The 285,505-nt window shown below is 30.4% G+C and overlaps 3 protein-coding genes and 1 long non-coding RNA gene across 4 annotated transcripts in view; 1 reads left to right on the top strand and 3 right to left on the bottom strand.

Annotated features, from left to right (window-relative positions):
* Positions 1 to 9,567: 9,567 nt before the first annotated feature.
* LOC142324571 (uncharacterized) lies at positions 9,568 to 18,764 on the bottom strand. The gene is made up of 3 exons (XR_012756326.1): positions 18,617 to 18,764; positions 16,590 to 16,811; positions 9,568 to 9,819 (listed from the first exon to the last, which is right to left on the bottom strand). It is a non-coding gene; the product is annotated as an uncharacterized LOC142324571 (long non-coding RNA).
* Positions 18,765 to 53,450: 34,686 nt separating this feature from the next.
* elm (calcineurin like EF-hand protein 1 elm) lies at positions 53,451 to 60,577 on the bottom strand. Its single transcript, XM_075367444.1, has 4 exons — positions 60,243 to 60,577; positions 58,288 to 58,554; positions 56,274 to 56,367; positions 53,451 to 54,162 (listed from the first exon to the last, which is right to left on the bottom strand). The coding sequence occupies exons 1-4, from the start codon at positions 60,307 to 60,309 to the stop codon at positions 54,018 to 54,020; spliced, it is 573 nt and encodes a 190-aa protein (XP_075223559.1). The 5' UTR covers positions 60,310 to 60,577; the 3' UTR covers positions 53,451 to 54,017.
* Positions 60,578 to 74,767: 14,190 nt separating this feature from the next.
* Atg2 (Autophagy-related 2) lies at positions 74,768 to 247,845 on the top strand. Its single transcript, XM_075367443.1, has 37 exons — positions 74,768 to 75,041; positions 88,286 to 88,454; positions 94,755 to 94,898; positions 100,044 to 100,146; positions 101,158 to 101,335; positions 107,548 to 107,685; positions 109,507 to 109,619; positions 111,839 to 112,002; positions 113,356 to 113,506; positions 117,081 to 117,154; positions 120,048 to 120,318; positions 127,899 to 128,058; positions 129,822 to 129,970; positions 130,681 to 130,798; positions 136,522 to 136,619; positions 142,893 to 143,076; positions 149,698 to 149,798; positions 155,575 to 155,756; positions 171,119 to 171,275; positions 178,016 to 178,170; positions 181,683 to 181,846; positions 182,582 to 182,720; positions 183,949 to 184,163; positions 188,712 to 188,899; positions 194,439 to 194,920; positions 198,300 to 198,472; positions 204,380 to 204,612; positions 205,590 to 205,671; positions 214,975 to 215,106; positions 215,572 to 215,739; positions 223,173 to 223,335; positions 227,157 to 227,307; positions 228,632 to 228,784; positions 231,186 to 231,307; positions 233,571 to 233,725; positions 237,850 to 237,981; positions 246,875 to 247,845. The coding sequence occupies exons 1-37, from the start codon at positions 74,874 to 74,876 to the stop codon at positions 247,091 to 247,093; spliced, it is 6,048 nt and encodes a 2,015-aa protein (XP_075223558.1). The 5' UTR covers positions 74,768 to 74,873; the 3' UTR covers positions 247,094 to 247,845.
* A 26,515-nt stretch (positions 247,846 to 274,360) lies between these two features.
* The window catches only part of fs(2)ltoPP43 (female sterile (2) ltoPP43), a 23,970-nt gene continuing 12,825 nt past the window's right edge, over positions 274,361 to 285,505 (bottom strand). The window contains exons 3-7 of the mRNA XM_075367440.1: positions 284,071 to 284,214; positions 282,236 to 282,330; positions 280,875 to 281,021; positions 279,882 to 279,958; positions 274,361 to 277,220 (exon numbers count right to left, since the gene is read on the bottom strand). Of these exons, the coding sequence (XP_075223555.1) occupies positions 277,042 to 277,220; positions 279,882 to 279,958; positions 280,875 to 281,021; positions 282,236 to 282,330; positions 284,071 to 284,214 (642 nt within the window). The 3' untranslated portion in view covers positions 274,361 to 277,041. The remainder of the gene's footprint in view (positions 277,221 to 279,881; positions 279,959 to 280,874; positions 281,022 to 282,235; positions 282,331 to 284,070; positions 284,215 to 285,505) is intronic.

Genomic DNA, 285,505 nt, shown 5'->3' with positions numbered 1-285,505 from the left:
AGACTTTGACAATTGTCAATTTACTGTACATATACATTTTCTCACACACACGCACACACACACACACACACACACACATCCGCAAGCAGAGAGAGAGAGAGTGATTGAGAATGCGAGAAAGTGTGATAGAGTGACATTACCGATAGAGCGACATTAACAATTGACAATTTACTGTACATATACATTATAACATACATTCACGCACGCACGCGCGCGCACACACACACACACACACACACACACACACACACACACACACACACACACACACACAATTGTGATGATGGCAATTTTGATGACGTAATTTGTTTTTATTAAATAGTATTTTAATACATGTATAAGTAAAAAAATCGTTTTGAAATTGGTTCCTTCTTTTATTTTAAATTCAAATATATATTTTAAAGTGATTATATATTAAAGATTACTAATTTACATCAGGAGGGATTCATTAGAACAATTAAACAACTGTAATACAATTGACCAATCAGAGACACAGAAAAGTAATTAACTTGTTTTCAATTCTTATAACAAAGTTGTTTATTCTTTTAACGACGGATTAAGAGATGTCACGAGGTAGTCACTCGAGTCTGTAACGAAACTCTCCGATATGATTGACCAATCAGAAACGCAGAACTGTAATTAACTTGTTTTGAATCTATCTTGTGACGTCGTACGAAGTAAGACATCTCTCAGTTCGCCGTTGACCGTTGCTGAGTGCATGTCGTATGTGGTAACTATGAACAATCTTCTGGAAAGGTAAACCACATAATTTAGGACATTATTTTAAAGTGAGGGACATTTATTTTATTGCATACAACATAGTTTTATTTTTTTTAATGTATCGGTTTTAAATTAAACATTTTTTTTCTTTATTACAGTTTAATGAAAATTAACATTTAACGTAGATTTTTTAAAGCACGTTGCCACAGTTTATATCTACTTTGCTTGAAATTTTGTTTTTTAATGATTTTTTTTTAGTTTAAATTCTATTCTAGATAAATAATAATCTTCCATTTTACAAAATTTGGTTTATTCAAAAAAAAAAGGGGTGATGTAATCTTTTTTGAAATGGATACATCAACGTGGCAAAATTTTTATAAAATTAATTACCGATGAATTTTATGTAGGAACTAAAATGAATTTTATTCAAGAAAATGCTATAAAATGTATTAATATTTTCAATGATTTTATAGGAATTGCCTAATTTTTATATTACATCTGGATAGATTACTTGTATAAATAGTTAAGTGTAATCTATATGTACTGAATAGACAAGTTTTTTCTTGCGCTTGGCTACCTTTAATGTCTACTGAAAATAAGTACAAATACCTTAGTACAATGAATATCTTGTAGGAACTATCAAATTTTATAGTTTCATGTATCAAATACTTTAATTATTATTGCTGAAACAGGAAATATTTTTTAGAAACTGTATTAAAAGAACAGTTTGTATTTTGAATTAGGAAAATAACAATGTGCAGTTTTATATCATATTTAAAATACACTTATTCCTTTTTAGTTTTTCAGATCATAATAATTGTGTTGTCTCCCCGCTAGAACAATCAGAATCTTCTTTCATACAAAATCATTGAACTAAATCTTTTTAGAGATCCACACATTTTCACATCTACGATGTTCAATTTCTTTTTTCTGTAATTCTCTAGAAAATTCTAGAAATAAAAGCCCCAATTATCACTTGTACAAATATTTTCCATTATTACATAGGTATTCTTCATTTATTTCTCAAGAGTTTATAATAATAAGAAATTATCTTTTATCTTAATTAAAAATAATTTAAAATTTATTTTTGTTTCCCATATTTCTAAATTTTTCCTGGACGTCAGTTGTAGTTAACTGCATTCATTTCTGGGTCTCTCGATTGTAACCTGAAAAAGAAATCTTTTGTAAAGCTGTTTTATTGTGTAATCAACCAAACCTGTTTTAGCTAATTTATTTTAATTTTTTTCAGCTCACTAATAAATAAAAACAGAATATTCAAATCCAAATAATACTTGTTCTAATCCATTTTCATTTGATCCATTACCATTTGTAGTGAATTGCCAACCGGCACTCAAATTTCTGAATACTATAATACAATCAAAAAAGTTTAATCTTATTTTTTAATTATTTTCAAGCAGGTGCAAATTTTTTATTTATTCTGATTATACAGATGACTAGGTAGAAAGAAAAAATAAGGGCATAATTTTTTAATTACTCATTTTTCTTCTAAGTGAATTTTATTCTACGCTTTAATATATTTTTTATGTAATTCTTAACTTTGTTAGGTTAGATACTTTAGCGGTTAAGGTACTGATGTCATATATCTCTTTTGTCACCACATTCATATAAAAAAGTTAGCGAATTATTCAAAATAATTTCTTCATTGAAATCATTTACAATTTTTTACTCTGCTTTCTCTTTCAGTTACAATTATTTTACTGAATTTATGTATAGCCATTTGTAAAACTTCATACAGGAAGAAAAATACAATCCCAGTTTATATTCATACTTTTAAGAAAATAGTCAAATGATCATATACTGTAAAGGTTCCATTTATTTTCATAATAACAAGTAGTACACTGTAATTTTGTTCTTTATGTGAATTCTCTATTTTGTAATGTAATGCAAATAATACAATTTTTCAAAAATATTAGTTTCCTAACCTTTTAATTAAATATTTAAATTTAACCTCTTTGGAGAGAGATAAATGTTTTTACTATGTATATTTCGTATACAAATTATGTTTATACGGTTTTGTTGGCTCAAACAGTAATTTTAATAATATACATAAAATAATTAGGTAGCTTGTAATTGCATGTACTTGTTGTGTAGCTAGTAATTTCATGTAGCTTGTAATTGCATGTTCTTTTTATGTAGCTTAGAAATATAACTGTTTTATCATAAAAAATAGTTTTACTAACATTGACTAACATTAATTACACTAATTAATTTAAGTTTAGTTGATGGGTATTTTATGTATATCATTCATTCTGCTGTATTTGAGTTGAATATCTAAATTTAAATGTAATATAAATTGATTATCAATTATTAAATTATAACTGGGTCTTCAAAGAGGTTAAATTATAATTGATTTTAATGAATAAGGTATATGAACCACTTTTATACAAATTTTCCAGTATTCTTTAAATTAATTATTTTTACAGCAATTTTTTTTTAAATAAGGAGAAATTTGTGATTTGCTAATTCATAGTATTGGCTTTGTTCAATCGTATTTGATCTGTTTATGTAAAACATCCTTGCATCTTATGTTCTTTGTGGATTCACTTTTATTTTATAATTATCCTAAGTAATTTCTTAAATAAATAACCATATTTAACAAAAAAATTAATTCTAAAATGACCCTTTGATTATCTACATATAAACAAATTTAAGAATACAAATCAGATTTTTTGGCATTCGTTTAAAAAAAACTTTTCACCCTAACCATCTAATGTTAAATAAAACTATTTTTGACACCATCAAACAGTATTTGAAAGTATACTGGACTTCTACAGAGAACCATCAAGGAACTATTACAGTATATCCATCAGGAATCATTTTAGTTCTATTTAAAAGGCCTATCACTATTACCGTTGACATTTTTACAACCTAAAAATACACTATATTAAACCTTTTATATGAGCAAATTATATATATAAACCCCCTGGTTTTAGTCTTCTAGAATATATGCCATATCTTGCCTGGTGGTTATCCACTGAAATTATTAGTTTATTTCTATAAATGTATATTTTTTATAAACAATTTTCCAAAACCATGTAAAACTGAAATCGAGCACATTCTCTATCTTATACGGGATTAGAATTTGTAATTTAATTGGTACCTGTCACTTAATTAATCATTCTGCACCTCCCACTGTTCACATATAGAATTTCTTTGTAATTATATTTCATATTGTTGATGAAAAAAGACTTCCTTATTGATTACTGAATAATAAAATTTAATTTTTTTCTATAATCCTACAGATACAGGTAACTTCAATATTACATTTAGTATTTGCATTATTACCCCCTTTTCACTTGCATTGTCATTAATCGTAACTTGATCCATTTGCTATTCATTAGCAACTTTACCTTTTTTTCAATAATATAAATTATAGACTTTTAATTCCAAACAGGATTGGCAATATTATGCTGTGAAAATGCATTCTTAGAGAATCTTAAATGGGATAATCAAGAGGTCTGGATAGTAATGCATACACCTGCACAGGTACAAAAGGGAAAAAAAGAAATATGAAAAATACAAGTAAATTCATTATGATTAAAGACACTCTGAGTAATTGATTTCTTCGAAAAATCTTCTATTTTTAATATTGAAAATAATAGAAAAATCCCTTAAGTTATATTTCTTCAAATCGATAACATTTTTCTGTTGAAATTATGAAACAAAAATCTTCTGGTTAATATTTCCCTAGTTCAGTCTTCTAATTCGGTTTCATTTTTAGAAATACAGTTTCAAATTATTTAACTGTAACAACACACAGATTAGATTGTATATACAGACAGAAAATTTGATATGTCATATAGTTAAGGGTGTATTGTTTTAAATTTTTTATCAACTTAGCAAGTCTGATATGCTCTGAAACACTTCAGGGTGTATTGTTATAAATTGTTTATCAACTTAGCAAGTCTGATATGCTCTGAAACAGTTCAGAGTGTATTGTTATAAATTTTTGATCAACTTAGCAAGTCTGATATGCTCTGAAACAGTTCAGGGTGTATGGTTTTAAATTTTTGATCAACTTAGCAAGTCTGATATGCTCTGAAACACTTCAGGGTGTATGGTTTTAAATTTTTGATCAACTTAGCAAGTCTGATATGCTCTGAAACAGTTCAGGGTGTATTGTTATAAATTTTTGATCAACTTAGCAAGTCTGATATGCTCTGAAACAGTTCAGGGTGTATTGTTTTAAATTTATGATCAACTTAGCAAGTCTGATATGCTCTGAAACACTTCAGGGTGTATTGTTATACATTTTTGATCAACTTAGCAAGTCTGATATGCCCTGAAACACTTCAGGGTGTATTGTTATAAATTGTTTATCAACTTAGCAAGTCTGATATGCTCTGAAACACTTCAGGGTGTATTGTTATAAATTGTTTATCAACTTAGCAAGTCTGATATGCTCTGAAACAGTTCAGAGTGTATTGTTATAAATTTTTGATCAACTTAGCAAGTCTGATATGCTCTGAAACAGTTCAGGGTGTATGGTTTTAAATTTTTGATCAACTTAGCAAGTCTGATATGCTCTGAAACACTTCAGGGTGTATGGTTTTAAATTTTTGATCAACTTAGCAAGTCTGATATGCTCTGAAACAGTTCAGGGTGTATTGTTTTAAATTTATGATCAACTTAGCAAGTCTGATATGCTCTGAAACACTTCAGGGTGTATTGTTATACATTTTTGATCAACTTAGCAAGTCTGATATGCTCTGAAACACTTCAGGGTGTATTGTTATAAATTGTTTATCAACTTAGCAAGTCTGATATGCTCTGAAACACTTCAGGGTGTATTGTTATAAATTGTTTATCAACTTAGCAAGTCTGATATGCTCAGAAACAGTTCAGAGTGTATTGTTATAAATTTTTGATCAACTTAGCAAGTCTGATATGCTCTGAAACAGTTCAGGGTGTATGGTTTTAAATTTTTGATCAACTTAGCAAGTCTGATATGCTCTGAAACACTTCAGGGTGTATGGTTTTAAATTTTTGATCAACTTAGCAAGTCTGATATGCTCTGAAACAGTTCAGGGTGTATTGTTATAAATTTTTGATCAACTTAGCAAGTCTGATATGCTCTGAAACACTTCAGGGTGTATTGTTATAAATTGTTTATCAACTTAGCAAGTCTGATATGCTCTGAAACACTTCAGGGTGTATTGTTATACATTTTTGATCAACTTAGCAAGTCTGATATGCTCTGAAACACTTCAGGGTGTATTGTTATAAATTTTTGATCAACTTAGCAAGTCTGATATGCTCTGAAACACTTCAGGGTGTATTGTTTTAAATTTTTGATCAACTTAGCAAGTCTGATATGCTCTGAAACACTTCAGGGTGTATTGTTATAAATTGTTTATCAACTTAGCAAGTCTGATATGCTCTGAAACAGTTCAGGGTGTATTGTTATAAATTTTTGATCAACTTAGCAAGTCTGATATGCTCTGAAACAGTTCAGGGTGTATTATTTTAGATTGTTGCTTCACACGAAGCAAATCTTATATGTTGTGACAGTTCAGGGTATATTATTTCAACGTTTTCCTTAACGGGTAGGAGATTCAATGTGCTCTTGCACAGTTCCGGGTGTATTATTCTCATCTTAGCTTATCAGTTACCTAATATGATACACAATTATTTTTAATTATAATTCTTGATTACATATTGACATTGTAAATATCTATGTTGTATGCAATGAATAGTTTTCGCAAGTGCCGGGTACATAAAGCATTCGTGCCGCGTCAACCGCGTCGCGACCGTACTTCATCATCCCGATATCGTTCATCGGGTTCGGTTGGGGGGTGCTGTGTATATAAATGAGTCTATATATTGGGGGGTGATATATAAATATGTTAATGTTAGAAATAGTTATTCATATAATTCATAATATTTAGTTATTCTATGTTTATTATGTTTCTTTGTGTTTTCAGCTCATCACTTCACTACCAGTGGCTGAAGTCCTCCTTAACTCAATTTAAATTCATAAAAAATTCAGTTTAATAATTTAAATTTTTATTTTAATTTTAAATTTAATCGCATAAAAATTCCTTTTTTTAGTTTAAATTGCTTTATAAAATTTTATTTGAAATATTAATGAGTGGGTTTTAAAATTACCTTTTTTGTAAATTATTTAAATTTTGTTCATTTCATTGACAAAATTAATCATTTAAATAAGTTCAAGAAATTAAAAAAATAAGTAAATATATAGAGGCAATTTCTTAATTAAATGCAGCTTTTAAATCTGGTTCATGTAGGATATAATGTTTATTTTTAATTTTTTTTTTATTTGATATATATTATATTACATAAGCTTTTTCTTAAATTTTTTTGGTAGGTGTTAATCAAATTGAAGGTTAGAGCATATTTATATCTAATTACAGTTTTAAGAATTTTTTTTTTTTATTTTATTTGAAATATTTTAAATTCCCTTTGCATTCCCCAATCTGCATTCAGCCAACCAGCTTCAGAGAAGATGCATGCTTGCATGTTAGTTTAATTTTTTCAAACCAGAGTCAGCTGATTTTAGAGGTGCCATAATAAATTATTTCACTTTATTTGCTTTTTTTTTTATTAAAATAATTAACTTAGTTGCAAAATTTACCAATTTTTTGTGGTAAAAACCTAAGTAGAATGATTATTTGAAAAAAATCCATCTACCATAACAGTAATCCAAATTACTTCAAAATTTAATAATTTTTTTATGTAATATATTTGCCTTGCATATTAAAAAGGCGTGTACTGATTCTGGTTTTTAGTGTGTAATTATTTTATTTTCACATATTTTGAAATTGTGGGGTAAATAAAGTGATTGGTGAAAATAAAGTGTGAAATTAAAGTGCGATCAATATCAAAGTGAGAAATTAACGTTATCTTCCTCACTACAAAAATTTACAAACTATAAATAAAAATGAGACTAGAAATAATACAGATTACCAGATTACATTCCACATCTCATCAACTCTTCACTTCATGCTGCATCCTATTTCTTCAGACTACCAGATCGACCGATTCTTTCAGCTGCTCGATGGATTTGATCTTTGGATTAGCCTTGGCGATAAATGTATAGCTGTGTTGCCAAATGGTAAAATATTAAGGTACTACTAATTCTTTACTACACCATATAATTTCATGATAATACTAGTATTTATTAAGACTCCATCCGTTTATGTAATGTTTAGCTTCAGTTAGAGCAACCAAGTATTGGAGATACTCACTCTGTGAATTCAACCGGCCATTATCACTTGCCTTGTACCAGGGGCCAAGGTCAGGGCATTAGCCCACTGTGGCTAGTCTAGTGGTAACTCGTCATTGCAAGTCAAATGATTTCAAAGTCGAGAGTTCTAAGGTTCAAATCCTAGTAAAGACTTTTAAATGGATTTGAATATTAGATTGTGGATATTAGTGTTCTTTCACGGTAGGATTTCAATTAACCACACATTTCAGGAATAGTCGATGTGAGACTGAACAAAACTACACTTAATTTGCATTCATACATATCATCTTCTTAAGTAATACCTTATGGTGGTTCCCGAGGCTAAACAGAAAAAGAGCGGGTCATGCCATTAGTTTAGACTCCAGTTTATATCACTGATAGGTAACTTTCTCTTTTGATACTGCAGGTACTTTTATTTCTAAATTTTTTAAAAATTTTAGGTAGTTCTGTCATTAAATGTCATGCGAAACACAGAAATTTTGTGTGGCAAATTACAACATAATGCAGTAAAGGAAAAAACAGTATAATAAAGAAAAGAAACTTAATAGTGTTACATATCAAGAAATGCCAGTATCTGGTCAATGCCTAATTTGTCTCTGATAAATATTTTATTTGAAATATAAACCACCAAAACACAGTAATTAGATAAGTTACACTTGCCATATTAATTTCCACCGACTGTTTTTTTGCAGTACCCTGCATCTCCAGTATGTATTAAATTCTATTTTTATTACATTAAAACTTATTTGTTTTAATGATATCTATTTTTTATGATAAATTATAATGTTATCTTTTGTGAAATTTTAAATTTTGATATTACGAACATAATTAGGGTATACAACATACCCTATTGTACAGGTACAACGTATACCAAAATGAAACGACTAGCACTAAATAGGGAATCTTAAAGAGCTGTATCAAAACCCAGTCAAATGACCTAAGACAAAAAAATGAACATAAATGTACTGTGAAAATTTATAATTTATAATTATTTAATTAAATAAAATATTTATAATTTACACAAAAATATTACAAATAAATTAAAAAGAATAAGACAGAATATAATAGCAAGTGAAGGTGTAAGATACTGCACAAACCGGTTATTGGAACATAAGTATAAATAATCTAATTACTGTGTTTAGGTGATTTAAATTTTATATAATGTTAAATTTTATATATATATATGTATATACAAATTTTTATGAATTTTGTTACAGCAATTAAACTTAATAACTTATTATGTACATTTCTTGGCTTACAATATTTCAAGAATATTTTGAGTATTTATCAGTTAACAACTGTACATCATTTGATTTTTTTTCATCATTGTTAATAAAATTGAAATGCAACATGTACTTATAATTTAACTCAATTATTATTTTTGTAGAAGACAATTATTCTTTTATAATGTAAAGAATAGCCATGAAAAGCAACTGATTTTGTTTGATTTCATGTGTAAAATAAATGAAATAAGAATCAAATTATTGTCGTGACAGTCATCTTTTCACTTAGATACCTCCTTAATTATAATAAAAATTAATTTTATATATGTTTACAGATAGAGAATGGGTTTTGATAGATGAAACAAAGCAATATCTTCATTTAACGTATTATTTTAATAGAAAATATACTGTGTAAAAATTTAGAAGTGATTTCACAAGTTTTTTTGTTTTTGATAATGGAAATTCTGTTTAGTCCTTTATTGTTTTAATTGCTTTGACAATGAATCTCTTGCCTGACGGGGGCTTGAAAATTTAATGAAACCATGCTTGCACCTCTTTGTCAAAATTTGTTGAATATACTTATAAAGTAGATGGCACATAAATATTTCATGAATTTTAAATACCAGAGCAATCAAAGCAAGTGGAAACCTATATAAAATTGTAAAAAATAATAAGAAAATAAATGATGCATTTAATTCTATAAAAATATTAAATATGATTTTAAAAAAATAATATAAAAATTAGTAAAAGGATCAGGTGGTATACTGATATCCTGTATCGATTTTTGTTACCATTCAACATTATTCTTAGCTGAAAATTTTAGCTCGGCCAAGTAGGTTCATATAACACACATTCCTAGATGCGATATAGATTTGTTACCATCTACATCAGTGAACCTTAATTCAGAATAATGTTTTTGCATTTATTCTTGGTAAAGCGCTCTGATCTTGTACGAGAGGAATCCTTGCTGCCTTAAAAGGGGCTTAGAATTTTTTTGAGCGAGATGTCTTGTTTAGCAATCTTCCTTTCTCACCTTCTAACTTCAACTTTTTTCCTTTATTTTCTTCTACCTTGATCTATTAAAAGGGTGTTTTTCAATGATTTCTCAATGGATATCTACCCGATGCGGGGTCCGTAAAAAATTCAGTGTTCTTTGTATCTATCTAGTCTGGAAGAAGGTATAGCTTTTCTTGTGTACCTACCTAGCTAGTGATTCTATTTCTGTAAAAAATGTCTATATAAATACTTGTACCTCAGGTTAAATATTTAAGAAGTAAAAATGGACCACCTAATCATTCCTAATAAATATTTTTGTTAGAAAAAGTTAAGTGCTATCATACATGAAATGAATTAAATAACTAAAACAAAACTATTTAATTTCACAACCGCTAATTGAATTTGTCTTATTTTCTTTTGTTTCAGGTAACTCAACGGTTCATTTAATATTCTAAGGGAGAGCTGCCATGTAAGTGGCCCTCCTTACATTGTGGTACTCCCTTTTATTGTAGGATAATTTTCAACTAAAGGTACTTACTTTTGTTATTATTGTTTAATATTATAAATTTTCATGTTAAAAATAAGTTGTGTAGTTTTTAAGTTGATAGTATAATATTCTTATAAAATCGCGGTAGGTGCCTAGTCCCAGTAGGGTCCCCTGATAGGAACTTTCCTTTAGGGAATTTTTTATGTCTATTTTTGTGCATGTTTCTATTTCAGGTTCAACATAAATTTTACATTAAAATTACTTAGATAAGCAGTGTAAATTAAGTTTTATGAAAATAGATATAAATTTTGTATATGCTGTGTATGTTTTTTCAGGTACAATGTAGATATTATTTTATTATTAGTTAAGTCGCGTCCGCGATCCCAATGCCTAGTCCCAGTAGGGTCTCCTGATAGGAACTTTCCTGTAGGAAATTTTTATGTCTATTTTTGTGTATGTTTCTGTTTCAGGTTCAACGTAAATTTTACATTAAAATTACTTAGATAAGCAGTGTAAATTAAGTTTTATGAAAATAGATTTAAATTTTGTATATGCTGTGTATTTTTTTTTCAGGTACAACGTAGATATTATTTTATTATTAGTTAGTTAAGTCGCGTCCACGATCCCAATCCCTAATAGGGTCCTCCTCCCTAAGGGGGAGGTTTTTAGTCGGTGAGAGCCCGACACTACCGTCTGTTACGGGCGCAGACGGTGGCTGGTAGAGCTTTTCCTCCTCCTACGCAAAACAAAAAAAAAAAAAAAAAAAAAATTAACAGTTCATATTAAGTGCATTACTAATCTTTTTGCCAAGTGATTTTGAGTTGTAGGTGCTGTACTGGGAGTACTTTTAAATTCATGGAAGCTGTGACAAAAAAAAATGGTTACTGATTCTCAAATATAATATTGAAAGCGGAAAATGGTTATGGAAGATAAAATAAAATTTTAGTTAAAGTGACTATCAACCGTAGTTTCAAATCTGGATTGAATAAAAAGTAAGTACTGTAAATGTCTAATAGAATTTTTAAAACGCAGCAAAATATAAAAATCACATTTAGAATTGGGCATGGTATTTTAACAAATATTGGGTGCTGAATTCAAAACTTATAAAATTTTGTGTAATACATTGCATTTATAGATACATACGATTTATTTAGCAATAAATGCATAATCAGTGTCATACCAATATTTCAAAAAAGTTATTATTTTTATGTATTCATTTATAATTTGTTCAAATCAGCTAAGTTTTTGTTATTCAAATACAGATGAATTGAAATATATTCAATAGAGTTTTTAAACGATTAAATCATTGGAACTAAGTTTTTAAAATAAGTTTACAGATGTTTTCTCGCTTATACGATGTTTTATCAGTTTCTCTAAATAAAAACCAACAACAGTCATCAATCATTCTAGCGTCCCATCTTCCTTGGTAGTGATGCTGACGGAAACGGTCTCCTTGCTCATCACTGACAGAGCACAAATTTTCAGGAAAAAAGTCTAGGTGAGACTGTAGGAAATGAATTTTTAATGACATCCTACGTACTAAATATTTGTAGTTTTTTAACAGCTTATTAACCATAAACATAGTTTTCATCTTTTCTGTTGCCTAAAAAACACCAACATTGTCTCTGAAGGACTTCCATGCAGCTAATGCATGATAAATAACAGGGCTCGTCGTTTCCTGTTGAACCGTTCAGTTACTGAGCATCATATAAAAATAACACGAGGCACCCAGATTTTATCTTGATCCCTGAGTGCGCAATCCAGAAATAAGTTTTTCTTTGAGATTTATGCGTACATTTACCTCTAATGTAACAATAATTGTCTGGATGATTTGAGCATCCATCAACTTTTTAGAGGCCATGTAGCAAATAAAAATGAGAAAAAAATCTCTTCAGTATTATAAAGAATTTATGAAAATATAGCAAAACACTAATAACTGTGTGAACACAACACACAGTATAGACAATTGAAGTTTTGACTGAATATAATTTTAAGCTCTGTAGTAGGCAACAACAGATGTCTGTATGATTTGGCTGTCTCAGCGGACAGCCGAATCACCCAGCTTTTGACCCAGTTCTTAAGAATCCTAATATGAGGGAGTATGAGGACCGTCCACGTTGTACTGCGCCTGTGGGTGTCCGTACACGACGTCTGCTGCAGCATATGAGTGTTAACTCTCCCTCGTTCTTTCCATCATGTCCGTGCTCGAACCCCCCGTGGAGAATACACCATGTAAATTTTACGTTTGATCTTACAACATAATATAAGCCACCTATTGTTTCACGCCACCTATTGTTTTTTGGCAGATGTTTCAGTTTCTCCTCGCCAAGTTGAACCCAGGCGTGGGGATATATACTGATGGGTCGAAGCATGGCGGTAACGTTGGTTGTGCTTTTGTTATCAATGAACAGTCCTATATGTTTGGCCTACCCGGTGTTACGAGTGTGTTCACCGCAGAACTACTCGCTGTGGATAGGGCTCTAAGTATCGTTGGCCCTAAATATAGGAGCATTCTTATTTGCAGTGACTCGTACAGTGCTCTCCAGACATTGGAAAACCTTTATTCCAAACATCCTGTCATTGACATTTATGATAAAATCGCTGAGTTAAATAAAGGCAACAGGGAGGTAGGTTTTTGCTGGATCCCCAGCCACGTTGGAATTCTAGGTAACGAAAGAACAGATTCTGCTGCCAAGGAAGCATGTATTCAGCCTCCTTTCACCACCCGAGTTAGTACCTTTGATTTTATCAATCATATAAAACAATCACTGCGAGCGAGGTGGCAAAGTGACTGGACGGCTACCGTCGATAATAAACTCCAACGGATTAAGTGTTGCCATGGGGCTCCTCTTGCAGAAACTCTCATCGTGAGGAAGTTGTCCTCTGCCGGTTACGGTTGTGACATATGAGGATCACACACAAATACCTAATGTCAGGAGAAATGTTTTAATTATTTAAAACAAATAATTTTTATTAACTATTTTACATCTACAATGATATTAGAATACAAGAATTAATTACATTTTTAGTAAGTAGAAGCAAAGTATATAATGTGCTAACACCAATCAGCTATGCGTAATCTAATTACATGTTCATTCATTTAATAGGTAATAGGTAAAAGAGTAGTCGATGAAACACATGATGTTACTGTTCCCAACTGTTAGGTACATTTCGTGAATAATTTTCTTTGACCTAGCAGAAGTCTTATCTTCAGTTATTGAATTACATAATCTGTCGCAATCACAATGTACTGATGCATATAAAGCACAAAAGAGGTAAGAGGTACAATTTCTTTCTATTTCATTAAGAATAATGATTTTCATACACGACCAGTCCCAGTGGTGAACGGAGTGAAGGTGTTGCTTGTAGAGCTGAAAGATTTTCTGCGTTTTAGTGGGCTTGGCCTACTCTGTGTAGAAGATGATCGGCAATTGTTTCAGTCCTCACTTTCCTTACTAAGCCCGGCATGAAATGCTTTTTTCTTGAGAATGCCAATGCTATTTTGTGGGACATGCATCTCGTATCTTGTCGCATTCAATCTTTTGTTTACGGCAAATGACATATATATATCTGATTATAATTATTTTATTGATTTATTTTTTCAAAGTACAATTTCTTCCTAAGTAACTAGAAATAAAAAAAAATTATCATAACAGTTCCGGTTCCTCTATCGTTTTTTAAAATAAATATTTAAATATCAATCAGGTTTAAGGTAATTCTTGATTACAAATCAATATTCAGCTGTTCTTCATGATTTTCTGGCACCATGACTATGTTACTCATAATATTAGTATAATCATTAGATTATAATCTACAGATTTTAGTTTAACTGTAAGTTTGCTCACAAAAAATGAATTACAAAACAAATCTCACAGTTGGAAACAGCAATATCATATCTTTCATCAATTGCTCCTTTACCAGCACTAAATAGATTGAAGGAGTGGTTGAACAAGTCATTACATTGTAAATTCCTGATCTGTGAATTCTGTGCTATACAAGTCATGCGAGATACAAGTGATACCATATAAAGTTGATTTCTTTAAATTTATGATGACACTATACAACCAGTCAATGTGATGAACAGAGTGAAAGGACCAATTTCAGGGCTGAATATCAGCTATAGTTTAGTCAGCTTCATGCTGGTATGCAATAATTTTTGTGGGAAAGCCATCAGGAAAACCATTAAAATATCCATTTTCCTCAGAAAGCCTAACTATTGATTTTCAGTTTTTATTAAGATTGGCTCAGCGTTTTTTTGGAAATAGATATGTGTTCATGTCAGGTTATCTGTTGAGTTATGACTGCTTCAGAGACATAAAAATATTAATTATTGTGAACTAGATTCCTTGAGTCGATTGGAATCCCTTATTCGTCAAATAGATTCCATGAATATCGATTACATCTTTGAGGTTTGTCTTGGATAAAATTCTGGATTTATCTCTTAGGCTGAGGCAATAGCTACTTTCTTAATCGCCCCTTAACAGAGTGATATCTGTCTGCTTATGAGACTTATATCGCAGGCAAATTATTATATTAAAAGCACAACAGACTAAACTTAGATGTCTTGATGAATTAATTTACACTTCTTATAATTTAATTCACCAAATTTCTTCATAACAAAAAGCATAAAGTTAAATTTTATAATTTTAAGGTGAATTGAATTTTGTGTTAACTAAATATCATTAAACAAAAAAATTATACCAATACAACTTATAGACTTTGTTACTTATTTGTAATTTAATAATAACTAAATTGGTAAGTTTTCTTTTTCAGCAATGTCGGAGGACTTTTATCCCAGAATTTAGCATAAATAGAATTGTCATTTTCATCAAATTAGATTGGAGAGGAAACAGTAATCTGTGAGTTTTCAATTTATTTATTACAATATATAAAACGTGCAATGCAATAAGTAAAAACCATTAAAAATTTTATGTAGCAAGCGGTAACATCAATGTACATTTAAGAATGTCCAGCAGCTCTTAAAAAGGGGAAGACATGTGTAAGGAAAGACTAGAAGGGCTCTAGCAAAAACAAAAAAAAAGTTCCATAGGTTTTTTTAAACATTAAAAAAATTAGGAAAACTTGGGATTAACTCATCGATTCTTGATTCGATATTATAATATTTAAAGGCTTAACTCTATGTAAAGGCTTATGAATGTAATTAAATTCCATTGTATGAATAACAATTTGTCTTTATAATCAATACAATATTAGTAATGAAGCGATTAATTTGGATAACATCTAAAGTTCCAGGTTGTCTTTCAAATTACTTCATAAAAGAAATGAAGCATATTGTGGAGGTTTTAATGTATCTACCAAAGAAAGATCTGTTTAATTTTCATGAGAAAGTTTTTTATGTTTTTTTGGGGTAAGAGTGACATCTCCACTTTCACTGTTGGGAAATGATATTTATAACCACTGATATTCTTTTGCAGAATTTACAAAATCTGCTATATTATAATTTTCAAACCATACAAAGATCACTTATATTTTTTTTTTTTTGAATAAGTGTTAAGAGAATAAAGCTCACAGAGACGAAAACCCTTTAAATCATTAATTCACTTTCAGGTGTGATTTTTAATTGCAACTTACCTGTAAATTATAGTAGTAAATAATTTACTTTGTTATCCACTAAAACTTTGTGTACCTGCACTTACTCTGCCTTAACTTAAAATTATATCTTAATAAATGATGTCATTTTGTGATAATAAAATTCATAATAGTTAAACTAAAAAATATAATTTAATAGTGCATATGAGATGAAGAGATAATCATTGAAAATTAATGTAATCATGGCAGTTTATTTATTGACTAGTAAAGAAAAATTGTATTTTAAATCAAACTTTTGTCATTTTGCAATGTTGTTCAGGAGAAGTACAGTTTGTGGAAAAGTTTCTGTTATCAAACCATAATTTCTAAAAAAAAATGAACTCACCTTCCAGCTGCTTTCGATGTAGCCTACCATCGACATAATTTGTCTCTTCCAATCTATTCTCAGCAATATCATATAAAATACACTTTCATGATTTATTACACCTTCAAATCTAACATTTGTTTCAGAGATCATTCTGTTATTAAGTAGCATTACTTTGTTCTTAGTAGTATTTTAAATTGTTCACTTTACAAATTTATTATTTTTCATTTTACCTTCAAATAACTTTTGTGAACAAAAAGAAAACAAAAACAGAAAAAAAAACAAGGATGTGGTGGTTGTAACTTTTAAAATATTTTTACTATAAATTTATATGTAAATTACAATACAATACCTATTGCAAACAATAATTCCATTTTACAATTTAATTTAATTTCACTGTAGTTATTCTCTCTTTTTAGAGCTTAATTTATTGTTAAATTTATTACAAAATGAAGCTTTATGTCACACAATTACTAGTTTATCAGAAAATTTAATAAGTATATCAAATATTATCAAGATACCGCAAAACTTACTGAGAAATAGATTTAAAAAAAAACAATAATGGAACAGATAATATAGATAGATGGAACTTTTGATGGCAATAAATGTACTTTTATTGTTTTTCATACACTGAATCGATTCTTAAAGTATGTTCTGCATTATCTACCCAAATGCTACTCAATCAGAGTAAGATGCGTATTATAACGTACTTAAAATATCTTACTCAAATGCATGATAAATAAAAGAAAGTGTATACTTATATTGCAATGTTTATTCTTATAGATATTATTCTGCAGTGCACTGACGAGACAGCTTAATAGCAAGTGCACTATAATATTGATAAGGTAATCTAATTTTTATATTTCCATTAGCAAACACGTCTACCAAGCCGTAGCCATTAACCAGTTTTTGGAAAATATTTTAAATTCTTTAAGATAAAAAAATTTCATTTTCAATTTTATGAAATATTTGTAAAACATTTATTTATACCGATAAAACAACTTAGTAGCTGTGGTATCGGTATCTGAAAAGAAACTTTTCAAGTCGTACATTACAAATTCTGAACAAGTAGTAGAAATTTTATCATTTGACAAGAACACACCTGTAAATTTAGGTCCTCGCTTCAAGATGTACAATGAGGAGGGCCTCAGGGAAACGTTTTTGCTTTCTTATGTTTATTAATGATCTGCCTTAAAATCTTTAGCCGTTCATTCCAACTCTTTTCACAGATGACACAACTGTATCTATTTCTAAGGATAATAAATAAAAATGGATTGAAACTTAACAGTTGCAGTTTAAAAACATTTTCACTGGATGGATTGTAACAATATATGGATAAAACATTGTGCTTCTCGGTTAGACATAATATTGCAGATTGTGTGACCAAAAATCCCATTAATGATATTGATAGTATCTTTGTTATCCACAAAAGATAACCTCTGGGTTTTTTATTTAATAAATTCTTGTGGGATGATAAAACTGATATTTTGTTTACCAAAATGGAGTAGTTTTACTCTGAAGCATCTTTATAAAAACATTGAGCTAGTAATCATTATCGATTACTTTCATGCCTAAATATTTTCTCATATAATGTGTAAACTCCAATTTGTGGGCTTTTTAAAAACATAATCTTTTAGGACAAAAGAAGTGCTTTCAGATCAATACAGAGGCATACTTTATGAAAAGGGACACTGTATAATCAGTTAACCATTGGCTTATTTTACAATTAAAAGATTTAGTTTAAAAGATAATATATTGTTCTGTTGATGAATTAAAAAAAAGACTAACATATGATTTACTTCAACATGTTGAAGCACTTCAACATGTACAGATATAAGTGTATATGTTCGAAATGATTTTCAGGAACGATTTCTTAACTGTTAATTATTTTATACTAATATTTTATTATTAATGTATTTACATAAATATCATTTCATGTCTCTGAAAATATTATAATTTTTTCAAATTTTGTAATTTGTTCCGATCAGAATAAAGTCGCAAGTTAGGTTAAATAATTCGTTATAATATTTTTAAAAAATCAACCTTACCAACAATTTATATTTTATCCCTAGGGCTTTAGGCCATTTGACAATCCTCAAGAGTAATTTTTTGTACTTTTAAAAAATTAAAAACTTAAATAAAATTTATTAACTATTAATAACCTAACAACAGTCTTCCTTGTTGGAAGGAAATAAGTTAGGCATCGTGATAATTATTAATTTAAATAGAAAATCATCTTCAAATCTGATATGTTGCTTTATTAATTTATTATTATTACAATATGTATAACATTTTTGGATATTGCTTGTTTTATAATAATCTGTGGAAAAATCTAATATTTTAATAAAATTATTTGTAATTATTTTTATAATAATTATCTGTAATTATGTTCATTCTATAAAATGTGATTAGCATGATTGGATTTATCGAAACAATTTTTCTTTATACTATCATTGTTCTTTAGCTCTAAAAGAAAAAGAACGGTTGCTCCTACACATATATTCTGGCCGGCAGTTTTCACGTTTTAAACTATAGCCAACTTGTCTAAGATATTTATTTATTTGGGGTTTATTATTTTAGTAGAATCGCTATTGTTTATAAAATTTAAATTTTTTGAAATATTTAACTTAAAAAGTAATAGAACTTTAAATACATCATTTTTATTTTTTTTGAAATTGATATTACACCCCCTGGGTTGGTCTAGCGGCGAACGCGCGTCTTCACAAATCAGCTGATTTCGAAGCCGCGAGTTTTCCAACATTCAAATCCTAGTAAAGGCAGTTGAATATTAGAAAAAAGGTATAAAAAATACCGTTATCAACGCTAACCAGATAACGGTACCCTTATCGATACTGTTATCGGTAACGATACCGGTATCTGAATCGGTGTCGGTACCGGTATCGGTACCGTGGATAACGATGTTCTGTGGTGGTTGGGTTTCAATTACTCACACATCTCAGAAATGGTCGACCTAAAACTGTACTAGACTACACTTCATTTACACTCATACATATCATCCTCTGAAGTAATCCCTGACTGTGATTCCTGTTAGCAAAACTGTATAAAAAGAAATTGAAATAAAGTTATATACAGAGTGTATAACAAAGTTCAACCAGGATTTTTGTAACATATTCCACATGTGAAATTAATGGAAAAAGTTCAAATAAACATACACCCTTAAATGCTTCGTTTGTGAGTAACGGCTAATGACAGATTTCACTCAAGATTTCAGCAACCTCGGTGGAAGAGGTCATTCTGAAATTTTTTGGGCATTAATTAGGGGGCAGAATTAGTGATTGCTATGGATTTTTACCTTAAAAATTGAATACAATACCTACCAAAACTGTATCTACAGTAGTTTTTAAGTAATCTGTGATGAAAATCAATGAATTACAGTAAAAAACCCGTTTTTATGTTTGATGTACAATAACTTTGTTAAATGGGTAATAAACACCTAAAACCTTTAAATAAAACTTGTAGAGAATTTAATTCTGAACAAAATTGTGCAAGATAAATCGAACAAAACAAAAAAATTTAAACAGTACAGTAGATTTTACCTACCAGTTTATTAAAATATTAAATAAAACCCAGCAGCTTCAAAACATTTCTTGGCTTGCTTCTGTACTGCTCTTGTAGCTCTTTATAGTTCTTCAGGGCTATCCTTAAGTATGTCAGCAGCATCCATAATGCGAACAATTAATTCCTCACGAGAATGTATTTTTGTTTTTTGTACAATATTTTTCACCCATCCCCAGACGCAAAAAGATCTAAAAGGTTTTAGATCAGGTGATCTTGGTGGCCATGAATATGAACCTCCATGACCGCTCCATTTCTTAGGGAAATGATGGATACATTATGCATTAGGTTTATTTATTTTTGTAACGCAGGTATTTAAATGCCTATTTATATATTTTTGCAGATTTCATCAAATGTGGGATCATCATGATTTATCTGTTAAGTTGTTCCCTATCACAGTTGTAAACTTCATCAAATTATGATTATTTTTGTTACCTTCATCAGTCTGTAAATATCAAAGATCTTAATAATTAACTAAAACGCTGTTTACAAGCGCTTACAATATAAAAACTATTTACAAAATAACTAACTTAAGAAGATGCATTAATTTAAGAATACTGTGTAAATTCGAGTGAGTCATAATACAGTAATATTATTAATATTTGAAAATATTGATTCTTTCGAATACTGTTTTTGATATATTGAAAATTACTTGACCTAACATAATTGTATACAACAACATTAGGAAATTATTTAAACATAAAATTATTGGTAAATAATTGTTAAAATTAATACAGAAAGTCAGTGTTCCTAGTAAAAAGAAAAAATATCTTAATTTATGTTTTGTTTCATTATTAAATGTATTATAATGTTATAAATCCTTATTTGGAAATATTGTGGAGAAATCTTTCATTAAGATTATAATACTTAGTTTTATATTATATAAAATTAATCTTTCTTTCTCCATTGAAAGTAATATTGTTAATTATTATTGCAGGAACATACTTTTTTATATTTATTTGGTTAATTTCTTTCTGATTTTGTTGTGTGTTAAATTTATATTAAGAAATACTTTATTACTGAAAAACTATTATTAACTTATTTACTTTTATTAATTGTTATACTATTTATTTATGTAATTACATTAATTGTTATTTCTTTTACAAAAGAAACTAAAAATATTTAAAGTGTTAATTACAAATATTATGAAGAAAAACTTTCATGTTGCCCAACAAATAATATGTTAAGGTAATGAAACTTAATTTCTTGTATAACAAAACAAGGGTTTGTTCTTATTTATATTTATAATCATGAATGTGTAAACTCCTTCTTGACAAGAATATGTTAAAAAAAAGACAGTTTTCTTTAACTGATGTCATTTCAGAATGCAATATAATTGGAAGAACTTATAATTATTTCTGATTGTAACGTTTATTTTTTTGTAAAGGTGAATGTTTTAAAATATTTTTGATGTTCTGACCAAGGTTTTACCATGGTTTCCCTTGGTTGTAAGGCAAATGCCAGAACAGTTCATTTTGCTTCCATGGTTTATGCTTAAATTTTTTTGTGTTCATATTATAATTTAATCAGAATATCAAACAATACTTGTTTAATTACAACACAAAATTGTTTGAAAATATTTAATAATAATAATAATGAACATGTTATAAAAACGTACAGGTAATTATTTAAGTCTATTTATTTATCTTCACCTTGTACAGCTTTATTTATTTTTATTTATCATCTTTCTATTTGAGTAGGTACTCAAATAAAATATAATATAGTGCAAATATTTAAAACTTATCTTCATTGCAAACTACATCTAAAAGTAAATGGAGGGGGGAGGCAGAGCTTTACTCATTTCAACACTGTTGTGAGAACACCAAACAAACAAATTTGTTTGACATTGCCATTGCACTTACAGTACAGTACAACCACATGAAAGATTAATGACCGAGTTGTTTTAATAAAATTTTTTTTTGTCTTCAATCGTTTGATTGGTTTGATTATCTATCTAATAAGATTATTTATCTAGTGCCAGTCGTTTCACTTCGGTATACCCCCTACATCCTGCATCCCTAATAATTTGTTTTACATATTCCAAATGTTGCCTGCCTGCTCAATGTTTCCCTTCTACCTGTCCCTCCAATATTAAAGCGACTGTTCTAGAATGTTTAATATGTGGCCTAAAAGTCTGTCTCTTCTTTTAACTATATTTTTCCAAATGCTTCTTTCTTCATCAATTTGCCACAACTTCTCTTCATTTGTCGCTTCCGTCTATCCATCCATCTGATTTTTAACATTCTCCTATAGTACTGCATTTCAAAAGTTTCTAAACTTTTCTTTTCTGATCGTCGTCCAAGTTCACTTCCAAATAAGGCTACGTTCCAAACACATTCTTTGAAAATGTCTTCCTGATGTTTAAATTAAGCTTTGATGTAAACAGATTAACTTACTGGCTGAAAGCTCATTTTGCCAGTGCTATTTTGCATTTTATATTACTCCTGCTTCGTCCATATTTAGTAATTCTATTTCACAAATAACAAACTTCTTCTATCTCCATGATCTTTTCTCTTCCTATTTTTATATTCAGCGGTCCATCTACTTTAATTCTACTAAATTTCATTACTTTCGTTTTTTCTTGTTTATTTTCTTGCGTATGACTTCATCCATGTCATTCTTTGTTTCTTCTAAATCTTTTTTTACTGTCTGCTAGAATTACTATATCATCAGTAAATCGTAGCATCTTTATCTTTTCACCTTGTACTGTTACTCCAGATCTAAATTGTTCTGTTAGTTCTATGTAAACATTAAAAAGTAACGGGGATTGGGAACATCCTTGTCGGACTCCCTTTTTTATTACGGCTTCTTTCTTACGTTCTTCAATTATTACTGTTGTTTAATGCCTATAAATGTTAGCAATTTTTCTTCTATCTCTGTACTTGAACCTTAATTTTTTTTAAATGCTGAACATTTTATTCCAGTTTATGTTATTGAATGTTTTTTCTATGTCTATAAATACAAAGTATGTTTGTTTGTTTTTCCTTAATCTTCCTTTTACTATTAATCTGAGCCCTAAAATTGCTTCTCTTATGCCTATACTTTTCTTGAAACCAAAATCTGTCTTCTCCTAACACTTCTTCCACTCTTCTCTCAATTCTTCTGTACAGAATTCTATTTAAAATTTTTGATGCACAAGTAGTTAAGCTAATTGTTCTGTATTCTTCACATTTATCTGCTCCTGCTTTCACTGGTATCATGATAACAAAGTCTGATTGAAGTCTGATGTAATTTCCTCTTTTTCGTAAATATTACACACCAATTTGTATAACCTATCTATTGCTTTCTCACCTGCACTGTGCAGTAATTCTGGAGGTATCCCGTCTATCCATTCAAATCTTTTAATGCTCTATTAAATTCAGATCTCAGTAGTGTTTCTCCCCTTTCATACTCAACTTCCTCTTCTTCCTCTATAACACCATTTTCTTATTCATTTCCTCCGTATAACTCTTCTATATATTCCACTCTATTGACCTTTCCTTTCATATTATAAATCAGTACACCATCTTTGTTTAACACATCAGATTTTAATTTATGTACCCCAAACTTTCCTTAACTTTCCTGTATGCTCCGTCTATTTTACCAATGATCATTTCTCTTTCTAAATCTGAACACTTTTTTTTAATCCATTCGACTAAATTTTTGGTCAGATGATTTTAGAATAATTAACTCAGCTTCAAATAAAGGGCAGGCAGCAGTAGGTTTCGTAATGAAGAATAAGATAGGAACAGAGTAGAGTACTTCAAAATGTATTTTGAAATACATTAATTAAGAATTTCTTAATTGTCGATAGTTCATTTTACTTTTTTCATCACTAGCATTCTTATATTTTCTACGTTCATCCATCACCTGCAATATATCCTCGGACATCAAAGGTGTTCTACCAGTTGTTTTTGTTCCGCCTAAGTTTGCTTTTGGTGATTTTAGTATTTCCTTCTTAGCATTCTCCCATTCTTCTTCTGCATTTTCTACCTTACCTTTTTTACTCAAACCTCTTGCGACGTCCTCCTCAAATATGTTGTTTACCTTTTCTTCCTCAAACTTCTCTAAATTCCACAGATTCATCTGACACCTTTTCTTCAGGTTTTTATATCCCAATCTATATTTATTTATCACTAAATTATGGTCCCTATCAATGTCTGCTCCAGGGTAAGTTTTCCAGTTGACGAGATTATTTCTAAAACATTGCTTAACCATGTATAATCTATCTGATACCTTGCAGTATCACCTGGTTTTTTCCATGTATATATTCTTTTATTTTGATTTTTAAACTGTGTGCAATTACTAAATTATACTTCATGCAAAACTTTGTCCCCTCTTTCATTCCTTTTGCCCAACCCATATTCACCCATAATACTTCCTTCCTTGCTTTTTCCAGTGCTTGCATTCCAGTCTCCAAGTATTATTAAATTTTCATCCCCTTTTATGTGCTTAATTGCTGCATCAATTTCTTTGTATAAACTCTCTACATCATCATCATCATGATGAGCACTTGTAGGCATATAGATGTTAACAATCGTTGTCAGCCTAGGTTTTTTATTTTATCCTTATTACAATGATTCTTTCACTATGCATTTTGAAGTAGTCTACTCTGTTCCTATCTTATTCTTCATTATGAAACCTACTGCTGCCTGCCCTTTATTTGAAGCTGAGTTAATTATTCTAAAATCATCTGCCCAAAAGCAGTTTTCCTCTTCCCAACGAACCTCACTAATTCCTACTACATCTACATTTAATCTATCCGTTTCCCTCTGTAAATTTCCTGACCTACCTACCCTTTTTTAGATTTCTAACATTCCATGCTCTGACTCGTAGAATGTTATTTTTTAATTTTCTGGTGACCCCTTCCTTAGTAGTCCCCAACCAGAGATATGGACTAGTTTATCTCTGGAATATTTTACCAAGCAAGGCACTTTCATCTTTGTTATGAAAATGCAGAGACTTACATTTTTTTGGAAAAGCAGCTGTAGTTTTCCATTGCTTTCAACTGCGCAGTACTCTGAAGATTGAGTGATGACAATATGGCCGTTTATGTCCTCTTTAACTACGCCCTTAACAACTACTGAAAGAGCTGCTGCCCTCTTTCAGGAATCATTCCTTAGTCTGGCTCTCAACAGATGCCTCTTCGATATGGTTGCACCTTTGGTCCAGCTATTCTGTATCGCTGAGAACTCAAGCCCCCTCACCACCGGCAAGGTCTCGTGATTTGTAGAGGGATATAAGTTAAAATAACTTTTACTAAAATTGTTACTGATAATTACCAATTTTCTAATCATTTATCAATAATTACTCTAACAAATATAATGAGTAAACCAGGTTCATATAGATTATACCTGTAGTTCCACCTTTACAGGCCCTAATGTGTTTTATTCTGTAATATTAAAAAAAAAATTGATTGGGGATAATAAATGTATTTAAACCAAACCCAAAAGACAGAAATATCTGCATTTTGTAAGCTATTTTAATTAAAATGAAAATATTTACAAAGATCAATTTAATGCAAGTGAATTTATAATGTACATGTTTATGTCACCAAAAGCATTCTGTATAAATTACGTTTTAAAATATACACAACATTAATACTTACAAAAATCAATGTAATACTATATCATGATTTGTGAAGATTTATATGAATTTATATCGATTTGTGAAGGTCATTATACTAGTTTTATTAAAAGAGGAAAATATATATATTGTGAATGATATGATTCAACAAAAAAAGTTGGCAAAGAAATTTCTCAAATATGGTACTACAGATATTCTAAATAAATAAACAATTAATGAAAACCATCTTACCAGCACGTTGAAATCAATGCATGATCTTTCGGCTTACTTGAAAGCCATCATCAGGAGATAAAATTATTTAATTAAAATTAAAAATTTAAAAGCTCACATGTAAAAGTAATGACTGTATGGTCTTACCAGTATAGCGAAGGAATACTGATGTAGAGAACATGGAATACAGGAATAATCCACCAGAGTACATGTATCTTCCTTCAGTATAGTGGTAGGACCACACAGTTATGACTGTTTTAAATTTTAACTGTGATCTTTTAAATATTTTAAACTTTAATAAAATAATATTATCTCCTGATGATGGCTTTCAAGTAAGCTGAAAGATCTAGTTCATATCAACAAAATTTCTGTAATGTAGATAAAATTGTTTTTAACAAAATGATACTGATATCAAAAAAGATTAAGAGACTACATTTCTTTTATAGAATTAATAATACATAACTCATTGCTATGAATCGAATCGAATCGATTCGTAATTGAGAAAGATTTGGTTTCCCGTCGCCTATCCATTTCATTGTTAAGAATTGTAGAAAGAATCTGTTTCTCCTGCAAACCGATTCTCGATTCTTTCGTTCAGTATAAAGAATCGAATCGAAGGAACGACTCGTTCACGATTCTTCGCATTACTAGATAGCAGTGGATCGTCAATTCAAATGATCAAAATTTTCAGGTTAATTTTCTAGTATTGTAAATAATGTGAGGGAGAGCCATTTCCCTAGCTGAAAAAAATAATTACTGTAAATAATATTGTTTCAGCGTTATGTGTATGATTTTTGTCTTTAAATATATTTTTTTGTAATGTATATAGTTTATAAAATGATTTATAAATAACATGTGATTTTTCAAGTATCCTAATTTATGTTGACCGGTAATTCTTATTTAACGGCTACTAATGTCACGAGCAATTTTTAGACTTAGTTTAAAAAAAATTACTGGTTTTTTAAACGTTTGTGATGGATTACATAGAAAAGTAATTTTTAATAATAGGACGTGCTTTCATACATTCAATAAGAATTTCTCTTCTAAGAGAGATGATGAAAAACTATCGGCTCCTAACCGTTTTGAAAGAACTGAAGACAAATCAAAAGAAACTTATTTAGAATTATTGAATCATTTCAGGGTTAGGGAGACCCATAAAAGAGGACATGTGGAATTTATATATGCTGCCATGAAATATATGAAAGAATTCGGTGTTGAGAAAGATTATGCCTAAAGGAAAATTTGTTGCCCAAAATATTCTTCAAGTTGAATTCATGCATTATCCTAAGCAGCAACAGTGTATATTAGTAGATCTTTTAGAGCAGATGGAATACAATAGTAAGTATTTGCTTATTATAATAATGTGTTTTATATTCTTTGTAATGTTTTATTATTTGTTCTCGTGGAATTTGTACAATTCTACAAATCCTAATGTCTCAAAAATAAAATCTAATAGAATTATTAATAAGTTTTAAATTACGAATGGGTTTAGCAATGTTTTCTGTATTTCAGTTTAAACGTGCCCTGACAGTCTTATTATTGGAAAATATTTTATTGATCTCTATTTAATACCTTGCCTATCTGTCATTGCTAAGATTCATGCTGGTATCTTAGGCAAAATTTATGGCAAATGCAATGCTTTTGTCACATCAAATTCAATAATTTGAAAGTGTGTTTTATTCCTCAAATAGATTGTTAACATATTATCAGTCGTTGTAGTGTACATTATTCACTTTTTCGTTTTTTTTTAAATAACACTTTTTATGATTGTTTCCGTTTTGAATTTTATTTAATAAAAAAATGTTAATTGAAATATAGTAGATTCAGTTCATTCTGAGTAAGACTGCAAAAATAGAATATAGATTTATGTGTTATGCAGCAGTTTTATTTTGACTTTAATAAGGGAATATTTAATTAAACAAAATAAAAAAAATATCATTTGATGAGATCACTTGAAGTTAAAGGAATACAATGAAAGGTAAGTTTGACAGATGGTACAGAAAAAGTTATATGTATGTTATCAAGGTAGTTGTAAATTTTATATCCTGTCTGTGAATGTAGTGATTTAAAACTTATAACCTCTATGTCTACAGCCTCGCAATGTATTATGACATGTTCTTTTAATTTAGTAAAAACTGGGTAAAATTTGCATATTGATGAAAGAGTCCTTCTAAATTACTAATGACTGATCCTTAGCACAATAATGTATACCATCAAAATCATTATCAAGAAAGTATGTCGTTTATTACAATTCACGGGAAGTGTATTGCAGACTTGAAAAAGCTGGATTCTAATCATATTAGACTTTTTCTGTTTCTGTTTAGCCTCCAAAACCACCATAAGGTATTATTTCAGACGATGGATGATTGAGAGTGATATGTATGAATGTAAATAAAGTGTAGTCTTGTACAGTCTCAGGTAGACCATTCCCGAAATATGTGGTTAATTGAAACCCAACCACCAAAGAACACTGGTATCCACAATTTAGTATTCAAATCCATATAAAAGTAACTGCCTTTACTAGGATTTGAACTTAGAACTCCCAACTTTGAAATCAGCTGATTTATGATAAGTTCACATTAGACCAACCCAGTGGTTTAATCATATTAAACTTAGATAAAATAACTATGTCGATTCAGCCAGAGTATGATGCTCGTACACAAAACATGGAAAAGTTGTGGGTAGTTTAAAGTGCTATAATATACTGCACAGCAGTACAGTTAGGCACCATTTCGATTTTCATTTAGCAGAGTTCCCTTGTTACAGCATATACCACAGATTATGCTTTCATAGAGATCTCTGGCTGTCATCAGTCGACTAATAACATACTTAAATATCACAAATCAAGTTTGTTAATTATATAACTAATATGAGTATAACTGTAAGTAATTGTCCAATACAATTAGGGGGGAAATTGTACACTCCTTTGTTATGGATAAGTACAAAAAAAAAGGTTTTTCAGTAATTATTTAAATACAATGAGTTTTTTTATCTACTTGGCAAAATCATTCTTTTAGCAAAATTGTCTGAGTTGTCAAGTATGGTGTGAATGACTGAATCTTGTTGAAATGACTGTTACAGCTTACTAATATGTGATTCATTTAACATTATATGTGCTAATGATGCATTATTGCAAAACTGGGAACGCTACTTAAAGTGTTGCTAAATAAGTACTTCTTATTTTTAAATTAATAATTTACTCATTTTATTAATGCTGTATCCAATAAATTACAAAGTTGCGGATATTCATATAAAAAGTAAAATTTGAAATATTATTGCCATGTTTATAATATTTTTATATGGAGTTTTTTTCTAAATTTCACATTCGGTTTCAATTTTTATTATCTTAATTAATGCTGTAAAGAAATGTAATATTGAATCTTAATTAGGGCAGGAAACTACATAATATACAATTGGCTAAATACAAAAAATATATAAAAAAATGTAAAGTGCAAAGAAGACAATAAACTCCCATGGAGCACTTATTTAGTGAGTCAAATTGGTATTGCTTTTAACACGTTTTTCATGATTTTTGAGAGGTTGTTACATTTTTATTAGTATAATACACAAGAAACCTTTTTACTTGCCATAAACACATACAAAAACACTGTAGGTTGTGCAAATTTGAGATTTTTATCACCAGCCCAATCAGTTATTGGAAGCCAAAATTTGAATTTAAAAAAAAGTTAGTTTTCAAAAATTCATAACAGTAGGGGTAAGTATATCACCATTAAAATTATTTATGGTAGAACTACTAACATATACCTACATAAAAAGAAACATTTTTACTTGCCATAAACATCTACAAAAACATTGTACGTTGTGCAAATTTGAGATCTTTATCACCAGCCCAATCAGAGTTATTGGATGCCAAAATTTGAATTTAAAAAAAAAAATTAGTTCTCAAAAATTCTTAAAAAAAGGGGGTAAGTATATCCCATTAAAATTATTTATGTTAGAACTACTAACATATACCTACATATAAAAAAATCTTTCAAACTGTGCATGCCATCCCTGTCTATTCAAAAGAATTACCAAAAGTGAAATTTCACCGTTTTTCATGTTCAACTTTATTAGTAATTTTCTATCTCTCTTCAATTTACCTATCTAAGATTGATGGACCAATCTTTTACGTTGAGAAAATATGAATAAATTGCTTTTTGTTTCATCCTTCCAGGAACAATAGTTTTTTTAGTTATGATTTTTTCCATAAACCCTTACAATCAGAAAAATAGGTGTGCGCATTTAGCAAAAATGGCCGCCACAGATAAACTGCTTAAAAAAATAGTTTTAATGTCCTGAGATATGTAGGAAACAATTGGGTAAGTTTCAATTTTTTTTTGAATTGGTCAAGCAACCACCACCCTTGGGTCACTTCAAATAGATTGACCCAGTTGCGTTATCCATTCACTGTTCAGAGCAATAGAACAAAACTTTAAAATTAGCCTGATAGAAACAGAATAGTTATATAAAGATCTAATTAAAACATGCAAATTTTACTCTTAGTGGATAAAAGCCATGGCCACACTTGTACAATCTGAAATGCATATTAAATTTGAAAAAAATAACAATGAATTAAATGAACTAATACATCATAGATCAAGTATAATATTGTTGTCTATTTCAAGATGGACATCATTATTCACATGCCACTTAATAACAGCACTTATAAAGGAGTTGCATAATGGTGCTTAGAGAACCTTCTAGTAGTAGTATAATTCTGTATGTTAAGAAAGTAAGTTGTTTCTTAAATTTTTTCAAAGAATTTGTAGGGTTATTTTCAGAGATATAGGCTATATTTAATTTATAAACTCAAGAACTTAATTAGCCAATCTCCATGACGGAGTGATAGGATCTTCGCTTTTCATCCTGAGATCCGGGATTCAAATCCTGTCAGGCATGATATTTTTCGTACGATACAAAATTCCATTTCCATATTCCATGTAAAAACTTCTAAGTTTCTGTGTTATTTCATCAAACAATAATAATAACCACTATTGGTGGAGAAATTATATTTACTGGAGTTTGATCTTAATAAAATAAGAACTATTCAGCTTTGTATCAAAACAAGTCTCATCACTGTTTAAATAATTTTGTTCATTGTTTAATGGTGTCAAATAGTAACTTTTACTATTTAAAGTACGTTATGTGGTGAAAATGAAAATACTCTTATTTTCTGAGTGGCTGTCTCTTGACTTGACTTTGATTGCTTGCCATTAAAAACGTACTGCACATATAACCATGAAATTTTTAATAAATACTTTTTAAATAAAGTAAAAATAAATTTTTAGTTTATCATACGTTAAAGATATCAGATCTAAATCTTAAACTGTTTTAGAGTTGTTATTCAATTTGTAAAATCATTTTATGTTCATTCCTTTTTAACACTGGAATAGGTTCATTGTCTTCATTATTATTTTAAATTCGTTTACATGATATTTTATAAAAGTTATCACTAACTTGAATTTTTTTAGAGATTTCTATGTATTGAGAAATAGATGTATTAATGAATTACTAAAAATTGTGCTGAGAAGTCAGTTCTTTCCCTCAGTTGTCTTCTTTCCAAACTTATTCTGTTACAAGTTGCAGATAATAGTAGTTGTCGACTTGGTTTTCTTATTGTATTTCCGTTTCTTTTTTAGTGATTCATTTATTTATATATTCTACTTTTCCTGGTTTTGAGAATCTGATTGGAAATGCTTCAAAAATAAAAGAAAAAAGTAGCACTTAAATTAATTATCATCTGGGCATAGTATGCATTCCTTTAGGTAATATACATTCATCCCACATATAATCCCTTAGGAAATCAGAATATTCAGAATGGGATCAGCCTGTAACAGATCACATATTTTGGCATTGAAGTACGCAAATATGTGCTGTAAGAAATTGCTTTTCCTTGATTTATTAAAGAACTACTTGAGAAAAGGTGCAGGTCTCCTTAAAAGAAGTTATTCCTTGCCCATTCTTCAATTTATATGATTTGTGAAATGATTGTTTAACTAAATTATCAAGATAACTAGATGCTAGCATATTGTTATACAAAATTATTTTCTTCAAGTCTGTGACATTACAATAACCTATTTCTATTGTAACAATCTATAACAATAGCTCAGGCTATTCCTAAGGTTATTTCATTAACTGAATTTCAGCAACCAAATTGTAACAGTAATATTGGCTTTGTGTCAATCGATAGCGAGTGAGGCCCATATTAACAGTAGTGTATTAACACTGAAAGAGAATATGTGCAGTATATGGGAGTTTTTGTTAGAGTTTGAATTATTAAAACTACTTTTAGAAGTAAACTGCTGGTCATCAATATGTGTATTTATTAATATTTATTAAAGCACTCTGCAACAGGTTATGGGCCCAGATATGTAACTGTGAACAAAGGTACAGAGGTCATGAAAATTTTGTTTAGTTGTGACCATGTGGGTAAATATGGAATCACAGCAGTTTATGAAGTTAAATGAAAATAACTGGAATATTTGGAAATTCCAGATGAGAGTAGTACTGATAGCTAAAGATCTCTTTGTTATTACCAATGGAGATATACAGAAACCAGACGTTTTGATAGCTGCAGAATTGAAAAAGTATGAAATTTATAATGTACGTGCACAGGAAGTGTTATTAATGTGCGTGGAATCCAGGCCTTAGTCGCACATTTTAATGTGCAAGACTGCAAATGAAATTTGGACTAAACAGAAAACAATATATGAGCATCAATTAAGTATGAATATTCATTTATTACAGCTACAATTTTTTAATTTGAAGTCTGAAAATGGTGTTATGGACTTTCTATCAAAAATTAAAAATTTAATTGTTTCTCTTAAGCAATAAGGAAGAAATACCTGAAATCTGATCTTTTTGTAATATGGTTATTACAAAAATAATTTTATCTTTGATCATTTTTTTTGCTTGGAAATCAGTGGGTGAAAATCAGCAAACTCTAAATAATTTAACAACTAGATTATTGATTGAAGAAGAGCATTTGAAATCTAGTGAAGATACTGTGGTGTTAACTGCTAAACATGTAAATAAATTTAGTCTCAAAAGTTTTTCTTGTAGAAAGGTTGGACATAAAAAGAATCGGTGTAAAAATTATTCAGGTTTTATGAAAACTAAATATATTGTGTAAAAGATTGTTAGTTTCGTCAAAAGAAATTGTCAGAGGCAAATAAACAAAATGTAAATGATTCAAATGAAAGATTGGCCTTAATTGAAGTTTCTGAGGTGAATTTGGATACAGAATAGTATCTTGATAGTAGTGCATGATCTAAAGATGTTTAGAAAGTACAAGTATGTAAAGCTTAATTAATGAACTGAAACAAGTAAGAATAGGTGATGGTTCAGTAATCAATGCAGTTGGTTGTGGTTCTGTTTTTATTAAATGGTCAATAGACAAGTGATAATGAATATGAAAATTGTGCCTGATTTAAGGATGAAACTTTTCTCTTAGGGCAAGGCTCTGGATAATGGTTTTTATTTGAAGTCATACGCCTGTGAAGCACACTTAATTTACAAGAAAACAAATTAAGTTTGTGCGTTGGCTAGACGCTCAAATAAACCTTTTTGCAGGACAACCAGAATTTTATAGAGTAACGTGTTGTATGGTTAATGGTGGCATAGTGAACTCAAATAAAAAATCTTTAATTAATCTGGTGGCATGAAAGTTTGGTACATCAAAATTTTAATCATGTGAAAAGTCTTTTTAAATCAGAGTGCTATTATGTGTGAAGATAAAAATGAAACCTTCTTCTGTGAAGCCTGTGTGCAGGGAAAACAACATCATAACTCATTAAAAGGAAGTAATTCACAATCAACTGAAGTTGGAAACATAATCCATGCTGATGTCTGTGGTCCTGTGGAAGTTGACTCAAGGTGGTTCTTGTTATATATTTTTATTGAAAAATGACTATTTGCATTATAGACAGGTGTATTTTTTAAAACACAAGCATGAAGTTTGTGGTAAGCTTGAACTTTTTGTGAAACTATGTGAAAAACAAACGGTTCAAAAAATTAAAGTCTTAAGAACAGATAATGGAAAAGCGTTTGTTAATCACTATGTGAAAAAACCTCTGAATTGGCAAGGAAGAGAACATCAAATTACTCTTTCTTATAATCCCAAGCAGAATGGTCGTGCTGAACAAGAAATCATTGAGGCAGCTACAGTTAACAGTAAAACACCTTATGAATTATGGAATAATAAGCAAAGTTTTGATTTAAAAATAATAAACTGCTGTTTGATACAGAAGTGTGGGTGCGTATACCAAAGAGAAGAAAAAGAAGCTTGATCTTGAAAATAAAAAGGAAATGCTTGTAGGTTAGGGTGAAAGAACAAAAGAGTGAGAGTTAATTTTCCAGTTATGAAAGCAGTAATGTTAAAAAGTAGTGTTGTTTTTGTTCTCTGTAAACCGAATAAGTTCTTTTATGTTTTTTGATTGTAATGTCAACATGAAGAAAGAAGAACCTACATCTGAAGTTGAATACATTGTAAACATTATTAAGGATGTGACTGCAGATGAAAGTTTAAAAAGAAGTTCCCTGAACATGAACATACATAACCCTACTGATAGAAACAGCTTCATCCTAGGGATCAGCTGCAGCTTCCAGTTAAATATAATGTGTTGAATATTGAAGAACCAACATCATATGAAGAAGCTAAAAAATCAGTTGTTTTTGCTAAGCAGTGGCAGGACGCTATGGAAGTTTAGTTGAAATCATTAGCTGAAAATGATTCATGGGATGATATTGATAAGCCAGAAATACAGTTAGATTAATGTTACCTGTTAGTGTAAATTTTGAATGGCCTATTACGGAACTGAATGTCTGTAGTGCTTTTTTACATGGCGAACTGAAAGAAAATGTATTTACAATACTGCTGATTTACAATGACAACTTAACCACTACGCCAGCCCAGTGGGCTAGGATGCAGGGACCACCCCAACCCCCATAGGGGAAGACACCCCTTGTGACGATCTCAGTCGCCACACCAGCCCTCCTGATGCTAAAATGGGTTGTAACGAAGGTCATCTTTTAACCCTGTAACTGATTATATCTAAGTAATAAGTCAGATCTCATTGGGATGCCAACAATGTAAATGCATCAGCAAACATTTACATCAGTGAATTATGACTCGGCCTTCGCTGTAGGCTTCCTTTGGACATCTTGACTCTCCTACTTCGTTGCTCTCTGAATTAGCTAACCGAGTTTGCAGAAGCATGAACCCGGTGCGTAGTTCTACATTTAAAGTAAGCTATTAGTGAGTAAATGACTCATAATCGAGCCAAATTTAGTAAATAAACATATCACAAAAAAGTCTGCAACAACAAAATTTATTCCTTGTTCCCTTAGTGAACTCAACTTTATAGTTCAAACCCCTAGTTTAATTACAACTGCAGACTTCAGTTCTGGTCTACCAGGGAGAGGAGGGCATACCTCCTATTCCCACTCAGTTCCATCGCAGAGTCCAATGTTACATTTACTTTATCGCTACCCAAGAGATGGTGCTAGCACACCTCATGGCTGCATGGGAAACCATGCCCAGGATACAAAGGCCGTGCATATCACAAATGTCTAGGATACAAAATGTTAATCATATGTGAATCATGATTTTGTGTGATCACAGAACAGATTTAGTAACAGCGTTTTGTATTTTAGTCTGCTTATTGGCATTTACTTACCATTATAGCAGATTTTTTAATTGAAATCTACATTTTTACAACTTAATAATGTTACTTTCAGTACATCTTCCCTTTATTATATATTTTATCTCCTGTAATTGTAACTAAATGTATACTTTCTGATCTTAATTTACATTGGTGTAAATTATTTGTAGTAACTACTTAGGGTGGTATAATTTTCACAAGTAAGTGTCCTTGTTCCTTGTATATTCATATTGCATTGATTATCACAAAATAACTTTGAAAAGTATGAATAAAATAACTTTGCAGTAAACAAGTATCAGTCATTCAACGGAGTTAATTTGAGGCCCAATTTTCCATTGCAATGCCAAGTATTTAGTAAATTCTTTGTCCAGAGTTAATTGTTATGATAAAGAATAATTTTTTGTATCATTACAAAACAATTTTTGTTGATAACAAGTCTTTGGTGATCTATCCAAAAATGAGTGGCTTAAAATTAATATACAATTTTTGTTTTACATAAATAAAATTAATTAAAAACAATTTTCTTTTAAATGAATTCTCAAATGATTAAAGTTGTTCAAATGTTCCTGAATCGTGTAGATGCTCATACTTTAACTAGGATATGATGTTACAGGTATGGTAATGCAGTTAATGTAAGTTGTTAAATTTTGTTAGGCTAATATCTGAAAGCTAACAATTTTTTTTGCAAGATTGCTTTTATTTTCTGTTTAAGTTTCCCTTCAACTGGTATGGGTTCCATTGTTTTTATATATTTGAATTTTCATATTTAATTACTGTACATGGTGTATTGTTTAACAGATAGTTTTTGTTTGGTACATAAATTATACTTATTCAAAAAAATCTCATTTCTGATTTCTGTGAAAAATTTTAGTAAACTTTTTAGTATGGATTTATTACAGCTTTATTTATAGTTGTCTTCTGTGATCTCCCAATCCAGTCCCTCTTATAATATTAGTAACCATGAAAAACTTTATTTGCAAAACATATTTATTTACTTTAAAAAAGTTTGTTTTTTTATTTACCATATAGGTAGGTATTTTCTTTGTTTTTGATGATATTGTCTGCTTAGATCCTTAGCCACTAAAATATGCCAAAAGCATCAACGGAAATTATATTCAGAGTTACAGAGTTATTTAATGATATATTGAGCTTTTCAAATTTTTATTGATTTTACTTTTTAACATAAGATGTAATTTACAATTTTTTTCTATTCAAAAAACAAAATTACCACTTATAGTACTAGTAAAGAGGTATGTTCATTATAAATATTTCATGGTTGTAAAAGTAACATATAGCTTTTTCTTTTTCCTGTTTAGCCTCCGGTAACTACCGTTTTAGATAATTCTTCAGAGGATGAATGAGGATGATATGTATGAGTGTAAATAAAGTGTAGTCTTCTACATTCTCAGTTCGACCAATCCTGAGATGTGTGGTTAATTGAAACCCAACCACCAAAGAACACCGGTATCCACGATCTAGTATTCAAATCCGTGTAAAAATAACTGGCTTTACTAGGACTTGAACGCTGGAACTCTCGGCTTCCAAATCAGCTGATTTGGGAAGACGCGTTCACCACTAGACTAACCCGGTGGATTAGTTACGAATTACCTAATGCAGAGCATGTTCACGTGAATAATAAGGAAAATTATAAGTAAATATTTATCTGTGATCACAGTAAATCAAGAAAAGCCCCAATATTTTTTCTCATATTCCACCGAAACCGTAAAGCAACTGTGTTTTATTAAAGCAAATAAAGACGATTTATTACCGGCTAAAGAATCTGTGTACTAGATTTTCTACCGTGTCATTCACTCTCTACAGAAGGTACAGACTGAAATAAAAAGATGATTGAGAACTTAGGTTTGTGTAGTTTTCAGGAAAGATTAACTGAAATAACATTACGGTGGTTTGAGGATCTACATCGAATGAACAAGGAACAGTTATCACACAAAATATAAACTGAAATTAGAACAAAGGCCGACCAAAAAACGGTGGATGAATTCAATCTGCGGAGGAAGTAGGTAAAAAATGTGACCTTGAAAAGATATAGCTAATTTATAAAATTGTGACTCATTCATTAAAGAGTTTTCGATATCTTTTCAGTATTGTAAAACAGGCTGTTATAACATATAATAACAAACTAATAATAATTTAGATATATTATTTATGTAAAATGATTTAAGATTATTATTTTATAACAAAAATAATTTTTGAAGCAAAGCTTTGGGATGCGAGTCAACTGAGAAAAAATGAACGCATCTTAAATATTACTAAAAATATATTAAGTTACTATAAAAAGATTATTATATCAATATCATTTTATTTTTATAAAGCAAGTAGTTTTGTTATTATTGACTTTGCAGGTATATTACTGTTTTTTAGGATATTGTAACTACAAAAATGAGTACTATTAGTTTTCTATTGTTATCAATCTATCACGAAAAACCAGTTGATGCAGAAGTAAGTAGTATTTTCAGTCAGAAATACTGTTAAGACAAATTAGAATGATGACTCAATCCATATGAAGTAATTCAACCAAAATATTTTTGGTTGCTTCTTTATTTTTATTTTTCTATAAGTTATTCCTTAATATATTGGCAGTCCAAAACAGGTCTTTTTTTATTCTTATCCCAGCCTCCTTGTGACTGGTGGCCATGTTTGTTTAGCAGCATACTCATTTTTGGCTTTGCAGACATTAGCATAAACTTTAATGTTTTTGGACTGGGTTATGCCAAAACTTTGCAACAAACATTTCTTTTTCATCAAATTCTCCTCTTTAATTTTTGTTCCTTTACATGGAAACCCTTAATAAATAAAAATGACCACTAAAATTTGATATCAAATAATAATAATAAATACCTTTTTTTACAGTTTAAATTTGCATTGAAGGGTGAAATATCTAGATGATTTTATTATTATTATTATTATTACATAAGCCACCATACTCACCATAACTTGAGTAAGAACTGATAAGCTTTTGCTTCTTTTTTTATTTTTTAAATTTAAACTTTTTAATCTTTTGAAAGTTTGAACTTCTTATCTCTGGTGAGGGGCTTATAAGAACAAACTACAGTAAACATTTCAAAAATTGATTCTGAACAAAGTTATGAATTTTCAAAATATACACAAATCATGTGCACACTTACTCACTCACTCACTCATATTCATATACCCCCTCACATACACACATGCACTACCACCCACCCACCCACACACACACACACACATACACACACACACACGCGCGCGCGCGCGCGCGCGCGCATGCTCACTCACTCACTCGTCCTGAAGTGACTCGTATGTGTCTGATACTTTAGTGCCTGGAGTAGCTCTGGTGAGTCGGGTCCTCTTCATCCTTCAGTGGGTCGGGCAGGTCAGTTCTCTCTGTACTGGCTTGTCTCCAGGGGTGAGGCTTGGTTCTTCTTTGCTGACAAAACCTTCTGAAAATACACTACATTAAAACATGAAAGCTAAATATTTTGTTATCAGTTTTTACAAAAGGTTTATCATAATTTTTATTTCATATTAAACTGTTTAGAATATAATTTATAATAATTTAAGTTATAAATTGTAATTTACATTATACAATTAAAAAGCCATATACTAATAATTTTCGATTAGATTAAAATGACATATACTATAGAGTTCATCATTTGTAAAAAAAAAGAACCAAAAGTAAGTTTAAGAAAATTATTAATTACGTAATAGCCCAGTCAGTGTCGGTTACCTGAACTGACACATTTATTATTCTCATGGTGGTGAGAATATTAAATGCTTTATAGATATTCACTAAAGAAAAAAGAATTAGTCATTTTATTTCATTATATTTCTTTGCCATGATGATAGAAAGTTAATGAGGTAAGAACTAAGTTTTGTTTCTTTAATGGATATCTTTAATTCACAACTTCACCCCCCATGAGGTTAGGGCCTATACCTACGGCTTAAAACCGTTTTGTTATTACCCGAATGCATTCTGAAATTTTCAAAGCAATTGATCAGTTAGCTCTTGTGTGATGCACAAGCTAACTGATCAACTTGTTGTGTTGCAAACCAACAGATTAACAAACTTTTGCATTTAGATATCAGATGAACCCTAAATATATTTAATAAAATAAAACGAAATATGGATTTATAAAAATATTATTGGCTTACAAATATAAAATAAGTAGCCTCAATTAAATGTTTAAAATTCTTTTTTACTAAATGTAATATTCTCTTTTCATTTTTAGCATAAAATATATTTTCCATTTTATTTAAAATTATAACCTGAAAAGAGATAAATTATTATGCAGTGATTGTAAAATGCTGTACATACGAAACAAAAAAATAATCAACACAATATATATCGAATTACAGCTAGCGAAAAATTTCCTTCAGTGAAATGAGGTCATATGAAGGTTTTATGGTATTATGTATGGGGTAAGCTTGGTGGTTTCTTATGTTACATAAACTGAAAAATTAAATTAAAAGGGTCCCAGAACTTAATCACCCATAGTTTTCATGATATCCTATGTAAAACAGAAAAATTTGATGACAAAACAGATTTTTTTAGGTTTTATGTGGAGTAACTTTGATATATAATTGTAGAAAATTTAATTCTGAGAAGACTGATTTATGATTTAATAAAGTCTATGAAAAATAACTGTCTCAGACATTCCTACACTCCTCTTATATCTCATACACCCCTCTCACACTTCATTAAATTTTATTATATTTATTTAAATTTGATATTTTTATGTTAGCTGCAGTTAAGTTTTTTTTTTAATATCATTTACGATATTAAATTTATGTTCAGATGATAACGCAAAACATTTTTCACCAAAAAAGAAAAAAAATTTGTGAACGCCTTTTTATGTGTGAATTCTCTAACATACCTTGCAAACAGATCATCTTTACTGGAAATAGACAAAAGTGTGTTGAATATAAAAAAACCTTAATACACTTAACTTTATACACTTGTTATGTTACAAAGATTCTTTATGAATTTTTGTACATGTAACCATGTGACTTAACCCTTCATTTGCATGTACTTTCACATATCCTTTTGAGTTCAAGTCTCAAGGACAACCCTGAAAAGAGGCAGGAAATGATTTAAGGGAAGACTGTTTCTTTCATGAGCAATTTTATGTATCATACTCTAGGGTGAGAGCTCACCCTGTAGTCTATTCAGAAAGATTAGTAATGTAATGTCCAAATTAGTAATAAAATCTTCCCATAATCTGCCCTAATCTCAAACAGCACTGATACAATGATATGCTTATTCATTTGCATGTACCTATGCATATGCTAACAACTATGCACCTATCATTCATTGTGTGTATCTATGTATACATTTTCTTTTTCCTAGAATACTCTTTTCAACTCGTGCACATTTTGTACTAATTGTATTCATTTCTTTTAAAATACTTTGTATTTTTGAATAATTACACAATTTTTGTAATTAAAAAAATAATAATAAGCTTGCCATTGAGAAATTAATCTTTGAATTCATATTAAAATTATGATTAAGCATTTCATGAGTGGAATATATAATCAGAATCAGCCGCGACAGGATATGCTAATGTATATAGGTTAGAGTATAGTATTCAGCATATGAAATCATTATTACTGGTATCTATTTCTGGAATAGTTATTCTAAGAAATGTTTATTATGTTGAAGCCTTTGTTTTGCATAATCTTCTTTAGTCTTGCACTCATTACGTTAGAATGAACATTTAATGTAAAGCCACATACTAACATTATTAGTATGATGTTGTATTAAAGCCTAATGTTATCTTAAAGCCTTGGTTTATTGAACCAAGGCTTGGTTTATCTTGAACTTGGTTTATTGGATCTGATCTAAGTTTTCTTCTCATTCTATTATGAAAAGAATTAATTTGTAAAATAATAAATTAAAGTTTGTTTTTTTTTCAGAAATACTATTCATTTAGAAATAATTGGCACAGTTGGTAGGATGTCTTCCAGGAGAATTAAGGAAAATAGTACTTGGTCGGTATCAACTGTTCAGCAAGGAAACAAGCAGAGCAGGAATAAAAGAATATTATTCTACGGAGTGCAGTGAATAACTATATAGTAAAAGCCCAATATTTTAGTACATTGGATCTCACCTCAGGTTTTCATCAGGTAGAGATGGATCTGAGTAACATAGAGAAAATGGCATTCTCTGTTGAAATAAAACACTATGAATTTTTGAGGTTGCCATTCAAATTAAAAAATAGCCCACAACCTTCCAACGAATAATGAATAATGTACTATGCGAAATTCAAAATGAAATTTGCCTTTCTTACCTTGATATTATTCAAGTAGTTTAGAACATTTATTGAACTACTTTAGAACATATATTAAGATTTAACTTTTTGATAGATGTAGATCTGCTAACTTCAAAATTCAATTAGATAAAGCACAATTTCTACTAAAATAGATAGCTTATTTAGGACACTTGTGATGGAGTTAAACCCAATCCAATGTGTAATTAAACCTGAAACCAGGACCGCCAAAGAAATATAAGGTATTTAGTTTTTTTTGGATACTGCAGAAGATTTATAAAAAGTTTTGCTAATGTAATGATACCACTTTAATCTTTAAAGAAGAATGCAAATATAAATGTTTTGAAATGTGTAAAAATATTTTATCAAATGAACTGGTCTCTGATATTCAGATTTTACAAAAGAATTCAACCTTTCAACAGAGTCAATATAAAAATGGTGCAGATCTACCCATCATGTATTCAAGTTGGACTCTCAGTGGCACTGAAATGGATTACTCCAAGTAGTAAAAGGAATTACTCGCTGTAGTTTGGGCAACAAACCATCTTTACAGTAGAAGATTTAAGATATTCACAGATTGTAAAACTTTACAATGGGTATTTTCTGTTAAGAAACCAAACTCCAGACTTTTAGGGTGGCAGTTAAAGTTATAAGAGTCTGACTATGAAATAGTTTACAGAAAGTAAGTTTACAGAAAGAATATAATTAAAAGAAAAAACGGAGCTTTGAAACCACGCCAGGAGGTACAAATGTACCCAATATACACCCCTCCTACAACGCACCACGCCAATTTTCCATTGTTCGAAACAGTGCTGGAAGTCTTCTGCAAGTTCTTTTATGACGTGTGCTGCTTTTTCTTTCACAGCTTCAACGATCTGAAATCTTGTTCCTTTTAATGCAAATATGACATTGGGAAACAGAAAAAAGTCACATGGTGCCAGGTCAGGCGAATAAGGTGGATGGTCTAACACTGGGATGTTATACTTGGCTAGAAATGTCTTGACAGACATACAGTGTGAGCCAGTGTGTTGTCCTGATGAAGAACCCATGACTTGTTCTACAATTCTGCTCGTTTTTTTTCTTATTTTTTCACGGAGTTGAGCAACGACCTCAAGGTAGTAATGTTGATCATCATCGCTCTGAATTTTCTGATTTTCAAGCAATTTTCATTGCCATTGCCACTGCGGTGTTATTGCAATTGACTGGATCAAAAGCTCAAAATCCAAAACATTTGGACTTTTTCTTAACTACAGCGATAAGCCCTCATTGAGAGCTTTTCAATGATAAGTAGTATGTATTTTCAGTGGTTCCATAGTTATAGCCAAACGAAATTTTAATTAATGAACTATTTGGATCTTACAAGAAGAAGGCACATCAGTTCGAATCAGACTTCATATATATCCATTTTTATTAACCTCTGATTGTAAAAAAAAAACATTTTACAATAAATAATAATTCAGTAATAATCATAAAAAAAAATCATAATTTATTAGTGAAATAAAATTTTATGTACACTTTATTTTAATTCAAAAATTTTTAGAGGTTATTATTAATAAACCAATATATTTAAATTAAAAAAAGGTAAAAAAATATATATGTATATCAAATCAGATTCAAACCGATGTGTGCATGGTTATGGTTTTGACAAATTTTCACATACACCACATAACTACTTGAGTACGTAAAACAGAATTAATATATAAACTAATATAAAATGCTGATATGAACACCACAAAAAACCGTAATATAATGTGGTGTTCACCACAATGCAATTTTGTAACTGTCTACTTTATTAAAGAATTGGAGGATCGTATCTCACTTAAAAATGAAATAAGTTTAAATGAAATGGAGTGCAGAAAAAACGTTGGGAGACCCCCAATGGTTGTTGGGAGTCCCCTCCCACTTTATGGTACCATCGGGATACCCACACCTTAATGGGTACACCTGAACTCCCCCACTCTTGTATGTAGGTGAGCCCAGACGTCCTAGATACGGAGGCTGCCTCCCTGACTTAAACAATGCCGTGTTTCAACCCTCATAATCAAAAGCCTTATTATTTTTTTCCAGTTATACAGGCTCCTCTTGGCCTTTTCTTAAAATGGTGCTAATAAAATTAGCAACCTCCACTCAGCCTTCCTTACTATATGCAGTTACAGCATGCAGTATAATAGGCACCGATAATCTCTTCCTGTCACTTGCCCAATGGTTGCAGTTAAACACAGTGTCTACACTATCTTCCTCTGAGCACTACCTGCAAGTTGCCGATCTGCGGTGTTTAAATCTCAGCTGGTAACTGCCAGAGTCACTATGGCCAGTCAACAATTAGGTGACCAAAAATCTACTTCCCCATATCGACACCCCACCCATTGTTTAACATCGGTTATTAATTTCCATGTCCATCTACCCTTGTCACTCCCATCCCACTGCGACTGCCAAATAGCGATAATCTGTTCTCTTGCTGCCACCTTCGACATCCTGCCGAACTGAAGACTCCACCAATAATAATGCGAATAGCATCACAGGAGACCATCCTATATGCTCATGTAATGTGCAGGAGTTGTCTGCTATGAAGCACCTCCAGTAAGGTTGTATACTTATGAATTTTTAATCCCCTGCACCACGCAGGGGAAGCGTACATTAGCACAGAGGTTATCGCAATCGCTATATCATTGTTTCTTCTTCCTTGGGTCTAGGAAGAAAAAATCTAAACTTTTCAGATTTTCCTCTAACATCCTTAAATTTTTTCTCTTTCCTTTCAATTAATCTTTTTACTTAGTGTGTTCAGAGTGGATATCAGATTTTTATGAATTCTGGATATAGTTTACTGATTCCATTTAATTTTGGTTAAGTCAGTCTAAGAGGGTGGGGGATATGAGAAAAAAGTCAGTCAAAGAGGGTGAGGAGGATATAAATATCATGGGTCTGGAAACCGAAATTCTTTTTCACCAATTGAAATTGCAAAATTTTGTTGTGGTAACATCTGTCTTGAGTATGTTAAATAGCTGATTTTCCAGATGTGACCCTTTTACATGATAATCAAGGATATTTGTTAATCGAAAGGGAGGTAGTAGCATTATTTATAAAGTTAAATAATTATTAATATTACATAAATTAAAAATGTAATCACTCAATTACATTATTTAATATTATTAACATTAAAATATTACTCACATAATGTATGTATTTGTACATATTTTGCACAATTAAAAAGTAAGTATAATTTATACTTAATAATAGTAAAAACATACTCACAAATTATTATTTATTTCTATATTAAAGGTTGCATTCCCAGTCAAAGCAAAATGAGTTTAATTGTATTTATGTAGTTTTGCATCCATCCAACTTTAATTTCTTGCCAATTTTTCACACATTCTAAAAAAAATGAATTGGTTTAATTCTGTACGGCCCCTGAAAATTAATATTTCTAAATTAATTACTTTTGTTCCTATTTGATAATACATGATTTACAAAAACCAAATTGATGATTTGGTAGTATTTTCGTAACATTAATAATAGGCCTTTGCTGTTTATTAATCAAAAAAATATATACATCTATATAAAAACTTAATGATTTTCTCAGCTGCATTTTCTGGTAGTAGAATAATGAAAATTAACTATCCTGTAAAAATTACACAACTTCTTTAACCAAGAACAGGATTTTTTCTTGAAAATAAACTTACAACATCACAAAGACTAAATGAGATGTTTTTATAAAGTTGCATTTATACAGTATGGCACTCTTAAGCAATGTTTCAACCATTAAAGATACAAAGATGATACTAAGCAAAATGCTTTGTACCTCAAAACAGTCTTTTTTCTATATCATCACCAAGGCCATTGAAAAGTTGTAAATGGAAAAGTTAGAAATGTGAGTCAATTTAAATGCCAATGATAAAATTTTCGGGCTGCGATAATCCTAAACAAAAGGTTTTTCACAGCTAATATAAAAAAAAAAGAAAATTTATAGTACTTCTTAAATAAATGTTCAATAATAAAACTTTGTCTAAAAAGTAAGCGAATGCTCTGAACTTAAAAATATCTACGGGTATTTTTTTTTGTATGAGATGAGTACTTCAGGTGAACTACAGGACAATTTTGAAACTAGCTGTTTCTTTTGATTAGAGTTGTCCCAATGTTTTAAATCAAGATTTTTGGTTTTCAATACTCTTATAATAACAATCAGACTCTTTCCATTTAAAATATTTGAGTGTAACATGGCGGAAGGATGTGATAGTATAATACCAAAAAAATAATTTTTTGAAATCATTTTTTGGTTGAAAAGTTACAATTGCTATTCTATATGAATACCTGTGTGAAGAAAATACAAAGAAAATCTTGAGTAAATACATTCGCTTTATGAAAACTAGCTTAGCCCCATTATTTCGCAAGTTTGCAAACTGGTGGAGGAAGAAATTTGGTACTGCTTAAGAAACCTTTTTCAAGGGAACAAAAATAAGTGATTATTTTATGATAATGAGGAAAGTATAAGCTTAAAGCTAGTGCATAAAAATATAAAATTGACTTTTCTTTAATTTATGAGAAATGTCATGCCAGACCGGTATTCAATCCTGTGACTTAGCGGATTGAAGGCATAAAGCCAAAACACTCGCTCCAATTTCGAGGTTGGACTATTTTTTAAATAATTGATAGTTCTGTTATGATAATAAAGAAGAGGATATGAAGAAAGGTGTTAGCGTAGATTGTTGCATTTTTGAGGAAACTCTCAAATTCAAATTATCAACATAGAAAAAAAGTGAAATCTTTTTGAAAAAATTAAAATTCTACCATACATCGTATAGTAGTTGTAAAAAATGAAATGAAATGGAATTACATGATTACACGGTTCATGAAAATAAAAATTCAAGGCATTTTTTAGTTAAAAATATATGTTGATGTCAGTTGACTGTGCTAAATGCTACCTCTATAACACTTTTAATAATAGCTATGACTTTAATAATACATAATTTAATAGAAATGAAAAGAAATTTTAATTCTTAAGTAGGGCCCATGGGACCCCATTTTCATTTTATAAAAAGCCGATTTCATCTGCATTAATACTAAATACAGCTGGATTTTAAATTGGAATTTAAAGTTCATAAAAATATATTTAAGTGCAGGTCCCAGTAAAAGACTACATGTTTTTTTTTTATTGTAGCTGAAAGATTTATTTATCAGAATAATTATTTATTTTCAATAAGTGGACCACATTCAGTCATATGTTATTATATCGCCAAATAATTATATTTTACTAAAAAAATTAGCTATATTAAAAAGACTTAACGCTAATATTTAGCAAAATTAATTTTATAAACGTTGAGGTTGAAAAAACTAAAAAATGTTTTTTCTGAATTTTTAAAATTTGAAGCCAAAATATCAAGGGGGCCTTTACTGATTATGATGATAGTTGGATATGTTTTGGCTGGGGTGGTGGGGGTTCGCTAATTGCGAACCCCCACCACCCCAGTGAGATTTTTTATTCCTCGGCCCAAGGAAGAAGAAACAATGTTATCGTGATTGCGATAACATTGTTAAGCAGATCCACCACTTAGCTTGGATTTATGGATCTTAATTTAGCCACCTCCCCTACAAACCTCAGATTCCACTTAGCAGCCAGACTACTGTTGTAGTCGTCTGCTATGTTGTGCCGTCACAGGTGACCGATAGAATTAAATAAACTAATAATATTTAAAAAGTAGAAATTTATTTAAAGTGGCCACTAATACCACCACACCCGCGCGAATGAAACACGGTATGCGCGCACCCATTTAGTTAGAATCATTGAATTAAATAAATAAAAAATATTGTATTCAAATAAAATGATAAATATTTTAAGTTAAGTTGGGTGTGTAAGCCATAGATCAAAAAAAAAGTCGCGTGATGGGAAAGCCCTACAACTGTGTTGTCAGCCTTTATTTTTTTAATGCATGATAATCACAACGCTGTCTCTGTACCCCAATATTAAAACTGTACATTCTTAATTGTTAATTAATTAATTAAAAAAACTAATAATACTAATTATATAAACTCTAATATTAGATTATTAAAAAGATAAAAAATCATTTTTAAAACAATTAATTTATTAAAACAAACTTATAAACAAAACAATTTATTTTATTTTTTTTAAATTGTTTCTACTCTTCAGATAAGTAAACTCTTCTAATAAATTGCGGCATATTGAAGGTAAGGTATTAAGAGCGGGAATAAATATTATAGAATGAATACTACCAAAAAAACCATAATTAATTGGTGGTGTGTGTTTTCATAACTATCCCCACTTGCTGCAAATGTTTCAAAAGCATATATCAATACAAATAAATTAAACATAATTTAAGCTCTAAAAACCTTTTTCAATTAAGATAATTAAATAAAAGATTACAAAGCTTAATAAAGGTAATAAAGATGCCACCATATGCCTGTCCGGGATTCAAACCCGGGACCCTCCGCACGAAATGCAGAGACGCATTTAAAGATTTTAAATCTTCTTTTAATTAAAAATTTTAATAGAAATTGCCGTTTTTATTTAGAAAATTTATATAAATAAAGTGTAATTTTAAGGAATATAAAGGTTAAGTATGATATCTTTGGACTTTTCAATTCTTAAAGACTGCTGAATTTATCATTTATCCGGTATAACAGTGTAAATTAGTTTTTTAATGTTTCTTTCTTTTTTTACGCTCAAGACTGAAAGAGGTTTCTTTATCGTTTGCATCAACAACAGCTTCCTTATGTTAATTGTAAATTGTGACTCACAAATATAATTACGAGTTGAAATTATTTCCTTGTAAAATCTTATTTTCTATACAAATTTAAATGTACAGAACAGAACAATTTTGTAAGTTTATTCGATAGAATAAATAAATGTTTTATGTCAAATTACTTGAAAATAATGTAAAAATTTAACTGATTTTAAAATTTGCAAATATAATATTATTACGTAAAACTTATTTATTTAATAAACACTTCCAAACACAGGATGAAATTTGAGACGCGCTCTGTAAAGATGTGAACAGGTCACTGACTAATGTCAAACTGACCGGTCTATAATTGCAAAGCTAAATGATGAAATGAGCATGTTGCAACATGAATTTTCCTGAAGACTGGAAATGATTTCAAGCGCCTGTTATAACTTAAACACAGCAGTTGAATGGTTCAAACAAGTCTTTTTCAACTATAGTAATAAGTATAAAAATATTAAAGTACAAAGAATACAAGAAACTCCTCCTTGATGCACTTAATTAGCGAGTCAAAATGGTATTATCACTTTTAACAGGTTTGTCTTGATTTTTGAGATGTTATAACTTTTTTATTAGTACAATACACAAGAAAATTTTTTATTTGCCATAAAATCTACAAAAACAGTGCAAGTTACTTAGTTGTCACCAGCCCTATGCGAGTTATTTGAAGACAAAATTTATTTTTTTTAAAAACTAGTCTTCAAAAATTCATAAAAATTTAGGGGTAAGAATATCACCATTAATATTATTTATGGTAAAACTAATAACATATACCTACATATAAAAAAAATAATTCCTTCAATAAAAATATTTAAATGCAGTCAGAAGGCTCTTAAATATAGAATAATTACTATTCAGAGCTCTTTAATACAGGACAATTACTATTCTGAGCCCATGACTGCATTTAAATATTTTCACTGAAGGTCAAAATTTTCTTATCGATGTAAGACCTGGTAAGAACTTAGTCATTAAGACAACCTTAAGTGCCTGCTATTTCTACAAAAAGAAAATATATTTAAATAAATTAAAGCAATCTGAAGGTTGATTGGTCACCCACTGTTTTATTTAATGAAATACTGGATAACCGTGTTCAGTCTAATGCTTTTCTTACACCTAGTGTTTTTTTTTAGTTCAACTATTTTTTTTTTGGCAGTTGTGATTTTATTTGAAAACTTATGGATATAACATTATTAATGTACTGAGCCAGAAATGAAGCATTTCTATTTCTATTTATTTATTTATTGATCTTCAATCTGATCCCAACAGCATTACCTGTAATTGTACTGTCATCAAACTCTACAAAGACCATTTGTGGGAGCTCACTAGGCTCAAGCTGGTTTAGTGTAGCGCAGACCACTTGATTTTTCCAAGTATATCAGTTAATTTTTGATTTGGTTCCATCCTGATTTTGTATTATACTAGCAAATACCCCATTTGAATAACAAAAGATCAATTCCAAAGATATAACATTTCTGAATAACTGTGATCAGTTAAATCAAGAGTGTAACTGATGCGTGCAAAAGTTAGTCTTCAACAGACTAACAATACTCTGTTTGAATTTTGAAAATCAGACGATTGTTTGCAGAGATATTATAAAAGCACCCCAGGGGCACCCCTTTGTTATCAATTGGTGGTAATTGGTCTAACCTCATGCAAGGTACTCTCATCACCTCACAACTTTAGCCTTACATGCAGTCCCCACGGGAAGCCCATTAAACAGAATTTTTTTAAATTTATTTTATTAACGTAAATTTAATTCTATTATTTTTGTAATATTATTCAATCAATTGATTTGAATCATTCAGTTTAAATGCAGCCAAGAGAGTGGTAAATGCTCACAGTTCTTTAATCCAATTTGCTTATGCTTCAACCAGCAAATCTCCACTACTACATGTATATATACATATTTATATAGCCTATGAAACTCAGTAACGTAAGGATTCCAATGTGATGACATACATCTAAATTGGTTCGGCCATTGAGCTGAACCTTCCACCTTGATAGTGGAACAAACAAATATACATACACTCTAAATACATTATACCCCTTTTTGGGTAGTCATGTAAAAAAGATAAAAACCAAATACTCACGTAACAAAATATTTAAAAAAAGTAATAAAATATAAAATTAAATGCAACAGATGTAACAATATTTATATAAGTAAAACCAATAGATCATTTAACATGAGATATACAGAACATTATACAGCACTAAAAATAGAAAAAGAGGTATATCTAATGTAGCTGACCATCTGTTAGAATGCAACATAATATAGTATTACTGATTGTACAAACTACAAGATTTTGGAGATTAGTGATAATGATAAAAAATGAATATTCTTGCTTGAGAAATATCTCATTCAAAAATATAAACAAATACAAAATGATAAACCACCAGATCACATTTGAGATGATGATTAAATTAACAATATAATAAAACTAAAATCTAACAGTTGGCACGATAAAGGAAAAAACTAAAATTTAAAGATTAGATTATCCCAGTAGTAAACAGCACAAGTACATGTATTTTTACAATATTTTAACTACGACAATGGAAAAATATTAAAATAAGTGAAACAACACGACAAATTAAAAATAATAAGTCTTAATGTTATAAACATAGGATATAATAACTGAAGATACAAGATAGTATGAAAACTAGTTATAAGGTACGTCTAACTAATCTAATTACTGTGTTTGGTGGTTTGGATATTATAAAATATTAAATTTTATTAGCACAGTGATCAAAATGTTACAGAATTATTTGAATATTAAAAAAACACATATATATATATATATATATATATATGTATATATATATATATATATATATTGTATATGTGTGTGTGTATCAGTAGAGGATTAATATGAATCTAAAAATATTCATTTCAATAAAGTAATATATAGCGTTGGGCAGACCATGTAGAAAGAACTAAGGGCAGATTAAATTAGCATTTGAATGGATACATCTAGATGTTGTGCCTACTAAAAAGACCCAAGGCTTGTTAGACTGACATTATCGAATATTTTGACTGAATTATTAGAAAACTGCACAAAACCCCTTCTGCTGAAGAGGCCTTCACTGCAGGATGAAGGCCTCTTCATCTTATAAATAAAACAAATATAACAAACCACCTAGTACAGAATATTAATATTCTGGTGGTTTGTTTAATAGAATTTAAGGATAATTTAACAGAACAGTGGAATAATATGGATCTGAAAAATATTAATTTCAGTATATACATATACACTATAATATATTAACAACTTGACCACCATTTTCAAAAGAAATGTATGTTAATTGTACATAAATTTTAATTACCATAGAATTAAGTCCCTGAAATATGCGTACCCAACACTAACAACAACAAAATAAATAAGTTTAAAAATTGTATCTTTGAAAATTACCAAATGGCCACCATTTAAATGTTTAAATCATTATTAATACCTACATAAATATTAGTTTTATCAAATTATGTTTTATTAGATAAAATACTAAGCCCTTTATTGCAAATAAAATCAAACCTCATTTGTTCAAATTGGCTGATAAACAGCTAAGATATGGCTAAAATTGGACCACAAAAATTATGCAATTGTCTATTTTCACTTCTTCATTAATTGAATTTAATAAGTTTCTATTATTAATAAGTGAAAACACAGCAATAATAACAAAGAGCTTATACTGTAACAAGTGCTTTACATAGCATAAATTTACCACTACAGTATCTTAATAAGGGATGAGCCAATAAAAATTATGATTTTAAAAACTAATTTTTTTATTTATAATCTAGAAAATAATTATTAATATAAATTGGCAATTTATTTAATAACATTAACTGCTGAACCTTAAGACATTCTTAGTACCGAATACTACACACTGAAGATAACAGAGATAACATGATCTGGAAATATAATCCATTAATAGCATTCATTCATTACCTATGTGTGGTAGATCGCCCAATCCTCTTGAAACCAAGTGTTTAAGTTTATCTCAGTTCTTCCACAAAGTAGAACTAAATGATGACAGGCAGGTTGTTTGGGGCTTTGTAACACTGCATCTCTTATATCTCTACGTTTTACAACACTTTAATGGCAGTGCATAATTCAGATAGATATTTTTCATTTTTGTAGAATGCTTTAATCCCACAAGCAAGTTTTTCACCCATCCAATCAATACTCCACCACAAATAAACGTGATGGAAACAAACAAAAAATGTTCATAACCACCTTTTTCAACGGCTTACCATTTACAGACACTACATAACTTTCAGATTAAAAAGAAAACTTTTCAAGTATTCACCAAAGTGTATACAAAATAATGTAAAGAGAATGAAGGTTCTATCAGAAAAAGTGTGAGGCATGATCTATGATTGCAAACTATCACTAGATTAGTATATCTTTGTTGAAAGTTATACCTCAAAAGGTTTAGTTCTGCAATACTTATCTGTTATTTGTCAAAAGTTAATAAACTTACACATCATATTTCTAAATGACATTCAGAAATAGATAGTGAATGAAAATATTAAATTTATGAATAAATTTGTGCTTCAAAGCAAAAATGGATGGTGTAATTTCAGTGTACAACTGTTATCCTGGTACAACTATCAAACAGAGAGGGAGTAAGAGGCTGTTGAGAAATGTGACATGCATAGGGTGCACACAGTTACACTTCATCTACTTCACTGAATCAAATTAAATGAAAAAAGCATATATAAATGTGTATAAAACATCATTTTTCCATTTCAGTATATACTGATTATCCTCCCACTAAATACCAACACAGCCGGAGTGGTTGCTAATTATTTAGTACAACTACTGCCTACACAAAGATTGACAACTGTATATAGCATAAAAAGGTACTTCTTAATAATAATAAACAAAATAATTATTTATTTAACAATTACACATTTACAATAAAGAGCTCAGAAACAAAACAAACAAAAAAATCAAAATATACTACTGTGGTAAATGATATAGAATAAAGGTGCATGGCCTAAATAAAAATTAATATAAAAAATAAACATCACACGACAGGAATGGTATTATAAATACAACTGCCAACAATACATACATTTTAAAAACCAAATTTAAAAAATTGTGCATTTATGAACATAATATAAAATGAAAATGTATTCAATTATATATATATATATATATATACTAGTAGTATATACAATTTCATTTCAGTTATGAAGTTATTTTAAATAGTTCATTGTCTAGGTTTATAAATATAAAGATGCTATAATTAGGCAACAGTCTGGTAACTATCAGAAAAGAAATATATTTATATAACGTATAAAAATATTCATTTTAAAATGTATGAGAAAATATTCAACCTATAATTACATAAAATACTCTGCTAAAAATATGATTATTTACATAAAAATAAAAATATATAGCTAAGTTTTATTTTTTTTATAAACAATACAATTTTTTAATTAAGAAACCTAATAGACATCTTCTGTTCAACATCAGTCCTTTCCAAGGCCTTACAAAACTCTTCAAATGATATCATTTGATCTCCATTTTGATCTGCTTCAAGAATTGTACGTTCTGCAATAGAAGTAAGCTGTTCTTCACTACAAAAAAAAAAAATCAGTCAATACATCATGTTATAATTGTTATATAATTAATATTATATAAAACAGTTAATATAATTTGTTATATCAGTTAATTTAAGCAAATTATGCCTTTACATTGTATTAAATCTTTCTGATAAACTAATAAGTTCAAGTTGTTGACTACATTAACAGAGTAAAACAAAATCAAGAATCTTCTTATAACAGAATCTCCATTCAGTAAAACCCTTTCTACAAGAAAATATTTTCCTAGTCCCATGAATTTCACTAAGAATTTAATTTTTATATAATAACAGAACTTGGCTAGTGAAAAAATGCAAATGAAATCATCCACATTAATTGATAACTTCCTATTGTATGTAGCCACTTATTAATGACTGCACAGAATAGTGAATAAAACAAAGTTTCTATTGTTTTAAGGATAGCAAAACTGCAATGAGCTGTTCACATCACAACAGAGCAACCACTATAAAAACCAATCTCAAAGTTAATAACAATTATAAAGATGAGCACATCCTGAACTAAAAATGCAGTTGCATCAGAAACAAACAACGTGGAAACCAAATTCAGAAGATACATTTACTACTATAATTTACAGAAATGGAAAAAATAATATTTACAGAAAAAATAATCGATTCGAAAAAATAAATAATAATCCAGAATTCTTTAATATCATTTTTAAACCCAGAATTTTGAAAATAATAGAAAATAAATACATACATACATTTTGAAAATACAATAACTAAACAACAAAAGCTTCATTAAATAATTTTAATATTTATTTATTTTTTGTTTTTTTAATTGTGATCATCAGCAAGTAATTTGGTTAGATTAAATTTATTTGCTTAACAAATTTAAAAACGTAAAAATAAAATTTAAATTTGTACATTTAGTTTTAAAAATTATCACTATGTTTCACTCGGCTTTTTATGATACAATTATTAAAATTGACGTAGGAAGTGCAATTAAAATAGTGTTAATTAAAAACCACATGAATACTATAAATGCAGCAGTCTTTTTTTTAAATAAATTATTGCTTTTATGGTTGTGTTTACAATCTATAAAATGTTTGTTATAAAAGGTTGGAAAAAGGGTTTATTGGTGGTACTTTAATGCAAAAGTAAACACAATTTTTTTTTTTATACTTTAAATAAAGTTTAGTTTTTTTTAAATACTGCAATGATTAATCACCCTTTGCTATTTTTGAAGTACAATCATAATTCAGTCACTTCAGAACTTCTGTGTTTTATGGACAATTTTTAAAAAAACCAGTCAAATGATTTTCCCAGGCATCTGAGTTCTGTAGAGACCAAAACAAATGGTACTCTGAAAATACAAGGTCAAGACTATATGGTGAATGCATCAAAACTTCCCACCCAAGCTCTCTTAGTTTTCAACAAATTATCAAAGACCGTATGGTCTGCTACACGATTTGTGTTATTGTGATGGAAGATGACCCCTTTCCTACTGATCAATTCTGTTTGCTTTACCTTGATTGCTTGGCAAGATTAGCTGCAGTTAACAGTCAAGAATTTCTTTTCAATGCCACCTACCCACCCACCCAAATTAGAAATTTAGTGTTTAACGCTAGCCATATTAATAACAGGAAATTGGCTTGGGGACACCAACTTTTTTGTTTAGTCTTGTGTGTGTTCATGTGAGGTTGTGTCAGTTGCCAGTCCAGCTGCTGCAACTGGCACAGAGCAGACCACTGATATGCCAGTCAGATGCACACCAACGACTTTCTCCTGCTAACTAAAGAAACCTTTTTTTACTGCTAAATATTAACTAATAATCCCTTTCTTTTATTAATAAATTAAATAAATAAAATAATAAGTAAGTAAAAGTACAAAAATAAGATATAAATAAAAATAATTTACATCTATAAATTAAATTAAATAATTTGTAAATTGACAACAGACTGCTTCTAGCAGGAAAGAATCAACTGAGAGAGTTGCCATGTACACCCCCCATTGGTCCACTCTGCACCAATAGCAGCTAAAACAAAAATTTGAGCACATATAGCAAACAAAAAACCTACACACCATTCTTTTTTTATAGAGAATGATGGTTAGGACATAAATAGGATAATAATGGATAGATAACTTTACCTTATATTTGCTCCAACCATCATGTGAAGTATAGCCAATAGTTCATCTCGAGAAATCATATCATCATTATCAAGATCATACATTTTAAAAGCAACTGAAACCATAAACAACATTATAGATTTATTGGAAGTAAATGATTAGCACTGCCATCAAATAACTATTATTAAAATCTGTTGTTTTGTACTGTTCCAGGACCAAAGTACAAATATAGTTTAAACATACAGAATTGATTAAACAACACAATGAAATATAAACATTATAAAAAAAGTTTGATAACACTTAGAAATTTTAAATATTAATCAACTCACCAAAGGTGAGTTGAGGAAGAAGCTCTGAAAAATATTTTGCTTTGTACTTTGGAAGGAAAAGTTCTGTTACTCTGAAATTGAGTTGTTTTAATAATTTTAATCTTAAACATGTAACTTAAATGATTATGAATGCAGGTGGTGTTATTAAAATACAAAGGAAAGCATTTTAATATGAAAATCGATGTTGTAAAATATATAATGCTACTCAGGTCACAATATTGTTTTTACTTAAATAAAAATTTTATGAGAAAAAGATTATTTAGCACACAAAATATTAGTTGCATATACTTAACTGCAAACAAAATATTTGTGAGAGAGAGAATTATGGTTCATCACCACCCACACATATTGAAATTCAATATTTTGAATTTCATCAGGTACTGAGAGAAGTGAAGTATGGGAAGGTTGCTGGCATCAATAACCTACCAGCAGAGCTCATTAGAACTGTAGGAAATCAGGTTCAAAAGAACTATTCCAGCTATTGAATAAGAATTTACAAGGCCTGGCAACTTCTTTCGGAATTTAAGTAATGCACCGTTGAACCCTGCCAAATAAAACAACTGAATTGAATACAAACAACATAGAACTCTTACCTTAGTAGTTCATAAATCTAAAATCGTAAACTCAAAAATGAAATTTCTAGAAGAATATCTAGATTTCACGGCGTAAGAAGTGCTCAATAATCAACTAAATAAGGAAGAACAAAGAAACATTGCACAGTCTATGTAGGCCTAGTGAAGGCTTTTGATATTGTTGACCAGATGCAATTCAGATTTCTGAGTGAGGTAAAAATTAAATACAAGGACAGGAGGATGATACAAATCTGAACATAGACGAGTTAGCAGTGATAAGACTCAGTAAACATGAAATGAAGGCTAACACCAGACATAAAGAGCCAACATCAGATCTATTCTGCTAAAAGATATATTCAGGAAGAGCTAAAAATTTAAGAAAACAGATTGGTAAAAGAATGTGTGGTCAGAAAAAGAGTAGAAATGATACACTTTGCTAATGTTACAGCAAAATTCACAGCATTAATTACAAAAAAAAGAAGACTAAGATTCTGTCATGTAACCATGATACACAAGCACACTGTGTGAAGAGTGGAGAGTGACTATGGTACATTAATTCTTCTATCTATCTCAGAAGTTGACAAACATATTGCAGGTTAAAAAGCAGTTGTAAGCAATCGGCTACACAAAGGCTGATTTTAATTACAAGCACAAACTTTATACCAGTAAAATAGTATTTCAAAAGAACTGAGGAAAGTTATAACCTTTGAAGCATGTTAATATACAGAAATATGCTTTGAAGCATATTAAATAATAAAAAATATTAACATAAAATTATATTAAAAAAAGAGAGCAGACGATGTCTAATGATTAACTGTCGATGAGAACTTTTCACCAAAAATTCATTACAAAAGAACAAACAAATGCAAAATTATTTATTTAGTATTCTGATACATCAATATGCGAATTAACAAAAAAGAATGTTTGAGCAGCTATCATAATGGATAAGTACAACACTAGCCAGAATTCTCTCACTAAAATTAAGACAAATATTTCTATAAATTGATAATATTTATAAAGAAAGTAAAACAGTTGTTCCAGCTGGCTTATGAAATTAATTAATTTATCACAATGAACAGATTATAATCTGTACTTATGACATAATATATGCATATATTAATATTATTTACTTACACTTCAATTTTTGTTCCCTGGAGTTTAATGTATTATCTTTGGATTTTTTTATCGGTCTAAAACGAGCAAGAACTTGCATAAACTGACGAAAATTAACTCGATCATCACCAGAACCATCATTGAAAAAGGCATGAACAATTCTATCACCAAGAGGATTAATTGCAAGTTCTGGAATTCTTAAAAAATCCTCCCTACTTAAAGTTCCACAATCACCTCTATCAAGACTAGTAAATCTGCTGTATAATCTTTCTATCTGATTAGGAGTAACTAAAAAAACACAAATTAAATTAATCAAAAATGGCTAATAAAATGAATTATCAATACTGCACAAATATGTAATTAAAAAAAGGTTCATGATAAACAATTGTATATAATAAGTGATGAAATTGGATGTAATCATGTAATTGTATGTAAAGCATGTAACTGTATATAGTAATTGATGCGTAGCATACGTTTTTGCTACAAAAACTTTCTTTTCAAACAAAACTATTAAAAAAATAGTAATTCTGAGCAATTACTTGAAAAGCTTCAATTTTGTTCATATTTTAATACACCACAGAAGATATGCATAGGATCAGGAAAACAAGATCTAAATGTCAGAAAACAAGTTGGACAAGGGATGACCTGTGCAAGGTCAAATTCCGCACCACATTTTCAGTGCTCTAGTCAATTAGCTATCACTTTTGTGAGTTATCAAGACCTGTTTAGATGCTAATCCATTCTGTGGGAAGGGGTTAGGGATAAATTATCAAGGTAAGAAAGACAGTACTTATATCTTCTTGTAGGACTCTAGGCCAAAATTATGTTTAAACGAAAATATAGACATTACAGAAAGAGACTAAACCACATGTTCCAAGCTATTACTCATGTGTACGATGAATAATCTCCTTACAAAGAGCACAGTCAGTCATTTTCAATGGTTGACTCCAAGTCCAACTCCTGACAACTATTAAGATTAGTTTATGGTTTATTCCTCTCGCCACAAAACTCTAACCTCAACTCTAATTTTAGTCTTTAAGTTCATCTCTAACCTTAACCTCTCTCTCCATAGAATTTTAATTTCTCACCAAAGAACAAATTAGCATCTGATCAGGTTGCTGTAACTCACTAAATTGATTTCTAATTGACTAGGGTACTAATAAAATGGCTGTACAACATTTAGATCTTGTTTTTTCCTGATTCTACTAAGTACCTCTACTATGGTATATTAAAGTATTAAAAATGTAGGGTTATCTAGTAATTGTTCAGAATTACCAACAAAAAAAAAACCATCTTTTGTGCAGTAGTCACAAAAATTAATAAATCCTGTTTCACAAATTACTTAACATAACATTACAGTTGATAATAAACTACCAAGAGCATAAATAGTAATTATGTGTGTATATATATTATTTTAAAATGAATGCATAATAATTTTAATTGCTTAATTGCAGAGGGATCAGGAATTAAGCATTACAGTTAAAAACAAGAAAAACAGCCTAACAATAGACACATGCTACAATGTACCTCCCACACTAAATACAACTTTGTGACTTCACTATCAAATTTTCATAATATATTTCCATACACAAGCTTCAAGATTGTTAATTCACTAACATAACTTAGGTGCAGAAGCAGTTAAAATTTCAACTGTTATTAACAATCTACACAAATACTAGGTTAAAAAAAATACTGACAAGCAAACGAAATAATAGGTTATTTACTTGTAAATATATAAATTTATCTGTCAACCATTTCAGATAAAAGATCAACATATACACTATTAATCGTTTACAAATTTTTAAAAACTGTTATTAAAGTATAAGATTTAATAATTATATTTTATCAATTCAACTTTATAAAACAATTATATAAAGCAAGAATTCTACGATATAAAACGCTGAAAACAGAACTGTAACTTTCGCGAATAACAAGATTTCTAAATTAATATATAAACAAGCTTTAATAACACTTACACCCAGTTTCCTCCTGAATTTGGGCTATTTCTTCCTCCTGAAGCAAAAGAGAAGATTTATTTCCCATTTTATCTTAATAAGTGATTAGTTTTCACAAAACACTAAAACGTAACACGAAAATATCAGCAACTAAACAATTAGGTTAATTTTTTTAACTTTAGTGTCAGTGTCAACTTGATTTAAGGACGCACAGATGGTTAACTCTTTACATACAAAAATATCTACTCGCCAGTACGTTAATAGTTTCGGATTGTTGACTGAATATTTTTTGTGATAAAATATTGGAAAACAGTTGAAATTTGTTAAAACTCGAAATTATTCGTATAAATTGAACGTTTGTATACGGACAGCTTATCAAAGTTCGCCATATCATAATGTTACCATGCTGTTACCTGTCAGACACTAATTGTTCATTTATAATTTGTGAACGCTATATTAAATTATATAACAAAATGTTGTAACATTTAAATATAGCAAACTTGGAAAACGTTGATATATTAACGTGTAGCAAGTTTGCTAAAATGTACTTCGCGAAATATCTTTAGTTATTTTTATTTATTTATTTTTTGTAATATTGTTTCATTACTAAACCTTACTTAAACAATAAAATATTTCATTTAACAAATTCATTACATAAATTAACACATTTTTAAACACTAAATATAGAATTGCTCACAACAAAAACTGTATTATTAATATGATTTAGCAATAGTTTGAAGCTAACATGACACTAAATATTTTGCGCACTTTCTATTAGCATAATTGGTATTATTAATGAGGATTCTTCTTAAATACACTATAGTCATTTTGATAGGGACATATTGTCAATTGATCTTTAGTTCTTTTCCCTGTTTAGCCACTGGTAATTACCTTTCAGGTAATACTTCAGAGGATGATTGAGGATGGTATGTGCGAGTGTAAATGAAGTGTAGTCTTGTACAGTCTCAGTTCAACCATTCCTAAGATGTGTGGTTAATTAAAACCCAACAACCAAAGAACACTGTTAACCACGATCTAGTATTCAAATCATTTGTCAATTGATCTAATTAATATTGTTAATTGTTACGTGCGAATGTCTAAATTAACACTTCAGAAGCAAAAAATGAAACCCTAGCTTAACAAATTTGAAGAACTTTTTTATTTCTATGAAATCAAATATAGAAATATATTTATACACTTATATTTTATACTAATAAAAATGTTTGGAAAATTTTTATGTATGTCATTTAATTACTCTGAAGAAAGTAATGCAACACTGAACGTGCACTACTGGTGAAACAAGTACTTTTATCCATTTATTGTAATTTCTATAGATTATATTCTAACAAATTGAAATTAGTAAGAATAATGAAGTAAAGAACAACAATTTTAATGTAGTATAAAACTCAGTTATCTTCTATAAAGTATTGCATGATATATAACCCTTTAAAGATATTTTTCTTTTGTCACATTGTGTAGTTAGGTTTTAAGATTAATGGTTGATAATACATTAGAATGGTATTCAATATTCATTACTTAAAGATATTTATTTATATTCCTAATCTGTGAAGTTTTGCAAAAAATATTGTTTTCAAGAATATATTATGGTCGTTTTCAATCAGCCAACTATAGACAGCTTAACTGCAGACAAACTGAGAGAATGACTGACCTTATGGAATATAATGAATTTTGTTTACTTTTAAATAACGCAAACTCTTAGCAGCCAGCAACTTGTTTCTAGGTTAGTATTATTGCTGAACAAATAGGTCTCAAAAGTATGAACATATGAAAATCATGCATATCCTTTAATTACACAGACCCTTCTACTAAAAAAAATGCAAATTTGTCGGCTTGTTAAATACATCCACTTTATTCAACAGATGAATATTTTAGTGAACTTTAGTTACCCAGTAATCTATAAATAAGATGTAGAATATTAGCTTCATTGAAGAAGAAGATAATAAGTAGGAGTTTAATAGATATATACAATTCTTAATCAGGTACATACAAGTAGAGCTGTATAAAGCCAATTAAAGTTTAATTCCACCTATACTGTATTATTATTATTTTTTTATTTATTTTATTTTTTTAAGTAATGACAAATACTTTTAATTTTTTATTTAAAACCAACTTTAGTAACATTTGCCTTCAGACCCAAAGCAAAGGAAGAGTTTCAAGGATAGCAACAAGGAAAGGTCAGATCAGATTATGTTTCGACCTAAATGTCAATTTGCGGTACCGAAATATCTGGTCATAAGAAGGAGTAATGCAAAGATCAGTTCCTTCGTTCTATCATGTGGAATCACGGAAGTTGCAGGAGGGCCAGTTAAAGACGATAGGAAAATGAGTACTGGTTTGTTTGTCAAAACTGTAAATGATTTACAATCCTTGTGGCTACTTAAGGCTACAAGAATCAGTGTTATGGATGTTGAGATTTCACTGCATGGTACTTTAAATACCTCCAAAGGAGTGATCATGTGCAGAGACCTGTTGAACTGCACAGAGGAGCAAACTGTGGAGGAATTGTAAAAGTAGGGAGTTGTAGCGTGTCGACGGTTGAGTGCATGATGCAACAGGGAAGTGGTACCCACTGCATCACCCGTCCTCACCTTTAATAAGCCGAGGTGTCTTGAAAAGATAAGGGTTGGTTTTCACAGGTTGGAGGTGCATTTGTTTATACTGACCCTTTGGGATGTTTTGAGTGTCAAAGATTTGGACACACAACTGTACACTGCACAAGGCAACAAGTCTGTGCCTGTTGCCCTCTACATCCAGATGGACCATGCAGGGATCCACCCATCTGCATGAATTGTCGTGGACAACATTTGGTTAGACCATGAAATTGTCCAATGTATAAAGAGAAGGTAGCCATCCAGGAAGTGAAAACCGTGCAGAAAATTGGCTACTTAGAAATAAAGAAAATGCAAAACAGATCGTTTAAATCAACGTCTTATACGCAAGTTGCAGCAGCTCCTGTAAACTCTTTGAAACCTAACCTAGGTACATTATATCTGAGTTGGTACCAGCCTTGGCGAGTATGATCAAAAGGACAATCAATGAAAAACTCAAGGCTTGGCCACTGAGAGAAAGTAGCAAAGGAACTAGCAAAATTATTTTTTAAGCGGCGCCAAGAGTTCAGGGTGTAGCCAGGGAGAAGGGTTCCCAATTGTCAACTAGTAGCACAGTAAAACAGAGTTACCAAAAAACACAATATCTTCAATAGAAGACAAGTTTCTTCAATATTTGAGACAAGTTAAGGTCGAGATAGAAAAACTCCCTAATCAAAGAATTCAGATAGACGAGTCAGTAACTCATCATAAAGTTATAGATGTTAGTGGTTAAAGTAATAGATGTTAAAGTGGACTCACACTGTTCCTTGAGCCTCCAAAAGAACAGAGTCCTCCAATAGGGAGGGCGAGAGTTTTATATGCCCCAAAAATATCCTTAGGGAATGGATCGGGCATGGAATTAAATGTAATATAGCCCTCTTCATCAGTGTTGGTATCGTTGTATGCCGGCCGCGGAATCTTCCCTACCACCATCAATGGTATCAGAGAGGGATAATCGAATGGACGAAGATAATATCTCCAAAGCCTCAGACACCCAATCAGAGGTTGAGGCTGTCCAGAGGATGTAGAGAAAATTTAAAAGAGGTTGGCCCAAGGGGAAATTCGGTACAGTTAAGCCAGTGCCGCCGACTGTTAGACAACAGTCAAACGTGAGCGCCAATTTAAACAAACCGTTGACGTCGCAAATGCAAAAGATTGTTGAAATTGATCGCGTTGATAAACAGCAATACAATGCTGATAGCATGGGAACACCAGTTTCTCAAACACCGAATGTCCTCTGAAACCTGGAGATCTCCCTCACAGAGAAGAACCCTTTTATTACCATGCAGCACTTAATAGGCGTAGTTTTCGACCTTGAAAAAACATTTAAAATGACCTGGAGCCATGTGATCTTGAAACAAATGCATGAATGGAGCCTGCATGGAAATCTCCCCATGATTATCTCCAGCTATTTAACCCGGCGAACTATGAAAGTACGCATCGGCAACACCTACTCGACAAGTAGGCAATTACAAAATAAAATTCTGCAAGGATCACGCCTCAGCGGTATCCTGTTTACAATTGCCGTCATCAGGGTTATACAAACAATACCAGTCGACGTTGGTAAATGTATGTATGTCGACGATTTGGAGATCTTCTATGCCAGTGAGAAAACTGCAATGGTTTGGTATAAGTTACAACGAGCAATCAATTATACCGTCAGACCGTTAAAAGGTCTGACCTCAGGTACTCAACCGAAAAGTCATACGCTGTACACTTCTTTCACTTTAGAGGAACACACCCGAGTCCACGACTGACGATGAAGGGTATTAAGGCTCCTTACAAAGAGAGGTGAGGTTTTTGGGGTTGGTCTTCGATAGAGGCCTTAAATGGCATCCTTATGTATGTCAATTAGTAACGAAATGCAAACGAACATTAAATATGCTCAAATGTATGCCGAATATCAATTGGGGATCGGATTTAGAAGTCCTTCTACGTCTGTACATCTCCTCTTGATACGATCACGGATTGACTATGGCTGCGTTATTTATTCCTCGATTCGGAAGAGCTGTCTAAAAGTCTTAGATGTCTTACAAAACGCTGGAATACGATATGCAACTGAAGCTTTTCACACCAGTCACGTCGGTAGCCTTACCTGTGATTGTCTCCGCTCCGTTTTCGGAGACACGTCCTGTTACTGCGCTATGCGGTCACTGTCCCATCATCGCCACATCATGTAAATGGACCGGCGTTTACAAGACATCCTTTTAAAGCAGCTTACAACCGGCGTCAGACCTATATCAGCCAGTCCGGAACCAGAGCTCGAGAATTGATGAATAAGTACGACATTGTACTTCCCTGAGCTGTTGACTCAACGGTGTGTGAATCCACCGAGGCTATTTCCGTCTACCCTTTGTTGATTGGATTTAGCATCTTTTAAGCAAAGTAATTCTCGGGAGGTAATTCATCGTTTTCGAGAGATTGCGAGCGAACACGACCAAGAACTGGTTTTATACACGGATGGCTCTAAGACAGCAAACAGGGTTGGCAGTGCCTTCCATTGTGTAGGTGTTAATCATTTGTGATCCCTGCCGGGTGTTGCGTCTGTTTATACGTCGGAGTTGCATGCCATCTGGCAAGCTCTGAGGTATTGTGAGCACTATCATGTAACGTCCTCTTTGATCTGCAACGACTCATGAGTGGTCTTCAGACATTGCAGGCTGAACCCCTGGGTGCCAGTGATACTTGCACTGCTTCAAGAGCTAAGCAGAAAGGGGCAACAATGCACACTGGTGTGGATCCCGGGACATTCCGGCATTACTGAAAACAAGGCTGCGGACGAGGCAGCTCGAGCGGCTGCTGACACGCCTAAGCCCGAGGAAATTCCTGTCAGACCTGGCAATTCTAAGTGTCACATGGCTGCTTGTGTCAGACGTGAATTACATAGGGTTTGGAGAGGGTAAAGAATGAAACTCAACGCCATGAAGGATTCTTCTCGGAAGTGAGCGAGTACCTCTACAACCACGTGGAAAGAACAAATTGTTATAACAAGGCTACAAATAAGACATACGAACCTAACATCTAGCTGTGTATTAACTAGCAACAATCAACCGGTTTGTGTGAACTGCTGACAGTCAAACACTTACTAGAAGATTGCATCGTGTATGAAGGTCTGCATCGTCAACTTAAAATAGAGGGGGAATAAAGGAGGTTTTCCGAAATGATGAATGCGCTCTCAGAGCCCTGCTGTCTTTTCTTTCTGCTGCGGGTCTCTTCTACGGTATTTGAATTTGATTATGGACAGCATGTCACAGTGTATTTTCTTTTGGTTGTGGTTTTACTTTAGGAATTGGCAAGGGTTAATGATCTTAGTAGTTAAAGCCTGATAAATTCAAAAAATAATAAACAGTGATTACATTTTAAAATAGAATTTAAAGTAAGGTCAGGATTTATTTACAGGTAGTTACACTGTAAAAACCAGAATTCAGTCCATTGATATATGACATTATCATCATCACTAATATTTACACCTTAACTGGTATTGTATTACTACAAACATAATATTAGACTAAAGTTCATTCAATTCTATTCTCTGCAGGTACCTTTGCTGTTCACAAATAAAACTACACTATAGTTTAGGAATGAATTTAATACTTTATCCTTTCACTAATTGTTTATAGTAACTCACCAAACAACCTCCTGCATTCTCCCTCTGTCCACCCTGGAATGCTTGTGATGTCATGTCGACCACTACCTGCACCCTGCAGTACTACAAAATTACAGATAATGTCATCTTACAATTGCGCCAGACACAACCAGCAATACGCCTACACTTGCCTCTTCAAAACTCGTTTAAGCTCCTCGCTTATATTCTTTGCGTAATATTGAACTTAACTTGTCTTTTCTGGAGTATTTATATTATTATCCTCTTGACCTACAGAATCATACCCAAGTTGAAGTGTGAGAATGGTCATCCAAGTCCTTATATTTTCCCATGAATTCCTAGTCTGGTCGGTAATTCTTCTCATGGAACAACATCTGTTAGGTGTGTTGTTGGCGGTATTACAAAGAACAATCATTCTTTATAGTACTGCCAATTTTTTTTCAAGGCTAACAGGTTCACTAGCCTTAGAAAAATGATTCCTTTTAGTCCCCCTTCTGGATTCCTTAGATTATTATTTTATACTATTTTCTTCTTAACTGGCAGGAATCCATTACTCAAGTCCATTATACTGGTCTTGTTTCAAAAAATAATATCAATCCATAAGATATGAGAACACATGGACACATAAAAAAAATATTGAATTGAGAATCTCTTTTGAAGTTGGTTAATGAAATCATGCTTTACTATAAAAGCATCATATTTATCTCTATTCTTTATTATCACATAGATATTAAGAAATATGTTTACTGAATCACCTCATAATCTGAAAATTCACTTTCCTTGATCAAATTTATTTAATACAAAATTAATTTTTTAAATTTTAAATAAAAATTTTTCATAAACAGAAAAGTATGTCTAATGAAGATATTTTAAAACTATGTGACAAATGACCTTCACACTTTTGTAAAATAATAAAAATCACAACTCATTTTTGTAATACTTTGAAATATGAATCTTCTGAACCTTCTACAAGAAGCTTCAGTATCTTCTGAAAGATTTAAAAATCTATATTTTTTAAATGTAATGATATAAGATATAAGTTATGTTATGACAAATAACTCTAAAGTATATTACGATAAATATAATAATATAAGATAATGCAATAGCACCCCTGTAGAACCATTGTGTCTACTATTAAGGTTAGCTGAACATAAAAAAACATTTTTAGCTGGAACTAATTTTTTTGATAGATGTTCTCCCAGTTTTTACTATAATCCCTATATTACCTTCAAAAATATTCCAACATTTACAATATACAACAGAGTTACAAATTAAACATAATTTATGAATTATATAAATACTTCTGTTGACCTCCAACAATGTGAACCTGTAGCTTCTAATTGAACTACAACAGGCTCACAAGAATATACAGTTTTCTAATTTAATACTGTGATGTAATAATTTATGATGAAATAATAATTTTTATGATTTAATAATAGTTTGGAAAATTAAGTAGTCCTTGAGGATAAGAGTCCTGTTTTAGGAGTTACCACCAATTTATAATTAAAACATTGAAGAATATTAAAGATATATAAATCAGAACAGAAGAGGCTGAGTAGACATTTAACACTTTTAATTACAGAAATACTAAAAAGAAGGGAAATCAATCAGTTTGTTAAGAAGTCAAAAGGTGATACACGAAAGCCATAAGCTTTATATTTCCCTAGGATAACTTGTCAATTTTAGGCATTATTGAATCAAAAAAGAACTTAACATTTTCATACTGAATGAGTCAACGCTCGAGAGAAATTCTGAACGAATTTAAAATTAGATCACTTTCATACAATTTTGCAAAAAATTTTAAACCTTTGGTGCACATAAGTGAAAAATCTATGAAAACACTCCTTGTGAGGTCTAGGAAGTATAAAATTATCCTTACCCCTATTTAAAATAAAACTTTTTTTTATGACTGAAAACCTAAATAATTCTACTTCCAAGCTTATGTTTTTCCTAAGTTCATGGTATTTACTCAGTTGTATTTTACTTCACTTAATTTACATTATTATCTGAAAATCCAGTGCTAATTATAAGGCATCTTTTAGCATTGTAAGAACTCCTACTTCTTTCATGTAAACAGATTACTGGATTGCTACTTAACCTCCAACCTTGATTAACAGGTATCCTTCTAAAGAATACCATATCCAAATTAAAAAAAAAATATATTTTAAGAGAATAAGAACTCATTGTTCATCCTTTCAACCATTTTACTTTATAATAATGACCTATATGCTGACACACACTGTCCACAGATTGCCTTAGACACTCTTGATAGTAAGACTTCTGTTAGAGCTGACCAACTATGTGTGAAAGTGGCCCTGCTTTGTTTAATAGTAGTGCTAGGACAATCATCATTCGATTAGAAATCTGTTTGAAATCAATTCCTCTATTAAATAAGGGTGAATAAAGATTTTATTCACCCTCTATGAATCATGAAACCTTACTGATGGTGAGGGGTCTAGAGTGCTCAGTAATACACACACAGTATCTGGACTGAAGGTGCAACCATATTAGAGTGGTATATATTGAAAGCGTGACTAAGAAATGATTCCTGAAAGAGGGCAGCAGCTCTTTTAGTAGCTGTTACGGGCTTAGGTCTGGAAGACTTAAACAGCCTGCCAACATCAGTCAATCTTCTGAGTACTGTGTAGCTGAAAGCAATGGAGAACTACAGCTGTTTATTTTTTTCAAGAAAATGTAGCTCTCTGCACTTTCATGTAACAAAGATGCACCTCCATTTTTGTTGAATAATAGAGGTTCGGTGGGAAGAGGAAAACAACTTTTGGTCAGGTGATTTTAGAATAATTAAACGTCAAATTAGGGACAAGCAGGTGTAGGTTTGTAATGAATAAGAAGATAAGAAGAGAGTAGAGTATTTAAAAAAGCTTAACGATAGAATCATTGTAATCAGGATAAAATCAAAACCTAAGCCGACAACAATTATTAACATCAATGACTACAAGTGCCCATGATGACTATGAGGTAGAGTGTGTATCTGAAGAAATTGACTAAGCAATTAAATACATAAAAGGGGATGAAAAATTAATGTTAGTTGGAGATTGGAATGCAAGCATTGGAAAAGGCAAGGAAGTAAATATTGTGGGTGAGTATGGGCTGGGCAAAAGAAATGAAAAAGGGGACCCAACTTATTGAGCTTTGAACAAAATATAACACTGGTCAACAAAATTTAATTTTTGTTTGTTAAATGAGAGTTAATGGCTGATCCTTATAGCTGATTTTCAGATTTTTTTGTGCTGATTTCATATATGTTAATAGATTTTTTCTATTGGGGTCAGTTTTTTTTGTAATTGAAATTTCTTTTGAAACAAAAAATGTATGATGAATATAATAGGACAATAAATTACATGCATTTTGTATTCACTTAAAATCTATTTCTTTTGGATTTTCTGCTGTAATTTGCTGTTGGTAGATCCGTCTATAGATTCCAATAGTAGTCAGCTAACATTTTTGGGTTTCATTTTCCCTGGTATCATGTTTTCATTGTAGATATCTCCTGATGAAAGTGTTCATGTTCATCTCTTATAGCGCTGAGATTGTTGGGGAAAAAATTCAATGTGAATGTAAGAAATGGGTTTGACATATTACACCCAAGTTCTTTGTAGTTTTGAAGTAGGTCACTCATAAGTTCTCTGTAGTTACTGGCCTTATGATTTCCAAGGAAGTTGTTTACCTTATTTTGAAATGATTTCCATGCAGCAGCAACATTCAAATATTCTTCAAACGCTGGATCACTGATTAGTTTTCTTATTAGTTGCAGTAAGATATAACAAATGTAACTCCTTTATTTTAGCATCACCTATATTAGAAACTTAAACCCTGCACCATTATGATCCATTACTTTAACAAAATTTCTGAATAAACCTAGCTTAATGTGTACTGGCAGAAGATAAACTTTTTCTGGTTTTACTAATTACTGACTAACAACATTCTTCTCTCCTACAGTCACTACCTCTCTTTGGCCACTATTCTTTTATGTAATGATTTTTCCTATTCCTGCTGTCCTACTTGCACAAAAAGCAACAGAATTTAGTGTATCCAAGTTGCAGTCCAAGTAAAAGAGCTATTACTTTCAGATCTCTACAAATATGCCATAAATATTTCTCATGCTAAATCCTGCTTTACAGGTTTCATATTTTCATAAGACTCCTTCATCTGAACAGCATATGCTAATGGTATTGATGGGTATTTATTTCCAAAATGAAGTAGAACAGCTTTCAAACTAAGCTTTGACAAGTCAATAAAAAGTCGCTATTCATCAGGAGGATGCATATGTCCCAACAGTCTGTAGTAAAACCTGTAACAGTCGGTGGTGTGATCTTTCAGTTCTCTCCAAACCATTAGAATTGCAAATGGCAGGTGACAAGATCCATTTAGCCTACCAGTCAATAATGTTACAGAAGAAACACAGCAAATATGAGGAGCCCAAAATTTATCCTGATCAGCTAATTTACATCCAAAATGTAGTTCTTATGATTTTTTTTACCAGTGGAGTTATATTTATTTTCTGAGACTTCATTACCTCACCACATATGTAGCAGAGATTGTTTGGATGATTAATACAACTGTTAGGCATTGTAACTGTAAGACATTACAATAACTAGTATTGTTTCAAAAGAAATATTAATTTAATAAAGAGACACTCACTTTATTGAACATGTACCCACAAATACAAAAACCAGCTAGAAGACTGAATGTTACACACACTTGAATGAGAATTAAAAATATTTCTCTAAACTGCATGAGAGTTTATAAGTAAATATAACGACAGAAATAACTAATGAGTGGATGATATGTTTATCGTATGATGAAAATAGGAGGAATGAGTCACATTCTTGTTCATATTAATTAGTGTGTAAGTAATAAATATGATGATGACTAATGTCTAATAAATCAATGTAATGACAATTAAGGGACTGCAATAAATAAACAAAAACTATTTAGTTGATAAATAATATAATAAAATACCTTCACAAAATGCTATGCTTATGGAGTTCATGCATGATACTACCTAAAAATAAGAATGGTAGTTACAAAAACTCTAAGCCTGACTGAAGAATTCTGATTTCATATTTGGAATCAGCAAGAAAAATAATATAAGAATCAGTTACTCACTCTCATTTAACAAAATCATTATTGAACAGTGTAATTTAGTAATTGCCAACACCCAGTTTAAAAATAGTAATAGAAGAATATACAGATAGAAAAAGCTGGGTCATACTGCAAGGTATTAGATAGATTATATCATGGTTAAGCAAAGATCTAGAAATCAAGTCATCGACTGCAAAGCATATCCAGGAGCAAACATTGATAGCAACCATAATTTAATGATGATGAAATGTAGATTGGGGTTTAAAAACCTGAAGAAAAGGTCTCAGATGAATTGGTGGAATTTAGAAAAGCTTGAGGAAGATAAGGTAAAGAAGATTTTATAGCAGGATATCTCAAGAGGTCCGAGTAGAAGAGGTAAGGTAGAAGATATAGAAGAAGAATGGGAGAATGCTGAAAAGGGAATTCTTAAATCAGAAGAAGCAAACTTAGGCGGAACAAAAAGAACTAGTAGAAAACCTTGGATACCAGAGGATATGTTGCAGCTGATTGATGAACGTAGAAAGTTTAAGAATGCTAGTGATGAGGAAAGGTAAAAGGACCTATCAGCAATTAAGAAATACTAAAAACAGGATGTGAAAATCAGCAAATGAAGAGTGGATTAAAGAAAAGTGTTCAGAAGTGGAAAGGGAAATGATCATTGGTAAAATAGATGGAGCATCAGGAAAGTTAAGGAGAATTTTGTGGTACATAAATTAAAATCCAATAATGTGTTAAATAGAGATGGTACACTGATTTATAGTATGAAAGAAAAGGTTGACAGGTGGGTGGAGTAAGAGAAGAGTTATGAGGAAGTGAATTAGAAACTGGTGTTATAGAGGAAGTATAGGAAGTTGAAGGGGATGAAAAGGGAGGTACTGTACTGAGATCTGAATTTAATAAAGCATTAAAGGATGTGAATAGGAGAAAGGCTCCTGTGGATAGACAGGATACCTGCAGAATTATTGTGCAGTGCAGGTGAGGAAGCGATAGACAGATTATACAAATAGGTATGTAATACTTACAAAAAAGGGGAAGTTCTATCAAACTTTAAAATTATTGTCATGATACCAAAGAATACAAGAGCAAATAAATGTGAAGAATACAGAACAACTAGCTTAACTAATCATGCATCAAAAATTTTAACTAGAATTCTGCACAGAAAAATTGAGAGGAGAGTGGAAGAAATGTTAGGTATAAACCAATTTGGTTTCAGGAAAAGTATAGGGATAAGGGAAGCAATTTTAGCACTCAAATTAATAGTAGAAGGAAGATTAAAAAAATAAACCAACATACATGGTACTTATAGCCTCAGAAAAGGCATTTGATAATGTAGACTGGAATAAAGTGATAAGCATTTTAAAAAAAATTAGGGTTCAAGTTTAGAGATAGAAGAACAATTGCTTACATTTATGGGAATTAAACTGCAACAGTAATAATCGAAGAGCATAAGAAAGAAGCAGTAATAAAAATAGGAAGTCACGCAAGGTTGTTCCCTATGCCTGTTACTCTTTTTAATCTTTACATAGAACTAACAGTTAATGATGTTAAAGAACAATTTAGATCTGGAGTAACAGTGTAAGGTGAAAAGATAAATATGCTGTGATTTGCTGATGATATAGTAATTCTAGCTGACAGTAAAAAAGAGTTATAAGAAACTATGATGGCATGGATGAAGTCCTACGCAAGAATTACGTCATGAAAATAAAGAACAAAATGAAAAAACGAAATATGGTAGAAATAAAATAGAAACCACTGAATATAAAAAAAGGTCGAGAAAGAACTATAGAGGTAGAAGAATTTTGTTGTTTGGGATGTAGAATTACTAAAGTGGACGAAGCAGGAGTGGTATAAAATGTTGAATAGCACAAGCTAAACGAGTCTTCAGTAAGAAATATAATTTGTTTACGTCAAAAATTAATTTAAATGTCAGGAAAAGATTTTTGAAAGTGTATGTTTGGAGTGTCGCTTTATATGGAAGTGAAACTTGACAATCAGAGTACCTGAGAAGAAAATATTAGAAGCTTTTGAAATGTGGTGCTGTAGAAGAATGTTAAAAATCAGTTGGGTGGATAAAGTGACAAAATGAAGGGGTTTTGCGGCAAATCAATGAAAAAAGAAGCATTTGGAAAAATATGGCTAAAAGAAGAGACAAACCTATAGGTATTATCTTAAGGCATCCTGGAATGGTTACTTTGATACTGGAGGAGCAGGTAGATGGGAAAAATTCTGCAGACAGGCAATGTTTGGAACATGTAAGACAAATTGTTAGGGATGTAGGGGTATACCAAAATATGAAATGACTGGCACTAGATAGGAAATCTTGGAGAGTGGCATTAAACCAGTCAAATGACTGAAGAAAAAAAAAAATTAAATTTTTTGACCAACTTTAATGATAGGTTTATGGAAAATATTAGAAGGTGTATTACATACATATCCTAATCTTCAGTAGAAGGTTTTCATTGGTTGCATTGCAATAACATTTTTCAGAAAGACAAGGAGAGAGCCAATATCTTAGCTGATAACAGGACAGGTATGAATTATTACATACTCCTTGGAATAAGAACTTTACATTATGTGCAGTTTTATCGTGAATGAAGTTACAAACTATCCTCATTTAATAGCTATGTAAAATTAATTACAGAAATATATTATGTTATTACGCATTTGAGGATTAAAGGAAAAATAGTAAAAGATTTTTGTCTTATTAATTAGCGATATAGGTCACCTGAAAAAAGTTTTGCTTTTATTACAAAAATGTAAATTATAGTTGCAATGATATTTTACCTTATTGTGATAATTTTCAGTTCCCATATTTTAAGTTTATCATTTATTCAGAAATAAATTTAAGTACTGTCTGATTAAAAAATATATATATATATATATATCATACGTTTTGTTTTTTTCTTTCTTTTTTTAGTTGATAACTTTGGTGAAAAATTTCTTTTTAAATTTAGGTTAATGATGTATTTTCAAAATTGCCGCTTAGAAAACGTCTCATAAGTAGTCTTTATCTACTTTCATAATGTTCTTCCATTTATATATAAACTATTTAAAACGTAATACAGTTACATTTACAAGATTTTTAACATGTAAATTTAATGTCTGAAAGTAGTTTATGGATAACTTTTTATATAAACATAAATACGTTTATATACTAAAAAAAAAAACAAATGACGTCATACGTTGTCCGTTATCCAGTGAGCACAATATTTACTGTTCAGCTGTAACAAAGGAACGAAAAATGAATGTAGACGTAATTAGTAATGCGAAGTAGCAGCATTATCTCGTTTTTAAGTTTGTTGTGATACGTAGATCTGTATTTCAAGTTCTAAAATGCCTTGGTTTTTTCCTTTTTCCGATAGTATTAAGAAACGTGCTTGTAGATATTTATTACAGAGATATTTAGGACAATTTTTAGATGAGAAGTTGACTTTGGATCAGTTAACTGTAGATTTGTACAACGGTAAAGGCTCAGTGACGGAAGTTTATTTAGATGTACAGGTTTGTACACATCGTAATTTTTGCAATTACTTATTTTAAGAATTTTTGTATAACTAGGCTTCATCGTACGAGTTACGTTATTTTTCTTTTTATAAATGATATTGTTTTGTCTCCTTTCTATGCTCTACGTTGTTCAGGGTTTTCATGTTTGAATGAAAATTTTGAGATATACTCTTTCTATGACTTGTTATTAAATTAATTTTTTTGATTTAGCATTAAGCAGAGGTAGTATTAAGATACTGTCTAGTCAGTAATGCGTGAGATATTTCTAAAAATAGTAATGTGGAGGCTTAAGAGATATTCACTTGAAAACACCCTTGCTGTTGGCCAGCTAAATGGTGGCTGTATTTTACTTTATTTTTTGTCATTATAGTAAAATTTTTAATGCCCATATCATGTAGCCTTAAAGTATGATTCAAATTAGAATAAATAATTTAATCTATTGTTTGTATGTACAGTACATACGCGCACCCACCCACACACACACACACACGTGTATGTATAAAAATGTGTACTTCCGGATTTTTACTTATTTTGGCTCGCCAAGCAGCATGCCAATTAGGTGAAGAACCTTTGCCAAAACATTCATTCATGGATTAAAGATGTAATGCTTAATGGCATGAAATGACTTGTCTTTACAGGCTTTTGTAAAGAACTTCTTTTTTCAGATATTCTACTTTTAATTTTTTATTATATGCCTTAATTGATTTTTGTTTTTCATTACTGGTACTTAATACTTATTTAATTTAAAGGTCTTAACAATTTTCATTTCCTCTGATTAAACTTTTATTATATTTTATTTAATTTTTCCTGTTGTTTTAGATAAATAAGATAAAATTATCCAGAATATAATCAAAAATTCCCAATTGTTTGTATTTGTATGAAAATTTTTATCTGTTAAAAGTCTTGAGGAATGAAATTAAGTTTTATAACTAATTTAAGAAGAAATTGCATCTTTCCCAAAAGGGCAAAATAATTTCAACATTATTAAAATTTTTATAATTGTGTCTCAGCTGGACTGTTATATTTAAAGGCGTGATTTAAACTTAGACATAAATAAATGTACGAGATTGTTAAAATGAAAGCCTGTTTTTAAAAAATTGATAGTGTATTTTGTACTCTTTATGAGTTAGTTACTTTACATGTGGTATTTAGATGTAACAAAAAAAAGTTTACAAATAAAGGTAAATGCTTTTCTACAGATTTATTGTGTAGGTTTCAATATCACCCTGATTGTATGATATTAATAAAATTGGGAAATTATTGTTGAAGGAATTTATAGTCTTTAATAATAATTCAAAGGAGTTGTCAATTTGTTTGTAGTAAAAATTATTGTGTAAGGGCCATTTACTTTTGCAGTGTGTTTTTATTTATAATCATACTGTGCCATTTTTAATTATATTACTTAAGGAATTTTAATTAATCATCAAAAATATGGAATTTTTCTTCCAGAAGACCTGTTTAAGAGTTCTAATACGGTCTATATATCACATTGTTGGAGGTGGTGCTGTTGTTAATGGTATTTGCCTTGAAGTAGTTTCATTATCCTTTTAGTAGTTGGTCAGATATATTTAATGTATTGCTTTAATCTACTTAATTTGTTCTTTTGTAAAGTGTAGTGCGACTTTAAATTTCATGTAGGTTGTTCTGTATTGAGTTTGTGTCTTTTATGTGCTGTGTGTAGGATTTGCACGTTACATCTTTACAAATTGTTTACATTTTTGTAGAATGTTTTTGGTTTTATCTGAGATTATATAGGAAACTTAATTATATACGATGCTATATGTTGTCTGTGTATCGATGTGTGCCCAGTCTGCACATTTTAGTATTAAGTCTACTTTAATCTATAGCCCACTGGGGCTAGTTTAGTGGTTAACTTGCCACAAATCAGTTTATGTAAAATAGCTGATTTTTGAAGTCGAAAGTTCTGAAGTTTGAATCCTAGTAAACACTAGTTACTTTTATCCAGATTTGAATATTAGATAGTGCATACCAGTGTACTTCAATGATTGGGGTTCAGTTAACTACATGCTTCAGGAATGGTAGAACTGAGTCTGTATGAGACTACACCTCATTTACATGTCATACATATCATCCTCATCTCATTGGGCCTTGGGAGTTTATTATTATTCACAAGTTGAACAGATTGCCATGTACACATTTGGAAAAATAAAAAGTTTTAATTTGTATTTACCTTTGTTCTGTTGACCAACAAGTGTATTATATAGGGGTCAATCCATTTGTAGTATCCCAAAAAAATGTAACCTGTTTGCTTGACCAATTCAAAAATATTGAAACTTACCCACTTGTTCCTACATGTTTTCAGGGCCTTAACACTATTTTTTTTTTTTTTTTTTTTTTTTTTTTTTTTATTTAAGCAGTTTACCTGTAGCAGCCGATTTTGTTGCGGTGCGCACACCTATTTTTGTGATTTTAAGGGTTTACGAAGAAACTCATAACTAAAAAACTATTGATCTTGAAAGGATGAAACAAAAAGCAATTTAATCATATTTTTCTCAAAAGATTGCTTCAGTGGCTTATTTACTTATCTCTCTTCTTTCTATGAGAAAAATACCAATAAAGTTGAATGTGAAAAACTGTGAAATTTCACTTTTGGTAATTTTTTTTTCAAGAGGCAGGGATGGCATGTACAGTTTAAATAATTTTTTTTTATTTGTACATATATATTAGTAATTTTACCATAAATAATATTAATGGTGATATATTTACCCCTAAATTTTTATGAATTTTTGAAAGCTAATTTAAAAAAAAAAAATTCAAATTTTGCCTTCAAATAACTTTGGTGATAAAAATTTCAAATTTGCACAACTTGAGTGTTTTTGTAGATGTTTATGGCTAGTAAAAAAGTTATAACCTCTCAAAAATCATGTAAAACCTGTTAAAAGCGATACCGTTTTGACTCATTAAAAGTAAGAGCTCCAAGGTGTTTCTTTGTCTTCTTTTCACTTTACATTTTTTATATTTTGCCTCTATCTTGTTGAAGTTGACGTTTTCAATATTTTTAAAATAGTTTTTTAAATTATTAATGATAGGTTGTAATTTAATGATAACTTAACCAGTGTCAGTAACCTAATTTAATTTTCATTGAAAAACACTTGTAAAACTTACACAAACAGATTTCGATGAGTAGCCTACATCATTTTTCAAGAATTCATTTTTATTTTTGTACTATCAAAGAAAAAATAAATTGTAGCAATATTTTAATTATTCTTCAATGAAACAGTCTATTTTTGTAACAATGAAAGTTTATTATTTAGTGTGGTTAACCAACCATTGTGATATCTCTTCTAATAATTTTCTTGAAATTGTGTTAGAACGACGCGTCACTGTAGTTAGTTCAAGTGATGTCAACTTTCTCAGGACTTTGCAGATTGGTACCCATATTTTGTCTTGTTGAGACTTTTGAAATGATGTTCATGGTCCAGCTGGGTGGAAAAATTTAACCTGTACATCGTTATTTTCGAGGCTAATATCTACCACTTCTTATCAACTACTGATCGTCATACATACAGGCAATAGAGTCTTTTTCCTTAAGTGAAAATTGTACAATACTTGATATAGGATGGTCTTCATAGTCCTTGGATTCTGAAGTAAAATCTTACAATGCCTTCTGACACAGGAACATACTTGTAGCCTCTAGTACTAACAACTCTTTCACAGGAGTCAAAATGTTTTTTAGTGTTTCTGAAATTTTAGCTATCTCATCTGACGTAATAAAAAAATACTTGATGATTTTCAGCTTGTGATTATAAAATGAATACTTTTCGTCAGCCTTTAGTATTTGACTGTTAAATGACCTTTGCAGGTTTGCCGTTGCCACCTCTCATTTTGTTCCTCCCACATCATCACAGGCATTATTCCCACGGATGATCCAAATAAGTGCCATTCAGCTTCAATGTCGAAGTATTTTTTGTGTCTGCACAAATTAACAAAATTACTCTTATTTTTATACCAATTTGTAGCACCATCAGTAAAATAGATGAGTTTTTTAATGTTCTGATGTACTTCCTTGATATGGTCTATTAAAAGTTTTTAAAGCAATAAAATGTTGCTGTATCACGCTTAAAGTGATCACTTAAAATACAGATCATTTTGTGTTGTAATACATAATTTTCCTTGAAATATAACACAAAAGGGTAACACAATGGCTTGGCTGACGACCCAGTGGAACCTTTGTTTCTCAACTTGAACAAAAAATGAACATTTTTCTGCAAAGTTTGCCAACACCAAACATCTTCTTCATAATTCTCATTTTTTCATCTTGAAAAACAGCTTGAGATTTTGACACGAAACTGTGAGTTTTCAGTTTTTCCTATTTTTCCACTAATGATTAAAAAAACTCATCTTTGGTCAAAGAACAGTAATCATCTCTGCCCTATCAGCTGCTACCCATGGTTTGTTCATTGATGTATGTTATCCATACATTTTTTGTGTTATTATTGATGTATATTTGTCTATTGATTGTATTTATTGTTTATTATTGATGTGTCTTGGTAATGCACCATACTCTTCGGAAAAGTTAACAATGTCAAACACTGCCTGCTTACCTGGACATTTGGTACACATATTCATCATACAACTGCAATTATCCTTGTCATAAACAAATATGTCTACTATGTCCTTATAACCAACATAAGTTTGGGACCATCATTTGTGAGTTTGTTGTTCTGTTGGTGGGGGCAGACACAAACTGTATGAGTACCACATGCATCAGCCAAGATACAACATTTCGGATGGAGTTCACAGAACTTTAATCTTCTAATTCTTTCCTCAGGGTTTTCATTTTTAAAGGAGACATACAATTCATTTAAGTTTATCAGAACAAGGCGCTTTTGCTTATGCACTTTGACACCATCAACACGCATGCTAACACAATCCATTTTACCAGCTGCTATTATTGCCATATTGATAAAATAATACAACTTTTTTAACTGTGTCATTACTAATTCCTGTTTTATGTCTCTTACCTAACTCCGGTAGAATGCCTTGCTCATTAACTAATTCTCTAGTAAGTCTAACCAAATGCTCAGACACATTGAACTCTGATATTATTTTAAATTTGGTCTAAGATTGGGGAAGTAAACTGATAATTTTAACCTTATCTTCTTTCATCATATTCATGTGAAGATTTTCATTTTCAGAAACTTTTGAGTTAAAATACAATTAAAGATTGTTTTTTTAATTTTTTAGATACTTTATTAAATGTGGATATAGTAGGAATTAGTGAGGTTCGGTGGGAAGAGGAAGGCGACTTTTGGTCAGGTGATTGTAGAGTAATTAACTCAGCGTCAAATAATGGGCAGGCAGGAGTAGGTTTCGTGATGAACAAGAAGATAGGGAGGAGAGTGGAGTATTTCAAGACGCATAGCGATAGAATCATTGTAATAAGGATAAAATCAAAACCTAAACCGACAACGATTGTTAACATCTATATGCCTAAAAGCGCCCATGATGATGATGAGGTAGAGTGTGTATACGAAGAGATTGATGAAGCAATTAAACACGTAAAAGAAGATGAAAATTTAATAATAGTTTGAGATTGGAATGCAAGCATTGGAAAAGGCAAGGAAGGAAATATAGTGGGTGAATACGGGCTGGGCAAAAGGAATGAAAGAGGGGACTGACTTATAGAGTTTTGCACGAAGTATAATTTAGTAATTGCCAACACCCAATTTAAAAATCATAATAGAAGAATATACACTTGAAAAAAGCCAGGCGATACTGCAAGGTACCAGATAGATTATATCATGGTTAAGCAAAGATTTAGAAATCAACTTGTTGACTGCAAAACTTACCCTGGAGCAGACATTGATAGCGACCATAATTTGGTGATAATGAAATGTAGATTGGGGTTTAAAAACCTGAAGAAAAGGTGTCAGATGAATCGGTGAAATTTAGAGAAGCTTGAAGAAAAGGAGGTAAAGAAGATTTTTGAGGAGGACATCGCAAGAGGTCTGAGTAAAAAAGATAAGGCAGAAAATGTAGAAGAAGAATGGGAGAATGTTAAAAAGGGTTTTTGGTGGTGAGTCTTACAACAGAACATTCTTTACTTACTGTTACATTTAAGCTTCATGTCAATAAAAATGTGTTCTATCGGACCAATCAAGGAAAGAAAAAAAAATTAAAACCACAAATTTATTTAAGTAATTTATTTATTATTTATTTTTGTAATAATCTCAAATTATTTGTTTGTTCAATATTTTTAGCTTTCAATTCACTTTCATGTATTTCATATGAAAACATGATTATGTTCTTACATCACTTGGCTACGATGCTGAGCAATGGTTAATAAGTGGCATAATATTTTTTTTTTCAAAAAGTTCTTGTTTGAGCCTGTGCTTTTAATTTTTTTTATACGTCTCCTATCTTTTGTAATTTTATTAATAAAAATTAATCTAGATCTTTTGTAGTGATAACTTTCTCCAGTCCAACCAGATTGAATTAAAATCTGAAATTTAATGTGAGATTGAAATAGTAGAAATGGGTTGAAATAAAGTCTACCTAAAGTTTTTACCTGTAAAATAGTATAGTACAGCATTTCTCAACCTTTCAGTGTTTGTGACCCAATTTCCAATCATAATTTTCATTGGCCCCCATAACAATGTTTATAGTAATAATAATAAATTTATTTTTTTTTTTGAGGAGGGAGGTGGAAATGCATTTACGCACGGAGTGTCGGGCTCCCGCTGATGGTATTATCCAATCACTATCAGCAGACTACCCACTAAAACCACCCCACTTTCTACCAGCACTCGACCCGGAACCGTTTAACACATTACTTCCGGTTGAGTCCTCCTATACTAGCCTGATTAGGTGCTACTAATTTTCAGGATTATCCAGGTCAACCTTTTTAGCTCTGAGAATGTTGCCGACGAATCGGGCTACACTTTCCCAGCTGCTCAGGTCACGGAGCAACATCGCAACCACGTTGTGGGGACTCGGTGCTCCGTGATCCGCCTCTAGTGTCCCTCGATCTGCCGCCCACCGAGCACATTTGAAAAAGGTGTGCTCAGCGTCGTCCCGTACACCGGGGCAATACAGGCAGTCGGGGGACGGCGCTTTCCCTATGACATGGAGGTAAGCGTGGAAGTACCCGTGACCCGTTAAAAATTGGGTCATGTAGTACTCCACTTCTCCATGCCGTCGCTCCGTCCACGGTCTCATCAGAGGGATAAGCCTTGCGGTCCATCGACCTCTGGTCTCGTGGTCCCAGGTCTCTTGCCATGCGAGGAACGTGCGAGTGCGTTCCTCGTTGGCAATGGTCACCCGGTCTTCGCCTGCCCGTCGCCTCCTGTAGATCACCTGGCGCTCCCTTGCTAAAGTAGCAATGGGTATGACGCCGGCGACCACAAGTACCGCAGGCTCGGAGACCGTCGGATACGCGGAAGCGACTCGCAAGGCTGCGTTGCATCTGCGCGAGCCGCTTCCGGTTCTCGCAACTCTTAATGCCTGGGCCCACACTTCCGAACCGTGTAACAGGATGGAATGCACCGTGGACATCAGCAATCGCCGTCTGCTGGCCTTCGGTCTGCCGACATTCGCCATAAGCTGGCTGAGAGCAGTTACGGCTCTCCCAGCTTTGTCAGCGGCTGTACGAAGCTGCTCAGCAAAGCTGAGTTTCCGGTCAATCATCATACCGAGGTATTTTGCGGCCGGCTTGCTCACGACAACTTGCCCGCAGGGAGAGAAGGGTGTCGATACGCTTCTTCGTGAGAACTACGATCTCCGTTTTGCTGAGGGCTAGAGACAATCCATGATCATCCCGCTAGGCACCGACTCTGTGCATGGCTCGACTAAGCCTCAGTTGGGCGCGGTCTGCGACAAGTAGCGCAACGTCGTCAGCGTACCCAACCAAGGCAGATTCTAAAGGCATTTCCAGCCTCAGCAAGCCATCGTAGACGGCGTTCCAAAGGTCGGGCCGAGAATCGATCCCTGTGCCGCCCCTGACTTGATCGTAGTCCTACGCCAGCCTGCTGCGGTCTCGTAAATGAGACCGCGGTTCCTCAGTTATGCGTCTACCATTCTGAGAAGGTATTGAGGCACATGGAACGAATGCTCCAGGGCCCGAATCATATCGTTCCACCGTGCGGAGTTGAACGCGATTTTTAAGTCCAACGTAACGAGAAGGACCACACGTCGTGAAAAATGATTGTGGTCCTCTGTTCGCCATACTGCCTCAACAACCTCCTGAATTGCGTCTAGGGTCGACCGACCCTGCCGGTAACCGTACTGGTTAGGTGACAGGCCACCTGCCTGATTCATCGCCGTAACCAGTCTTTTCTTTAACAGCTTCTCCAATACCTTCCCAGCTGTGTCAAGCTTACACAATGGGCGGTAGGAGGACGGCGACTCTGGGTTTTCTTTTCCCTTGGGAATTAGCACAAAACGCGCGGTCTTCCACCTGGCGCTAAAAGACCCAGCCTTCAGACATGCATTATACATGTCTAGTAGAAGACGGGGCCTGTAGCGCCCCCACTAGTTTGAGTACCTCGGCCGGTATACCGTCGGGACCAGGGGCTTTTTTGCCTTTCAGCGACCGTTGGACTCCTTCCAGTTCCTCCAACGAGAAGAGCTGCAAGTCGCCCATGTCGCGGAAGTCCCGCTCGGCACGGACCGAGTGGGCCGGGAACAACATCTTGATGACGTGTTCCGCTTTAGCCTCATATAGTGGAGCTGGTGGCCGCGAGACCCCCAATTGCCGAGTTACTATCTTGTAACCTAGCCCCCAAGGGTCTCCGTCAGTTATCTCCAGCAGCGTGCCTTGCTCACGTTGATGACTCGAGTTCATAGTTAACAACAGTTAATAGTTAACATAGATAACAACAGGTAACAGTTAACTGGTACTTGTTAACGGTTAACTGTTACGTGTTAACGGTCAACGGGTAATGGGTAACAATTTATAAATAATGTATTGCACGTGGTAGTGGCTCGATCAGGATATTGAGATTGACAATTTAAATTGTTTATGTAATTCCAATTTATTAGTTTAAAGAACATTGACAATTTTCTGCAATATTTCTTGCTTTTGAAAAGTAAATTACATTGAAGGTAGTAGAATTAATTGAAGATGATAGTCAACAGTTCTTCCCCCTTGAAAAGATAATTTCAAGAGCTGCTTATTCAGATTCAAAATTTTTGTTATTAAAAATAGAATTGTGCATATGCACAATATCACACTAATAGCTGTACAAAATACATTGCTATCAGTTGATAATTCTTAAGTATTTAGAGGATAAACCTTATGGAGAGTATAAATAAAGAGGTATTTGTCAGTAAAACTCATTGTGTTTAAAAGGAAGATTCATTGATTCAGTTGCTCATAAATAAGTAATGAAATTGAAGAAATAGTATGCATTTCCTTGTTAAAGTGATCTACTGATTGACAAATTTCTGCAACATATGCAGTGAACCATGGTAATTCATTAATTTTATCAAATATCCTCGTGCAATTTTTATTATTGATTTGAAAAAATGTCTTTGTAAGTTCTTTATTTATTTTCTTAATTTGTTATATTTGAGTTAATTTAGATTAAGTTGTTTTCATCTTTTCTCTTTACAATTGTAATAAAATTTTTTATTATCTAAATACCTTTTATTTCCATTTTCAGTGTTAAAAACAGATTGTTTGTGTCTTTTAATAGTAAGTATAAGCCCTTTAAACAGACTAGAAGAATTCATTATACTGAATTAAAAATATATATTTGTTAATATTACCTAAAATTCAAGCATGCAATTTTTTTTAGTTGTGCAATCGAGGAGGTGCTTATTATAAAAGTTTTAAAAGTAACGATTAAAATGGTTCATGAAAGAAAATGATTTATTATTCCCTGATGTAAATAACATACAAGGAGTTGTACTGTAGTTGTTGTGAGAACAATCCCTGGTTCACACATAAAGTAAGCTAGAATAGATCAACAATCTGCATATTTAGATAAGTGAAATTTATTAAGTATATTTTAGACATAAATGTAATTTTTTTCTTGTGTCTGAGAATTGTATATAACAAATAAGTGCCTATTCAGATTTTGTTTTTTTAAATTTGATGAATTAATTCACCACATAAGCTTTGAAGTTTAGGTGTGGGATTATGGAAATGGATCTTTGTAGTGTATGAAAAATACCATGCCTGACTGATTCAAATCTGGGAACACCCCGGATGAAAGGCCAAGATTCTACACTTTGCCATGGTGATTGGCAAATTTTTTTATACAGCCATTAGATAAGTAAGAGTTCCTAGGCAAGTAACTCTTCATCTTTCATACATTCATAGCACAGGTAAAGTGGGACATGAAATGATAGGATTTCTGTCAAATTCTTACAGGACTTCTTACAATGGATTAAAGTAAAAGAAATCCTTATAAAGACATCTTCTCTAAATGACAGGAACTAAAGGACCTTTAAGGTCCTCTTCAAATAGTGGGCATCCAACCTTTCCACAGTTTTTTTGGGAAATTTAATTAGCTGACCCAGGTGTGGTACATCACTGATACGATCAATAATTTTACATTGGGCAGTTCAGCAACATTGCTGCAAAAATTTTTTTTCTCCAATACAAAAAAAAATTTGCAGGCAGGCTCTTTTCATAAGTTTCTACAATTTTTTATGAATTAAAGTATCCAAATAAATCAAGTCTCCCCTGAAGGATTAACAATTAATATAACAAAAAATATATTTTTTTTATCTTGGTTATACATCATATAAAACTTTTGTAGTTATAACATTTAGATTTGAAAAATTAAGTTTCAGTTACCTATTCTGCTGAAATCCTGTAATTTTACTATATTCTTCAAAACATCAGCAGTACCTTTTTCATATAGTGATAATATTTTGAAAGTTAGGTTTAAAAACTATTCTATTATTTTAATGTTTTACAATATTTTAGTTGAAAGAAAGGTATCATCTGTTTTTTATCACATTGTTTTATCTTTTTAATTTTTAGTACATGCTTGTAGAATTGTTTTTGTTCATGTATGTAAAAGAAACAAATAATGCATTAAAGATTTGTTATTGTATATTGAAGATAATGTTGTTACGTCATTTTGTTGTCATATTGTGTTTACTAACATTAACACATGATTAGTGACTTTACTGTGATTATAATTAGCAGTAGCATTGAAAACAATAGGCTGGTACTAATTTTGTCACAATAAATCCAATTTATTCATCCATCAGTGTAATTTATTCTACATTAATAACTTTTTTATTGTATAAACGTGTTTCTTTTGTTATTGTTTTAGTAAAAAAAAAAAAAAAAAAATAGTATAGTCATTGAATTTGTTTTCTACATAATGTATTATTTTTGTGTCAATTGAATTGTATATTCAGTTAATGTTAAATTCTGTTTTAGATATAAGCAGTATATTTTCTCTAAGTTTTTATTAGTTTCTCTGTGTGTTCAATTAAGACCTATTTATAACTTAATTATCTTTTAACAATTTATATTCATGTGATCATTCTATGAATCATTATTGAATTTCAGGATTTTTTGTATGCTTTTTAAATTCCAGTATATTTTCCCTATCCTGCTGTCTCTTTTACAATTCTAAATTTATCAAACGTGTATTTACATTAATGAAAGTTACAGATTTTTCTTCTGATTGTTAGTAAAACCAATATTTTCTCAAGGGGTGTTTTTTATTTAGATTTTTCTTGTATTTATGTAAAGAATTTATTTTTATTTTGAAATATTTAATAAAAAAAAGAATTAATGCCCCCTAAACTTTGACGCAGTAATAAAAACATTGTTGCTAAAATGGGAGCCACTAATATTAAGTGCTTTTAATTTTAAAAAGATGGGTTTGTTTATTAATATTTTAATATTAAAACCAGAAAATTTTCCTGCCGAATTAAAAATGTTTGGCCTTTAAAAATATAATATTAAGTGAAAGAAATGGATGTATTCAAATTTTTTGAAAATTGTTTAGTACATTTTTCAAAATTTTTAGAAAGAAGTAAAACTGTTTTTTCAACCACTTTGTAAAATTTCATTTAGGTTCTAAAAATATGAACCCACCGGGTTGGTCTAGTGGGGTGAATGTGTCTTCCCAAATCAGCTGATTTGGAAGTCGAGAGTTCCAGCGTTTAGACCTAGTAAAGGGAGTTACTTTTATATGGATTTGAATACTAGATTGTGGATACTGGTGTTCTTTGATGGTTGAGTTTCAGTTAACCACACATCTTAGGAATGGTCGAACTGAGACTACAAGACTACATTTCATTTGCACTCATACATATTATGCTCATTCATCCCCTGAAGTAATACCTGAACCAGGTAATTCCTGGTTGCTGAACAGGAAAAAAAAAGGTTCTAAAAATATATTTACAAAGCTTTTTTTGCATTCTAAGTTTAAAATTCTGTTGGAAGTATTACGTACAATAAAATTCAGGTAAAGTAGTAAAAAAAAAATTTGTTTATAAAATTTTCCAAATTAAAGGTTAGCTTAACATGTTGAAAGTTATTTAGAGTTTATTCAAGAATTTAGAAAGGCCAATAATTAACTTCTTCCCTATTGAAAATGAATGTAATTTTTGACTTTGTATCTAGTTGAAACATATTCAGTTTACATAATAATTGAATAAATAGTATGTTGCTTTACTCTAATGTACCAATTTTTCATGTTGCTTTGATTTATGTCAAGTGTCCAAGGTACTTGTGGCATTAGTCAAAGGTGTTTTTTTCTTAAATTAATGGTACTCATTATATGTATTCAGTTTCTCTGAATAATGACGATATCTTATTCCTTGAAGATATTGCAAGTTTATCTGTAATTTGGAAAATTTGGAAGGTTGATGTGCCCATAGTATGTTTAGCTCTGTGTTGAAGGCAATATGATACTATGTAATATATCATTTTTTCTAGTATTCCTGTCATGTGTGCTAGCCTTTCCATAAGTTTGATTATTGGGAATGGTAGTGACATGTATCATGAATGAACTTTCATAAACAATCTCGACTTTTGTTTAACAGCCATTTACATTCAGGAAATTATTGTACCCAGCATACGTATATTCATACTTGTTAATAAGTATATGTCATAAGTATTTTGTATGATTTATACAGTTTAAAGAGTGGATTTTACTTCATCTTAGAATGTTTGTATAAAAAAGGTAGCAAAATTTGTTTTTAAATTCACAATTTATTTATTAATTTTAAATATTTTTTATTATTTTTAAAATTCATAATGTTTATTAAATGTTCTTTATAGTGTTTATTCTTTCTTACAGGCACTTAATTCATTAGGTGAAAAGAAGAATTTCCCATTTGAATTTGTTGATGGTTATATTGATAAATTATCAGTAAAAATACCATGGTCATCGCTTTTAACAGATTCAAGTTCTGTTGAAGTTGAAGGAATGGTCCTTACAATTCAGCCCAAAGAAAGAGTTGATACTGGTAAATATTTTCTGTTAATTTGTGTTTGTTGTGGGGGGGGGGGTCTTATTATATTAATGTATCTACCTGTATTTTTATAACTATTATATTATAAAAAAAGAGAAAATAATTGTGTATAATCTAATCCATTTGTTACCTGTTATATTTCCTCCCCACTCAATCACTCTCTCTCTCTCACTATATATATATATCTGCGCGCGTGTGTATTGGGAGGGGGGTGTCTTATTATATTAATGCATCTACCTGTATTTTTGTAACTGTTATAACATAAAAAAAGAGAGAAAATAATTGTGTATAGTGCAATCCATTCACTCACTACCTGCTATATTCCCTACCCCTACCTGCAATTTTATACTGTTCTTTTTTTTACATTTTCAGTACTTGATTTATAACGTTATACTAAGCTAAGTGTTGGCTGTATGAAAGTTAAGGATTATTAAAATAAAGTCAGAATATCTAAATTTGTTTTGTTTTTTCAAATCTGATTATGCAAACTTTTCACTTCTTTTACTAATCAACCCTTTACTTAATTTTGCCTTAATTCCAATACATAATTTACTTCATATAAGTTGGAAATGCAGTATAAAACTATTCACACATTCAAGCTGTGAGTTCTATTGCAGAGAAGTTTTAATTGGTGGTTGAGAAATATTTTATTAAAATAAATCTTTCCTATCTTATGTATATATTTTTATTTATTTGTGTTTTTTTATTACTGCTGAAGCACTTTCATATTATGTGCTGCTATATAAGCTGTAGAAAACTTTTTAAAATAAAGATATTTAAATTTATGAAGTCAAAAAGCAAATAGAGGAAAGCATGGTCTCAATCATTTCTGCTATTTAATTTTATCAGTGATCCTTTCTAAAGTAGGCAAGACTGAAAATATCTTGCTCTTTCTATTTTTTTAAATGTCAATTTTAATATTTTTATTTCAAAGATGAAAATACTATTATTATTATAAAAATGACATATTATTTCTGATAAAGTAATGTGCATTACAAAAGTGCTTAAAATAAATAAAAAAAAGAATAAGATATAATAAGGTAAGAAATATGAATCTATCTTTACATTAAAGTTCAGTCATTACAAAACATTTCAGGAAATAGATAACATGTATCAATAAGTAATTTATATATATATTTTAGCATAAAATGTAGGTTACCGAGTTAAATATTAGCTTATCTAGAAATAATTTTTCTCATTTTGCACTTCAGTATAATCTGTAATACTACAATAAAATAATTTTGTTTGATAAGAAGATCATTTGTAATTTGAAATAATTTTGTAATCTTTAGATTTATGACTTAATTTTATTAATTATTTAACATTTTCAAAAATTTATTGTTAAATGAGACATGAAAAAAATACAAATCTGAAAAAATAAATCTACTATAGACATATTGGCATAATGCCAGCTGATAAGAATATCTTTAGTTAGACTTTGTAAATTTATGATTCATTGAAAATTCATTCATTTCTTATATTGTTACAAATTATTATTAATATTTATTATTTAATCAATTTTTACTTCCTTGCACAAAGTAAAGTAAGTATTGTGATCGTGAAGTATTTCAGTTTTTAGATTTCAACAGAAATATCCATTTTGACCATCCCTGAATCCATTTTGACTAGTTTTGGCGAGACGTCTATACGTACATATGTATCTTGCATAACTCAAAAACAATTAGCCGTAGGATGTTGAAATTTTGGATTTAGGACTGTTGTAACATCTATTTGTGCACCTCCCCTTTTGCTTGCAATTGACTTGACCAAAAGTGTCCAAAAAGCTCAAAATCTAAAAAAATTGGATTTTGGACTTTTTCTTAACTGCAGTAATAAGCCCTCACTTGAGATCTTTTCAATGATATAAGCGGTACTATTTTTTCATTGGTTCCAGATTTGTAGCCAAATAAAATTTTAATTAATGAAATATTTGGATCTGAAGGCACATCGGTTCGAATCGGACTCCATTCCTTTTCTTTTTTTTAATTTAAATATATCGATTTATTAATTATTAACCTCGACTAAAAAAATTTTTACAATAAATAATAATATTCAATAACAATAAAAAAAAAATATATGAAAAAAATATCAGAAGTTATTAATGAAATAAAAGTTTATGTACTTTTCATTTAAAAAAAAATGTTAATATGTAATTTAATACATGTACAAGGAAGTTATGTGGTGTCAACATCGGATTTTTTTTCTCGTTATTGATCACTGTTGGACCACATTTAATAGTTAATTCCTGGCTGATTTAATTTTCAAACCGTGTTGATCCTTTCTTGCGACCATTTTTTAATGTTGTACTCTGGTTCCTTTCTGAAAACCTTCAGAAACTTTGATCTTCGTACTAGGACTTGAATGCTGGAACTCTCGACTTCCAAATCAACTGATTTGAGAAGACGCGTTCACCATTAGACCAACCCAGTGGGTTAGATTCAATGTCCTGGGTTGCATATTATGTTCCACCACTTATGTTTATGTTTACTTGGGAGAGTGCCCCCCCCCACAACACATTGCTTTCTGAACTGTATTTGCAAGTTCTATCTAATACTCTACTGTACTCTGATTAATTTCTTTGATAATTTTGTCTGTGTTTACCTTCAGTTATCCTGGATCTGGTCTGATGATTTTGTTTTGTGTTTTTTTCGTGTTTTGTGGGATTTGCAGAATCTTTACTTGCTGTAAGTAGGGTCAGACTCAAAGACTCCTTTACATGTTCTCACATTCAAAACTTCTCTAGTATTTTTATTCGATATGACTACATGGTCAATTTGGAATTCTTCCCATATGTTTTTGGATGCCTTCCATTTTGTGACTTTTCATCTCGGCTTTTGAAATTGTGTTGACATAATTTTGAGTTTAAAATATCACTAATTATTTATGAGGTGTTCCCTATTCTTGTTTGTGTTCAGTGTGTGGTCTGTGGTTTTTCTGTATTTTCTTTCTTTGTCTCTACTTGTGCATTTAAATTCCCAAGCAGGATTTTCACATGTCGTTCTGATATTTTGTTGGTTACCCCTTCTATATCCTCCCAAAAGTCTTAACCTCTTGAGGCTTCTTTCTGTTGTAATCATTTGTGGATGCATGTTCATTAATGGTTGTGTATCCTTTATTTCCTGATTTAAAGGATAGTGTTGAGATGTGTTCTGATAATGAGTTGAAATCTATGATGTTATCTGTTGACCAATCTGTGCAATACAAATCCTGTGCTAAACATTGTTTGTATTTCCCTTCTGACCGTGGGTCAAATCTGGCCAAATGATTTAATTCTTAAAAGTGCACTGAAAAACAAGCTATAGCTTTTTAGCCTATAGAAAAGGTTATATCGACATTGCTTTGGAACTACCATTTATTTTTAAGTAGTAATGTCTACAAAACCAAATTAATGTAAAAATTATGGAAAATCTTGTGTACGTGTAGACTACTATCAAATTGAGAAATGTTTAGCATTTTGAATAATGACTTTTTTCTCTTGTATAAAAAAAGATCCAAAGATTTCTGAGGAAATTTAAATAAGTTTTTTCCTAATTGTCAGCAGGAAGTTTATTGATCTGTGAAAAATACCTGATCAAGATTTAAACCTGAAAATCTTGATGAAATGCAGTGATGCTATTACTTCATCATGGAAGTCAACAGATTATCTGCTTTTCATTTTTTATTTGTTTGTAAATTCCTGTAGAAACTTTTAATTTTGTAGGTAGTAAGAGGAATAGTGACTGTTGATGAATAAATTGTGAACTCATGCTAAGAACCAAATGCAGACCTTCGGTCTTAGAGCTTTTTCAGATCTTTTAAAGTGTCTTAGTATTACATTAGTTGTTGTAGTAGTATTACATTGAGACTTGTAGAATATTAACTTTCTTTGGAAAAATTTTCGTATACATGAAGAAGTTGATTGAAAATTATGTCTGCGAAATAATAAATGAAAAAAATGCAAAGTTAATCTCAGATTTGATTTAACAGAACAACATTCAATACTTCTACCACCTCAGCTAATAAGATGAGAATATCTTATTTGCCGTCATATTATAGTTTCATTTGTCTGTTTATTTAAACATTTTACTCTTTGACTAAAATAATGGAATATTTTGTTTATCTATTTATTATTATTATTATTAACATTAAAAAAAATTGCATTGGAAGTGAATAGCTTGTCATGAGTTGTGCATTTGATAGTATAATGGCATTTTTGTACTTTGATTATTATTAACAATAATAAAGTGAACTTTATTCATTTTAAATAGAATGTAATAATAATATATAAATCTAATCAATAATAAACCAAATAAAGTACAAAACAATTACACCCAGTTCACCAAATGACATGATAAGTGAAATTTTAATTTCCTTTAATACAAAATTTAATATCATTTTAAACTCGTGTGTGTTTTGATCTATGACTAGTAATTTGAAAAGAAGTTTTATTGAATTTTTTCAGCAACTTAAAAATATTTATTATTCATATTAACAAATTTGTAATGTACAAATTCTAAGTTTCTAATTTTATTGTTATTGTTGATAAATATATTTCATCATTAAAGAACTTAAAGTTTAAAAAATTATGATTATTAACAATATATTTTATGTCAACTAAGATTTCATTATTTTTACCTGAAGAATGCTATTAACTGTTTTATCAGTTTTTAAATATAAAAAACTTATATTAATTTTCTACATTTTCTGGTATATAAATATTATATTTTTATAATTCAACCGCTATTATTAACTGTTGCATAATTGTTGATATATAATAATTAAATATTTGTTTATGATAATTATTAAAAAATATGCTGTTAACTAAATATTATTTGTACTTTCTCTATTATCTACTAAATAAAATAAATTTTTTTGGTATTATAAAATTAAAGAAAAGATATAATTATATTCTTTTCTTGTCTTGACTGCAGTCTTCTCTGGACCTATTAATTACCAAAATTAGTACAAAATTGATGTTATGTTTTATAATATTTTGATTTAAATTAGGAAACATAATTATATATAAGTTGTTAAATTTAAGTCATTAAATTAGTTTTTTTCTCTTATAATTTCTGGTAAAGGTCTGACATAGTATTTGTTTTTTTTTTTTACTTATGAAAAAGTTATCTAAATGTCTAGATTTATTAATTTCACCTGATAGATACTAGGGCATTAGTTTCTTTTTCCAAACAGAAAACTGGAAAGCCTGCAGGCAATCTTAATTAAGGAGAACATTTGGTAATTCTCTAAAGACTGCAAGCCTGGATGTCAAAATTTTTTAAATTATTTTTATCTGTTGTTTTTTATAAACAACATATAAACATTTATAAACATACTATTGCATTTGATTTTAATTGTGTTATTTGTTACAAACTATGTGTAGATATGAAAGTACAAGTTTATTATCAATATTTGATCATTTGTGAATTTTGCTTAATAAACCTCTTGTAATTAGATTTTCATTTACACAGAGAATAACTTTGTTACTCCAATGCATTATTGTCAAATTTTAAAATAAATCTTGTCAATATAATGAAGGTAAGCTTAGATTAACAAACATTTTATTAAGTTCAGGGGCCTCTTGTCATCTGAACTTCACTTTGGTGGTATTGTAGACAAAGATTTCTTGATAAAATACAATTAATTTTTTAATTATTAATAACTACAGGTACAATCTTAAATTGGCATTATTGAGTTTGTTCATAAAAAATCAGTAAGTTATTGACTTCCCTGACCAAACTATTCTTTAATTATTATACATTACAGTCTCCACTTATGACATTTTGAATTTCACACTTCCATTTAAAACTACTTGAATAATATCTTTAGTATTTTTATTAATTCTTTATTAGATTTTAGTTTTACCATTTTAATATAAGGAGGTCTTGTAATCAATAATATTTCTACCTGCTAAACAAGTGCAAAGTAGAAAAAGGCATCCGATTAATTTATAGCTGGATCACCTTCAATATTTTCATGTAATATCTCATTAGAATAAATGCAAAAAAACTGTTTTAATCTACTCATCAATTTCTCAATCAGTAATGCAGTAAACATGTTAATTTTTAAATATGATGATTTGTGTACTTTGCAATAATGAAGTTTACCTCTTATTCTTTTTGCTTCTGAGAATTTTCTCTTATTAGTTATTAATAAGTAAAATTTTCTTCAGTTTTTGCTATGACCTTATGTGATAGGTAATTTTTTATTTAAGGTGTTTATTAATGTTATGCATCAATAAAATTACTGTTTTTTGTTACTGTTATAAGTGTTATTATATAATAGTAGTTGTAACTACATATTGTGTTACTTTAGGTATGTCCATGTTTGAATCGATGTGGAGTTCAATGACAAGCAGTATACAAATGGCTGCCGAATGTATGCAACAAGAGTCAAAAGAAATAGACCAGGGTAATCCGTTAGAAGGTCTAGAACGTTTTGCTCAGGCAATTGATTCTAGTAAGTACTTCTTTTTAATGCTTTAGTTTTCTGTATTCTATCTAAATATTAATAAGTTGAAATTACTTAATATGATATATAAAACAAACATCAGTTATTTTCTTGAGTATTTTTTATTTTTATTATTATTTAACATTTATACATTTTACATATATATTATATATTTATATAAAAAACTTGATCCACCAAGTACAGAATTTCCTAATTAAATTAGGAAATTAGGTAGGATGACACTTACCATTTATCATTATATATACACAAAGAGTATTTTAACGATTTTCTCACATCTTCAGTTGATCCAAATCTCATTAATTGTTCACGCAAAATTACATATCATAAATACACAACATTAATAAAATAAAATCTTGATAAATACAATCAAACAAAATTTGTTTAAACTTTATAAACTTTAAAATCAATTCAAATCATTAATTTCCAAATTAAAGCCTGAATTAATCAAATCAACTCTGGCCAAATCTCAAAAAGCACCATGTCCAGAAAGAAACTTTATAATGTGCTGATTTGGGGAAATCACCTAACATCTTGCATACTTCTCACATCAGAAAAATACAATGCATGTAACAGTGATAGGATGGTGCAGTCCACCTGACCTGCAATAAATGGAACCTTGGTCATCTATTGCTTTTATGTATCCAAAGGTAAGTTGGCCTACCTTCTTGGCATTAAAACGTAATTGTCACTCATTCGCAAGGAATCAATGGGTATACGTATAAAAAATTAGTGTTATGAGAAACCTAAAATATATAATTTATTTGTTTTGGAGTTGGTTGAAATAGCTAACAATACCTCAGTCACCTTTGCTTAGAGTTTTATTTTACAAATTTATTCTTGCTTTTCATAAGAGTTGTTAATAGATTTAAACTTTCCATATTTATGAGTGTTTTTGTAATACTACCTCTCTCAAACACTATCTGATGGTTTATCAAACTGAAAAAATTGTTCTTATGAACAACTAATACGTAAGACACAAAAAATAATAAAATAAAACAAATAATAATAATAAAACAATCTTTGTGGAAGTTATGAGATTAATTAAATGTAATGATTGTGTTTGTATCTATACAGGAAAAATAAATAGATCCTTTAAAACGAAAAAAAAAATAATCAAAATAATAAATTAATCAATTATATTATATATATATATATATATATATATTGTTTTCTGTCATCTTTATTAATTTCTAATATTTGTAAATTTGTTGTAATATCAGAAGTAGAATGTTTATTGTTTATTAGATGCTCTGTCATATAAGATAAATTTATTTATCATTCTGTTTTTTTATTAACGCAGATAATAAATTAATAAAGATGACAGGAAATTAAATATATTTGAAAAATATTATATATATAATTATAAACAAAATTTCAGTTTGATAATCTATCAGACAGTATTTGAAGGAGACAGTCTTATAAAAACTGTATCAGATAGCAGCACTCATGTGATAAATTAATATGCAATTTTCATTTTAATATTACAATAATGTAAGAAACATTCTAGAGGCTAAAGATAAGAAAAAAGTTCATATAAACATAGGTCTGAAAATGCTTCGTCAGCGAGTTATACTGGGTGAAAGATTTCACCTGAGTTTCAGTTCCTCGTGGTAAATTAAGGCTTTCTGAAATTCTGGGAAGGTCAATTAAGGGGCAAATTCAATTGTTTCTTATGGTTTTTGAGATGGGAAATAAAAAAAAATAGGTCCCAGAACTGTATCTCTCTTAGTTTCTAATATGTCCCATGTAAAACGCCAAAAATAGGATAAAAAACACATTATTTTACGTTTGACGTACAATAACTTTGTTAAATTGGCAATAAATCATACATTTTTTAAACATAAATTGTAGAGAATACAATTATAAGAAGATTGATGTAAATAATGTCAACAGAAGACAAATAAAATTTTAAACATGTCGACTTTTATTAACAACAAAACAGATTAATTTTTAACAGACTGAAAAAACTTTTTCGTTTTGTACAGTAGAAAATAACTGGAGGAAGAAAGAATACTTACTGTTTTTTTATGATAATGATAAAATGCTGCTTACAAGTAGTATTTCATCATGTGGTTTAATAACTTTCAAAAATGCCACCATTGTGTTCAATGCACTTTTCCAACGCATTGTACTTTGTGTTCCAGTCTAACGGCAACACAAAATCTTCTATCTTTGCGTTCCTTGATTATAGCTGCAGCGTTGGGAATGCGAGCAATCAGTTCATCGTGTGTGTCTACGTTTTGCTTGTAAACCTTATTTATCAAACCATCCCCACAAACAATAATCCAACGGAGTGAGGTCTGGGGATCTCGGTGGCCAATTAACTGGCCCTCCACGTACTATCCATTTACCAGCAAATTTTATTAGTGATAGGTGTAGGAGCTCCATCAAGTTGGTAATACGTCAATTCGTTTTGCTAAGGGGGTATTTTCCAGCAATATAATAAATTCATTACATAAAAATTCCAGATAATTTCTCCCTGTGACATGATGTTGTAGTATGAAAGGACCAGTTAATTGGTCGTCTATGATATCACACCAAACATTTACTGAAAATTGTTGCTGGAAATTTTTTTCCACTGAAGCATGTGGGTTTTCTTCAGACCACCGATGCGCATTCCATGTGTTGTTTATTCCGTTATGAGTGAAAGTAGCTTCATCCGAAAATAGTATGTGGAATTAAATGTTGATTCCTATTAACCCATTGACAAAACTGCAGCCGGCTGGCGTAGTCACCAGGTTGGAGATGTTGTACTTTCTGAATATGAAAAGGATGCAGTCCATTATTATTTAATGTCCTCCATACCTCTACTTTGTAAAATATTGAGCCGTGTTGCAATTAATCTTGTGCTCGTTGCTGGACTACGTTGAACCATCTGCAGAATGTTTTCACCTTCATCAGCATGATTTGCTTGTCGTTCAGATGAAATATGAGCGCTGGGAAGTGTACCATTCTCACGAAGATTATTAAAAATTTTAATAAATACTTTGCGATTTGTTACAACATGACCAGGATACCTATGTCGATATTCTGTAACTGCTGCCACAGCACTTCCATTGCAAAATCCATAGATGAAAATCATGTTGGCATATTCGGCATTAGTGAAGATACGCTACATTTTTCAAAACAAACCTAAACAGAATTTTACTTTTTTTAACAGACTTGATTTTTATTCATTGTAAAATTAATACAAAATTACACTTCTTAACAGTTTTCTGACATTTTTACGATAAAAATTTGACGTAATACTGCAAACACGATTGATCAGCGAAAGTTTATTTAACACATTACCACAATTAACTGACAACAATTAGTAGTATTTAAACAAATTGTGATGAAAAAAGTAGTCAGTGTTGCCAATTTGTTTTTCATAGGTCTAAAATTATTGTACCTACTAGACACATCTGTTTTCTTTTTTTGTAACATTTTCTTTTAAGTTTCCGTTGGTTTTGTTGTTAATGAGTTGACATGTTTAAAATTTTATTTGTTTTCTGTTGACATTATTTACATCAATCTTCTTATAATTAAATTCTCTACAATTGTTTAAAAAATGTATGATTTATTGCCAATTTAACAACGTTATTGTACATCAGATGAAAAAATAATGTGTTTTTTGACCCTATTTTTGGCGTTTTACATGGGATATCTTAGAAACTAAGTGAGATACTGTTCTGGGATCTATTTTTTCGATTTCCCAGCTCAAATACCATAAGAAACAATTGAATTTGCCCCTTAATTTACCTTCTCAGAATTTCAGAAAGCCTTAATTTACCCGGAGGAACTGAAACTCGGGTGAAATCATTCACCCAGTATAACTCGCTAACAAAGCGTTTTTGAACCTATGTTTATATAAACTTTTTTCTCATTTTTAGCCTCTAGAATGAGTTGTCAAAGTATTGCCCTATCCTCCTGAATCACTCTGTGTATATATATATATCCAACAAGGAAGAGCATATGTTCATTGGTTTTACCAGTTTGAACATAGTGTTTGTAAAGGCATGAGCACAGGCCAGTCATGTGTGGCAGAGAATGTAAGATGAATTGAAGAAAGTTTTGTACGAAGCCCAAGAAATTCAACACATAGAGAGAGCAGATAACTTGGAATACCTCAACCTTACTTTTCAAGCCATACCACCTACAACTTTTACAGGCTGTTTGGCTGTTCACAGAGGTTACAAACCAAAGCATGTTGAATTTTGAAATCAAATGCTTGAAAGTATGGAGGATGACACTTTTCTTCTGTATTTAATTTTTAGCTATGAAGCCATGTTCAATCTCTGAATAGATAACAATGTTCGCATATGATGTCTACAAAATCCCCATGACTATTGCATGAGAGACTCCCACAAGGTTAATGTGTTTTGCACCCTGGTGCAAACAAAGATTTACAGACCATTCTTTTTTGCAGAACATGGCTACTGGGATAACGTAGCAGGATATGCTGGAAAACTGGTTTTTCCCTCAACTAAATGAAGATTCACAATACTTCATTTGTGACAGAGCTCTGCCCCATTGGCACGTAGATGTTTGATGCTACCTGAATGAATCTCTATCTCAGTGATGGATAGGACGCTATGGGAATGAAGACCTGGCTCTAGTTTTGGCCTCCAAGATTATCTGTTCTCATACCATGTGACTTTTTCTTGTGGTGATGTGTGAAAGATGTAGTTTACGTACCAACTTTTCCAAGTAATTAGCCGACCTGTAGAAGTGTATCACAACTGGGGTGAACTCAGTAACACAAGATATGCTTCCTTTGTGTGGGATGAGTTCAGCTATTGCTTAGATGTGTACTGTGGAGCCAGAGGGGGCCACATTGAACATTTATTAATTGTATCTGTAAATTTTAGTATATCGGTTGTAATTTACTTCAAATTTGTCATTAGTTCTTAATTTGGAATGCAGTTACAAAATCGAGTATAATTTAGAATTACCTGTATATAAGTTTTTGAAAATTCAAATAATTCATTAACATGTTGTACACTGTGCTTATAAAATTTTGTCAGTTTAACCTGAAAAAATTTTACTTTGGTTTGGTGGTTTATAATTCATTTAATATAGTGGTGTGTGTGTGTTATTTTCACTGTGAATTACTTACTAATCATTGTTAATAATTTCCTTTACTTTTTTCAGTTTTAACTAGGGTTCAGGTAAATTTTAAAAGAACTCTTATACGTGTTGAGCACTTACCAAAAGACTGTAATGTAGGAGTCCGTCTAGAAGTTCAAATAATGAAGTAAGTATAATCATTAAACCCATGGTTTGTTGTTCAAGTGTTGATATTATACAGTGTGTTTTTGTATCTACTGAGCTGTTTCAATATTCTACTTTTATGAATTTTTCTCCCCTCCAATTTTAATGGACTGTTAATTTTATATTTCTGTTGTCCATAGTTTAATTTTTAGTTTTTGGTGATTACAGAATTATTATTTTCGTTCATGTTAATTAAAAAAAATTATATATTTATGTATAAGTTGTAAACTTTGTAGGATAGAATTTATCAACTTTATTTAGAAAATTAAGAATTTTTCGCACATCTTATTTATAATGTAATCCTTTGGAAGGGCTGTCGTGGTATAAAATAATAATAATTTTATCTATTTTTATAGAATAAGTATTTTTTATTACCTAAATTTTAATTCAAATTAAGAAAAAAATATAATAAAAGAAAAAACCAATATTTTTTATATTTATTGAAAGTAAAGTTTAAGAAAATTATTTTTTAAAAATTCATCCAAAACACTAACATTTTATTTAAATTTAAAAAATAATGTCTGCAGTCAATTCAAGAAAAAATATCATGACTTACTTTCCCTTTTGTACAGCAGATATAGCTGTATAGAAGAGAAAGTATGGTGATCGTTAAAAATTCTAAGTAGTCTTTGTCAGCTGCTGTCATTTTTTATTATGTAGATCGTGTTTTTTGTATATCAAAACAAATGCTAAACAATTCTAATTTTTTTTTTCTAATTGATATATAACAAATTATATATACATGCTTTTCTATAAATACCAATAACTGTAATCACAAATCACTGCTTAAAAAAATTAGCATAAATTGATAGTTAATGGTAACCTCTGCTTTTGTTCTATACTATGTTTTATCTTATTTGTGAAAAAAACTGATCAGCTGTCAGATTTTAGTGACTTAACATGGATTTAAATCATCCAACATTAGTGTGAATTTATAAGTCATTTATATTATAATAATGTCTATAATGCATTTTTTCTTTTTTGTATGTTATAGTGTAGATTATTGTGATGAAGCTGGTATGAATTCAGGAATCAGTCAATCAACTGGCGTAGGAGAAAAGACATTTCAAACTGCAGCATTTACAGCTAGTAAATTTTCATGTGAAGGCATATCATTTTATACTGATGAATTCGCTGCTGAAGATCGTATTGAATCTAGATCATACATTAAGGTAATAAGGTTATTAATTATAATAAATAATTTTAACAGTAAATTATTTTGCTTGTTGAAGTTTATCTAGCATAGAAAAAATTTATGAAGTAAAAGGTAGTGATTCATGCAATAGTCTTTAAGTTTTCAGATATTTAATAATCTAGGTTTCTTGATTCAAAGTCTACCTTATTGTGAATGTCACCTTCTTTATGAATGACTCTTCCTTGAGCTTGTTAAATCAATGAGTTGCCTTGCCAGAATATGTTGCTAATTTGAATTTGGTAAAAGAACGATAACCTAGGACTGTATTGAGGGATGATTGTACTACTCTTTCACAAGATAATTAAGTGAATCGGAAAGGAATTTTCAGATAAGGAGAAAAAGGAATTTCCATTATGGAGTTTGTTGAAATTGAAAATTCTCTCATTGCCTGATGGAAGTAATGGATAAATAAATCTAAATGACATGGGAAAATTTTACTGTATATTTTTAGTGCTTTATAAAACTTTTTCTTAACTTATTACCCGAAAGTTACTATTTGTTTAACCTATCCAGATTTAGTGTTAGACATCTATGGCAGGAGTTCCAATCTGTCCGTAGGATGTTCAGTTATTAAAAATAATCAGGTCCATAAGTGGTGCTCAACATTGAAAAATAATTTTGATAAAATTTTTGTTGATTTTGTAAATCATTTTTCTCTTAAAAATCTGTTTATTCATTTTTAATTCGAGGGTTATTTTTTTTAAGTTCCAATTAGTTGCGAAATAAAAACCCGTGGAAAAATCGGATGAACCTTTGCGCATATGTGTTGCGCAGCATCTCTAGTATGGCCTTCAATCATGTCGCATCACTTCGTTTAGTTCTGAACACGCAGCTAGCACGTAAACGTGTCTACAAAAATAGCATCTCCCGCCAAGTGTGAAGTGCGTGTAATTTGATTTCTTCTGGCTGAGGGGTGTGATGCACCTGAAATTCATTGACGAATAAGTAATGTGTACAGTGAAACTTCAATGAGTCACAGCAAAGTGCAACAATGGTGCAGGAACTTTAAAGCAGGACGTACAGATGTTTATGATGCAGGCAGTCAGGGTAGGAAGCGAGTGTCAACCGATGATCTTGTTCAGTGAGAGGATTAGGCAATTCGAGAAAATCGTCGGTTCACAATTTCTTTATTGAGTGATTCGTTTCCTGAAATTTCAAGGTCAGCTCTCTACACCATTGTGATTGAGAGACTTCAGTACCGCAAACTGTGTGCGAGATGGGTACCCAAGATGCTGTCTGACCATCACAAAACAATGAGAATGGACGCCCCCTAACGTTTCTCCAGTGCTACCACAATGAAGGAGAAGATTTTTTGAACAAAATCGTCACAGGGGACAAGAACATGGGTCCATTTCAAAACTGAAGAAACAAAAGAACAATCCAAACAGTGGATGCCTTGTTTTAATTTTTAAACCTATTGACATCCTCTTTATAAGAAAGCACTTTTATTTAATATCCTACCTGATAAATTTCAGAGAATTTTGGTTGTTCAGATCATAAATGATTTCTGTTAGTCATTTTGACCATAGATTTTTATTTGTCATTGTCATTCATAGTTTTCATGAATGGTTTGTCTTCTATTCCATAAAAATCTGCCCACTCTTCTGGTGACTAATGCTGTAAAATATTCTATTTTAGATTTATACATTCTTAGTTATCCCATTCAACATACACCCCTCCTCTACCCCTACAAAGTTCCATGTGAATTTTCCATTGTTTGAAACTCTACTGGAAGTTTTATTCTGTAAATTCTTTCATCACATACCGCTTTCTCTTTCACAGCTTCAACGATCTGAAGTCTTGTTCCTTTTAATGTTGATTTGACCTTAGGGAACGGATAAAAGTCGCATGTTGCCAGGTCATGCAAATAAGGTGGATGTTATACTTGGTTAGAAACATCTCGACAGACAATGCAGTGTGAGGTGGTGTGTTGCCCTGATGAAGAACCCATGACTTGTTCTTCCACAATTCAGGCCGTGTTTTTGTTATTTTTTCACGGATTTGAGCAAGGATCTCAAGTTAGTAATGTGATAAACAGTTCACAACCTAGTATAGTTCAGTACCTTCAGGAACCCGGTGAAGGTACACAATCCCAAGAATATTAAAAAAAAACAATCATCATTGCTTTGTATTTTGATTTGCTCCTTCGAGCATTTTTTTAGCTCTCAGTGAAATTGGGGCTTTCCATTGCATGGATTGATGCTTAGTTTTTGGATCATAAGTTAAAAACCAAGATCCATCATGTTATCACTGTTTCTAAGAAGTTTGTGTCATTTTCAATGGCATTCAAAGTGTCAGAACAAACATTTTCACGAGTATCTTTTTGTTTGTGAGATTATTAGGCATCATTTTTCGTGCACACTTTTTGCATTTTAAAGTTATGTAAAATTTGTCTTGTGCATTCTTTGTCAATTTCTACAATTCAGCAATCACATGAATAGTTAACCCAGTGGTCAGATCGGATCAAATTATCAATTTTTCTCATTATTTTTATCCATTTTTGATGTGGAAGGGTGACCCGGGCGAACATCATCTTCATCTTCTAAATCATCCTGGAAGTGCTTAAACCACTCAAAAACCTGTGCACATGATAAACATTCATTGCCATATACTTTTTTTAATAAAAGGTAAGTTTCGTGGGTAGCGGTTTTTCCAAGTTTCATATGAAATTTCACAACAATTCTTTGCTCTAATAAAAACACTTATTATTTTTTTGGCAAAACAAAAAATCAGATGTTATCTAAATGAAGGCCACGGCCAGATTAAAATGTCTACAGAAACTGGGGTGGCAACAATTGAAAGAGTAGGCTTCATGCTACACAGCTGTTGGTTGTACAAATTTGGCACATACACAGTGCTTCTATAGCGCAGCATTAGTCTATTATTTAATAGTCACACCTCGAAACATAGTCAGATCCATTACTCTTCAAATAAATTGTTAATAAAAGTTAATTTATTAACATTTTTTTATGTTTAAATTGAAAATTATTATTTAAAATTTCTTAATTACACTTTCTCTCTCTCTCTCCCTCTCTCTCTCTCTCTCTCTCTCTCTCTCTCTCTCTCTCTCTCTCTCTCTCTCTCTCTCTCTCTCTCTCCCTCCCTCTCTCTCACTCCCTCTCGCTCTCTCTCTCTCTCTCTGTGTGTGTGTGTGTGTGTGTGTGTGTGCATATCCACATAAATATATCTATAATGATCAAATTCTCTAGTTAACTAATTATCAATATTAATGGAATTACATTAGTAGTGTTATGGAACCGGTGACATCAACTAAGAGACTTTATTTATACCTAGATCATGTTCAGTTTTGATTTTCAATTATAACATGTTCGGTAATATGAGGGGTCGCTCATAACTTGCAAATGAAACAAATACGGCATAAAAGTTTATTTTATTTGATATAGAATCTATATTTATTTTTGTATTTACTCACCATTTACAGCTGCACATTTTCCCCAACAGTTAGCTAATTTTCTCATTCTGTCAGTGAAGAATGCTGTTTGTAGATTTTCCTTTATCCACAACCTCACTGCATGCTTCAGTTCATCATCATGCAATTTCATGCACACCACAGATGATGAAATGAATACTTTTAGTATCCCTCTTTAATTTCACAAAAAAGTGAAAATTGCAGGGTGCCAAATCTGGTGAGGATGAAGGGTATGGAGTAGGCTCAAATTTCAGCTTCACTAGAGACTGGTTGCGTGCTATATATGTGGCTGAACATTATTGTGTAGCTGGATTATTGGCTCCATGGATTATTGAAAGTGACTCAGGTGTCTCCTAAGTATTGTTAAAGTCTTTGTGATCATAAGGAATTTACAGTCCATCCACGTTTACGGAAGCTGTTAACATTCCTTTCATTGTTGTTTGTTCTTTTTTGTGAGTTTGCTTGATACCCACCGTGCAGATTTTATAGTACCCCAGTTGGGCAATAATTAACCTACTTTATCTTTCAGTATGCTTACGTGGGTTGCAATACGTTGTGTGATGTGAAGATCATGTTGATTGATTCATCCCCCTTCTTTTGGTGCTCTCATCAGTCATAGTGGTTGAATACTATGAGATTATTTATCAAGACTACTGAAGAACGACAATGTTGATCTAGTCACAATCCAGGAAACACATTATAACACTGAGAAACAATTACAGAAAAGGGGCAAAATACCTGAATATGACTTACTTGGTGCTACATACCATAATGCATACAGTGTCGCTACTTACATTAGACACGATATAGAAAATGCCACTCTCATCTCCACCTCCACAGGCAATGAAATTCATAATGTTGTAGTTAAAATCAGAAGTATAACCTACAGCATAGTCGGCCTATAGCATTGCTGTCAGTGACATATAAATTACTAGAAAGGCTTATCGATAACAGAATCTGTCTGAGAGTATTTGATGTTATGTTGATTGAATGAGCAGGCTTTAGGCCAAAACGAAGTTGCACCGACCAAGTTGTCTCGCTCACAAAGTACATTGAAGCAGGGTTCCAAAGAAATCTTATTAAAACCTCTGCTGCATTCATTAATTTATCAGCCACTTATGACACTGTCTGTAGAGAAGGCATGATTTGTAAGGTCCTCTGTTTAATCCCATGCAAATTAATGGCTTGCCTGCTTAATAACATTCTGAACGACAGACTGTTCAAAGTTATCATGGGATCCGATATTAGCTCACCAAGGAAACTCAAGAATGGCCTACCACAAGGGTTGGTACTTGCGCCACTCCTTTCATTTAAGGAGCACCTAATGAAAACTGCAGAGAAATTTAAAATGAGAAACAATATTATACATAAGCTCTGTGGAATAACATGGGGAGCATCGGCTTCCACTTTGTGCATATCAGCTCTGAACCTCATCCTCTTGGCTGGAGAATATTGTGCGGCAGTGTGGCTTAACAGCCCTTATGTTTATAGAATTGATGCTCAACACTATGAGAATGATTGCCAGGGTTATCAGGTTTACTCTTGTGAATGGCTCCTAGTACTGAGCCACATACCACCCCCAAATTTGGGCTGTATGAATTCTCTTACAAGAGAGTACAAGAAGATTATAGACAATCAAAACCTACCAATACATGAGGACATTGAGGATCTAATCATGGTTGCCTTTCATCTAGAAAGCCAAAACAGCAATTGCTACCACAGAGGAAGAATTCAACCTGACTGACGCCTGGCATCAAGAATGAACCATAAAGCAGAATAACTAAGTTCCATTTATTACTCAAAAGCCACCGGTTTTTGACTTGCAGAAAATGAGAGGCCATGGGTCAAGAAGTTCTGAAATATTAGTATTAGGGAAATAAAACCATAAGATGGCAGCATTTGTTGCTTTTATTTCCCATTGTGTTGCCATGTGCCTTTCAGTTACCCCTTCTAGTATTTAATATGGAAAGAGAATAATAGAAAACATCTGTAATCCAATATGTAATCTTAGGCTGAAGTCAGATTTTATGTTCTCAGTTCAGGTCGCAGGGTAGTATAAGTATAGCCTGTGTAGTATAATAGTTTAATTACATTATATTTTTTATTGCAAGTTGTAATTTGTAAGATAATGTAGGTTATATTAAAGTGTATAGTGCGTAAGGGAGACCTCATACAAAAATATCTAATTTCAACAGAAATATAAGAAAGAATATCATAACTCAGATTCTAATTATTTTTATAAGAAACATTTATTTGAAATTTCAAATGGGTTCATACTACCTCCCCCCTCTTATTGAAACTTTTTTTGTTTTCTCCTAGTATGTGTTTGACATTAAATCAAGAAATAAAAATTTTCACTGGAATATTCTTTCCTAAATGTTAAACAGTCTGCTTGTGAACTTGTTTTTCCGTTTTCTTTAAGGATTGTTAAAGTTTTAGAAAAAGATCTCGCAGATTAAAATTAAAAAAGTAGTTCTAAATTGTAGCCCATAATTGCAACCTCATCTTACTTGCTTGCTGAAAATAGAACTGTCATGAAAAGTAAAAATGATCTCTTAACATAAGTTTTACTTAATATTGTAATTCTTTTTGACTGCATGCTGGCAATAATTAGTATTATAAATTTTAGTTACTAAAGTATCATTGTATTTGTTTTAAACAGCATTGGATTATGGTATTTTAATTATATTCTTATTATTAAATCTTTAACTCTGAACTAAGATAAATTTAAAAATAAAATTTATGCTTTAATTTTGCAGAATGATCATCCAGATTTAGGTATGGATTTTGTTACTGCCAAAAGTGATATTAATAACAGGGTTATGGTTAGCAGATTGGCTGGTCGACAAGAGATTAGAGTCAAATTAAAACAAGGAGTGGCTGTACTTGGACCTAAGGTAATATTAAGTTTTTTGATTATTTTTTTCTGAAATGTTCAATTTTATTAGTTTTAAAATTGGTCATCAAAGTTAGTTAACATTATTTAACTCTTGACGTATAGTAGCTATACAGAGTCATCTCACTTTTATCATACTTATATATGAAGTGTGTTCAGGAAATAAGTACTATTAACTTATGTGATTGTTAGTGCAGTGATGAGTGGTCTGGGCTTACTGTTACTTCTTGTTTATTAGCTTTCTGCAGATTCCATTTTAGGGAAACTGGTGTGGGTTTATAATTTTTTTTGAGGTCTTAGATTGTTTGACTCTTGAATAATGAGACTATAATGCATTAAAAATACTATTGAACTACATTCAAAAAGTACCTTCTTTATTACATTGTGAATGAAATTTGATGTACTAACTAGTATATCAAATTTGATTATTTCAACTATGGCTCAATTATATATTCAGTAGCTGAAGCAAGAGTAGATTTAATTGGATCAGTCGCTTTACTTCAGAAATTGATTCTCCATATTTATAGGAAAATTATAATCATAAGTGGAACCAATGCACTTAATGGCAAACCAGTTTGAACTATTTTTAGATTATAAAAATAAAGTAGAATGTGTCTGGTTCACCCAATCAAATATTGGCCAAATATTCCATCCAGAAGTCAATTTTTTTTTACTTTGTGAACTTGCACATTAACTGTTGACTGTGGTATTTTTTTTAATGCATGTAATTTTCATGTGTTATTGGGTACTAGTATCTTTTAAGTTTTTGCCTCTTCTAATGCTACCCGTCTGACATTGATAAAACTATTGGTAAATTTTATATTCAAATATTATAGTACCACTCGCCTAGATCGGGTGCAAATTTAATTCTTTTGTCAGAATATAATCTTAAGAATTGTTCAATATGCCAAAAAAAATAATCAAGGAGGATAGACAAAAAATACACTTGCTGCATGGAAGGGAAATCAACAGGAGAAAAGCACATGACTCACCATGTCATATACAAGAATAAATGTTTGTACATGCTTTACAAATGTAGCCAGTGTGTTGAGGTCAGTGTCTCAGTTTCAGCAAATTTTATCTAATAGAAATTTAAAATAAACATCAGTGCCCAACAAATTAAGTCACTGTTTACCAACTTTATTGTCTGTTATTGACTTTTATAATATATGTTTTCAACAATGTTTGATAGTCTGATAGGGATCTAGTCAAAAATATATTGTTACTAACAACATGTTATTAACAAAATGTTAACGACAATGTTACATAGTTTAATAAATGCTTAACATTTTGTGTTAGTACTCTGTCATTAGCAATTTAATCATTAGTGTAAACTACCTTTATATATTCAGCCAAGTATATTATATGTGATAGAAAAATTGTTTTGATATCTTGGTTAATCTGTTTTAACTTATAGTCAACTGTTTACTTATTTTAAAACACATATAATCTAAACTTTATAAATACACTGTAAATTTTTCAAATGTATTGGATGAAAATATAAGACAGGGATCTGTTTGGTAAAACTCGTTTAAATTTTACCAAACAGATCCCTCCTTGTAACACGTTTCCAGAATTGGTTCTGGAAACATGTGTTACAAGGAGAATGGGACTTGATACTGATACTGATCACGAGGGTTAATGAAGTGAAGTGAAGTGGTTTTTTGTTATTTTTTTTTATTTTATATTTTGGTTGTGAGCTATTGCATTAATTTTACAATAAAGAATCATTGAATAAAAACTAAGGAACAAAGTTCCTTACTTCATATTTCTTATTGTATATAATGCAATTTATAATTATGGTAATTAATTCTTTTTATAGGTGGAGTTTGAATTAAATCTGGGCTCTCTTATTATTTTCTCATCTCCCAGGCAGCTGCATTTGCTTTCTGAATTAGCAAGTGGTTTTGAATCTGCTACTTCTGAAGATACTAGGTAAATATGAAAATAATGCCTTCAATTACTTTTAGTAACAATGCTTAAAAAAAGTATTGTAGTTCAATATACTGTAGTAGTTAGGTAAATAAAAAACTGGACTAAATGAATTTGTAGCTGTTCAGCAAAATTAATTAACTATCAAATTACGGAATACTGTAAATGGATGAATACATTTTTAGGAAAAAGATCTCTATTGTGTCCTCCATGTAATAATAAATATATAAAGAAATCTTTATATTAGGTGAGGTAACACCTCATTACTTCAGTGTTTAATTTGTAACACTGATTGATGAAGCTGGCAGAGTGTATCCCATATCCCTCTCTTGTGTGTGGAGGTATGATATAAAAAATTTAAGAAATTATAAAAGTAAACTTTTAAACTTAATCATTTTTTATTTGGCTGATCCATAAAACTTGGATAAATATTTCAAATTTTAAAGAATCTATGTAACGGTTTCATATTTTATTAGTTATATAAGAAAACAGCCTTCAGAATCAGAACTCTAAAATAGGTTTCTTAAAATGATTTACTTTAAAAAAACTCTAATAAAGGTGTAACATTTTTTTAACCCAGTTGATGAAGAGATTTTATGATAAAATCTGACTATCCACTTCTGAGATATTTTCTTTTCTTAAACTTCTGAGCACATAATGTTTAATCAGTTGTAATAATGAATTCTCTCTTGCCTTTCAGTAGGTGGAAAGTTATGGGAAGCCAAATGGAGCGTACAACTTTTAACCTGTTCGCCTTAGGGAAACTATGTATAATGTATGTGGGTATGTGGTGTGTGTGTGTGTGTGTGTGTGTGTGTGTGTGTGTGTGTGTGTGTGTGTGTGTGTGTGTTATAATCTAATGTATGAATAGTTGATCAATTTGAATGAAATTTTCATTGTTAAAATTTTCAGACGAATCTCTATCCACTTGCTTTATAGAATTTAAAAATTCTCGCTGTTGATGATATTGCCTCATTTTATTCAAAACACTTTTCTGTGTTTTTTTAGCTTATTTCTACACTCTGTCAAAGAAATTAAACTTAGCATTTGTAAAAAAAATTTATCTAAATACTCTTTTCTAAATTTGATGATTAGTGGTAGACCTTGTTCCACCTCTTTTCTGGAGTGGAATGATTTTTTTTCATCTTCTTGGTTGTATATCACATTAAAAAATTCATCAGTTCAAGATTTCTGCATATTTTAATTGGGTCTCTATCTTTTGTCAGTAAGAATTTTTAATTCCCATGCATTTCTCAATAGTAATTCACGTATTGTAAACGATAGAGAAATTTTTTACCATTCTTTATGATAATAGGTAAATATGCTTCTTGTAATCCAGCTCTCAATTATGCATCATTCATATTAATGTTATCAGTAGGTCAATAGACCTGTTGAAATTTTTTTTTAAATAAATAAAAGTAGGCTTTTCATCATATGGTCAAAGACACTTTAAAATGACATATGTGAATAGAAATTCTTTATTACAGAAGTATTTAATAAAACAGTTCTGAAAAATGTGCATTCAAAATTACTTTAAAAATTCAAATTCAAAAAGTATATAATGCAGTTATATATATAATACATTCATAAAATTATTGAATTTTTTGACGGTGGTAAAAGGTAATTGTTTCTTGTTAACACTTAATAACATTTATGTTACAATAACCTGAATTGTTGGATAAATATAATTGTTATAACTGAATGTATTGATTGTGAAAGAATACAAACAGGAAAAACGTGAGGATGCAACTGAACTACTAAGGAAATGTTAACTGATATATAGTGCATATTAATTTTCAGATTTGAAAAATTTAGTGAATTCTTTTTCCAAAATAAATATACATTATGTAATAGCTTAGAAAGTATAAATATAGTTTGATATAATGGAATTAAATAATAATCAAAATATATTACAGTAAAGAAAGAATAATTATATTTATAAATATAAACAAAAGATTGAATTAAAAAAAGCCATAAAAAAAATTAGTTATTTATATTTGTAAAAGTAGTTAACAGATTAATTTTATGATTTGTCATGACACAGTAATTATTAGTGAATACTTATATAAATCCCTGCTCACAAAAATCTCCCTCTTAAATACTTCACTTATCAAAATTATTTTTATAGCCATGATTTTTCTTTTGGAAACAGAACTTATAAAGATTATGAAGAAAATTTATTTTATCTTAATTTTAGTCATTTTGATTTGTTTTTTTTACAGTCTGTTAACTCAACCTAGAACTTCTCATAAACCTATGGATATTTATGATTTTCAACGTATTGAACAGCAATTAATGCATCAATTACATCCTGCAAATACAAATTTAAGAGGAAATAAAGGGTTGCAGTGTATGCAAGGCTGGTCTACCGCACCAATGGGTGGTGGTCAGTTCTTATTTTCATAATTTTTTTATTTAAATGGTTTTATAAAATGAAGAACATTAGCTGTAAAATAATCCTTATCTGTAAATAATCTGTATTTTCAATTCTACATTGTTTATTTGTTTTTATTTTTCCCCCTTCCTTCAACGTCTTTATCATTTGTTCAAAGATAGCAAGGAATATTATTAAATAATGATTATAAAAAGACTTCCACTCTTTTATCAGAAATGCTAATAAGATGTGTATCACCCATGGACATGCAGTCTGAACCTGTTGTTATATCAGGCTTTGGTACAAAATCTCATGTCATAATCATTAAAGTAAGAAGTAAATTGAAATTGGAGCTTGGTAAAATTAAAGGACTTATTGTGTTATAAAGTGTATTTACAATACCGGCAGATGACCAAATTTTTGCCTGTTAATTTGGGCTTCAAGAATTTCAATATAGCCTCATTTTACTCTTTGAGCAGAAATGAAGGTTATATTAGATTCTTTACTGCTGTGTAATTTTGAATCTTTCTATCTGTAGATGACCTACCTTAATATGCAATCTATTCTTTAGCTTACTAGATACTACAAATTCATTTGGAGTTGGGCAGGTGGGAACTAGAGTTTTTTTTTTTTAAGTTTCTGTGGAGGTAGTTTCTGTAAACTATCGTGAGCTAACCTCTAAGGAAGCATCTATAAGTTTCCCTAAATAGTCCTGGATCAAATTGTAACCTAATATCTTGATAAATTTTTAACACTTCAGGAGAGCATTCTAGAATTAGCAGGTGAGAAAATCAGAATAAAGGGGAAATTAAGGTAAGGATTAAATCTTAAGGTTGAAGCCATGCTTAAAACTGATTTCTATAATCATTAAAGTTAGAAAATATATCATTGCATTATTTTTATATTTCTTAATGATTAATATTCATAAATATAATCATACAGATAATTGTGTAATTTATATTTACAATATAAATTAAATCTTTTGTGCAGATTAATTGAAACTAAAATTATATTTATATTCTTTTTTAGTTATCAATTTTTTTTTATCAGTTATTGCCCTCCCTTTTATGTTAATTATGTACTATTTGTTTATGTATTAGTTTGGCTTGACACTTTGGGTAGTTGTTTCATTTTTTAATTTTGCTTATTACTTTGTATAAGTTTTTGTGATCGCTAATAGATTTATCATTTTCATATAAAGATGTCATTCTAAGAAAGCGGTCTTTTCTTATAGATTTTTGCATAAACATCATTCTTTTATTTTAAGGAAATTATTGCCAGGTGAATTTCAGCAATAGAATCATGAAATTAGTTTATGCATGAAGAATTTAGTAAATAAATTTAATTTTGTATTTAATTCCTTAGATGAAAGTGATGATGAATTCCAGCCAGCAAAAGGTGTAAGAAATAAAAATTCTACAACTGACTCAAGACGTCTTAGTGACAGTATTTTTTCTGATGCCACCAGTTTAGAAGGTTCAGTTACATCAAATTCTAGTAGTGCTACATATTTAAGGTAATCCATGTTTTTTTATAAATTAATTTTGATTTATGATCAATGGTTTCTACACGAATTATGATACAATAAATATATTCAGTTGGTAGAGCAGTTTGAAAGTGTATGTTTGGAGTGTCGCTTTATATGGAAGTGAAACTTGGACAATCGGAGTATCTGAGAAGAAAAGATTAGAAGCTTTTGAAATGTGGTGCTATAGGAGAATGTTAAAAATCAGATGGGTGGATAAAGTGACAAATGAAGAAGTATTGCGGCAAATAGATGAAGAAAGAAGCATTTGGAAAAATATAGTTAAAAGAAGAGACAGACTTATAGGCCACATACTAAGGCATCCTGGAATAGTCGCTTTAATATTGGAAGGACAGGTAGAAGGGAAAAATTGTGTAGGCAGGCCACGTTTGGAGTATGTAAAACAAATTGTTGTGGATGTAGGATGTAGAGGGTATACTGAAATGAAACGACTAGCACTAGATAGGGAATCTTGGAGAGCTGCATCAAACCAGTCAAATGACTGAAGACGAAAAAAAAAAGGTAGAGCAGCCAAGTAATATATTAAAAGTTTCTGACTCAATTGATGGCTTGACCTTTTTCTATTTCATTGTGTAACATGTGAGATAAAATATTATTTCTGGAAACAACTGTGTACTTCGCTCTATATTTGTTGGCTTGATCTATTTTGTTAGATAAAAGAAATCTGCAATCCAAATTGTGCTTTTTTAGGATACCGGGGCTTAACATTGACATTGACAATTTACTAATAGCACCATTTTGCAATTTTGTATCAACAGAAAAATTAGAAGTGATATAATTTTGATTAAAGAAATTAAATTAAGAAAAGAATTTATTCACTACATTTATCATTAATTTCTGTTTATTGTGTCATTCATTTACATCCTGATAATTATTCATGCCACACAACTGCTTATACTTTTGTAATTTTGTTTTCATAATTCATTACAGTTGTTGGTTTGAATTTCCCACACTAGTCATTAATGCTATTTTTAATAACTGCCATAGTCTTTCTAAAGCTGTACATATTGTCAAGGCTGTGAAAATACATTTCTTTATTAGCATTTCAAGTTGCCACAGATTATGATCATGTTAACAGTTTTTTTTTGCTTGCTATTCAGTGCACACTATTATTTTAGAATTTCCATTCTATTCATTAATTTAGAATTTATTGAATTATTTGTTTAGTTTGTGTATAGTTTATTTTGGTGTCTTAAATTTAGTATTGATATTTCTAAGAAATAATTTGAAACTAATAAATGACTACTATAATCTCTTTGTTAGAGAATGATATTTTAGAGATGCATCCTTATTTTTGTAATTTGTATTAAAAAATGGATTTGGGAAATGGTATGATATTTCCTGTACTTCTAGCTACTTTTCACTGAAGTGATCTTCATAAAATTTATGTTAGTTATGTTTGTTATATTTTGATCAGTGTAGCCAATATTTTTGTTACACTTATATTACAGATTTAAACATTTTTAAAGATATTTTGATTTGAATTATCATTTTATTAACTTTTATGTATGGAAAATTATTTTCATAATATTAAAAAACATTTAAAGTTTTAATGTAAACATCATTTAGTATGGAAAATAAAAATTGTTGTACAAGGTCTGCAAAAAAGTAATGAGACTGGTTCAGAAAATCCTTTTATTTAATATTCAATTATACATGGTCTCTGCCACATTTGAAATAGTTCCCTTGGGAAGTCATGCAACTCTTCAAATGGTTTTCTCATTCTTCATAGCAGTTGGGACTCAAAACTGGTATATCCTTCAGATAGTGGATTAAGGGTTTTTTTATGTTTTCTACTGTTTGAAAATGGTTTCCTTTTAGGTGTTTAAAGTTGGGAACAGGAAAAAGTCGCAGGGTCTCAAATCAGGTGAATAAGGTGGTTGAGTAACTACAGGAATGTTTTTCTTTGCCAAAAACTCATTAATTAAGAGTGCAGTGTGACAAGGTACATTGTCATGATGCAGTATCAATTATCTTTGATGGTCTCACGCAAGCAACTCTTTTTCACAGTTTTTCAAAAATTCCTCGTAAACATATTGATGTATGGTCTGTCCTGTAGGAAAAAACTCCTTATGGACAATGTCATTACTATCGAAGAAACAAATTAGCATGGTTTTGATTTGCTCATTTTTGATTTTTTGGGACATGGTGAGTTTGAAGTGTTGCCACTCCTTGCTCTGGCATTTTGTTTCTGGGTCGTACTCAAATATCCAAGATTCATCACCAGCAATAATATTTTTTAGAAAATCAGGATCAGTGTTTCAATTCGCTGTAGAAGATCGCAGCATACTTTCACCCTGTTGTTTTTCTGTTCAGCAGTGAGGTTTTTTGGGGCCAATTTTGCACAAACCTTTTTCGTGTCCAATTCATTTGTAAAAATTTGATAGACTGTGGTACGGTTCAAATTCAATTGTTCTGTAATCATTCTGACAGTTAATTGCCAATGGCACCGTATCAAGTATCTGATTCCCTCAACATTTTCATCACTTTTTGATGTTAACAGTCTTCCTGAGTGTGGATCGTCTGTAACTGATTCCCGGCCATCTGAAAATGCTTTAAACCACCTAAAAACTTCGGTTCATGACAAAGCGTCATCTCCATACACCTTTTTCAATTATGAAAACGTTTCAGTAGCATTCTCACAGAGTTTAACACAAAACTTGATTGCACAATGTTGCTGATAATTAGTATCACTCATTTTTGTAACGCACAACAAAAACTCGTTTCACGAAAAGTTTGTTTACATCTCACGTGACAACAGCTGACTAAAAATATTAATACCTAATATAAATCAGCTGTTCATATAACCATATGTTTACTAGTCACCTTATAGTATTATTGTCAACTTTGGCTTCAAAAAAAAAAAAAAACTAGTCTCATTACTTTATTTACAGACCTTGTAAATGTACTGAACTACGTGTTTTAAGTAACACTCAACAATTTTGATGTAATTTTATCTCTGTATAAATAAATGAAGTTTTTAAACAGTATACATTGTATAAAAATGTATAAATCTGTTTAACATTACATCTGACTTGTTTAACATAGAAGTAAAATTGAATAAGTTTTCTGTTTTTAGACTCTGTATTAATGGATTAAAATTAATTTAAACCTTTTATGAGTAAAAGGTAATATTTATTATTTGCGTTTATATATGATTATACATTTATCTGCTCTTAGATAAAAAATTAATTATTTTGACATTGTAGCTTTAGAAAACTGTCTAGGAGAGTTGAGAATAGTGTTATGTACATGATAGATAAGTTATACTGGACTTGTATTTTTTTTTATTTTAACTTTCAGCAGAACATTTCATGTGTAAAACCAGATTCAGATAAAGTGATGTAATCTAAATCTTTAATTTATGAACTGATGTAAATTAAATTTTATTAATTATTTATTAATAATTTTTTTTTTGTGTTCTATAATATATATGAATTTGATTGGTTAGTAAGTAAAAGTTGTTTTATTTTTAATAAGAAAGCAATATATTTAATTTTATTAATATGGTTTTGATCTTTGAATTTCACCTTTTTTGTTTTAGTAAATCACCTAGTGAAACTTACTTTACTCCATCTCAGTCCACTACACCTACTAGAAGTAAAAGTAAAAGAAAAGGTATGTATGAAGCCAGTTAATTTGTATTTGTCAGTATATTATTATGTTATTATCCAATTTTAATTTCATTTATTACATTCAACATTTAATTATGTGAAATAATTATTGCATGTAGATGAAATCTGAAAGTATTTAGTAAAAAATTTTTATACATTGCTTGTAACACCTTTTCTTCATAGTATCTTTGCATATCATACAAAATTAAACATATCTAACCCATTATTTTCTTTTGCACATTCAATGAGGGCTCTGGCTGAATGGCGTATAGTTAAAAGTGTTTCTATGTGCCACAAGATTCTAGAAATAAGTGAAGGTTTTAGGAAACCTTTTTCTTTTCCTTTTTTTGTGTCATCAGAGGGGAAACCTTTATAGGCATCATGTGGTTTCATATCCCATAGTAGTGTGGGACTCTTCCTTGCAGGCCTGGCCACTAAAACCTCTCCCTCTACAACATGGGGTAGGTCCACCTTACAGTATTTTCACAGTACCCCTTGTGTCTGGTCTCCATCCGCACCTCCAAGGCCCTAACTCATAGGGATCCTCCATTTTATTTTAACCTTGACCTTGGGGCCAGGGATCTGTTCCAGGGATACTCAGAGGCAGTTATTCACCTGTAGACATCTGCCTTTGTTCAGATTATCTTAACCAATATCATGGATACTGTTTGCCATGATCATTCATTTAGAGAAAAGACAGAACAGGCTTCATAAGCAGACCATTTGCAAAAACAGTGATTTGTGCTTACTAGTAATTTGTTGCTCCTTTCCAGGGTATGGGTGCTTAATCTCTCATTTATTGGGGATGCCTATTGTTTATAGATATCCTTTGAGGTATCCTCTGGGTGTGTTTATTTTTTACTGCAGGTTCTTTATGATTAGATTATCTATCAGTTTTCTTTACCCATGATCATTCATTTTCCACCAATTTGAGTTTAGACCTTGTTATTTATATTGATACTTGTAAAGCTGTTATATCCCGTTAGATCTTGTCAGCAGTGGGGTGGTGGCTGCTATTGGACTTGTCCAGGATGGCACAATGTATTAATGGCTGAAGTAACATTTGGTTTAGGCAGGCCCCATAGTCCTTCCTAGAATATAGATTAAATTTCCTTGTGTGTTATTTGTTGAATTAACTTATTTAATTTTAGAGAAACTTTTAATCTTATTTACCATTGTAAATTTGTACTTAACTTAAAAATAGTCACTGAGAGTCTTGTTTACTCCTAGAAAAATAATTTTTCTCTTATTTATTCACTCAGGATTCATTTATCAAGAAAAGAAGTAAATAATATTTTTGAATGTGTTTGATCCTAGCAGGGAGTGTAAGTTTCATTGTAATTACTCTTTTATTTCAATAGAATGCTTATAGACCCAACAGTTTTAGAAAATATAATTTTGAACGCTTTTAAGTTTTTTCTCAACTTATTATTGAAAATTACTGACATCTGTAGGAACACAATGGTATTTCAGCTAATGAAGATTGAATAGACTATTATTTAGAAAACTTTTATCTGCAGTACTAAGTTCAGACTGAAAGTACAAAGTTCAAATCACCTAATATCTTAAAATTTATTTATTTTTTATCGATTCTTACCAGTTTTAGAATTGAAAATGGGAGTTATTTATTTTTAAGGTGGTTCATATTTGAGGAACCATTTTGTGTAGATGCATCAGCCAATTTTGCTCTGTTTTAACGTTCCTGTAAACTTTAATAACTTTCTTGTTTTTAAAGATATAAAGTTTAAACAAAAACCTTATTAATCTGCATAAATCTTATGACATTTTATGTCTAGACCATATATTTATTGGCTTGTGAAAAGTCAAAAAACTATTTGAATATTTAAGTTGTGTAAACACGACCTCAACTTTGGAACTAAACAATATTTTTGGAAAGAATTAGAAACTCAACCTTCAAATTTTTTTTTGTATAGAGACTGTATGGAATTGCTGAAAAAGTCTTAAGATGTAGGAGTCATATCCTTAATTTATTTTCTAAGTACTGTAATTTTCATTATATTGGCTTCATTCAAACTGAAATAACTCAAATGGGACACAATCTCAAAAATCTTCAGTTTACATTAAACTAACTTTATAAGCATAGTAATAAGTCATTAAAGTTATTAAAATTTGCTCACTGTGGGTTTTGAAATAGGTGAAATCACATTTAAACATTATACTGCTAAAATTTGATTAACTGTATGAAAACAAGTTAAAAATGGCACAATTTACAATCGTATATTTTTTAATATGATCTGATTTATATTCAAAATTAAAACCGTTATGTTTGTGTTTTTATGGCATTTTAAGGTGTAACTTGCATAAATAATTAAGTTATTTGTGTACAGCAATTTATTGCCTATGTTGAAGTTACTTTCAATGGCAGTAGTGAATTTTCTCTTAATTCTACGCTTACTGTTGGCATTGATTACTTTTGTCAGCATTGATTATTGGGAGAGATTAGGAGACCTTACTGTATATAATAAGCACTTCAGCCATTAGGCTTGCTGAAAAGCCTTCAGACAGAAAACAGTCCACAAGTGCCTCCTTATAAGATACCACGGATGTACTATTTATATAGATCCTGGTATTAGCATAGGGAATGTAACAGTTGGCTGCGCCCATTCAATGAATAATGTGGGAGATGAATCAGGGATAACGGAAAGGGGTGGCTACAGAAATAGATTATCTGCATATGAGAATAGTCAGGTTACTTCACAATTTTGCCCATGTCCCAATTGTACCTATAAGTAAAGTACAGCTGTGTGTTAATACTTCCTGATTTTACATATATTTTAGTATATCTATATTATATTTTATGAAAATAAAAATCATTGTACAATTTCTTTGCACTGTTGTATTTATAGTAAAGGTGAATGTGTTATTTTGTTGAACAGGTAGTTCATCAGGTGATAGTGATCCAAATGCTGAAGTGAGTTCGTTTCACATTAGTATAGGAAGTGTAGTTTTTATATTACTTCATGAAGATATTATGACCACATCTCCTGACACCAATTTACTAGCTCCTGGGTCAGTCGCCGATATGTCAATGATTGCTAAAAATTTCTTTCAAACTGTTGGATTAACATCAGCTGTAGGTTGTGTAAATAGAGATTTTAATTCAGCTAAAGAAGTATTTGTCAGAGCCTGTCAACATAGTCATATTAGGTAGGATTTTTATTTTAATTAATAAAAGTATGTTATTTTAGTATTACTGATTTTTATAGTTTTGTTAGTAAAGAAAAAAAGAAAACGTTAGCCTCTTAACATTTCTAAAAATATAGATCTTCATTGATCTCATTGCACTATACAAACAAAATATGTTTTGTTTTTCACCTGTATTATTCATCTGAATTATTTATAATTTGTGACAAATACAATAGTTTGATCTCACCTAACCCTTTAAAGTGGAACCTAGTCAGAAACCACTGTGAAAGTGATTTATTTAAAATACAACATAAAGTTATGATTATGCACAGTTTTTGAAAAATAAGATAACCTGTAGCTTTCAAATTTTTTTATACTTTGCCTACCTATCTACTCGTATGTACATAATTTCTAAATTTATCATTTACTGTGGTATGTCAATATTAATCTTTTATTTTTAATATTAATTTGTGCAATTATTTATGTTATTTTTATATATAACTGGTATTTTAAATAGTTTTTATCTTATTTGTGTTTTTTAGGGTATGATAATTTTCAAAACACTCCTCTGGTGAAGACCAGGCTTACGGGTGCACGTGTTACAGAAGAAAATTTCCTTTTTTCCCCTTTTAGCTTTTCTGTTACTATAAACGGCAGAGGCTTTAGCGTTATTTTAAGGATTCAGTACAGTTGTTTTGTGGTCCTTGAACCAGAGTATACAGAAATTTAGAAAAACCAGTTAAATCCATTGGAGTACACATTCCATTTATTTAAAATACTCGATCCATCACCATCACTTCTGTCCCCTACCTCTATCACAATTTCGTTAATTCATTCTAAATGTTTATCTGTTCACAAAGATGAAGAACTAAAACTGTTACTGTCAAGAACTGCATTAATAATATCATCATGTAGAACATGTGAACAAGAAGCCATCATGAGAATGTAAACAAAAACAGAACAAACATTTAGATTAAGAAGTGGACTCATGTAGCCTAAGAAATAGTAATTTCATCGCCGTACTAATACAAAAGTTTTTTAATTATTTCAAACGATAGCCAAAAGAGAGGAGCACAAATTGGTGTTTTAATGAAAGTTAGAGCTACCTCTGCAGTCGAGTTATTGTAGTTCAAATATGTGCGCAGTTATCACCTGACACTTGAGTAAAACTAGACAGTGACAGTGCGCTTATGTGACAGTTGAGGACTAAGGGTTAAGATGTTACGTACTTGTAATAAACCCAGAATTCTCTTCTATGTCATCTACACATTATTAATCGTACAAGCAACAGTAATAAGATTTATACTAATAGCCATTACATTTGTACCAGTAGCTATTTATTACATTTTGTAGAGGTTTTTTTTTAACTTATTTTGGTTATTTTGCATCTAAATACATGTTTTATATATCATTTAAAAAGGTAATGTATTGAATTCATGTGCATGCATTGTTAGCAATCTATTTTTCTTTCAGGAATGAAGTACAATATAGTATGATTTTATTATGTCTATCTACTACTATTTCTAGAATACTTATTTACTAAGCAGTTTTTGAGAAATGATTGCCTTTATTCACTTAAGTAATTTGTTTCCTCGTAAATATTGTATTTACGTAAAATATCAGTTAATGCACCATAAAGTTGAACACTTTGAAGCGAAAAAAAAAATATTGATGTATATTTTATGGAATCATACAATATTTATAAAAAATTGAAATTTTGTTCTACCCACATCATGTACTCTTTATGGCTAGTTAATTTTTTATTTGTATGAGAATGAATTGTAAAGAATGAAAAATATTAAGGATGACAAAAATTAGAATATACAAAATAGATGTCTGAGGATGTTATAAATATTTTGGTACAAAATATATTGGAGAATTGCATATTAAAAATAAATAAGGGAATGTTAATACTTAACAAAAAGGAATAAATAGTCTAGTTTAATTATTCTGTTGGCAGCGAAATATAATTATACTTAAAAAATAATTATCATTTACAAAGTGCTTAATCCTTTCCTGTGTTTTCTGTTTTGCAGAGATATTTGTTTTGTCAGAATGTATTAGAAGTATTATAATAAAAACGTTTTTTTATATTAAATGGTAAATGTTTACCTTATAGGTTAACTTGTTTTAAACTCTATAATTGATTATGTTTTCTGATAAAGCAAAGTTCTATAAATGTTTTTAACAAAAGAAAAAGATAAAAGAGTAATATTAACCTGTAGGTAAATGCTAATTTTTTTTATAAATAATACAAATTTAAGCTGTAAAATTTATTCTGCTATATTTAGTTACAAATTATTGGTGTAATTTATTTTACAAAACTACTTAAAAATTTGTAAATTTTGAGTTTACTGCATTTACTAAATAGATTTTAATGTAGAAGTATGAATTTCTGAAAACTCGACTATGCTTTACGTGAAAAAACATATTTCATGGGAAAACTGCTTTTGAGAAATCCACATTCAGGAAAAGCCTAGGCCAAATGTTACTTAGGAAATGTTTTATTTTGTGGCAAAATAAAACAAAAATTTTAAGGGGCTGATTTAAACTTATTTATTCCACTTTTTTTTTCCTAACTATTCTTATGAACTAATACAACTGTACAATTAACAGTCAAAATACCACTTTTTCTATTGTTAAAGTGATAACTTTATTTTTCTCCTGTATGAGATGTGAAATATTTATTATATATTCATTGATTGAAAATTTCAATTCAGTTTTATTTGGATCTTTGTGTTGCCATTTGTTTCCATTTACATCATGTTTGCTACAGTACAAGTTACCTACCAAAATGGATTTTGTTCTGTTCCTTTTTTCTGTTTGATATTCCAAACCGTTTATTTTTAATTCCATATATATATTACTATAATATTTAAAATACGGTAAAGTATAACGACTAACTTGTCACAGTATCTTTTTAAGGTAGTGTTTCGTGTTCCGATTTAAGTTAATTTTCAATCAAACAACCATCTACCTCATTTCAAATGGAAAGGCAAAGTGTATGGTAAATGTAATGATTATCCATAAGTGGGTAGTGTAAATCTCTCTGCTACCAGACTAATTACAGCCGTGAAATAATATAAAAGCATATATGTCAATTTTACTGTCCAAAACTACAAATATATACTGTATATTATATAATCTTTTTAATATTCATATTATATATGTATGTGACACAGATAGGTAAAAGGGGGATCCCTTGTCTCAAACTGAGCAATTTTTTACATCATGCTTATTTGAAAGAGCATAAAATTCTGAATAATTTGATACCAAATTCATAATACTGCATCATTTAATTGTTAACTTACATTAAATTTATTCAGGCATTTAAAAAACTCTGGTTTTGAGAAAAGGTAATCTGTTTAATAACAGTTTTTGTACTTTAAATGAGTGTTAAAGATGATTCTGTTGTGATAGTGTCTACTGTTTTGGAATATTTTGATGCTTTTCTTGTGATACACACTAAGAACATTGTAAAATAATAAAAAATGACTTAACCAATTAAAAGTTATGACAATTGTCAGACTATCACAAACTTAAGTTCAGTAATCAATTATCAGGGCAGGTTGCACATAATCAGTTTTTTATATTTTAAAATTTTAATTTTTTTTAAATTTTAATTTTTTTATATTAATTTTATACTTAAGATAACTTGTATAATATTTTTTTTAATAAACCAAAATCGAAAAATTACTTTTGCTTCTTTCTTCGCTTCCGTTTCTGTGTTGTAGGTTCTTGCAGATTTTCATTTTCCTCCTCCTACTGATCCGCACAGTTTGTCTTTAAATTGCTTTTTACAGTATTGTCTTATATTTTCATACGGTTTATATTTTAAGTACGGTTTATGTTCTTTGCTCAAGCCAATGGCAGTCATTTCTTGAAGACAAGTATCGGTGATTTTATTTTGTCAGTAATGACATGCAAGGTTTCTACTCAATCTAATTCAGTTTTATAAGATATCTTTCCTATCCATTCTTCGTTAAATTCAAAATGAAGGTATTTAATAAGATTTGGAACTCTTTTCCATCCTTCCCAATGCATTCAAAACACACATGGCACGATTTGTACATACAACAGGTCAGCCACCTGAAATTAGCATTTGAAAATTCTTCATTACAAAACTATTTAATTGAAAATACTGTAATTAAATAAGTTGAAATAAAATTGAATTAACATTTATACCATTCAATGTTGTCAAAATTAAAGAAAAAAATGTTTTTACTTGATTACAAAAAGGGACTGGTTGTTGTTATGGTGATTTAGTATTGCCGACAACAGATCCCTTTTCAAAAACATGGCATTCGTTAAATAATTAAACACATTTACTCTAGCAAAATAATTTTAACCACAATCTAGTTTAAATGAAACAGAAAGAAATCACAATATTGGATACAGCTAAAAACAGAAAATCTATGTTTTTCACGTACTAGTTCATTCTCCTGTATTTGTAAATAACAGTTTCCGACAAGAGGTTCCTTTTCCCAGTACAGATCACATATTGAATTATATTTATATCTTTATAAATTAAATTATAAAACATCTCTTAATTAAAAAAAAAATAAGGGAAAATATGTATCTATCTCTCTATTTTGTACTGGTGGTTCATATAATAGAATTTAAATATATATACAGTCAAACCTCTATATATTGAAGTTGAGAATCCTGGAAAAAATTTGTTAAATAGAGCTCTTCATTATATAGATGTAATAAGAATTCCCAGTCTAATTTTTTATGAATGTTTTATCCCATTTTATGATGAATTAAAATTTAGTACAGTTACAGTACAGTTTTATTTTTTATGTCCTGCATTACATATTAATCTAATACATTGTATGTACTGTATGAAAAGTATGTATCTCAGGAAAGGACTTACTTTGTACTTAGAATGGATGTAAGGTATACTTAAAAGCTTGTTGCACTCAGTTGTAGGTTAACACACTCTATTTTTATTTCTAGCACATACACTAACACAATTTATTTTTCACAACAATAACACAAAATATAAATACATTAACTTTATTTTAAATTGATTAAAAAACCACTAATCCTACTGCATTCCTTAGTTTTTGATAGATATTGTTAGGTAATGTTTACAGTAAATAATGTTTAATACAATATTAATTTATTACTTGAAAAATTGAGTAATTTTCTATTGTTTTCTGTATTTGAATAAGGTCCTATGTTCAAAAAACTTTTCACACTTATTTAAACATTCATACTTCATCCTTGAGCTGTAGTCCAAGCGTAATTGTTTTAAATGAGATAATCTCATCATCAGTAGGTTTTCTCTCCGCCTGTTGGTTTTCACAATTTTCATAATCTTCTTCTTTTACCACTTCAGAGGACTTACTAACACTATGAAGTACGAGGGTCGTATGTTGTCATAGTCTGGAAACTCGGAAACAATAAGCTGAGGGAATTCCAGTGACTTTTTACTGCACTAGTGTCATATCATCTTCATTCCGTTCTGTTGTGATGGTACTGAAACCAGCTTTTTAAAAACAATGGAATATTGTTTCATCACTGACATCATTAATCCATACTTTTGGTAATTCAGAAATGCACCCCCGGAGGTCAACAATAATAACAGGGGCAGTTTCGTTCTCTACAATGATAACATTTTTTTTCAGGATTCTTTTTTGGTAGTACAACTTAAGATTTTTAATTACTGCCTGATGCATTGGTTGTGTAATTGACATTAAGTTTGGTGGGAAAAATACGAACATAATATGAAATTGTCTTGAGGATGTGCCCGTACAATTATCAATAAAAAATATAATTTATTTTTTTGTCTGGTAGTTGTTTGTCCAGCATTTTTTACCCAATCTGTAAAAATGTCAGTAGTCATACATGCCTTTTTGTTAAATGTGTAGTTTACCTCTAGTTGACCCCTCGAAAACGATGTGGAGTTTTACTTTTGCTGATTACCAACATTTTAATTTTTTCAGTCCCTAGCATTTTTGCAGCCATTAATGTGGTAATTCTTAGTTTACCACGAAAGCACGGACCATTTTGTAAAAATTTTATAAAAGTATTGAGTAAACATTAGAAAAATAGACCTGTCTTGTCCACATTGAAAATTTCTTTTTGCGGGTATTCTTCTAAAATTGGTTTTAACACAGTATGCTTCCAACTTTCACTTATGGCATAAGTGACTTGCACTTTCTCTAAAAATTACTTTATGAATAATACAATGTCTTTTTTTAAACTTCAACCACCCATTGCTGGCCTGGAAATCTTTGTGTTGTAATGTGGCTCAAAATTCCTGGGCTTTTTCTTTAATTAATATCCTGGATAATGGAAGCATTTTTTCGCACATCACTGTCAACCATTTTAAAATGGCTTTGTCAATGTCATCATACCTATTAATCTTTTTCTCCCTAGATTTTCTTTATAATGGTCTAGTTCTTGTAATAACACTTCTTTATTTTTAATTTGTTGACAATGAACTGGGATAATTCCAAATATTTGTGATATCTTTTTTTTAACACTTTGTCAATTTTGTGTATTGCTAATTTTTTCTGAAACACTAAAGCACTTCAGTTTTGACATTGTATATGGCATACTAAAGAAACAGTATAGAACATTACTGTATAACACGAATAATATAATCCAAAGACAGAGACCAACTGAATTTATCCTAGGAAAAATTATTGCTGAACTGTATGTATGCTTTGAATAACAGAAGGAGTAAGTGTTAAATGTTTTCTAAGAATTTTATTTGTTATGTCTACATACTATAGATAAATGAATAAAAGTTTGTACAGTAATTTTAGTGCTCTGCGTTATTTAATGAAGTTCGGGAAATTCCGCTACTTTAATGTATAGGCAGACAGTAACTGCAAAACATGTGTTTAAATCCTTTGTTAGAATCTTATTATTAATGAGTTATAAGAGAATCTTGTGGATTTTCCTTTACTAATTCAATAAAAATAATCTGTCATTCTTGACTATTGTTAAGAATACTTTGTGTTGTATAGGTACAATACAGAAATCAAAAGAATAATTATCTCAAACTCACAGATATGTCCAAAATACTAACTAAATTTTATGTCATATTTAAAAAAAACCATTTCGTATGAATTACTGTATGTTTACTACATACTTATATTAATATCCAGTATGTCACAGTTTTGTTATATAGAGGTATGAATAAATAGAGGTAATTTATATACAGTTTTATTTAAATGTCACAGTGAAGTAAAAAAATTAATTAAGTTGAGGTTTTTGTAACATTAAGATTTGTTATATAGAGATTCGACTGTATATGAATTTATTTTACAAAACAAATAGTTTTGCTTGTTATAGAATACAGTGAAAATGTTCTCTTATATAAAATTAGTCCTTAAAGAAAAGTTTTAAGTGATTAATATTATATTCAGTTATATAAATGTAAAAATAATGAAATATTTTTTGATCACTGTTTAAAACATTTTTATAGAGTAGATGTCTTTCTGACCTGCATTACCACTTACGCAAAATATCTATTAAGGGTTTAACTTGTATAAGTGCATTTCAGAAATTATATATAAAAAAAACTTTTTTTATAACTAATGTATAAATAAAAAATTACAAATAATGAAAGTATGTGATTACAGATTATTAGCTGCTCCTGTTATTATAGAAGGTGATGAAAAAACGACTTCCACCACAAAACTAGTTAGTGCTGTTGTTACTGCTGCTAGTGTAGAAGTGTTAGAGTGTCTTATTGAAAAATCCCCTAATTCAGATGAAGAGAGTACGGTGGAATATGTTGAGGTAAGCAAATTTTTGCCATTGTATAACTCCATCCCTTATTGTAAACATCTCTGGATTATAAAATTTAGTTAGTTAAATACTTTAAAGAGGGGACAGTGAAGGAAGATTTTGTAATTTACCATATGTGCTACCAACTGTATATTTGACAGAGTACAGTGGGAAAAGTTATTTGATATTCTGAAAGAAATGAGTATTGATTGGAAGGATAGGAGACTGATCAGAGAATTGTATATGAAGCAAAACACAGATGTGAAAATAAATGAGAATCTCACAAACTGGTTAGAATTAGGCAGAGGAGAGAGGCAAAGCTGCTGTTCACCCACTGATTTTTTTTTTTTGTCGACGAAATGTTGAAAGAAATATTGAGTGTCCAGAAAGGAGTAAGCATAGGTGAAAGAAATATAAATTGTGTTAGATTTGTTGATGATGATCTGCTGATTGTAGCAAAGATACTCAGACATTACAAGGAATAAGGAGTAATAAAAACATTTGAAGTAGCGATGAAGGAGTGTAGGATGAAAATAAATATGAGGAAAACAAAAGTTTTGAAGGTGAATGAAAGGGAAGATATGGATGTTGGAACAGCAGAAGAAAAAATTGAGCAAGTAAGAAGATACAGATATCTCAGGATAGTACTAACTGAATACTAGAGTAAATAAGAGAAGAGCTTAAGATAAGAATTGTAATGGCAAAGGAAGGCTTTTTTTTTAGAAAGAAAAACCTCTGCAGTAACATAAATCTGAACCTAAGGAAGAGCTTGCTAAAATGTATGTTTGGAGTATACTTTTGTATGTTAGAGAAACATGGGCACTGGGGGAAAAGGTAAAAGATAAGATCAAGGCTTTTAAAATGTGGATCTGGAGGATCCTTACTTAGAGTAAATAACATAGAGGTATTAAGAAGATTAAATGAAGATAGATCAGTGCTGGTGACTATCAGGAAAGGGAAAGGGAATAATAAATACAGTTCTTGTAGGCTTTGTTGAAGGTGAAAAAAAGAAGAGGCTGGAGTTAATAAAAGGCATAATGGTTAGTGAAGGTTATGATGAGGTGAAAAAAAAGCATAGGACAGAAACAGATAAAAGACTAACAGTAGTGCCAGGGATCTGCCACCAAACAGAATACCACATGATGATGCTGCCAACTATCTATTGATGACATCACTCTTTTGAGTTCTTTGCATTTTTTGTACCAATGACAGTTATGTAATGTTGCAGTTTTGTGTGTTCTTTGCTTGTTTACTATTAAATCATGCATTCTACTTATAGGAATGGTATTATTTGTAAAACTATTTTTTAGGTAAAATATCATAAAGAAGGTTTTGTGACTTGCGATGTATAAAGTACCTAGTTACAGGAGGTAACTCTTATTATAATGATAATATTAACTAAATATTCAGCACCATAAAGATATCACTTGTAGGGCTGAATATTACCAGCATTAAGCATCGGTTTTGTGGGCTTGATATATTGATTCTCAGCAGTAAATTCAGCTCTATAAAGAACTGAAACCACTTTCTCTGGTAAGCCTGGTATAAATAATATATTGTTTTCATGAATGACTTGTTTTGGAAAGTGGTTGCATGTCATGTTGCGTGCCTTAACTTTAAAGTTATGGGACCTAAATTGATATTTTGGTATTTATATTATATTTTGATAATGAGACTATCAAAAGATATTAAGGCTTTTATCTAATTTTTACATTTAATAAAGGGGTAATGTATTTATCACCTGTAATAATACTGTTTATTCTGTTAATTTACAGCTTTTAAAATTTATGAGGTCAAGTCAAAAGAAAGAAGATCCTCAACCATCTGGCCCACTTTCATCTCAACCTGATCTCTGGCTTCATTTTAAAAGAGTTGAAAGGATAGGAAGATCTTCACATTCTCATATACCACATATAGAAATTTCGTAAGTGCTCATCTATCTTAAATTTACTATTAATCCTGCTTCTAATTTTATAAATTAAGATTTAATGAGAGATATTTATGAAACTTGTTTATATAAATAATTTTTTATGGTGCTTTTGATTTATCACTTAGATTGTGTGTAGGGCTTCAGATTTCCTTAAAATAAAAATTTTTGTATAATTAGAAAAAAATTTATTGTTATAAGACTTAAAATAAATTGTTATTTAAGGGGAAAATTAGGTTTCAAAATGCAGTAACTCTTTTTGCAGTCTACTCTTTTTTCTGAAAGAGTAGTGTGTGTATATATACATAATTGTTTTTATTTCTGATAATGAAAAATGCAAATGAAGATGAACTAGATTTTCTGTTGAGTACTAGTGATTTCTAACTTTTAACTTTTCTGCATTGCACATACTTCCATATTATCATGACAGCATCAGTGACAATTACCAAAGTAATTTAAATATTTTAGTATGTGAAAAGTTGTTGAAAATTAGAATTTTTTCACCCTTTTGTAAAGCATTCTGTGTATAAAATAGTCTAGGAACCAGAACCATAATGATTAAAAGAGTGAAATGAATTTTTTTTTGGAATAATATTGTTTTTGTTTACATTATTACTTTGTTCTCATCTGTTTATTGTTTTTGTTGTTAGTAGTTTAATTTTTGTTATTTTAAATTCATTTTTTGGTTGCAATTTTGTGCTTTATAGGGTCAATTTACAGCAATGTTGGTCTGAAATAGATATTTCAATAGTTGATAGGATATCAACCGTCCTCAGCTCTCATTCTATCTGCAAACCTCTTTCAAAAAGAGTTCCTCCTTCAATGGTAAGTTACACAATTTTTTTTTTTTTGTTTTTTTAGTCTGAAATGAATTGTAGTATTAGCTCTAGTTTTATACAGTTTTTCTTTTCTAGGGGAGTGTTGTATGAAAGGAGATTTCATACAACACTATATGACAATTTTATTTACAATTTTTCTACAAAGTTTTGTGAATTTTATTTTATTGCTGGAGAATATTCAACTCCTCTTAACTTAAAGATAAGCATTATCTTCTTTTTATTAATATCAAATCTTAAGAGACTTTAAAACAAGCAAATGATAAATCAAGCAATATGCAATCATAGTAGCAAAATTGTGGTGCTCGGCAAAATAACATAGAAGGTTGACACTTTTATTCAGGAGGTAAACAGTTCAAGTTCCTACTGGATTATATATATTTTAATATAAGTAGCTCTTTAATACTGGTCTAATACCATTTTGTTATTGGGCTCTTAATTAACAACATACCCTAGAATTGTGGTCTAGAGTGCATCTGCTTACAGGCTCTGATATATATATATATATATATATATATATATGGAGACTTTCAGAACAGCATAAAATTGTTCAATCAATCATTGGTTTAATTTACCTAAAATGAGACACAAGTCACTCCTGTAAGTACCGAAATAATTCTAAAAAACACTGAGATTCTATGCTAGCATATTAGAAAAATGGTGAGAAGTGAAGCAGTTTTCTCTTTTTTCTTCTTTATTGGCTCTATATGCCATTGCACTTGTGCATTCCAAGAATACAATAATACAGATGACATTCGGCTCTATTTGCTGACTCTTTCATGCTATTTACTCTAGGGAGTAGGTGTTTAATGATTGTCAGTAGTAAAAAAAAACAAATCTAACTTAGGTCTTTCATACCACCTATACTTTTGATGTCACAATCGAAAGAATGACTCGGCAGGTAGAATAGAAGAAAGAATTAATATACCCCTTTCTACCGTAAAACATTTTATCGTATACTCTACCTCAACATTATTGGGAAAGTCATGCAAGAACTGTCCCAGATTACCCAAATAAAATATTTTCACTGTTCTGTTAGGAAAGAAATTTTTGAGAAAGAAATATTAGTTGAAGAAAATAAATTGTACAATGCAATTTCTTTAATTATGTTTTTACAGTTCATTTATTTTAGATAGGGTTTTTTATTAAATTCACTCCATTTATGACAGCATCTTTGGAAATAATTAAATTGTATCTTCCAGTATGAATAATTACACTTCTCTTGAGATTATGAATGGAATGTTTTTAACCTCTTTTTTATGATACGAGATTTTGCATATAAAATAGCTTCACAGATACTAGTAGATGTTCCAGATTTACCATTATAACTATACAAAAAGTGTTTGCACTATGTTGGCATTTGATAACTATACAAAACTTGTTTACACTGAGTTGACATTTGCTTGTAATTTTTAAATTCATATAACATATTTTGTAATAATTGTCTGTAAGTTTTATATAGTGAAATAAAACATTTGTACTTAAATTAATACTTGGGAAAAGTTTGAATAATTTGTAAGTAATAATTATTCATAATTTTATTAGTCAATCATCTTTTTTGTCCCATTTGACCAACAAATGTACATTCTCTTTATTTAGATTAAATTTGAAGATAGCAAATAGCTTTCTTCTCATGATAGTATCCACCATTAGCTAAGTTTAATTCTTTTGTTGCTTATAGTGTTCTTCTATTATTTCCGAATGCAGTCATATACTGATGATGCACAGTTGCACAGCATTATTTTGGAAGCTGACATAATCATTTCCAGAAAGGTTTTACTCTTACAGCAAACAAAATATTTCAGAGTTGAAAAACAATTTTTTTTAAATTTGCTAAGATGACAATAAATAAACACAAATTTTGTAGAAAATTGAATTCAAAGAGCCTCGATTTTAAATAATTTTCAAAATTTTGTAAAAATACTCTTCAGTTATCTAGGTCAAGACTCTTTTTTCTGGTAAAATTGTCATTTCAGTAAAGTCACTACTTCAAATCATTTTGAGGTATTTCAATTAATCAATTTTGTATTGATGAAGTCCATGCCATTGCCATTAGTATTTTCTGTTGCAACCAAAGATGTAATTTGTTATTTAGCTCTTAATAAGACTTACTTCACTTTAAATGGTTGAATTGGAGTGTGAAGGTGTTTAGGAAATTTTTAAATACCTACCTCGTTATAATAAAAGGATGTTAAAAAATTCTCATTAATATTTTCATTTAAAAATAGTATTTATCTAAAAGGATTTTCTAATTGGAATGTTATTAAAATTTAATTATAATGTTTTGTATTTTACTCAGAACTGAACTTGGAACTAATGCTTACAATGATATTTAGAAAATCTGTTTTGTTATATGTAAACATGTACTTCATTTTCATAATAAATATCTTATTTAAATACTTCATAACAGCCAATAGTTTGATAATTTAAAGTATATCTTTGCAATGACTTTTCTGACGTTTTCCTTTTATTTCTTGTTAAAACAAGTTTGTGGTACCTCTCAATAGTTCATCAGGAACAATACTAATAAGCAATTTTTTTTTAATAAAATATGTGGTTAAAATCTCCATTGTAACTCATTCACCAGGGTAAGGTGGAAGGGACAAGAAGACTATTAAAGAAGAATTTCTTTACTGGGAAATTAGAGTACAGTTTAACAATTTTTTTAAACAATTTTTGTTAATTACTCCCAATTTTTTAAGTACTTTGTTAAGTACTGCCAATTTTGTTATTGGCAGTTTCATTCTGCCAATAACAAAAAAAAAATTATCATGTCCACTAGTATCTGATAGTAGACAGTCATAATAAGAAGAGATTTGATTAAAATGTAGACTTTTAATTTAATAACTTTTAATTTTTTTATAATGAAATTCATATATTGATATTATTATTGCTGATAAAGTTGTTAACAGTATGAAACTGCTGTGGTGAGATAAAGGAAAAATTCAATGTTGTAAAGATATATGTCTGTATATATATTAGGTTTTTTTTTATTTCTAAACTAAAACACATAATTTTTATTATCATCCTACCATATATTTGTTTAAGGAATATTTTTTCCTGCATGTTTCGCCGCATCAATATTTTATATTGTAAAGATGTGTTTATTGTATATTTTCTTTTACGTATTAATAGCCACCATTTATTTTTCAGATTACAGTAATCCCTCGCTATTTGCAGGTTTGGCATTCACAGTTGCCTCATCCAATTTTCTCAAGAGTAAATTTTACTAGTATAATTGCAAATAAATTAAAAAATTAACATCTAGTTCATTACTTAACAAACGTTTTGTTATTACTGTACAACTTTTATCATTTGAAACAATATTTTCATTCGTATGCAGGAAGAGGTTTTCAGCATAGTAGGGTAATTTATTAAATAATAAACATAACATCTATTTAATAATAGTAGAACATAATAAATTTACATGACGTCTATGTGTATATTTTTTTTTGTGAAGGTTTATTTTAACTACAGCCTAATTATGCCAATAAAGAAAATACAGGCTCCGCCAATCACTACTCCATTGCTGTTAAAACAATCTTGGCACCAGTGCTGACTCATTTGCAAACTGCAGCAGTTGGCATTGGGCTACTTATGTTGTTTTTTCAAATTCAGAACATACAGTAAAAACAACCAACCAGCAAGTTGCATGTGCAAGTTGCTGCTGTTGTGCAAGTTGTGTGTGGTTTTTAGTAAGTTCTGAGTCATGAATTATGGTTATTGCATTTTTTTGGTTATGAAGTCCTCCAGTGTTTTATAAAAAAAAATGTCCAAAGTGAAAAGAAAAGACAAAAAAGTTATGCTTTTAATTAGGAAATTCTACCTTCTTGATAAACTGAAAGCTGTTGAAAGCATAGCTTAAACAATAAAATTCTTTTTTGGTTATTTAACTGTAATGAAACACTGTTCGTTATATAAAGAAAAATGAAGAAAGGATATGGACAAGTTTAATGAATGGTAGGTTCTTCTCAATCGACTAAGGTTACGTTTATATGTTGTTACATAACATATAACGCAAAAAAGAGTACCTTTCAGTTCACTTCTTATTCGAGAAAAAGCATAATGTTTGTATGACCACTTTGTTAGATCTGAGAATGAAACTGGGACCATTGCATTTACATTTTCTGCTAGTAAAGGTTTGAAAACCTCAAGAAACTGTTTTCCCTGCACAATGTTAGCATAACTGGAGAAGCAGCATCAGCTGACCACTACACAAGCGTTCATTTCCAGAACAGCTGTATGACTTCATATCAACAAAAGGCTATTTAGCAGATCAAGCTTTTAACACAGATGAAACAGGCTTATGTTGGATGCATTTACGAACCTTTCTATAGAAAAAGGAAAGGTCTGCACCAGGTTTTAAAAAATCTAAAGATCGTCTGACATTCCTGTTTTACTGCAATGCTAGTGGTAAATATACTGAAACCAACTTTTGTTTACAAATCGTTAAATCCAAGGGTGTTGAAAAATAAAGATAAAAGTCATTTAATCAATTTTATGGAAATCAAACCAAAAAGCATTGGTAACAGCATCTCTTTTTATTTAGCAGTTTCATTTTTTTATGAAATGTGTTGAACTTTTCTGAAAACAAAGTCTTTGCCATTTAAAGTTCTTTTAACTGATAATGCTTCAGGACATCCAGAAGAAGTAAAATTTTTGCATCCTAATGTAGTAGTATTGCTTCTGCCACCAAACATGTAAGCTCTGATTCAACCTTGGGATCAAGGGTTCATGTTGCTTTTAAACCCTATTATCTGTGGCGAACTTTCAGCGAATTGATAAGTGAAACAGAGGTGGATAATTCATTGACTGTGAATCAGTGGTGAAAGAATTATACCGTTGCAGACATTAAGGAGTCAGTTGATGAAATTAAACCACAGCGATCAGTGCATGCTGATGGAATTTGTGGCCTGACATTGTTAAGAAAAAAATGAAGAAAACAGAATTTCTGATAACATTGTGAACGATATTGTACAAAGCACATAAAGTTCAAGGTGAAGTTTTCAATGAAGTCAAATGTTGAGGAGCTGGTGCACTGTGACAAGAAAGAGCTCATGGAAGAACTTAAGATCTGATAACACAGCCTTTATCTACTCTGGAAGATGAATGCAAAAATGAAGAAAATGTTCTGAGTGAATTAAACATAAAAGCTGTTAATGAAATTTTTTGTTTAGCCAGACAGCTAATAACGAAGATCGTTTTCTAGAGTGGTCAATAAATTTTAAACAACAGCTTGAAGCAGCATCAGTATCATAAAGCGAATTATGTAAAGAACTAAAAAAAAGAAAAATAACCAAAATTATGAGTTTTTTAAAGAATAAAGTAGTAGGCCTACGTTATGTGTTTAAAACATTTTGTTCTTATGTTTAGTGTTTATGGTTTTACATACTGTACATAAGTTTTTCATTGTTCAAAATAACATGGCGAATAAATATACAGTACTGTACATAAGTACAGTAAACATATTTATTATGGCTACATTCATTCATAAGCATACAGTGGGGTATGTTATAACATCATTTTTTAATAGATACTGTAGTGTACAAAATTGACATTCAGGTTACGCAAGAACGTAACCCTTTTTTTACCATATAAGTTTGGTTTTGCTATTCGTGCTATTTATATGGAATGGAACCCCATGAATAGCGAAGGATTACTGTATTATTTAATGATAATAAATAATGTAGTTCTTATTTAATTATTTTTCAGACACAAAATAGTTGTTTCAGTCAGGCTGTTGAATGTTCACTACTAGATACCAGAACTGATCTCAAAATAAAAAGTCCTTTTATTGTTATTAAACTCAGGTTGGTGATTTATTTTCATTTATTTGTGAAAAAAGTGATATGTGAATTTTTCAACAATTACATAAATAAATTAAGTTAGATGTTTTATAATTTTAGAGGCTTGAGCAATTACTTTTTATTTATATAGACTGTTTGTAAAAACCATTTATAGAATTCAGGGAATGTTTCCCCACATCAAAATAAAGGAAAAACTTTATATCAACATTTGTCTGTAAACCATTTTGTATCTTTAATAAAAAAATTTATTTCTCAGGAATGGTTAATCATGTGAGCTGAAGTATTGTATGATGCTAGGATACCTAGAAGTTTTTTTGTATAAAAATAATGAACCTGATCTCTTAAATCTATATAAAAGTGGTGACTATAATATAAACCTTTTAATTGTTATATTATTACAAAAAAAAAAAAAAATTAAGTGTTATATGGCAAAGAAAATGGTGCCTTATTTATCCAATTCTTTTCATAAATAACAAAGCTATGGCAAAAATTCTTGAAAAGTTGCTCTAAATTAAAAAAAAAAAAAAAACAATTTCATTTCATCCCAAATAAAATTGTAACTCGACACAATCTCACAGGAATAATTCTATTAATGTTACCATGTTATAAATTATAATAATTTAATAATATTGAAAGTATTACAATAAAATAAAATATTGAAATAATGAAAATAAAATAAATATTATATCATATTCAGCTCAATGTATTCACTTGGTCAGTAGCAGAAGTGAACGGCTTATAACAAAGACTTGTTATTTACTACATCTGATTTAATGCAAATTATTTTCCAATTTCATCAGTAGCACTATTATTTTTTTTCCGAATAGTTCACCATGGAACATGTTAATCATGTATTTATTTGTGGTTGTTAATTTTTTTTCTGTTTTTCTATCTACTGGTACCTGTTCATTCTTTCTGATATCTCTTTCCTTCATTCTTCAGAAAGTTCAGCACTGTTGTTCTTCAATTTTGACACTTCTTGGAACCATTTATTTGATCTTTTGATATTCTTTTTAAAATTTCTCGTTCTCTTATAATTTCTTCAGTTCTTTTAGGTCTTCTCAGACTTGTATCAACCATTCCGTTTAGTTTTTTTTTTACTTTGGAAGAAATAAATTCTTAGTCAATCTACTGTTATTTATTCTAAATAAATTGAAGTAAAATGAAATTCATCTTTTCCTTATTGTGTCTTGATAGTTTTTCAATTTTAATATAAAGTTTGTTATTTGGAATTAATTTTACTTTTTTTCCTAGGTTTTCTAGTAGACCTTTGTTGCACAGTCTTATGGTTTCTGCCACATTGACTTACTGGCTTTATCACAGTTCTGTAGTGTCAAAATTTTGAGTTCTATGATAAAGACTGTTATATGTGTTTTTGTTAGCTGGAAAGCTAATTACATTTTATTACCTCTAACTGTTAACACTTTTTATCTAAAGAATTCCAATTGATCCAAAATTATCCACTTTCTCTATTTTTTTATTATTTATACTAAGGAAATTGGGACAGTTTCTGTCATTAGTCAAAATTTTTGTTTTCTCAAACGCTATTTTAGTCCCATTTTAGCAACTTGTTATTTTAATTCTTTAATTTGTTGTTCAAATTCATTCTAGTTTTTAGCTAATAAATACCATATCATCTGCGAAAGCTAAACAATTAATCTTTAGTCCCCAGTCTTATTCCCCAAACTCTTTTTATAGCTACGTGATCAAGTTGAAATTCTCCTAAGTGGGGATTTGGCGAGATCCACATTTTCTGTTTGTGTGGCAGTTTTTTAAAAGCTGTGGATTTTAAAATTAAATTATGGGATTGCCAAATTTCTATTAATCTTTCCCATTTTTATTGGTTCTTCAGTGTGCAGCATATTCTCGCAACTAATTAAATCCTTCTTCTCGTTCTGATCTGTGCAGTAAAATCTCCCTAGAGTATTAGGTTATGTTATGCTTATCTGGAATGTTTACATAATGTCACTTAAAATAGCTCTATTTTTTCTTTGTTAATAGGTGCATGTGGATTAACTATCTTATAAATTTTATTTGTGCTTTTAAATGTAAATAGGGAAATTCTTTTGTTACACAATTTGAAATTTAGAATAGACTTTAGAATATTTTTGTTTATGATGAAACCAGTACCTAGATGTGGCATATTCTTCTTTATTCTTGCACCTTTTGCACATTTATAAATTCTGAAACCTTTCAGTCGAAAACATTTTCATCCATAAATCGTGATTCTTGTAGAGCTGTAATCTGAATGTTTTGAGTTTTTAGAGTGTCTATTATGTATTTTAATTCTCCTGCTTTTAAAAGTGAATTAACATTGAAGGTTGTGATAAAAGTTTTATTTTTTTACAGCGAATTTTGTTTTTTAAAAAGGTTTCCAAGTCGCTCCAATTCAGTTTTGTGTGAGGTTGCAGATTCCCCAGAATCAGAATATCTGCTTCCACACATTTGTGTGGTGGATTGAGTGCCACCTGGAGTATAATATTGTTATTAACATCACACATCCATAAATGATAATATTTTTTGGTAATTTCCCAAGAAATTACAGAAATACAACCTTGTTGTTAGCCTTTGGAGGCTTAAGCCAGCCGTCCTTAGCATGGGAAACAGATGCTGACCAACCACTGCCCAATCTGGGAACAGATGCAGCTAGATTTATTTTTTCTGTGTTGGTCCACAGGTGGTATTGTATTTCCCACTTACCCTGCATATCTACAGAGCTTTCCCTTACCTGCTGACTGGAGGTCAGGTAACCCTGGTGAGGGTGTAAAGGGTCCTTGTCTCTTAAAATCACTTAAAACATACTCACTAAAACACTCCATAAATAAGAAAAACACATAAAATACATAAACGGTTTTCAATGAAATGATGTCAAATTTTCAAATGTTGCAACAATATCAATTGAATATTAATAAATCATAATTTCATTATAAAATTTGTTTAATCTCATTCTTTAATGTCACGCATAGGCTTCCTCTTAGGTCATCCTTTTTTTCTTCTCTTTTCCATTTAAAGGCCTTGATTGATGTCAGATTCCAAGTTATCTGAGGCCTCTGCATTTGAATCATCCAATCCTCTGCTGTAAACGACGGAGGATCCCTTGGCATCAGATGATACTGGCTCTGATGGTGTGGTGAAGAGCACATCAGAGTTGAGACTCCATGCACTCCCTGTGTAAGCATGTGGGGCAGCTGAAATCCTGGCCCTCTCCTTTATTAGCCTCTGTGCTTTCAGGGGCTCAATTTTTGTTTTTTTCTAGAATTTCTTTTTCTAGATAATTCAATTTCTATTTTCTGTGTTCCTGTGTACAGAGTTTTGCAATTTCTACTTTAGCTACAGGCTTCTTATCCATTTTCCATTCACTATCCTTCACCTTGGAACTTGTCGAATGCGCATTCCTTGGTGGAGATGGACTCTTTTGTTCAATTAAGGTCTATTTTAATCTTTGACAACTTTGGGCTGCTTTCTCTATGTGTCAACTCTTGATCTTCTGATTAATTATTAGTTCTACTAAATTGGCTAAGGCTAGCACCAGTTCAGTTATCACGTCCTTTGGTTTAAAGGTGGCCACAACCACCTTTAACATGACGTAGGAGACCAATATACCTTTATATGCACAGGTTGCTGACTGTATGTCAGCAACCTGTGCATAGGACGTCACCTTTGGCGATTTGTTGAAGACAATCTTTCTTGCCTCGAAGTAACTGACCTTCTGAATGATCTTTACCTCCTGTATTGTCACTTCTTTCTTATATTTTGTGCAATTTCTTTATCCCATCAAGTGGTGTCCCGTACAATTGAACAGACTGGTGGATCCCTACCCGGGTCATCTGGGTGTAATGTGTCTCTGCAAGCACAAACTTGTTACCTCATGCATTGTGCTGCTGTATGTCTGAACCTCTGGCATCTAAAACACTGCAGTGAAATAGGGATAAAGAGACGAACATCCAATCTATGAAATCCAACTTTTATTTTTCTGGTCACTTAGCTCTATTAAATGTCAGAACATGTGATGGAGAGGGTAAACACTTCTTCATTGCATCCAATCATCAACATGCAACAACTGGTTGTGCATGAAGCTCCTCAACAATTTCTTCAGCATAGTTAAGCAAGTTCCCCCACATGACAACACCTTTGGAAGTATTATGCATATCATATGGATCTACCTCAATATCAAATAATCCAATCTTCTTGGCTTTCAAAATCCATGATGACTGTAGGTCATTAACAGTCTCCACAAACAGTCCGATAGCAGTCTTCCTAGTTTCTTTAACAGGTCCTTTAGCAGTTTCTGTGATCCCCAAGCAATCACATAAAGACTGTCTTTGGAAAAAATTTCCTTCTTAATGACCAAATATTTGGGCATTGGTCCACTGCTTTTATTGAAACTTCATTTGATCCTTCTCTTCAATATAAAACTCAATGCTTTTCCTGAGACCTTTTCATCTGCAAAGACAGAGGCTGTCCAGAACGAGGGTTTTTACGTGGACCCTCTGCATGGATGTTGTGAATGTTGAAGAATCCATAGCTGATAATTCTCACCAGTCAATATGTCACAAGGTGCAGGTGAAGAGATGGTTAGGTGTGCCCTGGATCATTGATCCTGCCTGGGTTCCCCCAGTCGGCCACCTCCCAGAGATTTATCCTGGACAGGGAGTCAGGCACTGCCTGACCCATGATACCAACATCTTAGGGCTCACAGATAGCAGTTAACCACGGGACAATCCCTGCCAAGGACCAAAGTGGCTGAATCACACTGGGCGGCTTAAGACTTCGACAGAGCAAGCTCACAGCAGTCCACCCTTAACCTGGCCCCACAACTGAGAAAAGGGATGGATTTTCCTCGTCTGCACTCTGCTCAGCATCAGCAAAACAGATCATGGTCATGCCTCCTGGCTCGGCTGCAACCAGCTTGGGACTGCCAATCCCATAATCTACAATGGAGCTCCTGAGCAAGATCATTGCTCTGTTGGTTGACCTAAGTGGAAGTACCAAAATACTATGTCGTTGCCCGTCCTGGACGTGTGCGTAGATGTTACTGCACAGACGTGGGGTTGGATTTTGTCCAGTGCATTATTATTCTTAGTAATTATTTATTAACAATTCCCGAGAAATAAATTTTTATGTTAAAAATACAAAACTGCAGAAGCCAAGTTAACCTAAGGGTTTCCAGACATATGTTGATACCACATCCTTTAAAATTTTGTAACTGTTTTTATAAACACTAAGTCTGTCATAGAATGCAATATTTCAAGATAGTGTAAGTCATATATAATATCAGCAGAGGCTGTTTTCCATGATTGTGATGATCTGATGTTTGTAGCCGTCTGTAAACATTTTAAATAGTATTAGTATTACCTGCCATTCAAGTTGCCTGCCTTTTTTCTCAATTTTTTGTGAGAGATAAATAATATTTGCTTATTAATATATTATATATATTATATTTTGCAAATATTTGAACATTTCATTTACTTTTTATTTGTACATGTTTAAACATTATTATTATTATATTTGTTACTAAATGTGTTTTTAAATGTTAAAAATTAATTTAAAATGATTTTTGATGTTAAATGACATCATATATATTGATATTAAATAATAATTAATGTTTTAAATTAATTTAAAATGTTAATGTTAAACATTAAGAATTGTGTCATTATTTTTGGTTTTTTAATATAGAATCAACGCAAGATATTTAACATTATATTCACTTTTAGCTTTATTATTATAAGAACAATAAATTCAGTCATGACAGAGTGGTAAGATGTAAGGAAAGAAGTGTAATATCTACTCTCTTACTTAATGCAGTAATGAAAAGTACAACAAGGAATGGTAAAAAAGGCAGTTCAGAAGGAAATAACTTAAATGATTTTGCAGATTTAATTATCTGGGTGAGAATGTCACCCACTAACTGGTCTACCAGTTGTGTGGAATAAAAAAAATAAAATCTCATTGTTTGGGTTGGGAAATTTTGTGCGTTTTTTAATATGACTGCTCATTTACTGTTCTGCTGTTCTCCAGCTTGAGCAGATGTTTCTGAAAAGATATAGATTCAGTTTATACAACTAAGTACACCAGTAGTAAGGGAACCCAAATATAATTAAAATTAATTATACTTTTAACTTGTGTCAACTAGATTTCTCCAGTAATTACTCATCTTGTATTACTATGATTAAACTCATTCATACTAATGTTATTGAACAGGATATATTGATAATAGTGCTAGAATTATCATTAGGATGTTATTTATTATTATGTGTCTGTTTGCTGTACTTTCAGAATTCCTATACCTGATCTCAGACCAGCATATGATTTAGATAAAATACCATGGTGGAAACGATCTGTCAGAGATGATATCCTTTTGTTTCACTTGTCTGAAGCACAGGTGATGACTGGTTGGAATTCATCAAATTCAGCCCAAGAATTTGACCTACAATGTAAAGAAATCAGTGCCTTTTTTCAGGTTTGTATTTTTTTTATTAGAGTAAGAAGCATTTTTTTTTAAGTTAAAAAGAAATTAAAAAGAAAACTTTACAGGTGTATTCTTCTGATTAAAATAATGAAAAATTTCTTGCATATAAGCACTTCGTTTTCACGCTATAGCAGATAAACATTTCCCCCTTTTTTGGCCTCAAAGATTAAAACAAATTAAACTGTGTGAACTCAATAAGTGTAAATCTTTGGTTTTGATTTTATGCTTTTTGAGGAATCCCTTTGAAAAGTCACAAAAAATAACCAAAAAAGTAAGTTTTCCATGTTTTTTTTTTTCAGTTAAAAATTGCAGAAAATGAATTGTTACAAATCTTAAAAGTATTTAATTCTTAAAATTTATGCTAATTTAAGAAAGAGTATACAGATAATAAAAGCTGTAATTTCAGTAAAAACAGTAATATAGAAAAATTATGCTGAATATGTGATAGCAGCAACTGATTTTTATTGTTCATTTAATACAATACAGTATTTTGTTTGTAGGATGCTGTTGTATTAGTAGACTATGCATTATTTCAAAATGACATAATACAAATTGAGAATCATTTTTGTGATACTGACTTGTTATGTATTTATTATTGATGTTAATTTTTTAGTGTAAAATTAGATCAAAAAATGGTTAACAAATATTCATTTTAGATATTTGTATTAGGTAGGAAGTTCCGTGTTCTTGTAAGTTGTTGGTAATAGGTTGGATGCTATATAAGAATAATGCCTTATCATTTTACATATGAGAAGTGCATAAGTATTCATTTCATGTATGATTATTATAATGGTAATACTACACAAGCTGTTGAAGTATATTGTCAGTATTTTCTTAACAAAGATTCTTAAGGTATAAATCATTAGATATCTCAAATACCAGTAGGCAAGTATGGAAAGAGAATCACTTAAGCATCCATGGCCAACCTTTTTCAGTGCCCCTTTTTGAGCGTTGAATCTTAAGGGGGTACCACTTTCATGATCAAGTTCTTTCAACCTTTCCTTTATCTTTAAGCTTATGACTTACATCTTACATGATAATTTTCATAACAGACTTACTTTTAAAGTATTATCCTAAATATCACATCAGGAGCAATAAAAATGAAAAAATTAAACAAAAAATTTCCATTTAAAATAACTTCTTTTCAGATGGTTACGGATGCACAGGTAACGTATTTTTTCATATTAGATGTTTTTTAATTTAATTAGGTACTGTATAAATTTATGATACTAATTTAATATTAATAAAAAAATATTAGATATATTGATTTAACAATATTGAATCTAAATATTTAATTTTACAATGAATTATTGACAGTTTAATATTAACAATGCCTGTGTTATGAAATATAATTATAGATTATAAAAAATTAATTCAAACATGCACAGTTATTATCAGTGTAAATTACAGTAAAACTAATAATGCAAATCATTCAGAAATAGTAATATCCTACAAAAACTAAGTTTTCTATAAAATTGTTTTTAAGTGGTAGACTATTTCAATAGAAAGGAAACTATTTCTAGTAAGGTTTTTTGAATTTTCAAGGTCTTTATAATTTCATGTACATCTGGGTTGATTTTTGAAAAAGCCAACAATAAGTTTTTTAAAAGAGAATCAGTTAGCTTTCATTGGAATTTATTTTTTATCATATTCATAATTATGAATATGAATAACTATTGACAAAGATGTGTGGAATCCCAAATCTACAAAATAATTTCAGAGCAAACTCATGCAAATTTGGAAAATCAGTAGCCGAGAGAAATTTCCTAAATTGAATATAATTTTCACTACCTGGGATTGAAATTACTTCTTAAAATTTATTTTTAGGAACGTTATGGTGCGGAAGATCAATTATTTCTTTGAATTTCAGAAGGGTAGTGGCACAACTCTTCAACAGAAAAGGAGTTTATAAAAAGTTTTAACATTTTTATTGTCCTTTTGTAAGTCATTAAATCTTGTTTCAAATGAGACTTTTAATTTAGAATTTAAGTTTTCATATCTATCGTAATTAGAAAGGATGTCAAGTTTGATCACAAACTCTATCATTTGTTTGAAATGTATTTCTTCTATTAAAATCGTGTAAAAAAAGAGAAAGTTTAACAATAAAAGAAGATATAGAACTAAATAACATCAGAGACAAGCAATATTTACCTTGTAGTTTTATGTTTAAATTGTTCAAATGTTCCATAATATCTGTAGGAAACACCAGATCCCAAAGCCAATCTTCATTTTTTGGAAGCAAGCAGTCATTGTGCAGTTCACCTTTTTCTTCCAAAAAATGTAAATACTCTTGTGAAGGGTTACAAAATCTGTCAAGTGCCTTGCCTGTTGAAAGCCAGCGTATATTACAATACAGGATTAATTCACTGGCTTCAACCATCTCTTTGGGAAACGAACAAAAAAATTCTCAGCAAATAAGCATGCATGATCGAATCCTTTATTCTATTGAAAACAAAGTAATTATTTTAGGTTGCACATAAAGTATTAATTATTGTTTTGGTTATGTTTTCAAATTATGGCAGATTATGGCAATTATTTTTTTGTCCAAAGTTGACATTCCAAAAATGTTTTCATTTTGATATCTCTGTGTGCCACTCACCGTGACTCTGCGTGTCGTGGGTTGACCATAGATGAATTAGAGGAATATAAGAATGAGAAAGAAATGATCATGAACTGGTTTTGCCTTTAATACAGTCAAGTCCATCAAATATAATCTGCACGAATACTAATCCACATATTAGTATTCAGTAAGCATTACGTGAAAATCTGATTAATATCATCCTCAACCTGTTCATATTGAAGAAGGCCATTATAATCTGTGATTAAATTAAAGTCAAATGAGTAGTAATACTAGAAAGTAATGTGTTCCTTTCATATATATAAGTTTTGTACAAAAGTACCTGACTCATTGGCCTTCTGCCACTTGTGATTCCCAAAAGTTTGATTTCTTAACTGATACAGAATCTCCAGAGACTACTGTTTATTGACAATTTGGTGCATTTTCATGATGCACAATTCAATGGTCTTTGAAAAAGTAGCATCACTCTCTGCTCCTTACTTGTTTTGCTTTCTTTGGCCTTGAGGAGGAAGATTATGATGACAAGCTTTAGTTTCTGGGCTACACCCACATCCCCAAGATTGCATATCCAGCATGTCAATTGCAATATCAAAATAAATTTCTTTTTCATCAAACAGAAGCTGTTTTGGCAGATTTCTGCCAACCGGTATGCTGGCGATTCAACTGAAGCTCAACCATTTTGTAAAAGTTATATCATTCTTAAATTTCTATAACCCTGTAAGTTTTGTTCCCAGAACTTTGCTTAATCTTATGAATTATTTTGCTTTGATTATTGCCAAGCTTTCGACAGAACTTGAAGCAGTAATGTTGTTCAATACTTTTACAGTTGTTAAATAATGTTGTTAAATCATTATACTCAAGATTAAATTTTTTTAATGGCATTCAAATACTGTCCAAGAAAAAAAATGTTTGGGCATGATTTGAACAGACCGTATATTCATTACTGATGAAGCATGTTTATGCCTGATAGTATTAAAAATACAAAAACAATTTTGGAGCAATAACATATTTTGTGCAACCAATGAAACCTTATATCCCTGTACTCTTCAATGAATGTTATGTATGTTTTGTAATAGGTGATGTTCCTATCAGACCTCATTTTTCCTGTGGTATACTCAAATGTTTGAATAGATTAAACAAAACTAATTAAAAAAAATAAGAAAATTAATTTTAAAACAATCTCTGTTTGTGATTATATGTCCATATAGCTGTAGGAATTTATTTTTTGGAAGTTAATGATTTTTAATGCATCCTTCTGATGTTCATTTACTAAACCTTCTAGGTGCCATCTTCATGTCCTATTCCTGAAATTCTTGCTGTTTCTGCATCAGATTTATAATTGCCATTATCATACAACTTTTTATACATCATTAATAGTGTTATTTCATTTTATTTTTTAATTTTTTAAATGGATATATAATTTAAGTATATTCCTGCCCCACCCAAACAAGTGAATACTGTCACATTGTACTAATATTAAATACCACCTCAATATCAAAATTTAAATCTTCTCTGAAATATAAAAATTTGTTTAATTTGATTAAAAGAAGTATACAATTTTTTTTTTGTTGTATATTAAGCAAGTATCTTCAGCTAAACCTGAGATTATTACAAAGAATAATATATCAGTAGCAGGCACCTTGTCACTTTACACTAGATGGATGTAAAGTTTAGGCTAAAGGGGTTGGATTATTTCAGTTTGCTTGTACTGAAATATTCTTAGAATTTTTTTATTGTACCCATCTTCTAGGGAATTCTGTTAACAGTTGGTTGTTCACTAGGATACTTTTACTTGCCACTTAAAAATTTCAGAGAAAAATAAAAAATTTTTACTTTAATTTCATAATCAAATTTGTAGCAGATTTTTGCAGTTTCTGGAGTTTACTAATCAATGAATTTTTTGATGTATTGCATTATACATATTTTATTTATGACTGGTTGAATAGTTTAGCTCATACTGTAATACTATAAAAGGATCATCCTTTTCTACTAGCCATCCTATTCTCTTCTCCTTATCCCTTTTAGGGTCTTATTTCAGAAACAGAGCTCTCTGCTGAGGATATGGGGATCTCTGGATTTGGATGCACTCTTCTATGTTCTGGTGTATTGCTAGCTTTCCTACACTTATTCAAGGAATCTTTTTCCTGTCACGTGGCTATTCAGTAAATCTAATGACTTTGGGGACTTGTGGATAAGCCCTCTTTCAAAAAGAAGTAGTTCATATTTCATGCATAGTTATGTGTAAGAGTTAATTTCTTTTCTCAAACATGGTACCTCTGATATGTTAAATAAATAAATTGACAATAATAATCTACCTTACCAGCACATGGATGTGTTCTCTAGATCTTTCAGCTTACTTGGAAGTCATCATCAGGAGTTAAAATTAATGCATTTAAAGTTAAAAGTTAAAAAATCATAGTTGAAATCCAGTCCTACTAGTACAGGGTGATTCAAAGAAACGGGAAATTTTGAAAGTTGTGTTGGTAGCCGTGGGCGATTGGTACCACTTGATAAGTGGCGCCAGCCTCTCTAACCTAACCTGCCATTTAGTTGTCATGGAGTGGTGCGCAACGTGCATTTGCTATCAAAGCGTTTTACAAAAACAATGACAGTGTGGAGGGAGCGCGCAGAGAATTTCGCCGTCATTTTAATCTGGGACGGCACGACCGTGTTCCATCAGCACATGCAATTAAAACATGGATATCTAATTTTGAGGAAAGTGGTTCGGCAATGAAAAAGAAACCTCCAGGCTGTGAGCGAACCGTCCGTACACCATAGAATGTTCAAGCTTTACAAGATGCTGTCACACGAAGTCCCCATCGGTCAATCCGTCGTCTCTCAGCATCTTTACAATTGCATAGTTCAAGTGTTCGAAGAATGTTAGTGAAGGACTTGCAATACCATCCATACAAGTTGCAGATTGTCCAGGAACTGAAACCGAACGATGCAGTTGTACGAGCACAATTCTGTAATGTAATGCTTCAGAAGATAAATGATAACGAAAAGTTTGTTCGCAAACTGTGGATGTTAGACGAAGCACATTTCCACCTCAGTGGATTTGTTAAACAAAATTTCAGATACTGGGCACAAGAAAATCCTATGCAGCTACACCAGCGTCCGTTGCACAGCCAGAAAGTGAACGTGTGGTGTGCTATGTCATCTTACAGTGTTATAGGCCCTTATTTTTTTGAGGATGACAACGGTCTTGCGATTACGGTGACGTCGGCTCGTTACGAAGCCGTGCTTGAAACATTTGTTGTGGAACAACAAAAGAGATTTCTACCAATTCTTAATACAACCTGGTTTCAACAAGATGGAGCAACGTCACGTACATCACGAATATCGATGGCAGCTGTATGCCGATTCTTTGGACAACGTGTCATTCACGAAATGGTGACATTAGATGGCTTCCCAGATTGCCTGATCTCTCAGCTTGCGATTACTTTTTGTGGGGTCACCTTAAAGGCAAAGTGTTCCACAGTAGACCTGCTACAATGAAAGAACTGAAGGCAAAGATCCGAGAAGCAATTGTAACATCTCAACTGGAAATTCCAGTTGAGATGTTACGTCAAACCATGAACAATTTAACGAAGAAACTTCGTGAGTGTTTACGTAGAAGAGGTCACCTGCAAGATGTCATCTTTAAAAAATAAAATAAAATGTATGTATCCTAAAATGGCAACATTTGTACAATTACATGAAATAAAATTCATTTTCTAAAAAAACTTTTTCATTAACGTTATTTAATTTTAAAAATTTCCCATTTCTTTGAATCACCTGTATTTTGAGTACACTAGTAGGACTGGACAGACATGACTGTTTTTAGCTTTTGACTTTAAATCCGTTAACTCCTGATGGTGGCTTCAAAGTAAGCCAAAAGATCTAGAAAACACATCAACGTGCTGGAAAGATGGATTATATTAATTGTTAATTTATTTCATATATAATAATAACAATTATATAATAAATATATGAATATAGTTCCATAATTTAAAAAAAAATAATAGAATTATATATATTTATTAACTTTACAGGAAGGGGGTAGTGATCCTGTGCCATTTGCTCGAGCTACATCAGATGAAAAAAATAAAAATTCTTCTCTACTTGATGGTGGTCAGATGTACGGATTACCTAGGTAATTAGCAATTTTAAAACTCTCAGTGTTTGTTCACTGGGTGTTTTCTTTGCTTTAATTTAACAGAATAGAGCATAGTTGTTAAGTAATCATTTCATTTCATATTAGAAATTTACTGTTTTGAAGTCCTAGTTATAATTTGATTTTTAGTTTTTTAACATTATCATTTCTCTCATCCAGCCACCATTTGTCATTAAAAATAAGCATATCTATAGTGAAACTTGGATGAGATAAAGCTGTTTTTATATTGCCACTTTTCAACCAAGGGTTCTTGTTGGTAACTGGTAAAATTTGGAAACTTTGCTATTTACAGAATGGTAATTCACTTCCTTTGTTTTGGTTTCTGTTTAGTTTTAAAACTTATTTCTTATCTTGTACCAATTGCATATAAGTAAGTAATTAGCCAGTTTCATATTAATTTGTCTCATGATTGCATTTGATTCTTTTAAGTAAAAGTTAGTAACATACAGTCTATTTTTAAAATATGTGTCTTATCTGCTCTACATAACTTATGCTGTGATTAATTAATGCAGTAAATATGAAAAATGAAAAAGAGCACCTTCTCAATGCCTAATTTCAGCCACACCAACAAACTGAGAAATCAATCATATCACCCTATTCAGTGTTCTCGTATAGATGTAGATTTTAATCATTGTAGATTTTAATTTAGCTGATTAAAGAAATTTTACCTTATTTATATTGCTAATAAAAAGCACAATCTTTAAAACTCGCATTATAGAAACCCTAGGAACTCATACAGAGTAATTAAATACATCAACTCTCCTTATTGCTACAGTATACGAGATGTAGCTATTAAATAACGAGACTAATGCTGTAAAATATTTTATTTTAAATTAATACATATTTAGTCATTATGCCCTTCAATATACACCCCTCCTCTATCCCTACAATGCTCCATGTGAATTTTCCATTGTTCAAAACGGTACTGGAAGTCTTCTTTTCTGAACTCTTTCATGACACATGCCGCTTTTTCTTTCACATCCTCAACGGTCTGAAATCGTTTTTCTTTTAATGCAAATTTGATCTTGGGGAACAGATAAACATCACATGGTGCCAGGTCAGGCAAATATACCCATCGGGTCTAGTGGTGAATGTGTCTTCCCAAATCAGCTGATTTGGAAGTCGAGAGTTCCAGCGTTCAAGTCCTAGTAAAGCCAGTTATTTTTACACGTATTTGAATACTAGATCGTGGATACCGCTGTTCTTTGGTGGTTGGGTTTAAATTAACCACACATCTCAGAATTGGTCGAACTGAGAATGTACAAGACTACACTTCATTTACACTCATACATATCATCCTCATTCATCCTCTGAAGTATTATCTAAACGGTAGTTACCGGAGGCTAAACAGGAAAAAGAAAGAAAGGTCAAGCAAATAAGGCGGATGGGGTGTTATACATGGCTAGAAATGTCTTGACAGACAATACAGTGTGAGTCGGTGCGTTGTACCGTTAAAGAACCCATGACTTGTTCTTCCATAATTTGGGACGCTTTTTCTTATTTTATCACAGAGTTCAGCAAGGATCTCAAGTAGTAATGTAATGTTGATTAATAGTTTGACCATCAGCAACCCAGTGAAGGTACACAATCCCATGAATATTGAAAAAAAAACAGTCATCATTGTTTTTATGTCTGATTTGCTCATTTGAGCATTTTTAGCTCTCTGTGATGTTGGGGCCTTCCACTGCATGGATTGATGCTTAGTTTCTGAATCATACATGAAAAACCAAGATTCATCGGATGTTATATCACTCCTTCCAAGAAGTCTGGGTCAGTTCCTACAGTTTTAGTAATCGCACGAATAGTTAACCGACTGTCAGATCAGATCAGATTACTAATTTTTTCAATATTTTTATCCATCTTTGATGTGGAAGGGCGACTCAGGCAAACATCATCTTCAATGTCTTGTTGGCCATCTTGGAAATGCTTAAACCATTCAAAAGCCTGCATGTGATAAACATTCATTGCCATACACTTTTCTTTTTTTTTTTAATAAACCATAAGTTTCAGTAGTGGTTTTTCCAAGTTTCATATGAAATTTCATGACAATTCTTTGCTGTAATAAAACACTATCATTTTTTTGGCAAAACAAAAAAAAACAGATGTTTTCAAAATGAAGGCTACGATGAGACTAATATTCTACAGAAACTGGAGTAACAACAATTGAAAGAGAAGGCTTTGCCTACACAGCTATCAGTTGTACGAATTTGGTGCATGTGCAGTTCTGCAGCAGTATTGGTCTTGTTATTTAAAAGCCACACCTTGTACAATGTAAAATTTGCAAAATTTAACAATAAAAATTGTTTATTAATAACAAGTTATCAAATTTTGAGTAGATGTGACCGTTGTAGTCCATTTGGAATAGAATACTATTAATTGATAACTGTAAAATTGATATATAACTAAATATTACTGTGTATATAATGTGTTCTTCATTATAAATAATCTTTCAGTTGTTTGTTACTTAACAAAATTTTTATTATATCAGTGCAGTTTTAATAAAATATTGAGTGGTATTTTTTATTCCTAGAGATTTATTCTCATTTTTATATTAATTGTGTATATTATGTATTGTGGCATACATGCCATAAAAGAAAGGTGAAATTTATTGTATAATATTATTTGTTAAATCATTAAATTTAACACTTTCTGTTCTTCAAATACCTTTTTTTCTTGTATTGGAATATACTAAAAAACAAGATTAGACTAAGAAAAAAAAATAATTGCATTAATTTCGCTTAAAATCTAAAACTAGTTTTTAATTTTAATTGCTAAACAATCATCACCAGTAGATATGCAAAATAAATTTACGGAAGAAAATAAGTAATAGATGAAATGAATAAAAATCTGAAATATATAATTGAAAAATAAACAACAGTTGTAAAATAGTATAAAATCTCTAGCAGTATTTTGTATAAAAGAAAAAATATAAACCAATGTTGTGTTTGTTTTAGACTATCCCAACAAAGTTAGATTTCATTTTCAATTTAGATTTTCAGTTCAGGCAGTGAATTGGGGGTTTTAATTTGGAGGGGTGGAGGCTTAGAGAAGACTGAATTTCCAAGTTCTATTAGTATTGCCTAAAATGACAATTGTCAATATTTTTTTAACTCTTATTCTAAAAGCTCTTTAAAAAATACTTGTTTTTTGGTGTTTTGTAAGTACTGTTTCTTTCCCAATACTTATTGTTATTTCTCTTTTTTTCAGTTATTTAATTAATTCTTTGTACAAACTTTTATCCTTCAGATATGATAATTGTTAAACAGTCAAGAAGCAGTCTAGTTGTGGATATTTAGTAAAAGTTTTTTTGCAAATCTGATTTTGCAGTTTATTTTCAAACCTGTTTAGTCCAGCTCTTTATTTGTATTTGAAATATATTATTTACTTTTGAGTAAAGTAAAGTAAAAGTTTATTGTATTTTGATATTCAGAACAGGTGACTGCAATTGGTGAAGTATAACTGTAATTTGATAGATTTGTTATTTAAATCCTATTTGATTTTATCTGTTATCAATTGTACATTGTAGTAGCATATACAGTAGAAATATATTAAACTGGAATCTATATTTCTGTAACAATGAATGTAATCTTGGCTTAATTTTTGGTTAACCTCTTTTAAAATAAGAATACATGAAAAAAGTACATAAAAAAATGTTATTCAAAGGAAGTAAAGAGAAATACTAAGAAGAGACATAAAATTAATTTTGTTAATTCAGATGTTCTTTAAATGATTTTAAGTTATTTGTAAGGTAATTAGTACGTCAGTAAAAATTACATCCCTTGTTATTTTTGCAACTAAAGTGTTTTAAGGAAAGCCATCAGAGAGATTGAAGGGTGGGAACTAAAATTTGATTTTAATAGATAAAGATACATTTTTTAGTATATCAGTTTAAAAACATAAAGAACATCTGAATTGTATTTTACAAGATTGATGTTCTGTTTTCTTCTTATTATTTCTTTTTAATTCCATTTGAATAACATCTTTTCGTATGGGTATTTTATGTATTCTTATTTTATATTTCTACTTACAGTGAGAGGTTTTTATGATTTAATTAATGTATTTAGTAAATTTAGTTCTTTTATTTTTGTTTAAATGATTATTTTTCATACAAATTAAGAATTGTGAATTTTTTACATCCATTCTTCATTTATTACTTTTTCAGTAGGGTTCCTTTTGTGTCCTTCTTGTTATTTAACCTCTACATTTTTTTTTATGTTTTGTGTTTCTGTTTCTAAATAGTTTTATTTATATTATCTATTAAGTGCCTTCAATTGTTTTATAAGGTTTAATTTTTAAATCAAATGATTGAAATCTATGGGGCATAGGTTTAATTTGGGTGAAAAAGAACTTATGAAATGTGGCTTAAGCTATACTGGTAAAATTTTATCTTTAATTTACACAATTTTATATGTACAAGGTATGTTCAAAATGTAATGAGAATTTTTGTTTTTTGGAAAGAATTTTATTTATTCATCTACATTAATGTTATCATCCCCTTTAAAATAGTCCCCATTAGATATTATACACTTATGCCAGTGCTTTTTCCAATCCCTGAAACACCTCTGGAACTCGATCTTTGGAATAGTGTTTAACTCATTTAGCTATTTGCTTTTAATCTCATCTATGTTTACAAAACGACGGCCCTTTAAGATTCTCTTTACTTTTGGGAATAGAAAAAAGTCACACGGGGCCATGTCTGGCGAATATGGTGGCTGGTGTATCATTACAGTGTTGTTTTTGGCTAAAACTTGACGAACAACCAATGAAGTGTGATGAGATGCATTATCATGGTGCAAAAGCCATGAATTTTTTTGCTACAAATCCAGGCGTTTTTTTTTCAGATTACTTCATGCAAACGGCGTTTAACTTTTAGGTAATACTCCTTATTGATTATTTGACCTTGTGGCAAGAACTCATGATGCTCTATGCTGTTAAAATCGAAGAACATTGTGATCATAACCTTCACATTCGACTGTACTTGTCGAGCTTTTTTTGGTCTTGGTGATCCAGTATGCCTCCACTGGGATGATTGAGCCTTAGTTTCGACTTCATATTCGTAAACCCTTGTTTCATCACCTGTTATGACACGTTTCAGTAGTCTGCATCATTGTTAACTTAATTTAGTGACTCCTGAGCAACTTCCATTCACCGCTGTTTTTGTTTAAAATTCAACAATTTTGGAACAAATTTTGCTGTTACATGTTTCATACTCAAAACATCTTATGGCATGAGCCAGTTGATATCCCAACATCATCAGGGACTTATTGTGATTTGGCGATGATTCATAATCTTTTTTTTCTTCACTTTTTCCATGTTTTCATCAGTTGTTGAGTGCTGGGGACATCTGGGATGCTCATCGTCTTCACAACCTTCTTGGAAATGCTTATACAACTTGTAAACCCTTGCTTTAGTCATAGCAGACTCACCAAAAGCCGTATTTAACATTTTTAAAACATTGCTGCACTTTATTCCATTCTTATAGTAAAATTTAATAAAAATTCTCTGATTCATTATTTATACAAATTAAAAAATCGCTGATCGAACCAAAACACATGTTATCCTTTTGACAGCTAATAACAGACTAAACAGTTAATATAACTAAAAATGTACACATACTTTTCAGACATGTTTAATAATACAACAATGAAAAAATCCTGAGAATTGGACTAATACAACCCACTAACTTTCAAAATTCTTGTTATTTTTTTAATGCTCCTTGTGTAAATGAAGTATATTTAAAGTAGTTTTTTGACAGGTTTGTATTGAAAATTAGTCCGTGGCAGAAAACTGGTGATTTAGAAGATTTACAAGAACCAGAAAGAGAAGATCTATCGACAATGATGCAGTCAATTGTCATGGAAACTCCACAGAAAGAACCATCACCATTCAGTGCAAAAAAAATTGTTCATGAAAGTGATACTCCCCATTCAGTTGAATGTAAGTAGATTATCTTCTGCAGATATTAATTTAAATTTTTCTTGCTGTATATTAATTGGCCAATTCTTATTTTTAAATCTGTTAAATCAGATTTAGTATATAAATAATAGTTAAAATTTTTACTTGCTAACAATCCTTTTAGTCATTTTATTTATTTTATCATTAGTTGTTGAAATAGTTATTTTTATTGAGTTGGTTGGAATTCACACTTGTAAGTACCTCCTTTGCAACAAGTTTGTTGTACCTCCTTTGATATGTGAAGTTGTAGCTATTACTTCGGGAGGCTAGATTTTCTCCCTACCCATGCATACAGGTCTCAAACAAGATAAAGGTTGAATACAAGTTCGTTGACTTGCATTCAACCTGCAAGTCAGATTTACTTAGCCATGAAAAGCTTTTATCAATTTTTCCAGTTTTGAATGAGTTTTTAGTACAGCCAACTGTATCATGGTTCAGTCAACCATCATTGTCAAATCATTTTGTGAATTACACAGCTCCACTGAGTTTAAACAACCACTAGGAACTGTGCACCATTCTGGAACTGCAGTTTTTTGTTGTGGAAATCCAAATTTAGCTATAGTACCTTGCAAATTAATCTGAACACATGATAACAGATTATTTAATAATATATGTTATTCAATAAAAAGTAACTTAAGTTACATAAAAGAGCATACCTTTACAATTTGTGGAAATCCTATAATTAATATATCCACCTTCAATAATGACGTAGTGTACATGATTTGGCTTCTACTAGTTTACTACACATTTTTTTTATTTCTTGAACATGAAACCAAACCAGTATTGCTTTAATGGGGTAAATTTTTGTGGTAGAATTCATTTTTAAGAGTTGTTTTTTGACTATTGCCCAAATATTTTCAACTGGATTAAGTCTGGGGAGTTGCCTGCCCACAGGAGTACTCTGTTTCTTTCTTCAAAAAATTATTCCAATTTTGGCAGTATGGAATGTTGACAATTCCCATGTGGGAATTTATTTTGATGTTGTGTCACAACCCCCTTTATCAGAATTGTGATATATCACCACTCTTTTCAACATACCATTTACTGGAAGTAATGAAACTGGGCCTTCAAATGTAAACAACCCCAAAATAATTTTTTTTCTGGGGATGTTTAAGTGATTGTTCGATATTAGGCAGAGATGTATTTTCATCTGATGCTTTTCTAATATAGGAACTCTTTGCCTCTGAACATAAAAATGTGACTCATCAGAAAACACAAACATTTCTCCAGTCTTCATTGGTCCAGTTAGTATGTGCTTTGGCCAACAGTATTTAATTACCGATTTTACAAAAAAAAATTGTAATCCATAATGAGATAAAAGAATTACGAAGCGATAAATACCATCGTTTATTTGATGAATTTTGCCGTAAAGTGAACTAATTAGATAATTTAGGTTATAGAAAATTATATAAGCAGGGAGAATTGTATCAAGAGAAAAAAGACAAGCTCATACACTAACGCTTACTCGGCGTTTATTTAATAAATTGCTTAAATAATAGCTACAAAATTAATTGATCCTAGTTTAATTAATTTTGCACTTATTACTTGATCCAGCTTTACAAATTAGTTAAATTACTTTCTTAGTTATCAGCCATCTTATGAAATTAATATGTTGTGAATCTTTTTATTTGTCTTATTCTTCAACTTTCAACTTATTGTGTCAGAAAAGTGCTGAACCGAGATTCTTTTCTATATCTTACGTAGACGTATGATACTTCCTTCTTAAGTTGCTTGAATCGAAACAACACGTGCTTAAGTATTTCATCATCATATGGAGTCTACAAGTTGTGAAAATTTCATTAAAAAATATCTCTTGTTTTATTTTATCGATTGAATGCTTTAAATGAAACCTCTTTTTGCTGATTTTCACAATAATTATTTTACATATTTGTTAACTGCATTTTATGAATTTAGTTAATTCTTATGTTATTTATTCGTTATTAATAATAATATTATAATACGACTTTGGAAAATATAATTTAGGTATATCGCGGTCTATATTATTTACTCTTATCAACTGTCTGTCATTTTCGTCTAAAAAGAAAATGAGAAACAACTGGAGGGGAAGTAAGTGTACTTCATATCCCCTCAAATATTTCCTTCCGTGCGTACTTACACGTCCCTTTTAACAAACAACTGTCTACAGTTCCTAACTAGTTGTACGCATCCTGGCAGCTTTTCTAACGGTTTGTATCTTTTGACAGAAATCTGTTTACACGATATTAACTGTGACACTATCTTACTCGTTTTATTCTAACAGGGTAAATGTATTTATAACATCACATTTGTAACAACACGTTTACTGCTTTAAATGTGTGTTTATAGAGAAAAAAACAGATTAATAAATAAAAAGATTAGTTATAATTTTGTACGAAATACACGTTTTAGTGTTGCTTTTCTATTCCTTTATCTGTTCACCTTTCTCAGTTATTTCTTGAAATAACTATTTTGAATTTTCAGTCTGAGGGATCGGAAGGAAACAGTAATTGTATTCTACAAAAAATTAGTATTTTTTGTAATTGTTATTCTCTTTGTTATTTATTAGTTAAGGCTTGAAAGTTAATTAACTCTAAAACATCTCTGTTATTAATAAATATTCGTCGTAATCAATTTGGCAAAATAAATGCTTATATGCTAATTTGTACACACAAGCTTATTTTAAAAATAAAACTTTTCCTAATTGTACAATTTAAGTTTTATTCTCAAAATAATATTTTCAACTATTTTATTGTTTGTTTTCATTTAAATTTTACGAAGACAATACTGGAAGTTCTCGAAGAATCGTTGTAGAGATTAACTTAAAATTTAATGATATGTGAATGAGATGAAATCTAAACCTGAAATTCAACTTGTACTACTATAGCCAATTATTATTAATTTTAATTAATTAAAATCATTAATAAAAATTGGGTCTGGAAGCTTTAAAAACAAAAAACCCTAATTTTAATTATCTGGTAGGTGTTTCTTACAATATTACTTGACAGACAATCAAATATATTAAAAAAATGATAGTGCTCTGTAATACTCCATTTCTTTTATAAATGTACTACCGCCTGTTTGATTGTACTGCCTGAGTGGAATTGTCAGACATTTCACAAGATATAAGAAGTAACAAGGTATGAAATTATGTAGTTTTATGTTCAATAAAAAAAATCTTATAAATATGTATTTGTTTCATACAGGGGGTATAACTTACTTTCTGTTCGTCCCTAGAAAGTAAAAGAAAAACTTCAGCACGGAGCGTTAATAAAAACAAGCACTGAATATGTTTTAATGAAATGTTTGCATTGGGAGTTAATAATAATTATATGTATTATTTTAAAAATAATATATTTAATATATTATATTTAAAACAGAATTATATTAAATTAATTTTTTTGATTTTGTTTATTATCATTATTCTACTATTGGTTGGATGACTGTTTGTTTGTTCATATTCGATTAAAAATACAAAATGAATACATGTGTCAATATTATAAATTGCATAGCAAAACCTATCAGATTCTTCTGTAATCGTAAAAAAACAAGACTAAATGAAGAATTGACTAACATTTATCAAGAGGTACAAGGTCAACTGGGCATAGCAGATAAAGAAATATTTGATAAAGAAGACTTTATAAGCACAGCTAAAAGAAGAACTGAAGAATAGTAAGGAGGAACAGAGAAACATTGTAAATGATTTAAATGAAAAACTTAGTCGGGTGAACCAAGAAAATCAAACATTAAAAAATGAATTATACGAGGCAAAGGATAATCTATTTCATAGAGAAAATATGATACATGATATTAAAAAAGAAATTCTTGGCTGTTATAAAAATTTAGAAGAAGCTGAGGAAGAAATTGCCAACTCTGAAGAAAAAATTTCACATTTAAATTACGAAAGCATTTCAGACAAAAAAAGAATCGAGGAATTAAGTACAATCGAAAAAGATTATAAAGATTTTATAGAATCTCGTTTGATCACTCTTGATCTTGATATCTCAACATATCAGAAGAAACGTGAGGATGATATGCATGCTGAAGGAGATACAAAAACTGATATCATTAAAAAAGTAGATAATAATATTTCTGACAGTAAGGTATCGTTAAAGCAGGATGATATTAAGAGACGGTATTCTGATACAAGTCTTCAGACATGTACGTTATATACAGCCTCGAAACCATTACCATTAATCTATGAATTAGTCACGCCACTTCGTAAAACTGCTTCATGGCCATATCTGCCAGCAACTGGAATCGATCAAATATTTCCTGCTAAACTGCAAACCGAAGAGAAATTTAATAACTTAGCTTCTCAAAAAGAGTCACTGGAATCAACGAATAGCATTTCCCCTATCATTATGGGTTAGACCAATAAGGATGATGTCAGAAAACTCACTCCTTTCAAAATTGTTTATAATTTTAAATTAACAGTGTAATATTACGACGACATAAGAAATTCACCGTAAAAGTATTACATCTTGAAATGTTTGAGGGATTACGTAAAAAAATTCTGTACTATGAACATATCTTGTTTTCAAGATATAAAACTAAAATTGATCGTAGTAGTTTTGATGCAAGACGTTTGTAACTACAGATGTTTACTTGATTAAGTATTAATGTAAATTGAAATGTATTAATGTTTACTTGATTAAGTAATTTATAATGAATACTTATCAATAACTACTCTCTAGGACTATTTAATTAAAATTAAAATGCAGACTTTGAGAAAATACGACTTAACTATATCTAGGACTATTTAATTAAAATTAAAATGCAGACTTTATCTACAATGAGAAAATACGACTTAACTATATCTAGGACTATTTAATTAAAATTAAAATGCAGACTTTTAACAATACTCAAGAAATATTTTATTCAATATATATTTATAATGAATACATGTTATTTATTGTAATTTCTTGATGTTTAATTAAACTGTTGTTTGATATTAATTGTAGTGTCTTTTTTTTGACTATTACTTTAAGATTCTAATCGCTAAAGGATGAGTAGTTTTTAACATTTATCTTTTATGATAATTATTTATTTACAATGTTACTTAACAAAAATTTTAAAAAAATAGAACCTCCGTAATACATCAACATTTCTTTAATAATATTTACAAAAAAAAAAAAAAATGAGCCTAATAGATAACAAAAAAAAACTGTTTTTAGAAACATAAATTTTGTATTTATTCCTAACCGGTTAATCAAAAACTGAATTTTTCCAATAAACACATTCTTCCCTTAGTTCAAGTTCCGTCATTTAAAAAACCAATAACTTCAATGAACAAGGAGAAATACACTTTGTTTGGATCTCAAAATAAGCATGAACGTTAGGCGTTAAAATTATTGCTGATGAAAAATAAAAAGATGAATATCTGAGCTACAGGCCGTTGTGGTATAAGTGAACTGGCTAGGCTGGAAAGGATGACCAGTCTTATTTAAATGAACAGGTTGATTTTTTGCTGCACTTCAATCACCGTGAAAATTACAAATGTATTTCGGTTTTGGTAATTTTACTGTTATTGAATTAATATCAGAACTGAAGACAAATGTTAATTCAGAACATGAAATCTTGTACTACATTTTATATGTAAGAAAATTGTTCCTTTTAATTTAAATAAAGGAAAATTTATTATTATTATTTATTTAATTATTTATAATTTTAGATGAAAGCATAAAATTCAGAAATTATATGCTTTCAAGTAATTAATTAGTAACAGATGTAGGTTTGTAAAGAGTATATTGGTATGCAATGCAGCGTTGAGTAAGGTCCGTTTCTGAGCATATCAGTTAATTTTAGATTTTAGTTATTTTGGATTGTTTCCATCGTGATTTTTTATTATACTAGCAATTAGCCCGTTTGAATTTTGGAAATCGGAAGATTGTTTGTTCAGATATTCTTTTAATAAACACAGCAACTTACAAAGTTTTAATGTAGCCCAGTCGAGTTCAATGCGTGCACCTTTTGTAGCTCGACCCAGACTTCTAGACCATAATATAACTCTTGCTAGGTTTTTAGGAACATCCTTGGCGTTGTTTAACCAACGGATTGATTTAAATCGTTGAAAGGAGTGAAATCAGGTGATCTAAGTGGCCATGCAGTTGGACCTCCCCGTCCGATTTAACATCCGGGAAAATTATTGTTCAAAAACATTGTAAAATCTCGATGAAAGTGTGATGGAGCACCAAATTGTTGGAAACTGAAGCCTTTTGGAATCTGAAAACAGCGAATTTCTGAAGTTTGACGAGGTACGTGTGTCCTGTCACAGTGGGCTTCATGAAAAAAAACGGACCGATGACCGCCATTTTTATGTTTCTTTTTCCTGTTTATCCTCTAGGAGTCACTGTCAGGTATTACTTCAGAGGATGAATGAGGATGATATGCATGAGTGTAAGTGAAGTTTAGTCTTGTACAGACTAGGGTCGACCATTCTGAGATGCGTGGTAAATTGAAATCAACCACCAAAGAACACAGATCTAGTACTCAAAATTATCCACGATCTAGTATTCAAATTTATGTAAAATTTGGACGTCCATAAAGGATTTAAACGTTGGAACTCTCGACTTTGAAATCAGCTGATTTGCGAAGACGTGTTCACCACTAGACCAACGCGGTGGGTCGCCAATTTATGCTTTCGTAACTAAATGTTCCTAAAAGACTTTCGGTTTGACCCTTTAATTTTCGATTATGATATGGAGGATTTCAGTACCCCAAATTCGACATTTGTGTCTGCTAACTTTCTCGCAGGTATGAAAGGTTGCCTCATCAAAAAATTTAACGAATCAAGATAATTAAGACTGTTTTTGTCACGATGCATTATCTCTGCAGCGAACTGATATCGTAAGCGTCAATAATTTGGTTAAATTTTATGGAGTTGTAACTTTTAGGCTCACAGACGGAGTCGCTTATGAATAATGTCGTGAGCAGTGCAACGAGGAATTTGCAGTTTGTAACTAGCCCATAGGACTTTCCAGCACTGGCAGTGAATGCATCGCGTACACGATCTACACTCTCGTCACTTACCGAAATATTTGGATGATTTCTAGTTTGTGAAACCAAGCTTCCAGTTTCCTTTAAAGTCGTATCTCACTGATGAATAATCTTGGATGAAGGAGATTCGATATTCAAAAAATATCGGTTACACGCCGTTGAACACGTGTAACCGATTGAAACTTCACTAAACAAAACAAGCATTGAATCTTCTGTTGCGAAGTACACATCTCGACCGGCTACTATTGACTTCAAGTGCATGTAGTGTTGACTTGCCTGCTCATGCTTATCCTACTGATCTTGAGAGTATCGGAACAAATCTTTGAGATATTTCCTGTCGAATGAACCTACATTTAAGTGATTACGAAGACAGGTTTTCTAATTACAGGCCATTACTTTTGGATACCTTTTACCCGGATAAGCTATACTTTTTAAATTATTTTTCCCCTCTTTCTTTACTACCTTTATAAAGGAGTATTGATGGAGATATCGTTAAATAGATATCCTTAATACTCAGGAGTACAATAGTTGAAAAAATTTTACAATCGCTATTTGTCCACTAAAATTACTATTTTAAGATACGAATGGAAATTTCATTAGATTAAGATTTTATTGATGAAGTGGAATACTTACGGCACACTGCAATACCCTTTAAAATGTTGTCATAAAATAAATATTTGGAAATTCCTCCCACTTCATTCCAAAAGGGATGGAGAACGAGTGAGTTTTTCTAGTACTATTGATGCTATCAAAAAACGGAGTAAAAGCCAAATTTTATGAAATTTCAATTTGAGATTTTTGTGTTCATTTTAGTCAAAATCTGAACGAGACAAAATGAGTTCGATGTAGAAACTGCTCACCTGCTAACCTGGAAAAGGTTCTATCCATTTTTTTTTTTTTATTAATTGGACATTTAACGAGTTAATTAATAATATTAGTTTTGAAATATGGTATTTTTATATATTTATTGCCATAACTTGGAAAATTTAACCACCAATAGGATCTGGAAGCTTTAAAAACAAAAAAAAAAAACATTTCTTACAATATTACTTGACATACAAACAAATATATAAATAAAAAAAATAGTGCCCTGTAATACCCCAACATTTTTTTAATAATATTTACAAAAAATAACATAAAAGATAAAAAAAAAGTTTATGAAAAAACATAAATTTTGCATTTATTACTAATATTCAAAATTGAATTTCTCGAATAAAAAACATCCTCCACTTAATTCAAGATGCTGTCATTTAAAAAACCAATAACATCAATATATAATGAGAAGTACACTTTGTTAGGATCTTAATAAAACTGTTTTATTTGGATAGACTAAATTCCGTCGATAGTGTTATATTTTCCGCCCGTCAGAATAAGTATGAACGTTAGGCGTTATAAATTAGTGCTGATGAAAAAGAAAAAGTAGATGAAAATCTAAGCAACTGTATCAAACTTCAATTATTCTGATTAATTATAGCGTTTAATTTTTCGGAGTAAATTCTATGCAGTATTACTTCCCTGGTAGTGTATGCAGGTGTTTCACGGAACGAGATAAATATTTAAAAACACGATTGCCAAAAAAACAGTGACAATTTTGTATATAATATTTGTTTATTGTCTACTTTCTTCTAATTCTTAAAATTTATTTACAAACACACACACGCACACACACACACACACACACACACACACATACATATTTATAATGCCTATGAAAGTTACGGTAATGTAAGGATTCTAAGGCGGAGTCAATCTAAACCGTTCAGGCGTTAAGCTGCTATGGTGGAACAAACAAATCCTAAATACATTACTCTCCTTTTTGAGCATTCTCTCCTGTTTAAATATAATTAGCTTCAGCAATTATCATGAAAACTACTAACGTCTTTCGGTTTTGGCAATTTTACTGTTATTTAATTATCATCAGAACTGGAGAGAAATGCTAATTCAAAACATGGAATTTTGTATAACATTTTATATGTAATTGCTCCTTTTTTTATTTGAATAAATGAAAACTAATTATTATTATTATTACTATTAATAATAATTCAGAAATGATATGATTTGTAAACAGTACATTCATATTCAATGCAGCGTTTAAGTAACGTCAGTTTCTTAGTATATCAGTTATTTTTTGTATGGATTGTTTCCATCGTGATTTTTTATTATACTAGCAATTAGCCCGTTTGAATTTTGGAAATCGGAAGATTGTTTGTTCAGATATTCTTTTAATAAACACAGCAACTTACAAAGAAAGTTTTATTGTAGTTCAGTTAAGTTCAATGTGTGCACCTTTTATAGCTCGACCCAGACGTCTTCTTCCTTTCTTTTTCCTGTTTAGCCTCCGGTAACACTACCGTTTAGATAATTCTTCAGAGGATGAATGAGGATGATATGTATGAGTGTAAATGAAGTCTTGTACATTCTCAGTTCGACCGTTCCTGAGATGTGTGGTTAATTGAAACCCAATCACCAAAGAACACCGGTATCCACGACCTAGTATTCAATCCATGTAAAAATATCTGGCTTTACTAGGACTTGAATGCTGTAACTCTCGACTTCCAAATCAGCTGATTTGGGAAGATGCGTTAACCACTAGACCAACCCGGTGGGTCGACCCAGACGTCTAGACGAAAACTCTTGCTAGGTTTTTAGGAGCATCCTTGGCGTTATTTAACCAACAGCTTGATCTAAATCGTTCAAAGGAGTGAAATCTGGAGATGTAGGTGGCCATACAGGTCAGTCCTTCCCGTCCAATCCAACATCCGGGAAAAGTATTGTTGAAAAACATGGTAACATCTCGATGAGAGTGTGGTGGAGCACATCTTGCTGGAAACTGAAGCCTGCAGGAATTTGCAAAACAGCAAAGTTCTCAAGTATATCGAGGTACGTGTATTCTATCACAGTTGGCCTTATGAAAAAAAATAACGGACTGATGACCGCCATTTTTATGCTTTTTTTCCTGTTCAGCGTCCGGGAATCACCATCAGGTATTATCAGAGGATGAATAAGGATGATATATGAGTGAAAGTGAAGTGTAATCTTGTACAGTCTCAGAACGACCATTTTGGAGATGTGTGGTTAATTGAAACCCAGCCACCAAAGAACACCGGTATCCACGATTTAGCATTCAAATTCATATAAAAGTAACTGACTTTACTAGAGTTTGAACGGTGGAACTCTCGACTTTGTAATCAGCTGATTTGCGAAGTCGCGTTCATCCCTAGACCAATTCAGTGGGTTAGTGTATTTATCTTACAACCAGTTTCATTTACATCTTTTAACCTAATCAGTTTTGGAATTTATTTCAAAATTGCCTTGCACATTGAAATTTCTGTAGAATATTTTCACAGCCTCTTATCATTATCCTCTTATACTCTTCAGCTATTATCTTGTATTCTTCTTTTTATATCCCTTTTATTATAAGAATCGGGTTCCCTCAGTGATTTATCGTATAGATCTCTCTGTTATCAGTAATTCTTTTGATATTTATTAGAATCTTATTCCTTTTACCAATCATTCTTCCAATGTAAACTTCCCATTCTTTCTTCGGCCTTCCCTAGTCTGTTCTAACATCTGGTATTGCCTTAATGACTCATCCGGGTTCAGAATTTATCCATTCTAAAAATAAGTCCATACCCGTTTGAAGCTTTCTTCTCCGACTGATCTCTCACTGAATTCCGCTTTAATTTTTCCTTGATAATATCATTTTTGATTTTATCCTCTTCGTTTATTTCTTGATTCCTTAAGACACCCTCATTTCTGCTACGCCTATTCTTCTCAAGTCCAAAGGCTCTCAACTTCGTAGAGTATTTCATTCGCGCTCACTTATTTTATTCTTCTTGATTATCTTACTTTCCCCCTTATTATACTCCTCAACTAAAATAAACATTTCTACTGGCTTTAGATTCTGCATGTTTTACCTCAATACTCTTATCAGATCTTACAATTGAACCCGTAGCGTTCCTTTTTATTTGATTTCTTTGCTTTTTCTAATATACATAATATCCAACCTCTCTTCGTTGTGCTTCTTTTTTACTTATATAACCTTGCATTTTTATATATTAACTTACATCTCACTGTTTGTTATGGCATTCATCTACTCATTTTTTCTGTTACTCCTTGTTAAAAACACGTAATACGTAGGAGCAATACATCGTCTGAATTCACTACAGATTCCTGGATACACAGGAAAGAAAGATACACAGGATACCTTGATACGCAAGAAGGATATACATCCTTCATAAGCTAATTACTTAAAATATTAACGTTAATTAGAGGTTTTATTTAAATCTGAATTTTGGAGCACTAAAAATGTTATTGTAATTTATTGGCTTGCATCTCATAAGTAAAGTACCCGACGATTTTGTTTTTGACATTACTTAATGCTGTAAAAAAAACGTAATTTTACAGCGTATTTCAAATATTTAAACATAAATAACCGGTTTCCAATTTCTGGGTTAGATTTATTGTACGGATAAATTTAGCTTTCTTCTTGACTGTAAGCCTGTTGTACCTTATTTTTAAAAAAAACATTGTGAAGCTTCTATTTATTTATTTATTTTGTATGTAATTATAATTTGTAATAACTGAATATTTATAAAGTGTTACTATTTTACAAATTAAATTTAGAATAAACTTCAGTTGTTAAAAAGATTTGCTGATACTCATGAATAAAACAATTATTTTTATTTTGATTGCGGCTTGAAATAGTCTGCTTAGTTGTTTGGCGAATGTTTTCAGTCGATAATGTTTTCTCTTATATCCTCTCCATTCTTACTCCTTGTCTCTGGTTTGCGAAATTTCCCTTTTCAGTTCAATTGTTCGCTGTTCTTTACCATTAGTAATACGACCATAACGCTCTTGTCCAATAAACCCGCATGTAAGGCTGTTTAATGTACTCCAGGAAATAGCCCATTATTGTCTACCCTCATTCAATTCATTGACCTAATAAACTTGTAGAACCCTCTTTCTGTTGTATTTGTCTCCCTATTTTACATTAATTGACAAAAGAGTCGGGATTGTTATAAATAATTTCTCTCGAAGTCGTATGAGAAATTTAGTAGTAATAATAGTAACAACAGGCTAATAATAATAATAATAATAAGCTTTTAATGTTTTCTGCAATTCATTTTAACTTCAACTATTGATTAATCTACACCAAAACGATATAACTACTGTCTATTTTCTGTGTTAACTTAGTAATAACACAGCAATGTTAAATCGAGGTCTGTTAATCGACTGTTTGGTTATTTCGATTTATGTATATCGAATAGAAGAAGGGATATCGCTTTAATTATATCTGACAAGCTGTCAGTTATGTTAAAGTGTAATAAGCTAGAGCATCTGCATGACGTGTAACCAAACAACACTGTTTTAGGACAACTATGACAGATGGTAAAATTTACTGCCCACAACGCACTAAAATTGTTCATCTGTTGATTCCAGATATATTACTGACAAGTAAAATTGATAACTGATTTTTAATAGTCAGAAACATGTTAGGTATTTTTCTGTTCATGACTTATAGGACCTAAAAACTTATAGATAGCATTTAAATTGAAGTAATTACTATTAGATTATGTTTGAGGAGAGGTCACTTCTACATTTTGTTGTGTGTAAACTACCGTAACGAGATCGTAGGAGGCCCGAGATAAGACAAGTGAAACTGGCATCGCGTTTCTCAAGATACAACCATCCCATGTAAAACTTACTCCAGGAAATTAGGTATGGAGGGGTTTTCCACCGCCTTCTTGAATGAATCAAATAATACTTTTCGGTACCAAAAAAAAAAAAAACAGGAGATGACTGGCTTTACAAATGACATACTCACTCTATTCAATTCAGTTACTGGTTATATAACATCTTATTCTTAAACAATTCCGACTATGACATTTTTACCGTTTATGACATTTTGTTATCCATTTCCTGTGTTAAAATACGATGATTTTCATCAACCAGTCTCGTTAGACCGATGAGAAGATTTTTTCTCATCGTTTAATCTTTCCTGTTTTTCTGGAAAACATAGGAAATTCATTCTTCTCAGCGTTGTCAATCGCTCATGGTTACGGTATTACGACTTAGGAGCTTGAAATGGATGCAGCGATTCTTCACAGTCTGTAAAAAAGTATATATGTCCTGTTTTTTGGTGATATTTTCAAAGGTCACACACATATTTCGTTTAATTTAAATAAACACAAACAACAGGGACTGTATTTGTATTTGGCAGAGATGCAATTTATTTTTCGTTATTGTATTTTCGAATGTCTGACATCATATAATGTCCATATGAACATTATAAGGTAATAAATGTTATTTTTATATACGTTTTTTCTTCATTAATGGCGTACGAATCCTCTGAGCTCTCATTAATGCCTGTATTAGAATTGCGATCTGCACTTTTGAAGTGACTGCATATTCGGAAAGAAAACTAAATCGGTGTCTTCATAGTACCGATATATTGTGCTCTTAATTTTTTCAATTGATCAAAATTAAATGCAGATTAGCGACGTAAACTTCTTTCTTTTCTTTAACAAGTTATATGAAGTCAAAAAAAAATTATTTGATTTCTGCAATAAACATATTCAGTTCATTTTGTGTAATCTTTGTAATTGTAAAAACATTTTATAAGGGCTTTATACTATTTGTGAACCCCCTCAAAAAAAAAACAAATTTATTATTTAAGTATACTTCCTTTGTTTCCTGAATTTTTTTTTTTTTTCACTGTTTTCTGATGTATGTAACACTCGAGATTAGTAGAATTTATTGAATTTAAAATTTAGATGAACCTGTTTTAACTTGAAATTTTGTTTTACTAACATTAAAGTTTAGCTGAATTTCATGAAATTAGTAATAAATTAAGCGAGCGATGATATCTGGTTAATTTATGTGGTCATTAATTGGTAATTTATAAAACATAATTTTTTTTCGATTCAATTATATTTTAATATAACTATCTCATATATTCTAAACATGTATTTTATGTACGAGTAAAATTATAAATGAAAATATGCTAGATTCTTGATCAACTATGCGGATTGTCCGGCCGGTTAATTAATTGTCATTTCAGAAGGTTTTCACGGTAATACAGAAAATGAGTTAATATTCTTATTCACAAATATTGCTCACTTGTTTGTTCCTGTAAAACTCATGACTGCTGTCATCCTGCCAACTGTGAAGTGTGTGCCATTATCCATTTTCTTAACACAAAAAACTTGTCAGCTGCTGAAATTCATGATGAACCTTGTGCAATGTATGGAAGGAATATTGTGAATAGCAGTGTGGTAAAACATAGGTGTCGTATGTTTTAGGAAAGTTTAACAAACATTCGTGACATTGAAAGAAGTGGTCGGCTATCATTTGTCACAATGAACTTGCTGCAAGTGTCAATATGAAAATTTGAGAAATTTGTCAATTCACAATAACAGAATTATCCTAATTTTTCCCTCGCATATCATGAACGATGCTGTATGAAATCATAACTGGTAGGTTAGGTTACCACAGATTTTGTTGTTAGCTGGGTGCTTTAAGCTTCTTTCTGACAAACGTGCAAAAAGATGATGAAGATGATGGGGTCAGCACTAAACTCCTTCACACTAACCACCTTAATGAGAAGGATGAATTCCATGACTACATTGCAACAGCCGATAAGACATTTAAAGGTTAAATTTGTTAACGTGAAAACAAAAGCTCAAACAATGCTGTGGGGGCGCGCCAGTTTTCTTCGAAAAACTGTAAAAAGGTCCCGTCAAATACTTCTTCAAAAAAGCTGATGGCATCGGTTTTTTGTGACTGTAAAAGTGTATGCTTGGTTAATTTTATGGAAATAGACATGACAATTAATGCTGAAACTTATTGCAAGATGTTGAAGAAATTTAGAAGATCATGTAAAACAAACAATTTTTTGTATACTGCAGTACGTACTCGACAGTTTCAAATGGAACTTGTTTAACCATCCTTCATACAGTCCTGATTTGGCTTTCAGCAATTGTCATCTTTTCCTGATAATAAAGAAATGGTTAGCTACACAGTGTTTTGAAAATAACAAGGAGTTGAAAAACAGTGTTACTACCTGGCTTAATTCACAAGCAGAATATTAATAAACTGTGTAATATGACAAATACCGTAATTGGATGGCAATTACATAGAAAAGTAGCTAAAACATTTATATTAATTGTTTTTTAAGAATTTGTGTTTTTTAATAAATCGGAAGTTACTTTCTGAATATCCTCTGTATTCTTTGTATATATACATTGTGTGTATGTGCAGTACATATAAAACTTGAAAAAGAAAGAAATATCACTATTTCATCATTCATTTTCTAAAGATAATGAATTTTAAGTTTTACATTTAGAAGTTGTGGTATATATGTTTAGGTGAAGGAGAGAAATTAATAATACCTGGTGATAAAAATGAAATGTCAGAATTTATTAATGTTGCATCACAAAATACAAGGATACAGGTGGATGTCAATTTGCCATGTTTAGCTGTTCACTTTCCTTCAAAGCATTTGTATGAAGTGATATACAATAGGTAAGTTATTACTTCTATTTTTGTATCAATTATATACTTGCATGTGAAAAATTGTACCTTTTTAATATTGTATGGAAAAGTTTATCTTGATAATTAAAAAATCACAGTTATAAATAAAATACTAAAACTCATTAATTCATAATAATGTAACCAAGTTTTCAATATGAATTATAAGTCTAAGTTATAGAATATTATTTTTTTTTTGCCTCCATGAAAGTATGTTTTAAACTTAAATTTTATAAAATTAAAAGATTTGTTCATCTGAATATATGAATTATATTTCAGCAGGTTTTATGAATTGATGTTAAATTTATAAAAATTACTAGATGTGGATTTAAAAAAAATGGTTAATCGTATTCTTTATGATAAAATATTGTGTTATTTATCAATAGATAGATTTACAACAGTTTTACTTAGGACTGAAATAGTGTTGGCACTGCTAACAGTACAGTACAGTAGAAAGGTAGTGATACACAACAGAAAGTCAAAGATACAAAGAAGTTAGTTTTTGGTTTAGTAATCTATCCCCACCCTGCATGTCAACTGAGTTTTCTAAACTCTGATGAGTAATGAATATAATTTTTTATTAAAAAATCACAAGAAAAATTATTAAGATATAAAAATATATATATAAAATAAAAAAGTAAACTACGGCAATATATATTTTTTATTATAAAGTTGGTTTTTAATAGTTCATCTAATTATGTACAGTATATAAAAAATGAAAATGTTGAAAATCATTTATACGTAAAAATTTAAAAATAGATGGCCATTTTGACTGTTAAAGAATCATCTTTAGTAAGTACATAGAGAAAAAGTGTATTAAGAAAAATTAATCAAAATAAATAACGAAAAAAAAAAATTAAGTGTATAATAATATTAATTACAGATAAACAACGTTTATAAAACACTAAGTACAGGTATTTCTAACTGACCATTAGGATTGCATAAAACAGTAACAGTTTTATTTTTACTCTTACTCTTACTCTAGAAATGCTATTAAAAATATCTATTTTTTAAGTGTTCAGTAATTATTGTTTATTTTCAAATAACATTTATTTATTATTTCTACATTTAAATTGATTACTTTATGTAATGTATATTTATTTTTCAAGGATATATTCACAAGGGTCATTCAATAATTAAACAGGCAAATAGCCATATAGCAAAAAGCGTTTATTGAATAATTAGAATATTTTTGTCTACTTCTCCACGTAATCTGCACCAACTTCTCTGCCCGTTGCTATCTTTTTACAAGTCTTCTTATCACCTCAGCAAAGAATTTATAACGTTGATCTCAAACCCAGTTTTGTACTTTTTTCTTTACCTGTTCATTATCATTGAATCTGATGCCTTGCAAAGCTTCCAAAGGGGCTAGGTCAGGACTGTAAGGAGGATAAGGTAGGAGCTCCCAACCCACTTGGCCAATATTTTCCAGCATCAGTCGTGCCGTATGAGGTCAAGCATTGCCTTGAAGAAGAAGCATGCCTTGTCTCTGCCGTCCAGACATTTCCTCTCCAGCATAGGCTTGAAATTGTTCTCAATTATGGCTGAGTAGTATAGATTGTTGATAGTGTGTTGCTCCTCCAAATATTCACAGAAAATAGAACCATGGGCACTCCATGGACTCTTTTCGCGGATATTTATAGTCACTGGTTTCTAAGTTGTGAGAAGAGCATTGCTATCTGGTACTGTCTTGAATCAGCAAATTATGTTAATCAGATACTCCTAAACCTTGAACTAAGCTGGAAAAATGAAACACAATCATAAAACATCATAACTAAATTCAAATATGTCGGCGTGAAATTTTTTGCTCTTTCGATTGGTGCTGTTCAAAAAGATAATTTCCTCTGAAAAAGCTCAATGACCTTGGTACAACTTCCAAAGGGGACCTCAAGGTCACCTTCAGAGATCCCCCTTCTTATCCACATAAAAAAAAGAAAGGGTAAACAAAGAACATACAAATGACTTCAGGTCATTCTCTTGGCTCTTTCTGGAATATAAATATTCCAGGAATATTGTATGACCTTCAAAAAAGGTCCAATGTTGTATATGTGACCATATATTCCAATGTAGTCATCATGAGGTGTTTTCCCTCCAATCTGAGTGATTTTTTTTTGTATTGTGCATAGTTTGTGAGTAATTCGCTTAGGGCGATTAATGAAACAGCTATATATAAAAAATGAAATTTAAACACCTGACCTCTGGTAAGTTAAATCTACAATTTCAATTTTCAAGAATCAGTTTTCTTGGATTCCGAATCTTCAGTTGGTATTTAATTCTGTAATTACATTAAAATAAATTGTTTTTTATAATTTGTGAGTTTTGAATTCAAACAACAAATTGAAAATCATTATTTAGAAAACCTAATCTAATATAACAATCTATAAAAAATCAAATTACCCTTGGTCTCATAAAATTAACATGTACAAATATGATTAATAGAGAAATCAAAATACACACAGTAACAAAGAAAAGTTTAATAATGAAATAAAAAACATAAAGCAGAGTGGTTGGAAATAGATATGATACTACTTTAATTAAATTATTTACTTCAGAAACCTGCTATGTTCCATATGAATATCATTGCACGTAACATTTTTAAATAAACAATTCAATTAATATTTATTTTTTTAAAAAAACTATCAAAACAATAATAAAATTAACTACCTTACAAACAATACATAATAAGACACAAAAGAATGAAAACATACATAAAGTATTTACACACTAATAATACCATTGAAAAAATTACTAAAAGAAATATTTAAGTTAGCGTACAAGCCTGAACCACATAATAAAATATTTTTTTAAAAATAAAAAAATTATATGGATTTTATAAAATTAAAAGTAATGATTGTGACTGTTTTTATGTAACAAAAGCAAATTTATCATTCAAAACTAGATTTCTTGAACATTATAGAAATTACAAAAATAATAAATTAGGTTTATCTAATATAGCAAGATCATCTTATAAACAATAAACTTTCTATTTCTAATATTAACACAGATTTAGAAATTTATAAAGATGATATAAAATTAAATATATTAGAAAAATATTACAATATATAAGTACAAACAGAATTCCAATTTGATAAACTATCAGACTGTTTGAGGGAGATGATCTTATAAAAACTGCAGCGGCAGATTCAGAAGTGAAACTGCTGTACTTGTATAAATTAATATGAATTTATTTTCAATTTTTATTACATGCAAGTACTTGTATGGAAAAATTAAGATAATGTATGTCTTATTTTAATATTCTGTACTAATAGTCACAATAGCAGTCTAATTTTAAATGTTTAATAAGATTCTGTTGTAAACAGTTTTTAATCATTTTCTTATTTTTCAATTGTTACTTCATTTTTTTCAAATTCTGAAAATCTATTTTTAACCAATTACTGTTTGTTTTCAGTAGAATTTGTTTAGGGTTACTACTTGAATCATAATTTTACATATTAGAGTATTAGAATAGAAATTTAAAATAAAATTGTTAAAAATTAATCAAATAAAAAGATTTAAACCTTTTCATCTTAAGGCCCAACTTAAGATGAAAAGGTTTAAATCTTTTTCTTTGGAATTATTCAAAGAAAACTATTTATTATTAAACAAAATTGTAGTATCAATACTACAATTAAATTTTAACTGTTAAAATAACAGTTTTATTTTTTTCTTTGTTTAGATGTAGTTCTAAATTAAATAATTTTTCAACTTGCTTTGAAAATTTTTTTTTTCGTTTTCAATAATATGTATTTGTAAAGAAGAATGTAGTTTTTAGATTGTAAAACTTGTTATTCATAATTATCAGATGAAAAATACTAGATCAATAGAGGACAAATGTTAGAGAAACGAGTCACTAAATCTAACAGATTTTTAGTTTTATAAAATTTTAAAAACAATTTTCAGCTTGTCTGTTAAAATTCAATTTTTGTTAAGGGTTGTTTTAATCATATTCCTACAAATTATACAAGTATTTAAAAATTTATTAAAATTTTTTCAAGTTTTATGAAACAAAATTTGTTTGCTGTTTATTAAAATGTGGGAACAGGAGTCATATGAAGGTATAACACATAAAGATTTTTAGGTTAATAATTGTTTTCTATTTCAAATAAAATAATCATCAAACATAAAATTAATATAGTTTTTTCTGATTCTAATAAGCATTATTGTAAATACTATATAATCAAATCTTCATTTCTGTTATTGTATATGTAAGAAAAAAATTAGAGTTAAAAAAATGTCAGACTCCAATCCAAGACATTGAATTATGAAACTGGAATGCTTGCCTGGCTATTGCTGCTGGTGTGATTTTATGTTTACAAATAAGCTACTTGATTCAATTTAAAATCAGGCTAAATTAGAAGCTGCCATTTTGGATTTAAAGGAGGAACTCCCTTCCTGTCACTCAGCAACAAGAGTATCAACAAACTCTGTATTATTTTTTATACAGTAATCTTCCTATAATAAATGAAATAAATTGTTGTGATAGTGATGTTATGCTTACAAACAATTTTATGATAGTTTTGTCAGTAATAATTTAATATTTAAAAATTCTGTGTTTGCACAAAAATTTAAAAATGGACAATGGTGCTCAATCAAAATTGAAAGGATGCGTCTTTCATAGTCATGTAGAGAAATTATTTCTAATGCTTACAAGTTTATGAAGGAAGAAGCAGATAACAAGGCTGTGACAATTCCTTTATCAAAAGCTCAAGGAAGAACTGCTACAGCATGTGGTCTGAGCGTGTGGTGACAATTAATAGTGAACTGAAAAAAATAACAGATGGTGATTGCAACCAAACAAAACTTTTTCAGCGCCTGGCAAACAACCAACTTCTAAAAGGCGTACTACAGGACTCGATGACTTCAATAAATGTATGGTAAGACAGACAGTTTATAATTTTCACCTCCAGAAACATTGTCTTCCTACAGTGAAAATTGGATTACAAAAGCCACAAGAGAGTGTTAACTTTCAAGGGCAGAAAATCAGTTTGAAATATATTCTGAAGATTCTTGGCTTCAAATGATAACAGAAAACTATTAATTGAAACGCCAGATGTTTGAGAATAGAAAATTTCTTGTCCGAGGGCAATGAAGCGTTTCAGAAACCAAGGATGGCCCATAATTTATCTCGATGAATCGTACATACTTAGCAGTAACCTTAAAAAGCAGTCGTGGTCACACAATTCCAACAGTAGTGTCCGATGTCCAATCTCTAAAGATACAGATTAATAATTATTCATGCTGGTAGTGGAAAAGGTTTCATCCCAAATGCCTTGACAGTGTGGAAAGCGACAAATCAAACTGGGGACTACCATGATAATGTAAACAGTAATATTTTTATAAAATGGATGAAAGAAATGCTGCCAAATTTGAACCCAAGGAGTTTTAGTAATAGACAGCACTCTTACCATAATATTCAAATCAATAAAGCCCTGAACTGAAAGAGCAGAAAACAAGATATGACAAACTGTACAGATTGTTAAAGTTGCACAAACTTAGATTTTGCTGCTATATCTTTGATGAAGTTATTGAAAAGAAGGGTCATGATATCTTAAGACTGCCGCCATATCATCTGGAACTCAACCCAATCTGTCAGGCGATGTCTGTTCCAATCTGTCTGCTATGTCGCTAGTAAAAATACATGTTTTAGTTTTCCTCAATTTCAAATGCTAACCGAAGAGAAGATTGCTAGCATGGATCAAGAAGACTGTATAAGGAAGTGCAACCACGTAAAAAAAATTGAAAACAAGTTCTTATCAAAGATAAGTGAGATTGACAACCTTGTTGAATTGTTTGTCATCTCATTGGAGAGCGATTATGATTCTGAGAGCAGTGATGAAGACTCAGGTGGTATGAGCAGGATTGAGCCACTTGAGTAAAAAAGTGAAGGTACTTGTAAAAGTAACTGATAACTTGTATAAAATATGCCTTGATTAATACTTACTTATGCCTTGAATTTTAACGTAGTGCTAATAGTTACGTGATAAGTGATAGATAAAACTATAACATTTTTTTAACCATTTCATTGTAGTTTAAGTACAGTAAAATATTGCTTTTTACTATTATAATAAAATTTATGAAATAGTTAGGATTAATTGGCAGAAAATATGCTTTCAAATATTACACTGCCTAATTGTTTTAGAGCACTATTACAACAACATAGTTGGTTATTGTATTTTATTAAAATACACTATCGCATTGGGAATAAAATAATACGTGTAGTTTATGCTGTAGATAAAATACCATATTATAAGATTATATTTTGATTTTAGTATTATAAAAAATTAAAAACCAAATTACCAAATTCATAATAATTATTTCTAAATTACATGTTAATGAGGTGTATTATCAATTATCAAATAGTTTAATTTTGATGGGTGTTAGTTTAGCAGTTGACATTAGCCATATTACATGTGTCAGGTGATAGAAACGAGCATGATGTTTTCAGTTAGGTTAGTAATGACACGTCCGTGCGCACAGGTGCTTTGACTCAACAGTACATTGGTACTTATCCAGTGGTTTAATTCTACAAAGTAGTTCTTATGTACTGAGGAACTACTTTTGAGTGTTTTGTAACAATAGGAAGAACATATAACTATATTTTAACATATGGAAAACTTTTGGACAAAATATGTTTTATTCTTGATATAGTAGATAAGGCGGGTTTAGTTTTTTATGTTGAAATAGCGTATAGACAGTTAATGTTGTAATTGTTTTTTATACAAATTATTTTTTAGGGTGAATTCAGATTTATTACTATGGGAATCTTCTGCACCAAAACAAAGATCATCACAATCCGAAATGAACAGTTCAGCAGGTGTTGGATCTTTTTATCCTGATGCTCATTTTTCTACGTGTAAACCTGGCACCCAGTATGATGAAGATGAAGATGGTAATTTTTAATCAATGTAATTTATCTTTAATCTATCTATGCTTTGTTTTATCATTATTTATCTGATTTTATATTTTTCATGTTATTCTTATTTTGGTGTGAATCACTTATAAAAAGACCTCATGTATGCAAATGTTAACTTTTTAAAAAAGTTTGTTTTGTAAATTCTTAAGGCCAATTCATCCAAAAAATTAATAAATAAAGCATTAACCTTTCATCTTTGGTCCATGTATCTGCTGACTTTAGGTTCCATAAGTTCAGTTAGTGTTTCCATTGTAATACAGGATCTTCATAAAAGAATGGTGGGGTTTTGAACATCGATCAAATGAAAACAAAAATTCTTACAATTGATATTTTTATTTATCAAATTTGTCATTTCATACAATTTTTTTACGTAACTAACATAATTTCAATATGTGCACCATTAGTCGCTTGGCAAATGTCCAATCAATATTCACTTTCTGCCCGGTACTCGGATTAACATATCTTCTGTTATGGTCTGGACTCATTGGAGGCTAAGGTATAGGTCCTTTCCGGCCTATCCATTGATGTCAAAATTTTCAATTCAAAGCCTGGCTGACAAATGCATTAAATTGGTGGGGTGTGCCATCTTGTTGGAAATGAATTTGTTGTATGTTTTCGAGTTCATCCAATCAAGGAAAGCAGTAATTGTTTAACATATCAAGATAAACATTTTCATTAGTAGTCTTTTCAGTGAAGAAAAAAGGCCCGATTACACGATTTTTCATCACTCCACACCAAACATTAACTTTAGTTATGTGAAAGATAAAATAATATGTTGAACTTTTATTGTTATATTAATTAAAATAATTAATTATTTCAGGTAAATGTCATACTTTCCTTAAAAAGGTTTTATTTCTTCATTATTCAGATTTTATTATTTAAGGTACAGTTGAAAGTTTAAATATAAAATAAAAAAATTTATTCTTTTATTATTTGAAATTTTTTTGCACTTTCATAACGGCTGTCTAGCTATCATTATATTATCTGACTTGTGTTAAAAGGCCAGCTTGTGTTTTTCATCATTATTGCTTCACTTCCCCTTAATCCTTTAGATTTTTTCCTAATATTTGATACAGATCTTCAACAATAAGATAAAGATTTTTATTATCTTCTTCCTGGTCGTTAACTCACTCCTGTTCCTCATCTGCTTCATTAAGTTCAGAAATCATTAAAGATTCGAATCCTGAATAAGGTGTTTTATTTTCACCAGTTACTGTATTTTGAACAAGAAATACTAAAAACCCTCTACATGAATTTTATGTCTCCATATTATTTATTCCTCATAACTTATGTTTTTCCATTTTTTATTGTTTTGAAAGGTTTACACATCAAAATTTCTTGTGATTAAAACATTATGAATTTATCTAATGACATTTTTTTAATTTCCATTATACAATTTAATTTTAACTTTCACAATTTCAATTGTGTAAATTTATTTAAATAAAAACTATAGAATTATTCTAGAACATCAAATTATGTAATTATTTATTTATTATTTTGTAAGAATTCTTGATTGAGTATATGCACTATTTCTGTATTTAGCAAAAAAAGGCCATGTTCACAAGATTGTTCTTGTACAGGCTTCTAATTTATAAAGATTCCAAGTACAATTTTGCCATTTTTCTTGTTTTTTTTTTAACATTTCCTTTTACAGAGTATTCCCATGTATTACTCATCAAAGGTTGGAAAGCTAATTGACATGTAAGGGATGGATTGCTGGACCAGCAGGTGGCTTCTTGCTGTCTAATATATTCTGTAGCGGACACTAATCCTCTTTACTGTACTATTAGCAGTGCCAACATTACTTCAGACTCTCCAGCTGTGCACGTTTCCCTGTTTACCATATACTTCTGTCGCATCTTCATTTTTATCAGATCTACTCTGCACCTTCATATTTTTCCTGTAAAATACAAGGTGCGACAATAAAGTAATAAGACTGATTTTTCTTTGCAAGATGTGGCGACCCTGCAGCTTGCGTAGGCACACCATCTTTGACCTTGGTCTATAAGCTACTTCTACTCCAAGCGACACATTGATGCAACTGCTCAGTCATGAGTTGTGCTGTAATAAGTGAGCACGTGTTTGTGTCTCGTCACAGAATTGAAACCGCAAAATATTGCGCAACGATATGCCATTTATTTTTGCGTTAAATTGGGTGAAAACGCGACAACTTACGGTAAGCTTCAGAAGGCTTTTGGAGAGGAGGTTATGTCAAGAGCTCAAGTTTTTCGGTGGCATAACATTTTTAGTGAAAGGCAGAACGAATGTTGAATATGAAGACCGCAGTGGACGACCATCAACCTCACGAACAGATGTCAAGTTGACCAGGATGCGTGAAATCGTATGATCTGATCGAAGATTATCTGTGAAAATGATTGCAGAAGAACTCAACATCAATCGAGAAACGGTTTGTCTAATATTAACTGAAGATCTTGGTATGAGAAAGATTTGTGCAAAAATGGTCCCCAAAAATCTCACACAACAGCGAGAAACGAAAAATGTGGCAGCCGATCTGTTAGAGCAAACTGAAATCGATCCAGATTTGTTGAGCCGTGTTATCACTGGTGATGAAGGTTGGTTTTTTCAATACGATCCAGAGACAAAATGCCAAAGTTCACAATGGTGCTCAAAGGGATCCGCCAGACCAAAAAAAGCTCGCATGTCAAAGTCAAAAGTGAAATGCATGCTTGTGTACTTCTTCGATTCCAAGGGAATTGTTCATAAAGAGTGGGTGCCTCCTGGACAAACAGTTAACCAATATTTCTACAAAGAAATTTTAGAAAGACTTCGTAAACGAGTTCTTCATGTCTGTGCCAACATTGCTGATAATTGGATTCAGCATCACGATAATCCACCATCCCATACTGCTCTGTCAGTACAGCAATTTTTAACCTCAAAACAAATTTCAGTACTACCACAACCACTTTATTCACCAGATATTGCTCCGTGCGACTTTTTTCTATTTCCAAGAGTCAAAATGGCACTCAAGGAACACCATTTTGAAACAACACAAGATGTCCAGAAAGCTGTGACGAGGGTCTTGGAGGATATTACAGAAGATGAGTTCCAGAAATGTTACCATCAATGGCAGAAGCGCTGGAATAAGTGTGTGCAATCAGAGGGGAACTACTTTGAAGGAGACAACACTAAACATGACTAAAACGGTAAGCAACATTTTTTTTCACTTCAGTCTCATTACTTTATTGTCGCACCTCGATACCCTTTTTTTTACTGTGTTCTGATTTCTCTATACTAACATACTTTTGTTTAAAAGAAGCTAAGGGCTTCTTTTTTATAATAAAAAAATTTGATTATAATAACTCTATCATCCAAGTCTTGTTAGCATTTCTGAATTAGTTGATAGTAAAATTATTTAAATAATGTATCTACTACATACTTACCTTAGTTGTAATGCACTTTTATCATCTGATGTATTGTACAGTATAATTAATATTAAATGAGTTGAATTATTTTTTCTTTATTCCTAGATGTGGGTTCTGATTCTGAAAGTAATGGTTCAGCATACTATAGAACTTGGGAACCTTATAAACAAAAGAGGCAGCAGCCTATATTGCAATATAAAGGACAAAGCAAATTTGCTATTACTGTAAACGTTGGCCAGGGAAGACTAAATTCTTGTACCAGTGTTCGGGTAAGTTTATTTTTTACATTTTTTATTATGTACATGCATACATTAAAAAATTAATTTTAAATTATCACTCATCTAATAGGAAACTGTATCTAGAGGTATTTTTATAGTTTTTGTCATGAACAGTATTAAATTGATGTTTTGGTCGTTCCACAGTGGTTTCATGTATTTTCATTTTCCAGATACTATTACTCAGTAATGTTGGTAATATAAAAAAGGTGCCAGATTGTAAGATATGTTCTTTGAGTAATTCTTCTAGAATATTTGAAGGGATTTTAAGATTCAGTTTTGAAATAAAAACAGTAATTTTATTTATCATTAACTGTTTGTAATTAATTTTCTCTATCTATATTATAATTATATATTTTATTCAAAAATAAATTTTCCCATGAAAATTACATAAGATGTTAATTTGTAATAATTTTTATTTACCTGAAGTCTTTTACTCAAAATTCATTCAAGTTTTATTTTGGTTGGTACACTTGCTGATGTGCTCATTCATACCAAAGAATATATATTTCTTTCTTGGTATTAATATCTTATTTAGTGTTAATGAGCTGTTTAAAAGTTTGGTTATGTATATATAATTGCTATATTATAGTAAAAACTTATAATATTGATCTATCTTCTATTTTCATAATTTTTTAGATTTTGTATACCTATTGTAAATAGAAAATTATATTGTTTGTAATGTTTTATGCTCTGTTTTTTATGTTTATTTATTTTTTGTTTTACCAGGAAGGAAAATGTTCCGAGTATGGAGAAATTCTGATGTCATTCAGAGATATAAACTTATTTTCTGTTACAAGTTATGAAGGTTTCTCGCACAACAATTATATTTGTCTACAAATTAATTACATTAATTTACATCACAATGGTATACAGACATTTACTTATCTTTATTTTACATTAAGTTTTTGTACTTTCTGTTTAACTTAAATATTTCTCAATATTTTAAGTCTTTTCGTGACATGTCACCACTTCATCAGACGATAATCAAATGCATAATATTAATGATATGCCTTTAATAAATTTTTTTTTTTTATTTGTAGTTTTGGATTCACTTTTTGTGTATTTTCAATTAAAACTTATATATTTATTCTGCTGCATTAATATTGCAATCTACAGGTTAAATTAAGAACAAACATAAACTATTGGTATATATTTTCTAATGTAACAATAAAAATGAATTTTAAATTTAACTAGTTTATATTAAATTAAAATTTCTGTTGAGCAGACAAATTGTAATTGTTCACACACATATTTTGTTGTTTTACTAATTCTTCAAGAAGGTGGAGAATTTAGTGGGACATGGAATATACTCAGAAGACAGATCTTGAATGGTTGAAAAAGTTAAAACTATGGGTTAAGTGTTCAAATAGAACATTTGTACTTAGTAGTTCACATAAGACTTGATTGTCTAACATAATTGGTTCTTTAGATCTACATATGCTGCACTGATTATGTGCATTTAGCTACGTGTTCCAAAATTATCCTCATCCATCTCATTAGGATAATAAGCTTTCCTGCCTGTGGTTGTGGACTTTTTTTTGTACTATTCATTGCTCTTCCAATTTTCACCGCTAGTGACAATTATTCTCATAAAGCCAAAAGAAAAAGGTTCAAAAAATGTTCCTTGCATGCATCAACATAGCTTTTCAATTCTGTATAAGACAGAATACTGTTATTCTTTGCTGAATGTTGATAATGGAGCCACCATCTTTTATCACTAGTGCTTTTTATGATGTGTTATCGACTAATCTTCAATTTATGAGTATCACTGTTACAGGGCAATGGTGTGTGTTTTAAATCTTTAGCTCCTTTAAGATTTTCATTTGACTTGTTTTGTTAAAATGTAGGCAACGTAAGTAAAATATATGTGTTTAGTAGATACAGTATCCTAAATTATCACTACAGCAGTGAAGATAGACTGGTAGTGTCTCACAATTCAAGTTTAAATTGTAATATAATATTCTAAATATTTGGTTAACTTATAAAGTAGTTGCGGTTACATACAAATTATTTTACTATAAGTCACTTGTAAGTTACTGTTTGTTATCTGTTTTCCTGACACTTAATGTTCTATATTTATTTTTTATGAATAGGAAATGTTAACCCGGATACCATTATTAAAAATTCATCACAATTAGACACAGATATGTTATCCACACCACCAAATCATCTTCATTCTACTATATATAAGTCTGAACAAGGAGTTGCAGTTAAAACCAAATCACCAATAGTAGGAGCTGGTTCTGGAAACAGCAAAGATATGTTTTCACTTGCTATTAGATCACATTATGATGATCGAGGAGATAAGGTATTTTTATTTTACATTTATACTTGCACATTGTATTTTTTTATATAACTAATTTTGGATAAATAACAATGATTTTCCATTTATGTAGTTTTCTATATCTTTTAATTACAAACCTCATTTATTTTCTTATTTTCTCTTTAAAAAAGACCATCAAATATTTTTTATCTGTACTCATTTATCAGTTTTGTAAATTTTATTTTTGTTCTTTTATTCCTCTGATGTATGATATTCTTTGATTTAGCTGTATAAATTTGAATGATTTGGTAGTGTTGCAGATATTTTACAGGGTTATACAGTTTATTATAATTTCAATCCCTGTGGACCTTACTTAATTGAGTATTATCTGTTTGCTTGTTTTGTGTAAACTGTTATACTTTGAGCAACAGTTACTGTGTAATATTTTGTAAGAGAACTTATTTCTACGTGGCCTTTTTGTGTTGACAACCATATTTTTAACGAATTTCATTTCTATTGCTTATAATTTACTTTAATGTTGTACTTTTATAACCCAAGCTTCTATACCATGTGTCAGAAATATCAAGTACACTTAAAGTTAAATTTATAGTTCTTTGACTTCCTTACATAGTCCTTTTTATAAGCAAGAAATTTCTTACACGTTGCACTATTAATTTTACCTTTCACAAATCTTTGTCCTCTTATCAGCTTGCTAACAAAACATTTAAACCTTTTAATATTTGAAGCTCTTCTTTCAGGTTTTCCCTCTTTTTTCTTTTCTTGTTTTCTTTTTTCTGGTCAGCATTGGTTAGCACTTTTTTCTTCCTAATTTCTTAAACTATACTTCTGCAGTGTAAAAATGCCCACACACAGCAGTGCCTTTCTTCCCCCCTCTTACATAACTTCACCTTTACTAGTTCATAAATTTCATCCATCAGTGTTATAAACAAGGGTAAATTCTCATATCTCAGAACTATTTGTTTAAGAGAATATTACCTTTGTAGTCGTGCTTTTGGCAACTTCTCTTCTGTTTCTTTCTCTAATACCTCTGCTGCCAACAAAATAAGCAGAACATGTCTAACTTTCATAATTCCTTCCATAAATTTTTCAAATATTTGTACAATAACATCTTCACTCCTGTAAAAATTTTTCTCCATGAGACCTTCAGTATTCTAAGATACCTCAGTATTCTCCATGAGAACTTCAGTATTCTTGCATATTCCTGTCTGTCATTCTACTACATTTGGGCCTATCCATGCTGACAATGTTACAAGTAGTTTGTTTCATCACCTTCATTTTTTAAATGGCGTCCTCAGTCTACATTGCAGTTATTTCTTCATCGTTCCTTCTTATCTCTTAAACAAAACAAAAATTATTTTTTTGTATCTTCCTATCTCCATTGCCAAATCCCAGTATATATTTTGAAACTATTCAAAGTACTTTCTTCTACTTAGCTTTCATTTGAGTCCTTCATCCACAATATATTTCCAGACTTATTTTTTATTGAAATTTGATTTGCCCAATCCCTTCCTGTACCTGTTATTATTAATAGTATTGTAGCAGCGACTGAAGAAAAAAAACAAACTATGAAACAATGGAGATTGTTTTCTCTTCCTTGAAGAAAAAAATTTTTCATCCTCTTAAATTAGTCTTTTCCTTTTCATTCCAATTCCTTTGTTTTTTATGTTTTTTTTATCAGTAAATTTTTATGATCGCATTATATTTATATAAAGTTGATCAAAGCCACACAGCCCAGAAATAGGTATGGATATTCAGTTACAGAAAGATCCAAAAGTCGCATACATCAAATTAATAAAAAATAATAAAATATTAAGTAATAATATTTAAAGATTTATTTGTTTCTGCAACATGCTCATATTGGCTGCCCTGTCAGTAATGTATGTACAAATTCTCTTTGCCATGTGGAGCACTTTGTCAATTCACTTTGTGGAGCACGTTAACAGAGATTAAAATAACTCCACAGGAAGAAATCTGGGGACATCAAATCAGGTCAACATGGGGCCATAATCCTTTAGTTATGATACGCTTGCCAAAAAACTCACACAAGAAATGCATGGTTTCACTAGATATGTGACATGTGGCACTGCCCTGCTGGAAACTAACAATCATGTACATCATCTTCAAGAAGTACAATAAACTGTGTATTGATGCCTTTATACACAACATTGTTCACGGCAGTATCAAAAAAAGTGGGACCCACTATTTGATGGCGTGATATGGCACATCACACTCCCATTTTCTGAGAGTATAAGGAGTTTTCATGTAACATATGTTGATTTTTAGTTAATAAAATTCTATTGTTTTGACTGTTCATGACATTAGGATAGCGTTTCTCAAACTTTAAACGTTTCAGTATTTCACATTTTATACTTTTCAGTATTTGTGACCCTAAACCATTCAGTATTTCACATTTTATAATTTTCAGTATATGTGACCCAATTTTCAATCATAATTTCATCCCCCTCCTCTCATTCAATAGTAATGTATTTTGAGTATTTTGACACTAAAGCTACACTACGATCTGAATTCCAAACCTTACAAATTACCAAGTAAATTTATTGATATTTGACAATACCTATCCACTGCATTGACAAAAGCAGAATTGATGCCACTCTATTACGGTCTGTCTTACGTCCACCATACTGGACATTCTCACAGCTTAGCAAGAAGTTCTGATTTGTCTTGAACATTCTGGAACATCTGCGCAAACGAGTATGAATGCTGCACTTCGTTCAATTCTAACCAGTCTTGGTCGAGTCTATCATCTATCGTGAATATGTATGTTGTAATCTGCTGTTAATTGCAATTCACTGTATTAAATATTTATGGCAGTAGATTTATACAGATTCGTAGATAAATGTTTATGTGGGTGTAAGCAAGTATTAGACAATAGTGAAGCATCAACAAGAGCACAGACAAGCATAGTTCCAAAAGTAAAATCAAAATATTCTCAAGAATACTTAAATTTTGGGTTTATCAGTACTGAAGTAAATGAAGAAGAAAGGTCTCTGTGTGTCATTTGCTCAAAATTTATTGCAGCAAACAGCATGAAACCTAATTAAACTTAAACAACATTTGGAAACGCTTCATAGAATACGTTAACAAATCCCGAGAATTCTTCAAATTAAAATTTAATTTAAAAAAAAAAAAATTATATTAATAATAAACAGTTGTATAATTCTTGTTAGATATACATGCATTTAATAAACTTCTGATTTTGTGTACAGTATGTTTCAAAATGAATGTTGGGGTTTTAAAGCTATGTAATATTTCTCAAGTTTCACATATTTTTATTAATTATACATGAAATGAAAAAGAGCAACTCAAACAGTTTTAGCTATACATAAACTGTTTACCTACCGCTTGAAAGCACTAGTAGTAAAGATGACAACCCCACAACAGAAAATGTTCTTTGTTTTGCAGTTTGCAAAGTGTGAATCTGTAATTTTCATTCAACGTTTGTTGCGTTTGAAGTTCAGTTCTAATCCCCCGTGTGACAATAATATTTACAGATGGTATTAACAATTTGAAACTACTGGCTGTATTTGTAATGGGAAAGGCACAGGATTATAAGTGTGTCTGAAGACAATGTTGGATGTGTAAGAAAGTCTTTTGTGCATAGTCCTAGGAAATCCATTAGGAAGGCTAACCACCAATTAGCAATTCCAGTGATGTCTGTTTGGAGAGTTTTAAAGAAACACTTACAACTGTATCCATACCGTTTACAGCTGTTACAAGCTCTAAAGCCTACTGATTATGGTCTGCATGCTAGCTTCACAAATGAAATGCAACATGACTATGAAGACTTTCTTTATTGTGTCATATTCAGTGATGAATCGTGTCATGTTAATGGAAAAGTAAACACTCATGTGTGTATCTGGAGATTAGAAAATTCTCATGAAATATTGCAGTATGAATGAGACTCCCCAAAACTGAATGTTTTTTTTTTTTTTTTTACATATTCCAACCACAAGTTTATGGGCCATTCTTTTTTGCAGAACCATGTGTCTGGAATAACTATCTTGATATACTATAACTATGGCTCTTTTCCCAAATGCAATACAAACCACAGATCTTGATTTGGCAACAAGGTGGTGTACCTCCTCACTGGCATAAAGCTGTACATGATTGGTTGATTGAAATTCTCCCCAACTGCTGGATTGATTGCCGGGGACCAGATAACAGAGCTTGTTTGTTCACCCAATCTTTCCCTGTGCAATTTTTTCTTTGGGAGCTTATAAAGGAACAAGTGTATATACCACCAGTACCAGCTGACCTACCTGACTTGAGGCTCAGGATTAAAGTATTTGTTGCATCAGTTACTTCAGACTTTCTGATAAAAGTAAGTAAGTTTCTTGTTCAATGAACTCTCCTGCCGGCTGGATGTGTGCTGTGTGGCGAATGGTGCTCACATTGAACATTTATAAGAAAGACTGAATTGCTCATTCATTTCAGTATAATTTATCAGTGTAAGTAAAACTTAATAATTATTGCATAATTTTAAAACCTTGATACTCATTTTCTAACGCACGGAAGTTTAATTTCTTATATTGTTATGGTATATTTTTTCAGATTGTGCGTGTAGCTTGTGGAATCAGAGGTGCAACACTAAGGCACAGAGTTACTGCTGGTAAATACAACTGGTTTAATCAACTTTTGCAATTTTTTGAAGTGATGGATTATCCTGTACCCGGTTACAATCCACCTCAAGTTATTACTGAATTACATCAGCATCTTTGGGATTGTGCTATTGATTATAGGTTTGAATGATTGATAATTATTAATTACTCATTGGATAATGTAAGCTATGTTAATTCTTCTCTGTCCATCCTTTCCCAATGGAGAACACAATCTTAATGCTGGGTATCAGAATTCTTGTGTAAAATTACTTAAAAAAAAGTAAAAAAGTAGTTCCTATTTACGAATGACCTCAAACTGTTTTTTGTTTTTCATTTGCTCTAGCATTAATTTCCTTTTATCAAATTATATCTTTCAAAACAACAAGCAGTTACACTTTGTAGTTTTTCCCTTAAACTTCAAACAATTATTGTTTCTTTGATTTTTTTTGTTGAAAAGCCTTATTTAATTAGAGTATCAGAATCAAGAAGGCTGTTTTCTAACCCATAAAAAAAGTTCACTCGCATTCAAGCCTATCAGGTTAGCATGGTCCCTCAATCAGTGCAGCTGGAATAGATACTTCATTTTCATCAATAAAACATGATGAAAATAGATTCTGAGAAATTGAAATTTTATCTAGATGCCAGAGAAGCTTGCATTCAAGTTTAATTTTATAGACAATATTTTCATTATGATAATATATCCTTTATGATGTGAATCACTGGTTTCAGTAAAATTGAGTTCATTATTGACTTCATTAGAATAGAAATATTATATTTCTGTGGAAATTATCAGATAGTTTCTGTGGAGAAATAATAACGTGCTGTTTGAATTTGGGACATAGTAGGTTAATGCTTGTATTTTTCATGACTTCTAGTGTTACTCCAGTATTTCCCCCCACCCTCCCAATAATTGTTCCTATGTAACATTTTATCACATTCTCTATGATAATAATTGTTATATAGGATTGTGATAGTAAGCAGAATCTGTTCTACCCTAGGTTTGTTCAAAATAAAAGTTCATGATTTGACTTTTAATGATTTTCTATAAGCGTTTTCTAACATCTTAATTTGTTTTAATATTAAGGTCATATCGTGACCACACATTTCAATGTAAAATTTTCTGCCCTTTTCATTGGTGGGGGTCAAAAATAGGTGATTTCATTTTTTTTTAAATCATTTAAACCTTGAAATAATGGTCAAGGTCAAATCCAACGTCACCATGAGGTGTCCCTCTCTCTCAGTAACTTTTATTTAGGTCTTTTTTTTGTATTGTGCATAGTTTACGAGAAATTCGTCTAGGGCGATTAAAATGAAACACCCTATATATTGCATCTATCTATTTATGGTCTTGTGCATAAATTGCATCATTACTTAAAATTTTTATGTGGAACAGATAAAAAAACGTATAGCAAAAATCTTTTAAGCCGAGTAATACATCTAATTTGATTAATAAATTCTTTTTTTTGTCTTTTTACAATTTATTTTTTTTAAAGATTTTATCATAAATCTTATTATTATTTATTGCTTTTCCATGTTGACATTCTTTTTAGATTTTATACTACTATTAACAGAAAGATATTTTAATTTATTTTTTCACAAATTAAATCAGTGCAGCAAGAATTAATTGTCTGCAATAAGAGTTCCTTATTATTTTTTTTTTTGGTCCCGCTATCCCACCCTTCCTGCAATAAACTGAAGGTTTTTATGAAATGTGTGTTGCTAGGAAACAACAGTATTAACTGTTTAAAAGTAAACTGTTTCTTTTTATCCTTAACTTATTTTTTGTCATGAGGTAGTATTGTGCTATTTAAAGGCTTGCTATCAATTGACAGGAAAATAGAAAGGAATTATTTTGTCCAAGAATATCATTGTTTTCCTTTAAATCTGCAATTTCTCTTAATTGTAGATTTAAAGGAAATAATATGTGCATCTAGTAGATTATTACTTCTATTTCCAGCTTGTAATTTTTAAAATTTTAGTTTTAATATTATTTTCCTTATATGTAATTACAGTGAATAATAAATATATCACAAAATGGATTGCATCTAGTATTGACAAGATACGTTTGTATATATATATATATATATATATATATATATATAAAAATTATTTTACAGAAATGAATCTTTCCTCTATACTGTTAAATTATATGTAAATTATATAACTATCTAGTACAGAATATTGAGATGACATATCTTAACTTAAGTTTTCATAAAAGTACGTACTTTCATGGGATCCTGCATCCTCAGTCGGTGATTGAAATAATTCCATTATTGCATAATAAAAATTAATATACTAAAATAGTCATTGTAGATAATGCAAGGTGAGATAAGACGTGCGAAAAGTTTAATTTAAGCAAATATTTAAGTTTATTAAAGATTTAATTAACACAAAAAGACTTATTAAAATCATTATATACAATTTTAGTTTATAAAGTTCGTGTTAATAAAGTTTAAGCTAAGGAGAGCAACTACATGCTTGCACTGCTTGAAAGTGTCTAACCGTTTATCATAAATTGTCACACTCCCCTCCACTCATCTACGATAATCTCCAACAATAATAATTGCATATTAATTTACAAGAGTGCTGCTATCTGTTGCAGTTTTTGTATGACTGTCTCCCTCAAACATTCTTGATGGTTCATCAAATTGAAATTTGTTTGTATTTATATGTGTAATATTTTTCTAATATATAATTGTATGTCATCTTTATTAATGTATATTATTTGTAAAAAAAAAAAAAAACACTTATACAAATAAGATTAATAGAGCAATCAGATATACACATAATATAACAAAAAAAGTTAAATAATGAAATAAATGTAAAATATATATCTATGGTATCACTAGTAATACCATTGATTAACATTACTAAAACTTAACAAACAAATATTTTCAGCATATAAACCTAATAACCACATAATAAAATAATTGAAAAGTAATAATAAAATAAACAATCTGAATGAAATTTATAATTAAATGAAATGATTGTGATGCTATTTATGTAGGGAAAACTGTTTTGGTTTCGCCAATAACTTGGCACTGCTAGCAAACAACATTGACAAAGCTAAATCACAGATATTAGAAGTTATATAATTGGCCTCAAAATTTCATTCAAAAAGAAATTGCGCCCCAAAAACCACATGATTAAAAGAAGTAAACATAAATAGTAATAAAATCAAAATAGTAACCAATTTAAATACCTCAGAGAATTAATAACAAACTAGCTAAACCTCAAAAATAAACCTGGTACACTCACAATAAAAACTGCCCATCAATAAACGTGAAAAAGACACCACAAAACAGTTATAAAACCAGAAGTCACTTATGCAGCAGAAGCACTCTTCCACCTGAATGAACAATCAAAGACAGACCAACTCCAGAAAATTGGAAGAACCTGCATCAATAATAAGTACCAGAAAGACAGGCAGTGGTGGATTGTGCCTAACAAAGTCGTGTACGAAGAGTTAGAACCCATCACTGATACCGTGCATAAGAGGAAACTAGGATTCTTTGGACATATAATGAGGATGCTAGATTTAAGACTTCAGAAACAGTATAGTACAATCTTGACTTGAAAAACACCAAGACAGGATGCAGATGGACCAGAGAAAAAGAGAAGATCTGAAGGAATTTGGCCTTACCAGAAAATACTACAGGTAAGATAAAATTAAACAAGAAAATTAAGAACAAAAGCCCTTGCTTCATACTCATAACAAGAAACTTTTTAACTCTGGAAAGGATACAAAAATTGGAACGTATGAAAAAGTACTGGGAGGACTGCAAGACAGTCCCATCGAAAAGAGACTTTGATAACGGACTGACTAAAGTGGTATGTGGTCATATAAGTTAAAAATTGTTTTAATGTTTCTCTAATTATGATACCATTTCTTGAATTGTTTTTTTTTTTGCATACATTGCAAATCTGTATATACAGTTTTTCTATCATCCTTAGTTTTAAATAAATTACGCTTCAAAAAAAAATTAAGGGAAAATATAGTTAAAATCTGTAAAATTTATAATTTTGTATGGCCATTCCTGTGTTAGAATGATTTTGCTGATGCTTTTCTTTTATAAATAGCCTCATGCGTATCCCAAATTAATGTCCAACAGTTATTGGCTAGCATGTTAATATTCTAGCCCTTTATAGATCGACTTTCGAAAAAAAATGAAAAGTTGCGGCTTTACAGAATCAAAATGACTTGGTGGAAATGTTCACCATGTCCATTATTTACATCTCTGAGGTTGTCCGGGGGAAAAATCCAGATGTGAGTGGAGGAAATGTATTTTCAAAGACATATTACATCCCATAGCTCTGTATGAAGTAAGAAGTTTATTAACAATATCGTGGTAATTGTCAGATTTTTGTTTGCCAAGAAAATTTTTGCAAATGTCTTTAAGTGAAGCCTAAGCTGCAGTTTCTACATTTTCACATTGAGTAAAATACATCATCTTTGACCAGTTTTCTTATTTGAGGACCAACAAATATTCCCAATATTCCTTCTTTAATTTTTCCTTCACTTACATTCGGAAATTTCTGTCTGATGTACAAGATTCTGATACTGTCCTTCTTCATTGCTTTTACAAAATTTTTCATTAGACCTAGCAAAATATGAAGAGGGGGTAAAAATATTTTTTTTGGGTTGAACTAAGGGCTTGTGAATAATATTTTTCCCATTTGGAGTTAAGTTGTCTCCTTTCTTCCACTCTTTGTTTTTCCTGAAACGTTTGTATTTTTATTTTTTTTTTTGAAGTAAATTCCAACCTTTCAGTCTTGATCCTAACAGTTCAGCTTGAGTTTTTGATAAATTTAGATCCCTAACCAAGTCATTTAATTCACTTTTTGATATAAGATTTGGCTTATTGGAAGATAATTCAAAATCAGAATCATTGTTGGGTCAGTACTTTCTGATTATTCATCGCTGCTTTCAAAACATAAATTCACAGGTGGCTCAGGAACTGCAATGATTTCACTGTGAAATACGTTGCAGATTGCAATGAAGGATATTTTACAGTATGTTTAGATTTTTTTTAGAAATTTCAGACACTTGTTGAACAAAATTTAATGCTACCACACTGTGATGGAGAAATAACATCTCTTCTTTCTTTCTTCTGAAAGGTTCTGGGTTTGAATCTGTCAGGCATGGTATTTTTTCATATACTACAAAATTTCCATTTCTCATTCCTATGCACAAGCTTTGAACTTACATTATGAGTTAAACATTAAACATAGAAATGCTGTTCATAATAAAAAATCTTACTTTAAAAAAAGTTGCTCAGTTACCTTTTTTATGACTGAATTTTATTTTTAATAAAAAATAATTCTAAGAAACTTGCATGCCATAAAATTATTACAAAAAAAAATCCACAGAATCTTTTTTCTTAATTCATCTATTTACATTCTAAATTATATTCTGTAGTACTTAGTGGAGCATAATTCTTAACTTCTTAACATTGTTTGTTAAAATGTTCATAGATAATTTTAGAAACATTTTACCAAATGAGAGCTGCATAATGATAGCTAATATCTGTTTAAAAGAAGTAAGGTTTTAGATTATTTTAAGTACTTTCTTTGTGGTTGTATTATTTGTATGTCTAAATTTTTTTGTTAATTGAAAAAAATAAATTCATTAGTTTTTTTTTATTAATTGAAGAGTTGATTGTATCTCTATTTGTTATAGGCCTCTGAATCTTCCTCTTCGCTCAGTTGTGACTATGGGAAATTTAAGTATATCAAGTAACATGATTGCAAAAACTAATTCATCTACATTACGTTTCATTGCTGAAGAAGTTTGTTTATTTATATCTGATAAAACATCTAGTATTGTGGATTTACAAGCAGATTATGTTTGCGTTCTCGATATAGGTTTATTTGAATTATCTCTTCGTTTAGCTGATAATCCTCGTGTTGATCTTAGAGCTTCTAATAATATTGTACATATTACCACTTGTTCTGATTCAGCGCGTGCACTTGGACAGTTGATTACTTATTTTGCTTGTGATGGTGATTTAGTAGAACAAAAAAGTTTCCCTAAAGAAGAGAAATGTTCAGATTTAGATAATGAAACGATTAATACTTTAAGTGATTCTACTGCTGAAAGAGTTAATAGTTTAATGGAAGATGCAATGCTCGATGTACATGGTCCTCAAGGAATTGTTTTAAGTAAGTCCATTAAAAGAATTTTTCTCATTTATGTATATATTGTTGTTATTTGTATATGCTGTACTCTTAAGTAGAATCTCATTTACTGAGATTAGACATGAATGTAGCTGGTCAGATTTAAGGAAAAAAATAATTTGTTGATATTTTAACTCTAGCAGTTTAAATATTTTTTCATCCCAGATAAAATGTTTATTAAGAAAGCAAAACTGGATTTTATGTATATAAAATATATCTAAAATTAATGTATTGTCATAGCTTACTGACCTTAGTTAATTCATTCTTTAGCATTTTGTAATCCATGAAATCAGTGATGAATCAAGTAGTTAATACTTATGAAGAAAGTTAATGTTAATAATTATAAACAAAAATTAAGAAGTGTTAAATCTAGTGATATGCAATTGAAAAAACTAAAATGCCATCAGTTTAAACTTTTTAAAGTATAAATATTTGAAAGCTGTGTAATATAATAATGAAAGCTTTATATATTATATATATATACATATGAAAGTGAATGTTTATTTGTTTGTCCTGTATGCATTCCTATACCATTCATCCAATTGCGGTGAAACTTTGGTGAGTTGGTGTGCGCATGCCTGTGAAGGTTTCTGAATTAGTTTGAACCCGCTAAGTGGCGCTGAGGTTGAGACATTTAGAAAAATTGTATTTATGGACCGATTTGGCTCATATTCAGAATATATATTACTTATGTGAAAAAAATGTTTTTGCAAAAACTATACCCTTTAGGTGGTGCTAGTGTCAAATTATTTATAAAACAATCCAACAAATGTACAAACAACTTTCTTCTTCTGTATATAAAAGGCAATGCTTGTAAAATTTTTGTAGCACTGTGTGCAGCCTTTTTTTTTATATAGGGGGTGTGAATGTTGAGAATGAATATCAAGTGGTCGAGGTTGGCCATTTGTCTGATTAGTGGTTAACCATACGTCATAACACCTAATTCATCTGTTTGATCATTTCTGCTGTTGGCGTTGCCTGGGTCTGGTGACTTGTCTCTCTCAATTTCTTTATTGCTTTCCACACCTCCTGTTTGAGAATTTCTGATTCTCTCTTCGACACTAATTCTACCTTGTGAGCACTCCTTGGTCATCATGGTATAGGTTGCTGCAGTACTCTCAATCTTCCTTTAATCTCCCTACAGTTGGTAAGAAGTTTACCTTCTGTTCTATAATCAAAGATTTTAGTTTGAAGGTGTTAATAAGTCTCCTTATTTTTTTGAACATGGACTGTGTTTCATTATTCTCGTGCAGCTGCTCAGTTTTATTGCAGGTTTTTTGTATGCACAAATTTCTATCACAATGACACCATCTTTGGATTTTAGCTTACAATTTTTAGTAATTTACTGAGGACTGACCGGGTGGTGCCTTTTACTCTTCTGAACTTGGTCGAGGAACAATTTGGACAATTTCATTGGATAATCAGTTTTGTTTGCATCTAAACTGCGGTACTTCTTTAGCTGTCTCCTCTATGACTTCCAGGGGCATGTTTTCTAATTCTTCCCATTTTTTCAAAGGTGCTGCTTGTTCGCTCTCAACATATTTTTCAATGAACTTGACTTAGTTTCTGAAGGTATTCAGTCTTTTGAATTTTGAAAAGACTAGTCTTCTGTTTTTACTCAATTGACACACAACTTGACTCTTAACAGTTTGTTTAACAAACATAGCAACTGATGGTCCAACCTGCAGTCTCTGCCAGGACATGTTTTTGTATTCTTGACTGAAGTTTTTTATCTCTCTGAAATTAACGTGTAAAATTGATTTTGTTGTGATATCTGGCGCACATTGAGATCCATATATACAGCCTACACGGATACTGTCAAAAGTGTGTATTGGATATTTGGAATCTTTTCTTTTGACAGAGTTGCAAAACTTTTCCCTGCAATCATTTCTTTCACTAAGACCATAGCCACCATGCACTGTTAATGCCATTGCTTCACTGCCTACCTCTGCAAATTTTTTTTTTATGATAGCGATTCATAACATGGGGAAAGTTTGTTATAAAACTCTTCTATTTCTTCATCTTCAGCTACTGATAGAGCATGTATCTGAATTATATTGAACTTCACCAGCTTTGTGTTAAATCTCACCAGAAGGATTGCTATAAATTGGTCCATATTTGTATAACACATATTTCCATTCTCTCAATATAGTAAGTGAGACACCACTGCTTGATTGTTTTGATTTTCCTGGGAAATATACCTCATTTCCTTCTAATGTACTGAAGTGGCTGTTGTGTCTCTGCTAGTCCCAGTATTGGAATCTGGATTCTTTGACCTTCTTTCTCGACAGCTGCAAGCTTGCCAACTTTCTTAAGTTGGCAAGTCTTTTCAGTTCCAGCTTACAACCTTGTTTACTCTTCCATTGATGGTGGCTGAGGTCCCACTCGCAGTCCCCCCTGAATTCGATTTGAGGGCTTGAAACTCCGGAACATTTACCTGTTGCAAGATCATGATGGGTTTTTTGGAAAAGTTACTTTTGGTGATTTTCTGTTGCCTTGCACGAAGATTTTTTGTTAGAATTTACTCCCTTAGCTGAAAGGTCCAATTTTAAGCCATTGGATACTTGCTTCTTCACTCCAAGACTAACGTGTGTAACAAAGCTGTTACAGTGTCTGGGCATTGTTGTGATTGAGGTACCAGTGATCTACTGATCTTGATGTAGTCTGTAGTTGTTGAACAGTATTTACAAGATTGCCCCCTTTTAGTTGTTGAACAGTATTTACAAGATTGCCCCCTTTGGAATCTCTCTCAGAGAGGTTTCCACCCTGGATGTGGGTGCGAAGAAATTCCTCCCCTAGTTATTGTCATTCATTTGATGGAACTGGCATCTGTTACAAATGAGCGACTGCTAACTAGACAGTAACATTACAGTTAAACTCAACCTAACTTAGAATGAACTTACTCTAGCAACAAAACAACCTGTGCTCTGTGGGACTTTAATGTTGTATATCCATAAAAAATTGATAGTCCTCTGTTTGTAGGGTACAACTGTGCTACATCTCTGCTAATGTAAGCAGAAAAGTATTATGATAACTTGACTACTTGTAATGATTTAATGCTAAAATGAAAGTTAAAATGTCTGCCCTTAAATCATAAAATAAGTACACTTAAAATTTTAAAAATTGGGAATGGTGTGATTTTTGTTAACCTGTATAACTGTATACATGCACTGGATGTAATATGTAGATTTTATAGTAAATTATTCTGTCTTAAATAGATATTTAGTAGTGTGCATGTTTTTCTAGTCCAGTAGTAGCCTGACTTAATTCATTTCATGTTTTTCTGCTGTATTCAAGATTACTTGGTAATATGTTAGGTGTTGTAGAAATCATAGAAATAATGTATGGATTTTTGTGTTGTCAGGAGATGGTCGAAGAATTGAAGGTGTCCAAGTATTCTTCTTCCCTGATGAAAAAGGTGGTGGTAGTGTTATTAGTAGTGTTTGTCCTCATCATGAATGTGATTGGGCCGCATCTGATATTGATAGTGATAGTGATTTCTGTATACTGGACCATGAAGCTGGATCAGGGATGATTGTAATAATAATTAACTATTTAAATCATCATATATAATTAAGCTATTAAATTTGTATCTAAAATATTGTGCTTATTTAGCTCTAATTAATTGAAAAAAGAATAATACTTAAAATAATACTCCCGTTGTAAAGAATATACTAAAATAATACTCCCGTTGTAAAGAATATACTTGAAAGTTGTGATTTTATTAAAACGCATGTCAGGAAAAGATAGCCCTAGTTTTATGTGTAACAGTAAGATAAAGTAATGAAAATTTAAAAAAAAGGCATGATTTATAATGCAATCACCTATTAAGTAGAGTATTTAACCTATTATTAGAAGTGTTTCCTTTACATTGTCTCAGTTTTATGATTGTAATGCATGTAAAACATAGGTAGCAGTCACTTTGTTTCTTTCTTTCTTTCCAAGAGTAATGATTTACATTAAATATCCAGCCTCTGTGGTAAACAAAGTGAAGGTGCCACTTTTGGAGAACATTGTTCTATAAGCAGATGGTGGACTTGGGATATCAGTATGCAAAAGTACATTGACACACTGAAGAAGACAGTAACCACTTCATCATTTTAATAAACCTAATGTAGAATGTTTATTATCTTGAGAATCACTGTGTTAGTTTCAGGAGTAACTTGTGTCTCATGTCAGGTCACCTGTATTTACAGGATAGTCCTTTTTAGTCCTCTTTTTTTACACAGGATATATCACAAAGTTCTCCCGGAACCTAAATAATCTATTCTACTTGTGAAAATAATGGAAAAAGTTCATATACACATGTATGCTATAATGCTTCATTTGCAAGTCAGCTAGTGATAGGTTTCACTCTGATTTCAGCTACCCTGGCAAAAAGAGGTCATACTAAAATTTTTAGGATGTTAATAAAGAGCAGAATTAGTGATTTCTTATGGTTTTTTATCTCAAAAATAAAAAAATAAAAATAGATAGGTTCCAGAAATGTATGCAGTAGTTTTTGAAAAATCATGGGTGAAAACCAATAAATTAGGTATAAACCTTATTTATGTTTGAGCAATTATAATAGTTATGTTTGAGCATTCATTGGGTAATAAACACCAAAACCTTCTCTAAATAAAACTTGTAGAGAATTTAATTCTGAACAAAATGGTTTAAGATAAGTTGAATTAAACAAAGAAAAGTTATAAAAATTTGAAATTTATTTAGAAATAGTATATTACTAGATTTGTCAGACAAGTACTTATTTAATGTACAAAAATCAAATTCTTTTTTTTTGGTAATGTGAAAATTTTGTAAAAACAAGATTTACTGTTAAAAATTAAAAAAAAAATTGAAAATTGCACAAAATAAAATAAAAATTAGTTAGATATTTTTTTTATGATGAAAATACAATAAATTATTTCAGTGTTGGCAGTAAAATAACAACAGCTGGATCAACAATGTGCAATACTGTATTAGTGCTTAACCTTTTCAGATCATTTAGTCTTGGAACTGGTTATGTACGGCGTCAGTTTTAAAACGCTGTTATAAAATCATTTTATATTGCATCTAGTCAGTTATTTTGTTTTATATTCACGAAGGAATCAGTTTTATTACACAATTTGAACGACGTTTATACAATATAAAATGTTTTATTTAGACTAGAAAAAATATGACCATTTTTTTCTCAGAAATGTGTGTGTGACTTGTCTATTATAATTGCTATGACGATTATGGATTTATTTATTATTTACAAAAATAGCTTATCTAAGTAGCAACATATCGATGTATTGAAACATAATAAATTGTGATATATGGCACACACAAAAAAAATAAGGAATTTGTGGTCATAAATACGTCACTTTTACTTGAGGTCTATAAATATCTTTTCTGACAAATGATATTGGTAAACATGTAACACATAACGATTTGTAATGAATACCTTTTTCAGTGGTGGGGATTTTTATAAAACGTACTTTTCTGAATCGACTTTCACTTATACTAACATATGTTACTAATCTGTGATTTATGGCACGGGTTTTTCATCATATTTTGCCCAATTTTCAACCGATTTGCTTGAAAGTATTATTTTTAAAATCAGCAAACAATGTTTCATAAACACAAAGCAAAAAAAAAATTCACTAATAAAAAACGCGGTAGAAATGCGCAAAAAAAATTCTGCAATTAAATTATCGTAATTTTTGTACTGTTTCAATTTTTTTGTTGTTACAGGCATAAAAAAATATCCAGTGTTAACGGTTTTTTTTGTCAGAATCTGTTAAATCTCTTTAATGTACTGTAATTTTTTTCACAAGAGGGTAGCATAAGACTATGCAGGGAGGCAATCAGATACCAACATATTTTCACTGAGCGCTAATCAAGCACGGTTCATTGTGGTGGGAGAAGGTTAAATCATTCTGTAAGTTACATTAAGTAGATCGGGTATCATATCCTCTGTTGTCAATGTATTCCTCTGTTGTAAATAAGTACAGCATTACTTCAATAGCAAACTAAAATTCACAGAATACCTTCACTAACAACAGCACAGTTCACAGTACCAATATATTTATGTACCTTATATAATGATTTAAACACTAATGCAGTATTGACCATTATTGATTAGCTGTTGTTATATATTGCCTACTTTGAAATAATTTTTCAAATAGTTTATTGTATTTCTGTCATTAATAAAAAAAAATATATTATCTAGGTAATTTTTATTTATTTATTTTTATTTTACAATTACTTGGTAATTTCCTGTTATCGTAAATTTTTTAACAGTAAATTTTGTTTTTACTAATTTTTCACATCACCAAAAAAGAATTTGGTTTTTTTTTTTTGCATTAAAAACTTATTTGTCAGAAAACTTGATTTTGAGAAGACCGGATTTGTCAGAAGTTCTTTTCTGACAAATGTCTTGATATACTATTTCTAAATAAATTTCTTATTTTTGTTACTTTTCTTTGTTTTATTAAGCTTATTTTACACCATTTTGTTAAGAATTGAACTCTAGAAATTTTATTTATAAAGGGTTTTTGTGTTTATTACCCATTAATAAAGTAATTGTACGCCAAACATAAAATATAGGGGTTTTACCTTAATTTACTGGTTTTCACTCCAGATTTCTCAAAACTACTGCAGATACAATTCTGGGACCTACTTCATTCAATTTTTCAGGTCAGAAACCATAAGAAATGACTAATTCAGCTCTTTAATTAGCGTCTTAAAAATTTCAGTACAACTTCATTTCATTCAGGGTAGCTAAAATCCGTGCGAAATCTCTCACTAGCCATAACTCGCAAAGAAAGTATTTTAAAACTTGTGAAAATAATGGAAAAAGTTCATATAAACATGAGTAGATCAGGTTACGAAAGTTATGGGAGAACTTCATGATAACCTTGTATAACAATACAATGTACATTCATAACATACCAGTTTGGAAACCAATTCTCTTTAAAACAATTCTTAATTTTAAATCTTGTTCTATTAAACATATTTTGTTTATTGGAACTTTACATCCAAACTTTGTTCATTTACAGTCAATTTCTAGGAAGCCTTGCCAATATTTAAAAAAAAAAAAAAAACTAATTACAAATTTTAAATAATTAATTGAAAGTAACTGTAATATCTTGCAACATCTAATAATTTGTTAATGAAATAAAAAAATTAAAATAATTAAATTTTGTATTTACATTAGCAAAAGTTAACATATTTATCATAAGGTTTGTGCTTAAGTAACCATATTGAGAGTCGCCTGATGCAAAACATTTTCAATATCATCAATTTCTTGTTGTATGTTTGCTTCCAGTTCATTGATAAGTGTGGGGATTTGATTCATGAACTCTTTTCTTCAAATACCCTTTTCTTTTTCCCGTTTAGCCTCCGGTAACTACCGTTCAGATAATACTTCAGAGGATGATGTGTATGAGTGTAAATGAACTGTAGTCTTGTACATTCTCAGTTCGACCATTCCTGAGATGTGTGGTTAATTGAAACCCAACCACCAAAGAACATCCGTATCCACGATCTAGTATTCAAATCCGTGTAAAAATAACTGGCTTTAGTAGGACTTGAATGCAGGAACTGTCGACTTCCAAATCAGCTGATTTGGGAAGACGCGTTCACCACTGGACCAACCTGGTGGTGGATTCTTCAAATAGCCTGAAAGAAAAGATTGCAACTAGATAAGTTTGGGAAATGCAGAAGCTTGCTGATAGTTAATCCTATAAAAGCTGCATAAATGTGTGCTAGTGAATTACTTGATCTGTAACATATTGCTCTATCTTGTTGGAAGAATCTGTTCTGTTTTTTACCATCTGTTAACAGAGCATAGAATATTTTTGGAAATTGTATAATTCATTATTACAGTCCAAACAAAAAATAATCTGCCTATTGTATGATTACCAAAAACAGCATACCATACACTGATTTTCTCATCGTGATATAGGTACTCAAACATCCATTGAGGATTTTCAGTCATCCAATACCTGGTATTGTACTAATTATCATGCACAGATAAATAAAACCACGGCTCATCTGACACAAGCCTTTTGCAATAGAAAAATACTATTTGTCCTTTGACAATATTTTTGAGAAGCCAGTAATAATAATTAAGATGTTTTAGTTTGTCTGTTCTCTTGCCCAATTGCTACATGACGTGGTTTTAAATTTAAATCATAAAGTATTAATTATATTGCAAGATGAGTTACATCGTTTATTGCAATAACTTTGTATAGATTTTTTCGGGCTGACAGAAACTTCTTTGAATATTGGCTGTGGTCACTTACATTGTTTTATGGTTGAAACCAATCTCACTGCGTGACATTTTTTAACCAAATTATGTATACTACTCTGCTGGGATATTGACTTTTGGAAATTTTTCTGCAAATTGACGTGTTTTTTTGAAAGGATTCAGAATGCACGTAAGCTTCCACTACACCAACCCTGTCCTTGATCAAATAAGGCATATTTCAGGAGACAATTGCAAAGAATAAAATTACACTATATTAAAGCACGAACAGTTCACTATGGACAACAGTAGACTACAGTAATGATATACACAAAATAAATTTATACATAATAAATTGGACACATAAAAATTTTTTACCAGAAATTTACTTCAAAGTTTAAGAAAAAAATAAAATATAAGAAAAACATATTGCAAGTTTTTACAAATTGAAAAAAATACCATAATAGCCAGTAAAGAAATCTGAATTAGTCTCAGCAGCTTTTTGAATGTACTCATAAAATTAAAGAAAAACAATATTAGCAATACTGAATGAAAAAGTAAAGGATTTTCAATAGCATTTCAAAAAGTTACAGTAAAGTTTTTCAAATTAAGTAAAATTAAAAATGAGCGTAGAATAGAAATCTTTAGTTTTGGTAATTGAATATTGAACCAATGCTGATCTTTAAATTTGCAAGTTTGTTTTTTAATACAAATATTAAAAGGACACTCCAAAGAAAATTTCACCAAATTTATATGAATATAATTTTTTTTAAATCATAAATTTTGTCCAATTCTGTTACCAACATTTTATGTAAGTGTTTTTGTTTTCCCCTTTATTAGGAAAATAAACAGAAAGAGAGAGTAGAGTTTTAAATACAAAAATGTTACGATAATATTGCCTCAAAGCCAGAAAAGAATCAGGTGGCTACAAATAGGATACAGTACTACAGTGAATAGCCAAATTGGCTTAACCTGGACACTGGTTACACTTCTTACTATTTTCATCCATTGCTCTGAACCTAAGAAGATATATATTATCAACTGAAATCATTTTAGATTTTTTTTCCAAATACAGCTATCCTGTTATATATTGTAAATGGCATTATTTATTTCTTGGCCCTTAAGTTATATATTTCCAAAAATGATATTTATTATCTGATGATTATTTTATTTTGATTTTGATAGGATTTGACATAAAATCTTTGAGTAGTTTTTATTACTTTTTTTTTCAGCCGCAGAGTGGTCTACCAGAAATAAGAATGTTGACAAATGGTCCAGTTCAGATAGTTGACAATCATTTTTCTATACCTGTCAGGAAAACAGATCATTTACAAGCCCCAAGAAATTACCCACCTCCTGTATTGAGGTATGCATTACGTGAAATGACATTAGTTTGGCATATGTATGGTGGAAAAGATTTTCAGGCTGAATGTCCTGAGAAGAAACAAGTGAAAGTTGTAGAAAGGTAATTTTTTTTTAATGTTAAGTATATTTTTATAATTGATTTAATAACTTATATTTATGTAATTTTTATTGAAATGTATTATAATTTTTTCCTATAATGCCTGTTGTAATCCAATTAGGTCATTAGCTCTTAAACTCTGGTTTATTGGGTTTTTTTTTGTATATTTTTTTTTTCATAGTTAATAAATATGTTTTTTCTAGTGTATCTGAACAGTATTGCTTTTGGGTTCCTTACCTAGTAGTATGTATAAAGGCAGGTTTCTGTCCGTCTTTATATTGTACTAAAAACACCAAATCGTTTATTTTAAACTTAGTTGCAAAAGAAGTAAATATTCTAGCTACAAAGAAATAGTTCTAGTTTATTTATTGTTTAAGATTTAATGGCCAGTTCTTTTCTCTTTCAGTTACATATTATTGTCAAGTAGATATATTTTAATAGAATTAAATGTATATGTCTTCATTGTACAGTAGCAATAATTATTATGAGCCTGCACATTATTAAAGAATCCCTTTTATAATATTAATTTTTTGGGCTTGCTTCAATGTTATGATAGTAACAGTTTCATCTATTTCAAAAATTTGTAAAACACAATTGATTTATTAATGTATCATAATTTGTTTCATTAATTGATTTTCACAGTTCATGAAATGATTGGAATTATTTGGTATTATTTCAAATATTATAACTTAATAATCACTGAATAAATCAAATTATTTTATTAAACTTCATAGTATAGAGTAATGGACAGTCAAAGAAAGATCGAAACAGTTAAACACTTTATGCTGAAAAATAACATCTGCAGATAGTTTCCATAATTTATAATCGATCCCTATTTTAAGAAAAGCAAACTTTATTACTTATAGACTAAACTAAGTGATGGGGCCTTGTTTAAGTCCCCATTTATTTATTTATATATAAATAAATAGTATAAAATAATAAATAAATTGTTAATAAGATGTTCCTCTTTTTTATTGCAGTGAAAATAAATCACAATCGTGTAAACAAGACTCATCTCAATCTGGAACAACTGTAACATTTTCTACTGCTAAACCACAGGAGGTATTTATTTATTTTATGGTACAAAATTGTAGCGGTTAAATTTTATTAGAAAGTAAAGGTTCAAGAAAGAATGATTTTATCAGTGAATGAGAGGAGTGCTATAGAAAGAGAAGTGGTAAATGTAGTTGGGTTCTAATTTTATTGTAAACATGTTCTTATCATGAAATGGGTAACAATGAGAGTAGGGAGGGCAAATAAAACAAGATTTGACTTAAAAAGTATGCAAGGAAGTGAGAAAATAATTACTTAGAAATTTAGTTGTATGAGAATATTTTTGAAATGGAAATAATGAATAAAAAAGTAAAAAACTGGATTAAAAAAATAAGATCTCAATTCTAAATTTACCCTTAAATTCTTCTTTTTTTAGGTTTCTTGGCAGTTATAATTTTTTCATGGTAAATTCAGTAGGTTTTTTTTTTTTTATGTTTAACTGTTCTGTAATTCATAACATTGCTTCTAATAAATGTTGATGTGGCATCTTTGTTTAGAAAAAATTTCATTTAATTAATCTACTTAAATTATTAAATATGAATATGCGTTAACTAAATAAATTTGCATAAAGTTTTATTAATATCAACAATCTTTTTAGCAATATTTTTTAATGATTAATAAACAGGTCAACAAAAAAAAAAAAAAAAAAAAAAAAAAAACAATTGGAACCGAAATAAAAGTAGGTGAATTATAGATAGTACTTTTTATGGTGAATCTTAAAATGAGATCAGTTTTTCTTCATTACCCTCACATTTTTAGTTATGATCCTTTAGAATGGTGAGGAACTTCTTATATAATAGAATACAAAAATAATAATTACAATTAAAATTCTTACCTTCATTTTGCAGACATTTATGTTTTATCTTAATTTGTTTTTTCTTATTTTCCTTTTGTGTTCAGTGAAGTCTTCTCTTTTAATCATCCAGCAGTAGTTACTCATCATAGATTCCTTGATAATGTTGTTCCATCTGCAATATATCTTGGTGAATCTTTCTCCTTGTCCATCGCTGATGTCACTCGAGTTTAAAGGGAAAAAGTCCAAATGAGAAAGTAAAGCATGAATTTTCAATGACATTTTGCAGCCTAAATTTTTGTAGTTCATTTATAAGCTGATCTTTTTTTTTTCCAAGAAAATAGTAACTTTAAATGACTTCCATGCTGCTAGTTCTTTAGAATTCAATTTGCTGTCAAATATATTTTTACGAAATTGACAACATTTTCCTTTCTTGGTGAAAACTGATTTCTTTTTTGCCAGTCTTTTTACTGTGTAGTGTTTATCTGTAGCCTGACTAACCAAAAAACACAAGAAACACGTATATTTTGTAAAGCCACTTTGGAGACCAAGAAGTTTTACCACTTTCAGGTCAGCAATGATTCGCCATGATTGTTCGTCATATTTAATAGCTTTTAAAATTTTTTATATACTTTCTTATGTTTCTTTCATTCCTACAGCATGTAGAACCGGTATAGAAGAAAACTTATTAGAGTTAAGCAATAACACTGCCCTTTAGCTTCTTTTCGATGAATCTATTAATAAATGCCAATTATGAATAACATATTCAATGTCCAGTTCAGACATTAACCCCCTAACATAATGGCAGGAAAAAATTACACCATCTCTTCTAATGTATTTCAGTAAATTTTTGTTTTGATTTCTTTATACTGAAATTTTAATATCCTTGTTTAATAAATGACATTTAAGACATGAACCTAGGAGTTTTGCATGTTTTGACAAAAACAAGTCATGAATTAGGTCGTTCAGTTCTGCTTATGTGATGAGGTGAGGTTCAGTATTTGATTCTTCTGAAATGTAATTGATATCTATTGAAGTTGAGGATTCATCAGTTGAGCCTTCTGGGAATCAAAAATTTCTCTGCAAGAAGTTGGAGCAATCAGAATCTGTAAATCAACACCATGAGGTACTGCTGGTCTTATAACTGAATGAACATTTGGCTATGCAATACTGCTTTTATTGTTTGAATTGAAACCAGTAATGTTTGTTAAGCAAAAGTAGCAATTATAATGTTTAGTAGGCTCTTGCCAAATCATAGGTGCCAAAAGGCAAATGCTCTTTTATTCCTTCTAACCACTGGGGTAGTTTTGCACAGGCACTTGATACAAGCTACATGCAGAACCCAGAATTTATCTAGGTCTCCCAAGGGACAGTTAAAGTAATGTTTGAAAGCAGGTTTGTTACTGGTTTCTGTTGACTTTTCATGGTGAATTCTCCACAAACGAAACAAAAAATATTGGAGAATTTTTACAAGCCTGATTTTTAATGATTGTAAAATTCAACATTTTTTAATGAATGAAAGTAAACAGAAATATTACAGAAATACTTAATTATAAAAATAATTAAGTTTTAATGTATAAATAGTTAATTATTTAAAATACTTCATAAAATTATTTCACCATGGATTCAATAAAACACAGTGTGAAACATACACACACAGCTAAACAAATCTTGGTATTCAATAAAATTATATCAAAAGTTGTTTTGTCATAAAAATCTCATTAAATTTATAGCATCACGTATGAAACAATCTTCGTAATATGTGTATGATAAAACCACTACCACAACTAATGAATACAGCAAGTTATACCAGGAGCTGAACTCATACTGAAGAAAATTTTGTCACATTGATTTACTCATTACTTGATTGACTGACGTGGCTATACATGTCTGGCTTGACATGAAATGACATTGTTTAATTATTATATATCAAATATAGTCCACGCATGCATCACAATATAAATTGGATATGAATAAGCAAACATACAGACATACTAACTTATTTGTACTGTTCTTTCCATGTATGATGGAACAAATAAATTTAAGGACTTGTAACTTAAGATCATTATGTGATGGGTTGTTTCAGAATATATATTCAGATTCAGCATATAAAATTCTATATAGAACACCTACTCCCTTTTCTGTTACAACTTTTATATTGTTCAATGTAACGTTTTTAAATATTTACAGTAAAATGACTAAATATCCTTTCTATATGATAGCATAACACTAGAATACTCTGTTAATAGTGCTCATGAATTTCCAAATCTGTAATATGATAAGAACATGCTATTTCACTTTGTTTACAAAGCTTCCTTACTGTAATTATATCATAGATGGCCTTTGTAATTGCTGTCATTCATCATATTGTTTTTCAAATAAAATTCAGAATTAACTGCCATCTAGAAATTTATCAAGAAACTGGGCTCAGTCATCATTGAATCATTGCACATCTAATTTTAATGAAATCAATTTTACTACAGCCTTTTCTGCATTCTGTTTTATCTTTTTTTCATGCACAATGAAAAATTAAAAAACAAAAAAAAACCAAATTATCTGAGCACAAGCTGTTCGCTTTGCACTCACATCATGAACCTTCACTTACGAATCAACATTAACTGTCATGTATTTATAATGGGCCTTAAATTATTTGTAGCCATGTTTATTCTTCTATTCAAAGAAACCATTCATTATTTTCTCAGAGCTCAACAAAACTCTTCATTTGGCTTTAACCACATTGGCATTAACATTTAGCAGAAACCCCTATTTGTTATCTATCATTATCTCCATCACAGACTTTTACCAGTCTTTGACCCACCTTTTTTTTTAAATTAAGCAAAATGTTTAGTATTGTCGCAAGTTTGTTCAATAAGGATATTGATAGATTAACAAATGTAAAACTTTCTTATAAGTACAATTTCTTACTCTCAAATAAAACTAAAATTAATAATAATGATTATATAATATATAAAATAGTAATTCAAATTAAAAACAAAGTTGAGTTAACAATTAAAATTATAAATAGCAAAATACAGTCTGATTTACTAAAACCTTATAATGACTAATAAAAACTAATGTTGAATTAATAATAAGATAATAAAAACATTTAAAATTCATTTCTGCAAGTATTAGTTTCACGGTTTATAAAAGAACTACCCTAGACTTTATGAATGGATAGAATATCGTTACATTCTCTCTTGTTTAGAAATAACTTGCCGAACAGCTTCTTCTTTTCAACCACTGTCCAAAATTCTTGTGATGTGCTTTTCACTTTTCATTACCAGACAGTTACTGTTATTGCTTTTATCACACTCTACATTAAACTTGAACTTGGAAAAACCACTAACAGATTGTCCCTGGCAGTATTTATACCTCCTGGCTTGCGGAACCAGTACCAACCTGTCATTTTGATTATTCAAACTTAATAATTTTCATTGTCGGCATCTTCTATGCTTTTCTATAAGGAATCCCTTTGTTGTTCCTTCCAGATTCTTCTTTTTTTATTTTCTCTCTTTCTTCTTTCTGAAAGCTTTTCTACCCGCTAACACTGTCCCCTCCTTAAAACTGTTCGTCCTAAACAGCCTGCTGATAAGATGCTTGGTGGTCCAGATTAACTACGATCTTTGTCCTTGGATTGTGCTAAATTCTGTTGACTATATCGTTGATTCTGTTCAATACGGTGTAAGGTCCTTCCCAATTGGCTTGAACTTTCAAACATCTTCCGATTGTCTTCCATGGACAGTAGATCCTGATTTGATCTCCTTCTGGAAACCCAGATGAATTTGCCTGAAGGTTATATCTTGCTTTTATGCGGTCAGTGGCCATCTTCAATTGTTGTCAAGCATAATGATGTGCTTCTGTTAGGTGAATAACCAATTCTGCTGTGCACTGTATTCAAGGTTGCTGTTTCTCAGGTGGTAAACCAAAGAACAAATCACATGGTAACATCATCTCTCTTCCAAAGATCATCTTGGCCTTGCTAAAAAGATATCTTGTCCAGGATAGTCAAGGTGTAATACCACAGTGGTAGTTTTGATATTGTGTTCTACCATTCCATCTGACTGAATGAAGTTATGTAGTTCTCGTTTTTCATACACCAAATTGCTCGAAGATTTGTTACAAAAGATGAGATTCTAAGTTCCATCTTTGCTCTCTGTGTTCTCTCGGTACCCGAAAACAGTAGAATTCATTCACCAGAGTATCTGCTACCCATTGGTACCAAACCAAGAAGTATCATTATGCTTCTTGGTTTGGTAATGTTGTCTATTTAGTGAAGTTACCTATAGTTGCTACTTATTTTCTCAGTTGGTAACCAGGAAAAGTCCAGCAATATGAATGATGATGCGCTTAAATAGTGCTCCTATGTTGTACTGCTGCATGTAGCCTTGGCTCCACAGTCTGGATCTTAGACTAGCCACACACATGCTACACAGCTTCTACCAATTTTCAATGAATTGGTGCAAGTTGTAAATGGAGCCAGTAAGTAGCATCGTCATACTTCATCCAATGTTTTATTGATGCCTAACTGACTTCCCAATATTCTACCATGAATGTCCTCCAGAATCTCCTTTGCTTTACTGTTTGGGAGAACAAGTAGTAGAACGGACCATTTTCCAATCGGGGACACCCATTCCCAGTAAAGCATGTCATCCTCGCTACCAGAGAATTCCATTGTACCCAATAACTGTACACTGGGTTCAATCGCTGATCTTCCATTTTGGTCTTTTTCCAGCCTACTTCTCAGTTAATATTGGGCCAATATCTGCATCTGCTAATTGTTTTTCTCTCATTTTTTTTCTTTCTACCAGTATTTTGCTACTGAGTAGTGATTCGATGCAGCTTGTTGTTCTACTTTGCAGCAGTGACTACAGTTGATGTTACAGGCTTATCTGGAAAGAGCATCTGTATTTGAATGCACCCTCTCTAGCTGATGCTCTGTCTTGTAGTTATATTCTTGAAGGCTTATACCCAACTGTGATTTTTAAGGCTCTGTCCATTGTGATTTTTAAAATTGAGCAGCCTTGTGATCGCTGAATGATCAGTGCAAAGAATGACGTCCCTTCCATATAGATATTTTTGGAAGTGTTCTAGTGTCTTTACTACAACAAATAGTTCTCGACGAGTCATGCAGTAGTTTCTGTCTGGTTCCAATAGATTTTGGTGAAATAGCCAACTACTTGTTCTTCTCCATCTTGAATCTGCAAGACTCACCAATTCCAACATTGTTTGTAACTGCATTAACAATGAATTTATCATGTTACTGAGAATAAGTGAGGATTGAAGCTGAACAAACATAAATTCTTTTTCAAGAGTTCAGACAATTCATCTTCTTGACACCATCTGTCTTCTGTTAGTTTTGTCATTGGCTTAACGGTATCAGAGAAACCTTTTATAGAACAACAATAGTATGAGTTTAATCCAAAAAAACTTCATATTTGGTGTTTGTTTTTCTGATGATGGCCAATCGCTTACAGCTTTTAATTTTTCTGGGTCCGTAGCCACTCCTTTTGCTGAAACGACATGACCCAGTACCGTGTGAAATTAAATGGTATTGGACCGCTTCACAAAAGAGATTATTACATTTCTGTGATTCAGCTTCAAATTTGCGTCTCATTTTAAGTTTTGAGGATGTTCTACAAAACGACTGACACAAAAATCACATCTCCAAATAGACTAGGCAGGATTCGTAGGTTAAACCACGCAAGACTGACTCCATTAGTTGTTTGAATGTTGCTGGTGCATTGCATAGTCCAAAAGGCATTACTGAATTGCCACAGGCTTTGTCCAGTAGAAAATGCAGTCTTCTGGATGCTCAGCAAGATGCCAGTATCCACTCTTACTGGCCAGTAAAATCTACAGTCAAATGTAGATTTTTCACCCTGAGACATAGTGTCGTTGATTCATGGTACAGAATAGCAGTCATAAAGTCTTCTGTAATCCATGCAAAATACAGTTGAGTAGAACAACAGGAAAGGACTAATGACTGTCTGAAACTTCAGTGATTCCTTTATCTTTCATATTCTTCACCATCTTGTTGCAGGCATCTTGGTGGTTGATGATTGTGTTGGTACACTCCTCCATTGATCAGCACTTCTTAATTTCCTTGCTGACATGCAGTCAATTTTCAAATGCCTTGTTGCACCGCAGTTCCAGCAGGCTGAACGACTCTTGTTTTCAGTTGTGTGGCAAGCATTTATTATCCTCCCATTGTAATTGCTTCCTTAACTGGCATCGTCACAGAATCTTGATGTTGTTTTTTGATGGTTCATTGCATCTAACTTTCATTCTTCAAAGGTGTGATGTGTGTTCAGATAGCATGTGACTGCCTCCAGTCACAGAGCCTGAATAAGGGTGTTATTGAGCAACTTCGCTGATTTTTATTTTTTCTGTTTTCCCTCCTGGAATTACCATTCAGGTATTACTTCAGAGGATGAATGAGGATGATGTGTATGAGCGTAATTGAAGTGTAGTCTTGTACAGTCTCAGTTTGACCATTCCTGAGATGTATGGTTAATTGAAACCCAATCACCAAAGAAATCCACAATCTAGTATTCAAATCCATATAGAAGTGTTACAACTTAACTTTACTAGGACGTAAACGCTGGAACTTTTGACTTCCAAATCAGCTGATTTGGGAAGACATGTTCACCACTAGACCAACCCAGTAGGTTGACTTCGCTGACCTGAAAAGAATCTGTCTCTTGATCTCTTGTTCTGCAGCTTGTCGATGAATGTGCATGCTGCCTCCTCCTGGATGTATGCCAGTGGCAGCCCAACTAGTGCCTGTTGCACTACCTGCTTGATAACAATGGCAAACTCCCGCAGTGTTTCGTTGGCCTTCTGGACTCATCTCCTTAGTTCACACCTGTCACCAGATTGTGGTGTTTGTAGCGATCTTCTAGTGCTGTGATGACATCGTCATGGCTGGCCATGAAGAGAACTATTATTTTTTTTTATTTCCTTTTTTTGTTTTTCTGGAAGCTTCTCTTCCTGATACAATATGAATTAGTATTTGTGAATTAAAGCGAGTTTCCAAACTTGCTTTATGAGAGTGAATCAAATTTAAACGAGGGTAATTTTACTATTCTACACAGCAAGCAGTTCAGAGCTGAATGGTGGAGTGGAGAGTTAATGTTCAGTATGTTAGAGAGGGAGAACCAGCTTGGTTAGCTCCTCCACTCTGTTCTGCCATCAGTATAGCCATGAGTGAGCATGGTTTCATATTCTGTTGCACAACTTTTAATTAATAAAGACAATAGAGTTGCAGAAATTTTAACTATATTTAAAGATATAGTTACACTGTCCCAGAACCGAGTGTATACATGGGCCAGACAATTCAAGGGCAGGCAAGGAAGTGTAAAAAAGGAAAGTCATAATAGATGCCCAAGGTCAAGACTCACAGCTGAGAACATCCGTGCTGTTTGAGAGCTTATTGAAGATAATCGCCAGTTCATTGTTGAAAAAATCATGTTAGAAGTGGGTATCAGCCATGGAAGTGCTCAATCCATTATCACTGATCATATTGGCTTTAAAAGAATTAGTACTTGATGGGTTGCAAGGTTTTTAACTGAAAATCAAAAACTGCACAGGTTGAAGATTTGTGGGAGACTTCTAAATTGATTTCAACGAGAAGGGGATGATTTTTTGAGGCACATTGTCACATATGACGAGACATGGACCTATCATTACACTCTGGAGTCAAAAATGGTGAGTAAGGAGTGGTGAAGGAAGGTTGAGAGCTGCCCAGTGAAGGCCAAAACCCGTCTTGTCAGCTGTAAAAGTTCTTGCAATAATGTTTTTTTACTCAAGGGGAGTTTTAGTCATTGATTTTCTCCACAATCAACAAACAGTGAATGCGGCTTACTATTCCCAGCTGCTACAGTCAACAACAGCCGCCTACCATAACAAAATATGCCCATCAGAGATGTCATCCTTCTCTATGACAACGTCAGGTCTCACACTGCAATTTTGACAAGGAATAAATTGGAAAAAATGCACTGGGAAACCCTCTCTACAGTCCATATTTGTCCCTCTGTGACTATTTTTTTGTTTGAAAGAATCATTTAAAGGAGAACAATTCAATAGCAATGAAGACATGGAGGATTGTGTGCACAATTGGTTAACAACTCTTCCTCAAACTTTTTGTAAACAAGAAATATTCAAGCTTCCAAATCGTTGGCAGAAGTGTGTAGATTGTGCAGGAGACTATATAGAGAAATGATGAATTGATGATTGTGTATATTATTAATAAATTTATTTAAAAAATTTACCATATATTTAACTCGCCCTAGTAGAAAAAAAATAGATTGAATGCTTTCTGTTGACTGTCAGATGATTTATTATTTTTGGAGTATAGTTAATTTTTAGCTATTGATATAAATAATTTTATTTCTCATAAATTTCTAAAGAGAAGTAAATTATTTAAATTGTATACTAGTAAAGTGATCACTGATTATGAAAAGTTATGTAAAGTATCATATTTATTTCTGCTATTTTAATTAATAAATCTGTTTGTGTAGGTTAATTTACATCCAGCTCATTGTCAACATCATCAAAAACAATTAGCAGAAAGTGACATACCTTCTGATTGGAAATTGAGAGGTGGAAAAGGGCGACAACATGATGTGTTGATGGAATTACAGTTAAACAAAGTATGACCTATTATTAATCTTTTTTTTAAATTAAGAAAAATCAGTAAATAGCATTTTTTATGAATTTCATTTTGACTAAATTATTACGTTATTTGCTAGTTCATTCTAGATTAGAGAATTACTTCATTTCATTTCATTACCACTATGTTGAAAAAAATAATTGGGAATAAAGATCTTAGCCTCCAACACATCTATTTACCAATCTACTGAAAAGATGCTTATAGAATTAGGTGTTATTTTATTACATATTTTTATTTATTCTCTCCAGTTACAATCTGGTTGTCATTCAGTAGAATATAAATTTTTTACACTGGCATATAAAAAATGCCAAGTATGATTGGAATTTAAACCAGAATTTTCACATGAAAGGCATAGATGCTATTATACTGCTAGCATTTAGTGTAAATATTATATATATATGTAAGTTAATAAACTTTTATTTATTATATCTGTTTTTGTTATCAGGTGAGATTTCATTATGAAGTGTATGGGAAAAATTGTGTTCAAGCATCTCGGCAAGTATTAATAGTTCAAGAATTTGAAATAAGGGATAGACTGAAATCATCTCAGATAAATAAATTTCTTTATCAGTATACTAGTGAAACTCGCCCAAAGCAATCGCAAGCAAATATGGTAAATTCTCTGCAATATGATTATCTTAACTTTATGATAAAAGATTTACTTTATGTCAGAATATTACAAAAGTTCTCTTACCTTTCTTTGTACTAAAGTATTTTATAATCCCTTAGACTATTTTTGTGGAATTAATCAGTATTTGTTATTGTTATCCTTGGTGTGCCATTTTATCATTTGTATTTAAATATATGAGTGTGGCAAGTATATCATATTTAATTGTACATTATCAACTATTATTGTATACAATATGCAATTGATCTATATTTGATTTATATTATTAATTTATTTGTATATTTGATGATTATTATATTTGAGTTTTTATTTTTTTTTATCTTAAAAATCATCTATCTATTATGTGTGTATTAATATTATGTATTTTTAATATTAAAAGTAATTGTTTCTTTAATAAATACATTAACATTTACCGAAAGTTTGTTTACAAAGTAAAGTGACAAAGAATTGTTATTACTACAGAATTTATATTGAACTGATATGAAGCATCATTTGAATTACTCCTTCATTCTTTCTGAGATTGTAATAAAGCATTATTTGCTTTTTATCTTTACAAAATAAGGAAACTATAGACCCATATACATAAATTATAATAAATCTAATTCTCAGAACAGTAATTATAATAGTGATCAAAAACAAGAAGCAGAATTAAATAACAATTTTAAGAACTTCACTAATATATTTTTTGATAATAAAGAAAAATTAATTATTTCAAATGCTTTCAATTTTAATTTAAGTGGTAATAACGTATATAATATAATTAAAAATATACAATTGATATGGAATGTAATATTGAAAGAATGGATATTTTAGATAAGAAGCAAATAAGAAATATAATTAGCCGTAATGTAAAAACACAAACCATAAAAATAATGAACAAATAACTAAACTAAATTTGAGGTTATCAAACAAAAAAATAAGATTAATGATGATCTGATACTAACAAAATCAGACAAGACTAATACCTCAATTATTATGTATAAAAATAAGTTTGGTACAGCCCCGCTATGATATGACTTGATATACTCTGAATACAGATATAATGCGGATTGTAACCTGTCCCTCAAAAAATATCTGAAAAAATAAAATAGGATGAAGAAATGCTAGTCACCCTACCACTCACTGTATTCGATATCGGTGTAAAACTCGCCATAAATCCTTTGAAATTGTCAACAATATGGTTCTAATATAACATCTTTCAATTAGTCACCACCAATTTTAAAGCCTTCGAATTCCCAAAAACATGATTCAGTAAAACTAAACTATGATTTTAATACAGTAATAGGAGAAATTCTTACGATATACTGCACATGACCCATTTCCTGTAACAGCAATAGAACCATCAATGTGCTGCCTGTACAAGACCGTATATAATATCTGAATGTTATTACATACTGTAATTTATTCCAAGCTGCTTTTACTGTGTTTATCAGTATCATTAAGTTTTATTATGTTGGTTAATTTATTCGATTTTGTAGTGTTTGTTTTCATTCATATATGCATAACATGTTGTCGAAATGAAAAACTTATTCTGTAAAGGAAAAATGAGAAATTATTGAAAAGGTTAAGGCAGGTCGTTTGAGAGCCAGTTTATCCTGGGAATTCGGTGTGCCTGAAGGTACTACATGTGGTTGGGTGAAAGAAGAAGATAAATTGTGTTCTTTTATTGAATCAGTAGATGAAACAGTTGGACATGATCGCAAAAAGGTTAGACTCTGTGATGTTAATGTTGTAGATGAGTGTATGTATCTTTGGTTTCTGAAAAAACAGAGTGAAGGAGTGCCGCAATCAGGGCCAATATTTCCAGATCAGACACTAAATTTTCATGAACAAATAAACAACGGAGAAGAATTCAGTGCTTTTAGCAGTTGGTTATCACGATGGAAAATCTGTCATGGCGTAGCCCAAGTAAATATTGAAGGAGAATCTTGTTCAGCAGATGCGACGGCTGCCAAACATTTTTCACAAACAATATTACAATCATTTACAGAAGAGAATAACTTCAGTGACGAACATTTTTATAATTGTAATGAAACTGTTTTATATTATAAACTATTGCCAGTAAAAACATTAGATGCGAAGCGGACATCAAGTAAGTCTGGTATGAAAATGAATAAAGAAAGGGTAACGTTTCTTTTGTTTGCCAATAAGTCAGGAAATCATAAATTGAAGCCTGGTTGACAAGTATGCCAGCCCATGTTGCTTCAAACATGTTAGTATGAGTTCATTACTGGTTATTTTTAAAAATAGTAAAAATGCTTGGATGACTTGTAATATTTTTTTAACATGGTTTAACGACGAATTTGTGCCTTGTGTTAAAAATTATTTACGAGTTTGAAAATTAGAAGAAAAAGCTGTATTACTAATTGAATTGCCCTGCTCATCCGCTTACTGACTTGCTGAAATCTAAAAATTTGAAAATAATCGTAATGTTTTTACCCAAGAACACCATATCTTTGATCTAACAATTAGGCTGAGGAGTTATTCGGACATTTAAAGCTTATTACCAACGAAAGCTACTGACTGCTATCATAACTCAGAATTACAAGTACAGAATTTCTTAAAACTGTGTCATTAAAAAGTGTTGTATATAGTGCTGGAACAGCTTGGAGTAACATAAATTCTATTACTATTGTCACTGAGTAATACAGAAGACATTGAAACAGGAATGTTCATACTTTTACTGATGAATACACACTGGAATTGTAAATTCAACCAAGTAAGAATTATTTGTAAGTGATCTTAATGAGAGGGTTCAAGAAGACAATCAAACACCTGTTGCCCATTACATGACCGATGAAGAAATGTAAACTCCATTCTACAACCTAACGATAATTTATCAGAGGAAGAAGGGGAAGGTGTTGCAGAGAGGTCTACACCCTCAATGAAAGACGTTCTGGAAAATATAAATAGTGTAATAACATGGATGTAGCAACAAAGTTGCTACATAGTGTTGCTGATAGTGTTGCTGATAGCAACATAAGTTGCTGATAGTGATGATAGTCATTTATTGCATTTACAAAGTGTAAAATCATATTATAATGATAAACATACAACCGCAAAACAAAACGCAATAACTTCTAATTTTAAAAAATAATTTACATTCAAAGAAAAATATCATATCTTCTGCATTTAACTTGTTTCTATGTAAGTACACATTATACTATATTGGCTTTTTCTGTTAAACCATTATTGATTGATGTTTTGCCTACTTTTTTTTTAATTGATCCCCTTTGTTATTTAAAATTTACTTCTCTAAATAACACGGGTGTCACGTAAGTCCCCCAATAACCATGTTATTGCGGGGTTACATTGTATAAAGAACTTATGTATAATTATACAAGTTAATGTTAAATTGTCATTAAAGTTAATGAAGAAAATGTTTTTAAAGCAATAAAAGACCCAACAAGCAAATATTTAAAAATTGTAAAAGATTAAATATCTAAATGTAAACTCATACATTATGATAATAAAGTATTAGGATTATATCCATGTACACCATCACCCTCAAAACTTACTGGATTACCAAAATAATTAATCCTACATAAATTTTATAGCAGCTCATACATATATGAGCTGCTATAACAACTAAATAGCTTAAATTAACTAAATTAGCTGAAGAGCTAAAATACTTAGAATAAAAGTGAATCTTAAATATAAATAAAAATAGTATAAATAATGGTTACATTCATAAATAAGACTTATAAAGATAAGTCTTAATTCTAAAATGGTAAGTTATGTTATCACAAACATGTACCTTAGTATACCAGTTGATAAAATAATAAAAAATAGTTTAAAGGAAACCCCCAGAGTATATTAATGCATTGATCTTCATTATAAGGAATATTTGTCTTCAAAATTACTTTGAATATGAGTAAAACTGTTATTCACAAACAGAAGAATTCCCAGTGGGATCACCTATTTCTGCAATTTGTCCGAGATTTTTATAAACAGTTTTGCAAGTATAATAGTTTATACAGTACATACCAAATATTATTATGGATAAGATATGTAGATTATATTTTGATCTTTTATAACTGAAATATAAAAAATTAATCTTTGTTCATTTTAAATAAACTTAACAAATTATAATAAAAAATTTTAATTTACATGTGAAATGGAAAATAACAAATATATATTTTTAGATATTGAAATTGAAATAAACATAAAAAATATAGAAAATCAGTTCACAGCAAACCCCCAATAGTATTTACAATTCATGCAAATTCTAATCACCTATGCTCACAAAAAATTAATTCTTATAAAAACCTGATTTTTAGAGCTTTACATTATACAAAAAACCAATAAAAATGAACGAAAAAAAGAAGTAGATGAAATAAAACTAATAGCAGTATTTAATGGTTTTGTTGATAGAGGACGTAAGGAGAATATACAGTATTAAATGTAATAAAATTTATATTTGTAAAACTAACAGATCTTTTAAAAAAGGGTTTACAGAAAATTGTAATACTTACAGAAACAGAAAAAGAGGTTTGTTAAGTGGCCAATTATTTGTTGCAGTGTAAGCATAGTATTACTAATTGAAAAAATAATTCAGAAATTTTGTAGGTTTGTAATAACGATAAAAAATTAATTTACTTGGAAAATATTATATTTATAAATTTAAACAAATATAGAATGACAAACCATGAGATTGTGTTTGAAGATGATGTTTTAGTTGAAGACATGGTAGATTTTAGTGGTTGGCAACAATGATAATGAACATAGGAAGTGTGATGTTTTAAATTTACATCATTTCAATAATGGCAATGGAGTTGCATTGTTTTTTTGTTTTAATTTATGGTTATTAATGTGACTAAATTTTAAGTTTTTTGTTAGTTGTTTGATTTAATTATAGAATTGTGTACCTACTGATGATGCAGGATCACATGAAAGTCAACATTTGATATTAGGTTTTTCTCTTATTTTGTTGTTGGTTAATTTTTTATTATTAAATGCATACACACACACACACACACACATACACATATAGTCACCAAATGGCTGCGACAGCATGTTGTAATTTAAACCTTGTGGTAACCCTGAAAAGGGCTGTTTTTTGCGTTAATTCTGAGAAGAGCTGTTGGGTTCGGAAGCTGGTCTATGGCGAAGTTAACTTGGCTATAGTTGAGGAGTTGCGGCTCATCCATTGCAATCAGATCAGGCTTCCCCTCAGCGGAAGTTGGGTCCCCACTACAGTGTGACAGTGATGGCCCCAGAGCCCCACATTGTTAGGTTAGTGTCGATCTTCCCCCACAGTGTCAGATCGGCATCAATTGTCTTTCGCCGGCGTGGCCAAGGTGGTTCTCCCTGAGTGATTCCACACTCGGCCGGATCCTGCTGCTGAGACCGCCAGCCAGGGCGATTGAGCCTAGCGTGCTGGAGCGTGAAAGTAGCATCTGCATCCAGCAGCTCCCTTAGCGGGCTGGCCAGGCATGCTGCTCCGGCAGGGATATTGGCTTCCATGAGGAGGTCCCATGTTGAGGTGGCCAGAAAAGTTCTGTCTTTCTCAATCTTCTTCTTGGTCTTCACAGGTGGTGGTCGATGAATTGATAATTCACTCTTGTGCATGTTCTTTTATTGTAGCCTGCAAGTGGTCTGGCCATAGCACTGCTATGGTGAGAGAACTATGTCATATATGGTCATCTATGTGGTGGGAGTGACGCTTGAGCAAACGTGTACGTATACTGTACTCCCATTGATATTTGAGCTGCTACCATTGCTGTTCGCCAATATTAAGTTAGGCATATATATTAATTTACGTAGATTAAATTTTTTATAATCCTTTTTCTTTTTCTTTCTTTTTTCTCTGTACATTAAATAACTATGTATATATAATATTTTTTCAGCCTCCGCAAAGTACAGAATTAGAGAACCTTTACTTTTTTATGTTCAAAACATTTTCGGGCCAAAGCCCATCTTCAGTGATATTTTTTAATAATTCTTCATCTGTTTATATTTATACACATTAAATTTTATCTTTTTACTTTTATTTCGTAAAAATTGTTATTAATAAAATGTAAAAACTCAGAACAAATATTTTTTTAGTCGAGAGATTGAAAAAATATTGCAGTAACTATTAATTTATCAATATCTTGTTTTTGTATGCCAACTTAAATAATTTTAATAAGAATGTCCCCATCAAATTCTGTTTGCAGATTATAAGGCTAAATTTATGTTTATACAATTTTTCTAAATTAGTTATATTATGATTTTTAAAGTTATATTATTAGTTATATTTTTTTATTTTTAAAATCATTAAATCTATTTTTAAAGGACCTATTCATTTTACCAATATAAATATATTTTCGCAATTAATGCATTTTATTTTATAAATACTGAAATAATTGTATTAATATTTACTTTTTTGTTTTAATTTAAATGTTTTATTACATGTTTATCAGATTTATAAGCAGGCTTATACTTTTTATCATTATATGCATCAATCTAGTTTTCTATCATTTTATTTGTGCAAGAATATTTTATATAAATATTTTTATATTTTAGGTATTAATGTAGTAATGTTTATGTTTTTGAAAAATTCTGGATTATATTTTTTTTATATGTATATTCTCAATTAACAAAGGATGATATCCATTTTTATAACTATATTATTTATTTTATTACACAATTCCTGTTATCGTATATGTATTTTATTGCACTAAGTTTTTGGGACCAAGGATGATTAGAATTCTTGTTTATAATAATTTCATTTGAGGCAGGTTTTTTTTATATACTCCAGTTATTATTTGTTTTTATTTTTTTTAATATTTACATCTAAATAATTTATTTTTCTATTATTTTCCATTTCATATGTAAATTTTAATGTTTTAGGATACAAATATAATTTATTTAAAATTACTTCATGTTCGTTATTTATAACTGGTATAACTAAAATATCATCCATGTATCTGACCTGTAATAAAATTTTATATATGTGATTTACGCCGTAGACTATTCTACTCTCAAATTCCTGCAGATAAGGGAAATCCCATGAGTAAAACATTTTCTTGTGTATAACAGGTTCCATTAAATTCAAAATAATTTGCTTGAATATATTTATAGTTATTGTTGTAATATTATTTATAAGTTTTTGATCTTTACTATTTTATTAATTTTTGATCTGTACATAAGGAATGTTATGCAAACCAAAACAGAAGGCCACAGATATTACAAAAATATAAATATCAGAATAGTAAACCATGTATTATTGTAATATATATTTCTTAGTTGTGCAATAAATAATCATTTTACCGCACTGAAAATAGAGTGAAGTTTTAACAAATAATTGAAATTATTACAAATGATTTGTTAAGTCAGGTATGTTATTATTTTTTTTTAAAAGCCTGCTCTGGTAGCTAGACACATTACCATAAAAATCTGCACTAAAAAGATTAAAAGTGTATTACTTTTTTCAGATAACAATTAAAGCAGTCCATCTTCGTCCGGATCCAAAAATGAATGTTCAAGAATGTTGCTTAAAAGTTACAATGCTTCCTCTTCGACTTAACATAGACCAAGATTCGCTCTTGTTTCTGTTGACATTTTGTAATGAAATTTCTGGAATTGCAAAAGAAGATAGTATGTTTCAAAATATTATTATTTTTATTTTATATTTTATTTTTAATGTATATTTTCATGACTGAATTTAATTGCTGTAGATTATGCCTAATTACAGTTGTTTTCCTCTTATTTATTAATGAAATGAATAATTGAAGAATTAAAATATAGTTAAAATCAAACCTAGAATTAATGAAATCAGATGTTAAAAATAATCATTTACAAACCATTATACCCATCTATTGCAGCTGTTTTTTTATAAATTTTTAGGTAGGATTTTTTTATGCATTTTATGTTTACTATGTCTTCAGAAAATTTGCACGTGCATACATGGAAAATAAAACATTAAAATGAAGAAAAATTATTACATTTGAGTACAGACACTCAAGTGTTTGTCCTCCGTTACTTTACTACACAAATAGCATAAAAAGTTTACTGCAATTCAAAATTAAGATAAATATATCAAATTATACTTAGTGTAATAATTAGTGTATAATTTTAAAAAAGTTTATTTGTGTAATGCTAGGAAACAAAAATTATATTTCATGTCTTTTTACGAGGTTGAATGCATCTAGAATTAAAATCTTCTTAGTTGATTCATTTGTGCTCATTTCTCATTTTCTAAGATCCTATAAGACTATTTCCTTATTGAAATATGCCTTTGTCTCTCTTCCTTGCTTTATTAATATACATAATGACTAATATTACATATATAATTCCTGTTGTGAGACAAAAGTCTCCAGGGTAAGCAGTAAAACAGTAAAATTCCAATTCAATTTGGTCTCATTAAACGTCTGTGTCATTCTGGAGTTCATTCTATCGTCCTTCTCTTGCCGGGTCAAGCCATGTTTCAATCGTCGATCTTCCAACTGCCTACACCAAGTGTTCTTCGGTCTTCCTCGTTTCTTCACTGGCGGGTTATCAAGAGCCTGACTTTTTCAATATCGACGATGTTGTTTTGTAGCTCGACAGAGTATGATGCCGACTCCATTTCGATGATTCTCGAGCCCGTGATAGTGTAGTTAAAATTTCTTTGTGTTCTTATCCAAAAAACGGGTCTTGTTTGCTTGGTTACGCCACTTTGTTTTTTGGACACACAGAACATCCAATCTGCGTCTCTTCATCACATCCTCCAGTTGGTAGCTCTTTCCGTTCATGCTACCCACGTTCTATGAGCCAATGCGTAAAATCCTGGGTCCAATTGGATGCTTCATTTTGCTCGCCCCCGAAACATCTCAAGCTCTGATCCGTCCACGAGTGGACGTCCCGGGATCAAAAACTCGAAGGCTAATGCCCAGCGGGGTAGTGTTATTTATTTCAACCATCATTTCCATAAAGCATGAATCCATTCTTTTGAACCTGTCTGGATTTAAAAGGTTTTGTTTGTTTGACTTGATGTCTTCGTGTTGCCTATAATCAAAAATTCGACCTTTCTCTTTTTTTCACCGGTGGTCTCCAGTCGTGGTAATCCAAGGCTTCATGACACTGTTGGGATCAGTGCTTAAGGTGTTAATGACGTCGCAGCCACATCTTATGGTGTTCACTTTGTAGCCGCATTTGATTCAAAAAAGGTCATTAGACATGACCCCCACCCTTCTCTGTCGGTCGCACCACCTGGTAGGTCTTGCGTTGCCCGGGTCACACCTCAGGGAGGTAGAGAATTGGGTAGTTGACCGGTCTGGAGCTATGTCGTTTTCCTAATAAACGATGTTGGGTACTTAGCCCTGCGCTCCGTTTCAACCAGCCCATTTCGTGACCCTGAAATATGCCTTTGTACTTGTGTAATATTCCTGGATATTTAACAGGTTTTGCACATTACATTACTTTCAAATAGTTACAATGAATGATAGTAATGAATGAGTCTATGGTTTATATTATTATTACTCTTTAGTACCAGTTATTCATTTATGTTGTAAAAATAATAAAATGTCTGTTTTTAAATTTATTATTCTTACTTCCAAATAAGTTTATCTTTAACACTTTTACAACATAAAATAAGAACTTATATTAAAACACTATCATCTCAAAAATAAGTAATGTTAGCTAATATCAAGATTGCAGTGATGATGATAATATGAAATGTAAACTATAACTTATTTATGCATAAATTCATAAGTAGTTATCAATGAAATAATTTTTCAGTTTTCCTTAAGGTAATATTTTTGTTGTAAATGTAAGTTTTATATTTATTATGCTTTTACGGCCAACATGGGGCCATTTAAGTCAATTTTAGTTGGATCTTTTCTGAGAAAAGCGTGTTATTTTACTCTTCCGAGCTGCCCAGTATTTCTTCATCCGTTCAGATCTTACTTTCTTTTCTTTATCCGTAAACACCCTCTTCGTTGTACTTTGTCATTTGTCTGTCTTTTGTTTAAATCTAATGCTTTTGTCTTTTAGCTTTGTAATTTTTCCAGTTTTATTCTGTAGGTCAGTCAGGGAAATTCCCAATTCTTTCATATCTTCTCTAATTTCTTTGATCCATCCTACTTCTAGCTTTTGGAACCAGAGCTTTTCAATGATATTTCTTGACAGTCTTGTTTCCGGTGTCCTTATGAGATGACCAAAGAAAGAGATTCTTTTTTTCCACATAGTATCAGTAACAGGCTCTATTTCTCGATACACCACCTCATTTGGCACAATCCACCATTGGCCTTCTTTTTGGTGTTTTTTATCGATACACGTTCTGACAATTCTCCTCTCTATTTTCAGAATTTTTTCAATTCGGTTTTTCTGAGTGATTTTGAAAAGGGTCTCGCTTCCGTAGGTGACTTCTGGCTGTACTACAGTTTTGTAATGTTTAAGTTTTGTTTTACAGAAAGGCATTTTTTGTTATATGTTGACCAAGTTAATTTTTGGGATTTAATCATTTTATTTGTCCTGTTTTGCCATGTCACTTTTTCATTTAAATTATAAGTTATTATTTCCCCTAGATATTTAAATTGTTTTACTATTTTAATTTTCTGATTGTTTACCGTAATGTGCTCTATTACCAGAGGATCTATGGCCATTAGTTCAGTTTTTTCGAAAGAGATATGAAGCCCTATCTTTTGTGCTAGGTTTTGAAGGCTCATGATTTGTGTTTTGGCTTCTTGAATATTATTTGCTAAAAGAGCGAGGTCATCTGCAAATCCTAGGCAATTTAGTGTGATGGAGTTTTTCTTAGTACCCATTTTTATATTTTTGGGATTTATTTCATACCATTTTCTCATGACAAATTCGAGGGCGCAGTTAAAAAGGAGTGGTGAGAGGCCGTCTCCTTGCCTCAATCCAGTTTTTATGTAGAAGGGTTGAGAGAGTTCACAAATGTAAGTTTATTATAATGATTTATGTTGCATTTAATGGAGCTGTTTTTATCCATTTTTCATTTATCAAGTGGTTCATAAAAAATGAATAGTAAAGCGTTTTGAAGAAAAATTGCCACTTATTTTCAATCTAACTTTCATATATTGTAAAATCAGCATTTTCTGGTTCATCATGTATACCTTCATAAAGAGTACCTTCTGCTGATTGCACCCAGTTTTCTAAACCAAAAGACTCTCCTTTTTATCCATTTTCATTGTGAGCTTTTCAGATTTTTTGTGACATTAAGGGACCATTTTCAAAATAAGCAAATGCATCTGTAAAATTTATGATTATATGTTCAGATGCTTTCATTTCCACATACAAAGATCTGATTTTACAGCTTCTGCGCTATGATTTAAACTATAATAGTCTAGTATAAAATTATTATCTTTACTAAAATTATTTGAACTATATATATATATAATCTTCATACAGGTAGTTGTATATAGAAATGTAATGTAATATGCTTTCAGAAATTTAATAATACTATTTTCTTTCAGGTGAATTTGAAGGAACATTGGTACCGCATTGTTCAGCACAAGCTCCAGTCATGTCTGTTGAATCACATGAGCCACATTCTAAATCAAAAGAAAATTCTCTTTCTTCTGATGATAAATCATCATCTACATCATCTTCACCAATCTTTTTCAGGTACTTTATTGAATCTGTTAATTCAGTCTTAAACTGAGGTGGCTAAGTTATGAATTGAATTTCTATTAACTTAAATAACAACCATATCTAGCAAGTCTGGAGACCCCATAAAATTAAGGTTGTATATAACTAATTTTTTTTTTATAAATGATAAATGTTTGATAAAAGTACAGAAATGTTGATGTGATTTTTGACCGTTGGTATTGGTTAAGGTTCAGTCTTTAATGTATACCTGTAGTTTAAAACATTATCCTGTAATAAGTGTATAGTTCAATATTCTGCTCAAATGGTTGGATGTGCCCCTATCTGTTTTATTACTACATTTGCAGTTTTCTCATACTGTATAACAAAAAGACCAAACTTATCTTGTGGAAAATTACAAAATCTGAGATTTTTTTAAACTTTTGTAGTTTATAAAAAATTGTTGTGAGTTATCATAAGTTAACCCTTTGTGGGCGGCGATGTTTTATGGCTGTGGGCAGAAGACATTTTCAAAAAAAAAAGTTCATGCAAAAACTATTTAAGTAATCTAAAACATCCTTTCATGCATAAAAGCAATATATACCCTGTGTATTTGCTGAATTCTGCCACAAATCTGATTAAAGAACACTGTTAAATTATCTCTCGAAAAAAAGCCTACTCAAAAACTGCAAAAGTCTCACTGAGCGCACTAGAATTTGCAAACTATAGGTGATGATTTTGGTTATGTTTTACATTGAGTTCTTTTCATGTCAAAGACACTGAATAATAATAGTAACATTGATGGTAATATAATAACAATTTTTAAAGAAGTAAGTGCACCTAGGCAGGGAATAGTTTAATATGGTTTTATTATAATAGTAATATAAATATTTTTATTCATTTCCTTCTGAATTTTTGTCTAGAAAATTTTGTTTGAATTCAAATGAAGCAAGCCAAAAATTAAGTTTTGGAAGGAACACTTTAAAAAAATTACTTAAAAATGAGCAAAAAACAAAATAAAAATAATGCATGACTTGTTACATACGCACGGTCACTGAGCTCATCTAATAACTGAAGCAAAATGGTTTCCAATCACGTTGTATCAGGAATTTCTGACTCAAAAGAACATCTCCTGCCATCTCTTGGAATTCATATGTAACTACATGAAGACAAATAGCCGGTCACATTCAGAGACTCATGAGTTTCCACCCGCGAAGGGTTAACAATTATAATGTTAAGTAATTTTAACTGTTAGTCGCAATATAAAAAATTGTTTACTCTGTAATGTTTATTAAAAATAAGACTAAAAATGTATGCATCTAAGACTTAAAAAATTAAGATTGAATGTATTTACTGATTTCAGGAGTTTTGTATTTACCCCAGAAGTTCCTATTAGGCTCGATTATGAAGGTAAACGTGTTGATATGACGCATGGTCCATTAGCAGGTCTTTTGATGGGTCTTGGACAGTTATCTTGTTCTGAACTTAGATTGAAAAGGCTTGAACATAAACATGGGTAAACTATTATAATTATTTTAATAGTATTTTGGGTATTAGTTATTTTATACTGGTAGTAATGACACACTGTGTAGGTTAATATATAATTGAAGATGTAAGATGTATGTTAAGATTAAGAGTTTAGCTCAGATTATAAAGAAAAAGAAATGGACATTGAACCAATAAAACTGATAATATGAAAAAGTAAAGATATTCATATTGCTTAGAATCATGGTATTATAACAAAAATTCTGTAGAATATGGCAGAGGTATGATCCTGATTCTCTGTAAAAGACTGCATAAGGTAACATATATTATTTTTATGTAGATTTTAGAACATATGAATCTTAAAAAATTCAATTTCTTAGTTAGCCTAGTTACTTTTAGCCTATTTTAAAAGGTTATGGTGATTTTATCATCCACAAATAATAGAGGTAGAGGTGGCCTGATTAGGCAATGTGAGATTGAAAGATAAGTTGAGGAAAAGGTAACTAGTAGGAAAATACTTTTAACTAGATTTATGAAATTACATAACAATCATGCAGAATAGGAAGAAAAAGATTATAATAACTGCTTCTGATTTGTTACTTTACCCAGATGTTATTTAATAAGAAGTTACTTTGTTTAGAAAAAAAATCATACTTGTACAATTTGTGAATATTTAGTAATTAAAATACGCCCTCCTTTATTCTTAATCACTTTTTATACATGATTTGGCATCGATTGCATCAACTACAAATTGTACACAATAGTCCACATTGGCAACAGTGTACTATATATTTTTTTTTATTACTTCATCATGAAACCATACTTACATTATTGCATTAATGAGGTCAATTTTTTTATTACACAATTCATTTTTGAGAATCGTTTTTTGATTATTGCCCAAAGATTTTCAATTGGGTTTAAATCTGAAAAGTGCCACAAGAGCTCTCTTTAATGTTTCGTTCTCATAAAAATTTTTCCACTGTTTGGCAGTATGGCATGATGCCAAATCTTATGTCAATAACCCTTTCCTTTAGAATCTTGTTATATCCATCACTTTTGAAATACCATGTACTGGAAGTAATGAACATCCTTCAAATGTCAATAAATCTCAAAACCTTGTTTTATCTGGGATTGTTGGGTATTAGTCAGTGATGTATTTTCATATGATGCTTTTCTAATGTGTGGAACTCTTTGCCTCCGAACATATAAGTGTGATTTGTCAGAAAACATATTATTTTTCCACTCTTCTTTGGTTTAGTAAGCATGTCCTGTTTTGCACATTTCTGGTGTTAAAAGCTGATTTTTTGCTAAAAAAAAAGCAAAAAAGCAGCTTTCCATTCAGCTGCAAGAAGTCAGCATCTAACTGTTGTCAGTTAATTGCCAATTCTTGATTTAAGTCTGCAGCAGATAATTTTTGATCAAGTTTACTTTTTTTTTCACAAATAGCCCCTGTATTGAAATAGTGTTTCTTTCATAGCCACATTTTTATTTCCTTTGAGGTGAAAAGGGACCAGTTTCTTTAAATTGTTTTAAAATAGCATTCAATGTTGCAAGTCCAACACCACCATCAGAAACTATTTGCCATTGTGTCATACTGGTTTGCTCAGAAAGAGGAACAATTTTCGAACACTTTCTTGGAGTTTGTCTATTATTATATATTTTTTAAGACACATAGAACAAAAACTACAAAATATGATTTTTTAATAAAATTAAATAAACTTTTACAAAACACTATTTATAACATGAAAGGTATGAACTAACCAAAGAACAATTGCACAGACAACTTAAAGAATGGGTGTAGCCACAAGGTAATAAAAAATTCCCTGTGTTTGGATTAATTTGCACATTACTGAATATAGTGCAATTTATTCTTTTTCATTAATCGATACTATACTTGAGTGGTTTCCAGGTGTAGTTAATCTTTAATTTGTGATTCATAGTTGGTTATCATTTAAAAAAAAAAAACACTTTGAGTCCCCTATTTTAGATGACAATGATGAATTTAAATTTTTTTCTGATGCAGAAATTAATGAGTAACAAATTATAAAAATTCCCTAGATTTCTATTTACTTTTAAAAAAATTTACTCTGACAGATGTTTTCATTACCAGTATTGTGAATAAATTTCCTTTAACTCCCTAAAACTGAAATTATTATAATGGATAGCAGTTCAGTAATTTTGTAATCACAGTGTTTAATTTATCTGCGAATTTATCAAATATTTTTTACATTTAAAGATTTATAACATGGGAGGAAGTATCTGTGAACATGAGTGTATTAACTGATATGATGGAAAATAGAATATATAATAAATTATTCTGGGTTAATTACCTATTTTTCCTGGATTTCTTATTCTTGATCAATTTTTTAATTAACTGTAATGAAATTTTTATTGAATATCTACATTAATTTAGTTATTTTTTAAATCTTTAGTCTTCTAGGTTTAGAAAAGCTACTGTCTTATATGTTCACTGAATGGTTTCAAGATATAAAGAAAAATCAATTACCAAATCTTATTGGAGGCGTTGGACCTATTCATTCACTTATTCAGCTATGTAAGTTTACTAGCTTGTACTTTATTCTTTATTTTATAGAATTATTATAAACTTAGTTAATTATTATTCTAAAAAATAATTGATATAATTATATCGAGTTAATAAGAATACTTAAACAAAATAAAAGTAAAGTAGATATGGAAAAAAGAAGAATAACGTAAATATGAGGTCAGAAAATAACCTCCATTTGGCTAAAAATAAAAACCCTGCTTAGAAAAAAATATTTTATCATATACTACTAAAAGCAACAGCTTTTAACTATTTTTCAACATAGTCACCATTTAAATTCAAGCATTTGTTATAGCGTTTCACTAATTTACAAATATCTTCATAAAATTCAGCTGCCTGGGTACCTAGCCATCCTTTCACGGCATTTTGAAGTTTGTCATCATCATCAAAGTGCTGCGAAGTGATCCTTTTCTTCATGCAAGTGAAGAGATGAAAATCACTTGGCATCAAGTCCAGGCTGTAAGGTGCATGATCAAAAATGTCCCATTGGTAATAATTCAGAAGTTTTTGAGCTCTGTGAGAACAAGTGTTGTCATGCAAAAAAACTGCGAAAAATTTTAGAGAATGCATTTTTGTTACCAAATTAAGTTTAATAGTGTTAGTTATTAATAAAGCATTTTAAGTAATGCCAAAATATATTTGATATACTTTCCTGGCATCGGAAAGTGGCAACCCCATCGTCCAGCACATTGCAACTACATTAATTATATTCCCTAATTATTATTTTTTTATTAAAGGAGGAACATTCAAATATAAAGTTAATTTTTTCATTAAAAGTTAACAGTGAAAAATTTGAAGGTTGTTAAGTGTTTTCTTGGAATTCCTCTCAAACCAGCATGATATATTTTTTTATATTTTAGGTAATTAATTGCTTTTGAATGGCATCTAAAAAGACTGTTTACTACCAGTGGTTAGATATAAACTTACACCTAGAATTCAGTCGGTTGAGAAGAGGTAGAGATATATATCGTACTTTTTGTGATTTGTGTAAAAAATATTTTGGACTGTGCAATATGGGCCGAAAGGCAGTGACTTCACACAGTAAAGGGAAGTAGCATTATGAAATTATTAAGATAAGGAGTTTTCAGCCTTCAATAAACTTATTTACGCAAAATGACAACAGATTTACTTCTTTTTGTTATAAAGACGATGTTTCTAAGACAGAAATTATGTGGGTTCTCAATGTTGTATAAAATAAGTTATCCTTAAGTTCATGTGAAGATGTTGGTGCAACTTTTAAAATTATGTTTCCTGGTAGTTGCATAGCATCAAAATTCCAGCTTGGCACTACTAAATGCTTTTATAAGTCATTAATCATGGCCTTGTGCCATACTTTGATGGCTTTCTGCAAATACATTAGAATAATAATGACAAAATATTTTTGAAGAAATGTTAATAATGTTTTCTGTACAAAATAAGGTGTTTTGTTCTAGTATTCTTATGTGTATTACTTTTAGTTTTCCTTTAAGTTGTGATCATATATAATTTGTTAATTGAAATCTGTGTTTCTTAGCATTTTTATGTAAATCAAGTTATTAAATAGTTTACTTTTCAAAATAATATAGGCTAATTTTTGTGAAAAAATTTTTAACAATCTTAGGTGCGAGTCAATTATTTTTAAAAGTTTCTTATCTATTTTACTTTAGTTACCATAATGTTAAGTTTTATGCAAGAAACTTATTAAATGTTTTTTTTTGTACTTTGCAATGTAATTTACTGAAACAATTTAACATAAAAAATTAGCCCAATTTTAAATGTATATTGTAAAAAATCATTAAAAAATAAACTTTAAAAGTAATCTAATAATAAATAATAAAAAAAGGCATGAGTTGGGCAGCTATGGGGATGGTGAAGGTTGCAAAAAAATAAAAATCTGTATATGTTGCAAAGTAATCGGCAATAGCGTAACATGAAAATCAGGAAATTTTTACTAAATTGGTCAGTGAAAGTCCAGAAAAACAAATTTTAAAATTCAGTGGGTACCCTGATAGACACTTTTTTCTTTTATGCAAATTATTTTTTTTAAGAAAACTCAGGTAAACCATTCCTAGTATCTCCAATTCCCCGTTTCCCACGCACTAATATAAGATATCAGAGTGCATATATTAACTATTACTTGCAACTTTTAAGCATTATAATTTTCAGTCTGCTTTTATGTAAAACATTGTTAAGAAATTAAAACCATATCTTATGATTAGTGAAAGTTTTTTATGTGTATTTCTTGCATGTGTATAATTATATTTTTATGTTTCAGTCCAGGGAATAATAGATCTCTTTTGGCTTCCAATTGAACAGTATCAAAAAGATGGGCGCATAGTTAGAGGATTGCAACGAGGAGCTAATTCGTTTACAACATCAACTGCCATGGCTGCTCTGGAAATCACTACTAGACTAGTACAAGCCATACAGGTAATATCTATTGTTTATACCCACAAAAAAATTGTCAGAATTTATACCTTTCTGTTCTTCCCATACACTTCAGACATACTTTTATTTATCTGATAGCCAGTAAATGCTGCATGATTATCTGTATATCCTTATTATACCATGTTGTCTGAACAGACATTAATTAAATCTTCTTTATCAATCAGTTCCTAAATATTCTAATAATAGTGTTTCATTCTTTTTTAATTTTCAACACTGATTTGAAGGAACTGGTAGAGAATTTAAAAACTATGCATCATGTAGCCTGTAGGGTTTTAAAACTATATTATGGTTTACTGTGCCCTACTTAGCTTATTAGAAATTAGTAACAGGATAGTAGCATTAGCAGCAAAGTTTCTTATTAATTTGTTCTTTTTATAACTGTTTTTAAGTAAATCCAAAATAATGTTTTGTTTTCTTTTTTAATAATAATTTGCTCTTATTGACCTTTCAAGATTAAAATTTTGATTAGATACCTTAATAACATTAAATAAAATCATTGTACTTGAATTTATAGATGTATGGTTACAATTGAATTTACAACTGTCATGTGAATTGTCCGGTGCATTGTTAAATGCAGTTTTTAATTTCTTCTGTGTTTGTATCAAACTTCTTTTTAGTGCAGTATTATTAGTTCTGCCTTATGCAATTTCTATTAACAAATTAAACACTCTATTAATTAATTGCTTGTTTACTCTTAACTTTTCTCATACACTTATTAATTAAATTTTTGTATGTTTATAGTTTTACATTGTATAGTAGTTTATGTATAATTTGTTTAAATTGTTTCAATTTATTTACTTTTACCATAATGTTATTTTTTGTATATTTAAAAATAATTTTATATAATTTAAAGGAGTTTATTATTTTATTTTAGTTTTATTATTTGAGTTTAGTATTATGAGATTTTAACATCAGTACCTAACTACCTGATTTGTTTTACATTAGAACTTCTTGAGCAGTAACTCCTTGAAAATAAAGGCAAGTTAATGAATAGAATATCAATGAGTAAAGTTTCCTTAGTTAACTCTACATTTTTCAAAGGTTGAACTCAATATCATGTAACATCCTATAATGTACTTGCTGTCAGATTGATCAGTACTTATTTCAGGCATGTTAGTTCAATTTCTATTAGATTAAAAAGCGTATGATACAGCATATTGCTTTAAAGATCAGACTTGGCTTTTTAGAAGATCTACCATTTTTTAACCTAGCAACCAATTCCTTTATTAGATCTTCGGTTTTGAAAATCAAGTTAATAGTGATCATTTATTGTTACATAGTATCATAATATTATTATATTTATTTTGCTTAGGGCATTTATTTTTTATTCTGAGTAATATAATTTTATGTTTATGTATCACATTTAATCTTTGTAGATAGTTTGTAGGTTAAAAATAGGAATTTTATCATTTTTTAAATACAGGGTTAACACTTGAAAACTGAACTAAACTCTGTATTTCTGAAGAACTTAAAACTATTTATATTGTATTAATAAAATACCAGTATTAACATGGTGAAAGTTATTAGGATTATTTCAGACTGAACAAAATTCTTAGTTACTAAATAACTAAGATCGCATGTCTATGACTTTCTTTTATTGTTTATAAGATTATGTATCAAAAAAGCAAATTCTTAGAAATAAATATTTATTTAGAATTTATGAAAAAACCTTTGTAAGAGATGAAGAAAGTTAAATATTTTATTGCTTTTTAAAATAATATTTCATAGAAATTTCTCAAAATGTATTTGTTCTTAACATTCAAACCAACTTTTAAAAATTCTTTATATGAAATTACATAATTTAGCCTCAATAGTGGAATATCATATTGTTTTGCCTCTAAGAAAAAAGGGTTAGACATGTTTGACTGGCCATGACTCCAGAATAATATGTGTAAAAATTGATGTTCATTAATTTTTAACTTTTTTTCATTATTTTAATCAGAGGAGTATATCCGTAAAGTTTAGTAACATTCTGTATATTTTAATAGATACTCCATCACCATCAAATCACTTAAAAATAACACTTTTCCTGAATATCAAAAGAGCCAAGATTTGGCACATTCATTCCTCAGAAAACATCCTCTCCCACCCTGATGTAGAAAGAGGTGCATACTTTTTCTATACAAAATATAAAAATATAGAAGCTTCAAATTAAGAATGTGATAGTGCCATTGATCCTATAACTGCTTCTCCAGTTTTCACTTTGAACCATCCCTAAAAGAAAAAAATCTGAATTCAGAGTAGTTTTTATTTTTCCTGTAAGTTTTGTTATCCACCGGTAATAAATAAATCATTTAACTCTAGGAAAAATAATTCCAGCAATATTGCGCTAAATTGTGGGCTTCTGTTTTAATAAACATTTAAAGTGTTGTTTGTTTATCCACATCAAAGAGGAAGAAATGCTTATTTTTGTAATCTGTTGCTTTTCAGGAATTAATATCTCTTCAGAAAATTTATCAGCAGAGAATTGTTAGCATAAGAGTCCAGATTAAAAATGAAGTATGAAAAAATGGTAGATATGTTAACAGACCTCCAGTGAGTTATAGAGTATATACCACTTCTTGAGCAAACAAAAGTAAATGAAGTTCTAAAAATTTGAAATTGAATTTTGAAATCAGAATCTACAGTGTGATCTTCAAACTGAAAAAAAGTTGCTTAACAGGTGCAGGGGGAGTATACATTGTTAAAAAGTCATACAGTATGCTGCATCTCAAAAGAAGGTTTAAAAAGAATATGCACGGATATCTTAATCTCCATGGGTATTTTGAACACCTTAAACAGAAGTTAGATTTTTGTTATAATGCTTATTATAAAATTATTTGAAGATGTATGACAGATTATATGATTTCCTCTATTTCAGAGGATGAAACTGGAATAAGTGATTCTCTAATTCTTGTTTTTGTTCCAAAAGAAATGGAAATATTCTAATCAGAGTATCATATGAAGGACAAAACTTCAACATATGGACTATACAAGTTTTTTCTCTACACAAATTGCATGTTGATGTGCAAACAATGTTTTCTTGAATTCAAAAAGGAAAAGAAATGAAAAGGAAAATTGAAAAATCAGTATTCTTCTATTTGAAGCATAAATGTATCAGCTAGTTCAGTGATATAGTATAGTCTGGAATGTAGTATTTTATTTCTACAATGTATTAGCCTCTCTTCTATTAAACTAATCATTGTTACATTTGATCTACATATTATTCAAGCCTAGCCAATTCTGTTTTAATTAACCTGCAATTTTAGTAACTTTTATTTAATTTTGATTTATGACAAGTCTGTTTTTTAATTAGTCACTTTAAAAGTAATTAATGTTTTGTCTTAGCTTTAAACTTTTATTGTTTTTGTTTTTATTCTGAAGAATGTGCATTAAGTCATTTGGTATGCCTTAACAAACTACAGTTGTATACAATTAAAAGAGTACTGCCTAAAAGGAACCTACCTTGACAGAATCTGACAAGATGTTGCGGGTTAAGTTTAAGTTTATAAATTAAGTGATTAAGAAGTAGTGCAAACAATGGATGCAGTTGCACCTAACAACATGAAGTGTTCAATCTGCCACTACCAAACCAATAGTTGTGTAGCTGTAGTCCTTTGAGGGCACAAGAATTTTGTTGATAAAATTCACAGAACCTGAACCAAAAAAATCAGAATGTTGCTTGTTGAAATTGTTCAGGTGGAAAATTTCTAACCATCCCTTCTGCGGCCCAGACTTTATTACACTATACACTACTCTTCTTTTAACAGAGTTGAAAGTCTAGCTGGGTAACCTGAAATTCTTTAAAAAGCTTGTCACAGTACCAGTATCTGAATGTAGTTATTGACAGTAATATAAATATCTTGACATAAAAAGTATCATAATATTATAAGTAAAGTATCATAAATATCTTGATTTAAGTATATCATAAAATCCATAGAAATTCTGGAATGGCTCTTGTAATTCAAAACCAAGTGCAATTGTTTTTGCTTCATATCATTTTTAAATATTTGAAGAAGATACACTGCAATGTCTTCTACGGCAAAGTTTGCAATTACTTTAATAACATTATTATGGTATATTTTAAAGATAAAATTAGTGTATTGTATTTTGTGTTTATTTTATAGAGTGTAGCTGAAACAGCATTTGATATGGTATCACCAGGACCAAGTGTCCGAAAAAAACAAGATGGGAAAACACGCAGTCAACCTGCTGATATAAGAGAAGGTGTATCAACTGCTATTTCACTAGTTAGAGAGGTTAGTTTTAATTATTGTCATATACTCAAGATGTATTATTAATTTTATATATATGTTTAATTTTTTAAACATTGTCCTGTGTGTCAGATCACAATTAATTATTTATATATATATATTTTTTTTTAACCTCTGGGTCCACCATTAGGTATTGCTTCAGAGGATGAGATGAATGACAAATGTAGCGTGTGAAAATGCCTTGCCTGATTCGAACCCAGGACCTCCGGATGAAATTATTTATAGTTTAAAAATCATCATATACATACGTATATAAAAAATAAGATTGATCTCACCTTAGTGTTAAAATCTTTTTTTTATTCAAGAAGGCCTTTTCGACCCACTGTATCAGTTAAGGTAACACAGTTAATAAGGTATTTGGTCACTAAGGTAAAACTAATTAAAATTGTAATCAGATGATAAAAACAGATGTCATTGTGTAGATATTATAGTCAATTTAAACAGATTGTCATGTTCGAAATGTGGTTTGATGGTTCACTAAATTTAAGTCCTTGTATTTATAAATGTAATATTTTTCTAAATTCTTTAGTTTGCTTTTAACATTACAAACTTCTAATATTTCAAGATTATCCGCTATGCTTGTAATTCTGTCAATTCAAAATCAAGAGATCCACCATGTTTTTAAAACATTTCTTCTTATTCTTGAATCCCCTCAGATGTTCTGAGAATCTTGCCTTGAATGACCTATTGGTTTTTCCAATATATATGGCATCTCAGTCTGTGCACTTAATGCTATATGTGCCGCTCAAGTTGAATTTGTCAAAGATGTAGGTTGAGTTATAACTAAAGAATTTTGTTGAAATGTTATTCACTAGTTTATATGTGATTGTATATTTTTCTTTACTATAAACCTTCACTATTTTATATGTGATATTCATTTATATAACTGTATAAAATATAACTTATAATTTTTAGACTGATTTATTGGAACAAGGGTGTCCTTGTTATTTATATTTCCTATTCAAATATCACTTGTAAATACTGTTAACAAAATTTATTGTAGCCATTGTGCAAAACTATACTTTCATACATCTCAGTTCGTTATTTAAAATCACTTTATTACTATGTGAATAAACCACAGCTCTATGTATCATAGCAGAGTAAGTGTCCATTTTATGCGACCATGGATTATTAAAGTAGCTCTTATGAATAGTTGTATTATTGCTGGTTGGTTTCCTGTATATGCTCATTTCAATCTGGTTATTATTAATTTTTATATTTATATCCAAAAAATGTATGTTTACATCTGTTTTTAACATTGGATTACGAGTTAGTTTTGCCTTAATACCTGTTTTATTAATTGTATTATCTTAACAACTGATGATGGATCCAGTAGATCCGAAAAGGCCTTGAATAAGAAAAGATAACACTTAAGCTGAGATCAATCTTACTTTTTATATATGTGTGTATATGGTGATTTTTTATTTATAAACAATTAATATATATACGAGGGACATTCTATAATTAAAGAGACAAATTGATGTAGAAAAAACTGTATTTTTACAAAATGAGACTTTTACTACTTCTCGATGTAATCCCCACCAATGTTAATACACTTGTCCCAACGATGAACTAGTTTTTTTTGTACCTGTTGCAAAGAAATCTTTGTCTTGTTTGAGCCATTTTACCACAAATTCTTTGATCTACTAGTTGTTACTGAATGTTTTTCCATGTAATGCCACCTTAAGTGGACCAAACAAATGAAAATCCGAGAGAGCTAAATCTGAAGTATACGGAAGACATGGTAGTATCTTCCATCCCATTTTTCCAGTGGTTTCATGGGTCAGCTGGGCGGTGTAAGGGCAAGGATTGTCATGTAGCAATATCACACCTTTTCTTTGAGATCTGTGATGTTTTTCTCTCATTGCTGGTTTTACTTTTTTCATCAGCATATCTGAGTAGTAGACACTGTTTATTGTATGCTGATTTTCCAAATAATTACAAAAGACATGACTTTTCCCTGCTGATGCTTGCATTCTGGATTTTTTTCGGACAGGTGAGCTGGATGTGCTTCCATTCCATGCTTCGTCTTTTGGACTCTGGTTCAAAATGGTGAACCCAAGTTTCATCAGACATTAAAATCTTGTTTAGAACAGTCGCCTTCCCTTTCATAGCATTCTTTCAAGTCTGTACACACTTTGAGTCTTGTTTCCTTGTGTTGCGTTAACTTTTTTTGAGACCCACTTTGCACTTTTTTGCTGTACTTGAGCTTGTTACTGATAACGTTATGAACTGTGCCAACACTTACTGCAACTGATTTTGTTATATGTTCAACTGTAGTAATACGTCAGTCTTTACAAATAATGTCATCAGTGCAGGTTTCAAGCAAAGTAGTCGACACTTCAACTGACCAGCCAAGACGTTGCTCAGCAGTCACAGGTTTGACCATTTTTGAACTGTTCTACCCACTTAGAAAAATGTCTCCAGTTCATACAACTTTCACCATACTGTAAAATCATTCTAGAAAAGAGTTTTATCTAGTTTTTCACTTTCAGAAACAAAAAATGGATCACTGAACATTGTTCAACTAATGTGGAAACTTCAAGCGAACATTCCATTGTTAAATGCAATATTGAGGTTATAAACAAAACAGTTTTTATCCGTCAGATGTTTTCAGCTCATCCCAGTAATGCCAACCTAATAAAGTCATGAAAGTACAAAACTCCTCCTACAAACTGTTTCATTTCTACATCAGTTTGTCTTTAATTTTTTAATATCTCCTGTATATATGTGTAAAACTTTGTGAAAATTCAAATAACAAACCAAATAACCATATTATAAAATATTTAGTATAATAATAATAAAACTGATTTAAGGGAAATATATAAAATTAAATGTAATAAAATCTATATTGGTAAAACTATCAGATCTTTTAAAAAAAAATTTATAGAACATTGCAGTGCTTACAGAAACGGAAAGAGAGGTATGTCTAATGTGGCTGACCATTTGTTTGTTGTGTAGGCACAATATTACTGATAATAAAAATAATTTAGAAATTTTGGAAATTTGTAACAATAGAAGAATGGATATACTTGAAAAATATTATATTTATAAATTTAAACAAAGGTATGAAATAAATCAACAGATCATCTTTGAAATTAAAGACGTAGTTGATTGTAGCAGTTAGCAACAGTATTTACAGATGTAGTTGCGTGACATTATAAATCAATTATCATGCCAGTTGACATTGAGTTATATTGTTCAAGTTTTGTGGTTATTAGGGTTTATGTTTTCTAAATTTTTAGCTTTATTTATTTTTTGTTTTTATTTTTTGGAATTTTGTACTGACTGATGATGTGTAATCTTGTGAAAGTCTACTTTTGGTATTAATTTTTTAGGTTCTTTTACTGTGTTTGGTTGTTATTTAATATATATATATAAAATTAACATAAAGCTAATAAGCTAATTTTTTTCTAAGTTAAGTTCATTAAAGTAAAAGTGGTTACTGAATTAGAGAGTATTTGTGGTGTTGAGCAAGAGATTATTAAAGGAAAAATTAACACTCATGATTGTTTCTGTCTAATGATCTATGAATAATGCTGTTATTTTTCTTTCTCTGTCTGTTTCATTTATAATACACTTTGACAGTTATATTTTTTACTTTTTTCAGTCATTGAGAATTGTCATCTAGGGTATATTTATCATCAATTTATAAAAGCCAATCATTTTTTTACTGCAATAATTGTTTACTTAAATATTACATTCAACTTTTACTAATATCTCTAAAAAAAAAAAAATATCTTTTATTCATTTTATATACATCTCTTTTGTACTTGATAGCTTAATTTGTTTTTGTAATGTATAGAAGTAAAGAATAATTAAATACAGAAGAAAATGTAAGTATTTGTTAAGTTGAAAATTTAAATATTTGGTAAGTTTTAGCGAAACTAAGATATTTGTATCTTAGTTTCGCTAAAACGACTAACTAAATGAAAATATTTGAATGAATTTATGATAAGATATTCAGAGTTAGTTGCTTGACAGTAAAGCATATTGAAGAGAGTAGAATGTGTTTTAGAAGAATGATCAAAGCATATGAAGCTTATAGAGAAAGATGTACATAGTGATAGGCTAGATTAAAATATTCATTATCAGTAGAAATTAATTGAAAATTGGATATAATTTTTGAAAAAAATTTAATTAAAAAAGTACTGAAGGTTAAGTGGTAATATTGTTGTAGGCTAGCTGTTTAATAGTTGCTTTTTGATGCTGTACCTGTATCCAACACTTAAATTAAAATGTAGTTAGTTTTTGTGTTAGATCGACGCACTAGTACTCTAGTTGTTGGAATACAGTTGTAGGATACTGGCTCAGGATTGGGTCAGTTGAGTCTATATAAGAACCACATTTTACACACATAATACGCACATCCTCATTTCACAAATTGAAGATTTTTTCATCTTTGATGAGTTTTTGTATAATGCTTATATATTTAATTTACCTAATGGCTGCTACATCTATGTATAAAAGATAAGTATATTTTATTTAATCAGTAATATTTATTTTTTGAATCTAATTTAAAAGTTCTAAACATTAATATTTGTACTTTCTTAAGTACAGCAAAAGTTCTTTACAGTAAGATGATGATAAAGATTTTTATTATATCTTTTCTGGGTATTTTACACAAATATTAGAAAAGAAGACTGGATCAATTCCCATAATTTTTTTTTTGTTTTCACCATTTATACTAACTTATGAAAGCAGGCAGATAAAATTACTAAATAAAGTATTTATAATTACATATTTAAATACTGATCTCTGGAATTTTTTAAAGAAATCAGCCTTTAATTCTGATTTAGTATTTAACAATATACTTAATATATATTATAAATGATATACAGTGCATTAAACTCAATATGTAACAGTTTTAAAACATGCTGAAAACCAAAACTTGTCGACATTTGATTTACATCCAAGCCACCCAACCTTACTTAAAATTTCCAACTTTTAGCACCATGATTCGTATTTCTTAACACCTTGAGGTCATTTGAAGAACATTTAACAATAAAATCACTTAACATAACAATAAAAATGTATAGCACTCACAAATGGGTGTAATAACATTCTTGCTTGTGAACTTTTAACTCCTTATCAATCTTAAACATAATGAAATGCACAGGACATCACTATACCAACATATTAAATGATTAAAAAACAATCCAAGTCTCTTTTCTGAGATTATGATACAAAAAATGCAGCCATAATTTTTCACAAGAGTAGTTGAAATGTTAGAAAATGAGAAAAAAATTAATTCTCATTTTATCAATAAAAACGGGTAGTTTTGAATAACCAAAACATTTTGTCACCTCTTTATCATTTATAACATTTCCTGTGATATTTACACTTTTTAAATGATTTAAATATTTAATGTGGATTATACATTAATTTAATGCTTGTAAACATGACAAATTATTAGTATAAAGAATATATTACCTGGTACAGATCACAAGGCTATTTGCAACTGTATAACTTCTCTGAAATTCATAACTGAGATTGTGAACGGATTATTCATTTCTTCTAACTGAATACGTAGATATATAGGATTGCATTTTGTTTTAATCATTTATTGATGGTCATGTAAATGTGAGTAGGGTAAGTATGAGTATTCAGAGTTCTTCGTATAGATGTGTACAGAACGATAAAATTTTGGATAAAAATTATGCCATTTAAATTGTTTTTATAAAGATGAAAATAGTAATATTAACAACCAATAAATTAAATATTTGCCACTATATTGCAATACCAGGAACTTATGCACTTATAAAAAATATTGGGAAGGAAGTTGGTAAATTAATCATTCAATTACATGTAATTAAGGATTAATGAGTGTAAATTAAATTTTTCTTACTTGTACCCTGTCAACGAAGTACAGATATGTCCTTTTTTTCTCAGTAACAATGCAGTGTACATGTTATTGGTAAATTTATATATTTGTTGTCAAGTTAAAAACCAAAAATAAACATATTAGTGGGCTAATTTTTATTTAAAACCTAGACAGACCAAATACCACCATTTGTTAAATAATTTTAAAAACTTTATTCAAACCATTGTAATGAACTAGGATTGTACTGCATACCTTGCTAATAAAATAAACATTTTATATTCCAATAGAAAGGAAGGGAGTTATAAACAGAATAATGAAACACAGTAATCATTTTGTGAAGGTAGTACAAAGGACTGCCCAAGAAGCTTTTTATATGCTGCAGAGCTGTGGTAGTCCACATATTAACTATGCATGTGCATAGTGAATATACAGATAGTTAGTTTATACTAAGACAGTGTATTTGGTATTCACCGTTTTTTTTTTTTTCGATATGTGGTTATAAAATTCCAGTATTTTGAACGTTTACTTAAGAATTAATTAGAGGATTTTCATGTTACCTACTTGGAGATTATTTGATGTTCACCTTGCAGTCAAAACCAAATGTGACAGCAAATAAAATTTCTCTTATGCTAAAGATTTGAAATGAAGTCTTGAAAAAATAGTTTTATAAAAGGACTTCATAATCCAAACTCATTATACTGGACTTTCACTGTCTTTATAATTCATGCATTATGGATACTATGTTGGTTAGTTGCTGCATTGATCCAAGCGATGGTAGTATTTTACGTAGATAGCAGGTATATCATCTAAGCATGCCTTAATTGAATAATCTGTCATACTTTTCCCATCATATGTGAAACCTTAGCCTATGTTTAGAGCAGTTAGAATTTAATAGGTAGACATCTTTATTTTATTACTTCCAAGTTTGTAACTACCGACTTAAAATAGACGTTATGATTTTTTTTTCTGAAAAAAAATTCAAAACCTGTGAACCAAAACAAATGAATTTTAAAGTAACAAATACAATATTAGAATAAAAATAAAGAGTTGTTTATGATGACTTTAACTATTGTAATGTGCAACTTGTTAGCTAGCTATTTATCTGCATTCAGTAAAAACAATATATATATATTTTGTCACATGATAAGCTGTTCAATTTTTATGATCACTCATTTCAAGTTAATTCACTAAATTTTATAAATACCTTTTAAAATTTTGGCAAAAATAAAATCTAAAGAATGTGAACTAACTTAACATACAGTTAAGTAAATCTGTAGTAATTGATCAAATAAATTAGGTATTTGAACCCCGAATACGTGTATCAGTCTGTAAAAATATATATGTCCAAACTTAATAAAAAGTTGCATAATCATTAAAAAATTTTGTTTTACTGAATACTTTACCCCTACTTAAAAGCTGAAATTGATGAGCTGTAAATAAAATTTAGACACTTGAAATTCCTGTTTGTTGTTTATTGTTTCTGAGAGAAATGACTACTGTTTACTAAGCAGTAGAGGTGTATTTGTGATGTGACAGAAACTGTCATAATTTTTGTTTATCCATCAAGTTAAATTGGGGTAAGAAAATTTTTTATCTGTGGAGCATGCCTATCCATTCCGTATATCATCTACATTATGCTGTGTAATTATGTTCAAAGTTGAATTAAATATTTTTTGCGTGTATAGTGTGGAAAGTAATTCGAAACGGGGATTTTTTTCCTATGTTGTGGCTACACTACTTGACCATAGCCATTCTTTAAAATTGTCTGTGTAATGTCAGATTGTTCTTTGGTTATTTAGCAATTTTCATGATTTAAAAAGTGTTTTGTGAAAGTCTGTTTAATTTTTTATTACAAAATCATATTTTCGTATTGTTTGTTCTGTTTGTCTTGAATATGTAATTATGGATGTAACGCCAAGAAGGTGTTCAAAAATTGTTTCTCTTTCCGAGTATACTAGTGACACAACAACAAATAGCGTCAGAGTGGTGTTGGACTAGGGACAGTGAATGCTATTAAAGAAACTGATTCCTTTTCACCTCAAAGGAAAAGCAAATGTGACAGTAGAAGAAAAACTCCTCCAACACAGGATCAGTTATTCGTGAGAAAATGTAAACTTGATCAAAAATTATCTGCTGTGGATTTAAATCGAGAACTAGCAGCAAGTGGTACAGATTTACACGTGTGACAACTGTTAGATGCTAACTTCTTGTAGCTGGGGCAGAAAGCTCAATGACCAACTAAAAATTAGCTTTTTTAATACCAGCAATTTGCAAAAAAGGTGTGGGCCAAACCATATGCTAACTGGAAAAATGTTAAGTTTTCCAACAAGTCACATCAGGGGCAAAGAGTTCCATATGTTATAAAAGCATCAAATAGATGCTTTTAGATAAAGCATCTACACCACCAGCACATATCCAACAATCAGTTAAACATCCCCAGAAAAAAATGTTTTGGGTTGTTTCACATTTGAAGACCCTTGTTCATTACTTACAGTAGATGGTATGCTAAAAAGTGATGGATACATCAAATTCTAAAAGAAAGGGCTGTGACACAATTTCAAAACAAATTCTACAAGGTAGCAGAAGGTTCTAACAGGATTTTATGTCATAATGCCAAAAAAGTGGAAAAAGTTTTCAAAGAACAAAATATTAAGGTACTACTCCCATGACCTGGCAACTACACAGACTTAAATCCAATTGAAAATCTTTGGACAATAGACAAAAAGCAACTCTCAACAATGAATTGTATCACAAATATAGACCTCATTAAAAAAAATAATATCGATATGGTTTCTTTATGAAGAAATTAAAAAAATGTATAGTACCTTGATGAATCGATGCCAAATCATGTACCTGAAGTAATTAAGAATAAAAGACATAATTATTAGATATTTACAAATAGTACAGATATGATTTTTTCTAAATACTTTTTATTAAATAATATTTGTGTTTGGATTAATTTGCAAGCTACTGAGTTGTGTATATATGTATGTATATAGTTATATTACGAAATGATTTTATTATGTAAGGTACATTTATTCTCTTTTTTTATAGGGTCTTGGAGAAACAGCACATACTCTTGTTCGGGTTGCCAGCGCAGAACATGAAACAAAAGGTGCAGTCGGAGCTGTGGGTGGTGTTTTACGTCAGTTACCACCCACTGTTGTTGCACCTATTGTATTTGCTTCTGCTGCAACTAATAAATTCCTTGGTGGTGTTAGGAGCCAGTTGGTTCCAGATGCGCGTAGAGAACATAATTGTAAATGGAAGTGAATTTTTTCAATTTAAAAATAAGCAGATTTGTTTTGTTGTTTGTTTTTTTTTTAATGTGTAAACCGAAATATGTGATACGTTTGTAAATATGTATAATAACCATCAACTGAAAAGTAATTATTAAAAATACTTGTATTATTATAATCATAGAGAAGCATATGATTTTTGTGTTAGTTGCTCAATAATACATATTTTATCAGTTAAATAATACAATGATTACACAAAAATTGTGTAAAAGCAATTAGTTTTGTGTTTAGTATATTGCATAAAGTTTACTTGCCTTTTATGCAATATTATTTTTATATGATTTTTAGTGATATTTTCATTGATGTGTAACGCTTAGTTCATTGTTAGCATGTTTCATATTTCGTATTTTTATTAACATTTCATACTTCATGTGCATGTATATACTGAACTTTTATATTTTTAAAAAGCAATCGATTTGAAGAATTTTTTAGGTCATTTAATAAGTGCTATTATTACAAAAAAATTATTGATGTTTACTGATCGGTGATGAATGCCAGGAAGTCGATTCCATTATAAAAACATATAAATGTGAACTTTTTTTTATTTTTACGTAAAAATAATCTGTTTTGTAATTTTTATTGTTTTTGTCATGTTTTTATATTTAGAAATATATAGCAGTTCTTTTTTTTCTTTCAAATATCTAAATGTATGTCATTAAAATAATGAGTCTGACAATTTTTTATTGAAAACATAAAAAACTTGAGATAATAAATACCTGATAACAAGTTTTGTGTTGCTGTTGTACTTTTTTCATTGTGTTATTAATTATTTGTAATGAATTATTGTCATTAATCTTTTATTTTTACTGTCTATAAAGTGTATAACTTCAAACATAAACTAAATTAATAGAAGTTTATTATTATTTTGAGCCTTTTTAGTATAACTTTCTGACTTAATAAATCTCTTCCAATTCTACTCCCAGATTGGCCTTTACATTCATTTCTTTATATAAACCACTGTTGCCTACGTGTAAACCAAAAGCTTATGTTAGAAGTATTGTCCAGAAAAAAGTACCAAACTATTTTCACAAATTTTTATTTTTTATAAAGATAACTTGTTCTATCCTAAATTCTCTATATTTTGCATTTTAATTGTCATTGGATTTACAGTTCTAATATCTGATATGATATTGTATATTTCAGAGCATGTTAAAATATATGATGTTATATCAGTAGTATGGATATTAATATAGTCACACTCATTTAGCTTTATATATTAGAGCAATTCTGTAGTTAAATAATATTTTGTTATATACTTGCAGTTGCTGCTTTTAGTATACTTACTATGTAAAGTTTAGCAAATCTATTCTGTAACAGTGTATTCCTTAAGCTGCAAGGCTACAGTGGGGATTAGAATTTATATACCTTGAAGGTCAGGGTTAATAGTATAAGATATACATAAAAAAGTTTTTGAACATTTACACATGCAAATTCAAAATGTGTAACTTTTGTCCCATGACATCAGCAGTGTGTATCCTGTTCATAATTGTTAATTTCCTGTGTTATATTAATTTATTTTAATATAACAATTTTTAAACTGTTATCAAAACACTTGGTATACATTTTTTTCCCATAAGTTGCTTTTGCATCTTCATTGACTACTACTGCTGTTTTCCACTTTATCCTTTACTGATTTTAGTGCTAGTAGTTTTGTTTGAATTACAAAGACCTAAATACGTGTCTTCATAAACAAAAAAAAAACTTGTCAGCAGTAACATCAGTTGATGCCAGAGTTTAAAACAGCAGCGCTAGTCACAGAAAGTGACCAGCTATATGAACAACTTAAGATCCAAGAATATATTATAAGTTTAAAAAATATATTAAAATGTGCTTTGGTTTAGTTAGCCTTTGTAAATTAATAGTTTTGTATGTATGGTATATCATAAATAGTAATATATAAATACTAATTGAAGCAAATTTTTTGTAAGTAAAATGTCAATTTTGAAAATTAAATTAAATTTTTATTTTAGAGTTAGGAATTGTTGATTTACACTAAATTATTCATCGTATTGTTTTGGTTTTTTTTGTTCAATCTCCAGTTCAGAAACACAAATGAAGTCATTACCTTATTAACTCCCACTAAAGCAGCCAATTTCTTGTTGGTTATTAGAAAGTACCAGAACAGTAGCTGACAAAATTCCCATGTTTCATATCCATGGAGAAAGATAAGATAGATAGGAATTAAGGAAATGATAGTGTAGAAAAAAGGAATGATATATTACTTATAGACTTTTTGATCTGGATGGCTTATTGTATTGTCTTAACAAGAGTCTGTAATTTTACTAATGTTACCGTAATGATTTATTAAGATAGTCTATAAATACATTTCTACAAGAGTCTCTTTCCCGCAAATGTTTCCATGTCCTACTTAGTGCTTGAATTTTTCTCACGCTATTTATAAGCACTACTAACTTGTCTGTTATAAGCTATCTGCCTAAAAATATGATTGATGCAAATTGACGTTAGAATTAGCAATTGTTATACTTTATATTCTGTAAGTAGCATTAACATTTTAAGGTACATTATTTTATGAGTAATGGATTTTATATTCTTTCCTTCAGAAGCATTCTTTGTCAGATAGTAATTAATTTAAACACTAGATAATAGCTTATTTAAGTAATTATAAAGTATACTAATTTTACAAAGATTAATAGTTTATTAATCTTTATTGGTAGTAATTTTACCTCCATACATACTTATATATTACTCATCCATATTAATCGCACTTAACATTGTTTATTAACATTCTGGATCTATGCAAGTTAGCTTCAACTGTTGACATTGCATCCATATTTCACAGCCTTTTTATTTTCTAGGACACTATTCCCTGACACACTTTAGATATTGAAGTGTGTACAACTTGGCAAAGTTTTAAAATGGCCTAAAAACAAAAATATAATTTTTAGAGGAAATAATGTTCCAAATGTGATTTGGAAAGCATTTTGCTTTTAGGGACATAACTTCCATTACCTTGCTTTGATACTACTAGCATAAACCTTTGTCAATAACTCTAAACTAGTATTTTTTATAAAGTGGGTAAAAAGTATTAGAAAAAATCAAATACTTGATCATTTTTTTGGTGATAAAACAAAATTTTTTTAATTATACAAAATAATTAAAAATATACAGCTTGATTTGACAGCTTTAGTTGAAATAAATTAGTTAAATAAAAGCAAAAACAAACCGATGAAATTGTAAAAAAGTAATTGTAAAAATCATTTTAAAGCATTAAGATTTTGTGTATTACTATAAAATACTGAATAAGAGTATGTTTATGAAATGTGGACCATCTGTTAAGTTTTATTTAAAGTACCTGATAAGTGTAATAAGAATAAAATTTGGTAAATTTAAAATTTATTTTCTGATTATTCAACATTTTGAATTAGAATATTGTCAGAAAAAATGGTTTCAGGCAGAATGTACTGTTATTTTATGGGTGTAGTGTTCTGTATTGATGTAAATCACCTCGCCATGTAATTTTAAAATTTTTCATAAAAATTAGGGTATATTTTCTGATTAAACAGAGGCCACCTGTTTTCAGAAGGAAGAATGATGTTTTTTGGAAAACTCCAAACATGTACACACAGTATAGGCCTTAGGATTTATATCATACATTTATGATAAATCAGTATAGGATTTATATCATACAAAATTTTTGAAATTTTACAAATTACTTTTGTACTTGAACAGTTCCAAAACTTGACGATGTCACTTAGAAGCTCGTTGAATTCGTTGCCACCAGCCGCTGATTGCCACATGTATTCAGGCAGATACGAATCTAAATAGTGGTGAGCTGTGCCCTACGTTTTTTTTTTTTTTTATATAATAAATAAATATAATCTAATCAAATTCAACTTACACTCGCTAACCTTGACTAGTGAGCAAAGTGAGCATAGGTTTAGTTAACTCCCACCGGGTTGGTCTAGTGGTGAACGCGTCTTCCCAAATCAGCTGATTTGGAAGCCGAGAGTTCCTCCGTTCAAATCCTAGTAAAACCAGTTATTTTTACAGGGATTTGAATAATAGATCTTGTTTACCGGTGTTCTTTGGTGATTGGGCTTCAGTTAACCACACATCTCAGGAATGGTTGAACTGAGAATGTACAAGACTACACTCATACATATCATCCTCATTCATCCTCTGAAGAATTATCTAATCGGTAGTTACCAGAGGCTAAACAGGAAAAAGAAAAGGTTTAGTTTGGTTAGATTAATATAATCTAACTAAAGGTTTGTTTTTTTTTTAAAACATAATTTTTCCTTCTAAAAACAGGTAGCCTCTGCTTAATCAGAAAGTACCAAAATTAGTGTTTAATATAATGGGTGTCATATGTATTGCAATTGCAATCTTACCTGCAGCAAAAGAATCTAAATTGTGCTTTTAATGTAATTCAGTTACTAATTCATAATCAGTTACTAAGGTTTATGTTTTACATAGCATTTCCTACATTAACTACATTTAGAATTACAATTCTGATTGAAATTCTTTTTTCTAGATTCTTGTTAGCTTGCATTTCTTTTGAAAATTAAGGTTATTTTGAACATCTAATCCATGAACTGTCAATTTAGTATTACATTCCAATCTACAGAATTAATTATATTTTTATAAAATAACCGATGAGATTTATATTAACCCTAAAACTTCCACTTTTTTAAAGTAATATCTTCAGCCACTTAATAGTAAAATTTTCATAAAAAAAAATATTTTTTTATTTAGATCTGTCTTATGATTAGCAAACAACAAACATTAAGTTCTGACAGTAATTTTTATTGGTAATGCTTATTTTATTTTGAAGTTGCACCCCCTTGAATACAGCTGTTATTGAATGATTACTTTTTCAAATAACACTTCTTAAAAAAATTGTTTTTTTTTCTATAAAAATTCATTATGTATATATGTATGTATTATTTCTAATAAACTAACTTTTATTTAAATAAGATGATTTAGTTAAAAATAAAATGAATTATGAACAAAAAAATACATCAAGATATAAGAAGACTATAAAAAAGAAAAAAAAAAATTCAAAATAACAGGCTCATAAATTCTAAAAAAATAATCTTTTAATTAAATATTTAAAAAAAATATTTTAATTGTTAAAAATGCAATTTAAAAATAATAAACACTTGTTTAAGTGTTTATTATAGCATGTAAAAGAAGCACAAATATAACCATGAAGCTTTGCTTAAAACTCATATTTTTCACAAAGTACGCATAAGGAGAAACTGGATCAATTAGGCATAAAAATCTACTTTATAAAATGGTTGTGTGAACAAGTAATGTGATCGTCATAACTACAATAATACAATTTAATGCATTAATATTGTTAATAAACATTAACAATATTATTAATATATATATATATATATATATTATTCATTATATTTTCATTAATTTTGTTAATTAAATACAAATATCAATACAGAATTGATAATTGCTGATTGAAGATCACTGCACCCAATCAGATAGGCAAGAATGCTTATAAGAGGTCCTTCTTAAATTATGTTACTTCATCAGTGTCATACCATTAAATATTATACACAGCATTAATGTAAATATTTTGTTAATATTAACAGATCCATTCTTCTATTGTGGCATATATTCATTAATTTATTGATCAGTGTGGGGAGTAGGAGATTTTACCCAGGTATCTCTGTCGCTAATTTTCCTTTTTGTACATCCCCCAATAGGAAAATATAATACCACAGACATACAAGAAAGTACCCCTGTAAAGAAGTTACTGATACAAATACCATGGAATTTACCCAAGAAAGAAGGATTGAAGAAAAAGGAAGGTGATAATTAACAAGTCTAAAGGAATTGCATTCATGTAATAGTTTCATCACCACTGTTTAGCTGTTTAATATAAATTATTAAATATACTTAACATAATAGTAGAATAAAGAGTGAATGTGTGTGTTCATTTTTGGTTTTGATTCATATGTTTGTTTTTGATTACAATGAAATATTACTGTTATGTCTTATCTGTAAAAAGTTTATTTCTCATAAATATATAAAGCAAACATATGGAACAAATTTAAATCCTTTGTATAAGATTATTCGTTTACATATATTTAATAAACTAAAATGAATTTTTATATAAGTAAAATAATTTCCATTTGCCTTTTGCAACTAATTCATTGTTATTTGTTACTGTTATACACCTTATAAAAGGATCCTTTTATCATCCAATACAACTTAAACAGAAACTATACAGTTAATATTATTTATTTGTACTTTAACATAAGTTACACACAGTGATTTCGGAGGAAAGGGAAATAGTTTGGGAACTGATTTTGGAGCTTGAAATAAGGAAAAAAGTTCTTACAAATATATTCCAAAAAAAAGCGCTTTCTTATCAAGTTACGGCTAGTAAAAAATTCACCTGGATTTCAGTTCCCCCATGAAGGAAAATCATACTGAAATTTTTAGGACATTAGATAAGAGGTAAACTAGATGGTTTCTATGTTTTTTGAACTAAAACAAGTCACAGAACTGTATATTGTGTAGTTTTCATGATTTTCAATCTAAACTGAAAAATTTAGTGAAGAAAAATATTTTTTAGGTTTGAAGTGTAATAACTTTGTTAAATGAATAATAAATACCTAAATTCTGTTATGAAAACTTGTAGAGAATCTATTTCTAAGAAAATTGATGTAATAAGTCAATGAAAACAAAAAATAGCATCAACTTTTATTATTAAAAACGAAACTTACTGAAAAATGTTATAAATTTGTAAAAAAAAAGTGTTTTTAGTACAATAAATTTATACTTTTGAAAAAAATTTATTTTTTAAAGAATACTCAGTTGGTTTATACTCTTATTAATTCACAATAAATAATTGAAAATTCCACCACTGACATCAGTTTCAAATTCCACCACTTTTTTAACTCAGTTTCCTTACATTTTCTGTTGACAACATAATGATATCTTCACATTCCTTGATGAGGGCAGCAGCATTGAGAATGCGAGCAATCAGTTCATGATGTGTCTACCTTGCATTTCATCCATCCCTATAAACTAATTTAAGGTCCAATGATCTAGATGTAGAGGGCCAATTTACTGGCCCTCTATCTAATTCATCTAGCAATAAATTTTTTATCTAAGAATTGTCTTACTTCATTCGTGAAATGTGTAGGTGCTCCATAAAGTTGCCTAATTCCGTTTTTTTGTTTTAAATAATTGGTTTGTTTTTTTTTTTTTATTCCCTTTCCTTCTGAATCACTCTGCAAGTCATTTTTCAACTTCAAAAGTGTAAATATCATTGTTTTCAGTAGGATTTTTCGTGTTATTTTTATTTATTTCAGTAAATTACTTAATATGTTTTCTCATTTTTAATTATAAATGGTTTAAAATTGTTTATTTACTTTGCTATCTTTTCATCAGTTATACAGTTTAAGTAAATACCAGTACCTTATGTGTTAATAACATATATTATTTCTTGTTGAAATGTAATGATTCTGAAGAGCTGTTAGATATCGTTTCCATTTTGATCCTAGTGACTTTCATTTAGTAAATTAATTTAGAATTAGATACTCATTTCCTTTATTAATAAGTATATTTTTTTTAATTGCTTGATCAAAATGCCAATAAGACATTAAAAAATTTAAATACAGTAACCTGCAAGTTTATATAATATAAATAAATAAGTTAATTTTTTTTAGACGTAAATTGAAATACTACAAAGAATAAAACAAATTATGTTATTAAGTAAATAAAATTTTGTTTATGATTGTGTGCCAGAGTAGAAATAAAATTTGGTATTTGTTAATCAATAACAAGGAAGCCTGCCTCAAAATTAATATAATGTTGTATTCCTTTACAAACATTCATCATAGATGATGCTTCTTCTGATTAGAGAGTATTTAAACAATAACAAAGATAAATGTATTCAGATTAGCAGAAAGTACAACAAACCAAAAATAAGTCAAATTTTTATTTTAAAATAAGTACTGATAATGGAATTAAGTACTGAAATGATTAAATAACTGATTAAGTTTCCATGCATAAATAGTACATATAATGTACAATGACACACTTGTAAACAAGGAACGAATGTAGAATTTCTTCCTCATATTATACTGAAATTGAATTATAAATTATATGACCCAGCACATACATTAATAACTAATGTAATAAAATTTGTTCCTCTATATGATTTAAACAAATCAAAATAGATTTTCTCTGTATCGTGTAGCAAGCTTCTGCTGATAACTGCATCTACTCATACATAAAGTATGTTACATACACATACTATCCATTTGTACCTATACCATGCATTCACACTACTGAAAAGTATATTTATTGAAAACTGAATATTTCCATTTCAAGAATGCTTAAAAAAAATTATTTTTGAAATTACAAAGTTTATTAAACATAAAATTATTTTTATTACAAAAATGTTTGACTTGTTTTTAAATGGTTTTTAAGAACATTAAGCATATTACCTTAAACATACCTTACCAATCATTATCAGATACAAAAAGTAAACCTGACTGAGAAGGACAGGGATAAAATAGAATAGTGTAAGATCTTAGTTTAGTGCACCCCCTGAACTGAGAAAAAGTTCCAAAAAAAACGTAGAGTTGCTGCAGCAGTGTAAATAAAACTTTCAACAGAATTAGAATTAAAGATATTTATATAACATAAAAAAGAAAATATTATTCTGAAATATATCAAGAAAAAAAGAAATTGGATCTCTCTCATTTAAATTGAAGACTATTTTTATTAACTTTAATGCGATTGGATAACACCTGGAAGAAAAGCAGAAAGATCTTATTTGATAACATTAATGGGAACAAATATAAAAGGATTTGAAGCGATGGGTTAGATACAGATTAATTTAAAAGAAAACCTTTTCATTTAATGTTTTTTTCTCTTTTGTTCCCATTGAGTAACTTGCTAGGATATTTTGCTTCTTTAGAATAGTTTTTTAATGACAAATTAATAAAAACTATAATCAAAATTTAAAACTATACCAACAGTTGTTTACAGTCTTAGTTGCTAAAGTAGATTATTCTACTACTATGTAATCTACTGATAAAATAATGGAATTACTATTTGGTATTTTTTGTTTAATTAAATTTTGAATTTTATAAATTAAGTCTTTTTTCTCTAAGCTAGTTATTTTCAATTTTACTAGTTAATTAATTATTTCTCTTTCATTGCTGTATTTTATTTTCTATATTCTTTTACCAGAAAATTCTATTTTTACCTTATATTAATCTATTAGTTTATTCTGCTGTTAGGATGCAATTACCTCATTTATACACATAATATAAATAATTTACACATTTGTTCCAAAAATATTCTAGCATCATGAAGTAATTGGAATTATTTACTATTAAAATCTTTTCTTTTTTTTTTCAAATTATTACATTTAAACCTGAAGAGCTAGCAAGTTATTTACATGAGTAAAATTACAGTCCATCCCGATACTAGTTGAGGAGAAATAACATTTACATGAAATTAATTCATATTATATAAAATAACAGTTACTTCTGCTGATACTAAACATCATGACAAAAAGTAATCCCATTAACAAAAAAATGGGAAATTTTATTAAAAATTATTAGAATTTTTTTAATGTAGGAATATTATAGTGTATGTTCTATTATAAGTATAGTCTATGTATGTTCTTTCTTTATTAGATTGAATAATATTTATAAAATTTCTTTTTTTGACCTTGCATTTATCTAAAATAATTACAGAGATGTAAGCTCTATTTCATTTGAAAATATATCCTTTTAATCATTCATAACATATTGTATAATAAAATTATAAAATAAAATTTATTTTTATATGTATAAACACAAAAAAGATATAGTATATTAATTTTTTATGATTATAAGTTTTTATTGTACAATATTTTTTAATAAATAAACGTTCTATAGCATTAGGATTACAGTTATTACTATTTCTTAAGGCAATTTACTGTACAAAATAATTATTACATAAATGTTATTTTATATTTTTGAAAATAAGATATTATATATATATATATATGTGTGTAGGACTATCATTAATTAAAGTTATATTATGTGCAACAAATTTGTAAAGCTTGCTCACCGATAACTTGAAAGTTTTATATGATATAATTAATCACCCATAACACTTGGATTTATTATCTCGATTATTGTGCAATATCATTTATACATTTACGTGTAATAGTTTTGAATAGTTTGTTTAATATAAATGTATGATTGAAGCTGATGTTCACCGATTTATCTTGTACTGCATACAATCGAGTGATAATATTATTGTTTTTGTTAATAATTTTTTTGTCTCACTTGCTGTCTTATGTACACTTTGGTAGCTGCTGTTATTATTTACTTTGTGTTAATTGTAAGATATAGGTTTACAGTTTTATTTTGGTGCCATATGTGTACATAAGAATATTTTACTTACCTAGTTTTGTATTATTTATAATAAAATATTTCATTAATTTTTAGGGGTTTTCTTTTAATTCATATTTGTATTGCAAATTCTTACATACAAATCCTCGTTAAAATTAATATCTTGATTAGCATACATTTCTTTCTTTTAAATGTTACATTTGTTATGATTTTTAAAGTGTAAGTTAATTATCTAAAACTAATGTAAGAATGATGGAGGTTGGACTGCCACATAATTAATTGAAATAGTGAAAAAAAATATTTTTAAAAAATTCTCATATTTTTTTCAGTTTTTGTAACTACCATATTTATTCACATAAGCCCCGCAGCATTTTTAATGATCTTCTATTTAAAATTTCAGGGTGTGGGTCTTGTTAAAATCATTATAATTATTGAATGACTATTACTGCATGAAAGATGTATTATATCTGATTATTATTTTACCAGCCAGTATTGTATGTGTATGACTGATTAATGACTGACTGTGGAAGGTTATAGAAAAATAGGTACAACATGTAAACAAAGAGGTATTTTATTATAATACTCACCTCTGCCACTGGAGGAAAAGTACAAGGGTTAATACTGTTATGCTTCTATTATTAGTTCTGTATTTTGTAACAAAATACATTCAATAAAATGAGTTTCTGGAAATGCAGTACATTCCATTTTTTAGTTTTATTCATTTCAAATGAATTTCTTCACACTTTTCATTTACCTTTCAGTATTCAGTTGATTTCAAACATGAAAATATGTCACATTCCTTTTTTTTTAGAAAAATACCCTTTGATTAAAAGTAATGTTTTCAAACATAAAGAAAACTTTGTTCATTTATCATTGCCAAAAAATTACAAGTTGTGTCAAGAAGCTGAAATTATCAGTAACCGAGCAGTCAGTAAAAAATATGACATCAATGAGTCTTGTATTTGAGATTGGCAAAAGAAAAAGTATTTATTGCTGGGCCCTTCATCAAAATGATGTAAGCTTCTGGGCCCTGTTTAGACACCATTTTGTAAACTTGTTATAAAACATCAAATTTAAATTATACACAAAAATAAAATTTTTAATGAATAAAAAAATTTACTTACTATTATTGGGATTTTTGAAACAATGTACTAAGACTATGCTGCTTAGGTTGCTTTCTCAGTTTTACAAAATAGACAGTTACAATAACTCAACACATCAAAAAATGTTACTAACAGCAATGAGTAAATATACATTATTTATAAAAATAAAAAAAAATGACAACAATAAACACATTTGACTTTGAACATCTGTAATTAGTCTACTTGAATTCGTAGAACCACTATTTCTTATCAACTTGTGCTTCTCAGAATTTTACAAAATATCTTATTAATACTTATAGTACTAAGGAATTGACCAATCCAAAATTAATTATAATTTAGAACATAATTTGTGATTATAACATGTTACATTTTTAATCATTTTTTTAAAAATAGTCAACGGATAAGCAATTTTGTAATGGATTCATGAAATGTTTTAATGGAGAGGCCTTTAATATAAGTTTCTTGTACCTGTATACCACATAAAACGTAGATTGTAAATCTCAAAAATAATTTTTCTTTAACATAGTCACTGCACTCAACTCACCACGACAAATTCCAACGCATAACTGTGTCTTTCCGATGGTTTCACCGGTCTAACCCCACCACCATTTCACAGAATTATACAGTATGTGTGCGCACACTAACATAACGCTTTCTGTGAGAAAAATTTTATTTTATTTGCAAGCATGATCATATGACGATAAAATTTTATTTTAAGAAAGAATTTATGATAAGAATTTATGATAATTTATGATCATGTCGTAAATTATCCACAATCTGTCTTTGAATAAATCAATTTAACTTTTGCATTTTAAAAATCGTGTGTCAACATATTAAGAAATTTATAAAATAAAATGTACAAAATACAAATATATTAACCAATTTAATTAAGCCCTATGAGCTTAATTTAGGTAAAAATTTATAATGGTTACAAAGATTATCATTTTTTGAACCAAAATCTGGAAAATTCCCTGAATTAGAACAAGAACTCTTCTGCAGATCAAATGTTCCCCGTAATTGAAAAACTCTCTCAACTGGAGCAGATGTCCCAGGCAAAGACGTCGCAAACTCAACCATTTTAGGAATGTTGCAACATGAAATATCAATCTTTTAAAACACCTTAAAAATTGCTTTCCACCTCTCTTTACTAGTATCTGGTACGTTTTTAGAACTTGAACCACAACTTACCCTTTGGTCTTGAATTACTGGTTCAACAATGTACATTCATCAAGTAAGTCACCAGTATTTATGGAATCTTTTATAATTTCATTAACAACTTGTGCACTCTCTTCTAAATCAGACCAGGTAATTTCAGTTCATAACTTAACTACTTAAACTTAATTTTATCAAAACTGGTTCTTCACCTCAACTATTGGATACTAGAATTATAAAAATTGTCGGTGGTTGAGAAGAATTTTTGTTCCTGAACATCATTATTTTCTTTTAGAATGCATAGCAATTCTTTGGCAGAAGATTGTATAAATTTGTGGGTTTTTCTTTCCTGAAGTTAACAAATTAATTTAGAATATGTCTGAAATGCTTCTGTTGCTGTGATAGAATTAGCTTCCAATTTCAGAACTACATTATTAAATAACTGTAGAGTACAATATAAAAACAGTTCACTTTCTAGATTTTCAAAAAATCAGATAATAATTTTGGGCATTTGTCACAAGATAAGAAGTATGATTTTAGGCCTTTAAAAATAGAAAGAATTCTTTCTATTACAGGTAAACTAATGAACCTTGTGCTGCTATGAGATAATACTTGTAATCTGTTTCCATAAATTCACAGAACTATTTAGGTTTCATTATTCTTACTGTATATATGTGAAAATATTTATAAATTTTTACAACAATAACTTATGCATCCAGGGGTAGAGAATCCACATGCTGTTTGTACTGAATTGTGTACAACGTAGGCTGAACAACCAATTCCTAAAATAGGTCTATCTAATCACTTTTTGACAACTTTTCTGAACACATTTTCCTGTGAAATTGAGTGTAGTTTATTTTTTACTAATACCAAAGATTCCATTTATTGAAGTATCTGTTTTCTTTTTCCTGTTTAGCCTCCGGTAATTACCATTCAGATAATACTTCAGAGGATGATGTGTACGAGTGTAAATGAAGTGTAGTCTTGTACAGTCTCAGTACGACCATTCCTGAGATGTGTGGTTAATTGAAACCCAACCACCAAAGAACACCAGTATCCACGATCTAGTATTCAAATCCATATAAAAATAACTGACTTTACTAGGACTTGAACGCTAGAACTCTCGACTTCCAAATCAGCTGATTTGGGAAGACACGTTCACCACTAGACCAACCCGGTGGGTTTATTGAAGTATCTAAGTATAACAGTAAAGTTTTTTTCTCAATAATCTTAAAAGGAGCCTACTGGTCTTATGTGAATAAATACAGTATTTCTTTTTATCTTAATAGTATGCCCTAATAAAATTACTAATAGTACATAAAACACAGACAACTTCTAAAATATTATATAGACTAAGGTAACTGTTTTAATAATTCTGGTTATTTTAAAAAAACTGATTACACTCAAATTAAGAAGAAAATTATTGTAATATTTAGTAGATTTGAACTAATAGCGTATAAATGCAGCAAACACTGAATCTGTTATTAAAAACCACACAGAAGTTACACAAGTCTGTCTGCATCCACATGCTTGATAGATAGGTGTGTTAAAATTAACACACATTACAGGCAGGTGACTGTGATGTGAGTTAATTTTAAAATTTTATTCTACAGCCTGATTTTTATTCCTATCACTTTTAGAATTTTTTTGTCTGTTTTTTGTTTTTAACTTAAAAACTACTTGTTTGATATGAATTGAATGTTCACCATGTTAAAGTGTTCACAAGGTATAACAGAATTTATACTATTTAAAAAAAATCTTGAGCATATTTTCTTTTCTCATAAAAAAGTTCTCCAGAATTTTCTTGATTATTTTCTATCTAGGAGAGAATTTTTAATTTTTCAAAAATGTATGTCAAACAACTTTTTCAAAAAAACAATTCTTGAAATCGCAATTTTGGGCTTTGCTGTGATTATATGAAAATTTATCTTTTCATTTTGTATTATATGATGTGAATAGTAAGGTTCAATTATCTTTTAACACCCTTAGTCTAACATATTTATTTTTCATATTTCTCCCTTCAGATTGCAGTGCTTAGACAATGTCCCTTGCTGCTGTATCTTTCTATTATCGGGTGGATTTCAACGGTTATTTAATGGCGGTTATAAATTTAACTTTTATTTATGGACGGATTTGGTAATTTGCATTCCTATTCTTATGGACCAGCGTGAAATTTATTTACTGGTTCTGACCGTGGGAGACTAAGCTTTTGAGCCTAGTAATCTCGGCGTTTTTCCCTTTCAGTAAATCCGCTGAAGTCCTTACGGTACCAGCACCTATGTGCTTCTTTCTTTTTCCTGTTTAGCCTCCGGTAACTACCGTTTAGATAATTCTTCAGAGGATGATATGTACGAGTGTAAATGAAGTGTAGTCTTGTACATTCTCAGTTCGACCATTCCTGAGATGTGTGGTTAATTGAAACCCAACCACCAAAGAACACCGGTATCCACGATCTAGTATTCAAATCCGTGTAAAAATAACTGGCTTTACTAGGACTTGGCTGTAACTCTCGACTTCCAAATCAGCTGATTTGGGAAGACGCGTTAACCACTAGACCAAACCGGTGGGTTAGCGCTACAATTCAAAGCACCTATGGGCTAGCAGGAATATGCCTACCGGGGCCCTAGTTATTTGGAGGGAGAAATGCGCCCCCTCTCCGGAGGGAGTCGCTTATGCTGACTGAATGAAAATGTGGTCTCTTCGTCGGACAGTGTGGAGTGTTGTCTAGGTTTTTTATAGTTTTAACAAAATTTATTTGTGAAAACGGTCATTTTCGCGCGGTTTCCATTATAGGTTACGTGATATAGAGGCTCCTAAGCCTGGTTTGTCATTTTTTTGACTCTCGTACCGCCTCTTCAAGGTGGTTCGTCTAATACGGCATGAGGACGTTTTCTTATACCCTGTGGAGTACGGTCCTCTCGGCAGATGTCCCGGAGATGGCCATGTTCGGACACGGTCGCTCTCCCGAACAGTCTGCGTGCCTGCGCCACCCCCACCTCGGATACGGTGTGTAGTCATCATCGTAGCGAAGAGTGACGTTTGTGACGAACCACAGTGCTCCAAATATCGTCTGCAACGCTATGTTTTGGGCGGCTTCTAATTTCTTTTGAAGTGTGGAGTTCAACAAAGCTTCCCATGCCGGGTAAGCATATGTTATAATCGGCAGGACGTATAGCTGAAAAATGTTTGGTCGCCAGTGGATATGGGCTGGCACTATTCAGTACTGGGTATAGTGAGGCCCTGACGGCCTTTGCCCTTTGGATCACATATTTAACATGTTCTCCTAAGGTAAGCCGTTTATCCAGGACTACTTCCAGGTACTTGACTGTTTTCCCAAAGGGGATTTTCTCTCCTGAGATTTCCAGCTACCTGGCTTGAGCACGTGTCTTGTATGTGAACATCACTGGCACCGATTTTTCACCGTTGACCTTGATCTCCACATATCGACCCACAGCTCTACTTGCCTTTGAAGTCTCTCGATTGCGATTGTTCACTTGAATTCATAATAATATGCCGTGTAGTCTGCGTGTAGAGCTGTTTTGACTCCCGACAGCGGCATATCGTTGATGTAGGCTGTGTACAAGAACGGCGAAAGCACTGCTCCTTGGGGGACTCCAGCGGCTACGTCTCTGATGGAGGAGATTGTTTCCCCTACGCGTACAACAAATTGTCGGTCTAGTAAATAAGACTATCAATCTGACATAGCGACAGGGAATCTTCGTATGTGCGAGTTTATACAACAAGCCGCTATGCCAAACTTTGTCAAAGTCTTTAACCACATATAGAAAAACGGTTGCAGTTGCCGCTTTTCTATTTAGGCCTCCGACAAGACTGTCGATTATTTTAACCAGTTGAAGGGTCGTCGAGTGGCCCTCCCTGAACACAAATTCCCAGGCCGTACTTCTTTTCCCAAATTTTGCCTAAGTCTCTCCAGGAAAATCCTTTCGAATAGCTTTGACAACACTGGTAATAAGGAGATCGGCCTGTAATTCTGTGGAAAGAGCAGACTTTTCCCAGTTTTGGGTAGGCATACCACCTTTGCAGTTTTCCAGCAATTCGGAAAATATCCAACGTACAAAATTGACGTAAATATTGTCGCTATAAGAGCGGGTGGAACATTCCGGAATGCGCGGGCACCGATCCCGTCAACACCCGGAGCCTTGTGGTTTTGATTGCAGCGGAAACCTCCGCCTCAGTGACGTCTATTTCTAGTGGGGCGTTCTCCACCAGTGCTAAATAATCTACGAGGAAAGACTCCACCTAGTCGTCGTTCGTGGTGGGAGGGGGGTTTGGAGTAAATTGGGTCTCAAGGGTGTCTGTGAAAACCTCCACCCTGTCCACCTCCGAATATGCCAGAAGGCTTCGTTGCCCCACAACCGGGTGGCGGGGCTTCTTTCCTTTTCGTAATTTTTTGTTCAGCCTGAACACCAAGGAGTGGTCGTCTGAAACCGAGGCGAGGTATTCGTTCCACGAATCCTCGATGTTGTGCCAGCAGCTGTTTCACTCTCTCCGCCGTTTGAATATAAAAAGCTCTTTTATCATCGGGGGACAGGGTGATTCGGTATCTCCTTCACTGTCGGCGCTTCTCTGCTATAGTTTCAGAGACGTGAGGTGGGAGATTATTACGGATAGGCCTCGTGGTTTTCCATAGAGCTGTTTGACAGAGCCTCGATCATTGACGATGTGACGCGTTCGACCGTGTCGTCGATTTCCTCCGGTGTGGTCAGGAGTTCAGGATGCGCTGGCCTGTAATTCCGTTGGAGAGTTTCATAGAAACTTTTCCAATTCACTGACCTTCGGGGTGTAGGGGGGGGGTCTCGGCCGCCCCCTGCTTGGCCCAACTCCAATAAGACAGGAGAGTGATCCGAGCTGAGGTCTTTTATCATTTCAGTCATAACCGGAGTTGTTATCGCTTTCATAGTTGCGATGTCAAGTACATCAGGTGTTGATCTGCCCGTTCGATGAACGAAGGTAGGCACCTCGAGGCCTATGACGACTAACCGGCGTGCTCGTGCCCTTTCGTATAGCAACCTGCCATTTGCACTTGTCAGATTGCTATTCCAAGACTCGTGCTTAGCGTTGAGGCGCCCATCCCAATTTTCTAGCACGGCATCTAGATCTGCGCCGGGTACCGCTGAGTTTGGTTTATTATAAGCCGATACACGGTGGCTAGATGCTTCACATGTACACAAATCTGCTACAACACGTTAGTGTGGAGGTCGACCGCCTGAGTATATGGCTTCTGTGTACTAAAATTGCGGTTCCGCCTCTGGTAGGGCGTCCGGGTTGTACTGGCCTATCCGTCCTATATGTAAAGTAATTCCGAATGGTCAGTTGTTTGTTCGCGTTCAGATACGTCTCAGACAACAGTATCACGTCTATTATAGATCCTCTGCCAGACGGCAAAGTTCTGCCGTCTTGACTACTACTGAATTGGCGTTCCACTGTAGCAGTCTGAGAGTTTGCCTAACCGTACCTAGATAACAGGTTCATGAGGCACTCTGTGATGGACTGAATACAGTCCTTCAGAGATTTTGCTTGGAGCAGGCGGGGCAATATTACTAGAGTTTCCGGTAGGACATCCTTAATTGTTACTTGTGACAAGAAATCCGTACCGGAACTCTCCTTCGGCGGTGCGGTTATATTTATTTTGCCGCTGGAGGGTCCGGGAGTAGTTAACGTCTTTTTGCTAGGGCGTGGGGCTTCTGGGACCTTGGTTGGTCTGCCAGACGTCGTGGGTTTGGTCCCCGCCCTCTTTGATTTTGCTGATTGTTTGACTGCCTTTTTTTCCTGCGGAGCAGGCTTGTTCGGCATTTTTGCCAACACCTTTTTTGTAACTACTGCCGGTTTAGGCTTGGGTGGTGTGGGAGTAGGTGATTACCCTTTTTCCAGCGCTGGTAAAACTACCTGTGGCTGGGGGTCGGTTTCCCCTTCCGGCAACTCGTGCCCAGCTACGTCCGTCAGTAACGGCGGATGTTTTCTGGGTGCCCTTTTGCTTGTTCAGCTACTCCTTATAATAAGGACAGCCCCTGTAAATGGCCGGGTGCGGCTCCTTACAGTTTGCACACGAGGCAGGCTCCTCGCGCGCCTTCAGACACGTCGCCGTGTCGTGGTCTCGACCACATTTCACACAGAGCTGTGCCCTGCGGCAATAGTTCGACAAGTAGCCGAACTTTTGGCATCTGTGGCATTGGGGCAGACCCCCTCAAGACACAAATGTTGTCACCTTAATTCTACAGTAGAATAAGTTTTCCAGGTCATAAATGCCCCTGGTGGCTGGTGTTCATTTTAAGGCGACAAGGCACATGGGGGTCTCCCTTCCATACCTCGTCGTCAGCTTTTTGACTGAAACTGCCTTGTAACCGAGCGAGGTCAGCTCCTCTTTTACCTCTTCCAGGGTGACCCCATAAGGGATACCCTTTTGAGCTCCCTATTTTTTGGGAGCTGAAAGGAGTGAAAGGCAATTCCCTTGGAATGGAGAAAACTCTGCACTTCCCTGAAGTCGCCTTTGCTGCTCAGCTGCAGCCTTACAGAGAGCCTGGTACATTTGGCTACCAGGCGCCCTCTTATAATGGCGGAGATTGCTCTCGCCAGCATTGGCCACTCCTTAGAGCAGTCCAATATGATAGGCGGGAGAAATTCCCGCCTAGCGAGGAATTTCAATCGGAGGTTGCAAGGAATTTCCATCACTAACCTCCATGGTGGCAGCTGCCGTTTCAGGGCTGCCCCTTGTAGTGTTTGTCTCCTCGGAAGGTTGATCACCCATGGTTATCGACCTACGCTTTAAACGTTTTCTTGCTCCCACACCATTATCCTCTCCTCCATCAGAAAAGACCGTTGAAAGAGGACGGGTTTGGTTTAGATTGCTTTCCATTAAGAAAGAATTGTCTGAAGACTAATGCTAAAATTATTATAAAAATTTTAATTAATATTAAGTTATTAAACTATTTTTGACTTCGATGGAAAGTCTGTCTTAGAAAATTTAAAATAAAAAGGTTAAAATTTTAAACAGACTTCTTTACACGAAGTGAAAAGATTTTTTATATTTTCTTTCTTTTGTATGATATCTATTGTTTGATCAAAATCTTTGTGTGGTTTGGTGGTGAGAGCTCTGCCCACAAACCTGCTTGTGACCGTTTCCTTTCTGATGGCTGTACATAATTAAACCTGAGGATGAAGTGATTATTGACTAAATCTAGATCTGCGTAACTTTTGATACATGCATTAGAATCTTAAGACAAAATTAATTTCTATCAAGTTTTCAGCAAATTAGCAATAGAATTTTGTCCATGCTTTGCATTCACTGATAAAATTTGTCTGTGAAATTCAGTTCTTATGACAACTATTTAATAATTAACATCTTATTGGCTTTTGAATATTAACAAGTTGCTATAGCTATATTGAGCAACATAATAGTAGCCAACAGCAATCTATAATCTTATTACTTACTGATCTCATACCCATTTTGTTAAACTGTCAAGTATTTTTTCAGAGTAACATTGAACCTGTCATCATCAGTGTTATTGTAATTATTTTATTGCCATATTTAGTAGGGTAAAAATAATAGTAGGGGAAAATTATTTTAATTGAAAGGGGTAGATACAAGCAACCTAAGTGAAACATGTCTTTTGAAAGGTAATTTTCACTGTGTGAGACTTGAAAAACACCAACAAAACATAATAAAGTTTGAGTGGACAGCATAAAAAAAAATCAAGTAGACATTTTTATGAAATAAATTTTTATTGGTTTAAAAGATCTTGAAGGAAAAATGAAAGAATTATTGTTTCTCATATCAGTGATGAAAAAGTGTTTGTAGATTTAGTACTGGTTTTCCAGTCAGAAAACTACAATTACCACAAAAAAGAGATTTTATGGTTTGAAAAGTTTCTTCAGTATTTGTTAGATAGTGTATTGTTTGAATAACATCTTTTATCATTGAAAAAAATTTTATAAAACATTCTTATTAATGATGCGTGGGAAAAAATGGATATTCAGAAATAGTTCACAGAAAAAAATATGAAATCAATGAAAATAATGTAAGGTTGCAAGTTTTGGATTTAGTAAAAACTGATAGCACAAATATGAAAAAAATATGCTATTAACAAATTGGCTATTGAATGCAAATAAACTAATATAGGCACAGGTTATGTTATTATTATACATAATGTTGAAACGCTATGAAAGGCTAATGATGGAGGCAATAACCGCAGTTTCCAAAAAGGGTTGACAAGATTGTTTAATCATATAGTTTAATAAAGTAGAAGGAGAATACATTCAAATTAGATCATATTGTGGACAAAATAATAGATCATTTATAATTAATACTGCAAGAGTAAGTTACAGTGAAATCAAAGAATTTGAAAATATTGATTAATTAACTATTAAATGTTTCATAAAATATGTAGAACGTTTTTAGAAATTTAATCATAGGTAACAACTTTAAATTATTAAAAATAATTAATTTCATTAAAATATTAAAGATTATCGGCGTGTATGTAATTTAAAAATTTATTGATTTGCTATTAAAAAAAAGCATGTAAACTTATGTCACTCATTTCATAAGGAATATACTTTATATTCTCTTATATCAGACAATTATTTTTAATTTCCTTCCCTTCAGTTATCTGTTTTATATACAGTAATTTTTGGTGGCTGTTGACATATCAAGCCATTGATGGTTGTTAATTTTTTTTTTGTAAAAACTGAAACTTTATTACAATACAGTAACTTCTTAATATATGTCGCATTTCCTTTTTCTGGCTTTTATCTTTCTTTTCCTTGATACCATTTCATTCTTTACTCTCCGACTTCATTTTATCTCTTTTAGGTTCTCAGTTAACAAACAATTTATTTTTTAATGTTCTTATAACTTAAAAAGTACCAAATCAGTTAAGTATATTCAGAAATGTAACAACATATATTTGGCCACATGAATAAATGTTTATGGCCTTTGCCAGTAAAAATCGTCAAACAACTTTATATCGAATAGTCACATAAAATATATAACACTCCCACAAATTATTTTTATTTCCTTATACGAAGTAAAGGAAGTATTGTGATCGCAATAAGTTTCGGTTTTCAGATTTCAACGGAAATATCCATTTTGACTAGTTTCGGTGTGATATCTGTATGTACATATGTAACTCGCATAACTCAAAAATGATTAGGCACCTCCCCTTTTGATTGCAATCAACTGGACCAAGAGTCCAAAAAGTTTTCAGCAATATATAATAACTGGTACTTACTTTCATTGGTTCCAGAGTTACAGCCAAATAAAATTTTAATTAATGAAATATTTGGATCTTACAAGGGGAAGGCACTTAAGTTCGAATCAGGCTTCGTCTACTTTTTTTTAATTTAAATATATTGATTTATTACTAATTATTAACCTCCGGTTGTAAAAAAAGTTTACAATAAACAATAATTCAATAACAATAAAAAAAAGGAAAAAATATCAAAAGTTATTAATGAAATAAAATTTTATGTACTTTACATTTAAAAAAAAAAGTGTATATGTAATTTAATATACGTAGGAAGTCATGTGGTGTCCACAACAGATTTTTTTCAATGCAACTGATAAATTTAATACAAACAATGTTCTTGGAGAATCAAAATGTTTAATTTGTAAATTTAATGAGGCATAATTTGACTCTGAATTGAACAATATAGAAAAGAAGATAAACCCAATTCCCTCCTGCATTACTCTGCCAGCCCATTTATACAAATTAAAGTTTTTAAATAGTCATTTCTTTTTGTTAGTATAATGAGGCACATAGAGTAAACAGTTGTGTTATTTATTACTTTGTCAGAGGGTAGAGTCTTGGAAGAGGTTTATCAGATGTAGTTCATTCTAAATGTTTCAGAGTAAATTTATAATTACTGATATGTTACTTACTGTATTCATATTATCAAAAATATCAGATGTTATTTTACAAAGCCTAGAATAATATGCATTTGACTTTTGTTTGTTTCTGGACAGGCAATTTCTTTCAACATATGGTATGACGTCAGTAGTAGTACAGCTTCTGATAGTTCATCTGTAAGTTTTACGCAGATGTATAAAAGAGGTAAGTGTCACAGTTTAGTAAATATACTTTATCAGTCATTATGAAAATTAATATCTAAAAAAAATAAATCAGTAAAATATGTATAACTCTTATTCTAATCTGTTCGAATAATTAACTTTAAAGAAAGTAGATAAATACAAAGATGTACTTAGCTTAGAGTTATTTTAACTGCTTTGGATGTTAACATATATATGAGGGTTATTTTTTTTCAAGGTCCAATCGGTTGCAAAATAAAAACCCGTGCAAAAATCAGATGAAACTTTGCGTATGTGTTGTGCAGCATGGTTTTTAATCATGCGGCGTCACTTCGTTTAGTTCTGAACACGCAGCTAGCACGTAAACATGTCTACAACAATAGCATCTCCCGCCAAGTGTAAAGTGCATGCGGTAATTTGACTTCTTCAGGCTGAGGGTTGTAATGCAGCTGAAATTCATCTACGAATAAGTAATGTGTACGGTGAAACTTCAATGAGTGACAGCAAAGTGCGACAATGGTGCAGGAACTTTAAAGCAGGACATACAGATTTTCATCATGCAGGCAGTCAGGGAAGGAAGCGAGTGTCAACCGATGATCTCGTTGAGCAAGTGGATGAGGCAATTCGAGAAAATTGTCAGTTCACAATTTCTATATTGAGTGATTCGTTTCCTGAAGTTTCAAGGTCAGCTGTCTACACCACTGTGAGTGAGAGACTTCAGTACCGCAAACTGTGCAAGATGGGTTCCCAAGATGCTGTCCGACCATCACAAAACAATGAGAATGGACGCCTCCCTAACGTTTCTCCAGCGCTACCACAATGAAGAAGATTTTTTGAACAAAATTGTCACAGGGAACGAGACACGGGTCCATTTTGAAACTGAAGAAACAAAAGAACAATCCAAACAGTGAATGCATTCTCATTCTCCCAGTAAACCAAAGAAGTTCAAGCGAACCTTCTCCAACAGAAACCGCATGGCTAGTGTTCTGGGATCGGAATGGAGTTCTCTTGATGAAATTCATGGAACGTGGTAAACCATCACTGCAGCCTCATACTGCATGATTCTTCAACATCTACAAAGGGCAATTCAGAATAAGCGGAGAGGAATGTTGTCATCAGGCATTATCTTTCTCCATGACAATGCTCGGCCGCACACTGCAGCTGTAACAAAGAAGCTCCTGCAGTGTTTTCATTGGGAAGTGTTTGATCACCCACCATACAGCCCGGACTTGGTTCCATCCGATTTTCACCTCTTTGCTCACATGAAATGCTGGCTAGGAGGACAACATTTTGGCACAGACATCGAGCTGCAGACCAGCGTAGAAACATGGCTGAAAACACAGGTGGCTCCGTTCTATGACGACGGTATTGGAAAGTTGGTGCCACGCTACGACAAATGTCTAAATTGGAGTGGCAATTATGTAGAGAAATAGCGTAACTATGTAAGTACTTGTTACAAATAAAAATTTTTTTATTTTCACTGTGGTTTTAATTTCATGACCGATCGGACCTTGAAAAAAAATAACCCTCGTATATGTAATTGGTTTATTCAAGGGAATATTTAATACAGAAACATTTACTTTTAAATTGTGCTCATTTTGAACATAAGAAAAATGTCTTATTTAATCTTCTTGAATTAGATTCATTTGTTAACGGGCATTCACATATAAATAAATATAAAGATTTTTCCTTCTTGTTAAAGAAAATTAATATAATTTATGAACAAAATAAAGATACAAATTTTTATCATGCATAGTTTTTATTCACAAGTGCCAAAAAATACTAGCCATTTGAGCGTGTATTTATATTACAAATTTCCATATTTATTAATAATTTTTGATTTTAAACACCTTTAAATCTTTAATTTTAAGGCATGTAAAATAATTTACAAAATTTGTGCAGAAAAGACAACTGACAAACTAAAATAAAATTCATTAGTTTGAGAACAGGCTGCGAAAAATCACAGGATCGAATTTTGCAAGTAGTCTTTTTTAATATTTTATTAATTTATTCAATGCCATTGTGGACAGGTTGACTGATAATTAAAAATATTCTCGACATGCCTACAGATTTCAGTGTTACATAACATGGCAAAATTTTCACCTAATATATTACATTGTTCAGAGTAAAACAGGAAATAAATTCGTACTGTTGTAAATGTATAACTTTGAACACCACCAGTGTACATTAAACAGAGAGCAACAAAAGAGATTGTTGTATTATTGAAATTACATGAAGTTCCAGTAAAAACAATTTATTTTTCATATATATCATGATAAAATAAAGTCTGCAAATATTAAATTAAAATTTTAAGTGGAAAAACTTTTATTTAATCCAAAAATGTTTAATTTATTTTTCAAAATAGAGTAAAAATCTATAACAGATGTTACTGTATTTACTATGTGTATTTTTAAATTCGTTTTTGATAAAATTAAATTGTAAAAGAGTTACAGAACTTTAAATTTATTTTTAAAAGTTAAATAAGCTTAGAATGTGATAGAATTATATATTATGCTTTTCCATTTTCTGATTGGCAAGAAATAAAATCAATAATTTTTCATCTGTCAATGAGTGGCTTAAGTATGATGAATTTATACAAAAAGGATTTTTTCTGAAAGCCATGTATTGTTTTCATGTAATTTCCCACCCCTTCTAGTCTGTGCTATACTTTTATGTAATATATTTTTCATATTCAAAGTATTCTTGCCTTTAACATTTTTTAACTTCTAAATTTCATTATAGGTATGAAATTAACTAAGATGTCTCAATTATGGATCATCATCCACGTTGTTCTTTTAATCTGAAGATCAAACACATTGATTTTTAAAATGTAAAACGGTTTCTCAACAGTACAATAATGTGAAAGAATCAGTTAATAAAACTTTTGGAAACAAACGTACAGTTTAAGTTATTACACGTACAGTTTCAGTTAACTGTTTTATATATTCCAATCCTCATCTAATTTTAGTTAATTTTTTAATAGAGAAATGTGTAGAGTATAACTGCAAGTAAATATAGGACCCACCAACCTAGTTCTCTCCTTACAAAATTTTACTACCAACTTTGTACTTTCCAATTTGTCTTAGACCTCTTCATTTCATATTTTATCAACAGATACTTCTCAATTCCTTTTTATACCATTACGTTTAAAACACTTATATCATTCTTTTCAATACTGTTTTTTTTATTGGGTTTTTCTTAGCTATTATAAAAAAATAAATTTTAATAAAAAAAATGTTGAGAATATTTTCCAGTTCTTGGATCTATGTTTGATACTACCAGACTTATCATCACGTAAACCTCCTTGCTTGTAACAGTCTACTTTTGATTTCTACATTCCTTTATCCATCCTTTGCTACATCAGAAAGTTCTCAGCCTGACAAAGAGACCACAAGTATGACCAAATGAGGATATGTCAATATGGCATGCGTTTAGTTGCTTGTTTGTGAAAATTTGGTAAAGCAAACAGATTTCACTTTCTGAAAAAACTGATAAAATTTAAGTTCATAAAGAACTTTGTTTTAAAAGGTTTAATTATGACAGATGTACAAAAAGTCATATTATACTTTTAAGGATTCCTCCCCTTTGTTTTTGATAGTAAAAAATGGACTGCTGAATTTAAACATGGTCATACAATTATTCAAGATTTTTTAAAAGATCAGGATGCCTAAAAAACACTACAATCAACAAAATCATCACAAAAATCCACAATGCTGTATTAAGTGACCACCACTGAAGGTATGCGAGTTTGCTGAAAGATATTGATAAACCATGACCACTACATTTTACATGATTTTCTTTTGAGTATGAAAAAGCTTTCCACTTGATGGGTACTATGTATGTTAACAGTTGACCAAAAACACATATAAACATGTGATGTTTTATAACAGTAGATAAAACATGAATTCACAATTACATGCCAAAGACCAAGTAATGGTTGGGGACAGGTGAAACTACGTCAAAGAAAGTAAAAACCATCTAAAGGAAAAGTCGTGGTAGCAATGAATTTTTGGGATTTTCTGATGTGGTGCTCATAGACTACCTGAAAAAAGGCAGAACTATCATTAGAGAGTTTTATGTTTCACTATTAGATCAATTGACGGGTGCTATTCAGACTAAACATCTATTCCTGACTAAAATGAAAGTGCTCTTATAGCATGTGCTATATTTGGCTCACAATGATTACTTCCTCTTCACAAACCTGAAGATATGGTTCACTGAATGAAGATTCACTTCAAATGATGACGTAAAAGCTGAGACAACCGCTTATTTTGCAGAGATGAACAAATCATATTATACTGAGGGTATTAGAAAATTGCTAGATAAAGTTGGTCTAAATACATTGAATTGCAAGGTGACTGATTATGTTGAAAAATATTTTTTAAAAAACTCTGAAAACCTTTTGTTTTCTTTCAGGCTGAAAACTTTCTGAATGGCCCTCATTATGTTCAATTTTATCTTTATTTTCTCATATCCTCCTTTCTGACACCTCATTACCTATTTTACACTACTTATTTTCAAATTTAATTTTTCTTTAACCAAAATGACAATGTAATCGGTAAATGCATAAAACACAAATACAACACAAAACCTAATAATCAGAATTTTATTATATATTTCATAAAGAATTACAAAGAAAAAAAAATACATTATAATACAATAATTACTGCATAGCCTGACAATTAACTTTAAAAACTACTCTATGTCACACTTTAGTAATCCAAACAGGAATAAATTTCTTCTGCTTAATAGCTTATTCATACTGTAGCCGAATGGTTGCACAGTAATTATAGCTGCGTTGTTTGATTTTTTTGAATGCTAAAAGAATGTATTATTTATTCAAACTTTTTAAATCCAAAAAAAGATACTCTTTAATACTGAAGAAATTGTTAATTGTGAATTGCAATATTCTGGATAAACAACCAACCAGTCCTACATGTGGTAGGCTTTAGAAAAAAAAACCTTAAGCAGTAAGAGACATAACACTTCAATAGATAAAGATTACCTTTCATTCACTGTAACATTTGTTTTATTTTATACCTGGAACTAGAGTACTACAGCCTTTTCCCATCTAATAATGGAGGCAGTGACTCAACCTTATAAAGCTTACTGTTAGACATTGAATAATAATAAGCTAGAGCAGAAAAAAATTTTATTAAAGATTTACACAAAGTAAAAAAGTTACACTAGTTACAAAAAAAAACTGTATGTAATATGGCATTAACTTGAAAACAAACTAATGTTCTAATATTCAACTTACTACACCTCACTGACTGAAATGAGTTCAAAATATGGTGCAAAGTTTTATTTCGCTACAATTTTAAGAAAAACAAAAAAGGATTAAGTATGAAGATCCTTAAACTAGTTTCTATTATTAAAAACTATTAAAATTCTTACAATAGTTGAATAAACAATTATATGTACATAAATAAAAAATTAAAAAATACAAATACTAGGAAGAATTTTATTCAAAACTGTGAATAATGTAAAATCAACAATGTTCAAAACATGACTTGTATACAAACAAAATTTGATTTTTCTGGCTGATCCAATGCACATCATATTTTGAACATACAACATGAAATAATGTAACTGATAAAACTATGAAGATAAAAAAATCGCTCAATTCAAAGATAAAAGATGAACAAATAAATTTTGAATCTGATAACATGTTTTCTGCATTGGCAATAAAAGAATGATTTTAATTAGTTTAGGCCTAGACGTAGACCTTATAACATGGCAATTTGCTTACATGCTTCTTGTAAATATATAATTAAACATGTAATATTGTGGTGTGATGTTAAGTGTTTTTTATATGCAAGACTGACAAAACATAATTGTGGATATTCTCATTCCCTGTTGATGCTGATACATGGATGCAGCAAAACATGTAGGAAATTTCTATGATAAATATATGTTACAACAATAATAATTAAAATTACATATGTTTTTAGTAAAAAATATATTAACACCATACAATGAAAAAGTATAATCAAAAAGTTTATATATATTTATATTTATTAAAATTATTATTTTTAAGATTCATGTTATTAATTTGTACTCTTAAATGATATTCTAAATTCTACTAACATAAAACACTTAGTATAGACTATTGAGACAAGACAGTAAATTAAGATAATTTCTTACCTTAATTTACCTGTCTCACCCACCATCTTACTTTAATATCTTTGTTTCAACAGTCTGTACTAGATGGTTTATGTTGGTAAACTAATACATATATACAATAGGACAGACAGAGAAACTTCTACACTACAGATTAGAAAATTACACATTATTTTGTTTTTAATGAGAGAACTATACACAATATAACTTTTTGAAATTTATTTCAAACAAATCTAAAATAAATTATTAAAAAAATGGGCTGAATATCTAACTTGAGAAATCAGTGAAGGAAAAATAAAACATTTTGAAACTTTATAATGTCTAGCAAACACCATTGCATCTACACAACATAAATATTAAGAAAATGTGTGTGTACTTCAATGATTAATAATTTTTTTTAAAAACGCTTTTTTAAATAATATGAGAATGATTCATTACTTTTACGTGAAAATTATAGTCAATATGCTAGCACTATTTTAAATTTGTTCCATATATACTCAATATATTAGGTGCAGTTTTTTAAGAATTTATTTTTATTACCAGATTGTAGAAAATTGTTGGAAAAACAAATTTTAACTAATAAATAAATATGACTAGCCTATTTTCCAAATAAATCCAAAGTGTATTGTAAACAAACCTCAAAATGTTACTGCATAACTACTTATACAGGTATGGAGGTCCAAGCACTCAGAATGTGTATATTTTGTTTTCCCAATGTATGTACAAAACTAAAAGAAAGCCAAAAATATACTTCTTTATTATGGTACGTACCTTTAACATAAATGTTTATATAAATTAGCAACATAGGTAAGCTTGCATTTGGAATAAAAGTATAAAGCCATAACAAAAAAAATCATAAAAGTAATGGTCACATTCTTAAAATCTAAAACAGTTGCACAAAATAACATTTATCAATTTTAAGGTCAACAGCAGCATAAAACAGAATTATAGACAATATACATACACCTAAACATTTCCTTAATCAATAACGTAAAAATATAGTCAAAACTACATTAAATTATTTTGTAAAACTTGAATACTTTAGAAAATAACCTGAAATCTTGCAAAGACATAATTCAGAATAATTAAAAAAAAGTTCTTTATCATAATAAATAGTTAAAATAATAGATTTGTAAACATTATTATAGTTTCATGTAGAAGCATCACTATTAATGCTACAAGATGAATCATAATCATCTCTGTTTACTTTAGCTTTATATCGTGCGTAACGTTTTCCAAAATTACAAATATCAGATGGACTTAAATCACCACTATAAATATCACCATCTTCACTTGATAAATCGTCTTCATCATCATCATTATCATCACCTACAATATAAATCCATAAAAAATTTGTAAAAGACAGTTGTTTATGATAAAAATTAATTATACAATATATATTATAAATGTAGTTTAATCAACTAGAAGTAAAACCTGTTCAAAAATATATTCCCTAAAATTAAATTAAATTCAATTTAATGATGGAATTAAATCTTTTATACAACTGAAAGATCAGATTTTCAAATAATGAACATACAAATCCAGGCAATTAATTTTTTGTTAGTATGAAAACTGTTTCTTAACTATAAAAATTTGTAACAATATAGTATTTAATATCGCTAAAAGTAGCTAAAAAATTACTAAAATACATTTTACAAACGCAGTACACATTAAAACATTTTAATTATTTCTTTTAAACTAGTTTTCTTCATTAGTTTACACTTATTCTAGCATTCAAGAAATCTTTGGAAACACTCCTAGAGTCTGATTAGAAACCTGCTTTAGCTGCTTTGTTATATCAGCAGCGATATTATCAGTGCTCTTGTATCAAATTTTACAGATGAGTTTAATTAGAAAGACAAATAAAAATCAGCTCAACTCCTGAGAAAATCTGCTCAGAAAATGTTTAACCCCTCAGTGTCATTCAATGTCTCTTTTTCATTTTAGAAGACAATTTTTCAACAATATACTGAAAAATATAATAAATGCTTTTTAAGATCACAGTGAAGAAAAATTCAGCGACTTACCACTGACATTAAAAATTAGAATGCTACTTTTTCAATAAATTCTCTTCAGTCACTTTGAACATGCTCACAATGTTTTCTTCATTTGTTGATATTAAGATAAGTGCTAAAATAAATACCCTATAATAAAATAAAATAATACCCTTAATTCAAAAATAATTGTGCCAATGTAAACTTTTACAATGACAAACCAAATCAAATTGTGTAATAAACCTTATTTCAAAATATTTTCAGTTGCCTTTATGATCATCCTTAATGACTGGTACTGTTCTCATAATAGGATCGGCTGATGTTAGTACTGGCAGTTTTTTTTTTTTTTAAATTGGGCAGATACATGTTTGGAACGTTCAAAATGAGTATATATACCTAATTTAAAAAAAAAAACTTACTGACAATCAGTGGCAGCTCATAGCTAAAATTGTGGGGCTGCTGCTCCAGAAAATTTTTTCAGGGCCTTTTCAGGGCCATGGTTAAAGATTTCTGTAAAATAAAAAAACTGAAGCAAAAATGAATCAAATAGAATAGCTGGAAGCAGGATAATAATCTAATTTCACACTTTATCACATTCAAGAATATGGTACACAATTTTTAAGCACATTGTGCTTAAAAACCATATTCAGTTTAACCAAATAAATAATAAGATATCGATATAAATAATATTTTTTAGTATTATTAGATAATAACTTAATAAAATGTCTGCTTAAAAACACTATAATCCAATGGTGCTTAATTTAAATTTCTATGTATATAGAAACAAATACATAATTAGTTTTTACTAATTACCTTTTCTTTTGCCCTTCCATTGTGTTTTTGGACAGATTTAGCAATCAAAGAGCACTTGCTTCCGCCATCTTCTGATCACTACTGAAAAAACAACTAAACCACTTTCTTATTCCTTCCATCGATTAAACAAGGAATGTTCCATATACACGCAGAATAAAGAAAAAACTACCTTCAACTAGCACGCCAGGGTTGACACTGCGAGAGCGACAGTGCTCTCTCTCCCTTGCAGCTTCCTAAATGCGCATGCACACAACAGCCAAACACCATGCCACTGGAACTGTGAAGCGCACAGTTCCATACAAAGAGTTTTGTATCTTTTTCATAAACTGGGGGATGGCTACTGACATTAAACTTAAGGATTATATCTTGTACAAGTATAAAGAAAGAATTAAGGAAAAAAGACTCATATTAAATTTTATTGATATCAGATGAAATAGGAGGGGCTGCAGTTCCACAATGCCTGTACACGAGCTGCCACTGTTGACAATAACATTAACTGACACCAGAATAAAAACAGTAACATTGTCACTAAAGGTGTTCACAAAGACGAGTGAAAAGGCTTTGAGTAAGTTTGTTGAAAAATACTAATTTAATAAAATTTCCCGATTACTATTTTAAACAGAAGATTCAATAAATTTTTGAAGCTACCTCGTATTAAGTCTTTTATACATATAAATAAAAATAGAATTTGTTTTTTTGTTATTGTGAAAAATAAATCATCTATGTATTTAAAACACAAGACATTCCTTCACTGAATATGTATGTTCAATTATTTGATCCAACTTCATTTATTTTTCATTCTGCATTAAAGCTGAAGTTCTACAAATATGTAATCAATACTATTTTTTTTTTTTTTTTTTTTTTTTAACTAAGTACTGCTTTTTTTAAATTTAAATATTTCCTTTGGTAGAACCATTTGCACTTAATCAATGGCAGAGTAGATGCAGTAATTCATTCATTTCATTGATAAATATGGATGTAGAACAATTAATGTTCCACAGAAGAAATAAACTATTTTTCAAACTAAGACATTTTTTATTAAAAAAGCAATCAATTTTTGGTTTTTGATAAAGTAAATTTCACCAAATCACTTACTAATATGAAATAAATATAAAAATAGAATTATAGAGTAACAAATTAATACAATTTATAAACAAAATAATGAAGAACAATTACACCATACCTAATCTAAAATCACCCATTCTCATAGCCAATCGCCTTTCATCATCTTCACCTTCATAATCTCTATCATCACCTCCGCTATAAAACAAAGTTAAAGCAAATTACTGAAAGCTGAATTTGTATTTAGCTAATTCTATCTCTTAGATATTAATACAAATATTGCTGCTTTACAATTTTTTGGTTAAAAATACATGCCCTTCAGTGATAATAACCAAGAACCAAGAATATATACACTATTTATGGTAAAGTAGTGTGCATGTAACCTTAAATTATCAGCATAGCTGATAATGCACGCTATAAAACTGAAACGTGTTTTTATAAAACTACATTTATTTTCATTAATTTTATATACTATACAATCAAGAACTTTTAAGAATAATGATAAATATAAATTGTTTTACTGGCAATCCAGTTAACTTTCAGTATAATATCTTATGTTTTAATGAATATTAAGGGGGGAAAAATTCCTTTTCACTTTTAAATTTACTACCATAACATTTTTAGTTTTTTTTTTAAAGATTAATCAATCCTTTTTTTTTAGTTAAGTTTTAACATGAAAATAAATGAGTGATCCAAAACTGTTTTAGTATGATCTATAATGGATATTCATAATAACAATGCTGTCAGTATTATCACCCAGTATCTCATTAGAATAACTGTACATTTTTAAAAAAAATTAGTAACATTAATTATGGAAATTACTAGCTACAGTATTTTGTTTATTGGTAATAATGATCAGTACTGCTAAAAAAATCTAATAAAAGGCTTCTTTTCTTGTTTAAGCACACAAGTAGTCATAAATGTAAATATTTTAAAAAAAATAGTTGTCCTTTTTAGGAAATTAATGTAAACTAAAATGTTAAAAAAAACTAGTAAACTAAAGAGTACATTTGCGGTCAAATAACCTTTGTTGAAAAACTAGAGAAATTTAATTAAAAGAAAAAGGCAGAATATACGATTTAGCCTAATTCTAAAAATAATTCTAATTAATTACCTAATGTTGTCTTCTTCATCTGGATAATCATTACGCCAATTATTTTCATCGTTTGAATCATCATCATCATCCATATTATCATCACTGTCAATACGGCGAGGATCTCTATATGAATCTAACACTAATTCTGTGCCAACACAATGCACACTATAAATAAACAAGGAAAACAAATTTAAAAAAAATTAAATTTTATTTAAAAATTTAAGTCTATATCGAAATTAGCATTATATATAAACCAGAAAATCGAAAGAAGAATTGGAAGAGCCTCCATCAATAAAAAGTACCAGAAAGATGGACAGTGGTGGATTGTGCCCAACAAAGTTGTATACAAAGAATTAGAACCTGTCACTGATACCATGCGTAAGAGGAGACTAGGATTCTTTGAACATATAATGAGGAACAATTTTTAAGACTTCTGAACAGCTAGTATAATAAAATCTTGACTTGAAAAATACCAAGACAGGATGCAGATGGATCAGAGAAATAAGAGAGGATCTGAAGAAAATTGGCCCTACACCAGACAACACCGCAGATAAGATAAAAATTAAACAAGAATATTAGGAACAAAAACACTTGCTTCACACTCACAAAAAAAATTTACAACATAAAAATTTAATAAAGATCAGAATGTATGAAAAAGTATTGGGAGGACTGCAAGACCCAAACAGTCCCATCAAAGAGACTTTGATAATGAACTAAGTGATTCTATGTGGTCGTAAAAGATAATAATATATAAACTTTAAATAAGAAATTACACTTACTCTTCTATATCAAGAAAAAAAGTTGCCTTCTGATAACATCTTACAAACCACTTGATAGAAACATAAATTTTATATTATACTAAATTTTGACCTTTTCTGCTAACTTATTGATTTCAGCTTATTTAAAGTAAAACTCAAGGAATTAAAGGAAATTATGCACAAAACTATTTACTTTTTTTGAAGAATTACGATTCAAAATTTTAAAATTTCCACCATAAATTATATGAAAAATTAATGCTATGTATATTTAATAATAAATTTTTACATATCGTTTAAGTATGTCTGAAAATTTTCAGATGACCACTTTCAAAATGAGAGCCATTTAAAATTCTCAACAAAGGCAGGAACATTATTTGCATCTTATATTCTAACAACACTATTACAGTACATATATAGTTTTATCATTTCAATTAACAATGGGATAAGAAAAATATTATGTAGTAAAAAGAAGAATTTGATTAAAATTCCTGGGAATGTGAGCTGTCAGAGAAGAATCAGTTACTTCACAGACTAAGAACAAAAAAGCTGTAGACAAATGCTTTCAATGTTGCAAAAAAAAATTATTGGAAAATGAATTATATTTTGCATAATACTGCTAACCTTTGAATATGTTCTAGTTGTAAATCATTCAGATCTGCATTATCTGTAGTATAATATAGATCATAAACGTAGGCTGATTGTGGATTATCACTGGCCTGTAAATAAAAAAGGCAATGATATAATCATACAAACCAATACATAACATTAAATTAAAACAGCTGTTTGCAAAATTCAACTGAAATTATGTTAAAACGTTTTTAAATAGTTTGGTTTAAAGAATGTTGTTAAATGTAACCGATTGTAAAACTTAGGGAAAATTAAGATTCAAATTCGTTTTCTTAACTATTATAAATTGTATAACATCCATTGGAGATTGTATAGTGTCACATGCTCAACATTTTATGCAAGTTATTTTCTACAAATAAATTATGATCTTTCTCTACACATAAATTAACCTTCTGTACTTATTTCTAGTTAAATTTTCATCTAATCAACTAATTTTTATACTTTTCTTTGCATTTCAGCAATTTTTTCAATTACACATTAGAATGTTAGGTCAAACTAAAATTTTCAACATGTTGGTTTTATTGCAGAGTATTCTTCTCAGTGCAATGAGTTAAAAACCTAATGCAGCATGAATAAATTAAAAAAAAAATCAGTTTTAAAATATAGGGAAAAAACAACCAAAAGTTATGGCAAGATTTTATTCTTCCTCTTATCCAGAATTCTAAGTGTGAAGATGGATTGTAGACTGTTATTTTGTTTTATTTTTTAACAATCATCCTCCAATACCCTTTCCCACTTCTACATCCCTACTAATATAACATCTTCCTTAGCCTTTTCTTATTTACTTCCAAATTTAAGATTTTTGATGCTGTTATTTCTTCCCATATTCAAACCATAGCAGTCTTGCTGGCTCATGCTTTCTCTCTCAATCTCTCTCTATCTCTGTCTTCCTTTTATCTTATCTGACACTTTCTGTATTTGAGAGCTTAAATAAGTATAATTCACTTTTCCTCTCTTTTTTAGTAACCACTGTTCCCATCAAACAGATTTACTGTATCTTGAACGTATATGAGAAATAATCAAAAATAGATTAGATCACCAGAAAAATAAAAAAATGCGTATAAGTTCTATTATTATCACCTTTAAAGTGGTATACTTATGCAGCAATACACTTTATCCTCTTCCATGATTGGAACAATTCCTGGAAGTTGCATAATTCAAGTACCATGTTTGCACTTAATCTTCTACAAAATTATGAAACCTTCAATTTGAATTTTGAGATTTTCATGGCAGGGCAACAAGAATAACTACTATTTTTGGAAAAAATCAAATGAAATCTGAAAATAGACTTGACAGCAACTGTCAAAACTGGATATGAGCCAAATAACAAATATGAAACTTTCTTGATAAAAAATTGATAATCTTTCACAGTTGCAAATTTTTTTATACTCTTGGCAAATATGCAGTGCTTTGTGTAGATTTATCCTGATCTCATTCCTACAAATTCATCTTGATCTCAATCCTACAGATCCCTTGACAAGTTAAATTGAATTTATTACTATAGGACTGTGGAAACCATTTTAAGTAATGACATAGCTAATCTTGCACGTCTTAAACAGAATTTTATATTTGTTGTTCGTTCAAGAACAGGTTCATATCAAAATAAGAAAAGAGCAAGAGTATAAAATCACACTTTACATCAGGAATCACTTTGTGCCACTCAATGTAATTTTGTCGAGATATTTTTCATCAAGATACAGAAAAATTGAAAACGCAGCTTATTAGTAACAACACAAACAATTACTTTATTCATTCAAATAAAACTGCTTATTTTTTTATTTTTTATTCAATATTAATTATAATAATCTTAAAACTACAAGACCACTCACAATACGTGTATCATCATCCTCTTTTACTTCACTTTTACTTTCCACATCTAACACTGTTAAACCTTTCTTGTCACTACTATTTCCAGCTTCATCACTTTCTGCCATGAGATCATCTTCATTTATTGATCTATAGCAACTAACTACCTGTAATCACAATGACACCTATAGAATATACAATAAGAATGCATTTAAAATGATTAATAATCCTTTATAAAATAAAATAGTCTTATTTTTTATTATTTAATTTAATAATATTCTGTCTATGTAATATACAGAATCTTTAGTACTTTACAAACAATAATAAATTCCTGATGAGGATGTGCATATTCACATATATGAATATAAATTACAGTTAACTTACTATTGAAATATTAAGTCATTTTTGTTAAATATTTATATTTTTTTAAATTATTTATAATCAATTATTTAACTAATCTTAAGCATAAGTACATTCCTTTCGGTTTTGTGGTAATCTCTTAGCACAAATGTACCTCCTACAAACTAAATTATTTTTTTCATATATTTTAATCGTTGTCTTCCTTTACTATATTTAACCTTTGCAGCCACATAACCTAAAAAAATATATGAAGATGTATGGGAATTATAATTAGTATTAATTTTTTTAATAATTAATATAATTATATATACATATATACAGTATTATAATATATAAATATGCCATATATATTTATTAATATAATAATTTTTTTATTTTTATAACAGGTTTCACATTTCTCCAAACCTTACCATTCATCCAGTGGACATGAGAGAACTTGTAAACGGTTACTAACAGTAACAACAATAAATGACAATTATAAAAAAGTAAAATTCACACAATTAGCAAATTTGGGATTTAAATATTGCAGTACTGAATTCTAAACTTAGGTTTTAGGATAGTCAAAATTTCAAATGTTTATTGTTCAGAAACAATATTAATTAAACCAAAAACTTTAAAAATAAAATAATAAAACCAAGATAATTTTTCAAACACTAGTGTAACAGCAACTAATTTTTACAACAATTTTCACAATTAATCCAATATTATGTCTCTCCCTATTTACTAGCAAGAAATAAGAATATCAACAAAAGTTGTTTTTAAAGGATGGTAGGGAAAATTTCAATAACTTCTTAAAGTATAGCTGCCGCAATAAATCTTGAACTACGACGGTTAGTACAATGTCTATTATCTAAACTGACAACACTCAGTTTAAGTTTCATGCGCAGAAGCAAATTGCTTTATTGTAAATACAACTCATTATTTTATGTTATTGAATGGTATTATGAATTACTTTTAAATATTTTTAAATGTTATAAAAATGTAGGCCAATTCTCAACATCAGCTAACTGATAAATTAACTAACAGTATAATTGTCTGACATATATAAACATAGTTTATAATCTATGTGATTTTATTATTATAATAATAATTCAGGAA

Source organism: Lycorma delicatula, chromosome 5 (assembly GCF_047948215.1).
Source record: "Lycorma delicatula isolate Av1 chromosome 5, ASM4794821v1, whole genome shotgun sequence".
Taxonomy (NCBI): Eukaryota; Metazoa; Arthropoda; class Insecta; order Hemiptera; family Fulgoridae; genus Lycorma; species Lycorma delicatula.
Note: the sequence above shows the minus strand (reverse complement) of the source record. Positions and strands in the feature narration are given on the sequence as shown.

Excerpts from the sequence above, each read along its gene's own strand:
- elm (XM_075367444.1), bottom strand. The coding sequence starts at position 60,309 with ATGGGAAATAAATCTTCTCTTTTGCTTCAGGAGGAAGAAATAGCCCAA. Across the intron at positions 56,368-58,287 it reads CAGGGAACAAAAATTGAAGT|TTGCTTTTAAAATGTATGAT; the intron begins GTAAGTAAATAA and ends TTATGGTTTCAG. Across the intron at positions 54,163-56,273 it reads ATGGTTGGAGCAAATATAAG|TGAAGAACAGCTTACTTCTA; the intron begins GTAAAGTTATCT and ends TTTTTTTTGTAG.
- Atg2 (XM_075367443.1), top strand. The coding sequence starts at position 74,874 with ATGCCTTGGTTTTTTCCTTTTTCCGATAGTATTAAGAAACGTGCTTGT. Across the intron at positions 204,613-205,589 it reads CAAGTGAAAGTTGTAGAAAG|TGAAAATAAATCACAATCGT; the intron begins GTAATTTTTTTT and ends TTTTTATTGCAG. Across the intron at positions 227,308-228,631 it reads TCTTCACCAATCTTTTTCAG|GAGTTTTGTATTTACCCCAG; the intron begins GTACTTTATTGA and ends TACTGATTTCAG.